Here is a 281311-nt window from a genome sequence, read left to right on the forward strand (position 1 = left end):
TTCTCTTATGTACTGGGGATTAATGTATTTTAATTTTAACCAATTAACACCAGTAATGGTCTCTTGGTCCTGAAGGTTTCAAATGGCTGCTCAGTTTCAGTCTTTCTCCTCTCCTATCTTCCCACACACCTCTGCCTTTCTCCTCCAAACCTGTGAGTTGTAATTTGTGGTCATTTTTATCTTTAAAATTGATCAGAGTGGTGAAACCAAGGAACATGACTGGTAGTGGATGGACCAGGGAAAAGAGTGCAGGGACAGCGCTGTGGTGGAAGCATTAGAAATACAAAATAAATATTGATTTTTAAATAGATTTTCAATCAAATCCACAAAATTTACACATATCTTGAATGCTGATACTGTATAGCATTTTGGTTGAGAGCAGTCTTACATTAATATAAACTTTGTAATAATGACAGTATACATCAGACTCCATCAGCATGATGATACTCATGTGTATTGGGTTTAAGTGGCGAGGTTTTGGTAGTGGGGGCTGCAGGGGTGGCCTCTGTGAGAAGAGTCCAGCAGCTGCCCCATGTTAGATAATGTATGTAGCTAAAACTATTTAGGATTTTTTAAGTCTTTTGAATTAAAGTTGTCCAAGAAAACAAATCATAAGCTTTGGAAAATATATACCTGTAGGCTTTACAAATTATGCTTTCCTGCTTTCCACCATTTGCTCAGACTCGTAGCCATGGTGCAGGCAATGACTATAAAATGATCTTTCAGGTGATGTACAGCAAGTTGTGGCCAAACTATTAATAATTTCCTGCAGAACGATGTGCCCTAAAACATGTGGTATCTATTAAATAATAGCACCTGTCTTCATCACAAGATTTATGAGTGAGTTCTGTGCCTCGTTGTAACTTACCAGAAGCAATGTGGACTGCTGAGCTTTCAGAGGAAAATAGCCACAAGTTTCAGCAGATGGAAAGAAGCCTTTACGCTGTACTGCCACTGAGGCAGGCTCTGCACAGATCACCAGGAAAGTACCCATTTTCCTTCTGGTTAGATTACAGCTACAAAGCCAATTGTAGCTAATGTGTCTCTATCTAGCAGCATGTTTCACAAGGCTGGAAAAAGTTTTGCACTCTCTGTCTCTGGCAGTACAGTGTCAAGACATAGCTGCTGTCCTGACAACCAGACAATGGCTGTGTCTTTCCTGCAAAGGTGCAGTTATTCAGTGGTGACAACTAGCAAAGTATCGTGGAAGAATCTTTTGAAAGAGTATGGAAAGTTATATCAGGGTTTTACTTTTATAAAGTTATAACTAATGTTTGCAAACAAATCCTGCCCCTTTAAAATTGATTCCATTCCCGAAACGACATTGACTTGACTTCCCACCTACCTGGTTTCTGTTAGTTATCCTTCAGGTCTTTGTAGATTCTGTTCCACAATGCATTGTGTTTGAAAGGGGAGTTTGAAAGCTCATTGAGCATGGATGAAGCATCCCTGTTAGAGTGACATGACTATAATGAATATTCTTATTGCAAGGTAACCTTCTGGTAGGCAAGGGTGAAGTCTTAAGAAAAAATGTGGAATAGAGATTCTGAGTTGAACTATGTGACATTAATGGATGTTGGGCAAGATTGCCCAGTGGCATAAATCAGACTATCAATACATCAAGTACTGAAAGTTAGTAGAGATACACTATTTCATATCAGGTGAGTATCAGGTCTTGAAATCTTTTACTTTCAGGAACAAAAATGCAGTCTTCTCACGGAATGACCTTTTCCTTTAGCTATGGACTTTCCATTTGTGAGTTCTTACATTTCACATTTCCTATTTGTGTTACTTTACAGTTCAAAGTGGTCATATTTTTCAGTACAAATGTATGGAACTATCATTTAAAAGTTTTCTCCTTGATGATTGTATATAGGTATGGCTATATTTGTTTCTCCGATAAAGTAGAACAATTAATTAAAACACTTGGGTAGACTAAGTGATTTACAAAGAATTATAAGTTAGAGCAATGTGGTAGATCAAAATAGCTATTAATTAAAGAATGAAGCCAAGCACTATTCAGCCATGAAAAATTACATATTGCTAATACAGTATAATAGCTATACTATCCTATTTCTAGTACTGCTGGTCATGTCCACATAGTTTCTCTGTCTTTATAAACAAGAATGATTCTTATTGGGTACCATAACTCCATTCTGCTAATAATAAAGATCCTTTTCATATAATGCAACCCCCTAAACAATAAATTTCTGTAGATGAATGAATCATACTTTATATGAAGGGTACATTTATAAATACTTCATGTGGAATTAATAGATGATCAATAAATGTTACAAGTTACATTACAGCTACATATAAAATAAGATGAGGGTGACTGGAAGCATATAAGTGGATGATCCTAGAGTTTTTATATACCAAGGTCATAAGTAAGCTATAGACGTATTGGCTGTTGCGGCAGTTTTGAAGATTGACCATGATACAGTTAGATGTACGTTGGTAGACCGGTGAACCAGAAGAGTCTCCTCTGGTTGTCACTCTCCTGGGAACAAATGGAATGACCTGAAAGAGACTAAGGATAACTATGGGAAGGTGGTAGAAGCTTTGGAAATGGATCTCTCTCCATTTAGCCTCTACTCATTTAGCCTCCATTTATCTTCTGCATTTACCCTCTGTTCAACACAGATGAGGTCACATCTCAAGCACATCATAAAGGCTGGGATCTGCCCTGTATGAGAGAGATGTCTACACACTGACAAGGACTAGTAAAACATCTGGTGAGAGAGTTTGAGCATATGGTGTAGAAAGATAGGTAAAGGGAACCAGACTTCTTTAGAGTAGGGAAGAGAAGGTTCAGTTGGGATCTAAGATCTGCCACTTTCTAAAAGTGACTTTAGGAAAGACAGGGTCAGCATAGTGAAATGACAAGAGAAAGCTTTACCACGAATGTAATTAAGTCCTTGAACAAATTGCCCAAGTGACTGTGAATCTATGCCCTTGGAAGTTTTAAAAAATCAACTGGATGCATAGGAAATAACATTGCAACACTTTTAACAAATCCATATAAAATTCTGTGGGTGTTAGGACCCTGAGTGCACATATAAGCCTTAAGTGGCCTGACCAGCCTCACCTGGGACCCCCTGGGACACCAGCTGGGGACCCATTTCTGTTCAGGCTGGGCCACCTTGTGCTGCTTGAGCTGTGCTGTCAGTAAACCTTTGACCATCCCTGTGCTGGTGTGCTCAGGAGGCTTCCTGAGCTGGTCTTCTACCTCATCCATCACTTTGTGTTCACTGGATGGCCACACAAACGAAAGATACAAAATAAGAGCAACCAGCACAGATATGAAACTGGATGTTTCAGTAAGAACAGGAACATAGTGATTAGGATTAATTTTTATAAAGTATAAAATATGCATAAATAAATAACTGGCAATCCCTTCTTCGGGAAAAAAAAATGTTAAAGGGAGTATAGAATTACGCTCCTCACTTTGGTTAGGAATAGCTGCGATAGCATTTATCACAGACTCACAGAATCACAGAACTGTAGGGGCTGGAAGGGACCTCGAAAGATCATCAGGTCCAACCCCCCTACCAAGGCAGGTTCCTCAGAACAGGCTGCCCGGGTAGGCGTCCAGACAGGCCTTGAATGTCTCCAGAGAAGGAGACTCCACAACCTCCCTGGGCAGCCTGTCCCAGTGCTCCGTCACCCTCACCGTGAAGAAAGTTCCTTCACATGTCAGTGCGGAACTTCCTGTGCTCTAACTTGCAGCCATTGCCCCTTGTCCTATCCCCACAAACCTCTGAAAAGAGGTTGGCTACATCCTTCTGTCCCCCGCCCCTCAGATATTTATATACACTGAGGAGATCCCCTCTCTGGGACACTGCGGGGGGTAGGTGGCACTGTGGGTGTCAGGGGCAGACATCTCTTTCTGTTCCAAGCCAAGCCAAGGGTCCAGCCCCTTGTCTCTTGCGGACAGTCTAGCCCTCTGTTCTGCATGTGTTCAACGGGGGCAGCCTCTACTCCTTGTTGGGACATAGCAGAGGGCTGCCAAGCAACAGCAGGGGCGGGGAGACCCCTCCTATCAATCACCCTCAGAGACTCCCTCAGGCTGTGAATACCTCGCTGCAGCCCAGCCACTTGCTCGAGGAGTCCCTGAAGCAGGGCACACCTGTACCTGTGACAGCGCTCTCCTCCCTCATGGCCCAGATGGGCCTCCAAATTCCGGAGTTCCCCGCAGTCACCTGTCTGGACTGCCACCTCCCCCCTCAGGGGATCCACCTGGGTACCCATGTGGGCCCACAGGGGAAGCGTCTCCTCCGTTTGGGTTGCTGCCTTGGACTGACTGCTGCAACGGGTGCCCACCATGGCGAGGTCTAGGTTCTTCTCCCTACCCCGCTTGAACTACCCCGCACAAACTGCCTGCGCTAACTGCCAAGACAGTCCTGTTAGCGCGTCCTGTTTATGGAGCTCCTGAAGAGGGGAGAAGAACAAATCGAAAACCTAGAAGAGGCAGTCGATGTTCTGTGCTCCTTCTCCACCAAGACAGGGACACCTCCGTGGTAAGCTCTGCACCTTCACCTTCACTTTGGTGAGGAATACCTGCGATAGCATTTCTATGTTTATAAACGTATTAACTGCCTAGAGGGTGAGTGGCATAGCTTCATTTTAGCTGCCTGTTGGGTCAGTGGCATAGACCCACAAGAAAGAAGGGAACCCCTTGTCATTAAGACCTCGGGGTTCTCCAATTTGCCTGCATCTGTTCAAAACCCAGCCTGCATACAAGCGATGCAGGAGAAGGATCTGTTACGGAGATCCCCAGAGCTAGCCCTGATGGATCTGGCAACGTTAACTCCCCCTTATCTGTGGCTTCCCAGACAGCATAAAGACACATGTAGCTAGTGTCCAAGACCACATCCAAACTGCCTGTGCTATGAACGCTGCCCTGGATGCCACACGGCTTCCACACGAGCAGGTCCCTCTAACCAACTCAAGTGAGTTTGTGCAAGATCTAGGGAATTAGGGGTCTTCTATGGGCTGGCTGGGAATCGACCACTGGGAAACCACCCAAGCCTCCCCAGCGGGTTTTCCAGCTCCACACCACGGAGCCCAACCCAGGGTTCAAACCAAAACTCTACAAGGAATGTAACGAGCTGGGGTGTACAGCCTCGGCTACAACAGGGTCTCAGACACCGTATCTCCCACAACATCTCTTTCTGGTTCATGAACAGCAGGTCTGGTGAGACATGCCCCCAGTAGGCTCACAAACCAGCAGAGTCAGGAAGCTGTATCCACACACTCCAGGAACCACCTAGACTGCTTCCTCGGGGCTGCACCAAATTTCCAGCATATGTCTGGAAAGTTGACGTCACCCACAAGAAGTGCTGGCGATTCTGCGACTTCCATCAGCTGCTTATAGAATCACAGAATAGTAGCGGTTGAAAGGGAGCTCCAGAGATCAGCGGGTCCAACCCACTACAAAGTAGGTTCCCTACAGCAGATTGCACAGGTAGGCAGCTAGAAGGCTCTTGAATGACTCCAGAGAAGGAGACTGCACAACCTCCCTGGGCAGCCTGTTCCCAGCTACATCACTATCACTGTGAAGAAGTTCCTTGGCATATAGGTGCGGAACACCCTGTGCCAAACTTTATGGATGTTGCACCTTGTCCTTTGGCTACCTCAATTTTGACCTAATCGGGAATTCTGTGCATGCCCAGTAGCTACCCGTTCCTCCTCCCAGGCATACCTTGTGAAGGTTTTTGACCTCTCCCAGAGAGAGAGCGACTTGTGGATTTGGTCCGCAGATCCCTTCAGGCTAGGTACCCAAGAACATTAGCCAATTTTGGAGCGAGGTACCTGCCTGGGTACCTTCCTCTACCTTCGCTGATCATGATTTCCAACACTTCTGGACTAGCTCCAGATGCAGAATTGCTTCTCAAGACCAGCTGATTACCGCTCCGTGTTAACTATCTCCCAATTTTGGCTCTCCTTTGCAGGTAGCTGCATGCCTGCTAGCTACCATTGCTTCCTCCAGAGAAGCTTCTGCAAAGGTTTTAGCTTCTTTCTGCAAGAGATTTAGCTCTGGGTAGCAGCTGCAAAGACCTTCGGGAAGGGACCCCACAAGTCTGGTCAAGTTTACTGGTAAGTGTATGCCTGGTAGCTACCCTTTCCTTCTCACCTCGGCATGCTTCAAGAAAAGCTTAGGCTTCCAGGATGACCGATTTTTTTCTCTGTGGATCCTAAACTAGAAAAACTCTAGGCTAGGTCAAGGAGAATTTTGGCTACTTTGCAGGTTGCTGCCTGCCCGGTCACTCCCTTGGCCTCTGGCAGATTGGTCTTAGGAGAAGGTTTCCCTCCCAGCCTTAGTTCTGCACAAAAGCAGCGTACCCATCTGGGGTAGCTACCTCAATGTTGGCCGAATTGGGAATTCTGTGCATGCCCAGTAGCTACCCGTTCCTCCTCCCAGGCATACTTTGTGAAGGTTTTGGCCTCTCCCAGAGAGAGAGCGACTTGTGGATTTGGTCCGCAGATCCCTTCAGGCTAGGTACCCGGGAACATTAGCCAATTTTGGAGCGAGGTACCTGCCTGGGTACCTTCCTCTACCTTCGCTGATCATGATTTCCAACACTTCTGGACTAGCTCCAGATGCAGAATTGCTTCTCAAGACCAGCTGATTACCGCTCCGTGTTCACTGTCTCCCAGTTTTGTCTCTCCTTTGTAGGTAGCTGCATGCCTGCTCGCTACCATTGCTTCCTCCAGGGAAGCTTCTGCAAAGCTTTTGGCTTCTTTCTGTGAGAGATTTAGCTCTGGGTAGCAGCTGCAAAGACCTTCGGGGAGGGACCCCACAAGTCTGGCCAAGTTTACTGGTAAGTGTATGCCTGGTAGCTACCCTTTCCTTCTCACCTCGGCATGCTTCAAGAAAAGCTTAGGCTTCCAGGATGACTGATTTTTTCTCTCTGGATCCTAAACTAGAAAAACTCTAGGCTAGGTCAAGGAGAATTTTGGCTACTTTGCAGGTTGCTACCTGCCCGGTCACTCCCTTGGCCTCTGGAAGATTGGTCTTAGGAGAAGGTTTCCCTCCCAGCCATAGTTCTGCACAAAAGCAGCGTACCCATCTGGGGTAGCTACCTCAATGTTGGCCGAATTGGGAATTCTGTGCATGCCCAGTAGCTACCCGTTCCTCCTCCCAGGCATACTTTGTGAAGGTTTTGGCCTCTCCCAGAGAGAGAGCGACTTGTGGATTTGGTCCGCAGATCCCTTCAGGCTAGGTACCCGGGAACATTAGCCAATTTTGGAGCGAGGTACCTGCCTGGGTACCTTCCTCTACCTTCGCTGATCATGATTTCCAACACTTCTGGACTAGCTCCAGATGCAGAATTGCTTCTCAAGACCAGCTGATTACCGCTCCGTGTTCACTGTCTCCCAATTTTGGCTCTCCTTTGCAGGTAGCTGCAAGCCTACTAGCTACCATTGCTTCTTCAAGGGAAGCTTCTGCAAAGCTTTTGGCTTCTTTCTGTGAGAGATTTAGCTCTGGGTAGCAGCTGCAAAGACCTTCGGGGAGGGACCCCACAAGTCTGGCCAAGTTTACTGGTAAGTGTATGCCTGGTAGCTACCCTTTCCTTCTCACCTCGGCATGCTTCAAGAAAAGCTTACGCTTCCAGGATGACCGATTTTTTCTCTCTGGATCCTAAACTAGAAAAACTCTAGGCTAGGTCAAGGAGAATTTTGGCTACTTTGCAGGTTGCTACCTGCCCGGTCACTCCCTTGGCCTCTGGCAGATTGGTCTTAGGAGAAGGTTTCCCTCCCAGCCTTAGTTCTGCACAAAAGCAGCGTACCCATCTGGGGTAGCTACCTCAATGTTGGCCGCATTGGGAATTCTGTGCATGCCCAGTAGCTACCCGTTCCTCCTCCCAGGCATACTTTGTGAAGGTTTTGGCCTCTCCCAGAGAGAGAGCGACTTGTGGATTTGGTCCGCAGATCCCTTCAGGCTAGGTACCCGGGAACATTAGCCAATTTTGGAGCGAGGTACCTGCCTGGGTACCTTCCTCTACCTTCGCTGATCATGATTTCCAACACTTCTGGACTAGCTCCAGATGCAGAATTGCTTCTCAAGACCAGCTGATTACCGCTCCGCGTTCACTGTCTCCCAATTTTGGCTCTCCTTTGCAGGTAGCTGCATGCCTGCTAGCTACCATTGCTTCCTCAAGGGAAGCTTCTGCAAAGCTTTTGGCTTCTTTCTGTGAGAGATTTAGCTCTGGGTAGCAGCTGCAAAGACCTTCGGGGAGGGACCCCACAAGTCTGGCCAAGTTTACTGGTAAGTGTATGCCTGGTAGCTACCCTTTCCTTCTCACCTCGGCATGCTTCAAGAAAAGCTTACGCTTCCAGGATGACCGATTTTTTCTCTCTGGATCCTAAACTAGAAAAACTCTAGGCTAGGTCAAGGAGAATTTTGGCTACTTTGCAGGTTGCTACCTGCCCGGTCACTCCCTTGGCCTCTGGCAGATTGGTCTTAGGAGAAGGTTTCCCTCCCAGCCTTAGTTCTGCACAAAAGCAGTGTACCCATCTGGGGTAGCTACCTGAATGTTGGCCGAATTGGGAATTCTGTGCATGCCCAGTAGCTACCCGTTCCTCCTCCCAGGCATACTTTGTGAAGGTTTTGGCCTCTCCCAGAGAGAGAGCGACTTGTGGATTTGGTCCGCAGATCCCTTCAGGCTAGGTACCCAAGAACATTAGCCAATTTTGGAGCGAGGTACCTGCCTGGGTACCTTCCTCTACCTTCGCTGATCATGATTTGCAACACTTCTGGACTAGCTCCAGATGCAGAATTGCTTCTCAAGACCAGCTGATTACCGCTCCGTGTTCACTGTCTCCCAATTTTGGCTCTCCTTTGCAGGTAGCTGCATGCCTGCTGGCTACCATTGCTTCCTCAAGGGAAGCTTCTGCAAAGCTTTTGGCTTCTTTCTGTGAGAGATTTAGCTCTGGGTAGCAGCTGCAAAGACCTTCGGGGAGGGACCCCACAAGTCTGGCCAAGTTTACTGGTAAGTGTGTGCCTGGTAGCTACCCTTTCCTTCTCACCTCGGCATGCTTCAAGAAAAGCTTAGGCTTCCAGGATGACCGATTTTTTCTCTCTGGATCCTAAACTAGAAAAACTCTAGGCTAGGTCAAGGAGAATTTTGGCTACTTTGCAGGTTGCTACCTGCCCGGTCACTGCCTTGGTCTCTGGCAGATTGGTCTTAGGAGAAGGTTTCCCTCCCAGCCATAGTTCTGCATAAAAGCAGCGTACCCATCTGGGGTAGCTACCTGAATGTTGGCCAAATAGGGAATTCTGTGCATGCCCAGTAGCTACCCGTTCCTCCTCCCAGGCATACTTTGTGAAGGTTTTGGCCTCTCCCAGAGAGAGAGCGACTTGTGGATTTGGTCCGCAGATCCCTTCAGGCTAGGTACCCGGGAACATTAGCCAATTTTGGAGCGAGGTACCTGCCTGGGTACCTTCCTCTACCTTCGCTGATCATGATTTCCAACACTTCTGGACTAGCTCCAGATGCAGAATTGCTTCTCAAGACCAGCTGATTACCGCTCCGTGTTCACTGTCTCCCAGTTTTGTCTCTCCTTTGTAGGTAGCTGCATGCCTGCTCGCTACCATTGCTTCCTCCAGGGAAGCTTCTGCAAAGCTTTTGGCTTCTTTCTGTGAGAGATTTAGCTCTGGGTAGCAGCTGCAAAGACCTTCGGGGAGGGACCCCACAAGTCTGGCCAAGTTTACTGGTAAGTGTATGCCTGGTAGCTACCCTTTCCTTCTCACCTCGGCATGCTTCAAGAAAAGCTTACGCTTCCAGGATGACCGATTTTTTCTCTCTGGATCCTAAACTAGAAAAACTCTAGGCTAGGTCAAGGAGAATTTTGGCTACTTTGCAGGTTGCTACCTGCCCAGTCACTCCCTTGGTCTCTGGCAGATTGGTCTTAGGAGAAGGTTTCCCTCCCAGCCTTAGTTCTGCACAAAAGCAGCGTACCCATCTGGGGTAGCTACCTGAATGTTGGCCGAATTGGGAATTCTGTGCATGCCCAGTAGCTACCCGTTCCTCCTCCCAGGCATACTTTGTGAAGGTTTTGGCCTCTCCCAGAGAGAGAGCGACTTGTGGATTTGGTCCGCAGATCCCTTCAGGCTAGGTACCCAAGAACATTAGCCAATTTTGGAGCGAGGTACCTGCCTGGGTACCTTCCTCTACCTTCACTGATCATGATTTCCAACACTTCTGGACTAGCTCCAGATGCAGAATTGCTTCTCAAGACCAGCTGATTACCGCTCCGTGTTCACTGTCTCCCAATTTTGGCTCTCCTTTGCAGGTAGCTGCAAGCCTACTAGCTACCATTGCTTCCTCCAGGGAAGCTTCTGCAAAGCTTTTGGCTTCTTTCTGTGAGAGATTTAGCTCTGGGTAGCAGCTGCAAAGACCTTCGGGGAGGGACCCCACACGTCTGGCCAAGTTTACTGGTAAGTGTATGCCTGGTAGCTACCCTTTCCTTCTCACCTCGGCATGCTTCAAGAAAAGCTTAGGCTTCCAGGATGACCGATTTTTTCTCTCTGGATCCTAAACTAGAAAAACTCTAGGCTAGGTCAAGGAGAATTTTGGCTACTTTGCAGGTTGCTACCTGCCCGGTCACTCCCTTGGCCTCTGGCAGATTGGTCTTAGGAGAAGGTTTCCCTCCCAGCCTTAGTTCTGCAAAAAAGCAGCGTACCCATCTGGGGTAGCTACCTCAATGTTGGCCGAATTGGGAATTCTGTGCATGCCCAGTAGCTACCCGTTCCTCCTCCCAGGCATACTTTGTGAAGGTTTTGGCCTCTCCCAGAGAGAGAGCGACTTGTGGATTTGGTCCGCAGATCCCTTCAGGCTAGGTACCCAAGAACATTAGCCAATTTTGGAGCGAGGTACCTGCCTGGGTACCTTCCTCTACCTTCGCTGATCATGATTTCCAACACTTCTGGACTAGCTCCAGATGCAGAATTGCTTCTCAAGACCAGCTGATTACCGCTCCGTGTTCACTGTCTCCCAGTTTTGTCTCTCCTTTGTAGGTAGCTGCATGCCTGCTCGCTACCATTGCTTCCTCCAGGGAAGCTTCTGCAAAGCTTTTGGCTTCTTTCTGTGAGAGATTTAGCTCTGGGTAGCAGCTGCAAAGACCTTCGGGGAGGGACCCCACAAGTCTGGCCAAGTTTACTGGTAAGTGTATGCCTGGTAGCTACCCTTTCCTTCTCACCTCGGCATGCTTCAAGAAAAGCTTAGGCTTCCAGGATGACTGATTTTTTCTCTCTGGATCCTAAACTAGAAAAACTCTAGGCTAGGTCAAGGAGAATTTTGGCTACTTTGCAGGTTGCTACCTGCCCGGTCACTCCCTTGGCCTCTGGAAGATTGGTCTTAGGAGAAGGTTTCCCTCCCAGCCATAGTTCTGCACAAAAGCAGCGTACCCATCTGGGGTAGCTACCTCAATGTTGGCCGAATTGGGAATTCTGTGCATGCCCAGTAGCTACCCGTTCCTCCTCCCAGGCATACTTTGTGAAGGTTTTGGCCTCTCCCAGAGAGAGAGCGACTTGTGGATTTGGTCCGCAGATCCCTTCAGGCTAGGTACCCGGGAACATTAGCCAATTTTGGAGCGAGGTACCTGCCTGGGTACCTTCCTCTACCTTCGCTGATCATGATTTCCAACACTTCTGGACTAGCTCCAGATGCAGAATTGCTTCTCAAGACCAGCTGATTACTGCTCCGTGTTCACTGTCTCCCAATTTTGGCTCTCTTTTGCAGGTAGCTGCAAGCCTACTAGCTACCATTGCTTCTTCAAGGGAAGCTTCTGCAAAGCTTTTGGCTTCTTTCTGTGAGAGATTTAGCTCTGGGTAGCAGCTGCAAAGACCTTCGGGGAGGGACCCCACAAGTCTGGCCAAGTTTACTGGTAAGTGTATGCCTGGTAGCTACCCTTTCCTTCTCACCTCGGCATGCTTCAAGAAAAGCTTAGGCGTCCAGGATGATCGATTTTTTCTCTCTGGATCCTAAACTAGAAAAACTCTAGGCTAGGTCAAGGAGAATTTTGGCTACTTTGCAGGTTGCTACCTGCCCAGTCACTCCCTTGGTCTCTGGCAGATTGGTCTTAGGAGAAGGTTTCCCTCCCAGCCTTAGTTCTGCACAAAAGCAGCGTACCCATCTGGGGTAGCTACCTCAATGTTGGCCGAATTGGGAATTCTGTGCATGCCCAGTAGCTACCCGTTCCTCCTCCCAGGCATACTTTGTGAAGGTTTTGGCCTCTCCCAGAGAGAGAGCGACTTGTGGATTTGGTCCGCAGATCCCTTCAGGCTAGGTACCCAAGAACATTAGCCAATTTTGGAGCGAGGTACCTGCCTGGGTACCTTCCTCTACCTTCGCTGATCATGATTTCCAACACTTCTGGACTAGCTCCAGATGCAGAATTGCTTCTCAAGACCAGCTGATTACCGCTCCGTGTTCACTGTCTCCCAATTTTGGCTCTCCTTTGCAGGTAGCTGCAAGCCTACTAGCTACCATTGCTTCCTCCAGGGAAGCTTCTGCAAAGCTTTTGGCTTCTTTCTGTGAGAGATTTAGCTCTGGGTAGCAGCTGCAAAGACCTTCGGGGAGGGACCCCACAAGTCTGGCCAAGTTTACTGGTAAGTGTATGCCTGGTAGCTACCCTTTCCTTCTCACCTCGGCATGCTTCAAGAAAAGCTTACGCTTCCAGGATGACCGATTTTTTCTCTCTGGATCCTAAACTAGAAAAACTCTAGGCTAGGTCAAGGAGAATTTTGGCTACTTTGCAGGTTGCTACCTGCCCGGTCACTCCCTTGGCCTCTGGCAGATTGGTCTTAGGAGAAGGTTTCCCTCCCAGCCTTAGTTCTGCACAAAAGCAGCGTACCCATCTGGGGTAGCTACCTCAATGTTGGCCGCATTGGGAATTCTGTGCATGCCCAGTAGCTACCCGTTCCTCCTCCCAGGCATACTTTGTGAAGGTTTTGGCCTCTCCCAGAGAGAGAGCGACTTGTGGATTTGGTCCGCAGATCCCTTCAGGCTAGGTACCCAAGAACATTAGCCAATTTTGGAGCGAGGTACCTGCCTGGGTACCTTCCTCTACCTTCGCTGATCATGATTTCCAACACTTCTGGACTAGCTCCAGATGCAGAATTGCTTCTCAAGACCAGCTGATTACCGCTCCGTGTTCACTGTCTCCCAATTTTGGCTCTCCTTTGCAGGTAGCTGCAAGCCTACTAGCTACCATTGCTTCCTCCAGGGAAGCTTCTGCAAAGCTTTTGGCTTCTTTCTGTGAGAGATTTAGCTCTGGGTAGCAGCTGCAAAGACCTTCGGGGAGGGACCCCACAAGTCTGGCCAAGTTTACTGGTAAGTGTATGCCTGGTAGCTACCCTTTCCTTCTCACCTCGGCATGCTTCAAGAAAAGCTTAGGCTTCCAGGATGACCGATTTTTTCTCTCTGGATCCTAAACTAGAAAAACTCTAGGCTAGGTCAAGGAGAATTTTGGCTACTTTGCAGGTTGCTACCTGCCCAGTCACTCCCTTGGTCTCTGGCAGATTGGTCTTAGGAGAAGGTTTCCCTCCCAGCCTTAGTTCTGCACAAAAGCAGCGTACCCATCTGGGGTAGCTACCTCAATGTTGGCCGAATTGGGAATTCTGTGCATGCCCAGTAGCTACCCGTTCCTCCTCCCAGGCATACTTTGTGAAGGTTTTGGCCTCTCCCAGAGAGAGAGCGACTTGTGGATTTGGTCCGCAGATCCCTTCAGGCTAGGTACCCGAGAACATTAGCCAATTTTGGAGCGAGGTACCTGCCTGGGTACCTTCCTCTACCTTCGCTGATCATGATTTCCAACACTTCTGGACTAGCTCCAGATGCAGAATTGCTTCTCAAGACCAGCTGATTACCGCTCCGTGTTCACTGTCTCCCAGTTTTGTCTCTCCTTTGTAGGTAGCTGCATGCCTGCTCGCTACCATTGCTTCCTCCAGGGAAGCTTCTGCAAAGCTTTTGGCTTCTTTCTGTGAGAGATTTAGCTCTGGGTAGCAGCTGCAAAGACCTTCGGGGAGGGACCCCACAAGTCTGGCCAAGTTTACTGGTAAGTGTATGCCTGGTAGCTACCCTTTCCTTCTCACCTCGGCATGCTTCAAGAAAAGCTTAGGCTTCCAGGATGACTGATTTTTTCTCTCTGGATCCTAAACTAGAAAAACTCTAGGCTAGGTCAAGGAGAATTTTGGCTACTTTGCAGGTTGCTACCTGCCCGGTCACTGCCTTGGCCTCTGGCAGATTGGTCTTAGGAGAAGGTTTCCCTCCCAGCCTTAGTTCTGCACAAAAGCAGCGTACCCATCTGGGGTAGCTACCTCAATGTTGGCCGAATTGGGAATTCTGTGCATGCCCAGTAGCTACCCGTTCCTCCTCCCAGGCATACTTTGTGAAGGTTTTGGCCTCTCCCAGACAGAGAGCGACTTGTGGATTTGGTCCGCAGATCCCTTCAGGCTAGGTACCCGGGAACATTAGGCAATTTTGGAGCGAGGTGCCTGCCTGGGTACCTTCCTCTGCCTTCGCTGATCATGATTTCCAACACTTCTGGACTAGCTCCAGATGCAGAATTGCTTCTCAAGACCAGCTGATTACCGCTCCGTGTTCACTGTCTCCCAATTTTGGCTCTCCTTTGCAGGTAGCTGCAAGCCTACTAGCTACCATTGCTTCCTCAAGGGAAGCTTCTGCAAAGCTTTTGGCTTCTTTCTGTGAGAGATTTAGCTCTGGGTAGCAGCTGCAAAGACCTTCGGGGAGGGACCCCACAAGTCTGGCCAAGTTTACTGCTAAGTGTATGCCTGGTAGCTACCCTTTCCTTCTCACCTCGGCATGCTTCAAGAAAAGCTTAGGCTTCCAGGATGATCGATTTTTTCTCTCTGGATCCTAAACTAGAAAAACTCTAGGCTAGGTCAAGGAGAATTTTGGCTACTTTGCAGGTTGCTACCTGCCCAGTCACTCCCTTGGTCTCTGGCACATTGGTCTTAGGAGAAGGTTTCCCTCCCAGCCTTAGTTCTGCACAAAAGCAGCGTACCCATCTGGGGTAGCTACCTCAATGTTGGCCGAATTGGGAATTCTGTGCATGCCCAGTAGCTACCCGTTCCTCCTCCCAGGCATACTTTGTGAAGGTTTTGGCCTCTCCCAGAGAGAGCGACTTGTGGATTTGGTCCGCAGATCCCTTCAGGCTAGGTACCCGAGAACATTAGCCAATTTTGGAGCGAGGTACCTGCCTGGGTACCTTCCTCTACCTTCGCTGATCATGATTTCCAACACTTCTGGACTAGCTCCAGATGCAGAATTGCTTCTCAAGACCAGCTGATTACCGCTCCGTGTTCACTGTCTCCCAATTTTGGCTCTCCTTTGCAGGTAGCTGCAAGCCTACTAGCTACCATTGCTTCTTCAAGGGAAGCTTCTGCAAAGCTTTTGGCTTCTTTCTGTGAGAGATTTAGCTCTGGGTAGCAGCTGCAAAGACCTTCGGGGAGGGACCCCACAAGTCTGGCCAAGTTTACTGGTAAGTGTATGCCTGGTAGCTACCCTTTCCTTCTCACCTCGGCATGCTTCAAGAAAAGCTTACGCTTCCAGGATGACCGATTTTTTCTCTCTGGATCCTAAACTAGAAAAACTCTAGGCTAGGTCAAGGAGAATTTTGGCTACTTTGCAGGTTGCTACCTGCCCGGTCACTCCCTTGGCCTCTGGAAGATTGGTCTTAGGAGAAGGTTTCCCTCCCAGCCTTAGTTCTGCACAAAAGCAGCGTACCCATCTGGGGTAGCTACCTCAATGTTGGCCGCATTGGGAATTCTGTGCATGCCCAGTAGCTACCCGTTCCTCCTCCCAGGCATACTTTGTGAAGGTTTTGGCCTCTCCCAGAGAGAGAGTGAGTTGTGGATTTGGTCCGCAGATCCCTTCAGGCTAGGTACCCAAGAACATTAGCCAATTTTGGAGCGAGGTACCTGCCTGGGTACCTTCCTCTACCTTCGCTGATCATGATTTCCAACACTTCTGGACTAGCTCCAGATGCAGAATTGCTTCTCAAGACCAGCTGATTACCGCTCCGTGTTCACTGTCTCCCAATTTTGGCTCTCCTTTGCAGGTAGCTGCAAGCCTACTAGCTACCATTGCTTCCTCCAGGGAAGCTTCTGCAAAGCTTTTGGCTTCTTTCTGTGAGAGATTTAGCTCTGGGTAGCAGCTGCAAAGACCTTCGGGGAGGGACCCCACAAGTCTGGCCAAGTTTACTGGTAAGTGTATGCCTGGTAGCTACCCTTTCCTTCTCACCTCGGCATGCTTCAAGAAAAGCTTAGGCTTCCAGGATGACCGATTTTTTCTCTCTGGATCCTAAACTAGAAAAACTCTAGGCTAGGTCAAGGAGAATTTTGGCTACTTTGCAGGTTGCTACCTGCCCAGTCACTCCCTTGGTCTCTGGCAGATTGGTCTTAGGAGAAGGTTTCCCTCCCAGCCTTAGTTCTGCACAAAAGCAGCGTACCCATCTGGGGTAGCTACCTCAATGTTGGCCGAATTGGGAATTCTGTGCATGCCCAGTAGCTACCCGTTCCTCCTCCCAGGCATACTTTGTGAAGGTTTTGGCCTCTCCCAGAGAGAGAGCGACTTGTGGATTTGGTCCGCAGATCCCTTCAGGCTAGGTACCCGGGAACATTAGCCAATTTTGGAGCGAGGTACCTGCCTGGGTACCTTCCTCTGCCTTCGCTGATCATGATTTCCAACACTTCTGGACTAGCTCCAGATGCAGAATTGCTTCTCAAGACCAGCTGATTACCGCTCCGTGTTCACTGTCTCCCAGTTTTGGCTCTCCTTTGCAGGTAGCTGCAAGCCTACTACCTACCATTGCTTCCTCAAGGGAAGCTTCTGCAAAGCTTTTGGCTTCTTTCTGTGAGAGATTTAGCTCTGGGTAGCAGCTGCAAAGACCTTCGGGGAGGGACCCCACAAGTCTGGCCAAGTTTACTGGTAAGTGTATGCCTGGTAGCTACCCTTTCCTTCTCACCTCGGCATGCTTCAAGAAAAGCTTAGGCTTCCAGGATGACCGATTTTTTCTCTCTGGATCCTAAACTAGAAAAACTCTAGGCTAGGTCAAGGAGAATTTTGGCTACTTTGCAGGTTGCTACCTGCCCGGTCACTGCCTTGGCCTCTGGCACATTGGTCTTAGGAGAAGGTTTCCCTCCCAGCCATAGTTCTGCACAAAAGCAGCGTACCCATCTGGGGTAGCTACCTCAATGTTGGCCGAATTGGGAATTCTGTGCATGCCCAGTAGCTACCCGTTCCTCCTCCCAGGCATACTTTGTGAAGGTTTTGGCCTCTCCCAGACAGAGAGTGAGTTGTGGATTTGGTCCGCAGATCCCTTCAGGCTAGGTACCCGGGAACATTAGGCAATTTTGGAGCGAGGTGCCTGCCTGGGTACCTTCCTCTGCCTTCGCTGATCATGATTTCCAACACTTCTGGACTAGCTCCAGATGCAGAATTGCTTCTCAAGACCAGCTGATTACCGCTCCGTGTTCACTGTCTCCCAATTTTGGCTCTCCTTTGCAGGTAGCTGCAAGCCTACTAGCTACCATTGCTTCCTCAAGGGAAGCTTCTGCAAAGCTTTTGGCTTCTTTCTGTGAGAGATTTAGCTCTGGGTAGCAGCTGCAAAGACCTTCGGGGAGGGACCCCACAAGTCTGGCCAAGTTTACTGCTAAGTGTATGCCTGGTAGCTACCCTTTCCTTCTCACCTCGGCATGCTTCAAGAAAAGATTACGCTTCCAGGATGACCGATTTTTTCTCTCTGGATCCTAAACTAGAAAAACTCTAGGCTAGGTCAAGGAGAATTTTGGCTACTTTGCAGGTTGCTACCTGCCCGGTCACTGCCTTGGCCTCTGGCACATTGGTCTTAGGAGAAGGTTTCCCTCCCAGCCATAGTTCTGCACAAAAGCAGCGTACCCATCTGGGGTAGCTACCTGAATGTTGGCCGAATTGGGAATTCTGTGCATGCCCAGTAGCTACCCGTTCCTCCTCCCAGGCATACTTTGTGAAGGTTTTGACCTCTCCCAGAGAGAGAGCGACTTGTGGATTTGGTCCGCAGATCCCTTCAGGCTAGGTACCCAAGAACATTAGCCAATTTTGGAGCGAGGTACCTGCCTGGGTACCTTCCTCTACCTTCGCTGATCATGATTTGCAACACTTCTGGACTAGCTCCAGATGCAGAATTGCTTCTCAAGACCAGCTGATTACCGCTCCGTGTTCACTGTCTCCCAGTTTTGTCTCTCCTTTGTAGGTAGCTGCATGCCTGCTCGCTACCATTGCTTCCTCCAGGGAAGCTTCTGCAAAGCTTTTGGCTTCTTTCTGTGAGAGATTTAGCTCTGGGTAGCAGCTGCAAAGACCTTCGGGGAGGGACCCCACAAGTCTGGCCAAGTTTACTGCTAAGTGTATACCTGGTAGCTACCCTTTCCTTCTCACCTCGGCATGCTTCAAGAAAAGCTTAGGCTTCCAGGATGACCGATTTTTTCTCTCTGGATCCTAAACTAGAAAAACTCTAGGCTAGGTCAAGGAGAATTTTGGCTACTTTGCAGGTTGCTACCTGCCCGGTCACTCCCTTGGTCTCTGGCAGATTGGTCTTAGGAGAAGGTTTCCCTCCCAGCCTTAGTTCTGCACAAAAGCAGCGTACCCATCTGGGGTAGCTACCTGAATGTTGGCCGAATTGGGAATTCTGTGCATGCCCAGTAGCTACCCGTTCCTCCTCCCAGGCATACATTGTGAAGGTTTTGACCTCTCCCAGAGAGAGAGCGACTTGTGGATTTGGTCCGCAGATCCCTTCAGGCTAGGTACCCAAGAACATTAGGCAATTTTGGAGCGAGGTACCTGCCTGGGTACCTTCCTCTACCTTCGCTGATCATGATTTCCAACACTTCTGGACTAGCTCCAGATGCAGAATTGCTTCTCAAGACCAGCTGATTACCGCTCCGTGTTCACTGTCTCCCAATTTTGGCTCTCCTTTGCAGGTAGCTGCAAGCCTACTAGCTACCATTGCTTCCTCCAGGGAATCTTCTGCAAAGCTTTTGGCTTCTTTCTGTGAGAGATTTAGCTCTGGGTAGCAGCTGCAAAGACCTTCGGGGAGGAACCCCACAAGTCTGGCCAAGTTTACTGCTAAGTGTATGCCTGGTAGCTACCCTTTCCTTCTCACCTCGGCATGCTTCAAGAAAAGCTTAGGCTTCCAGGATGACCGACTTTTTCTCTCTGGATCCTAGAAACTAGAAAAACTCTAGGCTAGGTCAAGGAGAATTTTGGCTACGTTTCAGGTTGCTGCCTGCCCGGTCACTCTTTTGGCCTTTAACATAGTAGACACTAGGAATAGTTTTGCTTACTTGCATTAGTTCTGGCATCAGTTGCATTCCCGTCTTTTATTTCTTACCTGTCTGCATCTGCATGTCCTGTAGCTCTCACAGGGTAGTTGAAATTTCTCACAGGATCCCCAGCTTTTTCTCCATCTGTTGAAGTCTGGTCCTGTTTGCCCTGTAAGTCTTCTGCCATGTATCTCCCGGAGCCTTTCCTTTTGGCATTCTCTGAACAGAGCTGAAACCTTGGGTTGCTGCCTCAGAATCCTCCAAGGCTGTTGCTCTAGTACGTTTGTGTCCATCGGTGTAGGTTCCCAACCCTGCAACAATGGAAAAGACAGGTTTTGCTTGATTTTGTTTTGTTTGGCTGTTTCTTTTCATTATGACCTTTTCTTTCTTTGGTCTTTCCTTCAATCCTACCAGTTCTGTTAGTTTGAATCCTCCTCTTAGTTTTGTTGTTTGCTGTTCTCAGACATCAGCACAGCACCTCATTTTCCTTGTGCAGTGCCTCCCTCATAGAATCAGAGAAGAGCTGGTGTTGGAAGGGACCTTAAAGACCATCCAGCTCGAGCCCACCTGCAGTGGTGCCCCAGCACCCTGGTGAGAGCTGCAGGTCTGGGCTGGGGCCAGCTCTGGCTTGAGGGTGACTGAGGCTGTGGCTGTCAGCCCTGCAGTGACACATGGCGGTTGCTTGGCACCACTGTGGGTCACAATAGACACTACCCCTGATAGCACAGGGCTGCCATGTGGTCACAGTCCCTGTCCTTGGTTTCCCAAGGAGATGGGTCCCCAGCCTTGGTCCTGAGCGACGTGGGGACGTGCGAGTCCATGAGTCCCCAAGTGCCACAGCGCGGACTTCTCGCTCTTTCCCCTGGAGCTGAACACTGTCTTTTGCTTCCACCATACCTGTGCCCCTGAGAAGGTCCACATCCATGAGGTCCATAGCTCCCTGGAGCTCACGGCTGGGCTGTCCTGCCCCAGGGTGCCCTGCCACGTGCCTGGAGCAGACTGGAAAAGTTTGGCCTGCATGCTTTAGTTCTGGACAAAAGCAGCATACCCGCTGTGTGCCAAACCCTGTTGGGGCATCAGAACAGAATCCTGAAGTCTGCAGTGCCCGAAGTCCAACCTTTTTCTTCATTAGTTACAAAATGAACATTAAAGTTTACTCTTAATGAGATTCAGGAAGTACATGCTAACCATACAAGACTACAATACACAACTTTTTGCCCAAATCATGCTAATTGTCATCCCAGGGTGGGACAGATAAGCTTAGGATATAAAAGTGTTAGGAGGTAGTGGTAAAAATTTGATGTTAGGAAAAAACTTCGAGTGAGGGAAAAAGGGAGTGCCGAGGTGGGGGGGAGCAGGGTTGGCTGAGGAGAGAAGAGGGGAGAAGAACAAATCGAAAACCTAGAAGAGGCAGTCGATGTTCTGTGCTCCTTCTCCACCAAGACAGGGACACCTCCGTGGTAAGCTCTGCACCTTCACCTTCACTTTGGTGAGGCATACCTGCGATAGCATTTCTATGTTTATAAACGTATTAACTGCCTAGAGGGTGAGTGGCATAGCTTCATTTTAGCTGCCTGTTGGGTCAGTGGCATAGACCCACAAGAAAGAAGGGAACCCCTTGTCATTAAGACCTCGGGGTTCTCCAATTTGCCTGCATCTGTTCAGAACCCAGCCTGCATACAAGCGATGCAGGAGAAGGATCTGTTACGGAGATCCCCAGAGCTAGCCCTGATGGATCTGGCAACGTTAACTCCCCCTTATCTGTGGCTTCCCAGACAGCATAAAGACACATGTAGCTAGTGTCCAAGACCACATCCAAACTGCCTGTGCTATGAACGCTGCCCTGGATGCCACACGGCTTCCACACGAGCAGGTCCCTCTAACCAACTCAAGTGAGTTTGTGCAAGATCTAGGGAATTAGGGGTCTTCTATGGGCTGGCTGGGAATCGACCACTGGGAAACCACCCAAGCCTCCCCAGCGGGTTTTCCAGCTCCACACCACGGAGCTCAACCCAGGGTTCAAACCAAAACTCTACAAGGAATGTAACGAGCTGGGGTGTACAGCCTCGGCTACAACAGGGTCTCAGACACCGTATCTCCCACAACATCTCTTTCTGGTTCATGAACAGCAGGTCTGGTGAGACATGCCCCCAGTAGGCTCACAAACCAGCAGAGTCAGGAAGCTGTATCCACACACTCCAGGAACCACCTAGACTGCTTCCTCGGGGCTGCACCAAATTTCCAGCATATGTCTGGAAAGTTGACGTCACCCACAAGAAGTGCTGGCGATTCTGCGACTTCCATCAGCTGCTTATAGAATCACAGAATAGTAGCGGTTGAAAGGGAGCTCCAGAGATCAGCGGGTCCAACCCACTACAAAGTAGGTTCCCTACAGCAGATTGCACAGGTAGGCAGCTAGAAGGCTCTTGAATGACTCCAGAGAAGGAGACTGCACAACCTCCCTGGGCAGCCTGTTCCCAGCTACATCACTATCACTGTGAAGAAGTTCCTTGGCATATAGGTGCGGAACACCCTGTGCCAAACTTTATGGATGTTGCACCTTGTCCTTTGGCTACCTCAATTTTGACCTAATCGGGAATTCTGTGCATGCCCAGTAGCTACCCGTTCCTCCTCCCAGGCATACCTTGTGAAGGTTTTTGGCCTCTCCCAGAGAGAAAGCGACTTGTGGATTTGGTCCGCAGATCCCTTCAGGCTAGGTACCCAAGAACATTAGCCAATTTTGGAGCGAGGTACCTGCCTGGGTACCTTCCTCTACCTTCGCTGATCATGATTTGCAACACTTCTGGACTAGCTCCAGATGCAGAATTGCTTCTCAAGACCAGCTGATTACCACTCCGTGTTCACCGTGTCCCAGTTTTGTCTCTCCTTTGTAGGTAGCTGCATGCCTACGAGCTACCATTGCTTCCTCAAGGGAAGCTTCTGCAAAGCTTTTGGCTTCTTTCTGTGAGAGATTTAGCTCTGGGTAGCAGCTGCAAAGACCTTCGGGGAGGGACCCCACAAGTCTGGCCAAGTTTACTGGTAAGTGTATGCCTGGTAGCTACCCTTTCCTTCTCACCTCGGCATGCTTCAAGAAAAGCTTAGGCTTCCAGGATAACCGATTTTTTCTCTCTGGATCCTAAACTAGAAAAACTCTAGGCTAGGTCAAGGAGAATTTTGGCTACTTTGCAGGTTGCTACCTGCCCGGTCACTCCCTTGGCCTCTGGCACATTGGTCTTAGGAGAAGGTTTCCCTCCCAGCCTTAGTTCTGCACAAAAGCAGTGTACCCATCTGGGGTAGCTACCTCAATGTTGGCCGAATTGGGAATTCTGTGCATGCCCAGTAGCTACCCGTTCCTCCTCCCAGGCATACATTGTGAAGGTTTTGACCTCTCCTAGAGAGAGAGGGACTTGTGGATTTGGTCCGCAGATCCCTTCAGGCTAGGTACCCAAGAACATTAGCCAATTTTGGAGCGAGGTACCTGCCTGGGTACCTTCCTCTACATTCGCTGATCATGATTTCCAACACTTCTGGACTAGCTCCAGATGCAGAATTGCTTCTCAAGACCAGCTGATTACCGCTCCGTGTTAACTGTTTCCCAGTTTTGTCTCTCCTTTGTAGGTAGCTGCATGCCTACGAGCTACCATTGCTTCCTCAAGGGAAGCTTCTGCAAAGCTTTTGGCTTCTTTCTGCAGGAGATTTAGCTCTGGGTAGCAGCTGCAAAGACCTTCGGGGAGGGACCCCACAAGTCTGGCCAAGTTTACTGGTAAGTGTATGCCTGGTAGCTACCCTTTCCTTCTCACCTCGGCATGCTTCAAGAAAAGCTTAGGCTTCCAGGATGACCGATTTTTTCTCTCTGGATCCTAAACTAGAAAAACTCTAGGCTAGGTCAAGGAGAATTTTGGCTACTTTGCAGGTTGCTACCTGCCCGGTCACTCCCTTGGCCTCTGGCACATTGGTCTTAGGAGAAGGTTTCCCTCGCGGCCTTAGTTCTGCACAAAAGCAGCGTACCCATCTGGGGTAGCTACCTCAATGTTGGCCGAATTGGGAATTCTGTGCATGCCCAGTAGCTACCCGTTCCTCCTCCCAGGCATACTTTGTGAAGGTTTTGGCCTCTCCCAGAGAGAAAGCGACTTGTGGATTTGGTCCGCAGATCCCTTCAGGCTAGGTACCCGAGAACATTAGCCAATTTTGGAGCGAGGTACCTGCCTGGGTACCTTCCTCTACCTTCGCTGATCATGATTTCCAACACTTCTGGACTAGCTCCAGATGCAGAATTGCTTCTCAAGACCAGCTGATTACCGCTCCGTGTTCACTGTCTCCCAGTTTTGTCTCTCCTTTGTAGGTAGCTGCATGCCTGCTAGCTACCATTGCTTCCTCAAGGGAAGCTTCTGCAAAGCTTTTGGCTTCTTTCTGTGAGAGATTTAGCTCTGGGTAGCAGCTGCAAAGACCTTCGGGGAGGGACCCCACAAGTCTGGCCAAGTTTACTGGTAAGTGTATGCCTGGTAGCTACCCTTTCCTTCTCACCTCGGCATGCTTCAAGAAAAGCTTAGGCTTCCAGGATGACCGACTTTTTCTCTCTGGATCCTAAACTAGAAAACCTCTAGGCTAGGTCAAGGAGAATTTTGGCTACTTTGCAGGTTGCTACCTGCCCGGTCACTGCCTTGGCCTCTGGCACATTGGTCTTAGGAGAAGGTTTCTCTCGCGGCCTTAGTTCTGCACAAAAGCAGTGTACCCATCTGGGGTAGCTACCTCAATGTTGGCCGAATTGGGAATTCTGTGCATGCCCAGTAGCTACCCGTTCCTCCTCCCAGGCATACTTTGTGAAGGTTTTGGCCTCTCCCAGAGAGAAAGCGACTTGTGGATTTGGTCCGCAGATCCCTTCAGGCTAGGTACCCTAGAACATTAGCCAATTTTGGAGCGAGGTACCTGCCTGGGTACCTTCCTCTACCTTCGCTGATCATGATTTCCAACACTTCTGGACTAGCTCCAGATGCAGAATTGCTTCTCAAGACCAGCTGATTACCGCTCCGTGTTCACTGTCTCCCAGTTTTGTCTCTCCTTTGTAGGTAGCTGCATGCGTGCTAGCTACCATTGCTTCCTCCAGGGAAGCTTCTGCAAAGCTTTTGGCTTCTTTCTGTGAGAGATTTAGCTCTGGGTAGCAGCTGCAAAGACCTTCGGGGAGGGACCCCACAAGTCTGGCCAAGTTTACTGCTAAGTGTATGCCTGGTAGCTACCCTTTCCTTCTCACCTCGGCATGCTTCAAGAAAAGCTTAGGCTTCCAGGATGACCGATTTTTTCTCTCTGGATCCTAAACTAGAAAAACTCTAGGCTAGGTCAAGGAGAATTTTGGCTACTTTGCAGGTTGCTACCTGCCCGGTCACTCCCTTGGCCTCTGGCACATTGGTCTTAGGAGAAGGTTTCCCTCCCAGCCTTAGTTCTGCACAAAGCAGCGTACCCATCTGGGGTAGCTACATCAATGTTGGCCGAATTGGGAATTCTGTGCATGCCCAGTAGCTACCCGTTCCTCCTCCCAGGCATACCTTGTGAAGGTTTTGACCTCTCCCAGAGAGAGAGCGACTTGTGGATTTGGTCCGCAGATCCCTTCAGGCTAGGTACCCGAGAACATTAGACAATTTTGGAGCGAGGTACCTGCCTGGGTACCTTCCTCTACCTTCGCTGATCATGATTTCCAACACTTCTGGACTAGCTCCAGATGCAGAATTGCTTCTCAAGACCAGCTGATTACCGCTCCGTGTTCACTGTCTCCCAGTTTTGTCTCTCCTTTGTAGGTAGCTGCATGCCTGCTAGCTACCATTGCTTCCTCAAGGGAAGCTTCTGCAAAGCTTTTGGCTTCTTTCTGCAGGAGATTTAGCTCTGGGTAGCAGCTGCAAAGACCTTCGGGGAGGGACCCCACAAGTCTGGCCAAGTTTACTGGTAAGTGTATGCCTGGTAGCTACCCTTTCCTTCTCACCTCGGCATGCTTCAAGAAAAGCTTAGGCTTCCAGGATGACCGATTTTTTCTCTCTGGATCCTAAACTAGAAAAACTCTAGGCTAGGTCAAGGAGAATTTTGGCTACTTTGCAGGTTGCTACCTGCCCGGTCACTCCCTTGGCCTCTGGCACATTGGTCTTAGGAGAAGGTTTCCCTCGCGGCCTTAGTTCTGCACAAAAGCAGCGTACCCATCTGGGGTAGCTACCTCAATGTTGGCCGAATTGGGAATTCTGTGCATGCCCAGTAGCTACCCGTTCCTCCTCCCAGGCATACTTTGTGAACGTTTTGGCCTCTCCCAGAGAGAGAGCGACTTGTGGATTTGGTCCGCAGATCCCTTCAGGCTAGGTACCCAAGAACATTAGCCAATTTTGGAGCGAGGTACCTGCCTGGGTACCTTCCTCTACCTTCGCTGATCATGATTTGCAACACTTCTGGACTAGCTCCAGATGCAGAATTGCTTCTCAAGACCAGCTGATTACCGCTCCGTGTTCACTGTCTCCCAGTTTTGTCTCTCCTTTGTAGGTAGCTGCATGCGTGCTAGCTACCATTGCTTCCTCAAGGGAAGCTTCTGCAAAGCTTTTGGCTTCTTTCTGCAGGAGATTTAGCTCTGGGTAGCAGCTGCAAAGACCTTCGGGGAGGGACCCCACAAGTCTGGCCAAGTTTACTGCTAAGTGTATGCCTGGTAGCTACCCTTTCCTTCTCACCTCGGCATGCTTCAAGAAAAGCTTAGGCTTCCAGGATGACCGATTTTTTCTCTCTGGATCCTAAACTAGAAAAACTCTAGGCTAGGTCAAGGAGAATTTTGGCTACTTTGCAGGTTGCTACCTGCCCGGTCACTCCCTTGGCCTCTGGCACATTGGTCTTAGGAGAAGGTTTCCCTCCCAGCCTTAGTTCTGCACAAAAGCAGTGTACCCATCTGGGGTAGCTACCTCAATGTTGGCCGAATTGGGAATTCTGTGCATGCCCAGTAGCTACCCGTTCCTCCTCCCAGGCATACATTGTGAAGGTTTTGACCTCTCCCAGAGAGAGAGGGACTTGTGGATTTGGTCCGCAGATCCCTTCAGGCTAGGTACCCAAGAACATTAGCCAATTTTGGAGCGAGGTACCTGCCTGGGTACCTTCCTCTACCTTCGCTGATCATGATTTCCAACACTTCTGGACTAGCTCCAGATGCAGAATTGCTTCTCAAGACCAGCTGATTACCGCTCCGTGTTCACTGTCTCCCAGTTTTGTCTCTCCTTTGTAGGTAGCTGCATGCCTGCTAGCTACCATTGCTTCCTCAAGGGAAGCTTCTGCAAAGCTTTTGGCTTCTTTCTGCAGGAGATTTAGCTCTGGGTAGCAGCTGCAAAGACCTTCGGGGAGGGACCCCACAAGTCTGGCCAAGTTTACTGGTAAGTGTATGCCTGGTAGCTACCCTTTCCTTCTCACCTCGGCATGCTTCAAGAAAAGCTTAGGCTTCCAGGATGACCGATTTTTTCTCTCTGGATCCTAAACTAGAAAAACTCTAGGCTAGGTCAAGGAGAATTTTGGCTACTTTGCAGGTTGCTACCTGCCCGGTCACTCCCTTGGCCTCTGGCACATTGGTCTTAGGAGAAGGTTTCCCTCCCAGCCTTAGTTCTGCAAAAAAGCAGCGTACCCATCTGGGGTAGCTACCTCAATGTTGGCCGAATTGGGAATTCTGTGCATGCCCAGTAGCTACCCGTTCCTCCTCCCAGGCATACTTTGTGAAGGTTTTGGCCTCTCCCAGAGAGAGAGCGACTTGTGGATTTGGTCCGCAGATCCCTTCAGGCTAGGTACCCGAGAACATTAGCCAATTTTGGAGCGAGGTACCTGCCTGGGTACCTTCCTCTACCTTCGCTGATCATGATTTCCAACACTTCTGGACTAGCTCCAGATGCAGAATTGCTTCTCAAGACCAGCTGATTACCGCTCCGTGTTCACTGTCTCCCAGTTTTGTCTCTCCTTTGTAGGTAGCTGCATGCCTACGAGCTACCATTGCTTCCTCAAGGGAAGCTTCTGCAAAGCTTTTGGCTTCTTTCTGCAGGAGATTTAGCTCTGGGTAGCAGCTGCAAAGACCTTCGGGGAGGGACCCCACAAGTCTGGCCAAGTTTACTGGTAAGTGTATGCCTGGTAGCTACCCTTTCCTTCTCACCTCGGCATGCTTCAAGAAAAGCTTAGGCTTCCAGGATGACCGATTTTTTCTCTCTGGATCCTAAACTAGAAAAACTCTAGGCTAGGTCAAGGAGAATTTTGGCTACTTTGCAGGTTGCTACCTGCCCGGTCACTCCCTTGGCCTCTGGCACATTGGTCTTAGGAGAAGGTTTCCCTCGCGGCCTTAGTTCTGCACAAAAGCAGCGTACCCATCTGGGGTAGCCACCTCAATGTTGGCCGAATTGGGAATTCTGTGCATGCCCAGTAGCTACCCGTTCCTCCTCCCAGGCATACTTTGTGAAGGTTTTGGCCTCTCCCAGAGAGAAAGCGACTTGTGGATTTGGTCCGCAGATCACTTCAGGCTAGGTACCCAAGAACATTAGCCAATTTTGGAGCGAGGTACCTGCCTGGGTACCTTCCTCTACCTTCACTGATCATGATTTGCAACACTTCTGGACTAGCTCCAGATGCAGAATTGCTTCTCAAGACCAGCTGATTACCGCTCCGTGTTCACTGTGTCCCAGTTTTGTCTCTCCTTTGTAGGTAGCTGCATGCCTACGAGCTACCATTGCTTCCTTCAGGGAAGCTTCTGCAAAGCTTTTGGCTTCTTTCTGTGAGAGATTTAGCTCTGGGTAGCAGCTGCAAAGACCTTCGGGGAGGGACCCCACAAGTCTGGCCAAGTTTACTGGTAAGTGTATGCCTGGTAGCTACCCTTTCCTTCTCACCTCGGCATGCTTCAAGAAAAGCTTAGGCTTCCAGGATAACCGATTTTTTCTCTCTGGATCCTAAACTAGAAAAACTCTAGGCTAGGTCAAGGAGAATTTTGGCTACTTTGCAGGTTGCTACCTGCCCGGTCACTCCCTTGGCCTCTGGCACATTGGTCTTAGGAGAAGGTTTCCCTCCCAGCCTTAGTTCTGCAAAAAAGCAGCGTACCCATCTGGGGTAGCTACCTCAATGTTGGCCGAATTGGGAATTCTGTGCATGCCCAGTAGCTACCCGTTCCTCCTCCCAGGCATACTTTGTGAAGGTTTTGGCCTCTCCCAGAGAGAGAGCGACTTGTGGATTTGGTCCGCAGATCCCTTCAGGCTAGGTACCCGAGAACATTAGCCAATTTTGGAGCGAGGTACCTGCCTGGGTACCTTCCTCTACCTTCGCTGATCATGATTTCCAACACTTCTGGACTAGCTCCAGATGCAGAATTGCTTCTCAAGACCAGCTGATTACCGCTCCGTGTTCACTGTCTCCCAGTTTTGTCTCTCCTTTGTAGGTAGCTGCATGCCTACGAGCTACCATTGCTTCCTCAAGGGAAGCTTCTGCAAAGCTTTTGGCTTCTTTCTGCAGGAGATTTAGCTCTGGGTAGCAGCTGCAAAGACCTTCGGGGAGGGACCCCACAAGTCTGGCCAAGTTTACTGGTAAGTGTATGCCTGGTAGCTACCCTTTCCTTCTCACCTCGGCATGCTTCAAGAAAAGCTTAGGCTTCCAGGATAACCGATTTTTTCTCTCTGGATCCTAAACTAGAAAAACTCTAGGCTAGGTCAAGGAGAATTTTGGCTACTTTGCAGGTTGCTACCTGCCCGGTCACTCCCTTGGCCTCTGGCACATTGGTCTTAGGAGAAGGTTTCCCTCCCAGCCTTAGTTCTGCACAAAAGCAGTGTACCCATCTGGGGTAGCTACCTCAATGTTGGCCGAATTGGGAATTCTGTGCATGCCCAGTAGCTACCCGTTCCTCCTCCCAGGTATACATTGTGAAGGTTTTGACCTCTCCCAGAGAGAGAGGGACTTGTGGATTTGGTCCGCAGATCCCTTCAGGCTAGGTACCCAAGAACATTAGCCAATTTTGGAGCGAGGTACCTGCCTGGGTACCTTCCTCTACCTTCGCTGATCATGATTTCCAACACTTCTGGACTAGCTCCAGATGCAGAATTGCTTCTCAAGACCAGCTGATTACCGCTCCGTGTTCGCTGTCTCCCAGTTTTGTCTCTCCTTTGTAGGTAGCTGCATGCTTGCTAGCTACCATTGCTTCCTCAAGGGAAGCTTCTGCAAAGCTTTTGGCTTCTTTCTGCAGGAGATTTAGCTCTGGGTAGCAGCTGCAAAGACCTTCGGGGAGGGACCCCACAAGTCTGGCCAAGTTTACTGGTAAGTGTATGCCTGGTAGCTACCCTTTCCTTCTCACCTCGGCATGCTTCAAGAAAAGCTTAGGCTTCCAGGATGACCGATTTTTTCTCTCTGGATCCTAAACTAGAAAAACTCTAGGCTAGGTCAAGGAGAATTTTGGCTACTTTGCAGGTTGCTACCTGCCCGGTCACTCCCTTGGCCTCTGGCACATTGGTCTTAGGAGAAGGTTTCCCTACCAGCCTTAGTTCTGCACAAAAGCAGCGTACCCATCTGGGGTAGCTACCTCAATGTTGGCCGAATTGGGAATTCTGTGCATGCCCAGTAGCTACCCGTTCCTCCTCCCAGGTATACATTGTGAAGGTTTTGACCTCTCCCAGAGAGAGAGGGACTTGTGGATTTGGTCCGCAGATCCCTTCAGGCTAGGTACCCAAGAACATTAGCCAATTTTGGAGCGAGGTACCTGCCTGGGTACCTTCCTCTACCTTCGCTGATCATGATTTCCAACACTTCTGGACTAGCTCCAGATGCAGAATTGCTTCTCAAGACCAGCTGATTACCGCTCCGTGTTCGCTGTATCCCAGTTTTGTCTCTCCTTTGTAGGTAGCTGCATGCTTGCTAGCTACCATTGCTTCCTCAAGGGAAGCTTCTGCAAAGCTTTTGGCTTCTTTCTGCAGGAGATTTAGCTCTGGGTAGCAGCTGCAAAGACCTTCGGGGAGGGACCCCACAAGTCTGGCCAAGTTTACTGGTAAGTGTATGCCTGGTAGCTACCCTTTCCTTCTCACCTCGGCATGCTTCAAGAAAAGATTACGCTTCCAGGATGACCGATTTTTTCTCTCTGGATCCTAAACTAGAAAAACTCTAGGCTAGGTCAAGGAGAATTTTGGCTACTTTGCAGGTTGCTACCTGCCCGGTCACTCCCTTGGCCTCTGGCACATTGGTCTTAGGAGAAGGTTTCCCTACCAGCCTTAGTTCTGCACAAAAGCAGTGTACCCATCTGGGGTAGCTACCTCAATGTTGGCCGAATTGGGAATTCTGTGCATGCCCAGTAGCTACCCGTTCCTCCTCCCAGGCATACTTTGTGAAGGTTTTGGCCTCTCCCAGAGAGAAAGCGACTTGTGGATTTGGTCCGCAGATCCCTTCAGGCTAGGTACCCGAGAACATTAGCCAATTTTGGAGCGAGGTACCTGCCTGGGTACCTTCCTCTACCTTCGCTGATCATGATTTCCAACACTTCTGGACTAGCTCCAGATGCAGAATTGCTTCTCAAGACCAGCTGATTACCGCTCCGTGTTCACTGTCTCCCAGTTTTGTCTCTCCTTTGTAGGTAGCTGCATGCCTGCTAGCTACCATTGCTTCCTCAAGGGAAGCTTCTGCAAAGCTTTTGGCTTCTTTCTGCAGGAGATTTAGCTCTGGGTAGCAGCTGCAAAGACCTTCGGGGAGGGACCCCACAAGTCTGGCCAAGTTTACTGGTAAGTGTATGCCTGGTAGCTACCCTTTCCTTCTCACCTCGGCATGCTTCAAGAAAAGATTACGCTTCCAGGATGACCGATTTTTTCTCTCTGGATCCTAAACTAGAAAAACTCTAGGCTAGGTCAAGGAGAATTTTGGCTACTTTGCAGGTTGCTACCTGCCCGGTCACTCCCTTGGCCTCTGGCACATTGGTCTTAGGAGAAGGTTTCCCTACCAGCCTTAGTTCTGCACAAAAGCAGCGTACCCATCTGGGGTAGCTACCTCAATGTTGGCCGAATTGGGAATTCTGTGCATGCCCAGTAGCTACCCGTTCCTCCTCCCAGGTATACATTGTGAAGGTTTTGACCTCTCCCAGAGAGAGAGGGACTTGTGGATTTGGTCCGCAGATCCCTTCAGGCTAGGTACCCAAGAACATTAGCCAATTTTGGAGCGAGGTACCTGCCTGGGTACCTTCCTCTACCTTCGCTGATCATGATTTCCAACACTTCTGGACTAGCTCCAGATGCAGAATTGCTTCTCAAGACCAGCTGATTACCGCTCCGTGTTCGCTGTATCCCAGTTTTGTCTCTCCTTTGTAGGTAGCTGCATGCTTGCTAGCTACCATTGCTTCCTCAAGGGAAGCTTCTGCAAAGCTTTTGGCTTCTTTCTGCAGGAGATTTAGCTCTGGGTAGCAGCTGCAAAGACCTTCGGGGAGGGACCCCACAAGTCTGGCCAAGTTTACTGGTAAGTGTATGCCTGGTAGCTACCCTTTCCTTCTCACCTCGGCATGCTTCAAGAAAAGATTACGCTTCCAGGATGACCGATTTTTTCTCTCTGGATCCTAAACTAGAAAAACTCTAGGCTAGGTCAAGGAGAATTTTGGCTACTTTGCAGGTTGCTACCTGCCCGGTCACTCCCTTGGCCTCTGGCACATTGGTCTTAGGAGAAGGTTTCCCTACCAGCCTTAGTTCTGCACAAAAGCAGTGTACCCATCTGGGGTAGCTACCTCAATGTTGGCCGAATTGGGAATTCTGTGCATGCCCAGTAGCTACCCGTTCCTCCTCCCAGGCATACTTTGTGAAGGTTTTGGCCTCTCCCAGAGAGAAAGCGACTTGTGGATTTGGTCCGCAGATCCCTTCAGGCTAGGTACCCGAGAACATTAGCCAATTTTGGAGCGAGGTACCTGCCTGGGTACCTTCCTCTACCTTCGCTGATCATGATTTCCAACACTTCTGGACTAGCTCCAGATGCAGAATTGCTTCTCAAGACCAGCTGATTACCGCTCCGTGTTCACTGTCTCCCAGTTTTGTCTCTCCTTTGTAGGTAGCTGCATGCCTGCTAGCTACCATTGCTTCCTCAAGGGAAGCTTCTGCAAAGCTTTTGGCTTCTTTCTGTGAGAGATTTAGCTCTGGGTAGCAGCTGCAAAGACCTTCGGGGAGGGACCCCACAAGTCTGGCCAAGTTTACTGGTAAGTGTATGCCTGGTAGCTACCCTTTCCTTCTCACCTCGGCATGCTTCAAGAAAAGCTTAGGCTTCCAGGATGACCGATTTTTTCTCTCTGGATCCTAAACTAGAAAACCTCTAGGCTAGGTCAAGGAGAATTTTGGCTACTTTGCAGGTTGCTAGCTGCCCGGTCACTGCCTTGGCCTCTGGCACATTGGTCTTAGGAGAAGGTTTCCCTCCCAGCCTTAGTTCTGCACAAAGCAGCGTACCCATCTGGGGTAGTTACATCAATGTTGGCCGAATTGGGAATTCTGTGCATGCCCAGTAGCTACCCGTTCCTCCTCCCAGGCATACATTGTGAAGGTTTTGACCTCTCCCAGAGAGAGAGCGACTTGTGGATTTGGTCCGCAGATCCCTTCAGGCTAGGTACCCGAGAACATTAGACAATTTTGGAGCGAGGTACCTGCCTGGGTACCTTCCTCTACCTTCGCTGATCATGATTTCCAACACTTCTGGACTAGCTCCAGATGCAGAAATGCTTCTCAAGACCAGCTGATTACCGCTCCGCGTTCACTGTCTCCCAATTTTGGCTGTCCTTTGCAAGTAGCTGCATGCCTGCTAGCTACCATTGCTTCCTCAAGGGAAGCTTCTGCAAAGCTTTTGGCTTCTTTCTGCAAGAGATTTAGCTCTGGGTAGCAGCTGCAAAGACCTTCGGGGAGGGACCCCACAAGTCTGGCCAAGTTTACTGGTAAGTGTATGCCTGGTAGCTACCCTTTCCTTCTCACCTTGGCATGCTTCAAGAAAAGCTTACGCTTCCAGGATGACCGATTTTTTCTCTCTGGATCCTAAACTAGAAAAACTCTAGGCTAGGTCAAGGAGAATTTTGGCTACTTTGCAGGTTGCTAGCTGCCCGGTCACTCCCTTGGCCTCTGGCACATTGGTCTTAGGAGAAGGTTTCCCTCCCAGCCTTAGTTCTGCACAAAAGCAGCGTACCCATCTGGGGTAGCTACCTCAATGTTGGCCGAATTGGGAATTCTGTGCATGCCCAGTAGCTACCCGTTCCTCCTCCCAGGCATACTTTGTGAAGGTTTTGGCCTCTCCCAGAGAGAGAGCGACTTGTGGATTTGGTCCGCAGATCCCTTCAGGCTAGGTACCCGAGAACAGTAGCCAATTTTGGAGCGAGGTACCTGCCTGGGTACCTTCCTCTACCTTCGCTGATCATGATTTCCAACACTTCTGGACTAGCTCCAGATGCAGAATTGCTTCTCAAGACCAGCTGATTACCGCTCCGTGTTCACTGTGTCCCAGTTTTGTCTCTCCTTTGCAGGTAGCTGCATGCTTGCTAGCTACCATTGCTTCCTCAAGGGAAGCTTCTGCAAAGCTTTTGGCTTCTTTCTGCAGGAGATTTAGCTCTGGGTAGCAGCTGCAAAGACCTTCGGGGAGGGACCCCACAAGTCTGGCCAAGTTTACTGGTAAGTGTATGCCTGGTAGCTACCCTTTCCTTCTCACCTCGGCATGCTTCAAGAAAAGCTTACGCTTCCAGGATGACCGATTTTTTCTCTCTGGATCCTAAACTAGAAAAACTCTAGGCTAGGTCAAGGAGAATTTTGGCTACTTTGCAGGTTGCTACCTGCCCGGTCACTCCCTTGGCCTCTGGCACATTGGTCTTAGGAGAAGGTTTCCCTACCAGCCTTAGTTCTGCACAAAAGCAGTGTACCCATCTGGGGTAGCTACCTCAATGTTGGCCGAATTGGGAATTCTGTGCATGCCCAGTAGCTACCCGTTCCTCCTCCCAGGCATACTTTGTGAAGGTTTTGGCCTCTCCCAGAGAGAAAGCGACTTGTGGATTTGGTCCGCAGATCCCTTCAGGCTAGGTACCCGAGAACATTAGCCAATTTTGGAGCGAGGTACCTGCCTGGGTACCTTCCTCTACCTTCGCTGATCATGATTTCCAACACTTCTGGACTAGCTCCAGATGCAGAAATGCTTCTCAAGACCAGCTGATTACCGCTCCGCGTTCACTGTCTCCCAATTTTGGCTGTCCTTTGCAAGTAGCTGCATGCCTGCTAGCTACCATTGCTTCCTCCAGAGAAGCTTCTGCAAAGCTTTTGGCTTCTTTCTGCAAGAGATTTAGCTCTGGGTAGCAGCTGCAAAGACCTTCGGGGAGGGACCCCACAAGTCTGGCCAAGTTTACTGGTAAGTGTATGCCTGGTAGCTACCCTTTCCTTCTCACCTTGGCATGCTTCAAGAAAAGCTTACGCTTCCAGGATGACCGATTTTTTCTCTCTGGATCCTAAACTAGAAAAACTCTAGGCTAGGTCAAGGAGAATTTTGGCTACTTTGCAGGTTGCTAGCTGCCCGGTCACTCCCTTGGCCTCTGGCACATTGGTCTTAGGAGAAGGTTTCCCTCCCAGCCTTAGTTCTGCACAAAAGCAGCGTACCCATCTGGGGTAGCTACCTCAATGTTGGCCGAATTGGGAATTCTGTGCATGCCCAGTAGCTACCCGTTCCTCCTCCCAGGCATGCTTTGTGAAGGTTTTGGCCTCTCCCAGAGAGAGAGCGACTTGTGGATTTGGTCCGCAGATCCCTTCAGGCTAGGTACCCGAGAACATTAGACAATTTTGGAGCGAGGTACCTGCCTGGGTACCTTCCTCTACCTTCGCTGATCATGATTTCCAACACTTCTGGACTAGCTCCAGATGCAGAAATGCTTCTCAAGACCAGCTGATTACCGCTCCGCGTTCACTGTCTCCCAATTTTGGCTGTCCTTTGCAAGTAGCTGCATGCCTGCTAGCTACCATTGCTTCCTCCAGAGAAGCTTCTGCAAAGCTTTTGGCTTCTTTCTGCAAGAGATTTAGCTCTGGGTAGCAGCTGCAAAGACCTTCGGGGAGGGACCCCACAAGTCTGGCCAAGTTTACTGGTAAGTGTATGCCTGGTAGCTACCCTTTCCTTCTCACCTTGGCATGCTTCAAGAAAAGCTTACGCTTCCAGGATGACCGATTTTTTCTCTCTGGATCCTAAACTAGAAAAACTCTAGGCTAGGTCAAGGAGAATTTTGGCTACTTTGCAGGTTGCTAGCTGCCCGGTCACTCCCTTGGCCTCTGGCACATTGGTCTTAGGAGAAGGTTTCCCTCCCAGCCTTAGTTCTGCACAAAAGCAGCGTACCCATCTGGGGTAGCTACCTGAATGTTGGCCGAATTGGGAATTCTGTGCATGCCCAGTAGCTACCCGTTCCTCCTCCCAGGCATACCTTGTGAAGGTTTTGGCCTCTCCCAGAGAGAGAGCGACTTGTGGATATGGTCCGCAGATCCCTTCAGGCTAGGTACCCGAGAACATTAGCCAATTTTGGAGCGAGGTACCTGCCTGGGTACCTTCCTCTACCTTCGCTGATCATGATTTCCAACACTTCTGGACTAGCTCCAGATGCAGAAATGTTTCTCAAGACCAGCTGATTACCGCTCCGTGTTCACTGTCTCCCAATTTTGGCTCTCCTTTGCAGGTAGCTGCATGCCTACGAGCTACCATTGCTTCCTTCAGGGAAGCTTCTGCAAAGCTTTTGGCTTCTTTCTGTGAGAGATTTAGCTCTGGGTAGCAGCTGCAAAGACCTTCGGGGAGGGACCCCACAAGTCTGGCCAAGTTTACTGGTAAGTGTATGCCTGGTAGCTACCCTTTCCTTCTCACCTCGGCATGCTTCAAGAAAAGCTTAGGCTTCCAGGATGACCGATTTTTTCTCTCTGGATCCTAAACTAGAAAAACTCTAGGCTAGGTCAAGGAGAATTTTGGCTACTTTGCAGGTTGCTACCTGCCCGGTCACTCCCTTGGCCTCTGGCACATTGGTCTTAGGAGAAGGTTTCCCTCCCAGCCTTAGTTCTGCACAAAAGCAGCGTACCCATCTGGGGTAGCTACCTCAATGTTGGCCGCATTGGGAATTCTGTGCATGCCCAGTAGCTACCCGTTCCTCCTCCCAGGCATACCTTGTGAAGGTTTTGGCCTCTCCCAGAGAGAGAGCGACTTGTGGATTTGGTCCGCAGATCCCTTCAGGCTAGGTACCCGGGAACATTAGCCAATTTTGGAGCGAGGTACCTGCCTGGGTACCTTCCTCTACCTTCGCTGATCATGATTTCCAACACTTCTGGACTAGCTCCAGATGCAGAATTGCTTCTCAAGACCAGCTGATTACCGCTCCGTGTTCACTGTCTCCCAGTTTTGTCTCTCCTTTGCAGGTAGCTGCATGCCTGCTGGCTACCATTGCTTCCTCAAGGGAAGCTTCTGCAAAGCTTTTGGCTTCTTTCTGTGAGAGATTTAGCTCTGGGTAGCAGCTGCAAAGACCTTCGGGGAGGGACCCCACAAGTCTGGCCAAGTTTACTGCTAAGTGTATGCCTGGTAGCTACCCTTTCCTTCTCACCTCGGCATGCTTCAAGAAAAGCTTAGGCTTCCAGGATGACCGATTTTTTCTCTCTGGATCCTAAACTAGAAAAACTCTAGGCTAGGTCAAGGAGAATTTTGGCTACTTTGCAGGTTGCTACCTGCCCAGTCACTCCCTTGGCCTCTGGCAGATTGGTCTTAGGAGAAGGTTTCCCTCGCGGCCTTAGTTCTGCACAAAAGCAGCGTACCCATCTGGGGTAGCTACCTGAATGTTGGCCGAATTGGGAATTCTGTGCATGCCCAGTAGCTACCCGTTCCTCCTCCCAGGCATACCTTGTGAAGGTTTTGGCCTCTCCCAGAGAGAGAGCGACTTGTGGATTTGGTCCGCAGATCCCTTCAGGCTAGGTACCCGGGAACATTAGCCAATTTTGGAGCGAGGTACCTGCCTGGGTACCTTCCTCTACCTTCGCTGATCATGATTTCCAACACTTCTGGACTAGCTCCAGATGCAGAATTGCTTCTCAAGACCAGCTGATTACCGCTCCGTGTTCACTGTCTCCCAGTTTTGGCTCTCCTTTGTAGGTAGCTGCATGCCTACGAGCTACCATTGCTTCCTCAAGGGAAGCTTCTGCAAAGCTTTTGGCTTCTTTCTGCAGGAGATTTAGCTCTGGGTAGCAGCTGCAAAGACCTTCGGGGAGGGACCCCACAAGTCTGGCCAAGTTTACTGGTAAGTGTATGCCTGGTAGCTACCCTTTCCTTCTCACCTCGGCATGCTTCAAGAAAAGCTTAGGCTTCCAGGATGACCGATTTTTTCTCTCTGGATCCTAAACTAGAAAAACTCTAGGCTAGGTCAAGGAGAATTTTGGCTACTTTGCAGGTTGCTACCTGCCCTGTCACTGCCTTGGCCTCTGGCAAATTGGTCTTAGGAGAAGGTTTCCCTCCCAGCCTTAGTTCTGCACAAAAGCAGCGTACCCATCTGGGGTAGCTACCTCAATGTTGGCCGCATTGGGAATTCTGTGCATGCCCAGTAGCTACCCGTTCCTCCTCCCAGGCATACCTTGTGAAGGTTTTAGCCTCTCCCAGAGAGAGAGCGACTTGTGGATTTGGTCCGCAGATCCCTTCAGGCTAGGTACCCAAGAACATTAGCCAATTTTGGAGTGAGGTACCTGCCTGGGTACCTTCCTCTACCTTCGCTGATCATGATTTCCAACACTTCTGGACTAGCTCCAGATGCAGAATTGCTTCTCAAGACCAGCTGATTACCACTCCGTGTTCACTGTCTCCCAATTTTGGCTCTCCTTTGCAGGTAGCTTCATGCCTACGAGCTACCATTGCTTCCTCAAGGGAAGCTTCTGCAAAGCTTTTGGCTTCTTTCTGCAGGAGATTTAGCTCTGGGTAGCAGCTGCAAAGACCTTCGGGGAGGGACCCCACAAGTCTGGCCAAGTTTACTGGTAAGTGTATGCCTGGTAGCTACCCTTTCCTTCTCACCTCGGCATGCTTCAAGAAAAGCTTAGGCTTCCAGGATGACCGATTTTTTCTCTCTGGATCCTAAACTAGAAAAACTCTAGGCTAGGTCAAGGAGAATTTTGGCTACTTTGCAGGTTGCTACCTGCCCAGTCACTCCCTTGGCCTCTGGCAGATTGGTCTTAGGAGAAGGTTTCCCTCGCGGCCTTAGTTCTGCACAAAAGCAGCGTACCCATCTGGGGTAGCTACCTCAATGTTGGCCGAATTGGGAATTCTGTGCATGCCCAGTAGCTACCCGTTCCTCCTCCCAGGCATACCTTGTGAAGGTTTTGACCTCTCCCAGAGAGAGAGCGACTTGTGGATTTGGTCCGCAGATCCCTTCAGGCTAGGTACCCGGGAACATTAGCCAATTTTGGAGCGAGGTACCTGCCTGGGTACCTTCCTCTACCTTCGCTGATCATGATTTCCAACACTTCTGGACTAGCTCCAGATGCAGAATTGCTTCTCAAGACCAGCTGATTACCGCTCCGTGTTCACTGTCTCCCAGTTTTGTCTCTCCTTTGTAGGTAGCTGCATGCCTGCTGGCTACCATTGCTTCCTCAAGGGAAGCTTCTGCAAAGCTTTTGGCTTCTTTCTGCAGGAGATTTAGCTCTGGGTAGCAGCTGCAAAGACCTTCGGGGAGGGACCCCACAAGTCTGGCCAAGTTTACTGCTAAGTGTATGCCTGGTAGCTACCCTTTCCTTCTCACCTCGGCATGCTTCAAGAAAAGCTTAGGCTTCCAGGATGACCGATTTTTTCTCTCTGGATCCTAAACTAGAAAAACTCTAGGCTAGGTCAAGGAGAATTTTGGCTACTTTGCAGGTTGCTACCTGCCCGGTCACTCCCTTGGCCTCTGGCACATTGGTCTTAGGACAAGGTTTCCCTCCCAGCCTTAGTTCTGCACAAAAGCAGCGTACCCATCTGGGGTAGCTACCTCAATGTTGGCCGAATTGGGAATTCTGTGCATGCCCAGTAGCTACCCGTTCCTCCTCCCAGGCATACCTTGTGAAGGTTTTGGCCTCTCCCAGAGAGAGAGCGACTTGTGGATTTGGTCCGCAGATCCCTTCAGGCTAGGTACCCGGGAACATTAGCCAATTTTGGAGCGAGGTACCTGCCTGGGTACCTTCCTCTACCTTCGCTGATCATGATTTCCAACACTTCTGGACTAGCTCCAGATGCAGAATTGCTTCTCAAGACCAGCTGATTACCACTCCGTGTTCACTGTCTCCCAATTTTGGCTCTCCTTTGCAGGTAGCTTCATGCCTACGAGCTACCATTGCTTCCTCAAGGGAAGCTTCTGCAAAGCTTTTGGCTTCTTTCTGCAGGAGATTTAGCTCTGGGTAGCAGCTGCAAAGACCTTCGGGGAGGGACCCCACAAGTCTGGCCAAGTTTACTGGTAAGTGTATGCCTGGTAGCTACCCTTTCCTTCTCACCTCAGCATGCTTCAAGAAAAGCTTACGCTTCCAGGATGACCGATTTTTTCTCTCTGGATCCTAAACTAGAAAAACTCTAGGCTAGGTCAAGGAGAATTTTGGCTACTTTGCAGGTTGCTAGCTGCCCGGTCACTGCCTTGGCCTCTGGCACATTGGTCTTAGGAGAAGGTTTCGCTCCCAGCCTTAGTTCTGCACAAAAGCAGCGTACCCATCTGGGGTAGCTACCTCAATGTTGGCCGCATTGGGAATTCTGTGCATGCCCAGTAGCTACCCGTTCCTCCTCCCAGGCATACCTTGTGAAGGTTTTAGCCTCTCCCAGAGAGAGAGCGACTTGTGGATTTGGTCCGCAGATCCCTTCAGGCTAGGTACCCAAGAACATTAGCCAATTTTGGAGTGAGGTACCTGCCTGGGTACCTTCCTCTACCTTCGCTGATCATGATTTCCAACACTTCTGGACTAGCTCCAGATGCAGAATTGCTTCTCAAGACCAGCTGATTACCGCTCCGTGTTCACTGTCTCCCAGTTTTGGCTCTCCTTTGTAGGTAGCTGCATGCCTGCTGGCTACCATTGCTTCCTCAAGGGAAGCTTCTGCAAAGCTTTTGGCTTCTTTCTGCAGGAGATTTAGCTCTGGGTAGCAGCTGCAAAGACCTTCGGGGAGGGACCCCACAAGTCTGGCCAAGTTTACTGCTAAGTGTATGCCTGGTAGCTACCCTTTCCTTCTCACCTCGGCATGCTTCAAGAAAAGCTTAGGCTTCCAGGATGACTGATTTTTTCTCTCTGGATCCTAAACTAGAAAAACTCTAGGCTAGGTCAAGGAGAATTTTGGCTACTTTGCAGGTTGCTACCTGCCCGGTCACTCCCTTGGCCTCTGGCACATTGGTCTTAGGAGAAGGTTTCCCTCCCAGCCTTAGTTCTGCACAAAAGCAGCGTACCCATCTGGGGTAGCTACCTCAATGTTGGCCGCATTGGGAATTCTGTGCATGCCCAGTAGCTACCCGTTCCTCCTCCCAGGCATACCTTGTGAAGGTTTTAGCCTCTCCCAGAGAGAGAGCGACTTGTGGATTTGGTCCGCAGATCCCTTCAGGCTAGGTACCCAAGAACATTAGCCAATTTTGGAGTGAGGTACCTGCCTGGGTACCTTCCTCTACCTTCGCTGATCATGATTTCCAACACTTCTGGACTAGCTCCAGATGCAGAATTGCTTCTCAAGACCAGCTGATTACCGCTCCGTGTTCACTGTCTCCCAGTTTTGTCTCTCCTTTGTAGGTAGCTGCATGCCTGCTGGCTACCATTGCTTCCTCAAGGGAAGCTTCTGCAAAGCTTTTGGCTTCTTTCTGCAGGAGATTTAGCTCTGGGTAGCAGCTGCAAAGACCTTCGGGGAGGGACCCCACAAGTCTGGCCAAGTTTACTGCTAAGTGTATGCCTGGTAGCTACCCTTTCCTTCTCACCTCGGCATGCTTCAAGAAAAGCTTAGGCTTCCAGGATGACCGATTTTTTCTCTCTGGATCCTAAACTAGAAAAACTCTAGGCTAGGTCAAGGAGAATTTTGGCTACTTTGCAGGTTGCTACCTGCCCTGTCACTGCCTTGGCCTCTGGCAAATTGGTCTTAGGAGAAGGTTTCCCTCCCAGCCTTAGTTCTGCACAAAAGTAGCGTACCCATCTGGGGTAGCTACCTCAATGTTGGCCGCATTGGGAATTCTGTGCATGCCCAGTAGCTACCCGTTCCTCCTCCCAGGCATACCTTGTGAAGGTTTTAGCCTCTCCCAGAGAGAGAGCGACTTGTGGATTTGGTCCGCAGATCCCTTCAGGCTAGGTACCCGGGAACATTAGCCAATTTTGGAGCGAGGTACCTGCCTGGGTACCTTCCTCTACCTTCGCTGATCATGATTTCCAACACTTCTGGACTAGCTCCAGATGCAGAATTGCTTCTCAAGACCAGCTGATTACCGCTCCGTGTTCACTGTCTCCCAGTTTTGGCTCTCCTTTGTAGGTAGCTGCATGCCTGCTGGCTACCATTGCTTCCTCAAGGGAAGCTTCTGCAAAGCTTTTGGCTTCTTTCTGCAGGAGATTTAGCTCTGGGTAGCAGCTGCAAAGACCTTCGGGGAGGGACCCCACAAGTCTGGCCAAGTTTACTGGTAAGTGTATGCCTGGTAGCTACCCTTTCCTTCTCACCTCGGCATGCTTCAAGAAAAGCTTAGGCTTCCAGGATGACCGATTTTTTCTCTCTGGATCCTAAACTAGAAAAACTCTAGGCTAGGTCAAGGAGAATTTTGGCTACTTTGCAGGTTGCTACCTGCCCGGTCACTCCCTTGGCCTCTGGCACATTGGTCTTAGGAGAAGGTTTCCCTCCCAGCCTTAGTTCTGCACAAAAGCAGCGTACCCATCTGGGGTAGCTACCTGAATGTTGGCCGAATTGGGAATTCTGTGCATGCCCAGTAGCTACCCGTTCCTCCTCCCAGGCATACCTTGTGAAGGTTTTGGCCTCTCCCAGAGAGAGAGCGACTTGTGGATTTGGTCCGCAGATCCCTTCAGGCTAGGTACCCGAGAACATTAGCCAATTTTGGAGCGAGGTACCTGCCTGGGTACCTTCCTCTACCTTCGCTGATCATGATTTCCAACACTTCTGGACTAGCTCCAGATGCAGAATTGCTTCTCAAGACCAGCTGATTACCGCTCCGCGTTCACTGTCTCCCAATTTTGTCTCTCCTTTGCAGGTAGCTGCATGCCTGCTAGCTACCATTGCTTCCTCAAGGGAAGCTTCTGCAAAGCTTTTGGCTTCTTTCTGTGAGAGATTTAGCTCTGGGTAGCAGCTGCAAAGACCTTCGGGGAGGGACCCCACAAGTCTGGACAAGTTTACTGCTAAGTGTATGCCTGGTAGCTACCCTTTCCTTCTCACCTCGGCATGCTTCAAGAAAAGCTTAGGCTTCCAGCAAGACAGATTTTTTCTCTGCTGATCCTAAACTCGCAAAGCTCAAAGCTAAATAAAGAGAATTTTGGCTTGTTTGCTGGTTGGTTCCTGCCCTGTCGCTCTTTTGGCCTTTAACATATTAGACACTAGGAATAGTTTTGCTTACTTGCATTAGTTCTGGCATCAGTTGCATTCCCGTCTTTTATTTCTTACCTGTCTGCGTCTGCATGTCCTGTAGCTCTCACAGGGTAGTTGAAATTTCTCACAGGATCCCCAGCTTTTTCTCCATCTGTTGAAGTCTGGTCCTGTTTGCCCTGTAAGTCTTCTGCCATGTATCTCCCGGAGCCTTTCCTTTTGGCATTCTCTGAACAGAGCTGAAACCTTGGGTTGCTGCCTCAGAATCCTCCAAGGCTGTTGCTCTAGTACGTTTGTGTCCATCGGTGTAGGTTCCCAACCCTGCAACAATGGAAAAGACAGGTTTTGCTTGATTTTGTTTTGTTTGGCTGTTTCTTTTCATTATGACCTTTTCTTTCTTTGGTCTTTCCTTCAATCCTACCAGTTCTGTTAGTTTGAATCCTCCTCTTAGTTTTGTTGTTTGCTGTTCTCAGACATCAGCACAGCACCTCATTTTCCTTGTGCAGTGCCTCCCTCATAGAATCAGAGAAGAGCTGGTGTTGGAAGGGACCTTAAAGACCATCCAGCTCGAGCCCACCTGCAGTGGTGCCCCAGCACCCTGGTGAGAGCTGCAGGTCTGGGCTGGGGCCAGCTCTGGCTTGAGGGTGACTGAGGCTGTGGCTGTCAGCCCTGCAGTGACACATGGCGGTTGCTTGGCACCACTGTGGGTCACAATAGACACTACCCCTGATAGCACAGGGCTGCCATGTGGTCACAGTCCCTGTCCTTGGTTTCCCAAGGAGATGGGTCCCCAGCCTTGGTCCTGAGCGACGTGGGGACGTGCGAGTCCATGAGTCCCCAAGTGCCACAGCGCGGACTTCTCGCTCTTTCCCCTGGAGCTGAACACTGTCTTTTGCTTCCACCATACCTGTGCCCCTGAGAAGGTCCACATCCATGAGGTCCATAGCTCCCTGGAGCTCACGGCTGGGCTGTCCTGCCCCAGGGTGCCCTGCCACGTGCCTGGAGCAGACTGGAAAAGTTTGGCCTGCATGCTTTAGTTCTGGACAAAAGCAGCATACCCGCTGTGTGCCAAACCCTGTTGGGGCATCAGAACAGAATCCTGAAGTCTGCAGTGCCCGAAGTCCAACCTTTTTCTTCATTAGTTACAAAATGAACATTAAAGTTTACTCTTAATGAGATTCAGGAAGTACATGCTAACCATACAAGACTACAATACACAACTTTTTGCCCAAATCATGCTAATTGTCATCCCAGGGTGGGACAGATAAGCTTAGGATATAAAAGTGTTAGGAGGTAGTGGTAAAAATTTGATGTTAGGAAAAAACTTCGAGTGAGGGAAAAAGGGAGTGCCGAGGTGGGGGGGAGCAGGGTTGGCTGAGGAGAGAAGAGGGGAGAAGAACAAATCGAAAACCTAGAAGAGGCAGTCGATGTTCTGTGCTCCTTCTCCACCAAGACAGGGACACCTCCGTGGTAAGCTCTGCACCTTCACCTTCACTTTGGTGAGGCATACCTGCGATAGCATTTCTATGTTTATAAACGTATTAACTGCCTAGAGGGTGAGTGGCATAGCTTCATTTTAGCTGCCTGTTGGGTCCGTGGCATAGACCCACAAGAAAGAAGGGAACCCCTTGTCATTAAGACCTCGGGGTTCTCCAATTTGCCTGCATCTGTTCAGAACCCAGCCTGCATACAAGCGATGCAGGAGAAGGATCTGTTACGGAGATCCCCAGAGCTAGCCCTGATGGATCTGGCAACGTTAACTCCCCCTTATCTGTGGCTTCCCAGACAGCATAAAGACACATGTAGCTAGTGTCCAAGACCACATCCAAACTGCCTGTGCTATGAACGCTGCCCTGGATGCCACACGGCTTCCACACGAGCAGGTCCCTCTAACCAACTCAAGTGAGTTTGTGCAAGATCTAGGGAATTAGGGTTCTTCTATGGGCTGGCTGGGAATTGACCACTGGGAAACCACCCAAGCCTCCCCAGCGGGTTTTCCAGCTCCACACCACGGAGCCCAACCCAGGGTTCAAACCAAAACTCTACAAGGAATGTAACGAGCTGGGGTGTACAGCCTCGGCTACAACAGGGTCTCAGACACCGTATCTCCCACAACATCTCTTTCTGGTTCATGAACAGCAGGTCTGGTGAGACATGCCCCCAGTAGGCTCACAAACCAGCAGAGTCAGGAAGCTGTATCCACACACTCCAGGAACCACCTAGACTGCTTCCTCGGGGCTGCACCAAATTTCCAGCATATGTCTGGAAAGTTGACGTCACCCACAAGAAGTGCTGGCGATTCTGCGACTTCCATCAGCTGCTTATAGAATCACAGAATAGTAGCGGTTGAAAGGGAGCTCCAGAGATCAGCGGGTCCAACCCACTACAAAGTAGGTTCCCTACAGCAGATTGCACAGGTAGGCAGCTAGAAGGCTCTTGAATGACTCCAGAGAAGGAGACTGCACAACCTCCCTGGGCAGCCTGTTCCCAGCTACATCACTATCACTGTGAAGAAGTTCCTTGGCATATAGGTGCGGAACACCCTGTGCCAAACTTTATGGATGTTGCACCTTGTCCTTTGGCTACCTCAATTTTGACCTAATCGGGAATTCTGTGCATGCCCAGTAGCTACCCGTTCCTCCTCCCAGGCATACCTTGTGAAGGTTTTGGCCTCTCCCAGAGAGAGAGCGACTTGTGGATTTGGTCCGCAGATCCCTTCAGGCTAGGTACCCGGGAACATTAGCCAATTTTGGAGCGAGGTACCTGCCTGGGTACCTTCCTCTACCTTCGCTGATCATGATTTCCAACACTTCTGGACTAGCTCCAGATGCAGAATTGCTTCTCAAGACCAGCTGATTACCGCTCCGTGTTCACTGTCTCCCAGTTTTGTCTTTCCTTTGCAGGTAGATGCATGCCTGCTAGATACCATTGCTTCCTTCAGGGAAGCTTCTGCAAAGCTTTTGGCTTCTTTCTGTGAGAGATTTAGCTCTGGGTAGCAGCTGCAAAGACCTTCGGGGAGGGACCCCACAAGTCTGGCCAAGTTTACTGCTAAGTGTATGCCTGGTAGCTACCCTTTCCTTCTCACCTCGGCATGCTTCAAGAAAAGCTTAGGCTTCCAGGATGACCGATTTTTTCTCTCTGGATCCTAAACTAGAAAAACTCTAGGCTAGGTCAAGGAGAATTTTGGCTACTTTGCAGGTTGCTACCTGCCCGGTCACTCCCTTGGCCTCTGGCACATTGGTCTTAGGAGAAGGTTTCCCTCGCGGCCTTAGTTCTGCACAAAAGCAGCGTACCCATCTGGGGTAGCTACCTCAATGTTGGCCGAATTGGGAATTCTGTGCATGCCCAGTAGCTACCCGTTCCTCCTCCCAGGCATACTTTGTGAAGGTTTTGGCCTCTCCCAAAGAGAGAGTGACTTGTGGATTTGGTCCGCAGATCCCTTCAGGCTAGGTACCCAAGAACATTAGCCAATTTTGGAGCGAGGTACCTGTCTGGGTACCTTCCTCTACCTTCGCTGATCATGATTTCCAACACTTCTGGACTAGCTCCAGATGCAGAATTGCTTCTCAAGACCAGCTGATTACCGCTCCGTGTTCACTGTCTCCCAATTTTGGCTCTCCTTTGCAGGTAGCTGCATGCCTGCTAGCTACCATTGCTTTCTCCAGGGAAGCTTCTGCAAAGCTTTTGGCTTCTTTCTGTGAGAGATTTAGCTCTGGGTAGCAGCTGCAAAGACCTTCGGGGAGGGACCCCACAAGTCTGGCCAAGTTTACTGCTAAGTGTATGCCTGGTAGCTACCCTTTCCTTCTCACCTCGGCATGCTTCAAGAAAAGCTTAGGCTTCCAGGATGACCGGTTTTTTCTCTCTGGATCCTAAACTAGAAAAACTCTAGGCTAGGTCAAGGAGAATTTTGGCTACTTTGCAGGTTGCTACCTGCCCAATTACTCCCTTGGCCTCTGGCACATTGGTCTTAGGAGAAGGTTTCCCTCGCGGCCTTAGTTCTGCACAAAAGCAGCGTACCCATCTGGGGTAGCTACCTCAATGTTGGCCGCATTGGGAATTCTGTGCATGCCCAGTAGCTACCCGTTCCTCCTCCCAGGCATACTTTGTGAAGGTTTTGGCCTCTCCCAGAGAGAGAGTGACTTGTGGATTTGGTCCGCAGATCCCTTCAGGCTAGGTACCCAAGAACATTAGCCAATTTTGGAGCGAGGTACCTGCCTGGGTACCTTCCTCTACCTTCGCTGATCATGATTTCCAACACTTCTGGACTAGCTCCAGATGCAGAATTGCTTCTCAAGACCAGCTGATTACCGCTCCGTGTTCACTGTCTCCCAGTTTTGTCTCTCCTTTGTAGGTAGCTGCATGCCTGCTAGCTACCATTGCTTCCTCAAGGGAAGCTTCTGCAAAGCTTTTGGCTTCTTTCTGTGAGAGATTTAGCTCTGGGTAGCAGCTGCAAAGACCTTCGGGGAGGGACCCCACAAGTCTGGCCAAGTTTACTGGTAAGTGTATGCCTGGTAGCTACCCTTTCCTTCTCACCTCGGCATGCTTCAAGAAAAGATTACGCTTCCAGGATGACCGATTTTTTCTCTCTGGATCCTAAACTAGAAAAACTCTAGGCTAGGTCAAGGAGAATTTTGGCTACTTTGCAGGTTGCTACCTGCCCGGTCACTCCCTTGGCCTCTGGCACATTGGTCTTAGGAGAAGGTTTCCCTCCCAGCCTTAGTTCTGCACAAAAGCAGCGTACCCATCTGGGGTAGCTACCTCAATGTTGGCCGAATTAGGAATTCTGTGCATGCCCAGTAGCTACCCGTTCCTCCTCCCAGGCATACCTTGTGAAGGTTTTGGCCTCTCCCAGAGAGAGAGCGACTTGTGGATTTGGTCCGCAGATCCCTTCAGGCTAGGTACCCGGGAACATTAGCCAATTTTGGAGCGAGGTACCTGCCTGGGTACCTTCCTCTACCTTCACTGATCATGATTTCCAACACTTCTGGACTAGTTCCAGATGCAGAATTGCTTCTCAAGACCAGCTGATTACCGCTCCGTGTTCACTGTCTCCCAATTTTGGCTCTCCTTTGCAGGTAGCTGCATGCCTACGAGCTACCATTGCTTCCTTCAGGGAAGCTTCTGCAAAGCTTTTGGCTTCTTTCTGTGAGAGATTTAGCTCTGGGTAGCAGCTGCAAAGACCTTCGGGGAGGGACCCCACAAGTCTGGCCAAGTTTACTGCTAAGTGTATGCCTGGTAGCTACCCTTTCCTTCTCACCTCGGCATGCTTCAAGAAAAGATTACGCTTCCAGGATGACCGATTTTTTCTCTCTGGATCCTAAACTAGAAAAACTCTAGGCTAGGTCAAGGAGAATTTTGGCTACTTTGCAGGTTGCTACCTGCCCGGTCACTCCCTTGGCCTCTGGCACATTGGTCTTAGGAGAAGGTTTCCCTCGCGGCCTTAGTTCTGCACAAAAGCAGCGTACCCATCTGGGGTAGCTACCTCAATGTTGGCCGAATTGGGAATTCTGTGCATGCCCAGTAGCTACCCGTTCCTCCTCCCAGGCATACCTTGTGAAGGTTTTGGCCTCTCCCAGAGAGAGAGCGACTTGTGGATTTGGTCCGCAGATCCCTTCAGGCTAGGTACCCGAGAACATTAGCCAATTTTGGAGCGAGGTACCTGCCTGGGTACCTTCCTCTACCTTCGCTGATCATGATTTCCAACACTTCTGGACTAGCTCCAGATGCAGAATTGCTTCTCAAGACCAGCTGATTACCGCTCCGTGTTCACTGTCTCCCAGTTTTGGCTCTCCTTTGTAGGTAGCTGCATGCCTGCTGGCTACCATTGCTTCCTCAAGGGAAGCTTCTGCAAAGCTTTTGGCTTCTTTCTGCAGGAGATTTAGCTCTGGGTAGCAGCTGCAAAGACCTTCGGGGAGGGACCCCACAAGTCTGGCCAAGTTTACTGGTAAGTGTATGCCTGGTAGCTACCCTTTCCTTCTCACCTCGGCATGCTTCAAGAAAAGCTTAGGCTTCCAGGATGACTGATTTTTTCTCTCTGGATCCTAAACTAGAAAAACTCTAGGCTAGGTCAAGGAGAATTTTGGCTACTTTGCAGGTTGCTACCTGCCCGGTCACTCCCTTGGCCTCTGGCACATTGGTCTTAGGAGAAGGTTTCCCTCCCAGCCTTAGTTCTGCACAAAAGCAGCGTACCCATCTGGGGTAGCTACCTCAATGTTGGCCGCATTGGGAATTCTGTGCATGCCCAGTAGCTACCCGTTCCTCCTCCCAGGCATACCTTGTGAAGGTTTTAGCCTCTCCCAGAGAGAGAGCGACTTGTGGATTTGGTCCGCAGATCCCTTCAGGCTAGGTACCCAAGAACATTAGCCAATTTTGGAGTGAGGTACCTGCCTGGGTACCTTCCTCTACCTTCGCTGATCATGATTTCCAACACTTCTGGACTAGCTCCAGATGCAGAATTGCTTCTCAAGACCAGCTGATTACCGCTCCGTGTTCACTGTCTCCCAGTTTTGTCTCTCCTTTGTAGGTAGCTGCATGCCTGCTGGCTACCATTGCTTCCTCAAGGGAAGCTTCTGCAAAGCTTTTGGCTTCTTTCTGCAGGAGATTTAGCTCTGGGTAGCAGCTGCAAAGACCTTCGGGGAGGGACCCCACAAGTCTGGCCAAGTTTACTGCTAAGTGTATGCCTGGTAGCTACCCTTTCCTTCTCACCTCGGCATGCTTCAAGAAAAGCTTAGGCTTCCAGGATGACCGATTTTTTCTCTCTGGATCCTAAACTAGAAAAACTCTAGGCTAGGTCAAGGAGAATTTTGGCTACTTTGCAGGTTGCTACCTGCCCTGTCACTGCCTTGGCCTCTGGCAAATTGGTCTTAGGAGAAGGTTTCCCTCCCAGCCTTAGTTCTGCACAAAAGTAGCGTACCCATCTGGGGTAGCTACCTCAATGTTGGCCGCATTGGGAATTCTGTGCATGCCCAGTAGCTACCCGTTCCTCCTCCCAGGCATACCTTGTGAAGGTTTTAGCCTCTCCCAGAGAGAGAGCGACTTGTGGATTTGGTCCGCAGATCCCTTCAGGCTAGGTACCCGGGAACATTAGCCAATTTTGGAGCGAGGTACCTGCCTGGGTACCTTCCTCTACCTTCGCTGATCATGATTTCCAACACTTCTGGACTAGCTCCAGATGCAGAATTGCTTCTCAAGACCAGCTGATTACCGCTCCGTGTTCACTGTCTCCCAGTTTTGGCTCTCCTTTGTAGGTAGCTGCATGCCTGCTGGCTACCATTGCTTCCTCAAGGGAAGCTTCTGCAAAGCTTTTGGCTTCTTTCTGCAGGAGATTTAGCTCTGGGTAGCAGCTGCAAAGACCTTCGGGGAGGGACCCCACAAGTCTGGCCAAGTTTACTGGTAAGTGTATGCCTGGTAGCTACCCTTTCCTTCTCACCTCGGCATGCTTCAAGAAAAGCTTAGGCTTCCAGGATGACCGATTTTTTCTCTCTGGATCCTAAACTAGAAAAACTCTAGGCTAGGTCAAGGAGAATTTTGGCTACTTTGCAGGTTGCCACCTGCCCTGTCACTGCCTTGGCCTCTGGCAAATTGGTCTTAGGAGAAGGTTTCCCTCCCAGCCTTAGTTCTGCACAAAAGTAGCGTACCCATCTGGGGTAGCTACCTCAATGTTGGCCGCATTGGGAATTCTGTGCATGCCCAGTAGCTACCCGTTCCTCCTCCCAGGCATACCTTGTGAAGGTTTTAGCCTCTCCCAGAGAGAGAGCGACTTGTGGATTTGGTCCGCAGATCCCTTCAGGCTAGGTACCCAAGAACATTAGCCAATTTTGGAGCGAGGTACCTGCCTGGGTACCTTCCTCTACCTTCGCTGATCATGATTTCCAACACTTCTGGACTAGCTCCAGATGCAGAATTGCTTCTCAAGACCAGCTGATTACCGCTCCGTGTTCACTGTCTCCCAATTTTGGCTCTCCTTTGCAGGTAGCTGCATGCCTACGAGCTACCATTGCTTCCTCAAGGGAAGCTTCTGCAAAGCTTTTGGCTTCTTTCTGTGAGAGATTTAGCTCTGGGTAGCAGCTGCAAAGACCTTCGGGGAGGGACCCCACAAGTCTGGCCAAGTTTACTGGTAAGTGTATGCCTGGTAGCTACCCTTTCCTTCTCACCTCGGCATGCTTCAAGAAAAGCTTAGGCTTCCAGGATGACCGATTTTTTCTCTCTGGATCCTAAACTAGAAAAACTCTAGGCTAGGTCAAGGAGAATTTTGGCTACTTTGCAGGTTGCTACCTGCCCGGTCACTCCCTTGGCCTCTGGCACATTGGTCTTAGGAGAAGGTTTCCCTCCCAGCCTTAGTTCTGCACAAAAGCAGCGTACCCATCTGGGGTAGCTACCTGAATGTTGGCCGAATTGGGAATTCTGTGCATGCCCAGTAGCTACCCGTTCCTCCTCCCAGGCATACCTTGTGAAGGTTTTGGCCTCTCCCAGAGAGAGAGCGACTTGTGGATTTGGTCCGCAGATCCCTTCAGGCTAGGTACCCGAGAACATTAGCCAATTTTGGAGCGAGGTACCTGCCTGGGTACCTTCCTCTACCTTCGCTGATCATGATTTCCAACACTTCTGGACTAGCTCCAGATGCAGAATTGCTTCTCAAGACCAGCTGATTACCGCTCCGCGTTCACTGTCTCCCAATTTTGTCTCTCCTTTGCAGGTAGCTGCATGCCTGCTAGCTACCATTGCTTCCTCAAGGGAAGCTTCTGCAAAGCTTTTGGCTTCTTTCTGTGAGAGATTTAGCTCTGGGTAGCAGCTGCAAAGACCTTCGGGGAGGGACCCCACAAGTCTGGACAAGTTTACTGCTAAGTGTATGCCTGGTAGCTACCCTTTCCTTCTCACCTCGGCATGCTTCAAGAAAAGCTTAGGCTTCCAGCAAGACAGATTTTTTCTCTGCTGATCCTAAACTCGCAAAGCTCAAAGCTAAATAAAGAGAATTTTGGCTTGTTTGCTGGTTGGTTCCTGCCCTGTCGCTCTTTTGGCCTTTAACATATTAGACACTAGGAATAGTTTTGCTTACTTGCATTAGTTCTGGCATCAGTTGCATTCCCGTCTTTTATTTCTTACCTGTCTGCGTCTGCATGTCCTGTAGCTCTCACAGGGTAGTTGAAATTTCTCACAGGATCCCCAGCTTTTTCTCCATCTGTTGAAGTCTGGTCCTGTTTGCCCTGTAAGTCTTCTGCCATGTATCTCCCGGAGCCTTTCCTTTTGGCATTCTCTGAACAGAGCTGAAACCTTGGGTTGCTGCCTCAGAATCCTCCAAGGCTGTTGCTCTAGTACGTTTGTGTCCATCGGTGTAGGTTCCCAACCCTGCAACAATGGAAAAGACAGGTTTTGCTTGATTTTGTTTTGTTTGGCTGTTTCTTTTCATTATGACCTTTTCTTTCTTTGGTCTTTCCTTCAATCCTACCAGTTCTGTTAGTTTGAATCCTCCTCTTAGTTTTGTTGTTTGCTGTTCTCAGACATCAGCACAGCACCTCATTTTCCTTGTGCAGTGCCTCCCTCATAGAATCAGAGAAGAGCTGGTGTTGGAAGGGACCTTAAAGACCATCCAGCTCGAGCCCACCTGCAGTGGTGCCCCAGCACCCTGGTGAGAGCTGCAGGTCTGGGCTGGGGCCAGCTCTGGCTTGAGGGTGACTGAGGCTGTGGCTGTCAGCCCTGCAGTGACACATGGCGGTTGCTTGGCACCACTGTGGGTCACAATAGACACTACCCCTGATAGCACAGGGCTGCCATGTGGTCACAGTCCCTGTCCTTGGTTTCCCAAGGAGATGGGTCCCCAGCCTTGGTCCTGAGCGACGTGGGGACGTGCGAGTCCATGAGTCCCCAAGTGCCACAGCGCGGACTTCTCGCTCTTTCCCCTGGAGCTGAACACTGTCTTTTGCTTCCACCATACCTGTGCCCCTGAGAAGGTCCACATCCATGAGGTCCATAGCTCCCTGGAGCTCACGGCTGGGCTGTCCTGCCCCAGGGTGCCCTGCCACGTGCCTGGAGCAGACTGGAAAAGTTTGGCCTGCATGCTTTAGTTCTGGACAAAAGCAGCATACCCGCTGTGTGCCAAACCCTGTTGGGGCATCAGAACAGAATCCTGAAGTCTGCAGTGCCCGAAGTCCAACCTTTTTCTTCATTAGTTACAAAATGAACATTAAAGTTTACTCTTAATGAGATTCAGGAAGTACATGCTAACCATACAAGACTACAATACACAACTTTTTGCCCAAATCATGCTAATTGTCATCCCAGGGTGGGACAGATAAGCTTAGGATATAAAAGTGTTAGGAGGTAGTGGTAAAAATTTGATGTTAGGAAAAAACTTCGAGTGAGGGAAAAAGGGAGTGCCGAGGTGGGGGGGAGCAGGGTTGGCTGAGGAGAGAAGAGGGGAGAAGAACAAATCGAAAACCTAGAAGAGGCAGTCGATGTTCTGTGCTCCTTCTCCACCAAGACAGGGACACCTCCGTGGTAAGCTCTGCACCTTCACCTTCACTTTGGTGAGGCATACCTGCGATAGCATTTCTATGTTTATAAACGTATTAACTGCCTAGAGGGTGAGTGGCATAGCTTCATTTTAGCTGCCTGTTGGGTCAGTGGCATAGACCCACAAGAAAGAAGGGAACCCCTTGTCATTAAGACCTCGGGGTTCTCCAATTTGCCTGCATCTGTTCAGAACCCAGCCTGCATACAAGCGATGCAGGAGAAGGATCTGTTACGGAGATCCCCAGAGCTAGCCCTGATGGATCTGGCAACGTTAACTCCCCCTTATCTGTGGCTTCCCAGACAGCATAAAGACACATGTAGCTAGTGTCCAAGACCACATCCAAACTGCCTGTGCTATGAACGCTGCCCTGGATGCCACACGGCTTCCACACGAGCAGGTCCCTCTAACCAACTGTCGTGGTTCCAACTCAAGTGAGTTTGTGCAAGATCTAGGGAATTAGGGGTCTTCTATGGGCTGGCTGGGAATTGACCACTGGGAAACCACCCAAGCCTCCCCAGCGGGTTTTCCAGCTCCACACCACGGAGCCCAACCCAGGGTTCAAACCAAAACTCTACAAGGAATGTAACGAGCTGGGGTGTACAGCCTCGGCTACAACAGGGTCTCAGACACCGTATCTCCCACAACATCTCTTTCTGGTTCATGAACAGCAGGTCTGGTGAGACATGCCCCCAGTAGGCTCACAAACCAGCAGAGTCAGGAAGCTGTATCCACACACTCCAGGAACCACCTAGACTGCTTCCTCGGGGCTGCACCAAATTTCCAGCATATGTCTGGAAAGTTGACGTCACCCACAAGAAGTGCTGGCGATTCTGCGACTTCCATCAGCTGCTTATAGAATCACAGAATAGTAGCGGTTGAAAGGGAGCTCCAGAGATCAGCGGGTCCAACCCACTACAAAGTAGGTTCCCTACAGCAGATTGCACAGGTAGGCAGCTAGAAGGCTCTTGAATGACTCCAGAGAAGGAGACTGCACAACCTCCCTGGGCAGCCTGTTCCCAGCTACATCACTATCACTGTGAAGAAGTTCCTTGGCATATAGGTGCGGAACACCCTGTGCCAAACTTTATGGATGTTGCACCTTGTCCTTTGGCTACCTCAATTTTGACCTAATCGGGAATTCTGTGCATGCCCAGTAGCTACCCGTTCCTCCTCCCAGGCATACCTTGTGAAGGTTTTGGCCTCTCCCAGAGAGAGAGCGACTTGTGGATTTGGTCCGCAGATCCCTTCAGGCTAGGTACCCGGGAACATTAGCCAATTTTGGAGCGAGGTACCTGCCTGGGTACCTTCCTCTACCTTCGCTGATCATGATTTCCAACACTTCTGGACTAGCTCCAGATGCAGAATTGCTTCTCAAGACCAGCTGATTACCGCTCCGTGTTCACTGTCTCCCAGTTTTGTCTTTCCTTTGCAGGTAGATGCATGCCTGCTAGATACCATTGCTTCCTTCAGGGAAGCTTCTGCAAAGCTTTTGGCTTCTTTCTGTGAGAGATTTAGCTCTGGGTAGCAGCTGCAAAGACCTTCGGGGAGGGACCCCACAAGTCTGGCCAAGTTTACTGCTAAGTGTATGCCTGGTAGCTACCCTTTCCTTCTCACCTCGGCATGCTTCAAGAAAAGCTTAGGCTTCCAGGATGACCGATTTTTTCTCTCTGGATCCTAAACTAGAAAAACTCTAGGCTAGGTCAAGGAGAATTTTGGCTACTTTGCAGGTTGCTACCTGCCCGGTCACTCCCTTGGCCTCTGGCACATTGGTCTTAGGAGAAGGTTTCCCTCGCGGCCTTAGTTCTGCACAAAAGCAGCGTACCCATCTGGGGTAGCTACCTCAATGTTGGCCGAATTGGGAATTCTGTGCATGCCCAGTAGCTACCCGTTCCTCCTCCCAGGCATACTTTGTGAAGGTTTTGGCCTCTCCCAAAGAGAGAGTGACTTGTGGATTTGGTCCGCAGATCCCTTCAGGCTAGGTACCCAAGAACATTAGCCAATTTTGGAGCGAGGTACCTGTCTGGGTACCTTCCTCTACCTTCGCTGATCATGATTTCCAACACTTCTGGACTAGCTCCAGATGCAGAATTGCTTCTCAAGACCAGCTGATTACCGCTCCGTGTTCACTGTCTCCCAATTTTGGCTCTCCTTTGCAGGTAGCTGCATGCCTGCTAGCTACCATTGCTTTCTCCAGGGAAGCTTCTGCAAAGCTTTTGGCTTCTTTCTGTGAGAGATTTAGCTCTGGGTAGCGGCTGCAAAGACCTTCGGGGAGGGACCCCACAAGTCTGGCCAAGTTTACTGCTAAGTGTATGCCTGGTAGCTACCCTTTCCTTCTCACCTCGGCATGCTTCAAGAAAAGCTTAGGCTTCCAGGATGACCGGTTTTTTCTCTCTGGATCCTAAACTAGAAAAACTCTAGGCTAGGTCAAGGAGAATTTTGGCTACTTTGCAGGTTGCTACCTGCCCAATTACTCCCTTGGCCTCTGGCACATTGGTCTTAGGAGAAGGTTTCCCTCGCGGCCTTAGTTCTGCACAAAAGCAGCGTACCCATCTGGGGTAGCTACCTCAATGTTGGCCGCATTGGGAATTCTGTGCATGCCCAGTAGCTACCCGTTCCTCCTCCCAGGCATACTTTGTGAAGGTTTTGGCCTCTCCCAGAGAGAGAGTGACTTGTGGATTTGGTCCGCAGATCCCTTCAGGCTAGGTACCCAAGAACATTAGCCAATTTTGGAGCGAGGTACCTGCCTGGGTACCTTCCTCTACCTTCGCTGATCATGATTTCCAACACTTCTGGACTAGCTCCAGATGCAGAATTGCTTCTCAAGACCAGCTGATTACCGCTCCGTGTTCACTGTCTCCCAGTTTTGTCTCTCCTTTGTAGGTAGCTGCATGCCTGCTAGCTACCATTGCTTCCTCAAGGGAAGCTTCTGCAAAGCTTTTGGCTTCTTTCTGTGAGAGATTTAGCTCTGGGTAGCAGCTGCAAAGACCTTCGGGGAGGGACCCCACAAGTCTGGCCAAGTTTACTGGTAAGTGTATGCCTGGTAGCTACCCTTTCCTTCTCACCTCGGCATGCTTCAAGAAAAGCTTACGCTTCCAGGATGACCGATTTTTTCTCTCTGGATCCTAAACTAGAAAAACTCTAGGCTAGGTCAAGGAGAATTTTGGCTACTTTGCAGGTTGCTACCTGCCCGGTCACTCCCTTGGCCTCTGGCACATTGGTCTTAGGAGAAGGTTTCCCTCCCAGCCTTAGTTCTGCACAAAAGCAGCGTACCCATCTGGGGTAGCTACCTCAATGTTGGCCGAATTAGGAATTCTGTGCATGCCCAGTAGCTACCCGTTCCTCCTCCCAGGCATACCTTGTGAAGGTTTTGGCCTCTCCCAGAGAGAGAGCGACTTGTGGATTTGGTCCGCAGATCCCTTCAGGCTAGGTACCCGGGAACATTAGCCAATTTTGGAGCGAGGTACCTGCCTGGGTACCTTCCTCTACCTTCACTGATCATGATTTCCAACACTTCTGGACTAGTTCCAGATGCAGAATTGCTTCTCAAGACCAGCTGATTACCGCTCCGTGTTCACTGTCTCCCAATTTTGGCTCTCCTTTGCAGGTAGCTGCATGCCTACGAGCTACCATTGCTTCCTTCAGGGAAGCTTCTGCAAAGCTTTTGGCTTCTTTCTGTGAGAGATTTAGCTCTGGGTAGCAGCTGCAAAGACCTTCGGGGAGGGACCCCACAAGTCTGGCCAAGTTTACTGCTAAGTGTATGCCTGGTAGCTACCCTTTCCTTCTCACCTCGGCATGCTTCAAGAAAAGCTTAGGCTTCCAGGATGACCGATTTTTTCTCTCTGGATCCTAAACTAGAAAAACTCTAGGCTAGGTCAAGGAGAATTTTGGCTACTTTGCAGGTTGCTACCTGCCCGGTCACTCCCTTGGCCTCTGGCACATTGGTCTTAGGAGAAGGTTTCCCTCGCGGCCTTAGTTCTGCACAAAAGCAGCGTACCCATCTGGGGTAGCTACCTCAATGTTGGCCGAATTGGGAATTCTGTGCATGCCCAGTAGCTACCCGTTCCTCCTCCCAGGCATACTTTGTGAAGGTTTTGGCCTCTCCCAGAGAGAGAGCGACTTGTGGATTTGGTCCGCAGATCCCTTCAGGCTAGGTACCCAAGAACATTAGCCAATTTTGGAGCGAGGTACCTGCCTGGGTACCTTCCTCTACCTTCGCTGATCATGATTTCCAACACTTCTGGACTAGCTCCAGATGCAGAAATGTTTCTCAAGACCAGCTGATTACCGCTCCGTGTTCACTGTCTCCCAATTTTGGCTCTCCTTTGCAGGTAGTTGTATGCCTACGAGCTACCATTGCTTCCTTCAGGGAAGCTTCTGCAAAGCTTTTGGCTTCTTTCTGTGAGAGATTTAGCTCTGGGTAGCAGCTGCAAAGACCTTCGGGGAGGGACCCCACAAGTCTGGCCAAGTTTACTGGTAAGTGTATGCCTGGTAGCTACCCTTTCCTTCTCACCGCGGCATGCCTCAAGAAAAGCTTAGGCTTCCAGGATGACTGATTTTTTCTCTCTGGATCCTAAACTAGAAAAACTCTAGGCTAGGTCAAGGAGAATTTTGGCTACTTTGCAGGTTGCTACCTGCCCGGTCACTGCCTTGGCCTCTGGCACATTGGTCTTAGGAGAAGGTTTCCCTCGCGGCCTTAGTTCTGCACAAAAGCAGCGTACCCATCTGGGGTAGCTACCTCAATGTTGGCCGCATTGGGAATTCTGTGCATGCCCAGTAGCTACCCGTTCCTCCTACCAGGCATACTTTGTGAAGGTTTTGGCCTCTCCCAGAGAGAGAGCGACTTGTGGATTTGGTCCGCAGATCCCTTCAGGCTAGGTACCCGAGAACATTAGCCAATTTTGGAGCGAGGTACCTGCCTGGGTACCTTCCTCTACCTTCGCTGATCATGATTTCCAACACTTCTGGACTAGCTCCAGATGCAGAAATGCTTCTCAAGACCAGCTGATTACCGCTCCGTGTTCACTGTCTCCCAATTTTGGCTCTCCTTTGCAGGTAGCTGCATGCCTACGAGCTACCATTGCTTCCTTCAGGGAAGCTTCTGCAAAGCTTTTGGCTTCTTTCTGTGAGAGATTTAGCTCTGGGTAGCAGCTGCAAAGACCTTCGGGGAGGGACCCCACAAGTCTGGCCAAGTTTACTGGTAAGTGTATGCCTGGTAGCTACCCTTTCCTTCTCACCGCGGCATGCCTCAAGAAAAGCTTAGGCTTCCAGGATGACCGATTTTTTCTCTCTGGATCCTAAACTAGAAAAACTCTAGGCTAGGTCAAGGAGAATTTTGGCTACTTTGCAGGTTGCTACCTGCCCGGTCACTCCCTTGGCCTCTGGCACATTGGTCTTAGGAGAAGGTTTCCCTCGCGGCCTTAGTTCTGCACAAAAGCAGCGTACCCATCTGGGGTAGCTACCTCAATGTTGGCCGAATTGGGAATTCTGTGCATGCCCAGTAGCTACCCGTTCCTCCTCCCAGGCATACCTTGTGAAGGTTTTGGCCTCTCCCAGAGAGAGAGCGACTTGTGGATTTGGTCCGCAGATCCCTTCAGGCTAGGTACCCAAGAACATTAGCCAATTTTGGAGCGAGGTACCTGCCTGGGTACCTTCCTCTACCTTCGCTGATCATGATTTCCAACACTTCTGGACTAGCTCCAGATGCAGAATTGCTTCTCAAGACCAGCTGATTACCGCTCCGTGTTCACTGTCTCCCAATTTTGGCTCTCCTTTGCAGGTAGCTGCATGCCTACGAGCTACCATTGCTTCCTTCAGGGAAGCTTCTGCAAAGCTTTTGGCTTCTTTCTGTGAGAGATTTAGCTCTGGGTAGCAGCTGCAAAGACCTTCGGGGAGGGACCCCACAAGTCTGGCCAAGTTTACTGGTAAGTGTATGACTGGTAGCTACCCTTTCCTTCTCACCTCGGCATGCTTCAAGAAAAGCTTAGGCTTCCAGGATGACCGATTTTTCCTCTGCTGATCCTAAACTCGCAAAGCTCAAAGCTAGATAAATAGAATTTTGGCTTGTTTGCTGGTTGCTTCCTTCCTTGTCACTCTTTTGGCCTTTAACATAGTAGACACTAGGAATAGTTTTGCTTACTTGCATTAGTTCTGGCATCAGTTGCATTCCCGTCTTTTATTTCTTACCTGTCTGCGTCTGCATGTCCTGTAGCTCTCACAGGGTAGTTGAAATTTCTCACAGGATCCCCAGCTTTTTCTCCATCTGTTGAAGTCTGGTCCTGTTTGCCCTGTAAGTCTTCTGCCATGTATCTCCCGGAGCCTTTCCTTTTGGCATTCTCTGAACAGAGCTGAAACCTTGGGTTGCTGCCTCAGAATCCTCCAAGGCTGTTGCTCTAGTACGTTTGTGTCCATCGGTGTAGGTTCCCAACCCTGCAACAATGGAAAAGACAGGTTTTGCTTGATTTTGTTTTGTTTGGCTGTTTCTTTTCATTATGACCTTTTCTTTCTTTGGTCTTTCCTTCAATCCTACCAGTTCTGTTAGTTTGAATCCTCCTCTTAGTTTTGTTGTTTGCTGTTCTCAGACATCAGCACAGCACCTCATTTTCCTTGTGCAGTGCCTCCCTCATAGAATCAGAGAAGAGCTGGTGTTGGAAGGGACCTTAAAGACCATCCAGCTCGAGCCCACCTGCAGTGGTGCCCCAGCACCCTGGTGAGAGCTGCAGGTCTGGGCTGGGGCCAGCTCTGGCTTGAGGGTGACTGAGGCTGTGGCTGTCAGCCCTGCAGTGACACATGGCGGTTGCTTGGCACCACTGTGGGTCACAATAGACACTACCCCTGATAGCACAGGGCTGCCATGTGGTCACAGTCCCTGTCCTTGGTTTCCCAAGGAGATGGGTCCCCAGCCTTGGTCCTGAGCGACGTGGGGACGTGCGAGTCCATGAGTCCCCAAGTGCCACAGCGCGGACTTCTCGCTCTTTCCCCTGGAGCTGAACACTGTCTTTTGCTTCCACCATACCTGTGCCCCTGAGAAGGTCCACATCCATGAGGTCCATAGCTCCCTGGAGCTCACGGCTGGGCTGTCCTGCCCCAGGGTGCCCTGCCACGTGCCTGGAGCAGACTGGAAAAGTTTGGCCTGCATGCTTTAGTTCTGGACAAAAGCAGCATACCCGCTGTGTGCCAAACCCTGTTGGGGCATCAGAACAGAATCCTGAAGTCTGCAGTGCCCGAAGTCCAACCTTTTTCTTCATTAGTTACAAAATGAACATTAAAGTTTACTCTTAATGAGATTCAGGAAGTACATGCTAACCATACAAGACTACAATACACAACTTTTTGCCCAAATCATGCTAATTGTCATCCCAGGGTGGGACAGATAAGCTTAGGATATAAAAGTGTTAGGAGGTAGTGGTAAAAATTTGATGTTAGGAAAAAACTTCGAGTGAGGGAAAAAGGGAGTGCCGAGGTGGGGGGGAGCAGGGTTGGCTGAGGAGAGAAGAGGGGAGAAGAACAAATCGAAAACCTAGACGAGGCAGTCGATGTTCTGTGCTCCTTCTCCACCAAGACAGGGACACCTCCGTGGTAAGCTCTGCACCTTCACCTTCACTTTGGTGAGGAATACCTGCGATAGCATTTCTATGTTTATAAACGTATTAACTGCCTAGAGGGTGAGTGGCATAGCTTCATTTTAGCTGCCTGTTGGGTCAGTGGCATAGACCCACAAGAAAGAAGGGAACCCCTTGTCATTAAGACCTCGGGGTTCTCCAATTTGCCTGCATCTGTTCAGAACCCAGCCTGCATACAAGCGATGCAGGAGAAGGATCTGTTACGGAGATCCCCAGAGCTAGCCCTGATGGATCTGGCAACGTTAACTCCCCCTTATCTGTGGCTTCCCAGACAGCATAAAGACACATGTAGCTAGTGTCCAAGACCACATCCAAACTGCCTGTGCTATGAACGCTGCCCTGGATGCCACACGGCTTCCACACGAGCAGGTCCCTCTAACCAACTCAAGTGAGTTTGTGCAAGATCTAGGGAATTAGGGGTCTTCTATGGGCTGGCTGGGAATCGACCACTGGGAAACCACCCAAGCCTCCCCAGCGGGTTTTCCAGCTCCACACCACGGAGCCCAACCCAGGGTTCAAACCAAAACTCTACAAGGAATGTAACGAGCTGGGGTGCACAGCCTCGGCTACAACAGGGTCTCAGACACCGTATCTCCCACAACATCTCTTTCTGGTTCATGAACAGCAGGTCTGGTGAGACATGCCCCCAGTAGGCTCACAAACCAGCAGAGTCAGGAAGCTGTATCCACACACTCCAGGAACCACCTAGACTGCTTCCTCGGGGCTGCACCAAATTTCCAGCATATGTCTGGAAAGTTGACGTCACCCACAAGAAGTGCTGGCGATTCTGCGACTTCCATCAGCTGCTTATAGAATCACAGAATAGTAGCGGTTGAAAGGGAGCTCCAGAGATCAGCGGGTCCAACCCACTACAAAGTAGGTTCCCTACAGCAGATTGCACAGGTAGGCAGCTAGAAGGCTCTTGAATGACTCCAGAGAAGGAGACTGCACAACCTCCCTGGGCAGCCTGTTCCCAGCTACATCACTATCACTGTGAAGAAGTTCCTTGGCATATAGGTGCGGAACACCCTGTGCCAAACTTTATGGATGTTGCACCTTGTCCTTTGGCTACCTCAATTTTGACCTAATCGGGAATTCTGTGCATGCCCAGTAGCTACCCGTTCCTCCTCCCAGGCATACCTTGTGAAGGTTTTGGCCTCTCCCAGAGAGAGAGCGACTTGTGGATTTGGTCCGCAGATCCCTTCAGGCTAGGTACCCGAGAACATTAGCCAATTTTGGAGCGAGGTACCTGCCTGGGTACCTTCCTCTACCTTCGCTGATCATGATTTCCAACACTTCTGGACTAGCTCCAGATGCAGAATTGCTTCTCAAGACCAGCTGATTACCGCTCCGTGTTCACTGTCTCCCAGTTTTGGCTCTCCTTTGTAGGTAGCTGCATGCCTGCTCGCTACCATTGCTTCCTCAAGGGAAGCTTCTGCAAAGCTTTTGGCTTCTTTCTGTGAGAGATTTAGCTCTGGGTAGCAGCTGCAAAGACCTTCGGGGAGGGACCCCACAAGTCTGGCCAAGTTTACTGCTAAGTGTATGCCTGGTAGCTACCCTTTCCTTCTCACCTCGGCATGCTTCAAGAAAAGCTTAGGCTTCCAGGATGACCGATTTTTTCTCTCTGGATCCTAAACTAGAAAAACTCTAGGCTAGGTCAAGGAGAATTTTGGCTACTTTGCAGGTTGCTACCTGCCCGGTCACTCCCTTGGCCTCTGGCAGATTGGTCTTAGGAGAAGGATTCCCTCCCAGCCTTAGTTCTGCACAAAAGCAGCGTACCCATCTGGGGTAGCTACCTCAATGTTGGCCGAATTGGGAATTCTGTGCATGCCCAGTAGCTACCCGTTCCTCCTCCCAGGCATACCTTGTGAAGGTTTTGGCCTCTCCCAGAGAGAGAGCGACTTGTGGATTTGGTCCGCAGATCCCTTCAGGCTAGGTACCCGGGAACATTAGCCAATTTTGGAGCGAGGTACCTGCCTGGGTACCTTCCTCTACCTTCGCTGATCATGATTTCCAACACTTCTGGACTAGCTCCAGATGCAGAATTGCTTCTCAAGACCAGCTGATTACCGCTCCGTGTTCACTGTCTCCCAGTTTTGTCTCTCCTTTGTAGGTAGCTGCATGCCTGCTAGCTACCATTGCTTCCTCAAGGGAAGCTTCTGCAAAGCTTTTGGCTTCTTTCTGTGAGAGATTTAGCTCTGGGTAGCAGCTGCAAAGACCTTCGGGGAGGGACCCCACAAGTCTGGCCAAGTTTACTGGTAAGTGTATGCCTGGTAGCTACCCTTTCCTTCTCACCTCGGCATGCTTCAAGAAAAGCTTACGCTTCCAGGATGACCGATTTTTTCTCTCTGGATCCTAAACTAGAAAAACTCTAGGCTAGGTCAAGGAGAATTTTGGCTACTTTGCAGGTTGCTACCTGCCCGGTCACTCCCTTGGCCTCTGGCACATTGGTCTTAGGAGAAGGTTTCCCTCCCAGCCTTAGTTCTGCACAAAATCAGCGTACCCATCTGGGGTAGCTACCTCAATGTTGGCCGAATTGGGAATTCTGTGCATGCCCAGTAGCTACCCGTTCCTCCTCCCAGGCATACCTTGTGAAGGTTTTGGCCTCTCCCAGAGAGAGAGCGACTTGTGGATTTGGTCCGCAGATCCCTTCAGGCTAGGTACCCGGGAACATTAGCCAATTTTGGAGCGAGGTACCTGCCTGGGTACCTTCCTCTACCTTCGCTGATCATGATTTCCAACACTTCTGGACTAGCTCCAGATGCAGAAATGTTTCTCAAGACCAGCTGATTACCGCTCCGTGTTCACTGTCTCCCAATTTTGGCTCTCCTTTGCAGGTAGCTGCATGCCTACGAGCTACCATTGCTTCCTCAAGGGAAGCTTCTGCAAAGCTTTTGGCTTCTTTCTGCAGGAGATTTAGCTCTGGGTAGCAGCTGCAAAGACCTTCAGGGAGGGACCCCACAAGTCTGGCCAAGTTTACTGGTAAGTGTATGCCTGGTAGCTACCCTTTCCTTCTCACCTCGGCATGCTTCAAGAAAAGCTTAGGCTTCCAGGATGACCGATTTTTTCTCTCTGGATCCTAAACTAGAAAAACTCTAGGCTAGGTCAAGGAGAATTTTGGCTACTTTGCAGGTTGCTACCTGCCCGGTCACTCCCCTGGCCTCTGGCACATTGGTCTTAGGAGAAGGTTTCCCTCCCAGCCTTAGTTCTGCACAAAAGCAGCGTACCCATCTGGGGTAGCTACCTCAATGTTGGCCGCATTGGGAATTCTGTGCATGCCCAGTAGCTACCCGTTCCTCCTCCCAGGCATACTTTGTGAAGGTTTTGGCCTCTCCCAGAGAGAGAGCGACTTGTGGATTTGGTCCGCAGATCCCTTCAGGCTAGGTACCCAAGAACATTAGCCAATTTTGGAGCGAGGTACCTGCCTGGGTACCTTCCTCTACCTTCGCTGATCATGATTTCCAACACTTCTGGACTAGCTCCAGATGCAGAAATGCTTCTCAAGACCAGCTGATTACCGCTCCGTGTTCACTGTCTCCCAATTTTGGCTCTCCTTTGCAGATAGCTGCATGCCTACGAGCTACCATTGCTTCCTTCAGGGAAGCTTCTGCAAAGCTTTTGGCTTCTTTCTGTGAGAGATTTAGCTCTGGGTAGCAGCTGCAAAGACCTTCGGGGAGGGACCCCACAAGTCTGGCCAAGTTTACTGCTAAGTGTATGCCTGGTAGCTACCCTTTCCTTCTCACCTCGGCATGCTTCAAGAAAAGCTTAGGCTTCCAGGATGACCGATTTTTCCTCTGCTGATCCTAAACTCGCAAAGCTCAAAGCTAGATAAATAGAATTTTGGCTTGTTTGCTGGTTGCTTCCTTCCTTGTCACTCTTTTGGCCTTTAACATAGTAGACACTAGGAATAGTTTTGCTTACTTGCATTAGTTCTGGCATCAGTTGCATTCCCGTCTTTTATTTCTTACCTGTCTGCGTCTGCATGTCCTGTAGCTCTCACAGGGTAGTTGAAATTTCTCACAGGATCCCCAGCTTTTTCTCCATCTGTTGAAGTCTGGTCCTGTTTGCCCTGTAAGTCTTCTGCCATGTATCTCCCGGAGCCTTTCCTTTTGGCATTCTCTGAACAGAGCTGAAACCTTGGGTTGCTGCCTCAGAATCCTCCAAGGCTGTTGCTCTAGTACGTTTGTGTCCATCGGTGTAGGTTCCCAACCCTGCAACAATGGAAAAGACAGGTTTTGCTTGATTTTGTTTTGTTTGGCTGTTTCTTTTCATTATGACCTTTTCTTTCTTTGGTCTTTCCTTCAATCCTACCAGTTCTGTTAGTTTGAATCCTCCTCTTAGTTTTGTTGTTTGCTGTTCTCAGACATCAGCACAGCACCTCATTTTCCTTGTGCAGTGCCTCCCTCATAGAATCAGAGAAGAGCTGGTGTTGGAAGGGACCTTAAAGACCATCCAGCTCGAGCCCACCTGCAGTGGTGCCCCAGCACCCTGGTGAGAGCTGCAGGTCTGGGCTGGGGCCAGCTCTGGCTTGAGGGTGACTGAGGCTGTGGCTGTCAGCCCTGCAGTGACACATGGCGGTTGCTTGGCACCACTGTGGGTCACAATAGACACTACCCCTGATAGCACAGGGCTGCCATGTGGTCACAGTCCCTGTCCTTGGTTTCCCAAGGAGATGGGTCCCCAGCCTTGGTCCTGAGCGACGTGGGGACGTGCGAGTCCATGAGTCCCCAAGTGCCACAGCGCGGACTTCTCGCTCTTTCCCCTGGAGCTGAACACTGTCTTTTGCTTCCACCATACCTGTGCCCCTGAGAAGGTCCACATCCATGAGGTCCATAGCTCCCTGGAGCTCACGGCTGGGCTGTCCTGCCCCAGGGTGCCCTGCCACGTGCCTGGAGCAGACTGGAAAAGTTTGGCCTGCATGCTTTAGTTCTGGACAAAAGCAGCATACCCGCTGTGTGCCAAACCCTGTTGGGGCATCAGAACAGAATCCTGAAGTCTGCAGTGCCCGAAGTCCAACCTTTTTCTTCATTAGTTACAAAATGAACATTAAAGTTTACTCTTAATGAGATTCAGGAAGTACATGCTAACCATACAAGACTACAATACACAACTTTTTGCCCAAATCATGCTAATTGTCATCCCAGGGTGGGACAGATAAGCTTAGGATATAAAAGTGTTAGGAGGTAGTGGTAAAAATTTGATGTTAGGAAAAAACTTCGAGTGAGGGAAAAAGGGAGTGCCGAGGTGGGGGGGAGCAGGGTTGGCTGAGGAGAGAAGAGGGGAGAAGAACAAATCGAAAACCTAGACGAGGCAGTCGATGTTCTGTGCTCCTTCTCCACCAAGACAGGGACACCTCCGTGGTAAGCTCTGCACCTTCACCTTCACTTTGGTGAGGAATACCTGCGATAGCATTTCTATGTTTATAAACGTATTAACTGCCTAGAGGGTGAGTGGCATAGCTTCATTTTAGCTGCCTGTTGGGTCAGTGGCATAGACCCACAAGAAAGAAGGGAACCCCTTGTCATTAAGACCTCGGGGTTCTCCAATTTGCCTGCATCTGTTCAGAACCCAGCCTGCATACAAGCGATGCAGGAGAAGGATCTGTTACGGAGATCCCCAGAGCTAGCCCTGATGGATCTGGCAACGTTAACTCCCCCTTATCTGTGGCTTCCCAGACAGCATAAAGACACATGTAGCTAGTGTCCAAGACCACATCCAAACTGCCTGTGCTATGAACGCTGCCCTGGATGCCACACGGCTTCCACACGAGCAGGTCCCTCTAACCAACTCAAGTGAGTTTGTGCAAGATCTAGGGAATTAGGGGTCTTCTATGGGCTGGCTGGGAATCGACCACTGGGAAACCACCCAAGCCTCCCCAGCGGGTTTTCCAGCTCCACACCACGGAGCCCAACCCAGGGTTCAAACCAAAACTCTACAAGGAATGTAACGAGCTGGGGTGCACAGCCTCGGCTACAACAGGGTCTCAGACACCGTATCTCCCACAACATCTCTTTCTGGTTCATGAACAGCAGGTCTGGTGAGACATGCCCCCAGTAGGCTCACAAACCAGCAGAGTCAGGAAGCTGTATCCACACACTCCAGGAACCACCTAGACTGCTTCCTCGGGGCTGCACCAAATTTCCAGCATATGTCTGGAAAGTTGACGTCACCCACAAGAAGTGCTGGCGATTCTGCGACTTCCATCAGCTGCTTATAGAATCACAGAATAGTAGCGGTTGAAAGGGAGCTCCAGAGATCAGCGGGTCCAACCCACTACAAAGTAGGTTCCCTACAGCAGATTGCACAGGTAGGCAGCTAGAAGGCTCTTGAATGACTCCAGAGAAGGAGACTGCACAACCTCCCTGGGCAGCCTGTTCCCAGCTACATCACTATCACTGTGAAGAAGTTCCTTGGCATATAGGTGCGGAACACCCTGTGCCAAACTTTATGGATGTTGCACCTTGTCCTTTGGCTACCTCAATTTTGACCTAATCGGGAATTCTGTGCATGCCCAGTAGCTACCCGTTCCTCCTCCCAGGCATACCTTGTGAAGGTTTTGGCCTCTCCCAGAGAGAGAGCGACTTGTGGATTTGGTCCGCAGATCCCTTCAGGCTAGGTACCCGAGAACATTAGCCAATTTTGGAGCGAGGTACCTGCCTGGGTACCTTCCTCTACCTTCGCTGATCATGATTTCCAACACTTCTGGACTAGCTCCAGATGCAGAATTGCTTCTCAAGACCAGCTGATTACCGCTCCATTTTAACTGTCTCCCAATTTTGGCTCTCCTTTGCAGGTAGCTGCATGCCTGCTCGCTACCATTGCTTCCTTCAGGGAAGCTTCTGCAAAGGTTTTGGCTTCTTTCTGTGAGAGATTTAGCTCTGGGTAGCAGCTGCAAAGACCTTCGGGGAGGGACCCCACAAGTCTGGCCAAGTTTACTGGTAAGTGTATGCCTGGTAGCTACCCTTTCCTTCTCACCTCGGCATGCTTCAAGAAAAGATTACGCTTCCAGGATGACCGATTTTTTCTCTCTGGATCCTAAACTAGAAAAACTCTAGGCTAGGTCAAGGAGAATTTTGGCTACTTTGCAGGTTGCTACCTGCCCGGTCACTCCCTTGGCCTCTGGCACATTGGTCTTAGGAGAAGGTTTCCCTACCAGCCTTAGTTCTGCACAAAAGCAGCGTACCCATCTGGGGTAGCTACCTCAATGTTGGCCGAATTGGGAATTCTGTGCATGCCCAGTAGCTACCCGTTCCTCCTCCCAGGCATACCTTGTGAAGGTTTTGGCCTCTCCCAGAGAGAGAGCGACTTGTGGATTTGGTCCGCAGATCCCTTCAGGCTAGGTACCCGAGAACATTAGCCAATTTTGGAGCGAGGTACCTGCCTGGGTACCTTCCTCTACCTTCGCTGATCATGATTTCCAACACTTCTGGACTAGCTCCAGATGCAGAATTGCTTCTCAAGACCAGCTGATTACCGCTCCGTGTTCACTGTCTCCCAGTTTTGTCTCTCCTTTGTAGGTAGCTGCATGCCTGCTAGCTACCATTGCTTCCTCAAGGGAAGCTTCTGCAAAGCTTTTGGCTTCTTTCTGTGAGAGATTTAGCTCTGGGTAGCAGCTGCAAAGACCTTCGGGGAGGGACCCCACAAGTCCGGCCAAGTTTACTGCTAAGTGTATGCCTGGTAGCTACCCTTTCCTTCTCACCTCGGCATGCTTCAAGAAAAGCTTAGGCTTCCAGGATGACCGATTTTTTCTCTCTGGATCCTAAACTAGAAAAACTCTAGGCTAGGTCAAGGAGAATTTTGGCTACTTTGCAGGTTGCTACCTGCCCGGTCACTCCCTTGGCCTCTGGCACATTGGTCTTAGGAGAAGGTTTCCCTCCCAGCCTTAGTTCTGCACAAAAGCAGCGTACCCATCTGGGGTAGCTACCTCAATGTTGGCCGAATTGGGAATTCTGTGCATGCCCAGTAGCTACCCGTTCCTCCTCCCAGGCATACTTTGTGAAGGTTTTGGCCTCTCCCAGAGAGAGAGCGACTTGTGGATTTGGTCCGCAGATCCCTTCAGGCTAGGTACCCGAGAACATTAGCCAATTTTGGAGCGAGGTACCTGCCTGGGTACCTTCCTCTACCTTCGCTGATCATGATTTCCAACACTTCTGGACTAGCTCCAGATGCAGAATTGCTTCTCAAGACCAGCTGATTACCGCTCCGTGTTCACTGTCTCCCAGTTTTGTCTCTCCTTTGTAGGTAGCTGCATGCCTGCTAGCTACCATTGCTTCCTCAAGGGAAGCTTCTGCAAAGCTTTTGGCTTCTTTCTGTGAGAGATTTAGCTCTGGGTAGCAGCTGCAAAGACCTTCGGGGAGGGACCCCACAAGTCTGGCCAAGTTTACTGCTAAGTGTATGCCTGGTAGCTACCCTTTCCTTCTCACCTCGGCATGCTTCAAGAAAAGATTACGCTTCCAGGATGACCGATTTTTTCTCTCTGGATCCTAAACTAGAAAAACTCTAGGCTAGGTCAAGGAGAATTTTGGCTACTTTGCAGGTTGCTACCTGCCCGGTCACTCCCTTGGCCTCTGGCAGATTGGTCTTAGGAGAAGGATTCCCTCCCAGCCTTAGTTCTGCACAAAAGCAGCGTACCCATCTGGGGTAGCTACCTCAATGTTGGCCGAATTGGGAATTCTGTGCATGCCCAGTAGCTACCCGTTCCTCCTCCCAGGCATACCTTGTGAAGGTTTTGGCCTCTCCCAGAGAGAGAGCGACTTGTGGATTTGGTCCGCAGATCCCTTCAGGCTAGGTACCCGAGAACATTAGCCAATTTTGGAGCGAGGTACCTGCCTGGGTACCTTCCTCTACCTTCGCTGATCATGATTTCCAACACTTCTGGACTAGCTCCAGATGCAGAATTGCTTCTCAAGACCAGCTGATTACCGCTCCGTGTTCACTGTCTCCCAATTTTGGCTCTCCTTTGTAGGTAGCTGCATGCCTACGAGCTACCATTGCTTCCTCAAGGGAAGCTTCTGCAAAGCTTTTGGCTTCTTTCTGTGAGAGATTTAGCTCTGGGTAGCAGCTGCAAAGACCTTCGGGGAGGGACCCCACAAGTCTGGCCAAGTTTACTGCTAAGTGTATGCCTGGTAGCTACCCTTTCCTTCTCACCTCGGCATGCTTCAAGAAAAGCTTAGGCTTCCAGGATGACCGATTTTTTCTCTCTGGATCCTAAACTAGAAAAACTCTAGGCTAGGTCAAGGAGAATTTTGGCTACTTTGCAGGTTGCTACCTGCCCGGTCACTCCCTTGGCCTCTGGCACATTGGTCTTAGGAGAAGGTTTCCCTCCCAGCCTTAGTTCTGCACAAAAGCAGCGTACCCATCTGGGGTAGCTACCTCAATGTTGGCCGAATTGGGAATTCTGTGCATGCCCAGTAGCTACCCGTTCCTCCTCCCAGGCATACTTTGTGAAGGTTTTGGCCTCTCCCAGAGAGAGAGCGACTTGTGGATTTGGTCCGCAGATCCCTTCAGGCTAGGTACCCGAGAACATTAGCCAATTTTGGAGCGAGGTACCTGCCTGGGTACCTTCCTCTACCTTCGCTGATCATGATTTCCAACACTTCTGGACTAGCTCCAGATGCAGAATTGCTTCTCAAGACCAGCTGATTACCGCTCCGTGTTCACTGTCTCCCAGTTTTGGCTCTCCTTTGCAGGTAGCTGCATGCCTACGAGCTACCATTGCTTCCTCCAGGGAAGCTTCTGCAAAGCTATTGGCTTCTTTCTGTGAGAGATTTAGCTCTGGGTAGCAGCTGCAAAGACCTTCGGGGAGGGACCCCACAAGTCTGGCCAAGTTTACTGCTAAGTGTATGCCTGGTAGCTACCCTTTCCTTCTCACCTCGGCATGCTTCAAGAAAAGATTAGGCTTCCAGGATGACTGATTTTTTCTCTCTGGATCCTAAACTAGAAAAACTCTAGGCTAGGTCAAGGAGAATTTTGGCTACTTTGCAGGTTGCTACCTGCCCAATTACTCCCTTGGCCTCTGGCAGATTGGTCTTAGGAGAAGGTTTCCCTCCCAGCCTTGGTTCTGCACAAAAGCAGCGTACCCATCTGGGGTAGCTACCTCAATGTTGGCCGAATTGGGAATTCTGTGCATGCCCAGTAGCTACCCGTTCCTCCTCCCAGGCATACCTTGTGAAGGTTTTGGCCTCTCCCAGAGAGAGAGCGACTTGTGGATTTGGTCCGCAGATCCCTTCAGGCTAGGTACCCGAGAACATTAGCCAATTTTGGAGCGAGGTACCTGCCTGGGTACCTTCCTCTACCTTCGCTGATCATGATTTCCAACACTTCTGGACTAGCTCCAGATGCAGAATTGCTTCTCAAGACCAGCTGATTACCGCTCCGTGTTAACTGTCTCCCAGTTTTGGCTCTCCTTTGTAGGTAGCTGCATGCCTGCTAGCTACCATTGCTTCCTCCAGGGAAGCTTCTGCAAAGCTTTTGGCTTCTTTCTGTGAGAGATTTAGCTCTGGGTAGCAGCTGCAAAGACCTTCGGGGAGGGACCCCACAAGTCTGGCCAAGTTTACTGCTAAGTGTATGCCTGGTAGCTACCCTTTCCTTCTCACCTCGGCATGCCTCAAGAAAAGCTTACGCTTCCAGGATGACCGATTTTTTCTCTCTGGATCCTAAACTAGAAAAACTCTAGGATAGGTCAAGGAGAATTTTGGCTACTTTGCAGGTTGCTACCTGCCCGGTCACTCCCTTGGCCTCTGGCACATTGGTCTTAGGAGAAGGTTTCCCTCCCAGCCTTAGTTCTGCACAAAAGCAGCGTACCCATCTGGGGTAGCTACCTCAATGTTGGCCGAATTGGGAATTCTGTGCATGCCCAGTAGCTACCCGTTCCTCCTCCCAGGCATACCTTGTGAAGGTTTTGGCCTCTCCCAGAGAGAGAGCGACTTGTGGATTTGGTCCGCAGATCCCTTCAGGCTAGGTACCCGAGAACATTAGCCAATTTTGGAGCGAGGTACCTGCCTGGGTACCTTCCTCTACCTTCGCTGATCATGATTTGCAACACTTCTGGACTAGCTCCAGATGCAGAATTGCTTCTCAAGACCAGCTGATTACCGCTCCGTGTTCACTGTCTCCCAATTTTGGCTCTCCTTTGCAGGTAGCTGCATGCCTACGAGCTACCATTGCTTCCTCAAGGGAAGCTTCTGCAAAGCTTTTGGCTTCTTTCTGTGAGACATTTAGCTCTGGGTAGCAGCTGCAAAGACCTTTGGGGAGGGACCCCACAAGTCTGGCCAAGTTTACTGGTAAGTGTATGCCTGGTAGCTACCCTTTCCTTCTCACCTCGGCATGCTTCAAGAAAAGCTTAGGCTTCCAGGATGACCGATTTTTTCTCTCTGGATCCTAAACTAGAAAAACTCTAGGCTAGGTCAAGGAGAATTTTGGCTACTTTGCAGGTTGCTACCTGCCCGGTCATTCCCTTGGCCTCTGGCACATTGGTCTTAGGAGAAGGTTTCCCTCCCAGCCTTGGTTCTGCACAAAAGCAGCGTACCCATCTGGGGTAGCTACCTCAATGTTGGCCGAATTGGGAATTCTGTGCATGCCCAGTAGCTACCCGTTCCTCCTCCCAGGCATACTTTGTGAAGGTTTTGGCCTCTCCCAGAGAGAGAGCGACTTGTGGATTTGGTCCGCAGATCCCTTCAGGCTAGGTACCCGAGAACATTAGCCAATTTTGGAGCGAGGTACCTGCCTGGGTACCTTCCTCTACCTTCGCTGATCATGATTTCCAGCACTTCTGGACTAGCTCCAGATGCAGAATTGCTTCTCAAGACCAGCTGATTACCGCTCCGTGTTCACTGTCTCCCAGTTTTGGCTCTCCTTTGCAGGTAGCTGCATGCTTGCTAGCTACCATTGCTTCCTCAAGGGAAGCTTCTGCAAAGCTATTGGCTTTTTTCTGTGAGAGATTTAGCTCTGGGTAGCAGCTGCAAAGACCTTCGGGGAGGGACCCCACAAGTCTGGCCAAGTTTACTGCTAAGTGTATGCCTGGTAGCTACCCTTTCCTTCTCACCTCGGCATGCTTCAAGAAAAGCTTAGGCTTCCAGGATGACCGACTTTTTCTCTCTGGATCCTAAACTAGAAAAACTCTAGGCTAGGTCAAGGAGAATTTTGGCTACTTTGCAGGTTGCTACCTGCCCGGTCACTCCCTTGGCCTCTGGCACATTGGTCTTAGGAGAAGGTTTCCCTCCCAGCCTTAGTTCTGCACAAAAGCAGCGTACCCATCTGGGGTAGCTACCTCAATGTTGGCCGAATTGGGAATTCTGTGCATGCCCAGTAGCTACCCGTTCCTCCTCCCAGGCATACCTTGTGAAGGTTTTGGCCTCTCCCAGAGAGAGAGCGACTTGTGGATTTGGTCCGCAGATCCCTTCAGGCTAGGTACCCGAGAACATTAGCCAATTTTGGAGCGAGGTACCTGCCTGGGTACCTTCCTCTACCTTCGCTGATCATGATTTCCAACACTTCTGGACTAGCTCCAGATGCAGAATTGCTTCTCAAGACCAGCTGATTACCGCTCCGTGTTCACTGTCTCCCAGTTTTGGCTCTCCTTTGTAGGTAGCTGCATGCCTACGAGCTACCATTGCTTCCTTCAGGGAAGCTTCTGCAAAGCTTTTGGCTTCTTTCTGTGAGAGATTTAGCTCTGGGTAGCAGCTGCAAAGACCTTCGGGGAGGGACCCCACAAGTCTGGCCAAGTTTACTGCTAAGTGTATGCCTGGTAGCTACCCTTTCCTTCTCACCTCGGCATGCTTCAAGAAAAGCTTAGGCTTCCAGGATGACCGATTTTTTCTCTCTGGAACCTAAACTAGAAAAACTCTAGGCTAGGTCAAGGAGAATTTTGGCTACTTTGCAGGTTGCTACCTGCCCGGTCACTCCCTTGGCCTCTGGCAGATTGGTCTTAGGAGAAGGTTTCCCTCGCGGCCTTAGTTCTGCACAAAAGCAGCGTACCCATCTGGGGTAGCTACCTCAATGTTGGCCGAATTGGGAATTCTGTGCATGCCCAGTAGCTACCCGTTCCTCCTCCCAGGCATACTTTGTGAAGGTTTTGGCCTCTCCCAGAGAGAAAGCGACTTGTGGATTTGGTCCGCAGATCCCTTCAGGCTAGGTACCCGAGAACATTAGCCAATTTTGGAGCGAGGTACCTGCCTGGGTACCTTCCTCTACCTTCGCTGATCATGATTTCCAACACTTCTGGACTAGCTCCAGATGCAGAATTGCTTCTCAAGACCAGCTGATTACCGCTCCGTGTTCACTGTCTCCCAATTTTGGCTCTCCTTTGTAGGTAGCTGCATGCCTACGAGCTACCATTGTTTCCTCAAGGGAAGCTTCTGCAAAGCTTTTGGCTTCTTTCTGTGAGAGATTTAGCTCTGGGTAGCAGCTGCAAAGACCTTCGGGGAGGGACCCCACAAGTCTGGCCAAGTTTACTGCTAAGTGTATGCCTGGTAGCTACCCTTTCCTTCTCACCTCGGCATGCTTCAAGAAAAGCTTAGGCTTCCAGGATGACCGACTTTTTCTCTCTGGATCCTAAACTAGAAAAACTCTAGGCTAGGTCAAGGAGAATTTTGGCTACTTTGCAGGTTGCTACCTGCCCGGTCACTCCCTTGGCATCTGGCACATTGGTCTTAGGAGAAGGTTTCCCTCCCAGCCTTAGATCTGCACAAAAGCAGCGTACCCATCTGGGGTAGCTACCTCAATGTTGGCCGAATTGGGAATTCTGTGCATGCCCAGTAGCTACCCGTTCCTCCTCCCAGGCATACTTTGTGAAGGTTTTGGCCTCTCCCAGAGAGAAAGCGACTTGTGGATTTGGTCCGCAGATCCCTTCAGGCTAGGTACCCGGGAACATTAGCCAATTTTGGAGCGAGGTACCTGCCTGGGTACCTTCCTCTACCTTCGCTGATCATGATTTCCAACACTTCTGGACTAGCTCCAGATGCAGAATTGCTTCTCAAGACCAGCTGATTACCGCTCCGTGTTCACTGTCTCCCAGTTTTGACTCTCCTTTGTAGGTAGCTGCATGCCTGCTAGCTACCATTGCTTCCTCAAGGGAAGCTTCTGCAAAGCTTTTGGCTTCTTTCTGTGAGAGATTTAGCTCTGGGTAGCAGCTGCAAAGACCTTCGGGGAGGGACCCCACAAGTCTGGCCAAGTTTACTGCTAAGTGTATGCCTGGTAGCTACCCTTTCCTTCTCACCTCGGCATGCTTCAAGAAAAGCTTAGGCTTCCAGGATGACCGATTTTTTCTCTCTGGATCCTAAACTAGAAAAACTCTAGGCTAGGTCAAGGAGAATTTTGGCTACTTTGCAGGTTGCTACCTGCCCGGTCACTCCCTTGGCCTCTGGCACATTGGTCTTAGGAGAAGGTTTCCCTCCCAGCCTTAGTTCTGCACAAAAGCAGCGCACCCATCTGGGGTAGCTACCTCAATGTTGGCCGAATTGGGAATTCTGTGCATGCCCAGTAGCTACCCGTTCCTCCTCCCAGGCATACTTTGTGAAGGTTTTGGCCTCTCCCAGAGAGAGAGCGACTTGTGGATTTGGTCCGCAGATCCCTTCAGGCTAGGTACCCGAGAACATTAGCCAATTTTGGAGCGAGGTACCTGCCTGGGTACCTTCCTCTACCTTCGCTGATCATGATTTCCAACACTTCTGGACTAGCTCCAGATGCAGAATTGCTTCTTAAGACCAGCTGATTACCGCTCCGTGTTAACGGTCTCCCAGTTTTGGCTCTCCTTTGTAGGTAGCTGCATGCCTACGAGCTACCATTGCTTCCTCAAGGGAAGCTTCTGCAAAGCTTTTGGCTTCTTTCTGTGAGAGATTTAGCTCTGGGTAGCAGCTGCAAAGACCTTCGGGGAGGGACCCCACAAGTCTGGCCAAGTTTACTGGTAAGTGTATGCCTGGTAGCTACCCTTTCCTTCTCACCTCGGCATGCTTCAAGAAAAGATTACGCTTCCAGGATGACCGATTTTTTCTCTCTGGATCCTAAACTAGAAAAACTCTAGGCTAGGTCAAGGAGAATTTTGGCTACTTTGCAGGTTGCTACCTGCCCGGTCACTCCCTTGGCCTCTGGCACATTGGTCTTAGGAGAAGGTTTCTCTCGCGGCCTTAGTTCTGCACAAAAGCAGCGTACCCATCTGGGGTAGCTACCTCAATGTTGGCCGCATTGGGAATTCTGTGCATGCCCAGTAGCTACCCGTTCCTCCTCCCAGGCATACTTTGTGAAGGTTTTGGCCTCTCCCAGAGAGAGAGCGACTTGTGGATTTGGTCCGCAGATCCCTTCAGGCTAGGTACCCAAGAACATTAGCCAATTTTGGAGCGAGGTACCTGCCTGGGTACCTTCCTCTACCTTCGCTGATCATGATTTCCAACACTTCTGGACTAGCTCCAGATGCAGAAATGCTTCTCAAGACCAGCTGATTACCGCTCCGTGTTAACTGTCTCCCAGTTTTGGCTCTCCTTTGTAGGTAGCTACATGCCTGCTCGCTACCATTGCTTCCTCAAGGGAAGCTTCTGCAAAGCTTTTGGCTTCTTTCTGTGAGAGATTTAGCTCTGGGTAGCAGCTGCAAAGACCTTCGGGGAGGGACCCCACAAGTCTGGCCAAGTTTACTGCTAAGTGTATGCCTGGTAGCTACCCTTTCCTTCTCACCTCGGCATGCTTCAAGAAAAGCTTACGCTTCCAGGATGACCGATTTTTTCTCTCTGGATCCTAAACTAGAAAAACTCTAGGCTAGGTCAAGGAGAATTTTGGCTACTTTGCAGGTTGCTACCTGCCCGGTCACTCCCTTGGCCTCTGGCACATTGGTCTTAGGAGAAGGTTTCCCTCCCAGCCTTAGTTCTGCACAAAAGCAGCGTACCCATCTGGGGTAGCTACCTGAATGTTGGCCGAATTGGGAATTCTGTGCATGCCCAGTAGCTACCCGTTCCTCCTCCCAGGCATACTTTGTGAAGGTTTTGACCTCTCCCAGAGAGAGAGCGACTTGTGGATTTGGTCCGCAGATCCCTTCAGGCTAGGTACCCGGGAACATTAGCCAATTTTGGAGCGAGGTACCTGCCTGGGTACCTTCCTCTACCTTCGCTGATCATGATTTCCAACACTTCTGGACTAGCTCCAGATGCAGAATTGCTTCTCAAGACCAGCTGATTACCGCTCCGTGTTAACTGTCTCCCAGTTTTGTCTCTCCTTTGTAGGTAGCTGCATGCCTGCTAGCTACCATTGCTTCCTCAAGGGAAGCTTCTGCAAAGCTTTTGGCTTCTTTCTGTGAGAGATTTAGCTCTGGGTAGCAGCTGCAAAGACCTTCGGGGAGGGACCCCACAAGTCTGGCCAAGTTTACTGGTAAGTGTATGCCTGGTAGCTACCCTTTCCTTCTCACCTCGGCATGCTTCAAGAAAAGATTACGCTTCCAGGATGACCGATTTTTTCTCTCTGGATCCTAAACTAGAAAAACTCTAGGCTAGGTCAAGGAGAATTTTGGCTACTTTGCAGGTTGCTACCTGCCCGGTCACTCCCTTGGCCTCTGGCACATTGGTCTTAGGAGAAGGTTTCTCTCGCGGCCTTAGTTCTGCACAAAAGCAGCGTACCCATCTGGGGTAGCTACCTCAATGTTGGCCGAATTGGGAATTCTGTGCATGCCCAGTAGCTACCCGTTCCTCCTCCCAGGCATACTTTGTGAAGGTTTTGGCCTCTCCCAGAGAGAGAGCGACTTGTGGATTTGGTCCGCAGATCCCTTCAGGCTAGGTACCCGAGAACATTAGCCAATTTTGGAGCGAGGTACCTGCCTGGGTACCTTCCTCTACCTTCACTGATCATGATTTCCAACACTTCTGGACTAGCTCCAGATGCAGAAATGCTTCTCAAGACCAGCTGATTACCGCTCCGTGTTCACTGTCTCCCAATTTTGGCTCTCCTTTGTAGGTAGCTGCATGCCTATGAGCTACCATTGCTTCCTCAAGGGAAGCTTCTGCAAAGCTTTTGGCTTCTTTCTGTGAGAGATTTAGCTCTGGGTAGCAGCTGCAAAGACCTTTGGGGAGGGACCCCACAAGTCTGGCCAAGTTTACTGGTAAGTGTATGCCTGGTAGCTACCCTTTCCTTCTCACCTCGGCATGCTTCAAGAAAAGATTACGCTTCCAGGATGACCGATTTTTTCTCTCTGGATCCTAAACTAGAAAAACTCTAGGCTAGGTCAAGGAGAATTTTGGCTACTTTGCAGGTTGCTACCTGCCCGGTCACTCCCTTGGCCTCTGGCACATTGGTCTTAGGAGAAGGTTTCTCTCGCGGCCTTAGTTCTGCACAAAAGCAGCGTACCCATCTGGGGTAGCTACCTCAATGTTGGCCGAATTGGGAATTCTGTGCATGCCCAGTAGCTACCCGTTCCTCCTCCCAGGCATACTTTGTGAAGGTTTTGGCCTCTCCCAGAGAGAGAGCGACTTGTGGATTTGGTCCGCAGATCCCTTCAGGCTAGGTACCCAAGAACATTAGCCAATTTTGGAGCGAGGTACCTGCCTGGGTACCTTCCTCTACCTTCGCTGATCATGATTTCCAACACTTCTGGACTAGCTCCAGATGCAGAAATGCTTCTCAAGACCAGCTGATTACCGCTCCGTGTTCACTGTCTCCCAGTTTTGGCTCTCCTTTGTAGGTAGCTGCATGCCTGCTCGCTACCATTGCTTCCTTCAGGGAAGCTTCTGCAAAGCTTTTGGCTTCTTTCTGTGAGAGATTTAGCTCTGGGTAGCAGCTGCAAAGACCTTCGGGGAGGGACCCCACAAGTCTGGCCAAGTTTACTGGTAAGTGTATGCCTGGTAGCTACCCTTTCCTTCTCACCTCGGCATGCTTCAAGAAAAGATTAGGCTTCCAGGATGACTGATTTTTTCTCTCTGGATCCTAAACTAGAAAAACTCTAGGCTAGGTCAAGGAGAATTTTGGCTACTTTGCAGGTCGCTACCTGCCCGGTCACTCCCTTGGCCTCTGGCACATTGGTCTTAGGAGAAGGTTTCTCTCGCGGCCTTAGTTCTGCACAAAAGCAGCGTACCCATCTGGGGTAGCTACCTCAATGTTGGCCGAATTGGGAATTCTGTGCATGCCCAGTAGCTACCCGTTCCTCCTCCCAGGCATACTTTGTGAAGGTTTTGGCCTCTCCCAGAGAGAGAGCGACTTGTGGATTTGGTCCGCAGATCCCTTCAGGCTAGGTACCCAAGAACATTAGCCAATTTTGGAGCGAGGTACCTGCCTGGGTACCTTCCTCTACCTTCGCTGATCATGATTTCCAACACTTCTGGACTAGCTCCAGATGCAGAAATGCTTCTCAAGACCAGCTGATTACCGCTCCGTGTTCACTGTCTCCCAGTTTTGGCTCTCCTTTGTAGGTAGCTGCATGCCTGCTCGCTACCATTGCTTCCTTCAGGGAAGCTTCTGCAAAGCTTTTGGCTTCTTTCTGTGAGAGATTTAGCTCTGGGTAGCAGCTGCAAAGACCTTCGGGGAGGGACCCCACAAGTCTGGCCAAGTTTACTGCTAAGTGTATGCCTGGTAGCTACCCTTTCCTTCTCACCTCGGCATGCTTCAAGAAAAGATTAGGCTTCCAGGATGACTGATTTTTTCTCTCTGGATCCTAAACTAGAAAAACTCTAGGCTAGGTCAAGGAGAATTTTGGCTACTTTGCAGGTCGCTACCTGCCCGGTCACTCCCTTGGCCTCTGGCACATTGGTCTTAGGAGAAGGTTTCCCTCCCAGCCTTAGTTCTGCACAAAAGCAGCGTACCCGTCTGGGGTAGCTACCTCAATGTTGGCCGAATTGGGAATTCTGTGCATGCCCAGTAGCTACCCGTTCCTCCTCCCAGGCATACCTTGTGAAGGTTTTGGCCTCTCCCAGAGAGAGAGCGACTTGTGGATTTGGTCCGCAGATCCCTTCAGGCTAGGTACCCGGGAACATTAGCCAATTTTGGAGCGAGGTACCTGCCTGGGTACCTTCCTCTACCTTCGCTGATCATGATTTCCAACACTTCTGGACTAGCTCCAGATGCAGAATTGCTTCTCAAGACCAGCTGATTACCGCTCCGTGTTCACTGTCTCCCGGTTTTGGCTCTCCTTTGCAGGTAGCTGCATGCCTACGAGCTACCATTGCTTCCTCAAGGGAAGCTTCTGCAAAGCTTTTGGCTTCTTTCTGTGAGAGATTTAGCTCTGGGTAGCAGCTGCAAAGACCTTCGGGGAGGGACCCCACAAGTCTGGCCAAGTTTACTGCTAAGTGTATGCCTGGTAGCTACCCTTTCCTTCTCACCTCGGCATGCTTCAAGAAAAGATTACGCTTCCAGGATGACCGATTTTTTCTCTCTGGATCCTAAACTAGAAAAACTCTAGGCTAGGTCAAGGAGAATTTTGGCTACTTTGCAGGTTGCTACCTGCCCGGTCACTCCCTTGGCATCTGGCACATTGGTCTTAGGAGAAGGTTTCCCTCCCAGCCTTAGTTCTGCACAAAAGCAGCGTACCCATCTGGGGTAGCTACCTCAATGTTGGCCGCATTGGGAATTCTGTGCATGCCCAGTAGCTACCCGTTCCTCCTCCCAGGCATACTTTGTGAAGGTTTTGACCTCTCCCAGAGAGAGAGCGACTTGTGGATTTGGTCCGCAGATCCCTTCAGGCTAGGTACCCGGGAACATTAGCCAATTTTGGAGCGAGGTACCTGCCTGGGTACCTTCCTCTACCTTCGCTGATCATGATTTCCAACACTTCTGGACTAGCTCCAGATGCAGAATTGCTTCTCAAGACCAGCTGATTACCGCTCCGTGTTAACTGTCTCCCAGTTTTGTCTCTCCTTTGTAGGTAGCTGCATGCCTGCTAGCTACCATTGCTTCCTCAAGGGAAGCTTCTGCAAAGCTTTTGGCTTCTTTCTGTGAGAGATTTAGCTCTGGGTAGCAGCTGCAAAGACCTTCGGGGAGGGACCCCACAAGTCTGGCCAAGTTTACTGCTAAGTGTATGCCTGGTAGCTACCCTTTCCTTCTCACCTCGGCATGCTTCAAGTAAAACTTAGGCTTCCAGCAAGACAGATTTTTTCTCTGCTGATCCTAAACTCGCAAAGCTCAAAGCTAGATAAAGAGAATTTTGGCTTGTTTGCTGGTTGCTTCCTGCCCTGTCGCTCTTTTGGCCTTTAACATAGTAGACACTAGGAATAGTTTTGCTTACTTGCATTAGTTCTGGCATCAGTTGCATTCCCGTCTTTTATTTCTTACCTGTCTGCGTCTGCATGTCCTGTAGCTCTCACAGGGTAGTTGAAATTTCTCACAGGATCCCCAGCTTTTTCTCCATCTGTTGAAGTCTGGTCCTGTTTGCCCTGTAAGTCTTCTGCCATGTATCTCCCGGAGCCTTTCCTTTTGGCATTCTCTGAACAGAGCTGAAACCTTGGGTTGCTGCCTCAGAATCCTCCAAGGCTGTTGCTCTAGTACGTTTGTGTCCATCGGTGTAGGTTCCCAACCCTGCAACAATGGAAAAGACAGGTTTTGCTTGATTTTGTTTTGTTTGGCTGTTTCTTTTCATTATGACCTTTTCTTTCTTTGGTCTTTCCTTCAATCCTACCAGTTCTGTTAGTTTGAATCCTCCTCTTAGTTTTGTTGTTTGCTGTTCTCAGACATCAGCACAGCACCTCATTTTCCTTGTGCAGTGCCTCCCTCATAGAATCAGAGAAGAGCTGGTGTTGGAAGGGACCTTAAAGACCATCCAGCTCGAGCCCACCTGCAGTGGTGCCCCAGCACCCTGGTGAGAGCTGCAGGTCTGGGCTGGGGCCAGCTCTGGCTTGAGGGTGACTGAGGCTGTGGCTGTCAGCCCTGCAGTGACACATGGCGGTTGCTTGGCACCACTGTGGGTCACAATAGACACTACCCCTGATAGCACAGGGCTGCCATGTGGTCACAGTCCCTGTCCTTGGTTTCCCAAGGAGATGGGTCCCCAGCCTTGGTCCTGAGCGACGTGGGGACGTGCGAGTCCATGAGTCCCCAAGTGCCACAGCGCGGACTTCTCGCTCTTTCCCCTGGAGCTGAACACTGTCTTTTGCTTCCACCATACCTGTGCCCCTGAGAAGGTCCACATCCATGAGGTCCATAGCTCCCTGGAGCTCACGGCTGGGCTGTCCTGCCCCAGGGTGCCCTGCCACGTGCCTGGAGCAGACTGGAAAAGTTTGGCCTGCATGCTTTAGTTCTGGACAAAAGCAGCATACCCGCTGTGTGCCAAACCCTGTTGGGGCATCAGAACAGAATCCTGAAGTCTGCAGTGCCCGAAGTCCAACCTTTTTCTTCATTAGTTACAAAATGAACATTAAAGTTTACTCTTAATGAGATTCAGGAAGTACATGCTAACCATACAAGACTACAATACACAACTTTTTGCCCAAATCATGCTAATTGTCATCCCAGGGTGGGACAGATAAGCTTAGGATATAAAAGTGTTAGGAGGTAGTGGTAAAAATTTGATGTTAGGAAAAAACTTCGAGTGAGGGAAAAAGGGAGTGCCGAGGTGGGGGGGAGCAGGGTTGGCTGAGGAGAGAAGAGGGGAGAAGAACAAATCGAAAACCTAGAAGAGGCAGTCGATGTTCTGTGCTCCTTCTCCACCAAGACAGGGACACCTCCGTGGTAAGCTCTGCACCTTCACCTTCACTTTGGTGAGGAATACCTGCGATAGCATTTCTATGTTTATAAACGTATTAACTGCCTAGAGGGTGAGCGGCATAGCTTCATTTTAGCTGCCTGTTGGGTCAGTGGCATAGACCCACAAGAAAGAAGGGAACCCCTTGTCATTAAGACCTCGGGGTTCTCCAATTTGCCTGCATCTGTTCAGAACCCAGCCTGCATACAAGCGATGCAGGAGAAGGATCTGTTACGGAGATCCCCAGAGCTAGCCCTGATGGATCTGGCAACGTTAACTCCCCCTTATCTGTGGCTTCCCAGACAGCATAAAGACACATGTAGCTAGTGTCCAAGACCACATCCAAACTGCCTGTGCTATGAACGCTGCCCTGGATGCCACACGGCTTCCACACGAGCAGGTCCCTCTAACCAACTCAAGTGAGTTTGTGCAAGATCTAGGGAATTAGGGGTCTTCTATGGGCTGGCTGGGAATCGACCACTGGGAAACCACCCAAGCCTCCCCAGCGGGTTTTCCAGCTCCACACCACGGAGCCCAACCCAGGGTTCAAACCAAAACTCTACAAGGAATGTAACGAGCTGGGGTGTACAGCCTCGGCTACAACAGGGTCTCAGACACCGTATCTCCCACATCTCTTTCTGGTTCATGAACAGCAGGTCTGGTGAGACATGCCCCCAGTAGGCTCACAAACCAGCAGAGTCAGGAAGCTGTATCCACACACTCCAGGAACCACCTAGACTGCTTCCTCGGGGCTGCACCAAATTTCCAGCATATGTCTGGAAAGTTGACGTCACCCACAAGAAGTGCTGGCGATTCTGCGACTTCCATCAGCTGCTTATAGAATCACAGAATAGTAGCGGTTGAAAGGGAGCTCCAGAGATCAGCGGGTCCAACCCACTACAAAGTAGGTTCCCTACAGCAGATTGCACAGGTAGGCAGCTAGAAGGCTCTTGAATGACTCCAGAGAAGGAGACTGCACAACCTCCCTGGGCAGCCTGTTCCCAGCTACATCACTATCACTGTGAAGAAGTTCCTTGGCATATAGGTGCGGAACACCCTGTGCCAAACTTTATGGATGTTGCACCTTGTCCTTTGGCTACCTCAATTTTGACCTAATCGGGAATTCTGTGCATGCCCAGTAGCTACCCGTTCCTCCTCCCAGGCATACCTTGTGAAGGTTTTTGACCTCTCCCAGAGAGACAGCGACTTGTGGATTTGGTCCGCAGATCCCTTTAGGCTAGGTACCCGAGAACATTAGCCAATTTTGGAGCGAGGTACCTGCCTGGGTACCTTCCTCTACCTTCACTGATCATGATTTCCAACACTTCTGGACTAGCTCCAGATGCAGAAATGCTTCTCAAGACCAGCTGATTACCGCTCCGTGTTAACTGTCTCCCAGTTTTGTCTCTCCTTTGTAGGTAGCTGCATGCCTGCTCGCTACCATTGCTTCCTTCAGGGAAGCTTCTGCAAAGCTTTTGGCTTCTTTCTGTGAGAGATTTAGCTCTGGGTAGCAGCTGCAAAGACCTTCGGGGAGGGACCCCACAAGTCTGGCCAAGTTTACTGGTAAGTGTATGCCTGGTAGCTACCCTTTCCTTCTCACCTCGGCATGCTTCAAGAAAAGATTACGCTTCCAGGATGACCGATTTTTTCTCTCTGGATCCTAAACTAGAAAAACTCTAGGCTAGGTCAAGGAGAATTTTGGCTACTTTGCAGGTTGCTACCTGCCCGGTCACTCCCTTGGCCTCTGGCACATTGGTCTTAGGAGAAGGTTTCCCTCCCAGCCTTAGTTCTGCACAAAAGCAGCGTACCCATCTGGGGTAGCTACCTCAATGTTGGCCGAATTGGGAATTCTGTGCATGCCCAGTAGCTACCCGTTCCTCCTCCCAGGCATACCTTGTGAAGGTTTTGGCCTCTCCCAGAGAGAGAGCGACTTGTGGATTTGGTCCGCAGATCCCTTCAGGCTAGGTACCCAAGAACATTAGCCAATTTTGGAGCGAGGTACCTGCCTGGGTACCTTCCTCTACCTTCGCTGATCATGATTTCCAACACTTCTGGACTAGCTCCAGATGCAGAATTGCTTCTCAAGACCAGCTGATTACCGCTCCGTGTTCACTGTCTCCCAGTTTTGTCTCTCCTTTGTAGGTAGCTGCATGCCTGCTAGCTACCATTGCTTCCTCAAGGGAAGCTTCTGCAAAGCTTTTGGCTTCTTTCTGTGAGAGATTTAGCTCTGGGTAGCAGCTGCAAAGACCTTCGGGGAGGGACCCCACAAGTCTGGCCAAGTTTACTGGTAAGTGTATGCCTGGTAGCTACCCTTTCCTTCTCACCTCGGCATGCTTCAAGAAAAGATTACGCTTCCAGGATGACCGATTTTTTCTCTCTGGATCCTAAACTAGAAAAACTCTAGGCTAGGTCAAGGAGAATTTTGGCTACTTTGCAGGTTGCTACCTGCCCGGTCACTCCCTTGGCCTCTGGCACATTGGTCTTAGGAGAAGGTTTCCCTCCCAGCCTTAGTTCTGCACAAAGCAGCGTACCCATCTGGGGTAGCTACCTCAATGTTGGCCGAATTGGGAATTCTGTGCATGCCCAGTAGCTACCCGTTCCTCCTCCCAGGCATACTTTGTGAAGGTTTTGGCCTCTCCCAGAGAGAGAGCGACTTGTGGATTTGGTCCGCAGATCCCTTCAGGCTAGGTACCCGAGAACATTAGCCAATTTTGGAGCGAGGTACCTGCCTGGGTACCTTCCTCTACCTTCGCTGATCATGATTTGCAACACTTCTGGACTAGCTCCAGATGCAGAATTGCTTCTCAAGACCAGCTGATTACCGCTCCGTGTTCACTGTCTCCCAGTTTTGTCTCTCCTTTGTAGGTAGCTGCATGCCTGCTAGCTACCATTGCTTCCTCAAGGGAAGCTTCTGCAAAGCTTTTGGCTTCTTTCTGTGAGAGATTTAGCTCTGGGTAGCAGCTGCAAAGACCTTCGGGGAGGGACCCCACAAGTCTGGCCAAGTTTACTGGTAAGTGTATGCCTGGTAGCTACCCTTTCCTTCTCACCTCGGCATGCTTCAAGAAAAGATTACGCTTCCAGGATGACCGATTTTTTCTCTCTGGATCCTAAACTAGAAAAACTCTAGGCTAGGTCAAGGAGAATTTTGGCTACTTTGCAGGTTGCTACCTGCCCGGTCACTCCCTTGGCCTCTGGCACATTGGTCTTAGGAGAAGGTTTCCCTCCCAGCCTTAGTTCTGCACAAAGCAGCGTACCCATCTGGGGTAGCTACCTCAATGTTGGCCGAATTGGGAATTCTGTGCATGCCCAGTAGCTACCCGTTCCTCCTCCCAGGCATACATTGTGAAGGTTTTGACCTCTCCCAGAGAGAGAGCGACTTGTGGATTTGGTCCGCAGATCCCTTCAGGCTAGGTACCCGAGAACATTAGCCAATTTTGGAGCGAGGTACCTGCCTGGGTACCTTCCTCTACCTTCGCTGATCATGATTTCCAACACTTCTGGACTAGCTCCAGATGCAGAATTGCTTCTCAAGACCAGCTGATTACCGCTCCGTGTTAACTGTTTCCCAGTTTTGTCTCTCCTTTGCAGGTAGCTGCATGCCTGCTAGCTACCATTGCTTCCTCAAGGGAAGCTTCTGCAAAGCTTTTGGCTTCTTTCTGCAGGAGATTTAGCTCTGGGTAGCAGCTGCAAAGACCTTCGGGGAGGGACCCCACAAGTCTGGCCAAGTTTACTGCTAAGTGTATGCCTGGTAGCTACCCTTTCCTTCTCACCTCGGCATGCTTCAAGAAAAGATTACGCTTCCAGGATGACCGATTTTTTCTCTCTGGATCCTAAACTAGAAAAACTCTAGGCTAGGTCAAGGAGAATTTTGGCTACTTTGCAGGTTGCTACCTGCCCGGTCACTCCCTTGGCCTCTGGCACATTGGTCTTAGGAGAAGGTTTCCCTCCCAGCCTTAGTTCTGCACAAAGCAGCGTACCCATCTGGGGTAGCTACATCAATGTTGGCCGAATTGGGAATTCTGTGCATGCCCAGTAGCTACCCGTTCCTCCTCCCAGGCATACATTGTGAAGGTTTTGACCTCTCCCAGAGAGAGAGCGACTTGTGGATTTGGTCCGCAGATCCCTTCAGGCTAGGTACCCGAGAACATTAGCCAATTTTGGAGCGAGGTACCTGCCTGGGTACCTTCCTCTACCTTCGCTGATCATGATTTCCAACACTTCTGGACTAGCTCCAGATGCAGAATTGCTTCTCAAGACCAGCTGATTACCGCTCCGTGTTCACTGTCTCCCAGTTTTGGCTCTCCTTTGTAGGTAGCTGCATGCCTGCTGGCTACCATTGCTTCCTCAAGGGAAGCTTCTGCAAAGCTTTTGGCTTCTTTCTGCAGGAGATTTAGCTCTGGGTAGCAGCTGCAAAGACCTTCGGGGAGGGACCCCACAAGTCTGGCCAAGTTTACTGGTAAGTGTATGCCTGGTAGCTACCCTTTCCTTCTCACCTCGGCATGCTTCAAGAAAAGCTTAGGCTTCCAGGATGACCGATTTTTTCTCTCTGGATCCTAAACTAGAAAAACTCTAGGCTAGGTCAAGGAGAATTTTGGCTACTTTGCAGGTTGCTACCTGCCCTGTCACTGCCTTGGCCTCTGGCAAATTGGTCTTAGGAGAAGGTTTCCCTCCCAGCCTTAGTTCTGCACAAAAGCAGCGTACCGATCTGGGGTAGCTACCTCAATGTTGGCCGAATTGGGAATTCTGTGCATGCCCAGTAGCTACCCGTTCCTCCTCCCAGGCATACCTTGTGAAGGTTTTAGCCTCTCCCAGAGAGAGAGCGACTTGTGGATTTGGTCCGCAGATCCCTTCAGGCTAGGTACCCAAGAACATTAGCCAATTTTGGAGTGAGGTACCTGCCTGGGTACCTTCCTCTACCTTCGCTGATCATGATTTCCAACACTTCTGGACTAGCTCCAGATGCAGAATTGCTTCTCAAGACCAGCTGATTACCGCTCCGTGTTCACTGTCTCCCAGTTTTGTCTCTCCTTTGTAGGTAGCTGCATGCCTGCTGGCTACCATTGCTTCCTCAAGGGAAGCTTCTGCAAAGCTTTTGGCTTCTTTCTGTGAGAGATTTAGCTCTGGGTAGCAGCTGCAAAGACCTTCGGGGAGGGACCCCACAAGTCTGGCCAAGTTTACTGGTAAGTGTATGCCTGGTAGCTACCCTTTCCTTCTCACCTCGGCATGCTTCAAGAAAAGCTTAGGCTTCCAGGATGACCGATTTTTTCTCTCTGGATCCTAAACTAGAAAAACTCTAGGCTAGGTCAAGGAGAATTTTGGCTACTTTGCAGGTTGCTACCTGCCCAGTCACTCCCTTGGCCTCTGGCAGATTGGTCTTAGGAGAAGGTTTCCCTCGCGGACTTAGTTCTGCACAAAAGCAGCGTACCCATCTGGGGTAGCTACCTGAATGTTGGCCGAATTGGGAATTCTGTGCATGCCCAGTAGCTACCCGTTCCTCCTCCCAGGCATACCTTGTGAAGGTTTTGGCCTCTCCCAGAGAGAGAGCGACTTGTGGATTTGGTCCGCAGATCCCTTCAGGCTAGGTACCCGAGAACATTAGCCAATTTTGGAGCGAGGTACCTGCCTGGGTACCTTCCTCTACCTTCGCTGATCATGATTTCCAACACTTCTGGACTAGCTCCAGATGCAGAATTGCTTCTCAAGACCAGCTGATTACCGCTCCGCGTTCACTGTCTCCCAATTTTGTCTCTCCTTTGCAGGTAGCTGCATGCCTGCTAGCTACCATTGCTTCCTCCAGGGAAGCTTCTGCAAAGCTTTTGGCTTCTTTCTGTGAGAGATTTAGCTCTGGGTAGCAGCTGCAAAGACCTTCGGGGAGGGACCCCACAAGTCTGGCCAAGTTTACTGGTAAGTGTATGCCTGGTAGCTACCCTTTCCTTCTCACCTCGGCATGCTTCAAGAAAAGCTTAGGCTTCCAGCAAGACAGATTTTTTCTCTGCTGATTCTAAACTCGCAAAGCTCAAAGCTAAATAAAGTGAATTTTGGCTTGTTTGCTGGTTGGTTCCTGCCCTGTCGCTCTTTTGGCCTTTAACATAGTAGACACTAGGAATAGTTTTGCTTACTTGCATTAGTTCTGGCATCAGTTGCATTCCCGTCTTTTATTTCTTACCTGTCTGCGTCTGCATGTCCTGTAGCTCTCACAGGGTAGTTGAAATTTCTCACAGGATCCCCAGCTTTTTCTCCATCTGTTGAAGTCTGGTCCTGTTTGCCCTGTAAGTCTTCTGCCATGTATCTCCCGGAGCCTTTCCTTTTGGCATTCTCTGAACAGAGCTGAAACCTTGGGTTGCTGCCTCAGAATCCTCCAAGGCTGTTGCTCTAGTACGTTTGTGTCCATCGGTGTAGGTTCCCAACCCTGCAACAATGGAAAAGACAGGTTTTGCTTGATTTTGTTTTGTTTGGCTGTTTCTTTTCATTATGACCTTTTCTTTCTTTGGTCTTTCCTTCAATCCTACCAGTTCTGTTAGTTTGAATCCTCCTCTTAGTTTTGTTGTTTGCTGTTCTCAGACATCAGCACAGCACCTCATTTTCCTTGTGCAGTGCCTCCCTCATAGAATCAGAGAAGAGCTGGTGTTGGAAGGGACCTTAAAGACCATCCAGCTCGAGCCCACCTGCAGTGGTGCCCCAGCACCCTGGTGAGAGCTGCAGGTCTGGGCTGGGGCCAGCTCTGGCTTGAGGGTGACTGAGGCTGTGGCTGTCAGCCCTGCAGTGACACATGGCGGTTGCTTGGCACCACTGTGGGTCACAATAGACACTACCCCTGATAGCACAGGGCTGCCATGTGGTCACAGTCCCTGTCCTTGGTTTCCCAAGGAGATGGGTCCCCAGCCTTGGTCCTGAGCGACGTGGGGACGTGCGAGTCCATGAGTCCCCAAGTGCCACAGCGCGGACTTCTCGCTCTTTCCCCTGGAGCTGAACACTGTCTTTTGCTTCCACCATACCTGTGCCCCTGAGAAGGTCCACATCCATGAGGTCCATAGCTCCCTGGAGCTCACGGCTGGGCTGTCCTGCCCCAGGGTGCCCTGCCACGTGCCTGGAGCAGACTGGAAAAGTTTGGCCTGCATGCTTTAGTTCTGGACAAAAGCAGCATACCCGCTGTGTGCCAAACCCTGTTGGGGCATCAGAACAGAATCCTGAAGTCTGCAGTGCCCGAAGTCCAACCTTTTTCTTCATTAGTTACAAAATGAACATTAAAGTTTACTCTTAATGAGATTCAGGAAGTACATGCTAACCATACAAGACTACAATACACAACTTTTTGCCCAAATCATGCTAATTGTCATCCCAGGGTGGGACAGATAAGCTTAGGATATAAAAGTGTTAGGAGGTAGTGGTAAAAATTTGATGTTAGGAAAAAACTTCGAGTGAGGGAAAAAGGGAGTGCCGAGGTGGGGGGGAGCAGGGTTGGCTGAGGAGAGAAGAGGGGAGAAGAACAAATCGAAAACCTAGAAGAGGCAGTCGATGTTCTGTGCTCCTTCTCCACCAAGACAGGGACACCTCCGTGGTAAGCTCTGCACCTTCACCTTCACTTTGGTGAGGAATACCTGCGATAGCATTTCTATGTTTATAAACGTATTAACTGCCTAGAGGGTGAGCGGCATAGCTTCATTTTAGCTGCCTGTTGGGTCAGTGGCATAGACCCACAAGAAAGAAGGGAACCCCTTGTCATTAAGACCTCGGGGTTCTCCAATTTGCCTGCATCTGTTCAAAACCCAGCCTGCATACAAGCGATGCAGGAGAAGGATCTGTTACGGAGATCCCCAGAGCTAGCCCTGATGGATCTGGCAACGTTAACTCCCCCTTATCTGTGGCTTCCCAGACAGCATAAAGACACATGTAGCTAGTGTCCAAGACCACATCCAAACTGCCTGTGCTATGAACGCTGCCCTGGATGCCACACGGCTTCCACACGAGCAGGTCCCTCTAACCAACTCAAGTGAGTTTGTGCAAGATCTAGGGAATTAGGGGTCTTCTATGGGCTGGCTGGGAATCGACCACTGGGAAACCACCCAAGCCTCCCCAGCGGGTTTTCCAGCTCCACACCACGGAGCCCAACCCAGGGTTCAAACCAAAACTCTACAAGGAATGTAACGAGCTGGGGTGTACAGCCTCGGCTACAACAGGGTCTCAGACACCGTATCTCCCACAACATCTCTTTCTGGTTAATGAACGGCAGGTCTGGTGAGACATGCCCCCAGTAGGCTCACAAACCAGCAGAGTCAGGAAGCTGTATCCACACACTCCAGGAACCACCTAGACTGCTTCCTCGGGGCTGCACCAAATTTCCAGCGTATGTCTGGAAAGTTGACGTCACCCACAAGAAGTGCTGGCGATTCTGCGACTTCCATCAGCTGCTTATAGAATCACAGAATAGTAGCGGTTGAAAGGGAGCTCCAGAGATCAGCGGGTCCAACCCACTACAAAGTAGGTTCCCTACAGCAGATTGCACAGGTAGGCAGCTAGAAGGCTCTTGAATGACTCCAGAGAAGGAGACTGCACAACCTCCCTGGGCAGCCTGTTCCCAGCTACATCACTATCACTGTGAAGAAGTTCCTTGGCATATAGGTGCGGAACACCCTGTGCCAAACTTTATGGATGTTGCACCTTGTCCTTTGGCTACCTCAATTTTGACCTAATCGGGAATTCTGTGCATGCCCAGTAGCTACCCGTTCCTCCTCCCAGGCATACATTGTGAAGGTTTTGGCCTCTCCCAGAGAGAGAGCGACTTGTGGATTTGGTCCGCAGACCCCTTCATGCTAGGTACCTGAAAAAATTGCCCAATTTTGGAGTGAGGTACATGCCAAGAGGCTTCTACAGGGTACCTTGGATTTTAATGGATTAATTGATTTTAGAGACTATAATAGAGTTAGAAGGGGTTTTACTAAGAAGAAGAAAATAAAAATTACTCTTACCTTGCTGACATTTTGGATAAAAAAAGAATTTTGCCTGAAGGGTGTGGTAGAAGTTTGTCAGAGATCTCCACTTAGCTTCCAATTTAGATGTAGATGAAATTCACTTGAGTATTAGTTTGTCGTTCTGGTGTACATTGGAGAACAAATGGTAAAATTTAGATATTTCTGAGCTTGGTATCTGACAAGAACATGCACCAAGCAAAACTAATCAGAAATGGTACTATATTAGAGTTGTTTTGTTTTGTGATGTGACATTACTGAAAAAATAGTCATGGAAAATTACTTTCAAATGAATGATCAGAAATTAGCTCAGCTGTAATTAATAAGCACTGTAAACAGTGCCAGCTTTTAGGGGCCTTGTTGTGATGTAATCCATGTATTGTGTCCCTGAAAACAGAAAATGCAATCATTAACTCTATCAAAGTATTTCCAATGGAGGCACTGACAGCATATAAATGAAGTCTCATTAATATGTGGAATGCTGTGGCTAACATATATCTATATTAGTAAATGGGCTCATAAGCTTAAATTGCATTCCTCCTATCACATCACTCCCAGAAAAAGAAGTCCCAGTTTCATCTCGGAGCATCTACTGGGAATTACCATGACTTGTCCCCCAAACTGTGTTTTGTCTGGAGGAATGCTGGATGGCAAGGGCTAACGTTGTGCCAGGGAATAAACAGTCTAGCATTCTGATAGCGTGGATGATCCTATCTATACTTGTGCACAAGGCCATGCCCTGACACTGTGGTGCTACATAGGTTTTTTTTATTGGTACGAGTATCATCTTCACAGTTTTTCATTCCTAGAGACATGGACTTGAACTGCAGTACTGGAAGGTGGAAGTACTGAGAAAGTCAGGAGAACAGGAAACTTATTTACAAAACTTATTTATGTTTATTTTACTCCCTGTTTTTAATATAAATCTCAGTTCTTTGGGAAGGAGCTATTATAACATGACTGGTAGATTGTTTCCTGTTCTACATTCCTAAAACCTATGGTTTTATTTCCTAAACGTTTACAGATAAACTCTATTCAAGAAGAGCATTTCTATTTCAAATATAGATAACTAAAATGCATTTAGGCTTTGTTGTTATCTTTTCTGTGCAAAAATAATAATAAAATGTTATGGTAATTTGCCTTAGACCTTTTCTAAACTCTCATACCATGGTGGGGATGATTACATTTGTTCCTAAATTACAGTGTGATGTGCCTACTTCTGTACTGCTTGCTCAATCACAGCTCCCCATAAGCCGTGAGAACCCAGTCAGCAAAGGAGCAAAGCAATTAAACTGAGATCAAAAGAAAGGAGTGTTTGGGTTGGAGTGGGAGTTAGGCAAGGCATACTGTAAGGCAAGTGATAAAAGAAGAAAATACAAACCATTCGCCTACCAGAGACCCGGGGTGCCAGGAAACACTAAAGTGTTTAATGCCTCCAACCACTGCCCAGAAAGATCAATGGAAAAGGTCTTATTTACATCTTTGGATTTGAACTTTCCAGTGGAATTTATCTTGTTTAACTTGTACAGAAGTTTATGTTTAATATCACAGAATCACAGAATTTCTAGGTTGGAAGAGCCCTCTAGATCATCGAGTCCAACCTCTAACCTAACACTAACAGTCCCCACTAAACCATATGTTTAGTCTAAGTTAGTTGATTAGGCCTTTTAACCTTAGGGAAGGTCAAAAAATGGATGAGAACAATGAGGCCATTGGATCATAGCCTGCCCCTCGTTTGTAACATGCTGTGAGGTGTGGCCACTAGCGAAAGATTGCAGTGGAACCCACAATACAATTAGAAGGCAATATTTATAAATTTATTAAAAGAAAACAGGAAGCATCTAATGCAAGACTGCCCCACAGAATCACAGAATGGTTAAGGTAGGAAGGGACCTCTGGAGATCATCTAATCCAAACTACTCAAGCAGGGTCACCTAAAGCACGTTGTACAGGACCCACGGCACTCGTGGGCAGACTCAGGTCAAGGGCTAAATAAGGTACATAACAAACTTGATGCTTATATAAATAATGTTCCCACACTCAGAATTTTCTCCAGCGATACAAACCCTATATGTCATTGTACAATGTACAACAACTGTGTTATGAAAATGAGGGGAAATTTTCTCCTATATGCAGGTTATCTTACTGTGGGTAGTCAGGGTCTGGCGGCCGGGAGATGTGGCGATGTACGGAAAGGTGGAGCCCCTCCCTTGATGGACAGTAGCGTGTGGCCTGTGCTGTAAGCAAGCAGAAGTGACACGATGGGCCTCGGGTAGATAACCCCGTGTGACTCGACAATAAACGCCATTTGCCATCCACCACATTGGTGTCTGTGAGCCGATGGACCGAGCGGCCTGGGGCTGGTCGCCGTGCCGTTCCTGACCCAGGTCGCCACTGCCCCCTGAAGGCAACAAGTGGTGCCGAAACCCGGGAAAACTCCTGATTCGGGTGAACGGCGGCCGGAGCGGCGGGACCAGCCCCGCGGGGAGGACGCTCCCGGACCGACAAGGAAGATGGAAACCCTTGTGAAGGTCGTATCCAAGTTGTGGAAGCCATGGGGTGGCTCGGCTGAGGAAGCCAGGGGTGCCGGTGGGGAAGCAGAGCCTGGGGAAATCTGGGAGAGACCACGGCCATGTGCGCCCCAGTATGGCGCCGAACTAGAAGACGAAGAGGTGGGTGAAGAAGCCTCCGGCGGGAACGGGGATGAAGCGTTAGGTTTTACTAACACGTGGAAATGCGAGAAAGAGAACGGTTGCGGGGACGACCGGGGAGGAGGTAGAAGCGTGAGAGAGGGGCAGAGAGCCGATCGGAACGGCCATCCGAAAACACGCTCCTGTGGCGCAGACGCCTCGCTGAGATGGCGGCGGGGCGAGCCACGAGGCAGGGAGCGGCCCCCCCGCAGGGGTGGGGGGCGGGGACGGAGCAGGGAGCGGCCCGCCCGCAGGGGCGGTGCGCGGGGCCAGAACTCGATGGGAGGGTACCGGGACGCGGAGCTGAGCAGTCAGTCGAGCTCTGACTCCGGATCAGATAGCGATTCAAATTCGGAGGAGGAAATGGGGACAGATTGCAAAAATATCCCCATCCGAAATAAAGCTGCACCGCGAGGGGGAGAAATTCCTCTCACAGATTGGAGGAAAATTAAGATTGCGTGTGCTGTCTGGGCTTTATCGGCCATGCTAGCGTTCCTGGTCTGGGTGACAGACGGGGGGCAGAGGGTTCACTCACCAACAAACCCTAAGGATGTACAAGCGATTGTTAAAGCCATTGTGGATAAAGGGCTTCATTCTGCAATGGTCTCCACCCTCGTAGATGGTGTTTTCAGGGGAGACGACATGCTCCCATTTGATATAAAACAAACTTGTAGACTGATCTTTGACGGGGGTGGGATGAACGTTTTTAAACAAGAATGGGGGGACAACTGTATGAGACAACTGGCCCAAGTAACTGGGGTGGATCACGCACTTTATGGCTCTAGCCTGCAGCTGCTAATGGGTACGGACCCAACAGTGATCACCCCCCAGGCGCAAGTCCAGGGCCTGAGGGCCCACGAAGGTATGGCAACTGGTGCGGCCAGAGAAGCTCCAAACAGCCAACGCCCCAACTTCAGAACAAAACTAATGAAAACTGAGTTTCTGTTCACAGGAACGGATCATCGGGCACCCCCGTAATCTGTATACCCCGGTGACAAGAGAAGACAATAAGTCAGCAAGCATCCTGTCCAAGCCTGAGAGTTCCACACTGGCAGAATCCAGACAACAGCGAAGCGGCCTCCGTGGGTGGGGGGCTGCAATGCCTTTGTGTGATCTTACCTTTGGACCTTGTATACTAAATATGCTTGTGTTGTTTGTTAAAAGTTGGTTAGAGAAAGTTAACATTATGTTGGTAGAACACCAACAACTACTTTAAGAGTGTATTTACTCAGGGTTACCAGTTATCTCTTAGTTTTCTCCTGGTTATTGTGCCTTATGTTTTTTAGTTAAGTTATGATGTCTACGTCTTAAGATTGTTATATTTTAGCTAATTTGGTTGTGCATAGGGAGGGGGGAAATGTGGGTAGTTAGGGTCTGGCGGCCGGAAGATGTCGCACTGTACGGAAAGGTGGAGCCCCTCCCTTGATGGACAGTAGCGTGTGGCCTGTGCTGTAAGCAAGCAGAAGTGACGCTATGGGCCTCGGGTAGATAACCCCGTGTGACTCGACAGTAAACGCCATTTGCCATCCACCACATTGGTGTCTGTGAGCTGATGGACCGAGCGGCCTGGGGTTGGTCGCCGTGCCGTTCCTGAACCAGGTTGCCACTGCCCCCTGAAGGCAACATCTTATCTCCAAATAGTTTATCCCGTAATTGCTTACTGCTTGAATTCTAGCATCTTCTGTTGACTTCTATTACCGGTCAGTGTTTTATTCTGTGATAAAACAGTAAGACATTTTGATATAGAATATACATTGCTTTGTCTAATAGAAATAGCACCAATGTGAAAGCAGTAGGAGAAATTCAGGTATGTATGCTCAGTGATAAAGGATGCAATAAAATAAATTGGCATTGCTGTACTGCTTTCCCTTCTTCATAGGTCTGCAAACTCATCCATTACATTACTGAACATTTTTCAGGTTCACCTTCCATTGAGGTGATGCAAAATATAAAGGAATTTTTGGCTCTGATAATATTGTAGGTATTTTAGAATCAACTTAAATTTGCTGGAAGCCTTTTATGGGCACAGCGATATATAGAGAAAACTACAAGTAGTATTTCGAATCTAAATACTGCAAGCCAAAGTTTCTTCTGACACTTAGGAAAGAAAAAGAGAAAAGAAAAAGATAATTTTTACTTCTTATTTTCAGTCTTCCCTTTGCTTAAAGTACTGCTCTTATTGCCACCAGAAATATCTTCATATACCTAAGGCTCAGATAAAGTAGGGTTAATCAGAGCTAAATGCATACGTGTGTGTATGCATGTGTATATGTATTTACATATCCCAATCTTTTGTGAACTTCTTGCCAAATGTCAGTTCAGTGAAAAGTCTTATGCGTGATACCGGGATAATTATGTTTAATAAGCAGGAAGCCACACTAGCAGAAGAACTAATTAATGTCATTTCCTATATAATTGTGTTTGTATTACTACATATTCCCTCCACCCTCACCTGCAAGAGCACTGGCCTCCCTCACAGTCCCTATCACTTCATATTTTCTGGAAATATTCCCCCTCATGTCCCTTAAGTCTTTTTTGTCCTCACCTTCCTTCCTCTGCAAGGCAAGAGAAGGAATGAACTCCGGCTGGTCATGAGCTGCTGGGATGCTAGCTGGCTGAGTATGCCTCTGCTGATGGGCTGCCTGCAGGCCAAATGAAGTAGGTACTTGCCCTCTCCTATGGGTACCCAGTATTTACTTCTCCCTTCTTTTCATATTTGTTTCTTTTCTGAAAGCTTTTAGGAATTTCAGAGTGCTGAGACTTCTGTCCCCTCAACTTTTCTTTTTTTTCCTTTTTTTTTTTTTTTTTTTTTTTTTTTACTGGCCATCTGGTTCAAAAGTTATTAAGAAAGGATTGACAGATACCTTAATTGAATAAGCCTCATTTCCTTTCAAATTCAGGCTAACAGCTTGTTCTGCTGTGGGCAGCATTTCACAGAGAAAGCCAAAGACAGATCAGTAGGACCACACTTATGCTGTGCCAGACTGTTAGTTCTGCTTCAAGCCATTGGAAACTAAAGCTCCTAATTCACCTAAATTGCTTAACATGGAGTAAATAACTATTTTTACCATACTGTGGCTCCCTCTATTCCAAGAAATAGATGAATTGCCTTTGGTTAAAATGTGGAAGCCACACTAGCTTATAATTACCTACCTATACATTCTAGTTTCACTCTGACAAAACCTCCTTATCTCTAATTCCAATATATGGCAATCTCAACAACAAGAGATGTTTTTTTAGTTGGTAACTATATGTATTACTGTGAAAATTTAACAGTCTAACTGGGGCACAATACTCCCAGTTTTTTCTTGCCTTTATCAGGATAGTGTTTTGAGGATGAAATCCATATATGTACACACACCCCCTCACATCCTATTCTGAGGTCTTTATACATCCTCAAAATAAGGTTTTGCATAAACCTTATACAATCTTTCAGCACAACAGAGAAGTTCGCCTAGTCAGCACATTATTGTACATTTTTTATTAAAATGAAGTTTTTCTTGTGTAGAAACCAGCCAGCACTCTTTGCCAGTAGTACAATAATATTCCTTTCAGGATAAAATTCATGTCACTGAACCTGCCTAAGCTCTGATTCAAAATCTAAATATTCCCAGAGCTGTCATAACTAATAGGCAGAAATCGCTTAGCTCTGAGATTTCCAGTAAACTTAACATATACAAGATCTTCACCTCCCAGCAGTTAAACATCACATGCTGTTATAAATTTGGTTTTAATGTTCCTTTGAAACAAGTTTACCTTCATATTGTTACCTTAGCACTAAAAAAAATCAGAGTGTAGGCAAGCGTATGAAAATCACTGGTGACTGGAAAATGTCCACGGTGACCCAAAGGAGAGCCCAGAAGTCAATCTATATGAAATGGCATGTAAATGTTGTAAGGATATTATTTAGAAGCATAGAAATCTCTGTTCTGTCTGAGAGAAAACTAGATTTTGGTATGATTCATTTATATGAATTACATTGCTTCTTAGTCATAATTTCTCTTTATGCCTATGTTTTCCTTAGGTTTTAGTAGAATCCTGTTTTACCTTAGGGATGAAAGGGAATGAATGAACAGGAGGTGCCTTGCGGTGAGCATCTCCTGCAGGACTTTATGGATAGCCTGATAAGGAGATGCAGACTTGGGGGAAGGAGGGGGAGAAGAGGAAGGAGGGGATCTGATTTTGATTTAGGAGCTTTTTACAGAGTGAAGCTGAGACACTGGGCTAATCTGGCCTTGCATCCTTGCACAGTGAGGCCAGTCAAGTTTAGCAACAGTATTGATTGACCTTTCTGTGCAATGAGTTAACAGGACTGAGATACCAGCAGCTAAATTAGAAATAGCAGAAATAACCAAGGAACTGCACTTCAGAGCAGGGCTTGGACTAGTCCTAGGACTTGGACTAAAGGAGACTGGTGAAGGAAGGGTATTTCTTCATTCAGCTGAGCCTGCTTATTCCTGAGGGTGGCATTACAGGTGAGCAGAGGTTGTAGGGTGGGTAGGAAAAACAACTTAAAGTTACAGGGTTAATCAAACCCTTGGTTTGCTCGTCAGATACTCAGCTTGGATACTTTGATGCTTTCCAGGACAAGCTGTGGACCAGAAACACTCCAGCTGCTTTTGTTTGACACACAAACTGCTCCGTGCTTATCTCCCTATACCACAGTACTGCAAACAGAAATATTGGGCAATATGGTGCACAGGCTTCTGAAAATAAATAAATAAATAAATAAATAAATAGCATTAAAATGTCTCCGCACTGAAATTAATAAACATAGTAAGGGAGCAGTTGGCTCTTCTTTCTGATCTAATGTTTTTAAGCTGCCACTTAAAAATAAGCAGAAGTGTAGTCATTAAGGACAAATTCTCTCCATGGACATATGTGGATGACTTAGCAGAGTCTGTGCTAACAGCTGAAATCCTATTGTGCTATGATTTTTTAAAAGTTTATCACACCCATAAAGCCAACATCTGGTTTGCTCTTCTACAAAAACTCTCCAGGAGCTACTATTTCAGACAATTACAGATTTGCCATGTGAGGTGATGATCGGGTATTGTTTATCTTGCAGCAATGACATTGCTGTACAGCACACGTGGAAACCCACAGTTCATGGGGGTTTCAGGTAGGGTGCATCCCATGCAGTGCTAACTGCTTGTCCAGGTTGCCTGAAATGGAAAAGGCTCACTCGTGGCTCCAGCTGTAGTGCCTCAGCAGATCTTGGGTGGTCTGGACAGCCTTTGTCACATCCACAGCCCTGGGGTATGGCTCACTCCCTGGATGTGTCTGCCATTCTCCAGTCCCTGTAGAAAGTCCCCCAGGCAAGTGGCTCTTCCCTGTAGGTACTTTGCACACAAAGGAGGAGTGAATCTGGGCGTTACATTTTGCAGGAAGCCCCAGTGCCACAATGCATTTATGGGCTTTATCTCACGAACTGCAGTCATGTGAAAGTTGAGATCGTCTAAGCAAGCTGACCTCACCTTTAGAGGGCTGCCAGGGCACATCTACACAGCAGTTCATGTTATTTGTGCTAAACACACATCTTAAGATGTGCATCTTTGTTCTTCGAAGATGCTTGACTACCTCCACTGATTGGAGAGGTTCCCTGGAGAACTGATTTAAACTAGATAGCCAACTCTTAGAAAACAAATGTAAAGGTAAAAGCACAGGTAAATGTCCCTTTGGAATGTTTACTGAGACATTACCATTGATAGCTCTGGCTGCAGACTTGCATTTTAGGAAGAGATCTGCATGACAAGACAGCCAAAATGTTGGAGCTGAGGAAGATTGTCCTGTGCAGAAAAGCAAGAAAGAACTCTCTTATCAGCCATTTTGTTTCTGCAGCTAGATCTTGCCTTGAACTTCTACCAGAGAAGAAATATGGGTACAAAAAAGGAACGGTCAGATATATTTTTATAGCTATTTACTAACATATTTTTAAAGCACACCTGTATGCAAATGTGTATCTCCACAGTTTGTTCCCTGTGGCATTTTTAGGTCTTAAGCATCTTAAGGTTTTTTTGTTTGTTTGTTTGTTTTTCCTTAACTTGTCCTGCTAGACAGTGTAAAACACTACTTAGGATCATCATGGAAAATAAGGAAAATAAAAGGGTGATTGGAGATGGCCAACATGGCTTCACTAAGGACAGATCTCTCTCTTGAGACCCCACCTAGAGCCCTGCGTTCAGCTCTGGGGCCCCCAGCACAAGAAGGACATGGACCACTTGAAGCCCCTGAAGATGATCAAAGGCCTGGAGCACCTGTCCTATGAAGACAAGCTGAGGGAGGCTGAAGACAGGTTGTTCAGCCTGGAGAAGAGAAGGCTCCAGGAAGACCTTATGATTTGCAGAAATTAGACTCTATAACCTCAGGATGGTTACAAAGCAGGTATGTATATTCGGTGCTGCACACACACTCTGGGTGCAAGGGGGATAAGTCCATGTACTGGGTCTGGCTGGAATGTTAACTTTCCTGGCAGCAGCCCATACAGTGCCGTACTCTGCACTTGTAGCTGGAACAGCAGTGTTACCACACCAGTGTTGTGTCTACTGCTGAGCAGCACTGGCACAGCATCAGGCCTTTCTCTAACCCTCCTATGGGGTGAGCAAAAAGTGAGGAGAGAAACATCACTAGGACAGCTGACCTAAACCAACCAAAGGGATATTCCATACCATGTGATGTCACACTCAGCAATAAAAGGTGGAAACAGGAAGAAGAGGGGAGGGGTGGGCTTTCGAGAAAATGTCAGTCCTCCTCTCGAACACCGGCTGCGTGCGTTGAGGCCTTGCTTCAAGGACGTGGTCAATCATCGCTCATTTGTGGTAAGTAGAGAGTAATTTCTTTCCTCTGCACTTCCATATAGCCTTCATTTATTTTATTTGTTTGTTTTCCTCCCTTCTTTTTATTTTTTCCCTTTTCCCCTCCCTTTTCCCCTTTCCCTTTTTATTTCCCCTTAGTTAAATTGTTTAGTTCATAATAATCTTTATTTAATTATTATTATTATTTCCCTTTAATTAAATTATCCTTATCTCAACCCGTGAGTTGTTCTGTGCTTTACTTCTCCCCCTCCTCATCTAAAGGAGGGGGAGTGAGAGAGCGGTTGTGGGGTTTAGCTGCCCAGCATGGTAAAACCACCACAGTCCACCTAGCTCGTGCACCAGGGGTTACTGGCAGTGTGTTTATATTAGTGGGATAAATACATATTAATTTCATTTCCCATAAGTCTCTTGCATATTCATCAGGTCTCCGAAGAAGAATCATTAATATAGGTTCCTGCCCCTATTTGCATGTGTACTGGGGTCCTTGGAGACCAGCATACTGTGGTGGTCTCTTGATGAAGGCCAGAAGTCTTCCTCGCTGCTAAACTTCTGACCTTTCCTGTCTTTGACAGACATCAGCAGTCAAGCCAGTTCTTGTTGGTTCCATTATCTATGCATACAGTCTTTTATTCTCTTATCTTTGCGTCATTAACATACAATTGTGCTAGCCAAGACCTACAGAATCAACATCCTTTATCTTGTTCCCTGTCTCATTATAGTGGACTTCCAGTACCTAAAGGGGGCCTGCAGGAAATCTGTGGAGGAACTCTTTGTCAGCTGGTGTAAGGATAGGACAAGGAATAATGGCTTTCAACTAAAAGGGGGGAGATTTAGATTAGATATTAGAAATAAATTATTTACACTGAGGGTGGTGAGGCATTGGCACAAGCTGCCCAGAGAAGCTGTGGGTGCCCCATCCCTGGAGGTGTTCAAGGACAGGCTGGATGGGGCTTTGGGCAACCTGGTCAGGTGGAAGGTGTCCCTGCCCATGGCAAGGTCCCTTCCAACCCAAACAGTTCTCTGATTCTATGATCATCAAAACTGAAGTTCCCTGGCTATCGGGGGAGGTCCCAGCTGACTGGCGGCTAGCAAATGTGACGCCCATCTACAAGAAGAGCCAGAGGGCAGACCCGGGAAACTACAGGCCTGTCAGTTTGACCCTAGTTCCGGGGAAGCTCATGGAGCAGATCCTCTTGGGAGTCATCACGCGGCACTTGCAGGGCAAGCAGGCGATCAGGCCCAGTCAGCATGGGTTTATGAAAGGCAGATCCTGCTTGACAAACCTGATCTCCTTCTATGACAAAGTGACGCGCTGGGTAGATGAGGGAAAGGCTGTGGATGTGGTCTACCTTGACTTCAGCAAGGCTTTTGACACTGTCTCCCACAGCATTCTCCTCAAGAAACTGGCTGCTCTTGGCTTGGACTGGTGCACGCTTTGTTGGGTTAGAAACTGGCTGGATAGCCGGGCCCAAAGAGTTGTGGTAAATGGAGTCAAGTCCTGTTGGAGGCCAGTCACTAGTGGTGTCCCCCAGGGCTCAGTGCTGGGGCCGGTCCTCTTTAATATCTTCATCGATGATCTGGACGAGGGCATTGAGTGCACCCTCAGTAAGTTTGCAGATGACACCAAGCTATGCGCATGTGTCGATCTGCTCAAGGGTAGGAAAGCTCTGCAGGAGGATCTGGATAGGCTGCACCGATGGGCTGAGGTCAACTGCATGAAGTTCAACAAGGCCAAGTGCCAGGTCCTGCACCTGGGGCGCAATAACCCCAAGCAGAGCTACAGGCTGGGAGATGAGTGGTTGGAGAGCTGCCAGGCAGAGAAGGACCTCGGAGTGATGGTGGACAGTCGGCTGAATATGAGCCAGCGGTGTGCTCAGGTGGCCAAGAAGGCCAACGGAATCCTGGCTTGTATCAGAAACAGTGTGACCAGCAGGGCTAGGGAGGTGATCGTCCCCCTGTACTCGGCTCTGGTGAGGCCGCACCTCGAGTACTGTGTTCAGTTTTGGGCCTCTCGCTACAAGAAGGACATCGAGGCGCTTGAGCGGGTCCAAAGAAGGGTGACGAAGCTGGTGAGGGGCCTGGAGAACAAGTCCTACGAGGAGCGGCTGAAGGAGCTGGGCTTGTTCAGCCTGGAGAAGAGGAGGCTCAGGGGCGACCTTATTGCTCTCTACAGATACCTTAAAGGAGGCTGTAGTGAGCTGGGGGTTGGCCTGTTCTCCCACATGCCTGGTGACAGGACGAGGGGGAACGGGCTTAAGTTGCACCAGGGGAGTTTTAGGTTAGATGTTAGGAAGAACTTCTTTACTGAAAGGGTTGTTAGGCACTGGAACAGGCTGCCCAGGGAGGTGGTGGAGTCACCATCCCTGGAAGTCTTTAAAAGACATTTAGATGTAGAGCTTAGGGATATGGTTTAGTGGGGACTGTTAGTGTTAGGTTAGAGGTTGGACTCGATGATCTTGAGGTCTCTTCCAACCTAGAAATTCTGTGAAAGCAATATCTGTCTCCAGCTCAGGCGATTCCTAAAATTGTTAGTACTGCGACAGTGTGTCACTTTGTGGAAAAATCCTGTCCCCCATATGATGTGATATTGCTGAGATACCTTCTCACATATAGCAGATAACAGTGCTGAGAAAACATGAGACAGAGGGAATCTAATAGAAGAAAATACAGCAGTCCTCCTACAGAAAATTGCAGGCTTTTAAAGGTGACCTGCAGAGAATTTTTTTAGATGAGTTTGTATCCTGTTTGTGTTTCCTTACCATGCACAAAGAAAGCTTTAAACATGTTATTTTTTTCTCAAAGCCAACAACAATTTCAAAAAGGAAGTGTATTTTCAAAGGGTAAATTTCATGCCTGCTATGGAAAACATAACAGCTGTGAGAAGCACATACCCAGCTCAGAAACCCTCTTTATGCCAACAATTTGTACTTCCAGCTCTCTCATCAGTTTAACCACAACCATTCAAGTATCAGCATATGTTTGTTCAGAGGGAGAGTGGCCCTTATAGTTGTGTGTGTATAAAATAGGCTATTATCTTGCAGTATGAACAAGAATGAAGAGAAAGAATGTTTTTCACTAAGTATCTGCTTGTTTTTCACTGGACTTAGCCCTGGGAAAGACCATTATTTAAACAAGTTCATATCCAAGGCTATGCCTGCATATCCTTTTAAGAATAAAATTACATCCAAATTAACCCATCTATCACCTCCTATTTCTTTTCTAAGTCTTCACTGAGGAGGTTTTTCTTCCCTGATCTTGGACAGCTACAACATCAGAGGATTATTATTGTTTGGAGTGCATTTTATTGTTGAGATTACTGTGTAATCTTCTGATCCAAGAAGCAACAAATATCACAAAAGCTGAAAATACACTGCCTTTTCTGCTCCCTGTCCAAAATGGCTTTGCCACTGGAGATAAGAATTAAGTAACAGAAACAGTGATTTATTTTCTTCTGTACTAAAACAGAAGAAGGCCTGGCAATTCAGATACAGTGGTTGGAAGCTTGTTTCTCTATTATATAGGTTTTGCACAGGAATAACTGATACAGTGGAGTAAAGAAGCAGGCCGAATATATGCTCTATGTGCCTGTCTAGTGCCTGCCTAGAGCCAGGACATTTCTGATGAAAGGAGTTCTAAGGAATCCCTGTAGAGCTGAAATAAAACAGCAACTGTTTAATGCTGAAGATTATGATAATGTTAGAGATTAATGTCAGAGCTTATGCTTCAAATCCTTTACACACTAGGACAAGGATATTTTAAAATTTTATTTTGTTAGCTGTAGAGCATTCCAGTGAGACTGTTATTATCCACCCAGTATCTTCACACCCTGCCCTGCTGCTGAAAGCTCAGCAAACCTCACCCATCTCCTGTCATAGTATCCTGGGCATCCACAGTGCACACATTGCACACATCTAGTTCTCTTCTCTCTCATCTTGGGAATAAATCTGTCCCTCCTTGGAGATATTTAAAAACCACCTGGACTTGGTGGCCCTGCTTGAGCAGGGGTTGGACCAGATGGCCTCCAGACGTCCCTTCCAACCACAGCTGTTCTGTGATTGTGTGAATGAGTGACCTTATTGTAGCTCTGCACTGCCAAGTGCATCCATCCTCTGTGATGAACCTCAGATATGTGAACCTCAGGGTCTCAAGCTTGGCTATTGCACAGGTTTTCCATGTGTGGCATCAAGTATTTGCTAGAGATGGGACAAAGAAAAGCGACAGCACTAGCACACGGAACTGTCACTGTAGGCACAACTGATGGAGACAGCTTTGTGCCATGTCATTTTAACTACACTGGAAGAAAGCAATTTTTTGGCATTTGCTGTCCTCCCGCTAGAGGCCTCTGTTAGCATATCTAAGCTGACACAGGCTTTACAGTGTTGATGGGAAGCAAAACGATATACTGCAGGACAAGTGATTCTAAATTTGTCCAATAATCAAAGGCATCAAAATAATTTGATGCCCATACCTGTACAATATCCACACTCCTGCTCTTTTGCCCAGCTTTACACTGCTTTGCCAAGTTCTTCCTCCTGTCCCCAGGGCTGTTACAGGTGTTGTACTGCCTCTGTCTGTGGGCTCCTGGGCTACCTGCACAACAGGGGTGGAAGTGGCAGGGTTGCAAGGCTGGGAGCTCCTCCCCTCTCTCCTTTCACCCTCTTTTTTTTCCCCTTTCCCTTTCTTTTTTTTACCTTTTCCCTCTCCTATCAGTAGATTTCTGGCAGCCAAAGGCAGAGAATTGTATTTGTACAACTGACAAAGTTATGTTGTTAAGAATAGGTATATCCTAGTAGATTTTTCAAAAGTATACACGTAGACATAAATGGAAATCTAGCAGTTTTAAAATAAATGAAATGTAAATCCCAAAGCCCTGAGTTCCATTTGTTTGATCTGGGTTTATTTCTCCTCATTTATAAAATGATCATGTACATGGTTTTGTCATTTCACTGCTAGTTAAAGGTGTCAGAATAAGAAGGTTAAAGAATGAAATCCCACGATGATTCACAGAAGAAATGCAATGAAAGTTTCAAAAATGCAAGTACTGTGTACCTTCAGCAGAGGTGTCCGGGTAGTACTTTGAGTAAATAAATGGTTCTCTTGGTTCTGAGCAGCTGAAGAACCACCACCACACACTGTTGACTTGGCCAAACGTGCTGCATTTGGCATGCAAGAATTAATTCAGAAGGACTTGTAATTGGATCAGAACTGATTTTCTGCCAAACACCCAACCATTATTAATGCATTCCAGTCATTAACATCAGTGTGGGTACGTCCTGGATTTCTGGTGCCTGGGATATTTTCCAGCTCAAATGACTGGTTTCTGAGTCATGGGAAAAAGTGAAGTTGCGTGAGTTGCTGTATGCAATGAATGGTCTTTTCTGTACATTTCTGATGCATCTAAGGATGCCATGTCTTTTCATCTTTCGCAGAGGTACATGCTTTTGCTTTTCATGTATTTTGTGCCAAAACTCATCATGATGTCAGATTTTAGCATCCTCTTATACTTCAGTCTTCTCAGAGTGCAGATCTCAGAAGCAAGTTAGAATTTCTGTCAACACCTACACGAAAGACAAAAGTAGGGAAATTACATCTCTGTATTTCTCTCTAGGACAGACTAATATAAATGAAATAAAACAAACATTTTCTGGAAAAGGATTTTCTGTCCCTTTCTGGCCTGAAGTTTCAGCGAAGTTCTTGCCTTTTATAAGATATAAGTGGATCTGAGTTGTGAGAAAATCACATCATTAATCATCAGATATACCTGTGTATAGATTAGTCTCTAAAATTTTTATCAACCGAGCTTCCTAAAGAGGCTAGGCTGTCTCTGTATTTAAAATATAAAGAATGTATAATCTTTGAAAAAAAAAAAAAAAAACTGAAAGCATCCTCCTACCATGACTTTTTTATAGAAAGCTGACTACTGTGTGCCTGACTTTGTGTTGGAAAAAAAATAATAAAGCAGATAAAATTCAGTTTTGGGGTTTGAGTAATTTGAATGGTGAAACTCTTTTTGCAAATGTGTTACTTGTTTAGTATCTTTAAGAAGATTGACCTGCAAGTTGATCTGTAAACAAAGTAAGTCATTGCTCTACTAAATGAACTTCATTATGCTAAAGTGGGTGGCCATTTTATTCTCATTATCATTTATTTTTTGGTACTTCTCTGCACAAGCAAGAGAACAATATATTCAGAAAGCTCTTTTAAAATATTTTTTTAATCTTGTTCAGTTGTAGAAAACTAGATGTCATACATAAGGATATATATTTTTGTTGGTTATGGGGAGAGTGCCCAAACATTTTCAGTGTTGGATACATAAAGTCACTTTTATATTTCAGATTAAGACATGAGCCACTCTGACAACCTTTGTCAATGGTTTTCTATAGGTCAACAACTTCTTCTGTATTCAACTAATTCAAAAATGTTAGCACTACTAACGCTCTGCTGTGTACAATGAGGATGTGACATACAGCAGCTGCTTATGGTATTGGCACCAGTGGCAACATTATTGGCAAATTTATTGAATTTATAAGGGAACGTAGCCTTCATGATAATATTAGTGTAGCCCCAGAGTACCAGCACAGCATACTGCATCATTGTCACCCCTCACCTTGGAACAAGGCATAAACACTTGGTGCCAAGGTGCAAATAGAGCCTGTCTCATACCAGCCTTTCTGAGCAACATAAACTCTTTGGTAAGAAACAGGTAGCTTGGAAACTGCTGGCCTCTTTTACCATGATTATTTAATGACTGGAAAACTATGAAAGATCAGTATTTTCTTCACAAGCTGCTGACTTCCTAAACTAATAATCTAGGTGCAAATTCTCCTCCTGGATCATGCCAGGTTAAGGTGATCTTTTAATAACTGAAAGAAATCAAAAGCATCCTACCTTGATACTTCAGCCTCAAGGCTAATGTGGCCTCAGTAGTGATCATAGTCTCCTCAGAAGGAAGACTGAAAATAGGGGTCCCCATAGAGTTTTATTCTGTAGTTTACAGGGATTGTAAATCTATTAATCAACCCTAATGATTCTCCAAAATATATTCACTTCAATGCTAATGGCTAGATAGCCCCATAACTGAGACAGATTTTATGATATTTTGCCTACATCTATTGCACTTTTAGTGGCTGGAAAGCTTCCATATAAGTTAATCTCCTGTCTCTCCTTCAGGAAACAAGGTCAAGTTTAGCATCAGTTTAATATATACCACTGCATCTATAGAGACTTCTGGATCTTGCAGTTGCAGGGGACAGTTTCAACGTGTGCAATCCTTTGCAATTATTAAATAGCAAAATTGCCTTAAAGGCAATTAAAGTTATTATGATTTTTGTACCTCCTCAGTTAGTCTGTCATTGTAGTCTCTCAGTTAAATCCAATCTCTCATTGGTTTCTGTGCCTTGGAGGTAAGATTTCTTTGGTGTTCTCTCTCTGTACTCAGTGCTCACACAGTCCTGCTGCTCCTTGTTTCTCTTGTTCCTCAGCTGTTTCTCTGCTGCTCCACCTCAATTATCTGGATTCTTTCAGTCAGCCTTAAAACACGGTTGTACATTCCTCCCTGAGCTTTTCCAACACCCATATTAACATTTGAACACTTGTTCCCTGCTAGCATTTATTTTTCTGTTATCTATTGGTTGGTATCCATGAGCCCCCCTTTACTAATGTTCTTTCCTAGACAAGCCAGAGGGCTTCTTTCAGTTCAGATCCTCCTACACGCTGCCTTCAGGACCACTGGCATTTCATGTCTTCTGCTCCACCTTATCATTTGGTGAGCCTGCGTTCCTGGCTTTCTACTTTTACATCAAACACTGCTTTCTTCAGCACCTCTTCTGGCAGATCCTCCCACTGCCTCTCCGCTATCTGTTGGCACCCTTCAGGTTTTCATCCTCAGTCCTCCTCCTTTCCTCTTTATAGTATCTATTTTGACTAACTCATCCTCCCAAACAGCTTCTGTTTCTTACAACATTATTCCTCCTATTGTGATTTTTTTTCCACTGAAATACCTTCTTTGATGCTACCTTGCTATTTCAAACTCTTCAGATGGGACTTTCTTAGCTGTCCCAGGTATGGTCTTTTCTTGCATTTTTGTTTATTCAGAATTGTACTGTTCTCCTTGTTTGCAGCCTTAAGGTCAACTCTGATTTCTCATTCTCCCCTTGCTTCTCCATCTGCACACTTATTAAATCAAATAATTTTATTCCATATGACATTAGCAAGTCTATCCATGGCAATTTATCTTCATTGCTTCGATACTTGTCCACCTTTGTCCTCGTCTCCAAGCATCCTTTTGCTGTTTTCTAAAACAAATTAGCTAAGCTCATCTTCATGCTCTGTTTTTTAACCACGTCTCCCTCCAATCTGACTCATTTCACCTGCTTCCTGAGTCTTACTACATAATCCTTTTGAACACCTTGGGTAACCTGCCCCTCTCAGAACCTCTTTGAATTTATCTCCAGCTCCCCATTTTTTTCATCGCAGGGTCTTCATTTCATATTCTTTTCTCTCCAAGCTTCTTGCTATTTTGGGAGAAGGACATATTCATGGTTCTCTTTCTTCATCCTATTTCTGACATTAGCAAGAGGATTGATGACTTTATTGCTGTTGTGATGCTCGCACCTAACACCAGTACATGCATACTGGAGAAACTACAGATGTACGCAATGGGATGAGGCTTCTGAACTGAACTTACGTCTCTTTCATTCAGTACTGATTTATTGACATTGTTCTCCAGAAATTTCATATCAGTGATAGTAATCTGTGGTTGGTAGTAACCTTTTGTCTCTTGAGCCCAATGAGACGGAGAGCAAAAAGGTGAAAGGGGCAGAGCTTTTCTCTCTTTCCTATATGGATCAAGCTAGATGAAGGAACAGTCTCATTCTGTTACGAGAAAAAGTAAGCACTTCCCTGCAGAAGCCAGCTGGGAACATTAAAATAGTGCAACGGGAACACATAGCCAGCATTTTAGCCCTGAAATAAGCAGTGTGGCAAGTGTTGTCTTTGTCTTTTTATGTACTGTTTTATAGGACTGTCCTTCATTTTATCTTACAGCAATAATGTTCATAGCACTTGAACAAAAATGGCTTTTGCAGTTATTAAAATGCTGAGGTGTTTACTCTCAAATTCTTTGTTGCAGCATTTTGTTTCTCTTGGGCACCAATCTTTAAAGAGACGCATCAACAAAATTCGGTGGTACTGGCTTAATTCTGTCACTTTCTAATTCTAATTGCTCAGGTTGGTGCAATATCCTCCTGCAGACAAAGTCTCTGCTGCATTTTTAAGGGCTGTGAACGAGCATCTTTGGTAAGCATCCTGCTGGCAGCCTCAGAGCATGAAGTTCAGGTTATTACCCCAGAATATGCAGACTACCTGGTATTGTTTTACCACTCTCCAAATTGTAAATACTGCCACCAGAGGATAATGCAACAGTTCCTGGATTTGTTGCTGATGGCCATCCAGACTCATTTGTAGTAATACGTTTTGTGGACTAGACACAAGTACACATTAAACCAGACAACACTAAAACCATCAGCCTCACTTCTTGTAGGACAAGTAACCAACAGATGATAATTTCCAATAACGATTACGTTCCAATAACGTCGGTTCTGGATTTTAATTGGGGAACTAAAGTGGAAGAACACCAGTATGTGAGATCTTTAGTTGCGTGTTTTGTCCACCCTTGTTGCAGCAATTTTGCTGTACCTTTAGATGTTTCCAGGATCTTATTTAATGTGCATACAGGACTGTGCTTTACACAGCAAGATGACATATCGTAAATGGATTATTCACACATTTTCATAACTTTTGGCTAAATTACTATATACAATCACAGTGAAAGGAAACCAGAACTCAATAGTGCAATATTAGCAAAAGGCCTCCCACCCCTGCAATAAATGAAATACTTTTCTCTCACCTTTGGTGGGAAAATACCTTCTATTTTGCTGGATTTACACTGAAATTTTAAATGTCTGTTTCCTGTTCTGTGCCTAGTACAACCCAGCGGGATTACAGCCTAGCAAAAACACAGTAAAAAAAAATAAAATAGCAATTGAAATTTACTGGAGAGCAGACAATGGAAATTGTTAACATGCGAGTGTGAAAAGTTCACCCAATTTTTAAATTTATCATACGCACAAATGTTAATTACAGTTTTAAACGCCTGAAGTCTGCAAATTTTCAGAGCACAAAGGAAACTATAGTAACCTGTTAGACACTTGTCCTTAGTTTAGACTTTTCTTTGGCACCCGAGATAAGTGAGTGCTAATAGAAAGGCTGACAGCATAAGTGCATTTCTGATGCAAAACACCAAGTACGGGATGAACAGTCGGACCTTTAAGAGAAGAATGGGGCTTCTTTGTTGTGGAAATGAAGCTGTGATAATGTTCCCAGACTATAAACTGGCCGTCTGGAATGGCAAAAACCATAGGAGCTTTTTCAAATTCTTTATCAATGTCAGCAGATTTTTTTTTCCTTCCTGTTGGGGTTTTAGCTAAGAAAAATGTGAAAATTTATGTGAACAGTTTGTTACTGTATATAGCTCTTAGCAACCGGGCTGGAGAAAAGAAAGGCCAACATTTAATTGTCCGTTCACGAGTAGATTAACACCATTAATGAGAGAATATTCTGTGGTCTGCTTCCAGAGGTCTGTTCCTGAGGTGTTCTGTTTCCAGAAATTAAAATGCATTTAAAATGAGTTACGTTCTGCAGAAAGTGATCAGTGGGCAAGAATACTCCATAATCTTATATGACTATCCACTTTTATCTGTTTTACTCATAGAATGAAAGGGGTGGAACAGCACCGTCCATCTAAGGATCTTGGTAATTTAATGTGCTGTTATTGTTATTATCTCTATTGTATTTGTATTTGCAGCAGTACCTGGATGTCCTGAGTGACCTCAGTGAGCCTGTGGTTCACTTTACACAGCTGGGAAAACAGCCCTGGCCATTATTCAGAAGTAGAGGGTCATACTGATGCACCAGGGGTTTCTAGGAAGGTGTTTGGAAGACCCTTCCTTCATCCATCCGGTGTATATAAAATCCCGCAGTGTGTGGTCTTTGTTGGCATATAGCAACCATCACCTTCTTGGCTATGGTTAGAATTGTAAAAATGTGTATTAATGCTAATTCATGCTGATGGTCTTGGCCATATGCAGCAGACTCTCAGTGTTTGGAGTTTATCAGTTTATCACTATTCAACAAGACCACAAGTCTCCAGAGCTTATCAATTTTGGGAGTGCTGGCTTTTCCCCTTGCTGTTTGCTGGTAATTCCATGCATAAGTCCATGCTGTGTAGTCCAGCACTTGTTGGTGCTATCTCAACCATCAGAAGCATCTTCATGAGGTCAGCACAGACCCTGGTGTCTCTCAGAGAAGCCTGGTGACTTGGCCTGTATGAATGGTTAATGAGGTATCATTCATAGCCAGCACAGACACCTCTATCCTGCACCTGCAAGGTATACAATCAGATAAAGCATCTGCCCTGGGGAATGCAGAATTGTAGCCAGTGAATAGTAAAGACAAATAGTAAAATGGATATAGAGAAAGGCCAACATGCACTGAAGGTCTCCTAACCTGGCCTGGAACATGACCCTGCAGATCATGCTGCACTGAATCAAACCTTCTGGTTTTCTTAATGTTCTGATTATTGCATTTTTTGTTCCTTGAAAAGTAAAACAGACAGACCCACAAGACAGTTAAATAATCAAGAAGTCAATGACAGATCTGGGCAAAAAGCCCAGAAATGCCTCATGACCAGTTGCCTGTCCTAACCATTAAAAAAAATCTTTATTCTTTTTCATTTATTTTTGCTGAAATGACAACTATTCTTAAACTCAACACAACAGAAGCTTCATTACAAAAAACTTCTGACTCAGTTCTACTGAGGCAAGGCACAGCCTCTCCACAGAAGGTATGGATTTGGCCTTTCTCCTTCCCTTTGATGAATTCTTTTTCCACAAAAGCATACCTCTACCCCATGAAATAGGAAATGTGAACTATGGATTTTTCATCACTAATTATACAGCCATTCTTACCAGGTGTACTGAGCTACTATATATCCCTACATTGTTCAAAGATAAGATAAAATCCTTTGGGGGTCAATAAGATGGAAATAACTAATTTGCACTTGACTAATATTGCCATCTGAAGGACAAACTAGCAGCTCTCCATGCACTTTTGCATTGTAGATGGCCAAGAACTGATCAAAAAGGTGTTTTACTAGGAATTTTATGCTAGCTTTGCAGATACAGCAGTCTAAAAGAACAAAAATATGCAGAAGAGACTGAAAAGCAATTATTCCATTCTCTAGCAATACACAACTGCTCTCTGAATCCATTGCTTGGGGACCAAAAAAAGTGTGGACTGTATAGGGACTAAAATGAAGAGCATAGTAAATCCTCTGTTTTCCCATCTCTGCTAATCATTAGTCATATTCTTCACACATCTGAATTTGTAATGTTTTTGATCTACTCATCAAGCAAGAAAGATGCAAAGAAGAAGCAATGAAATTTCCACTTGCTGACCTTTCAGTCCCTTAACATACCAAATGTTTAACAAAACCTAATGAATGCTTTCTTGTCTTCTTTGGGAGTTTTATGCTCCCAATGTGACATGGTTGGACAGTTAATATAGATGCTGCATGGTTTACTGATTGATGGGACCCATTGCAATACCAATAGCTTTCTGTGATTTAAAAACCAAAATCAAAACAAACAAACAAACAAACAAACAAAAAAACAAGTACAAAAAAAAAAAAACAAACAAGCAAACAAACAAAACCACACCAAAAAGCAAGAACCACACAAGATTTCAGAAGTTCAGAAGCACATAGTTTTGGTTCTGGATTGGTGGAGCACCCCGATTTGCTCCTTGAAGGGCTAGACAATGTTGGGTCTGGTTTGAGCAGGGGGAGGAAGGTTGTGCAAGGTCCATCCCAAGCTACCAAGCAGCCCTATACCTGTCCCTAAAGACCCAGGGCTCAAATCTGTTAATATTTCTCTTTAATCTATCATGTGTATTATGCAGAGGCAAGATGAGACTGGAGGGACTGTACTCTGGAAATGCTTGTTTGCAGATGTTTCCAGAGCCATATTCTGGTGTGGCACAAAATCTGTCTAGGGCAAGCTGTTAATGAGCAGGGCTGGGTGCAGGAAGCAAACTGGCTGCAGTAGTGCTGCGTTTTACATTAGCAGTCTTGAGTAAAATTAATCCATGTGGAGCTGTACTATAATGTAGCTATATGGCTTCTCTTACCCATGTTTTTTTATTTAAAAGTATTTCAGGTGTCTGTCTGTCACTGCAGCAAGCAGCACTGAAGAATGCTTTGAATCCATGCAGTCTATGCAAAGAGTCTATGCAAAGAGTCTATTCAAAGAGTCTATGCAGGCTGTTTCATTTAATGTAAGGGAGTCACTGGATTTCTTGAGCTATGTCATCCTGAGTGATTGTGTAGTTAGTTCAATCTCTAATTTAAATTTTGTCTACGCACAGCCTCCTACTAGCAAAAATTGCCAGGTGATGTTTTGAATTCAAGGTAGCTATTAAGGAAAGCTCAACCCCAGCCAGCAGATACAGAGATAAAAATGAGAGACTACATCAAGCCACCAACACTAAATCAAATCATTTTGATAATCAGCTTACTCATTTATGCTAATTGATGAGTTTATGTTAGTATTTGTGAGCTAGGCAGAGGGCAGGTAGAGTAAAAAGCTACTGCCTAGGCACAGAAGAGGGGCTGGATTAGAGTGGAAGCAACTGGTGATGGAGCTCCTGGGCTAGCCCTGGTTTACAGATTTCAACCATTCAGACCAAATATCTTGGGAACTTGCCTAGCTCAAGCTTAGACCATACACCTAACCTGAGCTGTGGTCATATAAATGGCATGGAGTAAGAGAAGTGAGAGGGAATGCCTTAATGCAGTGGGATGAAATAACTGCTCAAATTAAGACAACAAGCTAAATTTAATCACAATTTAGGAGTTTTTATGTGTAACAAGAAGGTGCTTCATTACTGAACAACATGTCTTATTAGTGTCTGTTTTCTCCCAAACATACAGATTTCCCTACCATTTTAAAAAAGCTCTTGTTGAAACAATGGGCAGAGTAGAGATTCTGTGAGGAAGACCACAAGGATGACCAGAGAGCTGGAGCACCTCTGCTGAAGACAGGCTGAGGGAGTTGGGGTTGTTCAGCCTGGAGAAGAGAAGGCTCCAGGGAGACCTTACAGCGGCCTGCCAGTGCCTAAAGGGGGCTGCAGGAAAGCTGGGGAGGGACTCTGTGTCAGGAGTGTAGGGATAAGACAAGGGTAATGACATTAAACTAAAAGAGGGAAGGTTTATATTAGATATTTGGAAGAAATTCTTTACTCTGAGAGTGGTGAAGCAGTGGAACACATGCCCAGAGAAGCTGTGTACGCCTCATCCCTGGAGGTGCTCAAGGCCAGGCTGGGCAACCTGGTCTGCTGGGAGGTGTCTCTGCCCATGGCAGGGGGTTGGCACTGGGTGATCTTTAAGGTCCCTTCTCACCCAAACCACTCTGTGATTCTGTGATTCTGTACAATAATAATAATAACAACAACAACAAACTTGTTGTGTTTTTACTATATTAGCCTTGGAGGAAAGGAAAGTGAGTGACTTCTCTCTTGATGACAAGGAGATAACAGACAGGTTCAGCCATCTCATGGAATTTCACCCTTAGTCTGTGTTGCATTGTTCAGGTTTCTGTCACTGCATAGGTTTTCAGTCATGGCGGGTGCCGAGGTCAGTGTGTGCTAACCACAGGGCAGTAATGTCAGTCATGAACTGTGAGTTCACGTCTTGCTTCTTGAGATGAATCTTCTCATGAGTTTTATAGATAGACATGTAGTGTGTTTGGAGTGTTAATTTAGCAATTTATCAATGTGGAATAATTTCTGTTGCTGAGCTGTTCAGGAAAACTCTTTCCAACAGAGGAATAATAGGGTTTTCTTCAGCAATTCTGCATTGGCCTTATGTAGACTGCCCAGTAATGGTGTGGGCTGGCCCCAAACCAGCAGATGAGGACCAAAGGAGGAGTATCAGGGTTGGGAGGCTCAGGTAAGTTTATTTTTGCACTGGAACAGCCGAAAATCAAAGGTGCAGATTCACTTAGAGCTAAGGTTGATTTTTAGTTTAACTTTTATTTTTCCTGGACAAAGGTTGATTTCTGCAGTGAAAATCCACACAGAGCTATAACTCTTCCTGACAGTACGCATGCTATGTTTGATATTGAGAAGCTGGTGAGGGTGGGGGGATGTAGGGAGGTAGGGAAGGCTGAAGCCACTGTGTGTACAAATTATGTGTATATTTTATAGATAATATAAAACAGACATAAATTTTATGGATAATACATATAAATTTAGAGTCTTGTCATTTACTCAAAGTGCATTTTTTAAATGGGCACAGTACAAAGTTGTATTTCCTCACTCCTATATGTAAACAGAAGGAGTATGCTAAAAAAAGCTCCTAAAATATTAGCTCAAGCTCCTGCAAAGTTAATAACTTTTTCCTCAATAATTCTCAGAAACAGTTGAACTGGCCATACCAAAACATAAAAATCAAAACAAAAACATAACTATCTAGGGTAAATAATGAAAATGTAGTCTAAATGGTTTTATTTGGCAAAATATAAGCTACTGAAAGCAAGGAATTTGTGTGAAAACATCAGACAGCTTGAATTGTTAGGATTACCTATCATGGTCCATTTCTTCATTTAATAGGGTTAAAATGGAAATTGGTATTGACTATAATCAAATTGGTGTTGATATGTCAATATGGTTTTATTTTGCATTTATAGGAAAGATCTAGGAATGCTGGAACTTATTCATGTGTTATGCTTCTTAACTTTTTTACCTCATTCCCAAAGTCTTTGAGACTCTCAGTAGTCAGCAATTTCATCTTTGCAACAGAAATGGAAGAAAGTCTCACACAGGGAAAGAACACATGGGAAGAAAAATACTTGCCAAGCTTTATATAGGAGTGGGATACTGAATCCCTACATCTAAACCAACCTAAATTTGCTAGGAAATTAAAGGCATGTAATAATCCCTAGGAAATGTCCAGCATTTTCTTTGACATTTAATTATCTTTTTACAGCTTTGTATAATAGGCAAAATATAATAGCTATTGCTAATAAGGAAACATTAAAGAAAATAGACAATGAGAGAAGTATGTGTTTAGGGACAAAAGTTTCACAGAGGTTGAATAATTTTAAAAGGATTTAGGATTTGTAAGGATGGCTGGAGGTGATTTTAACAAAAACAATATAATTTAAACTTAAATTCTCTTTCTAAATGGTGGTCTTACAAACATTTAAATTAGAATAGCCATTTTGTAAGTAGAGAAGCAGTCTTCTGGGTCTGCATGTTTATGCCTCTCACTGTGCCTGTGGATGCTGTATATTTGGAAGGCATATGCCATTAAATCTTACACTGCAGGGCATATAAAATGAATGTACAGGATGCAGTCCAGCAAGATGCTAGGTGCTGTGTCTTTATTCAGCACCACGCTCCCACAACTGCCTCAAGGCATACACCAACAGTTGTGGGACATGTTCATAGTTAGAAAGTGTGCTGAAGTGATTTGTTGGGCTTGGTTCAGAGAGATCAACACTTTATAAGATTAAGGCTGGATTAATTCATACACTTGCATTTGATGGTATATTTCAGCTTGTGTATTGCTCACTTTTTGATCCTAATTATTTTTGCTTCCTTTTCAAATTCTTTAAGTAGCTAATAAATACATATCCAGTAGTTTTCTCTTCAGTGAAGGATTGTTTTGGCTGCCCTGTAGCTCATAAGGAGGCTATATCACTCAAAAACTGTATGAGAAGTGCCCTTTTTTTCTGATGAGTTCTATGGCAATTACCTTTATGTTCCCACTCAAATTTATCTATCTGTCCTAAAAGACTCATGTTGTAATTTAGGCTGATGGTTGTCTTTTGCTAATAAAAATCTTTTTCATTGTGTCTTTAGCTGGAGGTGCACTCCCAGAGTCCTCATCTTGCCAGAACCCTCCTGGATTTAAACACAGAAGTGCAGAGACTGAGAAATGAAAATGATCTGTCAGCAGCTTTTGAATCCAAAGCACTGAACGTTGCCATGAGCCCAGAATAATAAACTGTGTTTCAAGGCATAGATCCTGAAGATGAAATATATATTCCAGAAATGGTTCTGACAACAGCATTATGGATAAGCTGCACAAACTTCTTGATCCAATTTGGTAGCAGAATACATGGCATTGTTTGAAAATTATAGAAATGTTTTAGAGAGGTTGTAGGGGAAAATGGTGTTTGTATTATAGTTTAACTTGTCTTTTGGGGAGAAGAATTTGCCTTTTTTAAAGGAAAGTATCTACAAAGTATGTATGTATAGGAAACAGTCTTTTTTTTTTAATTCTCAAGTTATTCTTCAAATATTTAATTTTGTACAATTTTTAGTTCTTAATGTTGCATTTAAATTTCTCTACTCATTTCACCGGGATACCCATCCCTTCAGGTATTCATTCATTTAAATATTCTTTCCTGAAAAATGAGAATTTTTAACAGTGCCTTGGATTTAGTGCTTTCTAAGTTGCCCTTTTAAATAAACAAATAAATAAATTAGTAGCATGCAGTGTTTTAACTTTCATTCCTAGATTCAAGCAGCTAAAGGACCTGAGGATGATTCATAAACACAGAAAAGTGTAGGTAATAAAATCAGTGCATATAAAATGTATGTAACTGTAAAATTTAACTTTTAGCCATAAAAACTAATATCTACAGGCAGAGGAGAAACTCACTTATTAACCCTCTTATTACATTCAGGAATTTTAAAGAGGTTTGTGGAATAGACAAATTTTATAATAATTTTGGTAAATGTGCCAAGGACAGGCCATATGGCATTCTGCAGGAATAAAATCTATTATAAACTCTGTATTCTCTGCTCAGTAATTTTCTCAGAGGGGACAATAAGAATGGGCAGGCTCTTGGGATATTTCCATGCTCCCAAACTGCTGGGCTCCTCTTGCAGATCTCTGGGTTTTTGTAGAGGTACAAGAAAAACTGCACCTTGTGATCCAGTACTTACGTTGTGTGCTATCCCTGATAACGTGCCTTCATCTTACTGGGAATAACCATTCCCGAAACAGGGCAGGTCCCAGTGCATGGAGCAGGACACCCAGCTAAACTTCCTATGGATAGAAAAGGCTGTGATGTGTTTGGAGGATGTTCATCCCAACCTGTCCTTGATCTCTCAGTGAATCCTGTTTCTACTCTGGCTTTGGGAAAAGATGGAAGGTGGAGGGTGATATGCTTAAAACATTGTTATGGGCAAAAGGGAAGCAGATTAAAAGCCAGCCATTTATTGTTAGAGTGATTGAAATCCTACCAGTCAGATCCCAGATCACATCTACTCCCCGCAGAAAAAGAAATAAAATAAAGAAATGAATACTTTAATGCAGAAGAAGTCTAAGTTATGTTAAATTTTATTATTTTTTTTACAAACACCTTTCTGAATTTCTATCCCTTTTCCTTTTGTTATTCTCACCCTCCCTATTGGGTTTCAGGCTGGTGGGGATGAGGTCTGGCAACACAAGGCCCTGCTGGGAGGAGCATGGCTCCAATGGTTTCTTCTTCCTCATTCTAGGATCTGTGTAGGGATAATTTTAGTGTTTGCTAACACATCTACACCTTGCTCTTCTTTAGTTTAATTAAATGCTCTGAGTCCCTAATGCAACCAAATGTACTCCAAATGTGATGTACTTTATGTATGTTTGATACTTTCTCTTTGTTCTTCTTGTTCCTAAAGCTGTTTTTGTTCAGATCAAGGTCTGCATTTATTTAACTGTGCAGGGGTGAGTTGTTTATAGCTGCTGAGTCTCCAGCACCAGCCTGTGCCCCATCTCTTCTCATCCCCTGCCTCTCTCCCCTTCACAGCACCCTGTTTACCCATTTCTGAGGACCTCTGCTGTCATACCAGAACTGTATTTCTCTGAACTACATCATTATGTTAGCCATAAATATCTCATTCTACCTGGTTTGTTACAACTATCTGTATAAAACTGCCATACAAGTAAAACAAATTATCCATAGCCATCCTATCAGAAGAAAGAAAAGCAAAACCAAGAAACTGAAGTAAAAGCAAAGCTCCAGGCATGGTGGGGCACCCTATAAAGTCTCTGTCCTGAGCCCTGCAAACTGGCTGCAAGCCCTGTTGCACATTGGTGGCACTGGAGATGCTCTGTTTTTGGTACAGCAGACCCTGCTCTGGGGCTCTTACTCATTACTTCCCATCAATGGGAGCTGTGTGCCTGCTGGTTTTGCCTTTTCTCCTTCTTCTCTCTGTGGGGTGGCTGGAGCAAGCAGACAAGAAAAAAAAAATCGTATTCTTCAACCCTTCTACATTTTCTTCCTAAGTGACTGTGGGTTTTATTTCAGCCTGGCAATGGCAGCTTTGATGGGAGAAGCTAACAAGCAATTTACTTAAATGGGCAAGTATTCGAGACCCAATTTGTTTCTGACTGATGGCAACACTATTCTACCACTGGCTTCAAAGAAAGCTGGATGAATATTACACAGTGGCAGTAATATTGCATCTCCTACATTCTGCAATTAAAGTAGTAGGAGTATTGCACAGATCTCTGTAATTGCTACACTGGGTAATGCAGATTTTGTCTTTGTAAAAGGTTTTGTCTTCATATAAGGTTGAAAGCATATCAGAGTCTCTTCCATAAAATAACTGTTGATTCTTACTTCATACAAAAATTGGCATCAAAAAAGGAGAGTAGGGAAAATGTGTTTCATTGTATAGGAGAAACTTAAAAAAAATGCTTTCAATACCTTTTATAATCCAGATGGTTGAACACTTAGAGTGACAGGCTGTTTAGAAATGCAGACTTCACAGCAATAAAGATGGTGATGATTGGATGGCAAAACTAATAGGATGAAGAAAACCCATTGTTATAGTCTGTATGGTTGAAATCCAGCATCTTCAGTGAGAATGGCACCAGTGCAAGATCCATTCTTGATTAAGAATTTTAATATGCCAGACTTCTGAATTTCACCAGGCACTTTCAAATGGTGTATTCATGTAGGTCTCCATCCTTATTGGACAGGTCTTGCAACATATTAATGTCAACGCTGTAGACTAAGGCCTCCTGGCAGTGTGGCTGGATATATTCAGCATTACAGCATTTGGGTGAGGTGGTATTGTCCTTTGTTGCACAGATATGATATTTTCTGTAGATAAGAAAAAATATTTAATTGGATATTTTTGAAACTACAGTGTACATACTGTGCTAAATAATGTAGTGTTTACATATCTTTAATAATTCTACATCCTAAATAGCATATTCACATAGCATAAACATTTACATAGCATAAAGGATGCTATGTAAATAAGATTTTCCATTGCAAAATAAAAAAATGTGTGTTCTAAGCAAGCAGGGAGTCTGATCATCAGCTTTGTACACACAGTAAATGGTTGCATTTAATGATCAGCAATTTTTGCTACCATCAACTTTAAAGGGACTCATGCATTTTTTGAAAGCAATCTAACTGCTCTGCAAAATGAATATGAATTCATTGAATTCATTTTTTTTGTTTGTTTTCATTGCTAGTCTTGCCCTCCACATGAGTAATAATGCCATGGTTTCAGGATGATCAGTCTTACACATGCAGCGTCGAAATAGTAGAGAAGTCATTAACAAGTGTTTGAGCCGTCAGAGTTTAATAACTAGATAATTGCAGATTTTTCAGTCCAGGCAGTTCTGCCTTGCAGAGACCGTGGCTGCTGACATGCCCGCCTGTTTCTCAACACTATTAATACATAACTGCAGGAGTCCTCTTCAGCCTGAGATAAGGATTTAAACCACCTAGTCTGTCCTGGCTGGCAAACCAGAATTTCCCAGCCCCTGGAAGAAAGCTAGTTTCAGTCTGAACAAGCCCTTGAGCAGCCTCTGGCAGCAAAGGCTGCCTCGTCCCACTGCAGGAGGCTTTAACTGGTTGGGGGTCCCAGGTCCACCTGGCCTCTGCTGGCAGTGTCCCCACCACAGCCCTCAGCAGAGTCACCTAGCAGGGCTTGCTTCCAGCCTAGCTCAAAACCTCCCAACAACACGAGTTCAACAAACAGAAGTATTCTCAGTTGTTCCCAGATCAGGGTTGTTCCTGGCATTGATAGGTGTGATTTTTCCGTGCTTGTAGCACGCCAGATATGCTTGTAAAACTTTGTAGTAGAGACCTGGCCAGAATCCTTCAAATCCTCGCTCACAGCCTTGGCAAAGTAAGCCCTTTAACTTTGTTGGAGCCAAGGCAGCTATACTCTTCCCAATTAATAGTCCAGACCTTGTTCTTTCAGTGACCAAAAAAGTTGCTCCTGTGGAATTGGCTTATCTCTCTAGTCACCACTATCCTGCTTGAAATATTACCATGACACATATGTCCTCACTGCTGGATGCTGACATCCATCTTGTACATTTGGAAAGGCAAATCGAATTCCGTGCACACACTTCTCCAGACATGTTGAAAGCTTTGGTTGCCTGTGTCCACAGGGCTTACTTGTACATGTGTGAAGTGCAGGGTTTGCTGGCAATGAATATCACATTTCCAAGCCCTCTATGTAGAACCCATGCTGAAGTTATGACTCCCTGGTCTTTTGTTGGCATTTCCTTAGCTGGTGGCAAGTTAGCATAAGATTTGTATTTACCCAAGGCGATGCTTAATTTTGTCCATGTGTTAAGGTGATAAAGTACTTAAATACATTGGATGACATTTTCCTAACACCATTTGGTGTTTTCATATGTTGCCACTTTTATAGAGAGAAAAAGTGACAGTGCCATCAGAGCATGGCAGAGATGTGTATGGGTGTTGGACTGGCATCAGTAGAAAACAGAGATAGATATGAAAAAGAATGGGTACTGCAGTTAATACTTTATTTTCGTGCTTCACATGGACATTTCTGGTAGAGTTCTGGTGTGATATGGTGAGGTCAAGTCCTTTGGCAGAGATGAGCTAAACAGCAGTAGCTTCAGAAATTCTGCATGAAAATATTAGGTAGGGATGATTGACTACAATTTTCCCAGCCTAATTCCAGTGGTACTTCTCTTAGCAGTCCCTCATTCATTTGAACAGGACATCTTACCACACATTAAGATGTCAAATTTACCCGTCATCTGAGAGGTGCACATATAAATCACTAGCACTTCCAGAACTTGTAGAAATTGGTTATTGCTTGAGAAATCTCATATTTTTTTTTTGAATTCAGGTTTAAAAAGTGTCATATAGACATCATGGTTTGGTGCACTCTGCTGAAATCCTCTAAAGCTACACAGCAGGGCTTCTACACAAAGCAAACACCACAAAAAGAAAACTGACTTACACAAGTACAAGATATCCATGAAAGAAATCCAGGCCTGGGATGAAAGCAGACCAAGGAAATAGTGGGGCTCACATCATCGCAACTGTGTTATAAAGATCAGCTGCTAAAACCTGTCCATAGAAAGTGAAGATGGGCATCTTCACACTGGTACGTCTCAATGTTTTCAGTGCTATTTTTGCTCAGTTTTTAAAGTCCAATGTGAAGGGACAGGTAATTGACAATAGGTGTATTGAACCTCGTTAACTTGATGACATATACTGGGAGGATTCATTTATTCACTATATTAAATAGCAACTTACGTGCAACTCTCTCTCCTTTCTGACTGGGAATGTGATGACATCTTGGTGGCTCACTGGTTTTTTAAAACTTATATGTAAACCTTTTGGCAAAGTCACAGCAGCCTTTCTGTTTTTCTGCCATGTTTTTCACAGTTAAGCAAGCAGCAAAATGTGCTTAACAAAAACAGAGAGCTTTATTAGGCTTTGAGACATGTGCAAGAGACAGCTTTAGAAAAATACTTTCAAGACGCGCTAATCATCTGCAAGCAGTAAATATGTTATAGGCCTAGTGAGTAAAAAACAGACAAGGCTTTCAGGAGATGTGCAGGCTCTGAAACAATCTGCAGAATAACTCTACATAACAGACAATAAAGCAATCTCCAAGGCAGTTGCTGCATCTATTTGTCCCAGCTCAGCGCCACACTTGGTAACTGAGACCAAATGATGCAGATTTTTGACATCTTCTTCTCAAGTTAGCTTGCTTAGCAGAAATGAGATGATCTCTTCCCCATGCTCCAGTGGATGATACAAGCAGCTTGGCTGTGTCCGGGCTCCTGCTTGCAGAGGAAGGGCTGTGTGCCTCTCTGGTCCTGGCCAACACAGACCCCTAAGTCTGAACCCCTGCACAGAGCAGCCTGGTACCATCCCATCTTGGAAGTTACTGCCCTTCCAGTTCTGCCAATATGAAATTCACCATGCAAAAACTCTGCCACCCACCTCTAGGTTCTAACCAGAACTAGGTTAGAAAAATGCAGTCTTGTGAATTTTAGTTGGAGTTTTGATTAAATCTGCAGGGATTGATCATGCAAGCAGCTATTCCAGCAGATCTGAGGGGCTGTATCCTCTGGGAGGGTGAGTGGTGATGGACAGCCAGGCAGGGGTGGTGGGATGGTGGGATGTCCTCCTTGTGCCAAACAGTGTATTTGTCCTTGTCTAATGCTGAGTTAAATGGATCTTACCCTAAAAAAAAAAAAAAAAAAAAGAGCTACATAAAAGCTTCATTATTACATATAGTTGTAAGTTTGAGCTATGGCAACACCTTGAGGTGTAAGAACAAAACTAAATATTTAGGTTCTTCAGTCAAAGAATATGCCTGGTCCTTTCTCTCTTCTTTGAAGGAGGTTTTGAATTACATGTAAATCTAAGTTTCTCCGTTAGAGCAGAAATATCAAATCTTCATATTATAAAACCACTCATTCTATGTACATTGTGAGATTCGGTAGCTGTTGTCCTTGTGGGGTGTACATAGCACTGATCCCATTTAGTCTGACAATCTGTGAGCAGAGCTGTAAGCAGTTAAACCACAGAGCACTCCCTCAGGGGGAAGACTCTGCAGTGGAGCACTTCAGCTGCTTCTGGGCAGGATGGAGCCCATCAGAGCCAAATCTGCCTGTGACAGGGTTTATGTGCCTGCACTGGTGCCACAAGGCTGGACCTCTGGTCTTCTTCTATTAAACACGAACATATGGAAATAGAGAATGCAATTCCAGCTCCATCTGCCAGTCTGCTAGACAAGTTTTCATACTGTGATGTATGATGCATAGTGTCAATAATGGCTTTTTGCCCTCTGTGCTCAGTTTAAAAAGAATAACTCCTGACACAAATCCACATTTACATGATATTCAATGCACAATGCCATCTTTCAGCTACATCCGTTTTGAACTCTTCCCCTTCCATTTAGCTCTAAAAGTGGAAGAGCTGACTTTCTGGTTTAATGGGATCTTCATTGCTGGAAGGAAAGATGCGACAGCATCTTGAGGTATGGCAATTCCAAAGTGCTGCAAATCTACTGGTTTGAGTTATGAGAGGGAGCACCATTGTATTGTCAGACCGTTGGTATAAAGGACACTTTGGCACAGTGAACTACTGAGAATTCAGCAACAATCCTGAAACTAGGCACCCGTGTGAGTCATGGTCCAGAGAGCAGCAGAAAGTGCTCAGTACTTACAGCTCTCATCTCATATTTATCTGTTTTGCACCATCCAGGGGAGTTTTAGGTTAGATGTTAGGAAGAATTTCTTTACTGAAAGGGTTGTGAGGCATTGGAACGGGCTGCCCAGGGAGGTGGTGGAGTCACCATCCCTGGAAGTCTTCAAAAGACGTTTAGATGTAGAGCTTAGGGATATGGTTTAGTGGGGACTGTTAGTGTTAGGTCAGAGGTTGGACTCGATGATCTTGAGGTCTCTTCCAACCTAGAAATTCTGTGATTCTGTGATTCTGTGATCCTGCAAATCCATAGGGATCCAGCAGAAAAACTGAATTGAAGCAAGATCGAAGAAAGGTTGCAAACCAGAATAAATAAGAACCAAGTGTTGGCAACACCTTGAGGCCCTCGGTTATTAAAACAGATTTCAGCAAGTGCCTTGGAATGACCTAGCTATTTGTCTGGACTTTCTAAGACAGGTTATTCGAGGGCACGCGCGGTCTCCATCGGCACTGGGCTCTGCACCAGCCATGTACTCCTCTGAACTGCAGCCCTTTATCAACCCTCACAGCAAAGTTGTGCCTCTTCCATATATTTATGTCAACTTTTATGTATATTCCACTCCAGAAACAAAAGTGCTTTCACCAAAAAAAAACACGAACACTAACGTTATGACATCACTTCACTACATATATAGCACCGCGGTTACATCAAACCGCAAGGGAAAGTATCTTTTCGAGGGCATTTTGCTCCTGTAAGTTAAAACCTGTTGACATTCTTACTGGCAAAACTCCTTTTGTTTGTGGCTTTTATTCCTGGCTGGTGTTGCTGGAGCTGGGTCCTTAAACAGCTGCAGCCTGTGGTGGCCCTTTTGTAACAGCTCGCTGCTTTTCTCTTTCCATGGACAAAATCCCCAAACTATGTCTTTTTCCTTATTGCTGACATAATGGTGCATCCTCCCAAGAATAATAAAAGCAGACTGGGAACACAATAGCTGGCCTTTTGTCTAAATATTTTGTAAATACCACACGAGTATTTTAGGATTAACGACCTATTCACATTTGGCGGTAGGGGACATTGTCTGAGTCTCTGTCTTTTCACTTTGTTTTGCTGTTGTATTAATTGGTGTCAACGTTCCGGTGCTAATTGGTGACAATGTTCCTTAAATACAGAGTGGTGTCAATTTGGTGTCAATGTTCTTTCTATCAGTAATCTGATAACAGGTCCAGCTGCTTTGCTCTTAGCCTTAAAGTGGGCTCCACAGATTTCATGAACTGTAAACATGCATTTTTTAACCCATTAAAATAAACAAATGTATTTTATTAAGTCTCTTTCTTCCTCTCTTTCTTTCTTTCTTTCCCTTTCTTTCTTCCTTTCTTCCTTTCTTCCTTTCTTTCTTTCTTTCCCTTTCTTTCTTCCTTTCTTCCTTTCTTCCTTTCTTTCTTTCTTTCTTTCTTTCTTTCTTTCTTTCTTTCTTTCTTTCTTTCTTTCTTTCTTTCTTTCTTTCTTTCTTTCTTTCTTTCTTTCTTTCTTTCTTTCTTTTTCTCTCTCTTTCTCTCTTTCTCTCTCTCTCTCTCTTCCTTCCTTCCTTCCTGCCTTCCTTTCCTTCTTTTTCCCCGTACTAATAAATTAGCATTGGAAAGAGCAGAAAAATCATTGTTTTCGTCAATTAAGTGGCAAGCTCGAAGGTCACTGCTGACTATTGGGCAAACAACATGGTTTCATGAACTTTTGAGGAGAAAGATATGGATGCAGAACTTCATAGTGAGGATTAATGAATTACTATTCATTCAAGAATGGCAGACAGCTACACACTGCAACAAGAATAACACTTGTGGAAGACGAATGGGCTGTCCAGAGGATCATTTGAGATTTCCTATGTTCAGATATAAAATACAGAAATTAAGAGGATGAGGAGCTTGCTAAATACTGAAGTCATTTGATCACAAACAAGTACAAATGAAGACAAAGGCAATGATAAAAGATAGACAGTTTAGGAAAAAGTACTGAGAGGGATGATAAAACAAGCTGTTTAGGAAACATCTCCCAACAGAATGACAATCTTGTTCATCATTGTTATTCAAACAAAAACAACTTATGCAACAAGGTTGTTAGAGGTGAACAACAGACTAATTGGAAAATAAGATAATGGAAAATTTAGCATAGTTTGGAAGAGTAATGGGGCTGCCTTAACAACTATCAAGAGAGACTAAAGAGAGTTTTTTTGCTGCACCAAGAACTGTTGCTCTGAGCTCTGAATGTGTGCAGGGAACTAAGATCAGACAAACATTCTCCTGAACATAAATCTTTTTTTTTTTTTTTTTTTTTTCTGATTTTGATGATGTGCCAAGAAGGGTAAATGTGTTATTTCTTTCTCTTTCTAAAAGAAATGGAAAAGGACTGCATTTGTCCATATGTGTTTACCTTTCAGTCATTTAACAGTGAGAAATACAACAAACCTAACACTTTTTTTTTCCTTTCTTTTTTTGATATTTCAGTATACATACAGGTGGTGCAGAGCTCTAAACATATGCAAACACCAGCTTGTGTATATCGATGTGGAATCTTTCAATAAATGCAGATGTGGCACTCCAAGGAATTGTGCATGCCAGTTTTTGGATGTCACAGCTGCCTGCAGTTAAATAATTGTGCATTGAAATAAATACATTAGCGTCTGCGTGTATTTGGAGCACCGCACCTGAATGCAACACAAGGCAGCCAAATATATCCACTAAGTATGAAAGGTTGCTTGATGAAAACAGATGTCCCACTGTTTGGCTCCAGACGTCTGGGTACATTAAGCAGTGGGGCTGTGCATGTGATTTTTTCTGTGAACTTTATCACTACAGAGAGGTCAGGTGTTGGCAGTCTTGGCATGAGCTGGAGGACCATCAGACCAGTTGCCAGATTTGTGTTTCAGCCGAGGCCTTCTACTGGGGTACAGTTCCATAATAAGCAATGGGGCCCAGACGTTTGTGCTGGCTGAGGAGCCTGCCCATCCAATCCTCTCTGATAAGTGTTTATGAGGAGGGGAATTGCTTTCAACACGTTATTTGTAAAAAGAAAGAAATCTGAAGAGATGTATTACATTTCCACAGGAAAAAAAGTAAAAAGAAAAATAATTCTTTGGTCTAGATTCAAAATATGCAGGAAGCACTAGAAGAAAAGAAGTGGTGACCTTTTATTCAATAGATGAGCACTCACAGGGGACAGGAGAGACCAGGAGAACATGAACTCCAGCCTCTGCACCCCAGCTGGGTGCCTTCAGAAGAATGGAGGAGAAAAAACAGGCCAGCAGAAGGCAAGTATCTCCACCTTTGTCTTTTACCTTTCACCACTGCAGAAGCAGAACATACCTGGTGACAGAGGAGGGCAGTTTGGTGTGGAGTCTGGGGTTAGAAAACATCCATATTTCACAAAAATATTTTCAATTAGTTCTTTCCTTATTCTCTATTGGGCTTACTCCAGATTCTATAAAAAGTCACTGGAGTAGGGGCTGGAATTTCAGTGTTCTGTTTTTGATGAAAATGCTTGGCATTGACTTTTTTTTTTTTTTCAGCAGTGAATAAACATTTTTTCTTACTAACTCTGTTCCCCCCATCAGTAGATATTGTAGCCTTTATATCCTATGCCTATATTTTCTTAGTGCAAAACTGCAAGTAAAAGCAAACCAAAAATGAGTATTTTAGGCATCGTTTTGTCAAGCACAAATCATTAAATCACTGAGGCTGGAAAGGACTTCAGGAAGTCTGTAGCCCTGTCTCCTGCTTGAAGTAAAGTCAGCAATGAATACAGGCAACGTTGCTCTGGACTTAGTCTACTTATACTTGAAGACCTCCAAGGAAGGAGATAGCACAACTTCGTGGGTAATGTTCCAATGCTGACTGTCCTTGTGATGATAAGTCCCTTATGACCAGTCAAAACCTCCCCTATTTCAATTTATGACCATCATCTCTTGTATTCCTGCCTTGCACCTCTGTAAAGCCTGGCTCTGCCTGCTCAGGTACTTTCTCTCAAGCACTGGAAGGAAGGCTGCTGCTAGATTCCCCCAATTTTTCTCCTCTCTGTTGTCTGCTTCTTCATCCTTATGGAGTCTAGAATTATATACACTGATTTTCAAATACATTCTTTCAACTCTGTACAAGCTTTGTAAACAGGTATCTTTCCTCTTCTCTTAGCTGTTAGCAATTTAAGGAAGGTGTGGGGAGCTGGGGGTCAGCCTCTTCTCACGTGTAACTGGTGATAGGACTAGAGGGAATGGCCTCAAGCTCTACCAGGGGAGGTTCAGGTTGGAAATGAGGAGACATTTCTTCTCAGAAAGAGCAGTCAGGCACTGGGATGGGTTGCCCAGGGAGGTGGTGGAGTCACCGTCCCATGGGGGTGCTTAATGAAAGGTTGGACGTGGTGCTTGGGGACATGGTTCTGTGGGTGACATTGGTGGTAGGAGGATGGTTGGACCAGATGATCTTGGAGTTCTTTTCCTATCTTAATGATTCTGTGATTCTGTGATTTAATGTTTGAAACTCAGTGAAACACAATACCCTACCCTGCAACTAAAAAGCTTCTCAAAAGTACTTCTTACAATAAAGATTCCCACTGAGCTAGTATCATCAGTTCCCACATCAGCACAAAATCAGAGGGTTTTATGGAGATGTTGAGGTTTTCTTAAATATGCTTGCAGCAAACTATACTCAGTGGGCTTAATCTGTGCTAAACCAAAACACAGTAATGAATTTACATTGAACAGACTGATACAAGGGATAGACGGTCTCAGTCTCATCTACTGCAATGCGCTGCTATGAAGAAAAACATTCTAAACTGTTTTTTGTTGTTGTTGTTGTTTCTTTTTTTTTTTCTTCTTTTAGTTTATGGAAAGAATTTACATATGCAATTATAGCAGCTGCCTGCTGAGAATGTGGTTTAGGTAGCCACACAGTAAGAAGAGACAATAGTCCATCTTAGAGAGCTGCAAGGGGAAGGGAAGAACCAGAAATGGAAATTAGTATAAGGGAAAAAAAATAATAGAAAAAAGAAGAAATATAAAAGAAACTCAACAGACATACCCACAGCATTTAAACCAGGCATTTATTTATTTGTATTATTTCTCAAATTATTTGATAATTAGCATAGCTTGTGCAATTATGGCTTTGTATATTTTCTTTCACTATATGCCATTATATTGTAAAACGATTCAAAAAGAAAATATTTCCAAGATTTTTCATATTTTCTTTTTCAGTATGTTAATATTGAGATATCTGTTGTACTAGGCCTGAACGTACTAGGCATGGATGCAGAAGAAAACAGTCTTTGTTTCTAAGCAATTGCAAAATGTGAAGATATAGAAGCCTCAACCCCAGACAGAATCATCCATGGAATGAAGAAATTTGCTTCCACAGAAGCCCAGGATGAAGCTGTGAAAATCACTGCTGTTTTCCTGCAGTGTTTTGACAAAATGTACAATTTTGCAAAGGCAAGCATTTTGTTCTGACCAGCAGCAGGGAAATCCACAGGGTGAGGAGAACCATTTGACGTGCAGAAATGGTGAGATATGTTTGCATATAAACTTTTAATTAAAATGGCTGCTCTTACCCTGCTGTTGCTCGAAACCATAAGGGTGACAAATTAGATCTCTTGCATCCCAAACAGTATGGGTGCTAACTGTTAGAGATTAAGAAACAGTACTGTCTGGTAGAAGCCTGGTTTATGATATTGCATAGGGATCCATGTAAATGTTCCCATTTTTTTAATGCAATTGTCACAGTTCTCAGAAATACCATGACTAAGAAGCCAGTAAGTTACCCATATACTTACATACAAATTGGGGCTCTAAATTGTTGTGATAATATGAGCATAGGCCCTGGTTAGCTCTACAGCGGGTTTTGTGCTGGCAAATGCCTGCACGGCTTGTACAGCTTGGATGGGGCTTTGTAGGGAAAGGGGATCAAGACAGGAAGACAGCTGCCACAACTTGTTCCACAGCTGACTTGTGATGCCCTGGGGAGCTCATGAGGCTCTCCAGAGAAAGCGTTGGCCAAGATGGGCAAGGGTAGGATGGCCAAAGGAGGCGAGTACATCTCATCTGCTGCTGCTGGAAGCCCCAGAGGGTGGAGGAAGTGCAGGAAAGTGCTCAGTGGAGAGGAGTTTCAGCTCCCCTGCATTTGGGGATTGATATTGCACTCTTTAGGCTGCTATTGCATACATTTTTGCCGGTAGACAGAGCAGGAGCCAAAGAGGAAAGTGGTCTTGTCAGAGGTTACAGAACACATCAGCACAGGATATGAGAAGAGACTTACTCCTGGGTAGAAGACTATTGATTTTTCAGCTGCCGTGCATGTTTGAATGCTGACAGAGTCCTAGGGCTCAAATGAGATACAGGAATGAATCATTCACAGTAGACCTCAAAGATGAGAAATTTTTGGCTATGCATCGTATCTCTTCAATCATTTCTTTTCTCAATTATGTTAATGGCAGAGGGTGGAAAGTGATGTAGAGATTAAAAACTAATGGGATTTTGTCTTCAGCAGTGGAAACATGGATTGGAGGGAGCATGGAAAAATAACTCATGTTCATCCACTAACAGATGAAGGATGTCCATACGTTGCTTAAACAGGGCTTACTTGGGTATCCTACCTCCTCTACAGTTGCCACTCTGGGGTGAAGTACCTCTCCCATGGGTCTTCTGTCTCTTCTCCTGGCCTCATGAACCATCTCAGAAATGGATGCATATATGAATAAAGCTTAGTTCAAGGAGTGCTTCTCTGCTATAGTGCAGACTATTTCAGGTCCATAAACAGCTCAGTTTGGCATTGCTGTGTAGTTACCTCTCACTTTTATTTATATCTACAACTTCTGTGTTTTTAGATTTATTTAAGTGAAGTCTCTGGAGTTCACTTTAAGTTTCATGAGCAATAGTAAGTGAAAATTCAAATCACTAGCAAAAAACACTTCAATTTTTTAGTTCATCACATGTTTGTGGGTAGGGTCTATCTTGGAAACGGATTGGTGCAGCTGGTCTGCTTGGGAAAAAGACTTAAGTATTGGAATGAGTTACTGATGAAATCATCCTGAAAAAAAGGGGGCTTTATGTCTCCAGAAACTATTAATCTCTGTTTTAAGCTAATCTTTTTCTCAGAGGTCTAATACATTTGGGCAATTGTGTATCTGGTGGAACTGAGATGGGAATTGGAAATCTTCCTGTTTTCTCTCAAGTATAAATTATGTCTAAAGAATTATGCACAAACTGGAAATGGTTAGATTCAGTGACTCATATGTAATAATTAGGGGTCTTCCTCTGACCTACTAGAGGACAAAACCCACACCACAAAGTCAATGTTAGTATTGAGAACCCAACAGTGGAAAAAGGCTTCTTAGTCACATTGCCAGGACAATGTTTTAGCTAGAGAGAAGTGATTTCAGCATAGCAACTGAACAGTAAATGGCCATTAAAGCTGGTGTATGACAGGCATTTTCATTTCCTTTGACAGGACCTAAATGCGGTCATTTAAAAAACAAAAAAAACAAACAAAAAAAAAAAAAAAAAAAAAAGAAAAAAAAACAGTTTTGGAGAATATGGTAAGATTTAAAAAAAAAATCTGTTTCCAGAAGTATAATTTCATCTGAATTTGGATCAGGATCTTACTGTGTTGGGATTACGTTCTTAAAAACTAATTTCTGTACCTCAGGAGCTACGAGGTATGCCTCTGCTAGGGGGCAGAGTCAGAAGGGAGAACAGGAGCCATTCTGACCCCAGGTGTGATCCATTCTAATACTTTCCTGGGAGCAGTGCTGGAAGTCCCCCAGAAGACCAGAGGGTCATTCACTTCTACTGATGGGAGTGTAATTGGTACTTAATAATGTCATGGTCCTAGTCTTCTTTAATTAACTTAGATTGTTTAATGTATTGAAAGTGTTCTGAAAATGTAAATCAAAATGGGTCCAACCCAAAGAGAAGCACCTTTTGCCAGGAACTAAGTATCACCTAGTAAGAAATACAAATATCATTATTCTGAACACCTGCTGCTTGTGTAAATTGCAATAATTCTTTTTTTTTTTTTTTTTTTTTTCCATCATGTATATTTGGGGATGGATGTCAGTGTCCTATGGAAATATATATTGATCTCCAGAGTAAATTCTCTGATGTATTGGCTGGCTATGGAAAATGTGGTATTGTATTTCTTCTTTTAGGCTGTGCCTGTGTGAATTATGCCTGTCATTGTATGTCTAAAAATAGAAGAAAGTTAAAAATGGTGATTTTTAGGCTTTTGACAGCTTTATGGTTTGGAGTGAGAATGTTATGCAACGGAGTGAGATTGCTGATTTGAGATGTGCAGCACTATAACTGATGTGCTATTGATTTTATACACATATATATGCGTGTAGGTGTGTATATATATATATATATATATATATGGATGACTGTATATCTCATGGCACTGAATTGCTTCTGTACGTGGCCTAACAAGGAAGGAACTCATGAAAGAGTGCTCCTGAAAACAGGTTGACAGGGCAATTCCCCTCAGAGCTGGAAGAGTGTTGGCTGTGTTACCCTGTGAGTTTGCTGCCACCCTGTCACTGGGCTCTTGCTTTGGGTCGTGGATGCCAGCACAAAGCTATCTCAACAATACTTGATCCAAGTGAATTTCCAGATAAGAGAATTTATTTCAGTGGTGTCAGAGGAACTCATTTATTGGGTCAGTGTCATATACACTGTCTCAAAGTCTTTGACAGTAATGAGTAGAGCTGACTGAATGAGTACACAGAATTACTTTGTGTAGTCTTAGTATCTAGAATGAAAAATCATCCTAAATTTTGGAAGTTCTGCTCCATTCTGTCAGAGCAGCACATTTGTGTGAAAAATGTGACTGAATCTCATTTGAAATCAGGTGGAGTTTGGAATTCAATCATCGCTTTAGCTGTTATCTCTCTATCACCGTACATTTGGCATAGTGGTACAATTTTTAAACTCTTCTCTGTTGATCTCTTTTAAACTTCCTCAAAGTACCCCTCTTAAAGAGCTGTGGTATCTTCCCTATTGTAAAGGATCAGCATAAGCTGATATAAGGAGATATAAGCTGTTGATGCAATCAGTGATGTTGAGCTGATGTTAGCCTCCTAGTGCAGGCCAACCTGAGTGTACTTCTGTGGGCAACGCAGTTGTAACTGCATGAATGTTCTTGCCTTGAGGCTGGAGGTTATTGGAAGCCAGTGAGGAGGAGAAGGAACAGCAGTCAACTCTTGAGCATCACAAGAGGTTGCGTTGATGGGCCAGAGCTGACTGACAGATCTCCCAAAGCAATTGCACTGTAATGAGCACCACACATTTAGGAGATTTTCTGGACACGCTGAATCTGTGAAATGAGACCACGCTGGGCAACGAGAGGGATGGGACTGGGAGAAGGGCAGATGGGAAAGTTTGTCTGAGTTAGAGAACCTTTTGGTTCAGAATGGATCGCAAATGAGGAAAGTCAATCTGGCTCTGAGATGATGGTCATCAGAAAGTTTGCTCATCCTAGAGGCCCCCAGCACAGACCAGAGCTCTGCATTGACTTTGCATCAAGTCCAAAGTTGATTATGATAAAGAAGGCACTGCATCTTTCTGACTGACCAGTCCTATCAAGATTCATGAGGTCTCATAGCAGACAACCTTCCCTGTCACTTGACAGCTGTGGCTGTTGACAGGCCTGGGACCAGAGGGCTGTACTATTATTTTCACTTCAGCAGAACTATAAAATTTACTCACAATTTATAATGATGCTAAAATACTTCTGTCTTTTTTTTTTTTCCTTTCTTTTTTTTTTTTCCTTTCTTTTTTTTTTTACATTAGTTATTAAACAATAATATTTTTCACTAGAGGTTTATTTTGCTAAAAAGCTTTGAAATTACTTGCATCAGTGAACTATAATAAAGGTAAAGCTCCATATAAATTACTTGATAGGGAATTCAAAAATAATAAGACAGCAAAGCTTGGAGAATTTATACACTTTTTGGTTGGATTTGAGACCCCTCAGGTGATTTAGCTGATTTTCCAGGAAATGTGAATTTTAAAACCAGGCCAACAAGAAACAGAGCACACCCTCAATCTAAACCAAAAGCGATGCCTGAAAGTTTAACACACAAAGTTTTAGCATATTCTCAGCTATGACTGACTGAGGTTTTTATTATTCTGAACTGCTCAGGGGTCTCTTTTAATTAATATCAAACACTACAGTACAGAAGGAAATACATTAAAAAGGAAATATTAAATTTTCCTGCAGCTGTTATTGCTAGATGTGCCATACTTTTGACTAGTAATTATTAATAGAACTCTACACTGTAATTCTGGTGCTGCTCTATTACATATCATAAGAGGCAAGAATAGTCTGGAAATGAGAGCTCAGTCCTGAGCTGTGAGATTATTCATTAATCTCTTCCACAGTATGACCTTAGGAGACTCCCTTAATTTCCCCATCCCTCCGTTAAGTTAATAACCACTTGCTTCCCATGGCCAGTATGAGGTTTAATTAATAACTCAGATTTATGTTAGATCTGTACTTCCTTTTTTTTTTGTGCTGTAGACTCAAGTTCTCGACTCACATAATTTGTTGCCTGAGAAGTCAGGTTACAGCACCAGAGAAATCTCCCCAGTGCCTGCAGGCACAGGAACACTGGGACAGCTCTCCAGGTCAAACAGGGCCAGGACCAGAGAATTTGACCTTCTGCAGAGAAAGGTATCTTTTGCTGAAAGCCAGAAAAGAGGAAACACTGCCTGACAGCTGTCCTGGTAGCTGAGCACCCTGTCAGAGCAGGTATGTGGAGATGGATGCTTTTCACCCTGTGAAACCTCTGCAAAGGATATTGCAAAATATCACTGAAAGGTACAGGTATACAGAAAGACACAGGTGTATAGAATGTGTCAAAGAGTGAGATGTAAAGTGTGGAAAAGAAAGAAGAAAGGTGAAAGCGTCTTTTTCATGTATGGGTAGGTAATCACCAGGTTCATGAAATGTGTGCACAGAAGCAGTGTCTGCAGGTGCAGGTGATATTTCATCAATTCATTGTGCCTTGAGCACCCCCAGAAATCTGAATCTTTTCCCCGGAAAGTAGCCCTGTCCTAAAACAGTAACTGCAAGTCTTTTTAAAAGATGTAAAGTGAGGATCATTTTCTGTGATCTGCTATCTAGTTCTGAGGACAGAACTGCACAGAAGACTGGAGTTATGGCCAGAATCCAAGCACTTCATTACTTTGTGCCATTGCCTGAATAGGAGGCAATTAAAATGCAGCCACTTGTGCTGCTCCGCTGCAGTGTAGTCATTAAGCTTCAGCTTGCACGTTAGGGTCCTATTCAGCAAGCAGAATATTTGTGCTTGTTGGGCAAAAAGACACCACAGGATCATAGATGGTCCTGAATGCTCAGTGTGACACTTTGGAAAATCTGGGTGTGATGAATTTATGAGGTCTGGTGAGTTTATGGAAGTTTCATACCTACAAATACCATAACACTGTTTTTTACTAAAAGCACCTTATTACTATTGGACTTTAATATAATAACAGAGCCTTCAGGGTGTGGCCACCAGTAAAGTTGTCTCCCCAAAAGAAAGAAAATTGCAAGCAGGGTTTTGCTATAAAATCTAATTTTGCAAGCAGATTTTGTGTGCTAACACACCAATGTTAGCTGGGAACCACAGCTTCCAATGCCCTTGCCTAAGAGAAAACCCTACAAGCTGAGATGTGTGGGCTCAGTGAACGTGGAATCAGCAGTTTCCTAACAGAGCCTATATCTCCAGATTTAGCTTGGAAAGACTGACATAAAAAACAGAGAACCTTAACCTGAATAATCTGTGATTCAAGTGCAAGCACTGTAGAACTGTGGGAGAGATGCAGCAGAGGAAAACAGCAGGTCTCAAAAAAAAAACACACAGCAGGTCTCAAAAGTTTGCTTGCTTGAGATAACATTAAAGCTATGGAAAAATACTAGCAGAAAAGAAGGAATGAAGAAACATGGTGCAAAAACTTTCTCTTACATGCCTAGAATTTGGAAAAATGAGAGAACAGATGTGGTTCAATCTAAGCAAGGTAAAGGAAAGCTGGAAAAGATCTGAGAAGAGGTGACATGAACAGAAGATGGTTGAGCTAATGAAAAGGGACTTCCAAAGGAAAATTCCCACAAATGCTCAATACTGGTGAAGATGCCATGGTACGGTTTTGCACAAGGGTTTTAAAGGCAGATGAAAGCTTTGGGTAGTGGAGTCAAAGTAGTGGGGTATTTTGAGGTAGTGGTCGTGAGACAAATACTTCAGGCTTTCCCTTCCTTCCCCTACAGAAGGCAGAAGACCAACAGGATCTACATGGGAAAGCTCCAAGCCTGCAGCTGGTGCTTACTGTCTTAGGAGAACATCACAATCTTTGTGTTTTGTGTGTCCACAGGAAAGAGATCTATCAGGACTGTAACATCCAGATTTTAAGGTCCTTTATCTTGTTTCTGAAATACAGAAGTATAGGAAATGTACTGGACTGGGGTCTTTGTCTGACTTTGAACTTTCAAAACGTCATGGTCCTGAGACCAAACTGTAATGGGCCAATTGCTCTCTGGGTTTATGACTTTATTGGATGGGAATGGGAGTTTTTACGTTAATCTAATCTGTAATTTATTGTACTCAAGCGAAAAGCATTAATTTTTACAGTGTGCTCCTTATTTTAAATTCTTTATCTGTTTCCTCCTAGAGCTCCACTGCCAAATGTATAAAACTGTTACAGATAATGTTTTATTTGCAGGCTTTATCTGTATCTGCAACAGAAAGAGAAAAATAAAGAACTGTATCGACATTAAAACTGCAGGAAGAACAACTCTAACATTAAAAAAATCTTTCACTTACCAGGAGGGAAAAAATTAAATATACCACAGGCATTTAAAAGCAGAAGTCAAATTTTGACGCTTCTTAAAATCTTGAAGGACTTTTAAAAAATATCTACTCACTCTTTTACTGCATGCAAAGAGAGGTGCTCAGGATCACTGAGTCAAAGGTGCAGGAGTCTATTCACTCTTACATCAGCTAAATAGAAGAAGTATATGACAACAGTCTTTGGAAAGCCAAGCTTCAGGTCTGCCATTGATCGTTCAAGGGGCTGGAGCTGTATTCAACACAGGAGATTACATGGCACAAGGCAGCAGCTGTCCCTCTCCCAGCACAACACAATCAGAAAATGCCCACGGTGATACTTAGTTAGCTATTAAATTCAATTTAATTTTCCTCGTGCTACATATTTGTGAGTTGGCCGTGCCTCGGGACGGGAAAGACACCGTGAGCATTGAGCAGCTTGTACGGCACAGCGGAGGAAGATGGAGCAGGCTGCACCTGGGGGGCTCCGGCGGGTGCTTCCCAGCTCTAGGCAGCGAGCTGTCTCCTGAGGGGAGCAGCCATCTCCTCAGCCGTGCTGGTCTGTAAACATCTGGAGCAGTTAGGAGACGTGCCTTCAGGAAAACACAAAGACAGAAGCCTAGTTTCAGACAGCTCGGATGTAGACATTGAGAAGTGGGGCTGAGGATGGTGCCAAGGGACTGTCTGAGATGTAGAGGAAAGCTACAGGCTGCAATCACGGTGGTGCTGGTGGGGATGACTGCACATCTCTACCTTCACTGGGAGGCAATTCCAGCCCAGGGCAGAGTGAAGACAGTGGGGTCTGTGATCCTGGAGCAGCCCATGGGGTGGGCCGAGCAGCGCTGCAGCATGCTCTGCTCTGCATGCAGCAGCTGTGCCCTCTATAGCTGGATGCGCAGCATCCTGTCATATTTCTACCTCTAAATTAATTCAATTAAATGGGCGTAATGTTGTACAAATTGATGTATAGCTCTATTTCTGTTTCTGTTCTCGGTCCAAGTAAAACATGTCATTACGTTTCAGGGAAGGTTTTGACTTTAAGAACCTCTAGAAGGCATAATTGTAATGATTTCCAGCTATTACACCCTTGCCTTTCTCTGGAGCCATACAGAAGCCCTTGCTTTGGGAAGGCTTTCTGTGTCATCCAGTTTGGTTGATGTATGAACACATGCAGGAATCCAACGAGTGCTGGCACAGGAGGCCTGCGGATGTCTGGGGACACAAGGAAGGTGACAAGTGCAACAAGCACCTGTCACAGTAAATATATCTCCACCAGGGATGCTTCCTGAATCTCAGGGGCCCTATTTAAAAAAGAAGGCATTTTGTAGAATTCATCCTGGATCTTTCTCCTCACCAACACAAGGTAAATTTTACCATTTCACCATGATAAATCTATCTTCTATTAGACAAAATTCCAGCACTTGGCCCAAGAAAAAGGGCATGATTTTTGACTTCACGCCATATGAATTTAAGTACTTCTGTCTTCGGAAAAACTATTTGTGAAGATTTCTCTAGGTTTCAGAATTCAAGTCAGCACTCTATACTACACTGAGCAGTACCAAACTTTTCTGGTGATGCTAGTGTGACTCTTTGTAAGGATAACTACTGTATTGAGACCATCAGATTTTAAGAAATTTGATAAATTCATCCATTTTTGAAGTCTTGAAGATGAACTTAAGGGTATTCACAAGGCCTCATGAATGGTCTCATGCCTATCTGGTGCCCGTGTTGCTCAGTACGATCATTGCAGAGTCTCCAAGGACTCAGCAGGCAGCCTTCTCTTGGAAAATTTCCCTAAATTATTCGCAAATTTGTAGCTGAACTGCCAATTTTTTTGAACTTCAAAAGAGATCATTCATGCAGCATGCTAAGCACACTTTGCTAAGCCCAGAAGAGGCTGGAAATCCTGCAAGTCATCAAGCTTACACAAAAATCCTCCAAAAAACACTAAGATGTTTGCTACTGCTATCATATTTCACGGGTTTGAAAACAAATCCATCCTGTCTTTAGAAACAGCAATGCAAATCTGTTTACTGCCAAGCTAAGAAAATAGCTTCTAACTCCCCACCTGCCCCAGCCTCCAGAGCCTGGTGGAAGTCTTGTTCAACTAAGTTAGGACTGTAAATGTTGTGTAAAGGAATATTATGTTTAGCTGAAAAATAGTGGAAGTGAAAAGAGAAGGTTAAAAAAATCTCATATATACTTGCATCATCCTACACTAATTCATCTAATGTGTGTCTGTCAAAACTGTCTTTCTCGGCTGTCAGTCTAAACATATCACTCATCTCCATGGATATTAACTTCCTCTGCACACTCTGTTATATTCCACTTCTTTTCCTTTCATCGGGGCAGCATAGTTTTTCCCTGTCTTTTCCCTCCTATTCTACAGATATTCTTTGTCAGTAATGACATGCTGGTCTTGCTCTTCAATTCCCTAGCTGCCATCACTCCTTTTTGTCCATTTTGATGGAGAAAGACCTCAGAACTCCAGGTCACAAAGTTGTTGGTTTGCCTTATTTAGTGTTCCATAACGTTAAAGGAAAAAAAAAAATATATATATATATATATATATATAAATGTCAGGGGAAATGTTTTTATGTCTATGCTGAGAGATATGTCTGCATCTAAATAGAACAAAAATAGAACAAATCTTTCTCACCCCAAAAGCTTCTCACAAGTAAAGCTTCATTTTTATGATTTTTTTTTCAGTGCATTTTATATTTATTTGGATATAAACCATTTGAGAAAGAAACAGCTTGTATGATACAGAGCGGAGAGTGTTATTGGGGTAGGAGAGAGAATTAATAAAAAGTGGGATAATAATAGAAGTGTGTAGAAATGAAATAGCAATACCTGAAAAAGCCTTTGCTCCAACCAAAGGATGCTTTTTGTTCCACATGCAGCAGTTGTTAGTTTTGGATAAGCAGGAAAACCTATCTGAGGCTGAAGAGCAAAACCTGAATATTTTTCTTTACAGAGCACCCATGAACTAATTTGGAATGAAATCCTTTGCAGCTATATCTCTCTATAACAATCTGTGTGAAATATTTTACTGAAAATCATTTAAGTCTAAATTGTGAATGTGCCTGGAAATCATATTGATTTTCCTAAGAGAAAGAGTGCTAGATATAAACATGATTGAATCCCTGCCTTCTTCCCTTTGCAATTAGAAATCTAGCAAGACCACACTTTGCTGGGGAAATGGTTGGTTATGGTTAGGAGGATTATGCAGCTCTGTTTCATTTGCAGTATACAATGGGAACACAGTAACTCCAGTGTTTTTGCTCCCATTCCCTGCGATTTATGGCATCTCTGGCAATGCAGCTCCCCCTGGGTTAAGTGGTTCAGCTGAGTTAATAAATGCTGTCTTCACTTCATGCAAACAGTGCAGTGAAATTTACTTCCCCAAAGCACGTCAGGTGTGATCAACACCCATCTGCTGCTTCTAATGGCCTTGTTTAAACAAATGAAACCAGCCTCAAAAAAAAAAAGAAAAAAAAAAAAGAAAAAGAAAAAAAAAAGATGTTTTCCATGATAGACCTGTTGTCATGTACAAAAGACCTCAGGAAGGAGGCAGCCAAGGCGCAGGGCTGCTCTGCACACCGTGGCACTGCTCCTGTTTCTGTGGGTCTGGGCTGACACAAAGCCTCAACAAGCTGCTGCTCCTTGCACTCTTGGTTAAATGACCTTAGATCTTTCTTCCTCTGCAATCCCCCAAACCAAACATCATGCCTAGGTGTCACCACCAGCTTAGATATTACCCCCAGAAGGGAAATTCAAGAATCAGAGTTTTGGGGTGTACTGTTAGGCTATTCATAGCCCTTTTTCCCTCCTTCCTAACCATGACTGTGTGTCACTAAATAGCTCAAAATAACAAAGAGCACCCCACTGGCATGATGACAACCCTGATGCCCTATTTGTTTCCTTCCCAAGGTCCCACATGGAGCTGTGGGATCTGCTCCGTTCTGTTTCTCTGAGATCATCTCACCACAACAAGGAGATACTGGACATCAAACAAAGAGGAACGGCATCGTCCCCCCACCTCCCTCTCCAAGGTGAGCTATGGGGGCTGTGGCATGTCAGCCCACACTCCAGGGGCGTCTTGCAGATCCTGGAGATAAGGTGTTTCCTCTCAGGCTCCCAGTGATGGCTCCTGTCCTCTGAAGCCACACAGTCTCCCAGCAAGTTGAGCTATGCTGCCTGCCCCATGCACTGGTCTCAGGCAGCAATTGGAGAGCTCTGCAGGCCTGCAAACCTGATAAATGGGAGCAGGGAAGGCTGGGATCTATCTGTTGCCTCCAGGCATCGTTCTTAAGAAATGAGGTATTTACCAGAACCCACTAAAGTCAGCCTCTTTGGCAATCAATGAACTCCATTAGGACCACTGTTTTCCTCAGGGCTGACTGCCCATTGTAGCTGTGCACTTTCTTGGAATGGTTTTAGGGAGACAAAGCAGAGATGTTGGGTTCATTTCTGGTCCTTTTTCCTTCTCCCCACATTCTCTGCTGCCAGTTTGGTTTGTTTAATATTCAGTTCAAGCATAGTTAAATGAGCAAAAAACCCTCCCTGGTCAGTGGGACAGCTCTGAAACAAGTGGAAATGCATGTCTCCAAGTTCTCACCTCTGAAAGATGATGTATTTATTTACCTCTGGGGCTAAAGCCTCATTTGTTCATTTGTTTTATTTTGTGCTGGCTGTCATGCCAGCTTCCAGTGAGGGGAGGAGAAAGGGTCGGAGAGCAACCTGTCTCCTTAGCAGCGAGGAACAAGGTGTTCATTCGGTGAATCTTGTTGATTGCAATCTACTGGATGGCTTCAGCATGCTTCACTTGTAATTACCTACCATACATTTTCTTGGGATTAGTGACTTGTCAGCAATTTGGGAGCTGGCACTGGGAATTTTAAATAATAACAGCATTTATCTTCTGCATGGACACATTGTGGTTAGGCTGATAAAGATAAGTGAGGAGTTGCAACAGGTTTCTCTAGGTTTGGCAGTGAAGGGTGGGAGAAGAATTTATTTATTTATTTTTAAAAATTGTATAGTCATAAGACTAATTTTATCTACTAATAATATTCCTAGTATTAGTAGACATGAGAACTGAGTAGCCTTATATTATAAAATGAGTTTTCTCTCCTGCCAGCCTTTGCATGGGCAGTTTGTGGCCTCAGCTGCCAACCAAACCCCTTCTCCCCTCAGACACAGCAGCTCCAACGGGAAGGGGAGCAATTTCAGCACTTCAGTAGCTGCCGAAGTTAATTTCTATTCAAGGCATAATTTACACCCATTCCCACAGCAGGCTCTAAAGGACTCTTAAATCTCACAGAGAGGGGTTTCACCAGGAGGCAGACGAATTCAAATTAGAAACAAGGCGCCCCTCATCCTTCTGCCAGAGCATAAATAATATCAGAGATGGGGCGTAGCTGTCGCTGCAAGGCTGGAGGAAGCGACGGGCCTTTCCCACGTGAATCTTCAAGCTTGTTGTGGGACACCTTCTGAAAGTTAGCCTACCGGGCTCAGGGAAAGGCACTGTGAAATGACACCCAAGGGGTCAGGCTGGAAAATCTCATGCTGTGAGTCACGCGGCCTTAGCATCTCTGAGGCTTTGCTGCTAGAGTTTTACTTATGACTGGTGTATATGTAAATGAGGATTTAAATATATATATATATATATGTATAATAATTCCTACAGATTTTAGTGTGCATATGTATGAGATTGTGGGGACCAGCCTCAGCAAAGATGGCCAGGATGGGTGTGGAGCTTCTTGATCTGGTGCACATCTGCATCCGAATACTGAGCAATGCTTTTGGACCAGATCCTCAGCCATGTACATCAAGACACTATTGGTGAAGATGTGCTGCTTTGTCCCGGCTGTGGGATGGGAAACAAAATCCTTGGGAACTGCTGGTAGGGCAAGATTTCCTTTTCTGTGAAGTCTGAGGTCTGAAAATGAAAAATGGAACACATTTGGAAGAATTTTTTTAAAGCTGCATTAAACCTGCCTCCAAATTCTAGACATAAAAGATTTCTGTCAGCTTCCAGTCCTTGTAGCTGATCAACATTTGAAATCATGGGAGAGAGAGGGAGACCCCTGTCAGGATTAGAGGAGACTAAATCTGTGTGGACTGGAGAGGGGATTTAGCATTTCAGTAACTTTTAAAAATACTCTGATACTTCCATAAAACCTGTATTTAAGTAGCTTCTCATTTCAGAATGGATATCAATGCATTGATTTTTTTTTTTACTTTTTTTTTTTTTTTATTGACAAATGATTGCAATTAAACTGTTGATCAAAGAATCGCAAAGGAAAAATACTGCCTCTCTTGTTTAAAACCCTGCTAGAACACCAGGTTGGTTGAAAACAAAGATTGCTGACATCCAAACAAGGGAATTAAAGCACCACTCGGTCTTCTTTATTTGTGCTGTGGCAGCACCTAGAGGCTCCTGACAGAGATGTCGCCGTGCTGTAGCACCAAGCATTGTCTGCAAACGTGTGCACATAAATATAACTTAATGGCCACTGTCACCAGGACCTAAATTTTATAAACACTTGCGTCCCACGAGATGGTCTTTCTTAGGACCTCCCTGAAGATAAAGTTTCCTTTCTCTCCAATTTGTTATTAATCTACTTTGTTGGTAATAAACGGTTATTAAATGGTTATTGTTATTTGAGATTCATTTCTAGTAAGTGTTAGGGAACTGAAACAATTACAGAAATTAATATAAGCAGCAGCCAGTATGTGGCCTGAACTGGAGAATAATTAATAATTCATAATGAAATCAACTGTGGGCATATATTTTTCTGCCAGAAGGCAAGCAGAGAAAGCCGACTGACTACTTTGTGTTTGATAGGACATGAGCAATTCCCTGTCAGAGACTGTACCCAAACCTGAGCTCTTGCGTTTGCAACTCAAACATCCCAATCAGTTCTTTTCTGAGTGAAGCCAAAGCACTTACAATGTCTGCATTTAGTTTAATTTTGTCCATCTTCCTCTTGGTGATTTCTACGGAAAGAAACATGTCTCTCTATTGGCCATTAAATGTGGCAGATATGGAAGAGAAATCTCTAAGCTGTGTGAGAGCAAGCTCCATTTTTCTAACTTTAAATTCAGGACCGAGGGATACGGCTTTGTCAAGGTTAACTTAGCCTTGCACAGTGATTCGGATGGATTGGGATGTAAATCTTCAGGAGCTTGCAAAGCACTGAGCACAAACACCGAGGCAGTAAAATAGTCGATATGAAGCAGTGCCAGTATTTGTAACCCTGTCTCCTCCTGCCCTCTCTTCTGCGATGTGATCACCGACCAAGCGTGGGGAGGGCCATCGTGCAGATACTGTCTCTGTTAACTAACACTGGGGCCAACCTTTGATTTAAATGACAGCAGAAGTAGTGCTGCGTGGAAGAAGTACAAAGTATTCGTGCAGTGCATACGTAATAAAAGGATTTATGGTGTTTTCCCTCTGGCTGCTATTAGTAAGAAAATAAAAGGAAGATTGCCTAAATACAAAAGAGAAATTTAATCTCCAGCTAACCGTAGTGATATATGGTGGGGAGAAATACAATCTGCCTGGGCTTTCTCTGACAATGCTTTCTACCATTTGTTTTAGAGAAAGACATAAAGTTCTTGTAATGCATCTGGATGGTTATGAAATACTCCAGCTACTGTGGGAGAAGGAGAAAGCATTTCTCCCTGGCTTCTGTCAGCAATGCTTCTCGAGACGTGAGGATTATCTCTTGCAAACATTATCCTGTGTAGGACAGCTGCAGAGCCCCTGTTCAGTCAGGAACTGGGTGTGCTAAACCCTGGAATACCTGCACTGGGCAATGGAATTACTATGGGTTTTCAAAAAATGGGGAAAAAAAAAAAGACTCAATCTTTTGAGAATTCAATGTGATCCTTCTCATCATCTTGAAATTTGGGATTTAATGCAGGATAGACACAGGCAATTTCTATTTGGATTGCTCCAGGTGAGCTGCCTCTAGCTTTGAGGATTTGCTGTCTCCCTTGTTTGCTTTTTACATAAGAAAATAAAATGCCATGACCCTCTCCTGTGCACCCACAGTGATACTCCTCTTACACATCTCACTTACATGTAAAGAAAAACCTGGGAACAGCCTTTGGGCACAGCTGTGACACCTTATCTGCTCGGTGGCAAGGGCCCACAACGTCCAGCTGGCCTGCCTGGCCCCGGTTCCAGCCCAGAGGATTGCTGAAGGGAATTTCCCAAGGGAAATGGCAGTAGCACCCCTTGCAATTTCTAGCTGGGGTGTTGGAGATGTGGTAAGGCAGTGTCCCTGTCCCTTCAGGGCTCCCAGCAGTGAGTATCCATCAAGAAGCTCCTTTGGTCTCTCTAAAAACCCACAGGGCAGAGAAAACCTGACAGAAATGTTTGAAAAAGCTGTATCCTTTGACAGAAGAACTCAGAAGCAGGCTTAAAGAATCTCTTAATGACCTTGAAAAAGAGAGTAACAATGGAAACTACAGATTTGGCTTAACACTGTCATGTTTAATAGGAATTTTTGCCTCATGAAGAATATCAGGGCTGCTCCCTTGCAGGTTCAACCTCAATTAGTCCCTTAACATATGCACATAATTAGTGTTCTTTAGCTAAACAATGTATATGCACAGACTAGATTGTTTTAATTATTATTCTAACAAAGAGCTATAACCTAAACTTGCTATTTCAAATCAGGAGAGAAAATTAGAGGTAAGCACAAAAAGTCTTCAAGCAATGATCAAAGAGAATCCTTTGTGTTTTTTCTTCTGGTGTTAATTAATACTGCTTAGTGTGGTCTGCTTTGCACTGACAAGTTCATTTTTGGGGACATTGGGGCTTGCATAAGATTAAAGGCTAATTTTAAACACACTTGGATTAAGCCAGTCATACACAGCCATTGTATAATTCAAAAGACTAGATCTAAGTAGCGAGGAATGTCCACCTTGATCTATAACACAGGAAAGGGTGCTGAGCATCTAGCAATGGGAACTCACCTCCCCATGGGAGACTTGGTTAAATGACACTCCCACAGCACACCAGGTAAAAGCAGGAGACAGGGATGGACAGGTTTGTCCAGGAAAAGAAGAGAAAAAGAAGAAACTTTTTTTTTTTTTTTGGTTATATACTTCTTCCCTTTCCTTTTGCATCTCATTTCTTAGGGACTGTCAGAGGTCCTGGTCCGGACTCACAGAGCGAGGTTTACTAGATGCTGGCAAGAGTGGCAGGGCTGATCTTCAAAGGAATGGCACAGAGGTCTTCAAAGTCTCTTTGTAGATAAGAAATTACCCAGGGAGAAAAAAGCAAAATCTATGCAAAGATAAAATCCCATAAGAGTAACATTTCATCAGGGAGTCAAGGCTCTTTCCTAAACCCAGGCTTGCTTAAGAAGAAGGGACCAAAGAGACCAGAGTGATTCAGAGTGAGGGGAGCAAAGACCAGGTAGAAGATGCTGCTCTGTCTGCTTTGCTTTGCTGACAGTGAGCTAATTCTGCCAGAACAAATAATGTATATTTCATTTGGTGTCTTCACTCCTTCTTTACTGTTTTCATTCAGTGAGTAGACAGCTGAAATACTGCCAATGAAGGAAAACGGATCTTATGATGAATAGTCCTACACCGTGAAAAACGAGATTAGAGGAACGCCTAAACTAATTTCGGGTTATTGCATTACAATCTTCATCTCAGCCTAATTCTCGGTAGCTTTATTCCAGGTTTATGGACAGAAATTTAAAGCCAGTACATTTTATCATCTGTATCTTTCAGTCCCCTTTTTTTACTGAAGCTTTGCAATGTTCTCTTTAATTTCCAGGAGAATGAATTTCACCTTTTATAACATTCAAAGACAATTATGCTGTCTTTGTGATGAATGATGTCACCCTGATCCCAGCAATAAAAGAGAATGTACTAATGCCAATAAATATATTAACTGTATCAATCATTCTCCAGATTTTTTTTTTTTTTTATTTTGTTGCTCAGAAGAAATAGCATGCAACCTTGAGCTTTTAATTGGTTAACACTTCCATAAACACCATAATGGCTCTTTAAATCTTTCTTTTGTCATGAGAGTGGGGAAAACATCATGAATAAATAATTGAATACCACAGCAGAGCTCAGCACTGATCTATGGGTCATTCAGGAGGTGAACTTGATCTAAAGATTTATTCAGACTTTACAAGACAGTTCCGTTGTTTGTGCTGGAAATAGCTGCATGATACAATACATTTTCACATGCCCTTCCAATTAGAAAAATGTTCCTCGATGAAATGCAATATTGTATGAAAGCAGGAGCATGAAAACATGGACTGAAGTCTGGGGATGTGGCTCTTCTCAGGTACAGCAATTCAGCTGGAAATATCAGAAAAGCCTAATTGAAATCAGAAGATTAAATCAGAGGCACGTGCCCAGCAGGCAGAAGAATGGCACTGGGCTGAGGAGGCGATGGTTTCTCTGCTTCCACGTTGGAAACACATCCTTGAATTTTAGTCACATTTACCTTGCATATAGTATCTGAAAAGCAGCAAATCCCCCTGATAGCTGTGTTTTGAGGCTGAGCAGCTTTCCCAAGTGGAATTTTAATTTGATAGCTAACTATGTTGCTCTAAGTGGATTAGTGACTCTGAGACTGGAAATGATGCTCAGTCTGTCCCCAGCGAACAACACACTCAAATACAGAGGGCGAGTTAAAAAAAATAAATACATAAAATTTAGAAAAGACCTTTTTCTTCTCTCTTTTTCGCAAAATGGCTGGAAAACGAAGTGGAGAACACCTTTAAAGGCCAAGCGCCAGCCGTGCGAGCCGCGCTGCGCCAAAGCGAGCCCGCTGCCTTCCAACCGCGAGCCGCTGCTGCCACCTGGTGTCGCCTGGATGGCGACGCGGGGACGGGCACCGGGACCGGGAGATGTGCCGGAGAGCCGGCAGCACTGCGGGCAGGGGCTGAAGGAGCAGTGCGGGGCCGTTAATTGCCGCTTTGTTCCCTCCCCGCTTCGGAAATGAGAGTTTCAGGGAGCGGCTGTGATTTGTGGTTTATCAGAGCACTGTTAAGGGTGGAAGGGACCTCCGAGATCATCTGGTCCACCACTACCACCCACTAAACCGTGTCCCTAAGCACCACGTCCAACCTTTCCTTAACCATGGCCATCCCTCAGGTGCCAAATCTCACCGAGTTAAAACGCTTCACCCAGCTATCAAGCTGCTTTTGGGCTCAGGGGAAGGCTGTGCATTTTGCCAGCTGGTTGTGCTCCCTAGAGGTGTGTGCTGCTGCAGCGGGGACCAGCCCAGCACCGCTTCCAGGTGTCACCTTATCCTGTGCCCTCTCCCCTCCAGGACACTTCCCCTTGGAGCTAGCAGTGCCAGCACAGGTCTGCTCCGAGAGCCTGCAGTCCTGAGCATCCCCTGCCCAGAGCATCATGCAGTCTTTCTTGTGTACATCCCCTTGCACCATCAGCCCAAATGCCGAGCTTCCAGGACCCTTCACCATCTGCAATCTCACCTCGCAGCAGGAGGGTGACCCGGTAACCCACTCCTGTCCACCAGCAGCTCTCTGCACTGTTGCTGCCAGCTATCTCTTGGGCTGGGAGGTTCGTTGGAGCAGGTCCCCTGAAGGTCTGCAAATGTCTGTGATGACAAAGTCTAAAATTTCAGGGCATAATTGACATGTGCAATAGGGCTAACTAACATATAGCTGTTTAAAAAAATACTGGATTATCTTTTAGCAGTAAGATAGCCCCTATTTGTCAAAAGCTATCTCCCAGTGATAAATAACTGAAACCTGTGCTGAGTTTTTAATGGCAACGAGTGTATCTGTGGCCTGTGGCCTGTTCAGTCTTTCCTTAGACAAGATAACAGAGCCCTAATCAGCAGCAATTATCTACTGGCAAAGCCTAACAAATATGCACAAAATAAACAGTGTGCTTGTCTAATAACTGGACTCTGAAACAAACTCACAAGTGCTTCATAACTATCCATGGCAAGCCCAGACTCGACATCTACAAGCTGTAGCTTTTACAGTCCGCAAAGGACTTCTTGGCAGTTTTTACAATAATGGTGATAAAGGAAGAAAAGCCTTTTTTTCTTTTTTTCTTTCCTGGGAAGCAAAACAACACCCACGGTATTGGAAAACAGCAGGAGATCAGAGAGAGCTACAAAAAAAAGGGTACAGACTGTTCTTGCCTGCGATTTCTGGTGCAGGGGAATAAGCTGTAAAGGGACAAGAAGAAGGATGGTGAGTCTCACAAAGCACAGGAGGGCTGAGGACATGGTTAACTATTCCTGTCTTCCCTAACAGAAAAATGGTCCTGCAAATACAGAGAGGAAATGGACAGGAAAGCACAAAGACTAAATACACATCAAATCTACATGCCTGTATGGTATTCAGGAGTGTGTGCAAAGCTTTAGGCAGAAAGCATTATTTTGATGTAAAGCCTGATTAAAAAACAAACCACTACCACTACCACCATACACACACCAAAAAAAAAGAATAAATAAACAAATAGAAACAAACAAAAACAACCAATGGAAAGGAGAAATGGGACATATATACGTATGTATATACACACACACACACACACATATATATACATATACATATATGTACAAATACACATTTTTTTTTTCTAAAGAGGAAAATGGCCCTGGATAGGTTTTGTATGCTATATCTCTTGGTTTCTTCTGGGAGCAGCCAAAGTCACATATCAGCTATCAGAGGTGTACGTGGGAGGTAAGCCTGGCTCTCACCTCGCCCTCTGTGCTTTAATACCAACCATTACTCACCTGCAGCTTTTCCAGTCAGAGCATACAGGTGAATTAACTGTGTGTGGGCATCCTCTGCTCACAGCACTGACACAAATAAATGTGAGAAGGGTGGTCGCTGAAAACCTTCCGTTGATGTAGCTTGCCAACCCCGTCAGTCACCACCCCTGAGGGATGGGACACAGCCCCCCAGCCCCAGATCGCTGTTGCTCTTGGCACAAGCCCTCATGGCCCTCCTGGAGCCAACATATCTGGGAATTTGTGTCAGTTATGGGTAAATGGCCAAGTCAGTAAGGAGTTTAGGTACGTGTCTGAGGCAGATTGCATCTCCCTTTGAAACCTGTGGAGTGCTCTTCCCTGTGCATGTGGTGAGGAATTTGGGTGCTTGCTTCAAAGGACAAGGCCATTAAGCATTCAGAAAGGCTAGGCTCTCAGAGAACAAGCTGGGGTCCATGTTGGACTGGATGGATCCTACATTACCAACCTGCTATTTCACTGAGTGAGTTCTCTGGTCCTGGTTTCCTCAGTTTTCTTTCTCCTACTTTCCAGTGTACAATGCTATATGGCCAATATATACCATCACGGTCATTTTTACCGTGGCTGGACTCTCACCTCTGTTCAGGGACCTCTGGTTTTCTGCATCACTCCTGGAGTGAAAAGCTGCCTTCAGCCTCCTCATCCTCTTCTTGGCTGCTCCAGTGTCTGGCTCATGTTCCTCTGCGGGGTCTCAGTGAACTGGCCCTCCCACCCCCTCAGTTTCTCATCTCTCCAGCTTATCTGTGCAAGTATCAAGCCTCATGACTCTTACAGCCAAGTCTGTTGATGCTCTATAAACATCCTTGGGATGATACCATCTGCACTGAGGCTGAACTGGCTGGGGATGTCATATCAAATGTAACAACCCCAATGATTTCTGTTTCCTGACCCTGTTTTTTCAGCTAGAATTCTCCACTTGGTTCATTTTACAGAAACTGCTGCAGCCTTGGAAAAAAGCAAACGGCCTCCTGTTAAAAACAATTTTTTTCTCTTGGGGAAAATCCGTCTGGGATTTCACAAGGTTGCAAAGCACCATAAAGTATCTTTCTATTGCTGATTACATGACTACATGCTCACCTTGCACTGGGCTGTGCACACTCTCAGGTCATTCATTCCTGGCCAGCAGATCGATCCCTGGTGTATCTCTGTGAGTTAATATCAGGCTATAGTTCAGCAAACACTTAAAGCCAGCAGAGGCACTAAAAGAGCTCGTATGATCCCTTCTCACCCCTACTCGGCCATTTCTGCCTCCACAGCGTCTTCTCCCCTGTGATGACACAAACATTGATGCAGACCTTTGGTGAACCAGGCCAGTTTTCAAGTAACAAGGGAAAAAATAAGAGGGGAAGGTTTTTCGGCCAGCTCAGCTTCCCCACCGGCTTCCACTGTGTGGCCACAGCAGTGATATTTGCCAGTACAAAAGAGAAAGGGTTGCAGTGGTAGGAAAGAGATGCCAAGGGGAAAAGGGGGAAAGGGCAGTGATGGGGCTGTACAAGGCTTTGGAGTGACTCCAAGCCACAGAGGTGTGCCCAGTTCTGGCTTTCTGCAGGCTGCTTTTTGCTGCTTTTTGCTGGGGGTGATCACAGATGTGCCTCCCTCATGCCCACAGGCTGTGGCATCCTGGAGAAACCATCCAGTGGCACCTTCTGTGCCTTCTCCTCCAGCTCCTGGCTCTCTCCTCCCTGTGCTCCAGGCTCATGTGTCCTGCTGAGACACCTGGTACCACCTCCCCCTGTCCAGCAGGGACATTCAGCATCCAGAGATGCCTTGCTTTTCTCATTAACATGCTTTGGAAAGAAGATAATCTGGAAAATAAGAAAAGTGCAATATGAAAATGAGTTTTATCACTGTCCTAACCCATCTAATAACCCCTGGGACTCACTAGGCAGAGATACTTTTTTTTTTTTTTTTTTTTTTTTTCTGGAGGAAGGAGCCTCAGTTTTCTGAGAGGAGAGAAATAAAACCATTAACATAAGCTGAGCAAGGTGTGGGCAAACACCCTGAAGCTCCCTTGAGGCTCTGGCGATGCACCCCTCTGCTGGGGCTGTGCCAGGAGATGGGCCAGTGCTGGTCTCCATCTTCCACGTGGAGCTGGCATGTCCAGATGCACAGAGCCTCCCTAGCTGAATAAAAACCTTTCTAAACACAGAATTGATTTTTAGCCTAAAATCACCACATTTATAACGTTTTCCCCATGATGTGACTTTGAGCCACCTGTAAGTAACAGTCCCTGGATGATGAAGAAAGCTTAAGGGTATGAAGCCCGCAGCCTGCCCAACCCATGGCATCTTTATTCTGGCACTGAGTTCTCCCCGAGAAGGACAAGCTGAGTTTTCTGAGGCACTGCAGAGGTCATGAAGTCTCATTCTCAGCCTGCACAGTGGCTGCTGCTGCCCACCGGTGTTTTTTAATTCAGCAAACGGTGGAAACACCAGGGCTCCTCAGCAGCCATATAGACGTGACCCTTGGAAAGCAGCAGCATGCTGTTTCCACACCATTACTTTTTATTGCATTCACTGTTATATCTCTGCAAAACAGGGAGACAAAATACCTGCAGAGCTATTTCCATTCTTTGACAGAATAAGTCTGCTGCACGTCGTGTGTGTAACGTGAAGAACATCAGTAATTTAGAGCTAAACTGCAGTTGAAAAGGTCACAGTCACAGTGACAGGGTAAATGAAATGTTTAATTCAAATAGAATATCAGTTACAGTTGCAGTGGTGCTCAAAGTCACTCATGTTTTCTTTTCTTTTCCCTAAAGCTCAGCAGAGTGTGGTGCCGCATCAGCCGAAGGCACTATCACATTGTAATGCCCCTCCAGAAGGCACTTTGTTTTTCTTTTAAAGCTTGTATAAACTGAATAGCAACTGTCTGCAGGACGATGCCTCCTCTCTGCGGATTGCACAGGCAGTACTGGGAAGAAGGGAGCTGGATTTGTGCTGCTTCTGTAAATCACAGCATCAGTCAGAGAGCTAATTTTCCTGTTTTGCTGTTTTCTTATCTTCTTTGCTTTTTTTTTTTTCAGAAAATATGAGTTTTCCAAAATAAAAAAAAAAAAAAAAAGATTTTTAAGCAGAAGTATGCAAGGTGAATGATAAAAACAGTAAGAGATGTGGCAGTATGGCAGAGATGTGGACAGACACTCAAACCTCTGTCACGCTCCCTTTTTACTGCAAGGGTTTAATGACATCACAGCAAAAGTTATCATCCTTATTACTGTTTATTCACATGGTTGCCTGCAGGAATGGAGAATTTGGCCCCCCTGTGCAAGCTCAGCACCACCATCCACAGTCACAGCCTACATCCCTCTTGGTGCTTAAATCTACAATGGGCACCAAACCCATGAAAATGGCTAAACTGAAAATATCCCTGCTACAGATCAGAAATAAACAGGGTGATGAAGAGGAGGCTGCTGTCTGGGGACCTGTAGAGCATCCAGCCCCATCCCGTCCTGCTTGCAGCCCCCTGGGCTCTGCTCCTCCTTCCCTCTGCTCCCTGTTTTTCTCAAGCTGGATCAGCATAAACCTTCTTGATTTTATCACTGGATGGTTAGCCATGCTGCTTGGTTTTGACTCCCTGGGGCTGTATGTTTCCTGGAAGATTTAAAAAAAAAAAAAAAAAGACTGAGAAAAGCAGAACTGCAGCAGGAATCTGAAGGTTTAGTGCTTCACACACAAAAAGCCCTCTTCTCCCAGGCATGCTTGCCAAGTTCCCGGTTTCAACCTCTGATGCCTTTTACTATTAAATTACAGCCACTGGAGCAGATCCTGAGCTGGTGCCCCCAAAGACAACAGCAGTTGCTTTGCTGAATGGCAGGAGTCCTAATAGCAGCAGCAGCAATCACGGGAACAGCAAGCTCTCTCTGCTGTCTCTTTGTGCATGTCATCTTGATTTAGGCTCCAAATGTCACTGCTGCGAAGGGTTCCTCCTTTGGTGTTTCTCCCTGCTAATGTACCCATAAAATCAACTCCTCTCCTTTCCCTTCATACTACATCAATTTCACAACTTCCCCCTTATAGCTAGACATTGTGTGCGCCGTATTTATGTCTGCCTGCTTTATAGGATGTGTGTTGGCTCAGGTGTAAAGGGAGATCTGGTGCAATTGCGCATGTGCAGTGTGTGTTTGCATGGGACCACTCAGAGCAGGGAATTTGCAGAAATCAAGGACATGGGTAACAAAGCCCTAGTGTGGGACTACTCAAGAAGCCAGAAAGATCTTGTAATTATGCAGTATAAGGAGCAGAGGCAGGCAGCCCTCAGGGCAGGATGGGCAGGTGAGCACTTCTGATGACTCAAAAGTCATTTTTCCTGGGAAGCCTCTTGGTTATATGGACTTCTGTCTTTCTGTGAGATATCTCCTTATCAGCAGTGTCCCATCAGTGAAAGTCCCTTTGTGCCATTTGGATGTTGCTGCTCCTTCTCCTGAGCCCTGTAAGAGCATGTCTTTCACCACATACCAGTGGGACACCCTCTGCCACAGCATCCCTTTCCCTGCAATGGGCCAGATGCTGCTAGAGCACACCTTCAAAGTTAGGAAGGCATTATCTCCTCTGCCAGCTTCCCACGTACACTTTCAGCTGTCCTTCATGAAGAACAGTCTTTAGGGCTTTTATCCATAAATACAAAGTGAGATAAATATAAACACACACTTGTTCCTTTTTGATGTGACACACTCGGAAATGTGGCTCATCCTGCTGATCCTACACAAGCACAGAATGGACTGGCTCCAAATGACATCTAGAAATACAGCTGCAAGAAATGCTCTCGGGGCAGGGTAAAGAGGTAACGTTATCACATTTGCTAACATGGTGAATGTGTTTGAGAGGAGGTTTGTTGGCTGCCATTCAGCCTCTCTTAGCTGTTGTCCACAGAGGTGGTATGGGTCCCTCTTGTGCTATGGAAAATCACCAGCAATCCTGACCATTGCCAGCAGCCTCACAGCCTTCAGCCCATGGAAGGTGTGCTATGAGTGACAGCTGTAGAGAAAGCAGAACAAATCTGTACGTGGTTGTTGTATGCAAGCAATCTGTCCCCATGTAAGTCTGTCTTCAGGAAAGTCTTTGACTCAGCAGAAGGCCTGAGCTCTGTAACAGGGCTTTATCCAGTGCAAAAGATGCAAGTGTTGAACCTAGAGCTTTGAAACTGTGGTTTGGGGATCGGGTTTATAGGCTCAGGGAAGCTGAGTCCAGCAGACAGTGTTTTACATATTGAATAATAAATCTACAGTTCTTTATAGCAACAGCCTGGAAGTGATGGTATTGTAGTATTTGTTGCACAAAATTCCTGTCTTTTGGAAGTGCACACAGTTTCCTTCCTTAGAGCAGGAACTTCATTGTGTACTTGTACCTTGGTAAAAACTATCTTTAGAGTGACAATCAGTGGCACTGTTTGGGAGCCGTCAGAAACGTATCATCCTGAAAAGAGATTTGTATTTTTTTTTAAACTGAAGCTGTTGGTACTTTCCTCAAGAAAATGGAACATTTCATTGGTTCTTATTTTATTTTTATTTTTTAAATTTAAGTTGTAGATTTCCATTTACTTACTTTAATCTTTCTGATGAAATGGAAGTGAGCATTAAATGTCTACTTCTGGTAGACCCTTTGAGCCTGTTTATCTCCACTGACAATAATGCTTAGGCTAACTAGGCTGCTCTTGGCTGTATAACTTTTGAATGCCAAAGCCAGGGCAGAACAAAACCAAACTCTTTACACAGAGAGCCTGATAGGCAGAGTACCAAAATTCAGTTCCAGGAGGGAATTCACATTGAGGTTTGATTTGTGTGGTTATTGCTCAGATAAGAGAGTATCCAGGTATAAACCCTCAAATAGGCAAAGGGGATGGAAACATCTGTATATACTAGATAAGCAAATTTATTCATTACTAGGCAGCAAGTTTCCAGTAAATTATCAGCCTAACATCTGAAAGAGCAGAATGAGCTATCATTCTAATAGAAACATGTCATAAATATTGTTGCTTTGAGAATATTGCCTAGTTTTTCCAAGTCTTTTCCATTTTCTCTCAATTTTTCTCCAACCATTGTCAGTATTAGACTTGGACTGAAGAATGCATTTGTGTTGTTGCTCACTAGGAAATTGTAACTTTCCTGTCATTATTCTCAATTCTAAGCAAAACCTTAGAGCAAACATAGTGAAACTTCACATTCAATAGAAGTCCAGATATTTTGTTTCAAAACAACAAAATCTTTTCACTGTGATAATGTCATGCATTAAAAAAGATGTTGCCTACAGTGCACAATCTCTCATTTATTGAATAAAATTGGTGCATAAATACAAAGAGCATTTTGACACTGTCAGACTAAGCCAGCTGGACTTTTCTGCTTTGAAAAATGCTATCAAACTGTTTTTCCAAAATTTAAACACAACTGCATTTTCCTATTGAAGAGCTGATCCATCAGCTGGCTCTAGCTTTGGGAGCCTGATCCTGCCAATAGGAGCAGTAAACATTGACCTCAACCTAACTGGGTTAGAGTTGCAGAGATTTGGTCAAACTCTTTCTCTGGCTTAAATTTTTGTAGGGTTATTAATATTCCAAGAAGGACATGGAAATATGACAGCCTGACTTCCTTGAGCCCTGCAGTGGTAATGCCGGGATGAGTCTGATTTATTTGCTTAATGTTAGCTTGTGGTCCTGAGAACAGGAGTGTGCTGAGAGGTCTGCTGGTGCCCCACAGGACCACCTTGCCACAATCTGTTTCTGATTTAAGCTGCAGCAGGAAGATGGTTGAAATAATTTTTCTCACATTAGTTGGTGAAACCAGGAAAGGAAGTAAATATTTTATTGAACAAAGTATATCCTTTCTTGGAGAGCTCTTGAAGTGACCTTTGCTTTCCCCAAATCTGATATGACTTAAATCCATTGCTTGTTCAGTTGTGACCTCTTTTTTGCCTAACATTTCTGACAAGCTGAAGAAAAACTTTCAAGTGTTTTTTTTTTCCTTAAAATGGTACAAGCTGTTTGGTTTTTTTTTTTTTTTTTTTTTTTTTACACCTAGACCTGTTTCCAAAAACACAGAGCCTGACATAGCACTCTTCCCTCTCCCCGAAAAGCTTTTCCATTAATTCTGCTACATCCATTGCTCTCTGTCTTCCTTCTCTGAAGGAGGATTGACCCTCCCCTGCTCTGGATGCATAATGAACTCATTGCTCCTCATTTCTCCACTCAGCAAATTCCTCCTGCAAAGAGATGACAGGTCAGTGTCCTTATGCTGTTAATCCATTGAACTAGCAACTGAAACTTGGGAGGTTTTTTAGCAAATTATAAATAAGCAAGTTATTAATAATGAAAGTTACTCAGGCTTGACTTTGTATTCCTCCCTTCTACCACAGCTCTTTTTGGATAATGTCATCACCAGATAAAGAAAAATCTTGATATTGAAATGTTCTTGTACTCACAGACTTTGGCAGAAAAGTAACAGAAAATCTAATGCTTACTGACTTTCTGTTATATAGAAGTTGAATTGTTTTTAGAACAACTAGAGATCTGATAAATGAATCTCACCTGAGATGAATCCAGAGCCTTGCCTTGTTATTCTCCAGCATGCTGTCACAGACAAAGGGGAAATGAAATTCATGTCCTCAAAGGTGAATAAGCACAGTAAGGTCAAGGGGTTTAACTTGAATTTCTCACCTAAAAATATTGCTGTTCACTGAATTGCTCTAGACACCATCTTACAGTGACCAGATGAACCCTGTCTAAGAGGTGGGTCATTCACAATATGATGTGACCCAAGTGATGCTCTCCTAACCACGGTACACTGACCATAAGGATGCACCATCAAGGGCCTGATGTTTTGCTAATCTCCTCAGGCATTTTATGGTTTTTCAGAGCTCACAAAGCCTGAACAGCTTCACAGTCATTCTAGCTATCATTTAAGCACATGGTCTTATTTCATGGTGAATTAAGTTTTAGCCTTTTCTAGCAAAAAGGAAGCGGCAATCATATATGATATTCCAGCAGCTATTCTAGGCATGTAATAGCTGAAATGTGCTTGAAAGAAGAGGTCTCGTTTAATGTGAAGAGTTTTCAGACACCTCACTTAAGTTACAAGGTTTACTTGTGGACTCCCCAGGTAATCAAGGGAAAGAGCATCCTGAGAGCAATTCAGAGTAGGAACCTAAATTGGACGAAATTTAGGATGTCCATCGTTCTTACCCTTCCCTCCTACTGGGAGCCCAGTTTCTCAGTTGAAATCACTCAAAATTGAAAGCTTAACTCTGACTAGAAAATCTCCCTGTCAACATTTACTTCTTGAGGGTCAGTCACTGCAATTTTTTCTCACTACTGTCCATAACTCTTGGCAGATGACAGGGTTTGTGATGCAAATAATTCCTGATATTTTTAGATACCGCAGTTGTGGGTTAAGATACATGTAAAGCAACCAAAAGACAGAGAAAACACTATCAACCAACACCAGAGTCAAAGACAGTTTCTCCTCACTATTCAAGCCAGAGAAAGGACATGAGCAGCATAGAGTTTCTTATTGCTTTTTCTTCTTTGTGATTCTGCAAATATTTTCACAAAATCCTCCACATCAAGGAGGGAGATATGGTTGCGGTGTTTCGTTTGTATTGCAGCAATAAAAATCAATACCAAGCACAAAGCTTTTATGTTGAATTTTACCTGTGGCACATCCAAGTCTGGCAAAACCAAACTAAATCAAACAGAACTGCAGGGAAACATCTGCCATTTTCCTTATATTCTGATGCATCATATAAGCAAATCTGATAAGTAGCTTCTGCAAAGGGTTGTTTGAAATAAGATGTTTTAATGAAATGCCATAGAACGTGGTAGAAGTAATTCTTAATGCACAGATCTCTTTTGTTCTATTATGCATTGATGAGGGAATTTGCATGATCATTAGGGGATGACTGAAGTTTGGAATCTTTTTAATGAATATTACATTTCCATCTATTAATGGGAGGAATGACAGTAAATTCTTCTTGTAGCAAATTTCTGCCATCTGTGTAACTTTCCCCTAGAGCATTACTAGGAATTAAGTCAAAGAAGGCACCTAAATAGTGCAAGGAATGGAATTTCAGCAGAGATGAAATGATCTCACAAAATGAGATCTAACCAGGTTTTGATATAACTGATATCTTCTCTCTTTGCCACTTTCCTTTTTCTTTTCTTTATTCTTTTTTTTTTTTTTTTTGGTCTCTCTCTCTTAAAAAAAATAAATATAAAATTGCAAATTGCCGTGCACTCCATGAAATTCAAGTGACCTATCATCACATTCTTTTTGTTTTTTCCTTTGTGAAATGTCATCAAACATATAATCTTCTTTAATTATATCCACTGAAGCATGTTTGACAGAAAAGTTAGCATGGATAAGTAGATTAAAAAAAATCCACTGAAATCTGCAACTGTTTTCTACTTCTCAGATTCTACAACTTTCCAATATTTTTACAATTTAATTAAAGGAAGGCCAGATGGACTACTCACTTAATTTTCAAGTGCATATTTATAGTTTCAACAAGAATGTCATGTATACGAAAGAAACACCAGCTTATTTCTTAATTGAAATGCATATTTTAAAAAGATAACTGGTCTTGATTGAGAAGGGTTTGAGCAACAAGTACTTAATCATAGCATGTACAACTAGGACTGTTTAGAAAATGTTTCCCTCCCCTTTAATTATTTTGAATCCTGAAATCAGTATAATCTCTTCTCGGAATGCTTCTGAAAGTAACTGAACCCAACACAGGGGTTGTGGCTTGCTTGAATTCACCACCATAATCAAATCTGCTTAATTTAAGTCTTTCTTGTTGCACTAGTCTCTCCCTTTTTATTGAGAATCTGTACACATCATGAGACCTTTACGCAAAGGACCATAATGGAAGAAGTAATCTTCATGGTAGCAGGGCAACAGTACTAAGTAGAATCACATAGGCAGTGAACAGCATATTTGAGCTGAGAATTATTAGAATTTGGCTGGAAATCAAGGACCTCTTAGGTTTGGAGTATTAGATGCTTTTTGTTAGAAAGCGTCAAAGTTTCCACTGAGAAAACTTTTTTTTTTCTTTTTTTCCTTTTTTTTTTTTCCCCCACAAAGTAATTTATTTAGAAAACAAACGGAATTACTCTATTTTCAATTATTTTAACTGGCAGTTTAATTAATTCTTCAATTTATTTTCAAACTTTAGCCTCCAGCCATTTGATATTATTGTTACAGAATTACCTGCTATTTCTTTAGAAAGCTTGTTATTATCTGATATCGTTCTCTTGTAGATATTTTTAAACACTCTGCAATATTCTTTGACTTTTAAGCACTAAATAGGTTCATCTCCTTTGGTTTCTTCGCTCTAGGTCACAAATCCTTCCTACAGTTTCCCTCTGAATTTTTTTTTAACTTCCAAAAATTTTTATGGGCTGTTTTCTCGGGCCTATGAAAATGACTGAAGTTTCAAATCCTTGCTGTTGAGAGGATCAGGGCGAGGCAGGTGCATGAGGCAGGTTCAACAGGTCCCCATGAATGCCTGAAGTGTTTCTCAGACAGCAAAATAATTCTGTGATGTGGGAGTGTGGAGTTCACGTCAGTCATGCCACTGTCGAGAGACCTGTGAACACCTCCTAGAAATGCACTGCACACTCCTACATGACATGTTTTTCATCTCTTTGCCTACTTTCTATCTTCTGGAGATGGAAGAGAAGGCAGAGAGGTTTGCGTTACCTTTTCTTGTTTCATGAAGTCACCATGTCTTCCACTGGAGATTTGTTACAGACTGCTCTAAGGTTTCTTTCCTACAGACATCCCCCTTACACAATAAATGCACACATTGTCTCAACACTACCTTAAGGACAAATGTGCCTGTGTAGAAGGCTCAGAGGAGAGAGGCAATTTCCTCTGGAAATTCATTTGTACAATGTGTCAGATGGCTGCTGAGATACTGGCTTAAATGCTCCTACCACAACAACCACAATAAGAAAAAAGGGTAGAGAAACTTTTCCTCCAGCCTTTCTTCCTGCAGTAGGTGTGGGACAAGTGGCCATAGTGTCCTCCTCCTTTAGGCTGTGGCTGCTCTTGGCAAAAGAAAAAAAAAAAAGAAAAAGAAAAAAAAATCAAGCAGCAAATTGACAGTCAAGGGCAGAATTTTCTTTTTTTTTTTTTTTTCTTTTTTTTTTAAAGAAGACTTTTACAGAAGTAGAAATACTTTTACAGACTTCTAACATGGGACAGGACAACCTCAACAACCCATGCCAATGGAGAGCTTAGTTCTCTGCAATTTCTCGGCTCTGGTGGAGAAAAGAGCTCGGGTGAGGTCTGTAACCACAGGCAGGCTAAGACTTGGAACTCCACTGTCTTTGCAGACTTAGCAAGATTTACAACAGTTCTCAAAACCAGAAATTAATCTAAAGATGACAAGTAGATAATATTAAAACAGTAAGAATAGTATAATAATTCAACAAATCCAGTGCATTTATTTGCCCATCTGAGCCATGACCCTGTAGAAGCTAAGTACTGAGTTGTACTGCCAAAATGTTTATTAATCAGAGTAATTTTCTATCTTGCCACTTCCAGGAATCCCTGTTTCCATAGTAGCAAATTTAACGGAAACTACTAAAGGTAACAAAATATTCAATCTATGATGAAGTAAAGTACCTAAATCCATATGTAGCCCATCAAAATCAATGAACTAATTTTCAGAGATGCTCTTAATTATCTCTCAGCTTCTATGGGAAAAGGGCACCCATGGTTGTTTGGAATTTGAATAGAAATTTCCTATTTTATTTGTCTTGGTCCTGTAAACCTTTATTCACTGAGAATACATGGGTTGTTAACCATTAATTATTATGCTAACCATATTCTGCTAAAGGTGGTCTGGAAACTTGCTTTCCCACTTATTGACTCATCAAATTATTATTACTTTATTTTTATTAAGGCTGTTTAAAATAACTGTGACATTGATATTTTATCTAGTCCTAGGTTTAACAGAAATGGTCAATATCCTCTCCTTGCATGAGCAGATGATGCTGTATACTGCCACTCTAATTCCCCAGTTCTGTAACTGAATATCTTTAGGCACTTAAGCTTAACGGCAATGCTTTCCACATGAAAAGATTAACTATCCATAAAGGTCCTCTCCATAATCTTGTGCTGCAGGGGGAGTACCTACCTCCCCCTGAGGAACATGTGATGCCTGCAGACTTCTTCAGTGATTAAAGATAACTCAGACTCAAACATCCTTTGTATAAAATACAGGCATTCAGCTCAAGATTGTGAGACCTAAATCAAGGCGTCTAAATATAAGGATGGATTCAGGGCCCCAAACATAGGTGGCTAATGCTTTTTTGAGATGCCCTTGTGATCCTAGAGGTGCTCATTTGGTCTTCCGCTGCTGGTCCATAAAAGTAAGGCTCTCCTGTACATCTTGTGCTGTATCTGCCAGTGATTTGTAGATATCTTAAGTTATCTCAAACGACAGTGTACACCTATGTTTGCTACTCAAATAGAACACTAATTGCTATTAGATAGAGGGAAACCTGGTCTTACAGTCAATAGGGAGATTCAGCACTCACCAGGTTGTCAGCTGGATCACCCAATGCTCCACTGAGAGTGTAACAGCACTCTTGGCACCAAGCTTACATACAAAAATGTATTTGCAGACAGCTAATTTTAAACATTTTTTTCCCAAACTGAGGCTGACCCACAGAGCCTTTGCTATAACAAAGGATGAATTCAGAAATGGAAGGCATAACATGTGAAAACAGAAAGAATCCTCCTTGCATATGTCTTTGTCAGGAACTCTGATACACATACTCCGAACAACTGATACAAATACTATCCAGCACTCCCCATCTTTCCCTGTTTAAATGTTTCAATAGATGCTATGTCTACAGCAAAGGTGACTATGAAAGGGCAATTTTCTCTTTTTACTTTTGTCTGTCTGAAACTAAACAGTGCCTCTCCTACAGAAATTCCCAGACTTATATCAGTGAGCAGCTGTAGTCCAGAAAATATTACCTTTTTTTTTTTTTTTTTTTCCAGAGCTGTCCTGATCTTTTATTAACACAATTGGCTTAAGCACCCATCACTGCATTAAAAATAATATGAACTTTATTGTGCCCTTCTGCTTCAATCAGGAATATCTTCCATATGCTTGACAGAAAGGGACAATATTGAATGGCAGAATAGTTGATATGCTTCCAAAATTCACCTTCCAGCTTCTTATACTATTAAAAACAACTCTCTCCTGCTGCTCAATACAATTTGCATGAGGTGCTTAGAAGAAAATAACCTTGAATTGTCTTATGACACTAACTTCCATTATGATAAATCTCAAGGTGAGAGCAAACAGGGATATAAGCCTCTCTTACAACCATGTTTCTGAATGACATTATGTTAAGAGATGTTCTTTATAGTGTCTGCTGCACAAAATAAACAGAATTTTATTGGCAGCATCTCTTTGACAGATGTCACAACTGTCCTTGTTTAAACCAGCATTAAAACCTTAAACATAACATGAAAAAAACAGCTGTTACCTGGATTTGTATTTAATGAAATACTATAGTGAAGAAAATATCATCCAGAAACTAAAAATTAAGCTCAAATTGACTGAAATACAAATTCTGCATTAAAGGTTTTTAGTATGGGATACAGAATTCCAGACACTAATCCAAATAAGTGTAAAAATGAAGAGTTTACAAAATCAGCTAAGGAAGTTAACTTCCTTAGGCATGATAACTGTGCATGCCAAAACCCTACTTTCTCTCCTAACAACTCACAGAGTTTAACTTATTTAATGACTGCTTTTAACACTGCTCTTTAGAAGAACTGCTTTTAGAAGCAGCTTTCTAAGCCAGTGCCATACAAATAACTTGAAATGTCACTAAATAACTCCTTCCTAAGAACTACAATCCCTGAAATAGAAGAGACACTCTTCCTTCTAAGAGCAGAAAATTGTGCCCTATCTAACCTGTCATCTTTGTGTTCATCAAGATAATTATTTCAGATTGTTCTTCATTCTAGAACAAGAACCCCAAATGTTCCTGGGTACATATGGCCAGCCAAAGTGTTATTCTGAGTCCCTCAGATTCTTCCTTTCTGCATTCATTCCTCCTATGACAGCCTAAATGAGATTTTCTGTAGTAATGTGCCGGGTCCTCCAGAAGACTGATCATAGCTTTCTGAAGCATCATCCTGCAATCAAGACCTCCCACGCAGCTAATTGCACCAGCAGAGAGGCTGTGAGCAAGTAGTGAGAAGTTTTGGAAATCTCTTTAGAGCTGATACTGAGGAACTCGTTTCTGTGAAAGATAACAACCTTCTACAAATCACCAGTGACCTGAATAGAAATGGCTTTAGTTATCACAGACCCAATTCTTGTCTTATCTGATCAGATGGAGAATTCTCTAAAAGTCAGTGGAGCTGTGCAGTCGGATAGGATCCATGTGTGGTCATGAAACTGGGTCTCATTATACATTTCTCTCATTTGTAATGTTGTTATTAATATTGAACTCCAACAGTGAATGTCATAAATATCAATAGAGTCACATATATTACTAGTATAACATGCTTATAGCACATTCAGTGTTGACATGTTTAGCCATTATCAACACAAACACACTAAGTGAATATACCTGTCTGGTTATTCAGGAAAAATGCTTCAGAGTCTTTCTATTATTGCTTCACAGAATAGAAAAATGCGCAAAGTCTTAGCTTTGCAGGATGGGAAAAACATTGCCTGCACAAATACGACTGCTATTGTTCCAAAATCTTTTATTTTAAACTTGTCCTTTTCTTGTATCTCTTGGGATAGTAATTCTTATTTTTTATTTGTACATGTAAGCATTGGAATTAAAAGCTTACAGGAAGTATGACCTTGTCTGTGGCCTGCCACTTATATATATATATATATATGCTATTTAATTCACAGATCATTCTTACTGATTTCAGTTGAGCTTAGATGCCTAGGCATTTTTTACTGTCATTAGTAAGCTATGCACATTTTCAGGTGCTTCTGTATCTTTACAAGCTTGCCTATAGTGATTCGAAGTATTCTGGCCTCCGCTACCTCTGGAGGTATTCACTAGATCTGTAATGAAGTAAAATCAAGAAAACAATATCAGAGTCTAGTTGTCACCACGAAATATTTCTCCTGATACTGCACTAAAGACCCGTGCATAAACACCTCCAAGACAATGAGTCAGAAAGCAATTGCTCGCATCAATAAGTCATTAACAGCAATTAGAACAAAATAAAACTGACATCTTGCTATTTCAGATTGTGATAGCAGACAAGAATAATTGTAGAAACTGAAGGAATGTGAAAGATATTGGAAATCTATACTTGGTGAACTAATGCAGGCAGCATGAGCACAAGCTGTAAAATTCACTAAAACTTTGACAAGCCTTTCTGAGCAGCACAGTTCTGAAAGTAGAAAAAAGGCATATGAAGTGTGAAATAGTCCATAAGTTAATAGCTGATATACTGCCTAATCTTTTCCAAGTTCCTTTACTTGGTCTAAACAGTCAGCAGCAGAGTAAATACAGCCAGTTTCCTCCTGCACCTGTGTTACTGCCCTGATGTCAGGCGAGTGGAATTTTGTTAGGAAGAGTAAATGTGGTCTGTAACGAGAAAGCAAGGCATAGAGGAAATGTTTTTTGACAAAATATGGCAGAGCAACTAACAGAGCGGTTTTGCTACAGCTCACAGATGCAAGCAGGTGGGAATTGCAGGGGAGTGGTACAGGCTATCTGCTCCAGCATAATGTGGTTCAAATAATCTCTATACTGAATTTGTGTCTCCTCATACATGGAATCATGTGCAATAATTAAGACTAATTTGGACACTCAGACATAAGTGCATGTATCCTCCTGCACATATCCTTCATGCATTAAGTGGCTGAAATCCTCCTTAAGTCTGCAAATGTGGTTGTTGTCCAGGAGGGAGTTAAATCCTCTCTGAAAAATCTGGTAGCAGGGGAAAACAACATGACTATTTCTGCTATGCAAATAGCATCACTGTTATTTTGCACCTTTTTCTTATAAAAATCTAGCAGTTTCATCTGTGCAGAAAAAACTGTACTTCTAAACCTGGAGTCCAAAATACTCTGAAAGTCCTCAAAAATGACAGCTGATGAATGCAGCTCAAATATTCCAACATTTCAGTCTCTGTGGCCATTTAGTGGTGAGTACTTCTGCTGGGCTGAAAAGACAAATGCCTGGTGGGCTGAAAGGCAGATGCCTGTGTGGCTGGAGACACATTATTACCTTCAAATGCTTTCATGCAGGCCATTAGCCAGATACTCTGCCCATCCTTATTGGAACCATAAGTCTCTATAAACCATGCACTGTGGCTATAGCATCAAAAAAATCCTGCATACAGATTTTTATTTTTTTTTTTTATTATTCATAGGATCATGTGAGGCCTAAAGCAGTGGAGAGTAATTGTTTGCCAAAATGTGAGGGTCAAATAAGAGTATAGCAAAAGAGGCATCTGTTTCATTTCAAAAAGTCTGTGTTCCTTTGGTCTGATTTGGAAGCCATGGAAGTAGCTGGAATGAGCACAGTCACGGCCAGAGGGCTCTGGAGCTCTCCTCTGGTTGTGTCTGTGAAGTTCTGAGTGGGCAGTGAAGTAGTGCTTGTGGGGCTCTCTGTGTTTATGGCTGTAAGCATAATCCTTCATTCAGATGCTGTGATGCTGAAAGCTGTATAAATCCCCTAGGCTTCTATAAAGAGTCAGGCTGTTTGGTGAAAAGGGCATCTTCCCCCTAAAAATACTGAAAAAAAAAAAGAAAGAAAAAAAAAGGCATTATTTCTATTTATTTTAAAACATCTTTTCAGCAGCCAATGGATATTTATATTGACAGATTATCCACTTGAGTATTGCAGCCTCATGATTCCCAATTGTTTGTTCTCCTACAATGACCTCAAGTTCCTTTTATCTCAAAATGTTTTCCAGGGAAGACCAGTGTCATTATTCTGCTTTAATAGCTAGAGAAACCGAAATCCTTGGGACTTCATCTTTGTGGGCTATCAGTATTTCAGTTTGGAAAGTTCCTAGCTTTGTCTCACGGCACTTCCCAGTGGATGTATATGAAATAAATTCCTTTATGTGTCTTCAGATGAGCTGCAGCTGATGTCCTAGTTGTGATATTTGGCCTCATGCTCTTAATCTGTTCACCACATAGCAGAGGGGAGTTGTATCTTGTTGGTAAGTGAAAAATGAATTCCAGGAAATTCATAGTGACTATTTAGCTTGCTGTCTAACTAGGGAAAAATGATGAAGAAATTAGTTATGGTTTATTTTATGTCCAAAAAGCCTTACTTGATCTTTGATTTTTTGATTTTTTCTCAGCATGGATCTCTTTCATCCATTCAGAGCTTCCACTCTGTGCCTAGCCAGGAACTGGAAGAGGAGGGTGATCAGAAACCCAAAAATTTATCACTGCCTCCAGAATGAGAATCTTTGGAATAGACATTTCTATATTTGTTTATAAAATAGGCATGTTCCTTTTCTCTTCCACACTGCAATATCTGCCACCTTATTTTTTCCTCATCAGAACTTCCAAAACAATTTGGAACCATTTATTCTGAAACTGCCAAAGTCACAATGTGTAACTATTTCATACATATGTGAATAAATGCACTTCATTTAATTTCACAGGTAATGTTAAGAGAACTATCAAAGATTTTGTGAGGGTTAGTGCAGTTGCAAAGCAGAAGCTGCAATGTATTGAAGAGAATTTTGTACTATTATTGTATTCTCTACACTAAATATGTAGGAAAATTCATGGAGAAAAAGCCTAAAGAGGTGTAGTAAAATGTACAAGTCCCCAGTCTGGGAAAAGCGTATGAGAATTAAATACAAGCAGGGCTTTGGAGACAGCCCTTACTGCTCGGTCAGGAAGTTTAGTTTACGTATCAGAGATAAATAATCTTATCTACCAACTCTGACACAGTAATTTAAACTACATCTGTATTAGTTCCTGATGCAGGCAGGTCATTATTAATTTGCTATCTCATCAGGCTTATGTGCTTCTAAATTTGCCCAGCAAGAGAAGCTTTTAACAAAGAGCTTCTGTTGCACAATGACAAGTAGTGAAAGTACAGAGGAAGGAATCTTTTGGGAGCGAGTAGAAGCACTGCCATGGAAACTAATAGGGCAATAGCTGGTATGGAAGATGCTTGGCTAAGGCAGGTACCCACTCTGGAGCTTAGCAAAAGCTGTACAATCTCAGCTATGAGACCAGCAGTTGAAATTCAGGTTGTCCTACAGCTGTAGCTGTGGTGTTGCTGAGGATCAGGGCTGTGCCTGTGTGTGCATCCACCACGCTTAGTCCCTAATTCCCGGGTGGTCCCAGAGCTCCCAGCTGATCTCTGCATACACAAAACAAGGGATTAACCCTAGACAGGAGGCTGGCTTGCTGTGAGGTGATTGCCTGAGCTCCCAGCCCCTGCACAGCTGAGCTGTTGGAGAGCTGCTGCAGGTGATCTCCAGGTAAAGTGTCAGACAAGCATAGGCATACCCTGGGCACGTCCTCTACCCGGTCATGATAGTTAGGAGGCATGTTGTACATAATAAAATATAATCAATAGGAACAGATCATGCACTTGCTGGTGTGGTCATACAGGACCATGGCCCAGCTGGATCCTAACAACAGAGCAATGGTTCGGGGAGTCTCACCAGGTCCAGCTGAAGATGCTGCTGCAGGACCCTTATGCAAAGAACCCTCACAGATCAATTGTTTTCTATTAAATGCTTTGTCTATGAGTGTCTGCAACAAATGTGCTATTGGTACAGAGCTCCTGGGGCACTGACAAGATGTGCTTAGCAGCCACCAATGCATGCAACACACAGAAAACAGTGGAACAGTCGTCCTTTGGTGAAGAAAGCAAACATCCTGTTTCTTACTCTTAAAACTCCTCATTTGGACTTCAGCTCTTGTGTTAGTGGGCATTTTATTATTTTACTTAAAGTGGGGTGTCTTTAACAAGGATCTTCTGTCACCTTATAGGTATCTGGTGATTAGACAGACTCCTGACAGGAAAAATTGAATCAATTTTCTTTACGGATGGTTAAACACTGGTCACTTACATCCTAGGTGTCTATTGTAACTACTCAGTTTTGAGTAAGACCCCCTGTGACTTCCTTGGTCTTCTTGCTTGGGACTCCCCTCACCTACTTCTGGGAGTTTTCCTAAGAGCTAGTAGTAGCTCATGACTCCCTCCAAAGGGAACATTTTGAAGGAGAAATTCATATCTATTGTAAGCAGTTTCCAAAACCTTTGGTGACAGAGATGTTTTTACCTTAGGATATATGTTCAAAGAAATTATTATCTGTTCTTCTAACTAGACAGGTTACTTGCCCAGCTTTCTGCTTTGCTACAAGTTATCCTCATCCAGTTCTTGTCCATGTCCTCCATCCCTCTGTACAACCTCTGTGATATCACCTTCCTTCAGCTTTCCCACCAGTCTGCTAAACTGAGTCAAACCCACGTTATTTAGTCATCCCCTACAGAAAATATTTTCTAAGTGCCACTTTTCTTAACACCAAGCAAAGGGTCTTCATCTCTGCGGATATGAGTCATCTAAACCAGTGTATGGTACCTCTTGTCAAGCTTCAGAACTGCTGATGAGAGGAGAACTACTGACTGTTTTCCAGAATAAAAGCTGCCGTTCTGGCAACAGCATGACATCAGTTATATCCTATTTAGATTATGATTCACTATAACCAGCTCTTATGCCATGCTGCTGCCTGGTTCTTTTTCCTTTTTTTGATTTGTTCCTCCTTCCAAGTGAAGCACTTCTCCCGCTCATCTGCGATGTGTTTCATCTTCCTGACTTTAAATCATTTCTCCAATTTATTGTTTTAGATTCTAACCCTCTCAAATACTTTCGGTCCCCCTTTGCTCATTATTTTCACGTTTGAGGACGTCCATTCTGTTCCATTATCCAGGTCATTAACAGGGATATCGAACAGAACACCTAATTCTGCTGGACACAGCCAGTTATTGATAATGGAGTGCAATCTTACAACAATTTGCACATTCACCTTTTAATACATTCAATTAATGCTTATTTCATAGACTTCATTAAAACATAGGGGCCAGGCAGTTAAACCCAAACTATGGTTGTGAGAAACTGGACTGCCAAATTACCCATTTAGTCAGATTTTCAGCAATAAAGCATTAATCAAGCTTTTTCTAGAAATCTCCTCAAATCTTTGGCAAAATCTCAAGTTTTAGTGGTGGGTAATGTAAGAGAAAACAGTACTGACCTTCTCATACTTTACTTACTAGTATTTGTGCCCAAACAGCTATTACTCAGAATCACTGCTAAGGTTATATTTTGAGCTCTCCAGAATGTCTTTCACTCTTTATTTATATTTATAAGATCTACTACAAATGAGCATCTCTCTGGGCATCAGTGTAATAGAAATAGATGTTATGCACATACTTGTGGGAATAGTTCAGAAAAGTTTGGCTCTGTAAAATCTGGGACTCTGGCTACTGTTAAAGTTACTGTTGGCTCAAGTTACTAAATTTTTTAACTCCTTGATAAGTCATTCGAAACATAAGCTTCTCAGACTGTTTCAGTTTATTACTCTTTTTAAGTGAACTGATCTAAATTAGAATCTCCTGAGATCAATAGCTCATTTTTATCACAGAGCATTTGAACTGTATCATATAGACCAGATAAATCATCTTTCACTGCACTCAAAAGTAATAAAACTGCAAATCTGCAGTATAAAACTACTGTAGATTTGGTGCTAGGAAAATGATACATTATGACTATTTCTATCTATCTACTGATCTTCCTGATTAAGTGCCATGTTCTAGCACAGCAATTATTTTAATGGTAGATGTTTCCTCAGACTGCATTGCATATTTCTCTCTTAAAGCAGACTGTTTACTGTAACTTTACAATCATTATCTCCTCACTGGGTGACATATATGCTCTTCAGCTTATTTACATCGTTAGAAACACTAAATAATCTATGTGATCACGTGCAATCCAGAGCTAAAGGGATGGGAACATTCAAAATGGAAGTTAAAATCACTGCCATGGCCTTTCCTGGTTAGTGCAAGAATCACAGGACCATGGGAAAATTCATGGTGGACAGGGCCTCCAGAGGTCTCTAGCCCAAACTCCTGCTCAAAATAGGGTCTGCTACCCGAAATGAGGTAGATTGGGATTTAAACCTTTCCAGTATGGAAATAGTACTGGAATAGTCCTGGGTAATCTGTTCCAATGCCCGGCTGTGTTCGTGGGGAACAAGCTTCTCTTTATATCCAGCTTCAATTTCTCTCTATTATTATTTTTTTCATTTTATGTGTATAATCATCTGCCCACCAGGCACAACTGTGAAGAGCCTGGCTCCATTTGTAGGTGGACCTTCTTCTAGGGATGGGAGCTGCACTTAGGTCCCCTCAGGGCTGTCCCTTCTCCAACTGAACCAGCCCAGCTCCCTCAGCCCCTTCTTGCAGAGCAAGTGCTCCTGCCCTGAGCATCTTGGTGGCCCTCAGCTGAACTCACTCCAGTTGATTGATGCCTTTCATGTGACATTTTGCCTTCCAAAGATGATTGCTCTTTGATTTTCATCCTGCTTCAGTTCATGTATTAAGCCATTATATGCTGTCGGCTGATCAAGAACTGCCACAGCAAAGGTCATTACAGGGATTTCAGAGGCAGATGATATGACATTGAATAAAACCACTCAAAATTTTCATCTGAAACATCTTTTATTTTCTAAAGAGAAATAACCTTGCAAACAAAACAAAGTGGATTTCAGAACAAATTTTCTTCTTCTTCTTTTTTTTTTTTTTTTTTCCCTTACATTCTTTTGAACAGAAAAGATTCTTAAGTGTGTAGGGAATACTTTTTCCCCCTTGCTTTGCCTAATTCACAATATATAGAAATAAACAATGGATTTTTAATGTCTGCTTAAGGAACAATTTTTTGGAAAAAAAATAAACTACTGCAGGCCTTGTAGAAAAGCTGAAGGATGTTGTGTTTCAAGGTGGAAGGAAGACTGATGTAAATGGGGCATTTGCAGAGCAACATGAGCAGGAATGTGTGCTAGCGACCAGGTACTGGTGGGGAGATGCAGCCACTGAAACCAAAATGAAGCATTGTCCTAAATCCTCATCACATGGCAAATGTGAAAGGCCAACTTTCAGAAAAGCTTCAGATGTAGACTAGAAATTTCCCCATGTTCCTGAGTACAGGTGTTAAAGAAAATCCTGAGGATATTTTCCAGGGTACCATCTATTATCATGGTCATAGCGTGGTTCAAGAAAGCGGTTATACATCTGACAGAAAATAAGGTCTGATTTGTCATTTCCAGAGTTTTTCACTCTGCTACCACTGCTTCTGCCAAAATTGCAGCATCTTAGCTTTTTGGATGCTGCACTGTAGTGCCGTATATTATCACATTACTGCATAGCCGTAGCCCTAAGTAGGTAACCATGTCTGTGAGTTCTAGGTTAATTGTGCAACATCAGTTGCAAATTGTGTACCTTAAATCACTTTAGTTCATTAAGTCAGTGTTTCATTGTGGTCTGTCCTGCACCAGCATTATTCAGCATTTGCATTATTGCTATGGACAATGGCATACAGAATATGTTTATTAATTTTTCAGATGACCTCCATCTGGAAAGTGTTACCTGGAGGACTGGAAAATGGGATTAGAATTCAGAATACTTTTGAGAAATTGGATAAATGATTAAAACAAACAAACAAAAAAAAAGAAGATGTAATTCAATCTGAGCAAGTGAAAGGTTTTTGTAGACAGGTAGAGGAAATCATCTACTCAAATATGTAACAGTCAACATCAGGTAAGCACCAGAACAACAGGAGAAGATTTGGCTTGGTGGGGGAACACGTAGTAAATCAGAAGGTGAACCAAAGTCAATAATATTATCCTGTTTCCAGAGAGGTATCTCCTGTCATGAGATATATAAGCAGGATTTTGTCTATGACACACATGGTGGAAACCTTCTTTCTTCCAGCGTTGGCATGGCACCATCTGGAGCACATTCCCGGTCGTGGCAGCTCCGGTGCGATGCAGTTGCTGGTGAGCATCCAGGGGAGAGCAGTGAGAACGGTCCAAAACCACAGCCTGAAGGAATCGGAGCTGCTTGCTGAAAGGGAAGGAGCACAGAGACGCAATTACCACTTCCAGAGCTTTAAAGGTAGCTGCGGAGGGTGAAAGAATTAATTCTCCATTATAAAATAATAGCTTAAATTACAGCTAGCTTTACATTAGGAACTAGGTAAAGCTTTCTAATAGTAAGAGTAATTAAACACAGAAATAGACTGCATGAAGAATATCCACCTTGGAGGGTTTTAAAAAGAGGCTAGAAAAGTACGAGTAAGCCATACAGAAATGAACACACGTAAGGCTGACATAGAGCTGAAAGCGAGAAAGAACAGTTCTGATTTTGTTGCTAGTGAATGAAGAGGATTGACATTTTCTATGTGCAGACCTCATGGCTGTGAGAAGCTGTTATCTGCGTAACACTAGAACACAGTTGACCTGGAGCAAGTACTTCAATTATTGATGTGTGCAATTCCTAGTAGAAGGCTTAGTTTGACAGATGACACCTCAAAATACTAGGAACTCAGGGGACAGGGCATCACATCAAACATTCACCCCTAGGTATGAAGTTAGCCCAGAGGCTATGCAGGAGTCCGGACTCAGCTGAAGCTGCAGTGTACTGGTATGCAGGAAAAATCTTTGATCAAGCAAGCAAATACAACCAATCTTTGTAATAACAAACATGATCTTACCTGATCTTACCTTTGTAATAGCAACCATGATATTGTCCTGCCAGATTTTGCTTAAAACATTTTTTTAATTAGTGTTTGAAAATTCTGGCAGTGGGGAAATGAGGAAAGAGGCTGGTGAAAAAGTTTTTGTTTTGTTTTGTTTTGTTTTGTTTTTAAGCGGGGACACCAACATGAATTTTACCAAATCAGTTAATATGTTGGTATCCTAAAGATATCTATAGAACCTGGATCCTTTGAAAATAGGAAAACAGATCCAAATTTATCAACAGGATTTTAATATTAGAAGAGGCAAGAACCAGACTCTATAAATGTCATATTAAATGCAAACTTATCAGTATTTACCAGCTTCACGCTATCCCTGGTATCATCAGGTAGCTCAGGGACTTGATTATAGTCATCATGACAATGCTATAATAAAAGATTATGAATAGGTTGTTGCTGGCTTGGGAGCAATCTGGAAATCTCATATCATAAAACCAGCATTCAGTCTCTTTAACTTTATTATATTAAAAAAAGTTATAAAAACTCGCTGTGTAATTTTTACTGTGCTCCATACACAAGAGAGCCATTATTTAACTCTTCATTTAATTTCCAGATGCCGTATATGCACCATATAAAAGGCATCCAGAGAACCCAGGCAGGAAACAGGCTTATGGTAGGCAGCTCAGAGGTAAGCATGTGTGGAAAATACCATTAAAATTATAGCTTGTCTAGTGTGCTCTGCTTCCCTAAACTAGAAGTCTTTCAACTATTTCCACAGGCTGAGGGCTTCAGGCTCTAAGGTTGACATCTCTTTGTCTCTCCCAGGTGTCCAGGCATGGGCTGCCCTGCGGATCATGTATGTGCTGCACCTCTGAAGTGATAGACCCTAGATCCTGTGGTTCTGTCTGCCTCAAAACCCAGCTGGGGCGCCACTGGGACCCCTGTGTGGGTGAATCACTGCATGGGGTACATCTTGCAATGCAGTGCAAGAGTGACAGTATTTGGAGTCCCAACCCTGGACTCACACTGGACTTTCCACTTAAGCAGAAAGGTAAAGAGAAAAATCTGTGGCTGTGGAGAAAATCTTAGCCAGGCAACAATTTACAGGAGACAGAGCTATGTGGGCTGTAATTCACCAACAGGCTTTAACCATGACGTCCCAGGGAAATGATGCAGACACGCTCCTGTGGCTGGGGAGCCCTCACTCTCCAGCTGGGGTGTTGCCGGCTCTTCGCACGTTGAACACGCTCAGAAATTGGAAAGGGAGTAAACAAAAACAACTCACTTTTTCAAAGTCTCACAGTTCTTGAACATTTGAATTGCCAGCCCTGGTTTCCTGACCTCCCAGCTTGGGCACTGCTCTTGGCCTTTCATCCTCCACCAGGAACAGGAGGAACAACACGTTTAGATCTTCCATTTGCTCTCCGAAGTGCCAGAATCGAGTTCAAAGCTTACATGACTACCTTGGACATCATCCTTTGGTCTGTAGACACAGCTGCCTGCTGCTCCTTGAGGCAAGTGTGGCAGACTCCTTTTGACCTGGCTTACAGCCAGTCTGGCTGTCACTCCTCACCAGACTGCATGTCAGCTATGTAGCTAAATCTCCATAAAACCCATTGATTGTGGTGGTAATAGTAGCCTTCAATTCATGCTGGGTGTGGATAAAAGCAGACTGTGGATCTCACGTTACATATTTTTGCAAATAAAATTTTAGAAGTCCTCCAGGAATGAAAAAGTGCTGGAGCAATGGTAAGTGCCTGCATGGCACAAGCGAGTAGGACATGGGCACTGTTTGAACACCAATGTTGTTTGGCAGGCTTGAGACATCATGGTTGCTGGGATGCCTTTATGTAGGATGTCCCTGGAAATGCTTTTACCAGGTTGCTCTGTCCTTTTCATAATTCAAGCTGCAATTACAGGGATGATAAAATTGGAAATAAATATATATATATGCAATAGCTGGGAAAAACCAATTAGTTTTGCACCGGTGAGAAATAATGTAGATCTTCTTGTGTCTTTAACAAACTGGCTCTCAATATATATTGTAATGTACCTTCATGACCCAAATCACTTAGGAAGAGCATGACAACAAAATGTATGTTGCAAGTATAATAAAGGAACTAATGCAGTGAAGTTCTTATATTTTATTACGAGAAGAAAACAATTAAAATGATATCCAGGTAGTAACTTAGGAACCAAATGTCATAGCTGTCTCTTTTGCTGCCAAAATATGTGTACTCTCTTCCTAACAGTCTCTTTCCCCAAGGAAAAATAAATGTATCTAAGAAATACTTGTTAGCAATGCAATTACAGGCTTAATTCCCCAACCAACTTCAGACATCATAAAAACAAAAACAAGCAGAAGCCTTTTGCAATAGCAATGGAAAAGAGAGAGAGAGAAAAACACTTAGTGTTCAGAGAAAGATAATAATATATTTTTATAACAAAGGCTGACGCACGCCTTGACAATAACATTTGAGGAGTCATTAGCATTTGTTTTTCAACCGTACTGTCCTTTCCTTTTAAGCTATGGACTAGAATGAAAAACCTTTTCTAAGGGTAGCCTATTTGCTACTACTGAACAGGACTTTTGGGACACTCCAACACCAATGTAGCTTGCCAGAGTCTCAGAAAAGCAAAGCAGCCGTATCAAAATAACATTTTTTGGCATTGCTTACTTCTCAAGGTCTGGTCTGCCCAAGGAACTTAATGAGAGCTGGGTTATTTGGACAATGTGGATTCAACCATGAGAGCTGATATGCTGGGAAGCTTATCCAGAGCACTTTTGAAATGTTGGCCCTAGGAAAATAAGATAAAATAGAAAGCTCAAATAAATAAGATAAAAAGGACAAAAAGTGCTAAGCCTTATTTTTTTCTGTGGCTGCTTGGATTAAACCCATATTCATATGACACCTGGGAGGGAATAAATAAATAAATAAATAAATAAATAAATAAATAAACAAGCACCTTCAAGAGGCCTGGCATTGGCCATATGACATTTGTTTTATATCTGTGGTGTTTTTCAGGACTTCTACCTTGTACATACCACATCTCCTCACATATTTACTTTGCGCTCCCTGCTGAGCCTGGGCACCCTGAGGACTCCTGGTATCCATAGCAAGGTCTTGAGCTTCTCCAGGGATGCCTGTCTAAGCTCTGGAGGGACTGTCTCACACCATTAGGTTCACAAGGAGCCTAAGAGCTTAGACAATTCCTTGTGTGGGAAGAAGCTGTCTGATGCTCCTGACCTGAGACTCCAGCCTGTGGAAGAACTCCTGTTTGGTTTAGTATCAGCATGGACTTTTACTTGTGAAGGTAATGGTGTACACCATAAAATGGTACCAGGCTATGCTCTTCTAGATCCCCGCTCCCAGTGCAAACTCTAATCTCTTTGACAAGGGTCTGAAAAGTAAAGTCTTTTTCTCTCCAGCAACTTTGTGCAATTGGAAACACCCACCTAAGACACTGCAGAGGACATCTACCCCTCAGTAGTGACATAGTCAGTGGCTATCAAAAGTCTCTATTCTTTTGAAATACTGCAATCAAACCCAAGATAAAAATATTGATGTTTAAAAATTCATTATTTTAAAATATTGAATATTAACTTCCTTTTAATGATTTTTAAATTGGCTCTAAATCAGGGTAGATATTTTCCTTTTGACAGTCATATAAAAGGTTACTGCATTACTAGTTTCACAAGAAGAAAGTGCTTTTTCTCTCAGTTTTTCTTGAGAGAAGGCCTCCAGCCTTGGATCCCAAAATGACATATGCCTGGAGAGGTTCCAGCCAAAGACAGTAGAGCTCCATGTGGGTGAAAAAGTGTGTTCTCACTATAAATACAAAAATTCTAATAATGAAGCCCCAAAATCACAAATGCCTGGATCCCCAGGTTGCAGGCAGTGAAGTGCAGAGCTACTTGAATTACTGCCAGAGAAAGGTGAAGAAAAACTTTGCAATGTTCACTAAGATGTCTCATGCCTGGTAAAATTGACTGACTTCACTGGCATTTTCAATTAATAGATGTACTGAATTTCCTTCTTTACATTTAAGCTGTCAGTATCTACTGCCATAATGACAGGATGAGAGTTTTTATTTTTTCATTTCTAAAGTGTAGCTGATTAGGGTTGAAATGGGATCAAGGATATGCTTTCTTTTTATTTATTTATTTTTTTAAACTGATGGAGATTTTGGATAACAGTGATAAGGGACTTGTATTTGCAAAAGCCAGTGTGATGCCTCACATGTCTGCATTGGATGCAAATTTGGAGAAATGTCCTTGACTAGGGTCATTAGAACCAGTGTGATTGGTTATGTGACATTTTTAATGTAGACTCGGAAACAAACTGCATTATTACTGAAAGCAGAAGATGAATTTATTAAGATGGTCTGAATAATTTCTCTGAAGCAGAAATTCCACAGACAGCTGCTGTCTCTGTCTTAATGAGTTTCAGAGTCTGCATAAAGAGGAAACCCAAGTCTTTGTGGAAAATTCTGAAGAGATTTCTTCCTATCCTGCCTCACAGCCGGTCTCCTGAGAAGCACAACCTTCAGCACTGACAACAATAAACACAAAACAAAGGTCTGGATTAAATGCTGGGGATGATCTATGGCTTTGTTTTGCTGGAATGCACCTGAGGCTCAAGACCCTTTTGCAAAATGGTGGAAGGCCATCTATCTCACTAACAAAAGTTACATGCTTCCAGTGATTGGAAACAGAAACAGGCTTTATCTGCAATCTTCTGAGGTGGATTTTAAATTTTCCTTAAACTGAGGATGCTTAGACCTAATACTTTGGCTTAGCACCTTCGAAATATCGAGATTCAGTGTAAATCAGATACCAGCCCAGGTTTATTTTTCAGACATCCCTAATCAGTGACATGACGGTGGTGTCTGGTAATTTCTACAGGAAAGATGAGTTGAGAAGCACAGAGTGACACTGCAGTAATGGTGGCATTTATGGGATTGGAAGCCAGCAGAAGCTCTTGTTGGGCATGAATTATGAGCCTGCGTCAGGTTCCAGGGCAGACAGCTGGAAAGGCTGCTTTCCTTTTCCTTCCTTCTTCCCTCTTGGCTGCAGAATGAAATTGTTATTTAATAGCATTTCTGGGGTGGTAAGTAATGCGGCACTTTTGTTTTGTAACATTTCTGCAGATGCCCTGGGTCCAAACTGTTCATCCTGGGAGCTGATATTCTTCTCAAAGCCAGTCTTGCCAGACAGCCATATTAGGTGTCAGGCCCCAGTAAGTGACTGCCACTGGAAAAAAATAATAAAATAAAATAAAATAAAATAAAATAAAATAAAATAAAATAAAATAAAATAAAATAAAATAAAATAAAATAAAATAAAATAAAATAAAATAAAATAAAATAAAATAAAATGCAACTTTCAAATGTCCACAAGAAGCCAGGAAGTCCCAGAAACGAGTCAGAAAAAAAATCTCTTCCACCAAAGGGGCTTTAAGTGTACATATAAGCACCTGGGAAAATATTCTTGAGGAAAGGACATTAGAGGGGCAGTGAGAATGGATGCATTGTGAAAAAAAATTATTTCTACTTTTTGTCAGTGGCTGCTCACAAACATGTTTGAGATACCATCAGCTCCTTGGCTTGCAGACTCCAGGGAAGTGTTAGCACAGCTGACATGTGGGAGGCAACATGTGGATGGATGTCAAAAAAAAAAAAAGTTTTTTCATTTATGTGATGTAGAAACACCTCTTCAACAAGTGAATTTCAGGCAGGGTACATATCTATATGTCCTGCAAGCTGAGGGAAGGGAGGGGAGATCCCAGCTTGTTGTATCCATATTACACTTCCCATGACAATAAAAGCCAGTTTTTAAATGCAGCACCCATCATTTTCTCATTGCCTATTTCTAATCTCAAATCTGTTAATTTTTAATAGTGTATGATGCCAGCAGTGCCAGTGCAAGATTTCCCGTTAGCTCTGGAGGGCACATCTGAGGCCAGGCTATGAGTGAGGTGAGGCCGAGGTCCTCCCCATCCCCCAGGATGGTGTCTGTAGGTAGCTGTAGCCAGGACTGGCAAACTGAATAAAGCAGCAATAACAACCCACGTTCCTTTCTGGTAAATGAAGATTTCAATAACCTGTGTCACAAACAGCAATAATAAGCAGTCCCTTTTGGTTTGAAATGTTAGGAGTAAACGTGCCAGGGATAGGAATAAGTCTTCAGAGCAATCATTTAGATGAAAGAGGCTTGTGCCGAGCTGGGTAAGGAAGGTGTGTGTTTCTTCTGAGCTGCGGAAGCAGAAAGGCAAATGGTGTTTTGACTGCTTCCAGGCAAATGGGTCTGCTTCAGCCCCTTTTAGTGTGTGCAAGTCAGTGTGCACACAGCTGTGCTTGACCCTGAGTTAGCAAGTGCGAGAGCACTTGCTCACCACATGACAAAAATCATATCACAGCATAAAAAATTGATGGAAAAAAAAAAAAAGAAAAAAAAAAAGAGAGAGAGAGAGAGAAGGAGGCCCAAACCCTCCAATCTTGCAGGCTCAGCGAGTTACTGTTTGGCTTGTTAGTGACGCCACCAGCAATAGGAAAGCTGCTTTCTCTTGCCGTGGGTTTATTGAGAAGATTATTAAAACCTTTTCATTGAGAAACATTTGGCAGAGACTTCTGAATAAGTCGTGGGGAGGTTTCTGCCCGCATCCACTGCCAACGGAGCAAGGAGCATTGGAGGGGGAAACAAACAAAACTCCACCGATTGTCCTCATGGCTGCCAAAAAGGGACTTGAACGAGCGTGCCTTGTGAGTGAGAGAGACACCAAGAAGTACTCCTTAGCCCTAGACAGGTAACACAGCTCTGTGCTTCCCTCTCTGCCATTGCTTTGTCTCTGCCAACAACATGAAAGCACTGACCTGCAGATGAGCTGCCAAAGCTGAAGTATGGGGAGTTTCACAGTGTCTACAGGGAACATCTTTCACTACTTTCCAAATGTTTCATTTGCTTTTTTTATTTTTTTTTTCCTTTTCAAACTTTCTTAGTAGATGTTTGATACATTTACTAGACAGCAGCCTGATCTATCTGCATTTGTGATGGATTGAACTAATCTGCTGCTGTGGCAAGTGTCTCCTGATACCCATTTTATAAGCTTAGTAGATTTATTGTAGGATGCAAAACCTCATGGATTATGCTGCAATTTTAGGCTGAATTATAATAGTGCTATTGACACCATGTTTGATTCAAGGCTCCTTCATGCCTGGATGTCTAAATAATCTATCTGATGTGAAAGAAAAGTGATACTGCAAAGGACTTGATCTTTCAAAGCTTTACTTATGTGAATAGTCTATTAGGCTTGAAGCTGATGTGCCAGAGGTCCAATAAGTAAATGTTTGCTTGAGTGAAGAAAGACCTTCTGAAAACATATGATGTGTTGTAGTTTGACTTCAAAATGAGTATAAATGTCTATCACAAAATAGTTTTACAGCTGAACTTATTTTCATTCTTCCTCTTGACTCAGACCAGCAAGTATTTTTAAAAGAAAATAGCTGCTCAGTTACAGCTTAGCACCTCTTGACATTTCCATTATCTCATTGGTTTTCAGGTTATTTATTGCTTGGCTCCCTTAAAAAGCGTAGGACAGAAACTTGGCATAAACACTGTCAGTTCTAATGGAAATCTGTCTCCCCATGTTCCTATACTGGGGTCACTGCCATCGTATTTTAGTCATTTCAGTGTCTGGATTATTATTTAAATATTATTACATGGCTCCATAAATATACATGGCACTGTCCAAGAGGACTTCTGTGGTAATATTTATATTTTTTAAAAATGTCACATGATTCTGCAATTCATTTTTGTTACTGAAGAATCTCAGAGCCTTTTTGATAATTTGCAATGGTGTGGGCACAGCTCCAGTGGTTGAAGTCCTTTGACCCCTTTCTCTCTCTGGACACATGGAGATCTCTGGACAAAGCCTTTATATGGTGCAGGGAAGGGTGCCCTAAGACAGGGATTGTTGTCAGGACAGGGATGTTGCACAAGTACCTGATATTTGTGTTGCACCTATTCCTGGCCTTTTGGTTTTGTTTTTTGTCAAGTGAAGTTTTATTGATGGAAAGAACTAATTACTTGTTCACAGACATTATCATCAACACATTCCAGGATCCTCTTGGGTTGCTTATGCCCTGCTGTGCTGTTCCTCCAGAAGATACCAGGGCAGTTGAAATCCCACTTGAGGACCAGGGGCTGTGAACATGAGGCTGTCCTATCTGCCTGTAGAGGGCCTCTTCTGTTTGGTCTTCATGGCCAGGTGGCCTGCAACAGACCTCCACTATAATGTCAGCTGTCCCTGCCCTCCCTTTAATCCTGACCCATAAACATTCATCAGCCTCTCATCCATCCCTGGGGACTCCATCTAGTCATAGACATAGAGAGCAACCCCCACTCCTCATCTCCCCTGCCTGTCCTTCCTAAAGGGCCTGTAACCTTCCATTGCAGCCCTCCAGTCACAGGAGACATCCCACTATGTCTCTGTGATCCCAGCAAGGTCATAGCCTTGCAACTGTACGTATGTCTTTAACTCATCTTGTTTATTCCCCATACTGCACGTTTTTGTGTGCAAGCACTTAATAGACACACCCCAGCATGTTAGGTTTTGGGGGGATTTCTCCATAATGATGCCTTGTATGAACTTCCTTACCTACATGCAAGTGCTGATGACCATATTTAACCCTCATTTTGTTGATTTTGTGGTCCCTCCCTATTGTGTCGCCCCATGCCTCTGTTCAGCAACTCTGTTCATTGCTCCTTCACAGGGCTGATGGTTACCATTTCCCTCCCTCATTTTTATTCCAGAAATGGGGAGGGAGAGCCACAGCCTCCTGTCTCCCTCCTCCGGGGAAGATTTGGTTGCTCAGGGGAAGCCCTCACAGCCCAGTGGCACGGAGGACACATCCAGCCTACCCCAGCGACCCGGCGTGGCGGTGGGGAGGCAGCCTGCTGTGCTCGGGCTTGCACAGACCAGCTGCGGGCACAGCTTCAGGTGTCTTAAGCCGATCAGTAGCAATAAGCTCATTTTAGCCTTTGGTATAAATTACCACATTTTTCCATTCCCTGTGTGTAGGCTTAATGAGCAGCTCCAATGCTTTCAACAGAATCTATTTTGCACACAGATTGCCTCTTTCTTTGCCAGCCCCCAGCCTCTTTCTTTTTAATAAATGCCATTATTACAATACACAGGGAACAAAACTGTTTTTATCTCAATCATATGAGTAGGAAGTCTGAATACAGGCCCCATTCCCTGCACACAGGCTGTGGGGGAGAGTGTTTTGCACATGCCAAGCCTGTCAGTAGTCACTAGCGGGTTTGGATGCGTTGAGGCTTCCCCTGCCAAACTTCAAATTCTTAAAAGGGGCCTGGATTTAGCTGAGCTCCCTGAAAATCAGGTCAGCCGTAGGCTTAAGGAATAATTCAGGTTGGAAGGGACCTCAGGAGGTCTCTGGTCCAACTCCCTGCTCAAAGCAGGGTCAGCCCAGAGATCACACAGGGTTGCTCAGGGCTTTATCCAGTCTAGTCTTGAAACTATCTCCCAGGATATAGACTGCACAACCTCTCTGGAGAATCTGCTCTGATACTGAATTATCCTCACAGTCTTCTTCTTTTTTTTTTTTTTTTCTTTTTTTTTTTTTTTTCTTCTTTTTCTTTCCTTTCCTTCTATTCAGTCTGTACCCTTCTTTTTTCACTTTATGATCATTGTCCTCATCCTTCCTACATGCACATTAATAAAGCTTCATCTTCTCAATAACCTCCTGTGCACAGTATTCCAGAGGTGGTCTCAAAAGTCTGTTCCAAGTTCATTTATCCTTGCTGAATTTCAGTGTTTCTGTCATCCCAGCTGCACCCCTGGGTTGGAGTCATCTGCCAACTTGATCAGGGTGCACTTCACCTCCTCCTCCAGGTCATGGATAAAGACATTAAACAAGACTGGTCCCAGGATAGGCAAGAGGCTCCACTTTTCACCAGTCTCCAAGAAGGATATGAACCATAGTTTTTTACAAGTGTCTGAAGCCGAGCACTCAGAACTTCCTGCCTTATTCAAAAAATGTCTGTAAATCAAATCAGATTAGACTTGCATCACCTCTCTTTAAATTAGGCCCATGACAATTTTATATATATATTTTTAACAGTCAGTGGTGGTGGTGTGGGAGGATAAATTCTTCAGAGAGTTTATCATTTGGTATGTTGGTTATCTATCAAGTGATCTAGATAATCACTTATAAAGACCTAGGGAAATATCTTGACCAAATTCCTGAAGTTTCCATGAATTCAGTTTCTGGAACAGGCCAGCTTATTTCTTGCTGGCAATAGATCAATGTAATATTGACCAGAAATATTCAATATGCCACCTCATAAACCAGAGGATTTACATCAGATTGTACCAGCTACACTGTGAGCTATATATTGGCTTGATGTAGCACAGATTTATGATTATGTTCTTTATATATCATTACAGTGGGATTTTGAGTACCATCATACAAGTGAAACCCAAGGTTTCCTGTCTCAAGGTTTATATTTTTATTTTACTGTAACTGAAATGAGAAGACCAGCATATATAGAGGTAAATGGACTCAAAGTTTTAATCACCTTTAGTCTAAAGCATAGAGTTAAAGTGGCAAAACTGCCCCTACATTTACTTCTTCTGTTGAAGGTACGTGATGGAAATAAAAAGTTTTGCAGCTCTCTGCTAAATCACCCTGACATCTATCCCACATTACTGCTAAGGGCCTATGACTTACAGAAGAACTGACTGTTACCAACTCCAGCCCAGCTGTATAACAGTAAGCTTTGAGACAAGAGACAAGAAAAGGGGCAATGCTGAAGGCAGGAAAGATGTGTAAATACCTTAGAGCATGTCTTCATGCATAAGTTTATAACATTAAATTAACTGGTAGTTATTGTTGTCTATCAGTGAAGCCTTAGTCTTGTACTTGATTCTTATCTGTTTGGCTCATATCACGAGGCAAAAAATTTGAAGAGTACTTGGGAGATGATTTCTTCAGGTGGAGATTGATTTTCTATTAGAGATGTATAGGAAATATTTTCTTCTTTTTCTGTGTGCATGTAGGTGATATGAAAACACTTACAGGACCAAAGAGCCCTCATCAAATAATGGTTTTCCACTACTCCTGGTACCTTGTGAAAGCCAATGATGAGGAAAACTTTAAGTGCTTCTTGTGACTTCTGAAAGGTTTTTGTTGTGGGCTCTGTGGCTATGTCTCCTTCATAACGGCTTGCCAGCTGACACCAAGACCAAGCAGTATCTTGGGGAACTCAACAAAACCCGTCCAATTGCTTTTGGACTCATGTTAGGTGATATGAGGACCTTGTAGAAAGGACTGTGTCTGCCCAATACTGCCATACACCATCTTCATAGAACAGTGATGCCCACTTCATGTCAGAAAGAAAATTATAGCCAAGATAGTAAGAGCTATGAAACAGAAATTAATTAACTCAGTCTCAGAAAATTGATGGTGGAAGGTTTATAATAATGATACATAAAAGCATGATTGATGCGATGAAGGTAAACAGGGATTGGTCATTCATTATTTCTAACAGCACAAGAACTAATTATAATTTAAGGCAGACAGCTTTATTTGCATTATTTTTACACAAATCATAATTAAACTGTGGAACTCACAAATTTTTAAACAGCCATGTTCATAGAATCCCAGAGCTGCAAAATGGTTGAGGTTGGAAGGCAGCCCTAGGGGCCATCTGGTCCAACCCCAGCTCAAGCAGGGACACCCAGAGCAAGGTGCCCAGGACCACATCCAGGTGACTTTTGAAGATCTCCAGGGAGGAGATTTCACAGACTCTCTGGGCAGCCTGTGCCAGTGCTTGGTCACCTGCACAGTACAGAAGTGCTTCCTGATGTTCACAGGGAACCCCCTGTGTTCTAGTTTGTGCCCATTGCCTCTTGTCCTGGACCTGTGCACCACGGAAAAGAGCCTGCTTCTGTCCTCTTTGCACTCTCCCTTCAGGTATTGATAGACATTGATGAGATCCTCTGAGCCTCCTCTTCTCCAGGCTGAACAGTCCCAGCTCTCAGTCAATCCTTGTAGGAGAAGTGCTCCAGTCCCTTTATCATCCTGATGCCTCTCTACTGGGCTCTTTCCAGTACATCCATGTCTCTTTTGTACTCAGACTCCAGAATTGGACACAGTACTCCAGTTCTGAGCAGAGGTGAATGATCACCTCTCTTGACCTGCTGGTAACACTTTGCTTAATGCAGCCAAGTAAACCATTAGCCTTCTTAGCAGCAAGGGCACACTGATGTTCAACTGACTCCTGTTCAACTGGGTGTCTACCAGGACTTTAGCTCCTTTTCTGTCATGCTGCCTTCCAGCTTGGTGGCCCCCAGGATATACTGGTGGCTGGAGTTTTTGAGTTTTGTACAGAAAATAAATAAATAAATAAAGGGCTATTAAACATAAGCTGTGGTTCAGCCAACTCCCAGTACTGCCCCAGAATGCCATGCTGCCAGGTTTGTGCAGCCTGGAAGAAGGGACCAAGGAGGCACCCCTCTGGACATGTTCCTTCCTTGTACTTTGACCTTGTGTATTCCCTCATGCTCACAAGAGAGGCTGGATGCTACATGCACCTTTGCTCTGAGTACAAGTGTTGTCATGCTGTTATGCAGAAGGAAATTTATTCAAAATAGATTCATGCATACATGGCCAAACCCTCAAAATGAGACTAAATATAATAACCATCAGAACAATTATCATCTAGTAGATATCTAAATGTATGCAAATACATATTTGCCTTTGTTTTGTGTCCAAAATGCCATGTAAGAAAAAGAAGTATCTGGATGGCCAGGCTGTAAAAAGGTATTAAATGACTTGGAAATGCTCAAGTTTGGTACATCAGTTGAAATCAGAGTGGCATAAGGGATGTGACTTTGGCTTAGGTAATTTTTTCTCCAAAGGCACTTTCATATCCTTTCAGGCACCAAAAATTACTCCTTTCCCTTGGGAAGGAGATACTTTCCTGCGGGAAGTGCATTGATTCCACATTTTGCTCTTTTCACCGGGGTGTCATAATGGTCTAGGAGGATGGCAATTATTCCCATCAGCCCGTAGATCAAGGCACCCAACAGATCAAGTGAAAACAAACAAAAGGAAGTTGCAATCAAAAACTCTTACTAATGATCTGTGTGGAATCTGCAATATGTATTTTCTCCTTCCATCCTTCCAGGCATGACTCAGTAAGTGCCTTTCTCTGATGTTTCCCCTGACTGTCTTTTTTAAAGGAAAGAGAATTTGAAATGGAGAAAAGATTATTTTTTAATCTGGGACTCTTCTTGTGGTGTGCTGGTGAAGAGATCTGATGCTCAAAGGCTACATCTTGCTCTAACACACTCAGGAGGGGTTTATAGTTTGACAGAGCTGATCTTTGCACCTTAAGCTTTTGATTCACACATTTATAAAACCGTATCTTGGATTCTTTTAATTAGTGGCAGGCTGCCTTTGGAATAATAATAAAAAAAAGGTAGCACACAGGAGCCTTCCTGACTCATGGGGCTGGATGCTGCTCTGCGAGTTCAAAGAGAGCAGCAAATGCTCGCCACCTCTGACAACCGGGCTGCTTTTATTCAGGCACCCCTTTGACAGAAAAGTGTGACATTTGTGGGTTTATGCTGTCTCTGTTTGCTTTTGCATCTGTTCAATGAGATCTGTGGACAGTGCTTTCCTACCCCTTGACAGTGCTCTAAGGTTTTGTTTGCTGATGAAGAGACTTGAAGATTAAAAAAGGGAGGGAGGTCAGAAAATGACCCATTTTGTTAGCAGCAAGGAAAGGATTTGGTGGCTCAGAAATCAGCAGGGGTAATTTTGGCATCCCTGCCCTGACAGGCTGTTGAGCGGATCATGACTCATGTCGTTAAGATGATTTTAACATTCAGTGCCAGCTGATGAAAATTGAGTTAAAGGGAAATTAATTTTACATGCAAACTGCAGAGCATTGGAAGTTAACTCCAGAGAGGGATCATGAGAAAGAAAAACTCGCATGCCCTGATCTCCAGGGGAAAGTGAGAAAACTACAGTATTTTATTCAGCCATCTGGAAGGAATCAGTTTGTGGTACCTTCTGAGTCTAATTCATCAGCAAAACATTGTGTGCAAGTGACATGGTGCACATGAGGAGCCTGATGGATGTAAAACTCGAGCAGTGGAGGACTAGCTGCAGGCACCCAGCCTGCCAGATGGGCAGCCCATTCCCCAGGCATCTCAGCTCCCGTTTATTTGTTGTTGTGAGGAAAATAAAGAAAAACACGGACAAAGGGACTAGGAGAACTCAGCGTCTCCAGGCATCGGTCACTGCTCTTTCTCACAAGCTCCATGGAGGCACGTAGGGGGAATCGGTTGCTTCCGCTGAGCAAACAGAGACCACATGGTGACCTGGCTGAGAACAAGCTGACTCAGGGGAACACACTGAACCCTTGGAACATCTCAAAAATATTTACCAACCCAAATCCGTGCTGATTATCTACAGTCGCGGAGCTTGGCTGCCAAGGAAGTGGAGAAAATGCTGGTGACCAGGTGGGGCAGCTCTGCTTCCACCAGGACCTCCGAGGAGGTGATGAACCCAATGGCTCTCACCCATGGGTGGTTGAGGGCTATGGGGTGCCCTGGTGGGATTCAGACCCACTGAGCAGCTGCAGCCCAAAAAGGCAGCTGGAAAAGCTTGTGACTTTGGGACAGCTTTTTTTTTTTCCCTCGACATTGAACAGAGCTGATTGGCAGCATGATTTCTTTCCAGAAAATCATCCTAGATTTTAGGCATCCTGACACTTCTCTAAACAGTGCAGAAACATCACAGAAAGCAACTAAGATGCTTGCACTTCCCCAGAGCACAGCTTTCTTTCATGCTTAGATGAAACAACTCTTCTTGTCCCCAAAGGAAAGTCCTCACCACCCTGAATGGGGAAAAGTCATTACAAGGTACAGTGAAACCTGGCTTCATGTCATGCCCCCAGACTGATTTCAGACTGAAATAGCAGATCTGGGGAGTTTACTGCACTCCTGGACAGGCTCACAGACCATGACCTTGCACACATGAACCATGAATAGCTGTAACGTGATTATATGAATGTTACAAATGTGCATCTGGGCAGAATTCCCTTTTGCATACTTCAGTGCGCTCCCACGAGCCTTGGTACATGGCAGGATGTATTTTGCCATGGGGGTATTACATGAGGAGCAGCTGCAGCAACAAATGGTGTAGCTGGAGTGGCATACTGGTTTTCAGATGAGCCATTTTTTTTTTCCTTTTTTTTTTTCTTTTTTTCCTCTTTGGGCTCTTCATGGTTGGGAGATATGGAGGAGGGACCATCCTTGCTAACCAAACCACCTTGGAACCTCACAGAATAAGCTGGGCAGACTCTGGGCTGCTTTAGAGAAAGCACTATGTGCAATGGTCATCCAGGAGCTCCTGCAGTTGCAATGCAATGTATCCCCAGGTCCTCTTCTCCCATTCCATGTTTCCCAGGCAAAAATGATAAGGAGGACAGCACTGAAATTTTGTGACAAATCCAATTTGGCTGGGAAACCATCTTGAGTGATGTTCCAAGACCCACTTCTGCTGGACTTCTCTCTTTTTTTTATGAAATCAGTGGCACAAAGATGTCAGCATCCTTTGGAGAACTGATTTTATTATTACTATTTTTTAAATGCCTTTGAAACTTTTGGGCTAACTTTTTCCATGCTCAGGCTCTGCAGAAACAGTGATAGTTTTTGTACTTAAGTGGGACTTTGAGATGAAACAGTTCTGCATGCAGAGAGAGGAGAGAAATATCTTTAGTCAATTATATTTGTAAAATATATATATATTTAATTTTATTTTTAAATTGTCTTCCAACAAAGCTGTTGGGAATAGAAAACTGAAAATTCCCACAGAATTATGTCCAAGCTACGCCAAGCTTGGCTAGTATTTGCCTGAGGTATGACTTTTTGAAAACCTCATGCTGTGCAATCCAAGTCCTTTCCTTTCTGTAACCTTTATCATTATGTGCACAACATGCACAGCCTAAGAAAGTCACCCTGTGCTCCATAAACTGGTAAATGATGTAGGAGTGCCTGAAGAGCTGGGAAACACAGCCAGAGAAGTCATTTCGTGTGCAGCTCCCTCCCACAGAGTCCTGCTTGCATGAGCAAGCCTCTCCTATGAACTGCTGTTCCCAATCCTGCTTTTATCCTACAGAAGCATTAATTACAAACTTTCTGGGGCTGCAGGGCTAGATGCTCAAATAACCAGGGTGTTTCTTTTTTTAACCTTCTGTTCCTTTCAATCCCAAAGGATGAGCTGGCATCAGAAGAATTTAAATGAAGAGAGGCAGCAGCAGGAAGCAGGAGATGCTGAAGCTAATCCAGCGTATCACTGTCACGGCTACTCGCAGGCCTATGAGAACAGGAAAAGGGAGCAGCATCAAGCCCAGAGGAAGCTCTGTGCTGCATCAGTAATTTGCGTCTTCTTCATGGTTGCTGAAATTACAGGGGAGTATGGTTGCTCAAAGGGAGCTCATTTTTGTGCCCAGCACAGCTGTGTTCCTGCCCTTCTGCACCCACTCTGCCTGCAGTGACCCCCATTGCATAGAGATGAACCCACCTGGGATAAAATAATTCCCTTTTACCCTTTTATCCTTTTAAAATAACATTTTTTTTTTTTTCCCTAGTGAAACTAACATATTTTCATATATTAATTTAAGGATTGCATCTGGGTAGGAATAGGAGGATCAGTTAATGGTCTAAGCTGTTCTCCCAGGTATTTAAGCTCAGCTAAAAGTGGCTACCATGTCTTAGCATCATGTCACAAATGGGTTTTTAATAACTTGAGTTATTTTTTTTTGGAAAAGATTTAAGGACTTTTCATGCTTATCCAGGCCAATGAGCCTTCAGTGCTGGTGAAGGCAGCTAGCAGCAGGATCTGATATTAAACTCAAAAGTCTTTAAAAAATCCAGGGAAATCCAGGGCCAGATTCACCATCTGCTTTTCTTCAGTTAAGTCAATGTATTTATACCAGGGCACGTTTATCTTTTAAATTGGCCTGCTGGTATGTCTCTGGATCAATGGAAGATTATTCCCTTGCCTAATTAGCTTCTGATTCTGGACCTATCCTGCAACATCCAACATAGGTTTTTGGCTCCCTCCTAGAACATTAGCTTTCATTTTGTCTCACTGATCTGCTCTCTGTATGGCTTCTGTGATATTTATACCTACCTGATAATTCCTGGCTCTTTAATTTCCCCTTCTCTGATGAGGTGAGGTAAGAAATGAGGAATCCCACAGGCTTTAGCCACGTGGACCCAAGGGGATGTAGGAAAAATCAGAGAGGAAGGTTTCTAAAACCCAGGGTTTCCCAGACTCAGAGTCTCTGGAGCCCTGTAAAGATGCAATAGAAAGGCTTTTTTTTTTTCCCCACAGGTAAGAATTGGAGGCACTGAAGGAGTCACTGAATTTCTGCCTTCATTCCTGGCTGCCAAACCCAGCCGGATTTTCTCCAGCTCTTCCCTCCCACAGGTTTCATCTGCATAAAGCCCACTTGTTTGTAGGTCACGTGCATTTCGCCCATGCAAATTGGTGCACGCCACTAATCCCCATGCAGTAATTTCCAGTGCCAGAAGTAAAGCATTATTAACAAAACCATATAATCAGTAGGCCTAAGTTTGGTGAATGCAGCAATGCTAGAGGATAATTGGAAGGACAGATGATATGTTAACTAAATGTTTCATTTTGCTTAATGAATCATACAGCTTTTTTTGCAGTGACAGCTTAAGTAACAGCCTTGAAGACCATTTTGCTTCAGACCATTAAACTTTGACAAACCAGTTATTAACAGCAGTTACAGACAGCAGTCTATGGAGATTTTTGTAATTATGAACCACACATTTAATTTTTTTAATCATCAGGCTAGACAGCATGTGCCTGATGATTGACCAGTGAGTGACTGACATTTTCTACTGCTTTGTGGTATACAAAGCTATAAACAGCCATCGTGAGTAATAGTAATCATAAAGGCCACTTGTTGTGTGTATTGATACAAAGTGGTAAAAGCCTGCAACTATCACACAAGCTTTACTCTTGAAAGTAAAGAACGTGTGACCCCTCCTACCACTCTTAAGGACAAACAGATTCTGTAGGCATTATTATGGTAAACAGAAGATACAGAGCTGCATCACTCTCAAATATATTGAAAAGTTGTGTTTCACTGAATCCCTAGATCACTTCTGTGATTTTTTTCTTTTTTCTCTAACCATCTGTGCTGGCCCTCACTGCTCTCCCAAAAGGGGCACTGTTTGCTGAGCCTGATACACCAACTGTCTCTGAAAGACAATTTTCTCTTCTAATGCAGACCCACCACAATCTCCAGAGATCTGGAGATATCAGTCAAGCCAATGACACCCTATATACAGTCCTGATATAAGTGTTTACGAAGGATTTTCAGTGGCTAAGGACCAAACGTGGATTTCAAAGTAGTTTATTTCCATTTGGAAAGAGAGACAAACCTAGCATGATTCATCATAATGAAAAGAAACACAAAGACTTGACCAGGTTGCTAAGATAAACAGACTGAGATCTCAGAAATTCACCCAAAGCATCAGCTATGTCACAATAAATAAAGTAATCATTTGCCAACATTAGTCAAAGACAGCAGGCTGGAAGCAAGCTTTTGTAATGTTGTCCCAAAGAACATGGAAATACAGTATCAAAAATGCAATTGGGCTTTGCAGACAGCTTGTGCTCTACATATTTGTTTGCTGAAAGATAGCTGATGCCTTGGCTGTTAACATCTGTGCACTGACAGACAGTGCTTCCCTCTGCTATGTAAAATTGTTTTCCACTTAGGAAAGAGTTGCCCTGCAAACAGTGGAAGTCTAGGAGCTGTGTCATGATCAAAAAGCGAATGTGCTTTTACACCTCCTCATGTCTTGAGAAATCCCCATTCTGTTGAATTTTGCATTTTACTGCGAGGAATGAGATGCTCCAGAATTCTGCAGTCTTGTCTGCTCCCTTTTGGGAAGTGAATTTCAGGCAGCTGTAAATGGGATGTACGGGGAAGTAACAAAAAATATACTCCTTATATGTGTGATATGCATTCCTGTGTGGTGACAAACCACACAATATTAGATATTCTAACCTAAAATTTGAATATAGGAAGAAATCAGACAGGTAGTGAGTGCATCCTGCTGGCATGAAGACTTTCCATCTGTGATGAAACAAGAGTTGTGTCTACATGTCCCCTTGGCAGTGGTATATTGCCAAGGGTTTTGAATGAGGCATTTTTGATTTTATGATATTTTTCAAGATTCATTGATTCTCATATGGGTTGTGGTCAGGAGAAACAGGTGAGCTGAAATTAATTAAATGACTGAGGAAGGATGGAAGGATACTGCCAAATGCAGAAACTAGATTCTTTGGGTCTATTATTTCACATTTCCATTTTCCTACATTTCCACTGCGATGAACACACTCCCCTGCTGTAACAAGTTGGCAGGACAGCTTTCTGCTTGTGATCCTTGTCTTCCCTTGCAGCCACCAGCAGCTGGGGTTGGTTTAAAGCAATCTTCAGTTTCTTTGGATTTGCCTGTAGCCCTGAGACATGGTTAGAAGAACTTGGCAAAATAGTATTTGGCTTACTGGGTAAAAGAAATGCGGTTTCAGACAGCCTATTTTTTCCCCCAGAATTAACGTAAAACCAAAACCCCCAAAGTAAAATGACATACAGCCACATTTTTGAGCTCTAGCAGCAAAATTAAATCATGCATTACAGATGCAAAATGATAGATTAGTCCTGCAAACAGAACATTTTTCTCTATGCCCTCACCAAGATGCCCAGTTGTTTATCACAGCTCTTCTATTGGAACCTTTCATTTTACTCCTATTTTAATGTTGCCTATGAGAAACAGTCTGGCATCCAGCCATCTAAAACTCAGGAAAAACGTGCACCTTTTCCTCTTACAAATAGTGAATTAATTCCATAGGCTAAGGCTCCGAGTTTTTGTACGTACATAAAATATCACCAATGTGAAGACATAGTGGGAGGATACAGGAAATGTGATGCCCAAGACTGGTTTTCACCAAGAAACATATTAAAGTTGTCATAGTAAAATAGCCCAATAGTAATATAAACACAGCACTTATGAATCACAGCTCTTATCCTTAGGACATTCTCAATTATGTATCTAGGACAAAGAAAACCATCACATTTCTTTTTATTAATTCATGCCTTTCACTGCGTGAATGTGGTACAAAATGAAGCAATCTATGAAGAGTTTTGAGTCATGTGTACGATCGCTGAATACTAAATGTTCCTTCTGATGTGTAACAACTCAGGTCTCAAGTTTGATCTAGTTGACTCAAACTTCTGACCGGGGCCATGATACGGACACACATTTCACACAGGTGGGCAGATTGCTGGGAGCCTGGCGGTGATCACGGATGCAGCACACATCCTGGTGGACTTGACAAGCTTCCTTATCAGCCTCGTCTCACTCTGGCTTGCCTCCAAACCTCCCACCAAGCAGTTAACTTTTGGGTGGCACCGAGCAGGTAAGAAATGTGTCAGAATGTGAACATGTGAAACGGGAAAGGGAAGTCATCATAGAAAGGCACTGGAAAATGTGCTAATGTCCTACAAGGTCTGCAGAAATTGAAAGATAGTGTGCTAAAATTCTCAAAGCCCCCAGGACACATCACAAAAGTAGCAAGCCAATGAACTTCAAAGAAGTAAAGAGCCCATTTATGCTTCCCTACAAACATGTCTTCCAGTCATTATTTTGTATAGTTTTGGGCTGGTGCTAGCTTTGTCTGAGATAACAGTAGCTTCCCTTAGTGACTTGAGAGTGAGCAGGACTGAATACTCAACCTACGATAAAGCTCGCTTCTATAATAGCAGAAATGGCCATTAAAGTGAGTATTTACTTAATTTATTAAAAGGTAACAAAAAGCACTAACTTATTTAGAAAAGACAATGTTACATTTATATAAAAGAGACAGTAATATTTACTGTTTTCTAAATAATCTCTTTATCTCCATTGTTTTTAATCAGTTGGAAACATGGGTAGGTTTTGAACATTCTCTGTCCTAAGCTAAAATTGACATATTTATGGATGACACCTAATATCAGATGCCTGACAATCAAAAGCAAGTGCAGTTTTACAAAATACAAGATACCAGCAAAATATTAACTATGAGAAAAAGAAATTTAAAAAAATCTGGGGTTATAATTCTATTCAAAATTTGGACATATAAATATAAATACAAATAGGTGAACACATGCAAGCACAGTGATCAAGTTTCATATCTTCAGAAGAGATCTATGTTCAATTCAGCTGCTTAAACATAGAGGTCTAGCGGTACCTGAACAGTCCTAGGCTGTCTGAGGCTTTTGCATGTTAATAGCAACTGTGACATTGGACCAATGAGACTGCACAGGATGCCAAAAACAAGGCCAAGGCATCTCAAAAGCCACCAAACAGTCACGGTTAGGAAATGGGAATGTATTGTCGAACAGTCAGTGGAGCAGGATCTTGGTGAATTACCTTATTTTACATAAATTAAATGTCTAGACCTCAATACAGTTATTTAAACATAGATATCTGGTGTCATGTGAGAAGTCTTTGTATCCTTCAGCTGTTATTCCAAAAGGATATGGATCTCCACAGGGCCTTTGTCATACCTGACAGTCAGTCCCATGTGGGTGTCTTAGACAGCTAGCTCACAACTACATGCAGATATATTAATTTGGATGCCTCAGTCTTTAAATGAATCCCATGTGTGTGTCTTGTGGCTTAATTTAGTTGCTTACATGGAAGTGATTAATGCTGTTTGAAATGCTGTATGTGTCCCATAGATCTCCAGATGCCCATCCAGAAGGTTATGGGCCACCTATACATTTTGTGTCAAGCCATACATGGAGGTGTTGGTCTATCTCAAATGGCTCTAAGATGCCTACACACATGAATTTAGGACTAGGATGGTGAATGCTTCAAGGATGTTCAGTATGACACTCCAGAAGCAGCTTCTGACTCAGGATTTCTGCAAGGAAAGGTTGCTTGTAGCAGCAGATCTTACAAGATAAGACATACCATGCGGACATATGTCCAGTTATGAGCTCCCCAGTATAAGAGAGACACACACATGCTGGAAAGAGTCCAAAAGAGGGGTACCAAGATGATGAAGGAACTGGAGCACCTCTCCTACAAGGATTGACTGAGAGCTGGGACTATTCAGCCTGGAGAAGAGGAGGTTTGGAGGGGATCTCATCAATGTCTATCAATATCTGAAGGGAGGGTGCAAAAATGAAGCCAGGCTCTTTTCCATGGTGCTCAGGGCCAGAACAAGAGGCAATGGGCACAAACTAGAACACAGGGGGTTCCCTGTGAACATCAGGAAGCATTTCTGTACTGTGCAGGTGACCAAGCACTGGCACAGGCTGCCCAGAGAGGTTGTGAAGTCTCCTCCTTGGAGATCTTCAAAAGTCACCTGGATATGGTCCTGGGCACCCTGCTCTGAGCATCCCTGCTTGAGCTGGGGTTGGACCAGATGGACCCCAGGGGTCCCTTCCTACCTCAGCCATTCTGTGATCCTGTGATACTCATCCTGTCTTTATATTGTTCCCTAAATATATTCTACCAACACTATGAAATAGGCTGCTGGATTAGATGGAGTTTTAGTGTGAGCAAAGTATACCTGGTATTGTGTTGCCAACACACAGCTAAATTATGCAGCTTTAGCAAAGTAATACTTACCATCCATAATATTTTTTTGTGTGTTTGAACTCTCTTAGCCTTGGAGGAAAGTGAGAGACCTTTCTCTTAATGACAAGGAGGTGGCAGGCGGGTTCAGCCATCTCATGGAATTTCACCCTCAGTGTGTGAGAGATTGTTCATGTTTCTGTCATTGCAATGTGGAACCTCAAAACCTATCATTTACTTTATTGTCCTTTTATCCTGGTGGAAATGAGAGATCCACATCAAATGTCAGTGGCTATTTAATTCATTCTGTGATAATTATCCTGTTGCTTATTTCCCCAGCTATATTTCCAGTTTAACATGCAGGTGGGTGCCTTAGGGAGCTGAGAGAAGTCTGATAGGCGGCAGAGTCACAGTGTTCTGACCGCTGAAGTCTTACAGCCTTCTGCAACACTGGAAGCTGTATTTTACTGCTTCTCTCAGACTGATAGATTGGCTTTGTCATGCAAAACTGTGTATGACAGGGCTCGGATTTAGCAGGAGCCACCTGAATGCCTCCTGTCTTCTAAGCCAGGAAGCAGAATAAGTCAAGACAGTGGTTCAACACATTCCTTAGGGTGAGCAGCTGCTTTCAGCAGCTTAGTTAGAAACACAGTATTGAATCAGATTGATGTCTGAGCCAGACCTACTTCCAGGCAGGAGAGGTCTCTGAAGTTTCAATTTCTTTCTCTTTCTTATGGTCCGAAGTTTCTCAAGCAATTTTACAGCATTGTATGCTGTGCTCTGGTAGTGTTAACAGTTCAGAAGAAATTTAACTGAGAACATTTTAAGTAAAACACCTTTTACTACTGAACTGGTCATATGATTAGCTAAGGTTTTGCTAAGATGCTACATAGAAAAATAATCTGTACTTTCACCTACATAGGTAAAGATGACTTCTAACACTTTGAGTGGTGGAGTACATGCACATGTGCACCCAGACATTCATGCAGGTGTTCACAAAAGCTGTTGGTTCCTTCACAGCTATCAAAACTTTCCTGTGGGCCAAATTTGCAGGGTTTCATTCTGTAACTTGCAGAAAACGTAAACACCAGATATACTTTATTCCAGCTTCTCTCTATGTACTTTCAAGCAAAACTAGGTTTCGCTGTCAGTGCCATTTAATTCATTATATGTCAGTTTTAGATAAAATGGTTATTTTTATAAGCATCTGTAGCCCGGACTGCTGCAAAATTTGTTACCGTCATGAAAATATATTCAAAATCATAAACTAAGTTTCAGCTGCTTTCATGAATTGATAGTGGAGGTCTGTGAATTTTCATTCTACTGTGAATTTTCATGTTCTTTGCGACTGCGTCTGTTGTGTTTGTAAAGTGCCACGTTTACCCATTGAAGTCACATGGCAATTACTAGTCCCGCAACCTATTAAAAATGTTCTGCACGTACATACAAACATCCCCAGACCTTGCCTATGGCAGTGCAATAAAAGGTGGCCTTGGGGACAGTGAATTTATTTGAGCCCCGCTCAGAGCCAATAGAGACAAAATTGAATTTTGTTGCCCCAGGGATAAAATAACTTCTTTTGTCCTTATCACTACTGGTGGCATTGGGCAGGACAGGTCCCAGGGGACAGGAAAGAGAGGTTTTGCTGGCAGGGCCTTGTCGGGAGCTCTCACTGACTTTCTGAACTGTGAAATAAAGAGAGGTAGGCAAAAATAAAGTTGGATGTTGGAGGCTGATTATGTCTTCCAGTAGGTTTGAGTGAGCCTTATTTTCCTCCTTCCCTCTCACCTCTATTCCTGTGGCCAAGATAATATCACTGGGGGAGGTGAGCTGGTTCCCGGAGCCCTCACACCATATTGCCTGGGGCAGGCATCTATGCCAGATTTCTCCAAATGCTCCATGATCTCAACACTGGAAGGGGGACAAAAGAAGCATGGTGGGCAGGTCAAGGGAGGTGATTCTCCACCTCTGCTCTGCTCTTGTGAGACCCCACCTGGAGCCCTGCGTTCAGCTTAGGGACCGCAGCACAAGAGGGATGTGGACCTATTAGAATGAGTCCAAAGGAGGGCCACAAAGATGATCAGAGGTCTGGAGCAGTTCTTCTATGTAGACAGGCTGAGAGAGTTGGGGTTGTTCAGCCTGGAGAAGAGAAGGCTCTGGGGAGATGTTACAGTAGCCTTCCAGTAGCTAAAGGAGGTCTACAAGAGAGGGTCTCCTTGACAAGGACTATAGTGATAGGATGGGGAGTAATGGTTTTAAACTAAAAAAATGTAGATTTAGATTAGATATTCGGAAGCAATTCTTTGTGGTGAGGCAGTGGAACATGTTTCCCAGTGAAGCTGTGGATGCCCCATCCATGGAAGTGTTCAAGGCCAGGCTGGATGAGGCTTTGGGCAACCTGGTCTGGTGGGAGATGTCCCTGCCCTTCACAGGGGGCTTGGATTTAGATGATCTTTAAGGCCCTTCCAACCTAAACCATTCCGTGATTCTAAGGACAACGTAGAACAGGGTTAGGCCACCATGTGCATAGAGCTGCTCTGGGCTGCCACTGGATTTGCCAATGACCAGAAAGGATTTTGACTTTTTGACCCATTCTTTGTGAACACCAAAGCTGCCTACACACAAAGAGTAACACTTCTGACTTTAAGACTCGCCAACTTGGAATCATTAGCACCAATTCATTAAAATTTCTTGTGTTTCTGTAATGATTCCTGCTAAATTTAGATTTCTTTAATTCCTAGAGATTCTGGGAGCTTTGATGTCTATGGTAATCATTTGGATGGTGACTGGTGTGTTGACGTATTTGGCTAGCATGAGGCTGCTACACCCTGATTATGATATCGATGCTACAGTGATGCTCATTACCTCTGCTTGTGCCATGCTTGCCAACATCCTGTAAGTTACCTTATTTTCCTCCCCAAATCACTTTTTAACCTTGAATCTGCTGGTGTATTTCAATAAAATATGATGGATAAATCTTGTCCTCAAAAAAATATAAAGGCTTTATGATTTTCATGAGAATATGGAGTGGGGTAATTGCTTCTCACAGAAGGTTGTAGTTGCTATTCTCCTTTCTGGTGGCTGCCAGATGGGGAGGGGTAATTATGAATGCACAAGCTCTACAAAAAATTAATCTCCAACTCACATTTTATTAGACATACGAAAATTCAAGAACACTGTAGAAAATTAGGCCTCATTAATTCCCCTTCTCACAGTCATTCTTGTTTGTATGCAAAACACTGGAACACCTAGGAATTATCTGCTTAGCCACTCTATTTTTATCCAATGTGTCTGATTTTACTGTTCAGCATTCAGAAGCAAGATGGGCAATGACGTGTGTGATATCACTGGTTTCAAAGACACAATCACCTCACAGTTTTATATGTCTTTCAGACTAAGCCTGATTTTGCACCAGACTGGACATGGGCACAGCCATAGGGCACAAACCAGAGAAACCTTGGTAGCCCCTCCGGAAAAGCCAGCTCTGAGAAATGCCAGCCTGAGGGCAGCCTTCGTGCATGCCATTGGGGATCTATTCCAGAGTATTAGTGTGCTAATTAGTGCACTTATCATCTTCTTTAAGGTTAGTTTTATTAGTTCACATGCTTTCCTTGCAATTAAGAATAACAATTATTTTCACAGCATCATGACACTAGGTATTATGCAAAAATTTTATCTGTTTTAATGATATAGTTTGTAATTTAGTCAAGAACAATTATACTAATTCTTGGGAATTTAAAAGACTATTGAGAGCGTCACACTTGCATTTTGTTGTTTAAACTGCAAGAAGGATAATTTTATTTCTGCCCCTTTCTTCACCAATAGCACCTTCACCCCCTGTTCTAACGTTCCCTGACTGGCAAAGGAGTTTGGCATTGATTCTGAACTAGATGACTGGAATATATTATGCAATGGAATATAATATTCTTTGAGATTAACTAATAATGAAATTAACAAAGTGATATCTTTGTATTTTTTTAGCCAGAATACAAAATAGCTGATCCAATCTGCACATTTGTGTTTTCCATCTTTGTTTTGGCAACCACCATCACCATTTTAAGGGATATTTTGATTGTGTTAATGGAAGGTAGGACCTGATTCCAGAATCAATAGTTATATTTTGTTCTTTCTCTCTGTCTCTCCATAACACATTTGCTGACAAAAGTATAATAGCACACTTATGTATTATTTTCCAAGATTCTCATAACTGTGATCATACTTTAATCTTAATTGTAATTTTAATCAAAATGGTTTTCTATCATTGCACCAGAATATTTCAGTCTTGTAAAAATCTGTGCACAGGTTACGAACACCCAAAAATTTTGTATTCCTAAAGCTAAGTTGCTTTCTTTTGCCGTAGCATTACTTTTTATAACACCCTTTAGCATATGAGATGTCTACTCACTTTGTTCATTGTGTGATTCCTTTACCCATGTGAAATACAACTCCTTGCCAAAAAGACCAAAGAAAAGAAAAAGGCTGTGCTTTGAACTGTATCTGTGAAATAGGATGAGTGCAAGAGACAGAAGTTTAAAAGATTTTTAGTTATGCCAGTCCAGAAAAGCAAGGCAGCAGAGCTTTCCAGTCACGTCCGGGCACAAGGAAATAGACAATTCCCAGCACATCAGCATGAAGGCAGCAAGAAGAACTAGGCTCAGTAATATTTAATCCTGGGCCTGAACATTTGATTTGAAAGGCCAAATGACTTGAGCAGTCATAGACGCATATTTTTGCCTTTCTTACACTAAATAATATAATGCAACCTCTTTCTCAGCTATGAAGACAGGCTTAAAGGGAAAAGCAGCTGTAACAACACAGCTTTTGAAAGGGTATGAGTTACTCACTGTGACTATCTGCATGACTATTTACTTTTCTCTTTCATTTTGTTCCTATTTCTGCTTCAAGAAAGGAAATTTCCAATATTATTTTACAGTAAAGCCTAATTCTAGGGTTCTGTTGTCAGTGATCGAGAGATAGCAATACATTTGTGTAGAAGTGGACCTGGATAGGAGGCAACAGCTAGTTGTGTCTTGGCTGCTGACAAAACGGAAGGTCTCTTGATTACAGAAAAAAATGAACTAGCAAGGAGGTCTGGCAGCCCCTGATGCACGTGGATCTCCTTCTCAGAGCAGTGATTGCCAGCTTCTGTAAGCAGCACTCACATGTAAGAAATTGGCAATGCTCTGCTCCCCTCTGCAACAGGCCCTTTCATGTTGTCCTCTGGGGAGCCCATGAAGCCAGTCTCCTACCTCCGAAGAAGCATATTTCTGCCCAGAATTTTCTAAAGAGGACTTGGAGCTGGTACTGACAGTGGCTCATTAACATCAGTTATGGTACGAAAGACCCAATTAACCAATACTGTACTTATCATGATTATACCTCATAATTGGTGGTATTAAAAATATTTTTTCAATGTGCTGATCCAAGTGAAGCATGACAGGCATAGCTGTTCAAGTAGGCATAGAGATGCACTTCCAAATTCCCACGTCTCACGCCAGGAAAGACCCATAATTAAGTTCTTTGGGGAAATTTGAATTGAACTCTGAATTTCATATACCAACTAAACCTATCACAAGTGTCCTCACTCTGACTAAGGCTAATCATCATCATTATCATCTTTTGTACAAAAGCTCATGTAGGAAAACAATCACTGATCTACTAATTAACTAGACCTGTAGTCTAATCTTATCTCTTCTAAGATTTCTGTGGCAAGACATTTTAATCTTTGTTTGTCTTTCTATCTCTGTTGAACATATGCTTCTCTGTCATATATGGAGGACAGAATCCCTCACAGGTGCTCAGGTGATACCATAAAATATATACTCACAAAAGACATGATCTGGCTAAACAGTTCACCTCCCTGTTCAAATCGGAGCCTCAGAGTGTCTCCTAACATATGCATGAACCTCAGTCCATGGAGAAGTCCGATAGGATTAAATTTCACATTGAACTCTGAAATAGACAGGTTTCCCCTGGTGTGGAATATTTTTATAAAACAGTACATCTAACTGAGTAAAGATTCATAATGTATTTTCCTCTAATGATCATAATTCTTCTCTCTTCAAAATATGTTTTTTTCTGCCGATTTCTCCTTCTAAGGAACAGCAAAAGGACTTACTTATGATGAAATAAAAGCAAGAATTTTAGCAGTTGAGAAAGTGGAGTCTGTTCACAATCTTCATCTTTGGTCTCTGACAATGAATCAAACTATTCTATCTGCTCATGTTGCCACAGGTCAGTACATTTCTGTAAAAAGGGAGTAAGTATTCAGCAGCTGCCTGGCAAAGGTCAGTTACTTCTGATAGGGATACAACTGATGGTATAGCTGGTGCTTGTTAAAATAAATGTCATCCTTCTGCTGGAAAAAGTAAGAAAATAAAAAAACTAAAGCTTTCAAATCTTCCTCCAGGAAATCTTGCCAAAACAACAAGGACCTGTACTTAGCCAAAAAATTTGAAAACTGCAGAGGCTGTGGAACAAGGAAGTAAACTACAGGATATTTTAAATAAATTAAAAGAATTAGACTCAGACTGGATTTTTCTGACAATATCAAATAGATTTTGGAGTTGTTTTGTCATATGTAAAAATTGTTGATTGCTATAACAAAATCTGCGTTCCTGATGCCTCTTCTACTGCAAAATAATCTTTAAAACACAGCTTGGAACATAGAGGTGACTTCAGGACATCAGTTCATCTTTAAAAATATATTTTTTAATGTCCTTATCCCTGTTGACAAATTGTCCACAACCCAAATCAGATCTCTTGTTTGCTTTTTGCAACTTACACATGTTATGGTTTATGTAAGATAAACACTCCACCTGTGTTTGGCCATGAGATGTTTCATAGGCAAAATCCCCTATGGAGTCCCACCCTCATGCAAGGAGTAGGTCTATTAGTAACCCAAATCACTTGGCACTGATGCTGCTCCGTGACTGGATGATTATTAAGTAATCTTGCTTTCCTCTAGAACTTATCTTCTGCCAAACTGAATTTCTTTAGTGATTAAACATAGCTCAGTTCTTGCCAAAATCACATTCTCTTACCATACTTGAATGAACAAACCTTTGCTGACATGCAAGCTCCTGAAAGGAGGATAGAAAGGACAAGGAACACGTCTCAAAATCATCTTCTTTGTAGAAGTGCCAGACTGTTTGTGAATAGTTTCTGTCAGTAACCACTTACTCTTTGACTACTACTATTACACGGTATGCAATTTGATTATTTTCTGCTTGCTCTTTATAGCAGACACAGATGACAGCCAGAAGATTTTGAAAGACATCACCCAAGCCCTGTTTGAGCACTACAGCTTCCACTCCATCACCATTCAGATTGAATCAGGAGAGGATCAGAAACAAGACTGTGTCTTCTGCCAGGAGCCCAGGGATTAAAGGAAGCAGTATGCTATGCAAAGTAATGATCACTTCTCTTACAGGTCAATGGAGACTATATGTGCTGGTTGTATGTAATTGATTAACAACAAATGGTAATTAAGTGAACTAAAAAGCCCTGTGACTAAAAACAGAACATGTACCTTTGTTTGTTGGTACTATCTACTAGGAGAGAACATGTATTAGGTCCTTCCATCAGCTAGATTACCTGTCCATCAGTGCTTACCTTCAATTAAAAGAGAAAGGCTCTAAATTATTCTTCACTGTAGTGACAGACTGGTACTAAAGCAACACTTAAGAGTCTCTGTAATCACAGGTAACAGAAAACTAATCAACCTTCAAATTACAAACAGACTAATTATCACAAAATGAAATTAAATGTAAATTTGGTGTTAGCAAAGCTTAACATGGTTATTCAGGATAAGGAAGAAAATTTAAGCTAGCATGAGAGATTTAGAGATCTGGGAAAGAACAGCATGGGAATATGTGCTTTCCTTGCTTTCTGGTGGACACTCCTCCTCCTGAATATTAGCAAATTGTCAGATGTGTACCATATTCTGCAGCATGTCCCTTGACTGTAACAATGCAGCTTCACTTTCCATGCAGAACTAGACTGGGTATTTTTCCACTCCACAGTTCTCACTCCTGCAGTTGCAGGGCTCATTTTATTAACAGGTTATTTATAACATAAATTATGTTATATTATAAATAAATACAAATATTATTATATATAAACTCAGGTGGTACTAAGTTTCCAGGCTGGCAGCTGGAAAGTGTATTGTGTTATTAAGTTTAAAGAAGCCTTGCTTTTTAGGGAATGCAGGTTTTATTTGGAATAGGTTCACATTAGTTTTCTGCTTTATCAACCTAAAAAGATTAGAATTTACTATTAGGTGCTTTTGGCTATAGATAATACGTAACTATGTGATGATAGATTGATATATTAAGCTGCCATTTGTTACCTGGTAGGGGGAACAAGAAATTACTCTGCTTTGTGGAGCCATCCCAGAAGATCTTGTTAGTTAAACCTCCCAATGAAATCAGATAAGGTATTAAAACACAGCACCCGCTAAGAATTTCATGAGTATCTCATTATTTACTGGCTCATAAGAACTGAGAACATAGCAGTGGTATTCAGTACAGTGATAAAGACAATTCTTGCCCTTATCAACTGAGACTCCTGGATAAGACATAGATAAATCAGAGCAGAGTAAAAAAAAAAAAAAAAAAAAAAAGGAATGAAGAAATTAATTTTGATTTTGGCCAGTTTCTCTGCTGCTATAATTTAGCAAGGTTGCCTCCTACCAAAGGCAACACAGCTGTGCTTGTTAAATAACACAAACATCCTTTTCATTAGACGGGGAGGACAAGGTAATGGTATAGCTTTTAAAGAAAAATGTTTTGAGTGAGACAAGGATATGGACCTGGACATAATGAGGAATTTAGGGGCACAGTGGTCAAGGACAACATAAAAGATAATAAGTGGATGAAAGAAGCACCCATATGAGACACAGATTCAGTTTTGAGATTTGGGTTGAGGTGGAGAAAAAGACCAGAAGTTTAAAAACAAAAACAAAGCAAAACAAAACAAAAACAACAACAACAAAAAAGAGATATTCAGCAGCCACAACAAGGACTGATGAGGATATTGTCCAGATAAATTGAAAGGATAGGGAAGACTTTCATTACAACTTTGAAAAAAAAAAAAAAAAAAGTGGTGAAATAGACATGTGAGTAAAGAAGGAGCTAATTCAAAATATTGATCCTTAATGAAAGGCAGTAGGGGAAAGTTGTAAAAAAAAAAAAAAAGTTTAAAGAAAAAAATGAGGTAGCAGCTGTTATCTACAGTAATGCTGCTAACCCAAAAGCCCCTCAAAATTAGGAGTATGTACATAGTAAAGTTCTGGGCAGAAATGGAGAGAAAGACAACAAGAGTGGGTTTGTTAAGAGCAGCACACCTTGTACTTCAGGCAGAAAATTGACAATACTTCTCTAGCAAAAACTAGAGACGGTGTAATTGTCTCTTCTTTCTGCTGTGGAATTTCCTCCAGCAGAGCAATGTAGCAGAAGTAACACAGAACCATATGTAATCTAAGGAAATTTTACCTAAACATGAGAGACCGAGCATGCTTTTAGAACAAATATTTACCTGCAGTTATGAATATTGCTATAAGAAACTAGTTATTTAATGCTCCCATTATGAATGAACTACGAAATATATATTTCTTCTTAATCCCCTTCTAGTCTGATCCTCAGGGATATTTTCTTGGTAAAAGGTTGTTTTCAGAATACTGTCTGACTGGCTGGCAGGGATTTCTGCAGAAATGCTACTGTAATATAGAGAGGAAATATAGAGGGCCAGGAAATTCAGAGACAATTTCTAGACTTCTCTGCTTTTATTAGCTTTCCATTCTTTCAATCATCTGCAGAATAATTGTAAGAAAATGATAAGAAATTTCTTCCTTAAATCCATCCATGAAGCTAGTGTGAAAAAGAGAAGTATTTATCATGAATGTGGTCTGTTTTCCATGTCTATATGTCATTTGGTGTAGTTCCCTTCACGTGAACTTATGGCTTACTGGGTAACACTGAAATTTTAAGTCCATAAGTATGTTCATCTCCCTCTAAATTTTAATGTAACCATTTTGGAGCTTGTAAATTATGTAGTTCTTCATCCTCCAGACTATATTTCTCTTTCTACAACCAGAATCTAACACTTTGAGCAGAGCCTAAGGTTAAGGAATTTGTAGGATCTCAGGACTTTTTGGAGTAGAAACCATGAAACCACCAACCACAAGGCTGGACTTTCCTCATTCAGCAATGAAAAAAGGCCTAGGTACCAATATTATGCCGAGGTGCCCACCAAACAATGACAGAAATATTTATAGTGACTTGAATTGGAAAAAATAAGGCACAAATCTGTCCTTAGCATCACTGGAATAGACCCTTACTGTAACTATGATGATATCCATCCCCATCTGTTCTCCTGTCTGAAATGCGCAGTGAGTGTAAGAACGGGATATGAACTACAGGATATATGAAATGCCCACTTAGTGTGAGATATCACAACAGCAATTCATCATCTCCAGAGGAAGGTCAAACAAGACTTCCCGTGCTACGATGGCAGCAAATGGTAGCCTGAGCAACGAGGGCCGTGTAGGACTGCAATATCTCTCTTACCAATGTCAGGAGGTTATATCAAGCAATTCTGGAGCTGTTTTCTCCTTTCTTGTGAATTCTGGCACACTCCACCACACCTTCCTCAGTGCTGTACCCTCAGCAACAGTACTTGTGCTTCCTACATCCTTCCCTTTTCTCCTCCTTGGGCTATTGTCCCCTTCTAGTCCCTTCTCCTTTATTTTTCCCCATTTGTCTTTTTTCTGCAGTGCCTCAACTGGGTGCCTATTCAAATTCCAGTTCCAACATAGTATTTATCACATATCTTTTTTGCTTACAGCCCCTCACATTTCTTTTTATCCTGTGTGGTTAGATCAAAAGTGTCCCAGAAAGAAGTTAACTGCCTTTTGCTCCATGTTTGTTGAAAACTTGATATACTGAATAATCTTTCTTTTTTTTTTTTTTTTTTATTTGACTCTATTGTAAGTACAATTAAAATGGGATCTTAATAAAAGCAAAGAATAATGGCCATTCCAGGCATTGCACATTGGCCCACATCAGGCACAACAATATATTTAGTTTGTATTAAAATTATATAGAAGTTTCACATACAAAAAAGTCACCTGAGGTATCTCCAGCTTAAGGTACTCTTTTATATTCTCAAGCCTGCTGATAACTTCTTTCAGCTAAGAAAAATAAAATCCTTTCCCACCTGAGTACACTCTTTAAGCAAGAAAGGAATCAGAGACATACAGTCTCTTAACCGCCTCGGGCATCACCACCTTCCTGAGGTTATTCAGTGGGATTTCTCACGGCCTGGACTTCGTGTCAGACAGTCAGTAACTAGCAAAAACGTGCTGCAGCAGGGAAAGCTTTGGAGAGCAGCCCAGTGAGAAAGGTGGCTGTGATGGAAACACAACAGAGGGTTTTTACATGGTTACTGATGTACACTCACAATTTTCCATCCCAGTTGTTACATTGATGAGAAAAGTGGCTGCTGTTCACTAAAATCTTGGGCTTTGACTTTTTATTAAAAAAAAATAATAAAAAAAAATGAACAGAAGTTAAAAAGGTTGTATTATGGAACATCCCTTGTGGCTTCAGAGGCACTTTGCCCCATGGCTTGCATTCTTCTGTTACAGCAAGGCTCATTAGCTTTGCCTCCCATATTGCACTGCCTCGTGCTCTGCCTTGATGTGCTGCCTCTCTTTACCAAACACCACAGAAAAAGGGAATTCAGCTATCCTAGAGATCTGAGGCAAAAAACATCCAAGCTATGAGTGCCACAACATGCCAGGAAAGGTATGCTGCTGTGGCAGATGCCAGATGACTCCTTGCATGCTACAGCTATTATGTTCTCAGCTATAGCGACTCTTCCTGAACTACAATGGGCAGATAAACCATTGAGCCTTTGGTGAAGCACAGATTTTTATTTTATTTTTTTTTCCTGCTGTGCAGTTATATTCTCCACTGACTCTTCTCAGAGACTGAAGCTGACTGGAACAGTTCATGTAGCTTCTGCCTGAATAAGAAAGAGCAGGAATTCATTAATCATGGCACAACCTGCTCATCCTCAAAGAGCCACGAGCACTCAGGGCTAGCTCCTGGACTAGCAGCAATTCTGATGTCAAAACGCTTGGAACCGGTGCGCTTCCCAGCAGCAGCGTGCAACCTGAATCTTTAACTTCTGGCTTTCTCATTTGCTGACAGGCAACAGCTAGACACTCTTTGAAGGATGTGCTGTGCTTTGAAGGATGCGGTGCACTTTGAAGGAGCCGCAGAAACTGCTGATGAGCTTACGAGGATGTTGCATCCAGCCACAGAGACTTTTTTTTTTGCAAAAGCAGATCCTTTGTAGGAAGCAAGAAAAAATGATAAGGACATAAATGGGAATTCCTGTGGGTTTCAGTGCTATCACAGTGCCAATCATCTGGGAGATGTTGGGGAACAAGCTGTGAAGCTGTATTTGGCCTACAAAGGGGTCCATTCCCCCTCAAAATGCATGAGCAGCAGGAACAATTCCACAGAGGTGCCAACAGGAGGAGAGTGTGAATGTGAAGTGAAATTTAACAACTCCCTCTGCCCTTTAAACTACGCTTACAGAATTAAACACAGAATCTGGGATTATAAAAATAAATAAATAAATAAAAATTCTCTTACAAAGAATAGATTTTTGACTTTCTCTGAATTCACTGTGTTTTTTAGAATTGATCCACCACATTCATTTCTACTGTGTATTAGCAGAAAATAGCTGGTCATCCATTAGTCTCCCGCTGAGTTTCCATTGCAAAGATATGACTGAAAGCTGGTATTAACTGTGACAGAGAGGTTTAAGAGTCATACAGGTTTCAACATTGTATAAAAGACATGAGTCAATAGGACCTTTCAACAGTGGTTTAATGTTATTAATTTGCATTCATCAAACATTCTCCTGGATTTTTCCCAGCACAGCTCAAGTTTGTATGGGAACGGACGGTTCTGGTCCCCAAAATATTCTCTCCTGGAACAGAGGAATTGCCTTGGGAGAAAAGGCAGTATTATGGGAGAAGAGATTTGCTTTCCTTGAGCCCTACATTATATCTCCTGTGTAATGTCCAAGCAGGGGAGACACCCTGGATAAAGGCAAGATGGTTACTCAGGAATGAATCCAGTATCTGCCTTCAAACAAACAATATAGCAAACAATATATATAACTTTTTACATTTATCATGGGTCTTTCCTTCTCTACCAAGTGTAAAAGTGCTGCAGACCTACCTAGCCATGCACGTATTCCAAGCCTGGGCTGCAAGTATGAATCACTTTTTTGACTAGAAAAATGGATTTTTTATTTTATGATTCACTAAATGGTGAGAGGAGACACCCTGTCATGGAACAATAAATTCAAGGTTAAATCCTGAGGGTGGGAGGAAAAAAAAAAAAATATATAAAATTTTATCTTTCCTTGTGTAATTTTTCAAGCAACTTTTAAATTTCCCCAGTGTATTTTAAGCTCAGCTAACACAGTATTATTCCATGTAGTCTTTGCCTATTTTTTTTTCCCTTTTCATTTCTGTAATTCCTTTCTGTAATTCTCCAATTCCTTTGTAACATAGAAGCACTTTTTAATCAGGCTTGGGTTATTGTAATTGAGATGACCCCCAGCTGAGCACTTTGCTGTAAAAAAACGTATTCCCTGCAAGGGACAGCTTCAGAAGGAAGAAATACTGTCACCATTTTAGGGCAAGCACACAGAAGAAATTAGTCCTGATTTTCCATATGTGGTCTGTGCACACCTTAACCATGGCACACTTCAGTAGAATCACTGCATCCCCAAGGAGCTCATCTGTAGCTGGTAATTTGTGGAGGGGGCTCAGACGGTCACTTTTTTTTTTCTGTTTAAGATCTTAAAACTCAATTTCAATGGGGTGTTAGTTGGGAAGTCCCAGGACCAAGGTTCCTCATCACCCCCTTCCTTTTGTGGTGACCCTGCTTGGAAACAACCTGGACTTCAGCCAGAGGATGAGATTTTGGTTCCTTGGAAAGACACTTCTGGGACCTGATAAGGATTCCCCCTCATGCAGTTGCCATTTGCATCAAACCCCAGGGATCAAATATTCTGCACAGCCACTGCACAGCATCTCATTTACAGCTTACCCTCCTCCAAATCACTGATTTGAGTTAAGTGAATAATTAAACACTGAATAAAACATTTTTAAAAGAATCAGTGGGATTATTAGCTACCAAAAAGCAGCAAAACACTAGGAAGTTTCTTCGATTTTTTTTTTCAATTTATGTAACAAAACATTATTGAGAAGAAAGAATATAATCAATATCGAGTAGCATTATAGCTAGCTGTGCAGCAATTTAATGCTAGAAATGGATTAAGGTGACAGGAAAAGTCAATGCAGTCTTAAATTAAAGGTGAGGAAAGTCAATGAAAAGTCAAAGCTGCTTAGGAGCCCATGAAGTAAGAGAGGCTAAAGTTCTGTAAGTACGAAGTGCCTTCGTAACCTCACCTTATCTCTAACTGTGTTTTACATGTTCATTCACAAGGGTAACTGAGTACATGTTTATTCTCAATTTGAACCATTAAATCATCTGCATTGATTGGGTTGTTTCAAAGAGGAATTGCAAAAGGGAAGATGTCTGCATTTGTATCTTTTTATTTAGGGAATAAATAAACAGGTAGATTTTTCTCTCTCAGTTTTATTTTTACATTAGAAACTTAAGTCTTGATTTTTTTTTTTTTTTTCCCTGAAAAAGCCTACAAAATAAACTCACTTTGAAGAAACAGGGTTATAACACTACTAATACTAGAGGAAGCACCATTGGTTAACTAAGGGAGAGTTATTTTTTACTTGCAGTTTTATCTTGAACTGTGGTTTTGCTTTTTATATTGAAACAAATGTTAATGAGAAAAGTCCTCTGCATTCCAGCAACACCTACTCTTCCTAGAATACAAGGTGCACCAGAAGAGACTAAGACCATGATGGCAAATTTGTTATGATTTATACAACTAAAACCTTGAATAGATACTGAGTTTTCAGCATTGCATAAACATTAATCAGTTCATAACAGGAAATAGCTCTGTTTTTTACCTGGAAAGGAAGTCATACTGACGGCAAGTGCTGGGTTCTAGATCTTATGTTGCTCAAAGTGATGTTTATGTAGCTTCACTTTTGATGACGCTGAAGCTTCAAGTTACGTGTCAAGCCACCTTTCAGTGTTCAGTCAGAGACAACCTGGGATATCTGTTTTGCCTGTCTTACAGTTTCCAGTACATGAGATATCAGGCAGAGCTTTCTCTTGCTCTTAGCATCTTCCAGGTCTGTAACAGGACTTGAAAGAACTTGCATTTCTTGCACCCACTGATTCTGAGGAACAAGCTGTTGTTTCAGTGCAGGTAAGGTTGGGTTTGCTCCCTTGTTGCTTAGCATTTGCCCCACTTGGTGGAATGGCTGTAGTAGTCACAAATTGCATGCAATCTGCTAAAGTGATATGTTCAACCAAGTTCCTTTTCCTAAGCACAATCTGTGACATGTAATGTGTGTGATTTTGCCCTCAGCCTTCATGGCCAGACAAACACAGTGTTTAGTGATATGAAATAAAGTAAATCCACACTGAAGTATACCTCGTTTCTTCTCTCTCTGCAGAAGATTGAACTTTCTGACAAATAGGAGAGAGAGAAATCTCTGCCACCACAGGGTACAGATAATGAGGCAAAACAGTTAGCACACTGGGCAGAAAATTTGAGGCTGTCAATGCTCAATTCTAGCTTATAAACATATCCTTACACCACAAGACCAGGAGATAAAAAGGGTTGTATTAGATCTAATCTTTCACTGTATTCTTGACATATTCCCTGACTCCTCTGGCTGGTGTGTGTAGAAGCTCAACTGCAAATGACGTTAGCTTTTACTCCAACAGCTAAAGAGATCAATGCAGTTTGTACATCTAATTCACATAGAAACCTAGGAGAGAAGGCTTGAAGGTACAAGTCATCAAGACTCAGCTTGCTTGTTAATTGCTTTTTCATCATTCTGCTGATTGTTAACGAGAATACACTCAGTAAAGACAACAGGACACAGTCAGGTCATATGCAGTGGTTTATTTACTTATTTTTCTTGCAGTGGTATATGTGAAAGATGTTTGAAATCAACTGAAGTGGTAATGTTGCTCTCTAACAGAGACATGCATACTTCTATTTAGAGGTGAACACCTAGCAGAAAGTAACTGAAGTAGCAACAGCCAGCAGGCTGGATTTGTAGATGATGACTCCACAGAAGGGTCTCTTTAAAATCCATGCTTACTTCCTTTTACAGTGAAATGAATCCAGACTTTCTGCTATTTGTGGTTGGTTCATCAACAGACTCATGGCGAAGACCACCCTAGCTGACTCGTTTCTGAGTCTGAAAACATCATAAAATATACCATGGCAACCGCATTGATTACACTGATCTCTTTCTTAATAGAAATTGCTTCTGCATCAGAAGTGCGTTTCATCCCATCTTATATCCCTCGTTCACAGCTGGCCCTAGTGCCCCTCTCAATGCTCAGGATGCTTTTGGTCCAGGGATCTCATTGGGTAGTAAATCTCATGGCTGAAATGTGACTTTAGGCCTGTTTTCTCTAGTTTATGGCTCCTCTGAAGGCAGAGCAAGGAGACTGAGGCTCAAAGGCATTTTCAGTGATCTTCATACTGAGAAGATTTGGGATTTTAATAGTGTTCCCCATGGTTTCACTATGGGGACATGGCAGAGTATTGTATTGCACTTCATGGGTTCACCATATACTCTGGGTGGGTTCACCATAAACACTGATGTGTCTGTCATCAGACCCAACAGCAATTGACTGGTGCTGTACAAACTGGGGAGCTTTTTTGGGTTCTGTTTGTTTAACAAAACCCATTGACACAGGCTGTCCAACCAGTTTTTACAAGTTTGCAGAGGCTTAACATATCTGTAGTTTCCATGGAGGCTGACAGTGCTCCTCAGAAAACTCTCAGAATCTCTCACTTTCCTACACAGATTTGCCCTCCATATATTTTTTGAAGTTTCTTTGCCATGCTTACCACTAGTTTACCTCACTGCTACTCTATAGTCTCTTGCACCAGCCAGTGTTTTTGCCATGTCCAGATGGCAGAGTATGGAGCATCTTTGCTCCTGGAGGTGTTTCTGTGTGTCTCTGTGGCAATGGTATCATCCAGACTGAGTTGTGGCATCAGGGAGAATTTTGTCTTGCTCCCTCTAATCTTTTAAAAGTGCTCATGAACCTGGGAGCACTGTTCTTGTAAAGGCATCTAGAAGTTCTGGTTTTGATAAAAATAAGTGAGGTTACAAGAGCAGATTACTGAAGCATTTGGCAATTTTAGTTGCTTAAGGGAAGAAAAAAAGAACCTGGAGAGGAAGCACATGCCAATTTTAAAAGGATGTTGCTGCACCAAGTAGTTTTGTTGAGATTTTAAAGTTGGACAATTTTTGATGAGCCAGGCCTATACTTCTGCTAATAGCGTTCACATTTAACCTTGCCTTCATAACCAAACTAAAACTGAATGAGTTTTCAGTCCACAAACCCATCACTTTCATATGCTGTTCTAATCTTACTCACACGCCGAGGGAATTTGTTTCTCTAGCTAAATCCCTAATACAACATTACACTGATAACTTGACAGCTTATGTAACAAACAGAACTGGGGTTGGTGAATGTGTACAGAGAGTGTGGAGGAAAAGAATAAAATAAGGAGTAGGTTTATATAGGAGGGAAAGGAGCATTGTGAATTATTCTGCTGTACGTATTTTTCCTTCAACTGCTAGCATGCCAGTGTGGAATGAGATGAAGCAGGGAGATTAACCTGAAAAACTGAGTAGCACTGAGTTCTCAAAGGAAAACCCAGGAAAATGCTCCCAGGCTTTATCTAGTCACATTTACTTTACTCATATATTTCCGTCAGAATTCAAAAGAAGTAAACCTGGTCACAGGATAGTTTTTGTAAGTTTTTATTTTATTATGTTTTCACCAAATGACCACAATCAGATTCTCTTCTTCTCCTAAGGTCCTGAACCAGCAGCTGCAGCTGAAACACACAGCATGTCACAAGGCTTCTCCAAGACCTTATTCCTTCACTTGAAAAAAGCCCCTTAAGGAGCATGACACAGAAAAAGCTTTTATGCTCCAAATGTTGGATTTAGCCATCCTCAGTGGTGCTGACCTTCTGTTGTTTCCTTCTGCCTGACTGTAGTTCCCCAGGTAATGCTCAGGACTCTGAAGACCCAAAGAGGTTACATGGGTACCTGCTGTAGCAGAATCTAGAAGCAAGGCTTGCTTCTTCCTCATCTGGTTTCCTCTCTGCTGACACTTCAGAAAGCTGCTATCTCATTGTGGAAACCAAAAGGCATTGAATCAAACAGTCAAAATATCTTATCAGTCTGGACTCACAGACTCACAGAATAATTCAGGTTGGAAGTCACTGGTGGAGGTCACCCACTCCAACCTCCTGCTCAGTGGAGGCCCAATTAGAGCTGGCTGCTCAGTGCTGGTTGAATTTTTGATGTCTCCAAGGATGAATGTTCCACAACCTCTCTAAGCAATTAATTCCAATATTTGACCACTGTCACAGTAAAATAAGTTTTCCTTGTATTAAACAGAAATCCCCCAAATTTTATATTGGATCTGTTTCCTTTCCTCCTGTGCACACAGGGCAGATGCACACAGGTGCACGTAGAGGTGTGCATCCAGGCACCTTTGAGTACCTGAGGCAGGGCCTGGTTCTCTCTTCAAGGTACCTTTCCATTATGGACTTTCAGACAGCAGTAAAATCTCTTTGAGTCATCTATTCACCTGGCTGAACAAACCCAGCCCTCAGTGTCTTTTGCTCCAGCCGCTGACTATCTTGGTGGCCTGCCCATTGCGTTGCTCCAGTCTGTCAAAGCCTTTTTTGTTTTGTGAAGCCTGAAATCATAATCACAAACAAGACATTGGAAAAAGGAATAATCCATTAAAGAATAATGAAACTTCATCAGGAACTTTGGGGTCCCTTATCACAACTTTCTTTGGTCTTATTTCAGGGCATATCAGTCTTAGTACTAAGATCGTAACAGGTTAATATGAATGCTTGTCAATTTGAAGTACAGACTTCCAAGAAACAACAACCTTACCAATGAATTCTCATTGGGAGCTGAAATTAGAGCCTTAATATGAAGTTTAATACAAAGATAAATGTAACCCCCATCAATTCACTGAAGTTGTTACTCTAATCCTCTTATGTGAATAAGCCTTCCTCACTCAGGGGACACAACATGCGCACAGAGCTTCATTATCTCTGTTCTTCCAAACTTAAATGAGGCAACTTATCCACAGATGAGGGCAGAGTTTTTTGCAGTCACAAATTTTGCTGAAGGCACCTGATGCAGCATTCATGTTGTGTCTGCTTTTCTAAGTCAAAGGCTAATTTTGAAGGTACCTGTTCTGAAGATGCTGTTTTGACTTTTCTCACTGATACAATTAGCAGATTAATCAATGTACACCTTACATGTAGCAAGGTCACTGTTATGTTTTACAACCACAGCAGCACAAAAGGATGTAGGTAAAGATTATCTCTCTGAGAATTCTGCCATAAGTTAGAGCTAACCAAACATCTAGTTCACCCTTAAACTGTGCTTATTGGTTAATATTTGGTTTTCAAGACCTTTTTCTTACACTGCATTCTGTAAATACTGTTTGAACATGCTCTTTGTCTCCTTCTATGTAAAACAACAACCAACCAACCAATCAAAACAACAACAACAAAAAACATTTCTAAAAAACAAACAAACAAAAAAACAAAAGAAAACAACACTTCTCCATGAAAATATTTTTCTTTAATTTTAAGGACAATTTAAAGACTTCCCCTGAGGCACTCTGGATTACAATAGTGCCTCAGAACATCTCTGTGCACTCAGTTTTCTCTCATGAATACCATAAATGTGGATTATGATTTTAATTTCAAAACAAAAAATTATCTATCATGGTTCCCATTCCAGGATGAAGTATGCTTGACAAAATTAAAGGTGGTGCCTGTTTGTTGCCCAATATCTTATCTTTTTAATCTTTGTTTTCATATTAAGATAGTTCACTTCTCCAATTAAAAAAAATAAATAAATTAATCCAAGATAACAGAGAAAAACAATTCTTATTTACTTTTTAATTTAGTTTGCCAGCTATATTCAGTTATTCCAGTGTTCCACTGATCTTTCTTTCCCCTTGTGAATTTTCTGTGTACCTGTATTCAAAGACTGGCTCAAAGATTCACCATGTGTCCTGCCTTTTCTTTTCTTTTCTTTTCTTTTCTTTTCTTTTCTTTTCTTTTCTTTTCTTTTCTTTTCTTTTCTTTTCTTTTCTTTTCTTTTCTTTTCTTTTCTTTTCTTTTCTTTTCTTTTCTTTTCTTTTCTTTTCTTTTTCTTTTCTTTTCTTTCTCTTCTCTTCTCTTCTCTTCTCTTCTCTTCTCTTCTCTTCTCTTCTCTTCTCTTCTCTTCTCTTCTCTTCTCTTCTCTTCTCTTCTCTTCTCTTCTCTTCTCTTCTCTTCTCTTCTCTTCTCTTCTCTTCTCTTCTCTTCTCTTCTCTTCTCTTCTCTTCTCTTCTCTTCTCTTCTCTTCTCTTCTCTTCTCTTCTCTTCTCTTCTCTTCTCTTCTCTTCTCTTCTCTTCTCTTCTCTTCTCTTCTCTTCTCTTCCTTGCTTTGCCCTTCCCTGCCGCACCCTGCCTTGCCTTGCCTTGCCTTGCCTTGCCTTTTTTTTCTTATTTTTCCTGGAACTAAGAGAAAGGTAACTTCATTTCAGTTCAGAAGGTGGTGATTTTAATTGCTAGCACCTCATGTAGCATGAGGACTGACTCGATGGGTAGCCACAGTGGTTTGGCATTTGTAATGAAGAGGAGTTCACAACTGCTTTGTTCACAGGATCAGAGCAGCATGTCCTGCTGCCCAGGATATCTTCTGGGATTTAAAATGTGGAACATGTAACTTAATATTGTTTGCTTTATCACTGCATCTAACCATCACTGATAGGCAATGGCATATAGCAAATCCAGGGTTTTGCTGTGGCTTGTACCATGAAGCTATCATGTGGTGGTGATTTAGGACCCTGGCGCCGAGGATTAACTTTGTTGATTCTGCCCAGATGACTCTTGGAACATGGTCATCAGGGAAGGAAAAAAGAAATAATATGTACGTGCCAGATTTCATCTACGGGGGAAGAAAGGGAGAGAATCGTAAAATCATAGAATGGTTTGGGTTGGAAAGGACCTTAAAGATCATCTAAATCCAAGACTCTGCCATGGGCAGGGACACCTCCCACTAGACCAGGTTGCCTAAAGCCCCATCCAGCCTGGCCTTAAACACTGCCAGGAATGGAGCACCCTCAGCTTCTCTGGGAAACCTGTTCCACTGCCTCACCACCCTCTGAGTGAAGAATTGTTTTTAGATATCTAATCTAAATCTATTCTTTTTTAGTTTAAAACCATTACTCCCTGTCCTATCACTACACTCCCTGTCAAAGAGACACTCCCTTTTAGGCCCCCTTTAGGTCTGGAAGGCAGCTATACAGTCTCCCCAGAGCCTTCTCTTCCCTGGCCAAATTTAATTCTGACAGGGCTTTGGCTTTCCTGACCTGATCCCTGGCTGCTCAATGTCTGTATATTCCTCCCACTCTATCTGTCCTGGCTTCCTACCCTGTGTAGGCCTCGTTTTTCTGTTTCAGTTTGGATAGGCACTCCTTGTCCATCCATGCAGGTCTTCTTTCTGTTGGGATGCTTCACTCCTGAGTTTGAAGGAGGTTATCCTTGAGTATTGATTGACCAGCTTTCTTGGGCTTCTCTTCCTTCCTGGCCTTTGTCCCATGGTACTCTACCAAGCAGATCCCTGAAGAGGCCAAGGTCTGTTCTCCCAAAGTCCAGGGTAACAAGCTTGCAGTGCTCCCCCTCACTGCCCTCAGGACTCTAAACCACACCATTTCATGGGCACTGCATTCAAGGCTGCCTTCAGTGTTACATTTCCCACCATCCCCTCCTTGTTGGTGAGAACAAGGTGCCACACAGCCCCTCTCCACATTGGCTTCTCTTTCACATGGAGCACGAAGTTATCATCAAAGCATTCCAGCAACTCCTGGATTGCCCATGCCCTGCTGTCCCTCCAACAGGTATCATGGTGGTTGAATAGGGCACAGCTATGACATTTCAAATGTCCCTTCTGTACCTTGTGACATACAGGCACTAGACAAGTCCTGTGACAGATGCATAAGGTCATGTAGTCCACTTTGTGTAAAGGGAAGAGGGGCGGAGGCACAACAGCTGTAAATGGCAAAGAACCACACCGCAACGCTGAAGAAACCCAGTGATTATGTGTAACACACCATAATTATGCAAATATACTTTGATAATCTTTTCAACAGCAAACTTTTGGGCTTTTAGAGCATTTGGAAAGGCTATTAAGATCTTCATTGTGAACAAAACATAACTGAGTTTGTGTTTGCTGGCTATCTTGGCCAACTGCTGTGCAGATAGGCAGACACTTATGTCCCTAAGCATGCTATAGACCAAGTTGAATTATGCAGATCATTAACAATTTATACTGAAGACAAAGCAACACATTCATTATGCAGGGCCTTCTTTCCTTTCCAGCTGTGCCTTGATACACTGATGAAGTGAAGTCCTACTACTGGCTATGTGGCAATGCTGGGTGTCCAGAAAGCTTTTGGCTTCTGAAATTAGTTGAATCAAGGTAAAGTCTGACTTAATATTTGGGAGAGGAGAAGGGACTCTGTACCAAAGAGAGAGTGAACAAAAGTCTTCAAATCTATCAGGGTAGAGACTGACCTTTCTGGAACAGTCTCAGCCCAGTCACAGTCTGTAACTGTGACTAAACATTAAAAGAGCAAGAAATTCTCTGTGAATGAATTATTGGTGAAATACAAACTAATCAACTTCACCTTAGCTCAGGACAGAGGTAGGACCCTGAGCTAGGTAATGGTGTGAGTGCCATATGAATGCTGACATGTTCATTCTCACCATTAAGAAGCTATTATTCCTACTTCAGCTTACAAACAAGTGAGAGGCAGGGAGAGTAAGTGATTTGCCCAAGGTCACAGTCAAAATATATTGCATAGATAGGAACTAAATCCTGATCTATTGAACCAAATTTTGCATTTGAACTGCAAGATGACCCTTTCTTGATTATATGAGCAGGTAGTTAGAGTACTTTCTGATGTGAATGTGATGAAAATGGCTTAATAAACCTGGCAAACATGCGACAAATCCATGGCTGTTGTGTATAAATACCTCTCAAATATAACTGCACATCCCAATTTGTCCTCTATGCCTTTTGCTCGCTCAGCAAGGTGTCACATAAAATTAGACTGTGAAGTTAACACATTAAGCATTTATTGATCTCAATAAGTTACAGTCAAATATGACCAGTGTCTTAATGAAGAGAAATAAAAGGTCATTTACAATACCCATATAGTAACTAAAATGAAATATAAATTATTAGCTATTGTAAGAACAGACTAAAGAAAAGAAAAAAAAAAGTAAAAAAAGAAAAAAAAAGAAAAAAAAAGTATTACAGTCTTTATCTTCCACAGTACCAAATTTCTATATGGTCAAGATCCAAAATCATCCTGACTTTGTCTGATCTGCTCCTAGTTCATCACAGAAAACAACTATATTCCCTGTTGTCATTACAGAAAGCCTTTTCTAAATTCACTGACTTCTAACAAAAGTTATTTCTATTCTAAACTAGAAACATTAAACACATGGTAGTCTCTGCTTTGTCCCTTTCTTGGACAGGGTATCAAACAGGAGATTAAAATTGGCTTTTAAAATGAAACTCTTTTTTAGTAGTAGAAAGCCTCTCTTCCCTTTGGTTCCCTGGGAAGTCAAGCCTTACACTTTCTGCACACGTTAGCAGAGAGGAAAAGACTCAAACTCTGCAGGTGAGATTTTTACTCTCCTCAAGGTGAGATGGAAAAAATTCAATCAGTTTAAGGCTGTAGTTTCACTCCTGGGACTTAATGAGAAACAAGAAAAAAGCAGCCCAAAACTAAGATCTCTGCCTTACAAGTCCCAGTCTCAGATGTCTACATCTGCATGGCCAGCTGGTGAAGCTACGTGTTTTTTCCAGCTACTTTGTGTGACTGAGAGGGAGCAGCATCTCTTGTTAGAGATAAGGAACCTCCTACTAGTCCTTAGATGTCCTTGCCTTGATCTAACAGAAACTTTGGGGCTAAAAGTGATGTGGTACCTACTGACTTGCAAACCCTTGAAGAGAGAAAGCCTGGGGGTAAGGCAGGACAATTGCTCTTCAGCCCCTGAGCCTTCATAGAAAGGCAGATTAACTTCTGTTTTACAAATGATCAATTTAATCCAAAAGACAGATGGCCTAAAGGGTGTCCTGATGACACTCAGTTTTATATTTCTGCCTCAGAATGTGTTTGAGAACTTCAGGAAGCCTCTTGGTTAGGAAGTGGATGAGAGTAAGGTAACACTAGGGTAACAACAAATTCAGGGAAGTGCAGAAAGTAAGGGAAAAACTGTCTGTTTTATATTGTCACAGTCACTGTCTTTTGCAAGTTCTTGTAGTGCTGGGAATTCAGTCACTGATGCTCAGAGCCACAGGGTTCAGTGAGAATTGGGGACTTTGCTCCTTCTGTCCCAGCAGATCCAAAATGGATTCTGTACTTGGAGTCTCTCATGACATGCAGCATAGATTCCCTTAGGAGAGCTCCTTGGGGACATCAGCGATGAATAGAAATGCAAGGTGTCTTGGTGTCCTTCAAATTTCCTCTTGACAACCCTTTGCCTTGCCTGTTCATTAATAGTTGCCATAATATCATCAAACCCCGTGGCTCATCTTGATGGGATGCCCCAGCTAAGTTCTTCAGAATTTCCATTTCCCTCAGTCCTAGAGAAAGCAAGTGAATGATGAGCACTTTGTCATTCCTCCTGACAGCAAATATGTCAGCACAAATAAAATATGTCCTCATAGCAGCTGGGTCACTTAATAAACCTTTTGTCTTAGCCCTGCCCTTTGCGTGATCCCATCTGTGGTGGCTAGGCAGAGGGGAGCTCAGCCCTACTGAGGCTGCTGCCAGACCTGTTGTCAGCATCTTGCTGGGCTCCAAAATGCAACATTTCCAGCAAAATTCCTACTGCAGCTCATTGACAGGGCTCTGTGAAGGAGACAGGCATCCTGACAAGTGCAGCAAGAATAAGAAGTTCTCCAAAAAAGAATAAAACACAGAAATTGTGAGTTGAACCACCTTCTGTCACCCCAGTGCATCTCTGACTTTCACCTCAACAAAACTAGTCTGGGGTTAAACCACTATCTCTGAAAACAGGCGTTGGCCCATATCTGGCAAATAATGGGGATGGAAAAAGATACTACTCTATGAGGGCATTCCGCTGTCCTAGGGACTGTAAAATGTTATTAACAATGGATTACTAAATTTAATTAAATCACTAAATTAAGTCTAAACTCATAAGGCTATTTTAGCATTTACATTAAACAAAACATCTACCTGTGAAAGAGAGCTTTTGTAGACACAGTGAAACTTTCAGACTGCTACAATTCTTCAGCAAAAGGTATATAGGAAGAAAAACTTGCTGATAAAGGAGAATATTCTGCTTCAATCTACCCCCGAAGTTCTCTGACCAGTAAAAAGTTTCAGACAGACATTTGGAAATGTAACCATATGGGCAGTGGTCAGGAGTCATATGGAAATGAGAACATGAATCTGACAAAAGCCTTTCTTGCCCTCAGTTCTGCTTGCTTTGAAATTGCACTTTGTGTTATTCATTTCTGCAAAGCTGAAGTCAGATTTCTGACACTTTTTAGTATATGTGGTGCTGACAACTGTCAGTATTTCATAGACTCTTGCAGTAGTTTATGGTATACCTCTGGAAATAAGTGACGCAGTGCCAATCTCAGCTCCTTCAGCTCCCTTTTTTTTTTTTTTTTTTTTTTTTTTTTTTTTTTTTAAGAATAAAAGGCAGCCACAAAGTCCAACCCAAACGGTCACTGGGAAATTTGAAAATGTAACACAAATGCCCCCTTACTACCAGGCTCAAAAATCAGGCTGCAAACGTAATAAACCTAACCCTTCGTTCAATCTTGGGAATTTCAAGACAGTATCATTTTATTTGGACCTGAAGTATGACCTTGATTATTTGGGGATGGGCAATAATAAAGTCTTCTTGTCTTCTTTGAGAGAAGGTGATGCCCTTCTGTCCTTTCAGTTCTCTTGAGGGCAATTTCTCATCCAAGTTGGCAGCCTGTCCTTGGCCCATGAGACATTTAATGCCACAATTATACTAAAAAGAATCAGAAAAATTCTGGCAATTGAATGACAGAAACGCATCTTCCTTCCTCTGATTTTGTTTCTCCTCTTTTTTTATAGATTCCTTCTTTTGGTAGTAATGCAGCTCTGCTTGCACACAGAGCCAAACTGGGATAAATGGCTTGTTCTGCTGTGGTGGAGGAGGTTGTCCTCATCTCATTTCTTCCTGTCCCTGATTCCACCCTTTGCATCCATGTAGGTTTCTGCTCCAGGGCTGGGGAATGTCTTTGCTTTGTAAGTGGGATGCCTCTAAAAAAAACATCTAAACTACTTTGGGAACTTTCCTCACAAAACCACAGATGATTTTTCCAATATTGGACATACCAGCTTATCATTAGGACTGGGAGAGTCTGACATTTATTTTTGCTGAAAGCTGACAGCTGTGATTTTTTATATTCATCTTTAAATTTAAATTATTCTAATTTTTTTGTCCATTTCATATGTTTGAATGACACATATTTACCAAAACTAGAATTTATCCGACCAAGTACTGTCAGAGTTAGTCATAAACTTTCTGAGAGAAACTGATGAATTCCTGACATGCGCGGACACCACGGACACAGGCAGACCACTTACTGGCAGTTCAGGAATTGATTGCCTTCAGGAAATGATGCCTGGTCATTTTTTCCAGTAATGAACTGCAGTTTTTCCTTTATTTTCTGGTGCACTTTCTGCCATGGAGATATTAAATGCAATTTTCCTTTCTGATGGTTGCATCGAATTATATTCATTAGCACTTTGTATAATTCAATGTCTTTCAACAATTGGATTAAAACTCATTTCAAAAAGTCTTCTTTCCAATTCTGGAGACATTTTTGTCTTTATGCTGTGTCAAATGCTGTCTTCAAGATTGCACAGAAGCTGCTCATTAGTTTCTTTAACACTTTCTCTTACCTGGAGGACTTTGTCTTTCTGTTTGCAGCTGTACCTGGAAAGATATAAACTGAACTTTTTGAAATGTTAGCGATGATGATGTCCATTAGCTGCAGCTATGAGGAGAGTGGCTGTCTCCTGATTTCCATTGATAAATGCAAATTTATTGGATAATAGAAAGTAGAAAGCAAAACCTTATCAAAATATAGCTATTATTTTTATCATCTCTGAGCAGATATCCAAGTTTCCTCACATTTTATATGTGTTAGGTAATTCCTCTGAAGTAAGCAAATCAGCAAGTCTCCTAGCTGGGCACGCTGACTGCAACCAGAAAAACCACCACTACAGTGGGGAATATGAAAATCCGTTGTGGCAACTTCATTCCCCGAACTTCAAACAGGAACTTTCCATAGCTTTCACAGTCCTGGACTACATCAATGGGAAATACAACAAATATGCAACAAGGGAAGATGCTCTTGAAACAGATCTTTTGCAGGATCCTGTGCTCTGGGATGCTTTATTCTCACGCTGTGGGACCAATTAGGCAATTTAATAGTACAAGGCTCTGAGTACAAGAAAAAGCTGTTCAAGATAAGACTCTCAAGAGCGTGAGTATGCACTGGGGAGAAGAAAAAGGACACATTTGATACCAAAATATAACCTTAATTTATTTTTTCTTTTTAAATCAAAGAATGTAATGAAAGATGTAAGTGTACTAATTGACTATGACTGATCAAAATGGAAACCCTCTGATCCTCTTTGCTTGTTGCAGGCTCTACAGACATGACAAGAGAGACAATGTTCATGGCATTCCTTCACTGAGGACTCCCAGCTATGCAAGGACATGCAGCCATTTCAAAAGCTAAACCGTGCCACGGGATATGGCATGGTTACCTCTATGTCAGCTCAAGTCTTGAATCTGCCCTGCTTTAGCCATCTATATGTATATGTCTGGATAGTTTTATATACATGGGTAAGTTCATGTGTGTATTTTTGCACACATGGGAAAAAATGACAGCAAACACACTGTTTTCCAGCTTAACACATACTGTTTAAAACTACTTTGATGCAATCTAGTGAAAACTCAGGGGACTCAGAATTCACAGAAGCGTTTTGCTGGTGTTTACTGAGAAATCAGACCCAATGAAGACGGTGCAATATGCTCCTGCTAATTGTGGTCAATGGAGTAAATAAAATCATGTTCATTTCTTTCAAGACACATTTCTTGATAGAAGATTCTATCAAAACAGCAACATGAGCAAAGGAGGAAAATCGGAATGACAAGAGGAGAAAATCAAACTGAACAATCAAAATAATTTTTTTTAAAAACAATAAAGCCAGGAGAGAGAAGAGCTTTTTTCATCTGCCTGCTCCAAACAATAGCCTGTCCCCACAGCACTTAGCTGCTTGAAATCCCTGCTGCAGTGGGAAGGTGAACCCTGACATATTGTTCCACATGCAGGATGTCAAGCTGACAGTGTGGTCTTGATGCAGGGGCTCTGGCAACAATCAAAGCAATGGTGATGGATGGACTGTTGACTAGAGTTGACAGCAAGAAAATAACAAGAAGATATGGCAGAAAGCAGCAGTCGAGGTTTACAATGACAGAAGCTGCAGAAGTGGAGATCCCTCGTCCCCATGTGTCATGAATAAACAGGAATGAGGCTGGTAATTCCATGGAACATGTTAGCACTGAGTACTTATGCAGTGTCTTAAACCTATGTGTCTGAGCTTTGTGTAAATATATGCCAGCATAAATCAGATGAACTTTGGATTTCTGGATTAAAGTTTTTTTTTGAGTGTGGATTTCATTTCCTGACTAAAAACAGGCTTTGAGGGGAAGCAGATGTTTTCCACAAATGTTTCTGTTGTACTAGAAAGCTGTTTTTCTTAAAAAAGGAGAAACATCAGAAAGAATCTTCTCAAGACCCTTGAAAAAAAATAGGCCAGGAAAAAAAAATTATCCAATAGAAGCATTTTTGTAGTGTACAAGAAAAAAGCTTGAAGAAAAAGTACAAGTTTGCATATAGGAGAGATCCAGTAGAAGCAAAGTAAGTTCACATTTGTGTTCTTTTTTTTTTTCTTTTTCCAACATTTCCAATTATTTCACATGTATTAATGCTTGCAACCCCAGAACAAAAACACCTCTGGAGGTATTGTATCTGCATTTTAAACCTGAAATTTCATTAGAACCGTTGTGCATTTTTTTCAAAACTTTGTATGAAGAGGAAGGTGAAGCCAGACAAATTTTCCTTACACCAGCACGTTGTATTTTTCCTCCACCGCATTGCAGTATAACAACTGCTTTGGTTGGCAGAATGACATTTCATTACCTAGACATATGGGAATTGATTTTAAAAAAATAGCCAAAGAATGAAAGTGTCTAATTAATAACAATAGTTGAGGATTAATCCTCATTGTCTGAAATTTTTTCCTAAGTAAGAGAACTGCATATAAATTCATGAAGACTACCTGCCTAAACTAATCATATGAAGGAATTTCTGACCTACTCTCTTTGATGACTAAATTGGGAGTTAGACTTGAGCTTCTAACTTTTTCTTCTACTTCTGAATGGAAAAGTACATTTCTTTTCATAATGCAACATCACTCTTGTAACCACAGAAGCACCAGAGATCACTGACAATCAGTTTGCAGGAGTTTCCGTTTTTCTGGAAAAGATCTTGAGCCCCCCCTTCTCCTTCTCAGGGCATCTTGTCTTAAAGGCTATTGCAAGACCAGTGTTTCAGGTGTCTTTGAAAGGAAGGGGAGAAGGAATTATTTCCCTAGCTAAAAGCAAATCCTCTCACTCTCTTGAAGTGTAGCTAGAGAGATGGGCAAAGAAAAACAGTATTCAAAGACAGAAATAGATGTTTTTGTTTTTGTTTTTGTTTTTGTTTTTTTAATATATACATATATACATAGGAGTATTGTCTAGGAAGGTAGGAATTGGATAAAACTATTAACTGAAAAATAATATTCTGAACATATACCACAAATTTGCTGTTTCTAGGAATTTGCAAATTTCTACCACAAATAATTCTATCTTAACCAATGTTTAAGCCAAAGGCAGTTCAAGTAAATAGAAAAGTCCACAATTTAATTTATTACAAATTTCAGAGGCAAGAAAGACTAAGCTGTAAGTATTTGCACGTTTACTCTGCAAGCGTATTGTAGCTTTTGTTATAGTGTGGTGGAAAATATCCTATTCATGCACACCTGTGTTATCATAATTGCCAGTACAGTTCGTTACCATTTTAGTTCTTGTGGTAGTAATGAACCTTTAAATGCTTGTGGAGTCCCAGTGATGTTATAGATTTACTTGCAGGATACAAAAACAAAACAAAACAAAAAAATCCCACCTCTTTTTTATGTTTATTTTTCCCAAGGTATAAATGTTAATAATTTGAACATGAGCCAGCAGTGTGCCCAGGTGGACAAGAAGGCCAATGGCATCCTGGCCTGTATCAGGAATAGTGCAGCCAGCAGGAGCAGGGAGGTGATTATCCCTCCGTACTCTGCTCTGGTGATGCCACACCTCAAGTGCTGTGTTCAGTCTTGGGGCCCTCAGTACAAGAAGGACATTGAGGCCCTGGAGCGTGTTCAGAGCAGGGCTACGAAACTGGTGAAGGGCCTGGGACACAGGTCCTGTGAGGAGCAGCTGAGGGAACTGGGGGTGTTTGGTCTGGAGAAGAGGAGGCTCAGGGGAGACCTCATTGCTCTCTACAGATACCTGAAAGGAAGCTGTGGGGAGCTGGGGGTCGGCCTCTGCTCACAGGTAACCAGTGATAGGACCAGAGGGAATGGCTTCAAGTTGTGCCAGGAGATGTTCAGGTCGGAAATGAGGAGACATTTCTGCTCAGAAAGAGCAGTCAGGCACTGGGACGGGTTGCCCAGGGAGGTGGTGGAGTCACCATCCCTGGGGGTGTTCAAGGAAATGTTGGACATGGTGCTTGGGGACATGGCTTAGTGGATGACATTGGTGGTAGGGAGATGGTTGGACCAGATGATCTTGGAGGTATTTTCTAACCTTAATGATCCCATGACTCTAATTTAAGGAAGGTTTTGCTATGACTTTTTCTAAAATTAAGGAAGGTAGTCAAAGCTAGTCACTTCAGTGCCATATAAAATCAATGAAAACAGGTAGAAATTCCAAAAGTAACTGATAAGTAAATGAATATATAGGAACAGGGAGAGGCAGTCAGACCACCTAGCCCTGTGCCGTGTCTCCAAAAGTGGCCACCATAAGATGCCAAAGGGAAAGAACCAGAACAGCTTAAACAGGTGATCAAATTTCCCCACAGTAGTCCCCAAACACTGGTAGCCTGTGGGTTTGTGGCTTCTGATGCTGGGAGCAGTGCATCATTCCTCCCTCTGACATCAGGGCTCCAAGAGATGTGACAAAGTTCAGCCTCCCTTGTTTTTTGGGGAAAAACACAGCTGCCTAAATGCTTAATTTGTAGCTGATGTCATCAGCTGTGATGATGCTTGTCCATGGCTGGCAGTTTCCCACCAGGCAGTTTCCACTCAGCTGATGAGCCGCTTTTAGAAAGGCAGGACAGCTCAAAATATAAGGGTACCACAAGCACTGTCACACCATTGCCTGTGGGGTAGTCACCAGACCCACCACTGCACCAGACCGATGCAAGAAGCCACCCCAAAAAGCCATTAATCAGTGAGCTTGGCACAGTGGCTGCTTGAGTTACTTAATGCAAAGCTAGCAAAAGAAGAGCTATCAGACCTTCTCTGCAGCTATGGGCCTGCTTCCCAGTACTCAGTGAATGGGCAAATTATTTATAAATCCTTGAGCAATGGTATGGATTTTATTATGATTATTATTATTTTTAGGATGGTAAGAATGGCTTGTTATTTATCTCTTGTACAAATGAATCTCAGTCTGCAAATGCACCATCTATGATTTTGTATATCTACACACATGCAAAGAATCTTACTGTATGTTGGAGAATCAATAGCAGGGTGCTGATTTCCACTAATTTTATCCAGACACCAGTGTCTCTGTGGGATGTTGGTCTTTCATTCACTGATGGCTTTTGTGAACTGACTGTACATATAAGTTTATAATTCATTCTGCTTGTTTCTGACAGAAAGCTGAAGTTTTTAGCAAATCATTCAGGGTAAATAACAAGCAGACCAATTTCCTCCTTCAAATTTTAGTTATTTTAAAGATATTTATTAATATGGCTGTCTTCTGTCTGAATCATGCCCTGACCCTGGTAACTTGGCAACTGCATTAGTTATTTTATATTTGGCAGCTCACACTGCCTGCATGTTAAGAGGTTGAGCAGACCTTCTTTTCTATAACCCATCTCATTTCCTAGTGCTGTTCTAATTGCTGCACACGTGGAGATGATTGCTCCCATCACTGATGGGAACATCACAGTTACAAGGACTTTACACGTTCCTTGTTGCTGATGCTGTGAATTTTGGAGGAAAACTACCACAATACAGGGATTTGTTCCTTTACAAAGCACACCCATATGTCCATGGCACTGGGTGACAGGAGAAGGAGTAAGTCCAGTACCATCCTCAGTTTGTGGTTTAAACGGAGTGAAGGTTTTAAAGAGAAAATGAACAGAAGAGAGGAAAAAATAAATAAAAAAAGAAACTAAAAATTATTATCTTTCCCCAGTCCTGGATAAACAACTGTCTTTTTCTCCAAATCATTCTCAAAACCCTTTTCAGGCCATCACCAGGAGAAAGAATTGTCAAATACATATTTGATAAATCTCAGATCCACTTGTTTCTCTGTTAAGTGGTGTCGATAGTAGAATGGAAATTAACTGCCTGTAGCTAAGAATCATGCTAGAAGGAAAAGAAGCAGCAGCAAAATAAGAAAATCTTAATGTTCTAGGAAACGTGCAAGGTTAAATATCCTATTAACTATCAGGAGCAAATGGCTCTCCTGCAATTAGTGTTTAATCAAATGTGAGGAAGGAACTTGAAAGTATTGACTTTAAGATCCTGTCTAATAATCTACTAGTTCTAAGAAATAGAAATATTTACTTATTAAAATCAAAGTTATATCTGCTAATATTGGATATTATCTAATATTACAGAAAATCTAATTATTTTCTGAATAATATCTACATAATCTCCTGGAAGAAAGTTAGAAACAATTAAATGCTGTTATACCCACTCTGGAAATAATATAATTGAAGCAGACATGGAGAAGAAAAAAAATATCCAGACACAATACATCTGGACTCAGTGCTTTGTCTTTCCGCTTCATTGACCATAAATATTGAGATATGTTGTATTCTTTCAACCAACCTAGTCCTGATAGTCCATCCCCATGGGGGGTATGAAATCAAGTAGGGAAGGGGGGAAACCAGCATGGCTGAGCAAGGACTTGCTGGTTGAACTGAGGTGTGAACAAAATACACAGGCAGTGGGAGCTGGGACATGTAGCCTGGGAAGAGAACAGGGATGCTGTCCAGGTGTGTAGGGATGAGATCAGGAAAGCCACAGCACAGAATAACAAGAAGGGATGCTATGGGTACATTAGACAGAAAAGAAAGGCCTCCTCTGATAATCAAGAAAGGAGAATTGGTAGCAGCAGACATGGAGAAGTCTGAGGTACGCAACGATTTCTTTTCACTGCTACAGGATTCCCAGGTCTCTTGTTTCCCTGAACCTGTAGATGGGGGCTGGGGGCACAAAGTCCCTCCTGATGTAAGTGAAGAGCAGAGACCACAAGATGAAATGGAGTAGGTACATGTCTATGGAGCCTGATGACATGCAGCACAGTGTCTAGTGGTTTTTGTTGTTGTTGTTTGTTTGTATGTTTTGTTTTGTTTTGTTTTCCCATCTAGAATCTTTGTTTCTTTCTCCCCAATACCCTTTTGAACGAAATAGTAAATATGGTTATTTTTCTGTTGCCAAATAAAATAAATTCTAAGTCTAGGCCTGAATTTATCTTACAACATGGAAAAAATCCCCTTATGTCTGCTTCTAGAAATGTATCTCTTCTTAAAAGAAAGTATTTAAAATTTCCTAGCACAATTTGATTTATTTTTCTGGAGCAAGAAGGGGCACCCTGATACATTTTAGATCTGATCACCACTGGAAGTGTTCAGTGCATAAAACACTTGTGTAGAGCATGTAAAGAAAAGTAATAGGAATGTTAAGATTCGTATAAGTGGGCAATGAATGGAAATGTCTGACAGTGTTTTAAAGACAAAAGCTTATTTGCAGTTCATCACGATCCTTTCACACAGGAGTGTGAGTTTCTGAGTGCAGTTTCAACTGCAAGGTCAACTCTGAGGTCAGACCTGGTTTCTGAGGGATTTATCCAGCTGGATCTTCCAGAAATCTCCCAAAGATGGAGATTGCACATGTACCAATAGATACATTCTTCAAGGTTAATAATTACAGTCGTGATAATGACTCAGTACTTATCTGCCTACCTAATAGTATTATAAAAATTTCCATCTCTATCCAAATCTGACCTGAAGGCAATAGAAGTTTTCCTAATCTCTGTAAAATTTCTCTTGCTCCAGCTACAAAATTACCTGAGAAGATTACTTCTGTTTTGTCATGATATCCTCCCTCCTTTGTTAGCAGTCTATTGTAACTTACTCATGCAATTAACTTTTCTTCAAATCTTTCTTTCTCTAGTTGCTTCTTCCAGTGGAATACAAGTGGATGATTATTATTCCAAGAATGCAAGACAAACAGCCCTTACTTCTGAATGTTCAGCACTGTAGGTGAATTTATTAACATAGCAGGGCTCCACTAGACTCAGGACACTGATAAATTTGCAAGATCAGTTTTTTTTTACCACATTAACTTAAATGATGGCTGTGTGGAGGTGATTGGGCTCATACGAACACAAGTGAGTCACAACAAAATGAAGACAGAAGAAGCAAAAATGGAATGAAAAGTAATAAAGATTTCTTAAAGTTCTCAGTAGTCATGACATGGACAATGGAATATGTATATTTGTTCTAACTTTGCATATCTGAGCAGGAATGCTAGGCTTTAAAGTAGATGATAGTTTGTCTGTAAGACAATCAAAGACCCTACCTGTTATGTGAGATATTCTGGAGCACTCAAGAGACAAACATCCATGTGCCTTTGTTTGAAATGTTGAGTATGAATGTTGCCCTTCAAAGGACACTTTATTCTGTCATCAATCAAGAACATCTACTCCTTGCAAGCAAGTAATCTTCTCCAGGCACCTCATTTTTATTTGGAAAAAAGTGTAAAATCACTGGGTTTAGATGCCTAAAAGGATCGCCAGAATGTCTAGCAAGCTAGGTCTTAAACATAGGCTTCCAGTTCTAACATGAAAACATATTATTAAAAATGCCAATAAATGAATAAATACCAGAAAATAAATAAAGTGGGCATTAAACAGCAAGCTGTAATTGTAGAAAAAGTAGAAGCAGAACATAATCCCTTTTTGCTCAATTCTGTTGTCTATTTTAGATCTTGTATGCACAATTTAACGTTGAAAATAAATGATATAAAGAGAAATGGGTAGAGTGAAGAATATAAATCTTTGAAATATAGTAAATAGAATGAGCAAGGAAATGGAGGCTTTAAAAATGAGTCAAGAGGAAATCATATAATGAAGCGTGTGTTTATATATTTATATACATCAACAGTCTCAGCGTGGGCGGTGAGTATGCATGTTGTAAACATGCATGGATAAATCATATGTAAACAAAGACAGGTTAAATCAGTGCAAGGCATCTTAGCAACCAGTTCTGCCAGCTATTGTAAATGCTTCTCATCAGAATAAGTCATTGAAAACCCTACCTAGAAAGACGGGGGGTGAAAGAGGTTTCTTAGAAAGAAATACTAGCAGCAATATGTAAGATTTTATCAAATATTAACACATCACTTGACACATAAGGATTAGATAATATCAAATATAGCACAGAAATTACTTATGTTTTTTCCTCCTGATTTATTTTAGGAAAACATTTTTTTTTTCTTCATTAGTCTTCCCTTTTCCTATAATTCATTTACAAATCAGTAATTCAGAGATATCATATCTATCATTCTCTTGTCCAAATTATTTGTACAATTCTCATTTAGAATTGGTGATTTGGGTTAGGGCCATAACTCGAATTATTCCTTACCTCAGGTTTCAATGAAGTGGTACGATAATTCATTCTGAACATGAGCTCTGTAGAGTTCATTTCAATTTATTACCCATTTTAAGTGAACTAATCTAAATTAAAATCTCCTTGAATCAATACCTCATTTTTATCATAGAGTATTCTGACTATATCATACGAATCATTCATCTGCTCTTGTATCCAGCAAACCTGAAATGGCTTTGTGGTGGGCTTTTTTTTTTTTTTAACAAATGGACTTATACACATAAGGTAATAGACATTACAGAAAAACTCTCCCCAGGCTGTCCACCTCTCAAGGCATCAGCTCTTTCTATATCCCACAGCCAGCATACCTTAGCCATTTACCTTTGCATCATTACAGGATTATCCAATGTATAGCAAAACATTAACAAGGTACAGGATTACAGTTCTGTAACCATCATGGAAAAGGATTAATTATTTACCATTTGAGCTTCCTGTTTTAGTTACTGGAACAAATAACCAGCTTGCATTCCATGTAATCAACATCACTGTAATCATTCTGTGGATAATTTTCATGTTTTTGTTGTTTTGGGGATGGACTGAAATAATTTTCTAAACAGATTTTTTTTCTAACATTACATTTTTATGTGAAGGTAATGACAGTTAGAAAGGATGGGATGAAGTTTTTGTTCTGACAAAGGCCATAAAAAACTTTTAGAAGACTTAGTCACATCTTGTTCTTTTCATTATTCTATTATGTCCCACTTGTATTACATACTCTACAGTCAATTCATAAAATACAATAAAAAATCTTGTTTTATACACACTTGAATTGGCATACCTGCCTAAAATTGGTCCTGCAGATATTTTGTGTTTAGAATCCCAAATGTCCCTACGCATTTCTTCCATTTTTTCCTCTTCATTTCTTGTCCTTCTCAGCTATACTAATGATTTTTCAAGTGCAAAAGATATAAAAGAATATTTCAAAATGCTCTTATTCAGCAAAACACTTCAACATGTTCCTACCTTTGAAGAAATGGATGGTTCCCTTGAAGTCTTTTGGACTTATGTGCTAAAATATCTTTCTGATTTTCATCTCAGTGCTATAAAGAGATCGATACTCTGTGCATCGGTAGCACTCTTCAGCACATGCTTAATTCTAAGCCAAGCAAAATTTACTTTAATCCCTAAAACCAAGCATGTACTTAGAGAGCCCAGAGGAATCAGTTACTGATGTTACACCTACATTACCGCAACCAAGCTTTCTCCCCATGTCTGGACACACTATAATGAGGTCTTGATGCACTGGGGAAAGCCAGACACATTCTTCCTACCATCTCACACACCCCAGCAGGTGTTTTCTGAATGGTTAGGAGAGAAGAAACACAGTACACACCAGAATCTAAACCATTATCAACAATGAGTGCTGATAATGTTGCTGTAAGGAAATTTGTAGACATTAGAAGCAAAAAAGAGTCTGTGAGATATGACATGAGAGGACAGAGCACATGGCCTGGTTATAAGCCCTATTTAGTCCCTAACAGAGAATCACAACTCACAGCATTCAAGGTCTAATTTTCTAAAATGCCTGTGTGCAGCTCTGGATTAGAGTTTTCCTTGCAGAGTCACTGCTGTATGCTTGTGCTTGTGCCTTTAGAGCTGAGAACACAGACCGCTGTAAATAGAAGTGTGATTGTGTGGTTACATTTCAAAATACATCACTTCAAAATAAATCTAAATAAAGTCTAAAGAATTAAGAATGTGCCTTTTTTGTCCATGAAATATTTTCACTCAGAGAAACTACTGCATTATTTATCTTTAAAATACCATGTACCAAAGTTGCTTTTTTAGATGCATCAACTCGGTTTTGAGGTCTTTCCTTTTAGTCTAAGCTAAACCTTGCCATGGTGTTGGAGCATATATGTCTTTAACTATACACTGTGGTTACCTGATTCACTTCTTTTGTCAAAAGCAAACAGCTAAAAAGACACACTGCTTATAGCCTTGTGGAAATTGTCTTGAAATGAAATATCAAGCTAATGATTCTATGATTTTTTGAAACCAGCAGGTTTTACAAGAACAAATCAGGGTCTTTCAACACCTTCTTCCAGTTTTCTAACTGTTCTTCCATACTGCAAACCTCCTCTACCTCCTGTAAGGGAGAAAGTCTACTGGAGCCCAAAATAGAATTATTTCCACCAGGTTCTCAAATGCAGTTCCCCTATGTAACCACTGTTGCCCCTAACAACTCTCAAAAATGTGGTAAGTGGCAACACTTATCTGCCAATCAAGCTATATTTCAAATTCAGGGGGACAAAACTCAGGAAATGTATAACACCCTCTTATTGTCCAAGGGTATAGACCTGAAGCAAGACCTGGTAGGCCTATTCCACCTCTAACTACTGTCATGCTATAATTAGTAAAGTTAATAAAATGAGATTAACACTTCTCTGACACAGCCCCTTCTTGATGCAGAATAGAATGAGCCACACTATGGACCTTGTCTCTGCTTTGGCATTAAGCTCAAGACACTGAAATGATGTCAGACCTAACACCTTTAACATAGTGATTGCGAATAAGGTCATATAAAAACAGCACGTAGCTCTTCTGAGAATTATGTTTGTTTTCTAAGACTGCATGAAATTCCTGATGGTAAAATTTCTAATTCCGAAATGTCTCAGTAAAAGCACACAAAAACAAAAATAAGATCCCATACTTATCAAAGTGGTGGTGAGATAATGAAAGGTGAAGACATATCACACTGTTCACATTGCATCAGTCTTTCAATAAAAAGGTATTTGCTATGCTGGGGGCAAAGGAGGAAAGAGGTTGGATTTTCAGAAGATAAATCTACTTGAAATTGGCTTTGCTGAAGAATAATGAGTATAGCATATCACACATTGTCACCAAGACCAGATTTCAGAGGCATATAGGTATCTAGTCTCTACTACAAGAGATAAATGCTTATTTAGGCAGACAGCAGGTTCAGGTTGTTATGGAAAATTTACTTTTTTGAGAAAGAAGTCTGAACTACATTTCTTTCCCCACAAATAAAGTTGCATAAAATAGAATTTAACCTGATGAGAAATGTAGCAAAGTGTAAGAATTTGTAATACTTAGAATCATAGAATGGTTTGTATTGAAAGGGACCTTAAAAATCATCTTATTAAAACCACGTTGCCATGGGCAGGGACACCTTCCACTAGAGCAGGCTGAATGTTTGTTTCCAGTATTACAGCTAAATAGTCTGAATAGCAGATGATTAAATACACTGTAGTTTCTTTCTGTGCTTCCATGACACTGATATTTACTTTTTTTTTTTTTTTTTGATAAACGCTTATCAGAAACTCCTGGATTATCTAATATGAAAGAGTTATGTATACCAAAGCAATGTATTAAGGAGAGCTGTTCTTGTGCATGGGGGATCTGCAGACAGGCTGGGAAGGGCCTTGATTAAGTTCAGAAAGCAGCTCTCTAAGGAATGACATGGTAGATTGCTGGAAAGGCAAGTTTAAGAATGTTTTTGGTCCTGTTTAGTTGAATGTATTGTGACTCTTTGGGAATGGAAAAGTTTGAAGATGTCTTTATCTCTATGGAAATCACTTTCACTCTCCTTCCCGAATGCATTATCAAAAGCTGTCAAACAGTGGCAACAAAAGTGCTCTACAAAGTAAGAAACTGTTTCTCCCTCATCTAGCCTGAGGTAAAAAGAAATGTCAATATACATGTAACTGCTAACTGAACCCTGAAAGGCTAGGAGCTCTGGTCTGGCAGCCAAATTAGTCTAGTTCAAAGCAGCAAGTATGTTGTGGCCTTAATGCTTTAGGCGGATTTATCAGCAACAGCGATAGGATCTCACAAAGGAGCTGGTCAGGAGTTCAAGAATCAGAGAGGCATTAACCATATCGCCTCATGTGAAACAGTGGCTTCTGAGGAGCAGTAGATAGGGATCAGTCAGCCTCACCTAAATCTTCTGAAACCCTCCTTGTTTCCAATTGACCACTAAATATGCCTGTTTACCTGCTCTGTTTATGAAAGAAGCATTAATTATTCTTTATAAATCATTAAGACAACAGTTTATGTTCTGTTTCAGTTTTATTCTATTAATATTAGAGCAAAGTTCAAAAATAAAACTCTTCTTCTGGTTGGCCTGGGAACAAAACCAGAGAACAGACAAAAATACTTGATGTGAGTCGAGTCTGGGTATGTGATTTCATCTGCACTGAGGATGGAGAAATATCACCAAATCCATGTGACAATGGAGTAAAGTTAAACCTCAATCTTTGATTTTGGATGCTGAAGTCCTAAAGTATTTGCATATGAGGTTTCAGCTCCCTTCTTAAAAAAAAAAAAAAAAAAAAAGAAAGAAAGACTGAAGGTGTAAACTCCATCTCATGTGTTCTGAGAAATTTCAGGTAAACCTAAAACTGATACTACCCGTTGAAAATTTGAAAATTACATCTTGTGTGTCTGACCTCGTATCCTGACCAGAACTCATATTTGTGCCACATCTGCTCCTTTGATGAGCATGGCCTAGTTGAACCAGCAGATCTGTCTCATACAAGACAAAGCCACACTGATAGTTCAAATGTACAGTTGGTGGTTGGACTGCCTTCTAGTCAAACTTAGGTAAACCTGATAACTTCAGTGGATTTCAGCCCTGTAGCAAGACTCAACAAGCACAGCCTGAAATTTTATCTCATTCCAAATCCTAAAGCAAAGACTTTGAGTTTTTCTATTACTGCTTTAGCTATACCATCATTGTTAACAATTATTAAGATGTTATTTTTATAAGGATGTTATTTTTACATTCTTTTATAGGCAAGGCATGTGTTTTAACTGTATGAATAACACCAGCAGTCTAAAGTCTTATACTGTCTTCCATTGCCCTACATTCAGCATGCATCATAAGTCAGTAACGTGGGTAATTGCAGCTAGACTTGATTTTTTACACAAAGTGTCATGGGTAAAGAGCAACTTTTCCATCAGTTTGATGATCACTCACTGATTGCTTTGTTATTGACAATTTGCCTTACAGATTATTTAGACTGTGGCAAATGATACCTGCATCCACTCCTGTATTTATGCAACTGAAATTGCTTAGGTACTGAGATGAAGATTTTTGATGGATAGAATGCTTAAGGAATTGAAAATGAAGATAGAGTAAATGTAAAAACACATTGTTTGTCCTTGAGATATAGACAATATGTGCAAGTGACTGGCTAAATGCATGTCTTTCCTGTCTCTCATCTGTCTGAAGTAACATTTAAGTGGAATTGATATCAGTATAAATCTGGCTCTAGTTCTCCCCTCTTATAGGATTTAGAGGATGTGTGTAAGGAGTGAATACAGATATTCAGGTGATTCTGACACTGAGGTCCCTGAAAGACCTTACAAATCAGTACCCCCTGGTACTTCATTGCACAGGGAGGTTCTGAAGGTATCACACTTGCAGTGGAAGTTGGGTGAGAATTTAGTTTCTAACTGTTTTTCAGCTGAAATGTTTGTTGTAGTTCCTCATAATGATTTTCCTTCCAGGCCAGCAGTTTCTCCCCTTTTATGGGAAGAACTCAGGAAATGGCTGTACCCATAATTCTCAACCTTTTATTATTTCCCAAGTTGCCACCCAAACTAATGATGAAAAAGGCAGCTAAAATTTATGGTATGCCGAAGGCCCATCTGTGGGAAGCTAATTGTTTTTCCTCAGCCACTTCCATATTTATTTTCTTTTTCATCATCTCTGTAACTGTGTTTGAACCAGAGGCCACAGCAATCATGGCAACCACCCACACTGACAGCACATGCTTTTATTTTTCTTGGCAACAATTATTTATCCAGCTTGTCAAGTTGCTGATGACATTGAAATAGCATCTGTTTCACACTGTCTGCATCACTTACTGCAGAAAGACACAGTTCTCTGGCCTGTTTTATTGATTCTTGTGACGTTTCCCTCTATTTAAGTTTTCTGTTCTTGGCATTTTTTTCTTTCTCTTGGCCTTGGCTTGTTAACTGTGTCCTTGTTCATTTTATTGGTTTATTTGCTGCAGTTAAGGAACAATTTCATTCTCACAGTGAGCTCTTTCCAAAGACCAGTCTCCAAATCTTTCCATTGTTCCCTGAGCTGTCTTGGAGCTGTGCAATCCACACATACTCTCTGGAGCAATGCTTTCCTTGCTCTGCAATACTTCTGTGACAAAATACAGAATCACTTGGAAATCAATATACGACTACTGTGCAACAGGTAAAATAGTTGCAAAAAGAGACAGTAAGCCAGGCATGACTGACACCTCAGGTGTCTCTGCTGAAGACTGTGACTCTCGGAAACATCACAGTAATGACCACTTCATGTTCCAGCTGTCCCTAGGAAAGCGAGAATGTTGTTTAGACATCAAAGTTCTCATCTGCCAGAGGCATCTCAGTTCAGATAGTAAATAGAAAAAGATAAAAAATAGAATCATAGAATATCCTGAGTTGGAAGGGACCCAGAAGAATCATCGAGTCCAACTCCTAGCTCCACGGAGTTACTCCATAACTCAAATCTTATTTCATTTCTAAGATCTTTCAGGATCCACATCTTTAATCCACTATTTATCTTACTTGAGAGATGATTTCATAGAGGTGTAAGCAGTGGGGCTGTGTGGTTGATGGATCTTCAGTCTTTTTTTTTTTTTTTCAGTAAGTGTACCTTTTGGATAAGTGACACAGATTCAAATCCTCCTCCAACCAAAGTGATATGAAAATGCAGAAAAGTACCTCAGCATTGCCATTGCAGGAGAACACTGTTCCTTCCTCTGGTAATGCTGTTTCATTCTGAACAGCTTAACTATATGCATTTATATAGAAAATGTGAGTGTATTGGGCTAGATATCAAGGTACTTACTGTGAAGATGTCAAGGAAACAATCCAGGACTTGGTATTTAATACAAGACAATAGAAAGCTAACTGTAATGCATTTCTTTACACCCATCCTCCTTTTTTTTTTTTTTTTTAAGAAAAAAAAAAAGTGGCAAACACTGGATTTGTCTTATTTTAGCTGGTACCACCTCCTGGACCAGAATTCTTGTCTTTCAGCCATCTCTCGCATCATTTGCAATACTTGCAGTTCCTGGACTTGGAATACATACTCATGCTGTCCTAACATAACCTTTGAAATAGAAAAATGTTTTTAGAATTGCTGTTGGACCCATTGCATGACTGCACAGTCCCAGAGGACATGTTTACTGTGACTAGCAACTTAAGTTGTTTGCACATATAAGTACACAAAGATACTGTAAATCAAATCCTGGCTTTAGACTCCAACTCAGTCACCCCAGATACAAGAGATGTATATACGGAATACACTGGGACCTAAAGGATACCTCTACTTTTTTAATTGTGAACTTATTGTTTAATTGCCCTGATATGCACATTTGCACCCTAACCAGATTCCCTCTGTGAATTTGCCTTTCATACCATAGTTCAAATCACTTGCTTTCGGTGTTCTAACTGAATCTCCTTCCTTCCTGATGGGACCATATGCCATAGATTGCCTTGAGACAAAAGTATGTCTTTATTTTTTGGAGAATTGCTATTAAGCTGATATTTTTTTAGAGATATTAAAGAATGGATGACTGAAGACTACAAATAAATACAAGAATTCTTGGTGAATTGCATTGTTCTTAAGGAGCTGTATTGTATATCTGCTTGACCTCAGTGCTGATTTATGTCAGTCTCTCGCAAGGTTCAGCACTGCATGAAGTATGTGCCTAGAGCATTTGATATTCAAGCTTAATCGGCCACACCGTAAATCACATACATGTGTGATTCTTGGCAAATTAATGAATTTTTTCTTGATTGAAAATAACTGAAGTGTCCTTGGATTTGGTAAAAAGAAACTAACCCTACTAAATTTCAGTCAGAATTGAGCTATTTCACTTATTAGTCAATATAAACTGGTAGATTTCTTTGATTAAAACTGTAACAGTCTCCTGAGCAAATTCCACCATGAGCAGTGACTCTGTTCCAACCCCCTTAGGCCACGTCTACACAGGAAGGAGCAAGCTGAACCGTACTCTCTCTGCTAACACTCTGAAGTGGCCAGATATAATCTAGCATGGGTCCAAAAGCAGCATTAGTGTGGCACTGTGCCCAGGCTAATAAGTCTTGCTGACAAGACCAGGACCAGATACACAAGTAGGCTGGTGCTGTGCCAACACTTTCCCTTCATGTCACCACTCATAGCTGTCTTCTTTCACAGAGTATTTCCTCTTCTCTCCCACATTTTGGTAATCATGGGTGCCTCAGGCTACACATGGCTCAAACACTTGAGCAAGGAGGGTGGTCTAATTCCCCAGACTCTGGTTCATACTGTATCCAGGCTGCTCTCCAGACGTATCCGCAAGATCAAATTTCCTGCATGTTCACACTGTCACATCACACCCAAGCAACCATGTGTGGTTTCTCTCTGTAAAGCTACACGTCCCTTGAAGGGTGCTCTGTCAGCTCTCGTGTTGGCCTGACGGCACCGTCACACAACAGTGCCCCCCAGAAGGCAGGTCCCTCATACCATGGACAAATCCCACATCAGACCGTCTCCACAGAAGGGCAAAGTAAAACCAGTCTTCAGGACTGAACATCCTGCCTGCCTACAGGACTAACCAAACCAAGATCCTCTGCCACCAGATAACAAAAGCAAGGTGAAAAAGGTGCTACTTTGCCTTTTTGGCGTTATATAGCACAAAGACAATAATCAGAATTCATGAATACAAAGATGGCATATTAGAAATACCGAGATATTTCAAATAAAATCTGTCCTTAGTAGGACAGAAAACATTTTCCTTCCAGAGCCCAGCATCCATGATGCTTCAAGCTTTCCATCTCTGTTGCTGCTAACAGCTTAATTCTCCTTTCCTGCATTCTATAGTGCCAGGCAAAAGGGAAATTAGCCAAGACCCACAAGGAGCTGCCCCACTCCTGAGCCAGTTCATTTCTGATGGAGGCTGCACACACCACCCACTTAGTGCTGCCTTCCCCTCTGCAGCACCTCCAGAGTCCAGCCTGCCCTTCCCCAGCTTAGCATTCACAGGGGTTCCCTCGACAAGGACCTTTTCTTGAAAAGGACAGGTCAGCAGCATGTTTCCTGAAGAGAGGTGTGCCGAGGAAGAATGTCCTCATGAAGCTGGCCACTTGCCACAGGACTTATCACAATGATGTCTTCCACTGTTACCTATTGGTGTCAAGCTACCTGCATTATTTCAGGCATGGACATCAGATGCAGAATAGGCTAACTGGATCTGCTAGACCAGAAAATCTACTCTACACCAGAACGTCTACTCTAATGTTGCTTGCAAAAATGTAGAGCAATAAGCTGTCCAGGTTCACTCTGACACTCCTGGAACAATTAATCTTTTGCTGGTGGTGAGTGAATTTACACATGATCCTGGCAGAGATGGAGATAACAGAGCGTCATCTCAGAGAGACTGTAAGGGATGAGCATGGCTAACTACCTCCTGGCTGGTGGAGCAAATTGCTTCTATCCTTCCTTTGGCATCTAGAATGTCAGAACAGAGTAAAGTAGTTATCAGCTTTGCAGGCACTTAGTCTGGCCCTGTCCTTTTTCTGCCCTTTATTTCACTTTGGTCCTTCTTCCACTCTCCCATCTCTCAAGGCCACTTTTAATCACCCCAGTCTTGGTCTCTGCTGGCATGGAATCCATTAACTCACTGTCATTACACTGCCATATTCAGGGGAGAGAACCTCATGTCCATGTTTTAGTGTTGTACTTCTTCATGAACAAGACTTTAAATTGCAAGGAAAGTAAAGAAGTCTTTTGGGTATATTAGCTCTTCCAAAGATCCTGGACACATGTTCTTTCCATTGAAAATGATTGAGCTTAAGATGTCCAGAAATGACTGAGATGACTATTTTTTACATTATCTCTAGGTGCATAACTAAGGAAAGACCTTTATAGTCCTATTTTTGCTCATACTCTAAAACACCACCTGAGTCCTGGGGAAGCATGGGAATCAGGGGACATCCAATAGACCCTTTTATAGGGCTTGAGGTCAACTCCATATAGATTTGTAGGTTCTCACTAGGAACAAATTGTGAGTTCTGGATGCCCACCCCTTCTTTAAGGCTTTTTAAGGTGAGATTGCTGCCTAGAGAGGAAGACTGTTATCATGGTGCCATAAAGTTTGAGATGGAGAATTGAGATTTGGGATGAGGACAATTGCAGGGTCTTCTGGGGTACATTACCTTGCCCAACCTTTATGTTACACCCCAAGCATCATACCTGGAGCTGTCTTCAGTGCCTGATGTTTGAATAGGGTTGGTGGCTCTTGGGACTGACTTGACAGAGCAAAGTAAATTGTGGTTCTTGTGATTTCTAATAAGAAAAGGGTCAGCCTTAGCTAATGCTAGATTCAGTGAATTTATCTTGTGAGACTAAGACAGCAATGAACTATGCTAAGAAGTGTAGCAAGTCCTTATAACTTGTTGAAAGATTTTTGTGGCCACAGATATAGGGAATTTTTATTTTCTTATTGTGGCTAAGAACTAATCAGCTGACAGAACAAAGGACTAATTTGAGAAGAATAGAGACTTCAGGGATTTAGTAAAACCGTTCTTCACATTTGATAAGTTGAAACCACACACTAGAGGGCTGAAGGCTGGGAAGGAACCACAAATTATCAAAAATATATTTTTAAGCCCTTGAATTTATTGTTTTGTTAGGTGGAACAGATTTTTCCTGTAGAATATGAAGTACCAGGGCTTTCTGAGGTCAGATACTGACTTGGCATTATGAACCCATTATCTAGAGGCAGAGTTTAAATGCATTGGGTTGACAAGAAGGTGAATCATTATGGTAAAGAAAAGCTCTGGATATACTTTGCACAAAAATTGAGCAGACACACTCTGAACTCCACCATATAAAGTCACAATGCTCCTTTACTGGATAGTGATGATGGAATTAGCATTGCAGAAGTCACTGTGACTGTGCCGGAGTGGAAGAAACTCAACAAAGGCAAGAAAACAGAGACAAAATGGAACAGATTGAAAAGTAGCAACATGAAAGAGCCCCTGCAGCTGGTGTAGGAAATTGGATGGTAAAGGTACATTATCTCTCAGGGCAGGATGGATTTCAAGCTGCCATAGACTTGAATGAACATGGGTTATGATATTCCCTCAAGTTGATTAAAGCCCTATTGTTGATTTCAGTGGTACAAGATTGAGTCCTGGGGTCAGTTCTGTGCAGGGGAGGGTGAAGAGAAGGTGCTATGAAAATAAAAGAAAGGAAAATAAAAGCAGGAAGGAGTTTTCTGCCTTGATTCATGGACCTCAGCAATAATTGCATATTACCTCTCTGCCCACAAGCCATGGAGCCATCCATGCCCCTTCGGATTGGACATCATATCTAAAGGTGATGGGGCCCTCAGAGGGAGATTCACATGTAGCTTGCAGCCCCAGATAGGCCCCAAAAGCTCCCTCTAGTTTCTGAAAAGCAAAAAACTTCTCCAGATACTGCTTGAAACATGGAAAGGACGATTCTGCTCTGACAGTCCACCTGGATGGGTTAGCTTGCACTCTACTGTGAAAACACAGAGACATTAGACAGAAACCCAAATTAGGTGCTTCTAATATAGAATCTAAAGAGCTTCCTTGAAAGTCTGGGGCCAATAATCTTTGTTCCCAGTTTACTAAAAAACAGCTGGAAATTCTTCTTACAGTGCATGGCACATATGCACTGGTAGCCACTTCTGTTGCACAACTACTAAGCATAGCAGAGCACTGCTTGGTCAGAACAAAGGTCTTCCTAGCCCAGTATCCTCTTTTTAATAGCACCCCTAAAGAGAGATTTGGGTAAAAGTAAGAACATAGCAAGCGTGTATGGTATTTCCCATATATGGTTATTCTGCCAGACTTCAGGCATTGTCAGCACAGGACGCCCTAATCCAAATTTAGGATTCTGTAATCTATGCTTGTCTTCCATGAACATGTGCAGCCTTCCCTAAGCCTAGATTAATGAATGTCACACAACTATGAAATCAGCACCAGCTTTGCAAAGTGAAGATGCGTGGCAGAAACTGTCTCTTTCAGGAAGTGAAGCTAAGTGAGGACCACAGTGAGCAAAGAAAAGGGAATTCAGCTTTAGATTTTTTTTTTAAAACTTTTTATTTGTATTCAGCTTTTAAGACAGATAGTGGAAACCGTGTGCTGTTTTTCCTCTATCTGTATTATGAATAACTGCTTCAGGAGAAAAATATTAGTGTTGCTGGCCTGGGAAAACCATGCAGTTCTTGCAATAACTAATTTCTTTCCGTGTCTTTCCATCAGAGATGTGAAAGAGGAACAGTTGGCTAAAATCTGCAGATAAGGAAGTAGATAAGGACCTCTTGACAGCTAAGAACTAAGAGGTGGTGCACATTAGGACTGAGAAGCCGATTTCAGTCAGCTGAACTTCACTAGAAGTTTTCCAGGCTATACAAATCAAAAAATCTTAAAGACTACTGAAACAGGCAGAGAAAAACAGCTTCCAGATAATTAGACATGGTTATATTACATAAAAGTATCATTAGTCACAGATACAGATACATATTTCAGTATTCACTTCTTGACTGCATGAGCTTCATCAATACACAGTTTCTTATGGTTTAAAATATGGGTGTGTAAGAAATCAGTATGAGTGACTCTTACCCTAAGCAACACAGAAGCTTGAAAAAGCCTCAAACCCAAAGTTTGTCACTGGAATAAATGCTATAGATTTTTCAAGGAATTCCAATAATAATTGCCAGCATAAAATATTCACTTGCGCAGCTGTATAAATAAGATAGCAGAGTTGTGCTGCAGTCAGTTTGAAAGCTAAACATGTTGCCAGTATTATTTCGCAAAGCTATAAAATATGTATCAGGAAGACAAAACATAAAAATAAATAAATAAATAATAAAAAGCAATACAGGCTTTTTGTTAAAGCTTTATATTCATAAAGTGCTGGAGGCTAAACTGCATGAAACACTTGCTGAAAATCCCATCACAGGTCTTTTCTTTGTTATAGTCCAAAGTGCATTGAACAGCAACTGTTGTATTTGGCAAACAATATTAGAACCCACTAGTGAATTCAAAATATCTATAGCTAAAGATAAGACAATTCAACTGATCATAAATTGAAACTGCATGAGTAGGCTGGAGAGAACACTTGTCTGTTGCTACATTAATTTTTGCATGCACTCCTTTCAGCGGTGTGTCAGCTTCACAGGCATGACATCACCATAAACCTCATGCTGGTACAGCAAAACCTTGAGAACTTGTCACTATTGCTGGTCTATGGAAATAACAGGCATGCACATTATAAACAAACCTCTCTTTTAATGAATAACATGCCATTTCAGAATTGTAGATACATAGGGCTGGGAGAGACTGTGGAGGGGTTGTCTTGTCTCTCCTCTTGCTCTGAGACAGGATGTATTATGCCAGACATGCCTGACAGATATTTGTTTAAGCTGCTTTAAAAGACCTCCAGTGAATGAGATTTCACAATACTTCCAGGGAGGCTGCTCCTGCATCTAACCATTCATTTAAGGGAACAGCTCTTTTCTTAATATACCAGTGTCAGACTGGACTGTTTACTGATTTGAGATAGTCCATATGACGGTGCACATTTATCCCTCTCTGTCCTGTGCTTGCTCTGTGTTGAAGAACCTTATTTCTGCAAGTTCCAGGTGAAGGTGTTTGTATGACTTCCCCTTCATTTCTGAAATTCATGCTGGACTCTCGCATTTACATCACCTACAGAAACTGCTGCCACACTCATCTGTACAATGTGACTGCTAATCTAGAATGTAGATTGGATGCCTTGGGCTTATTGATGGTGTTGTAAATCTCAACAAAAACTCAGCTCAGTTTTAAGACTGGAGACTGAGTTTTGAGACTGGAGGGGAAAATCAGTCTTTACAACACAGAAAAAGGGCAAACTGGATGTTATTCTGTAACCTTCGGAGTGAACATTTCTACAAAGAAGAAAAATAGCTTTGTAATTTAAATTCTTTTGAGTACTTAGTTTATCCAAATAATCTGCCAGCGTGAATTTCCAGAAATCTGACTGAAAAATGAAGAGCATGAAATTAGAAATAGGATAAAATTACCTTCAACCACTGCATTTAGATTATTTACAGCATGGGATGCTCCATTTGCAAATATTCGTCAAGCAGTTCCTGAATGCGCTCTTCTCGAAGAAATGAAATGCGTAGACACAAGTATGACGGGGGGAAAGCTATGTGCTGCCACAGGGACTAGCGTAAAACCAGAGAATTGTTTTCATTGCTGTAAGGATTCACTTCAATAAACAGTTTACAGAACCTTTTCACAAAGACGAATAATTCTGCTTCACAAGCATTTCTACTGGAGGCAAGCAGCTGATTAGCAGGAAATAAACAACCCTGTAATAACAACCACCCCACTACTAGCTGTTAGGAAAGCATCGGCTTGGATTGATATTTTTAACCACAAAATGAGAGAGCTTCACATTCAGTTGCTGCTTGTTTTCTAGGGCAAACCAAAAGTTAAAGAGAAAAATGTCTTCTGCTATCTACAGGATGGTAGAGAGCAAGTTTAATCACCTCTCTTCCCCCTCAGAAAGATTAGACGTGACCGAAGGAACACCGTGTGCACTTTTATCCCCAGGGAGAGATGATAACTCATTATAGGTGCAAAAATGTGCCGACAACCTACTGCATGTTGAGAACATGAACACTGAATTAGGACAGTGGGAACCTGGAATGAGACTTTCAAAATGTGAGACACAGTATAGTGCTTAACTCAATAAACAGGGTTCGCAGAGCACAGGGCCATTAGCATAACAAGCTGCTTTCCCGGTACAAACTGAACACACTTAGCTGAAGTACAAATCTGCAAGCAGTAGTTAACAAAAAAAAATGTTTTATTTTTTGCTGTTGTTCTTGTTGTTGTCCTTGAAGATGGGGAACAAGAAAAGTGCCTGCTAGTATTTGAGTGTTCTATATGATATGTCCTTTAAACTAGAATTCACCAACTTATTTTCAGCAAGTGAGAAGAATATCTCCCGTTTTTATGTTCCAGTTTCTTACTTATGTTATTGCTTGAATAAGTACCCAACACTTGGCTAATTCTTCTTCAAATAGGATACCACTAACTACATTCAGCTCTCATGCTGTGGTTGCTAGACCAGTAAGTGTAACTGTCTCCTTGGTTTTCAGCCCTGTCACTTTTTCTACTGGTTCAATAAATGCTGTCTATTCACCAATGAGTGAGCCAGTTTGAGTTTTAAAATGAAAGCAATTCTGCTGGGCTTCCAGACAGTGCTAACTGCTCTTCAGTATGAGATAATTTTTATTAAGAAACCACTGATACATTTTTTCTTACTCTCAATTTTGCTTTAAAAGACAAATGCTTGACAAATTGAAGATGAAAATCCCTCCCTCCTCCCCTCTAATCTCTACAGTGCACAGCCCAATTTTTGTCAAGAACTACCACAGGAATCATCCAGGCAGGGCTAAAAGGACATCCAGGGGACTACTGCTTGACAGGGACAAAAATAATAAAAGTGCCTTCAGAATATACTATCAAGGCATGGTGGACTACAAAACCACTTCTGGCAGATGCTGGGAAAAGTAATTCAAATCTGTGCTCCAGGATTTCATTTCTCTCTTATTTTTTTCTTTCTCAGCAGAGGTGCAATAAAAGGGATTTATACTTATATTGCTAATGAGAATGTATACAGCTTTATTTAAAGGGATAATTATTTATGACAAGACATGGGAAAGTCTTTTTTTCTTTGGGGCTTAATCTAACCACACTCTGATGGGACTTGAATTTCCTTGTATGTTGATTTACATGTCATGGTTGAATTCTTTTGGCCAACCTTCACAATATATGTCGGAGCTCAACAGTGCAAGCATTGCTAAATCTTGCTATTTCACTATAATTTATTCAGTTACAGTAGAGTTTCCCTCTGCTTACAAATAAAATAAAATAAAATAAAATAAAATAAAATAAAATAAAATAAAATAAAATAAAATAAAATAAAATAAAATAAAATAAAATAAAATAAAATAAAATAAAATAAAAAGAAGCACTAAGCAGCAGTAAGTGGAAATGGGATTGGTGAATAGCCAGCCCTTGCAGACACAGCTCTCTGAGGTTTCTGTAGTTATTCCACTACAATGGAGTTATTTGTCTTCTTTCATGCTATCTTCTAAGTGCTGGAAAGATGGAAATTCGTCTGAAACATCATTCCTCTGGACTTCAAAAGGGCAAATCAAGGACAATTATTGGAACCTTTTGTAAAAAGGGGGGAAAAAAAAAGAGACAATTTAAAATAATGACAGGGCAGTGAACAACATTCTGACATTTTATGAGGGAATTTTAAAATCTCACACTTTCTTGCCAGGTTACTTGATTTTCCCCTTTTAAAATTTTCTTTTACTCTTCTCCCTAAAACTTCTGTTGAGCACAGTCTGAAGACAAAATATTAACATGTCCTGAAGTTTCTTGTGACTAGACTAACAAAGGATAATCTAGCAAAATTTGAATTTCGTCACCCAGCTCTTGGATGTGTAAAACATTCCCTTGTCAATTTAATGTCTTTTAAATCCCACGAAGCTCTTGCATTGACATAGCCACTCTGCCTGAGAGAGGCATCTTGTCCCAGCCATCAGATGTCTTGAATCCAGCTGGAATAATTTTCTATTCCACTGATCTATGTCCAATAAATACCCATGCTAACAAATTCCATGACCTTTAAATATATATATATATATATAAATCCTTTGCTTTAGTCCTTCTTTCCTTTCTCACAAATCTCAGGTTGATTTATCAAACATTAGAAAAATGAAATACTGTGTGGTTAGCTTAAAATGTAAGAGAGATGGGCTCAGGTGCAGAAGTAGTCGCAAGATTTTCTTCATGCTGTGTAAGACCTGAATCCAGTATCGCAAAGCACATATGTTCTCATATCCTCTCTGGCCGCCAACAGTGCACCTGCTCTCCACTACTTACCTGGAGATGCTTACAGTTATACAGGAATCCAGCTGCTCCCCCGTTAGCAATCAGCCTTCTGGGACATTGATCTCAGTCAGATTCTCAAACTAGGAGTTTTCTCCCCAGATAGGTGTGATCTTGTAGGTGTGTGCATGGACCTTAGCCTGAAATGCCCAGTAGGAAGTTTTATGTGTCCCACTGGAACTGCTTATGGCTGAAGCTCACATACGAGATACAGGAGAACAGGGCAGAAGTCCTTATTCCAGTCCACAGACCACAGGCTAATGTGAGTCAAGGTTTCAATGAGACTCTTCCTTTCTCATCTACTGAACATTTAATTAATTTACAGAGTCACAAATTTGCAAGAATAAAGCTGGTTAGTGAGGGCACGTCTCTGAGACACAGGATCAATCAACCAGAACGGATATTTGAACCTGAATTTCCTGTGTGAGTTAAAAACTAGGAAGCTGATTGATCTTAGCAGTGTCCTCCATCCCTTAACAAACTCCTCATAGACACGTCTGAGAATCGATTCTTCAGTGCCTAAATAGCCTGGGAATTAGCCATTACAAAACTGCAATTAGGTTTTGACAAGGCCATTTAAAACTAACCTCCTCTGAGAACAGAGAACAGGTAGAAAGAGAGGAAAACAATGAAGCCCCAGTGCTTTCAGCAGCTTTAGTTCCAGTTCTGAAAGCTAATTGATTTTGGCATACAAAGGTTTTTTGCTGAGACTGTTGTCCTTAAATTCCTTAGGTGTTAAACAGTCCCTGCTTCCTACTTCTTTCTCTAAATCATCTCCTGTATTTCAGCCCTTGGCATCTATTTCCGTGGGTAGTTAGGTGAGAGTTCCTTATCCTAAACTGTAGTTTAAAACTGAACTCTACATCCAAATATGAATAATGGGAACTTCTAAAAATTGTCATGGGAGTTTTTGTCAAGTATGAATGATTGTCAGTTTTATATACTACATAAACAACTGTATTTCATTGTTCTCATTGCTCTTGTAACTGCATTTTGAAATAGAATGGTACTTATGCCATCTCCCATGAGCATATGGACCAAGACTCCAAACCACATCAGCTCCCATGTCAGAAAAAATTCAAACAAATTCCAGGTTAGCCTGGACGAAGTTTTCTATTGCTTCTATCTTGTTGGAATCAGAATAAATAACTGGAATTAGAAACAAATTTTGACAACAAATTTTGACCTGTTATTGTGATTTCTTTTTCTGTTTACATGTAATATTTCCCATATTTTATAGCACTAACGTGGACAGATGAGACAGTTATTTGTCTAGATTAATCCTTTCTTGCAGTCCCAGTGGGGTGCTACCTAACCACTCAGCACTATAAATGTGGAGCTGCTCTTCAATCAGTAATTAATAGTGCCCATTAAGCCCTCTGAGGTTTTTAGAATATGACTGGAAAGGACTAGGGCAGTTCCAGAGAAAGTCTGGGATACAGCATGAAAGAAAACATGTCTAGAATCATAGTATTTTATTTTATTTTATTTTATTTTATTTTATTTTATTTTATTTTATTTTATTTTATTTTATTTTATTTTATTTTATTTTATTTTATTTTATTATTATTTTTTTGATTGGAAGGGACCTTAAAGACCCTCTAAATTCAAACTCCTTGCCATGGGCAGGGATGCCACCTGCTAGATCAGGTTGCCCAGGGCCTCATCCAACGTGGTCTTGAATACTGCCAGGGGTGGGGCACAGCTTCTCTGGGCAACCTGGTCCAGTGCCTCACCACCCTTAGTGTAAATAATTTTATCTGAATATCTAATCTAAGTCCACCCTTTTTAATCTAAAACCAGTACTTCTTGTCCTACCCCTACACTCCCTAACAGAGTCCCTCCCCAGCTTTCTTGCAGCCCCCTTTAGGCACTGGAAGGCCGCTGTAAGGTCTCCCTGAAGCCTTCTCTTCTCCAGGCTGAACAATCCCAATTCCCTCAGCCTGTCTTCATAGGAGAGGTGCTCCAGCCCTTGTGGGCCTCCTCTGAACTCATTCTAATACTTCCATGTCCTTCTTGTGCTGGGAGCCCCAGAGCTGAATGCAGCACTCCAGGTGGGGTCTCACAAGAGCAGAGCGGAGGAGGAGAATCCCCTTGCTTGCCCTGCTGGCCTCACTACTTTTGATACAGCCCAGAATATGGCTTTCCAGGCTGCAAACACTCATTGCCAGCTCATGTTGAGCTTCTCATCCACCAACACCCCCAGGTCCTTCTCCTCAGGGCTGCTCTCTGTCCGTTCTCTACCCAGCCCATACTTGTGCTTGGGATTGCCCCGGATTCCAGAACCTTGCACTTGGCCCTATTGAACTTCATGAGGTTCTCACAGGCCCACCTCTCAAACCTGCTCAGGTCCAACTGGATAGTATCCCTTCCCTTTAGCACATTGACCACACCACACAGCTTGGGGTCATCAGAAAGCTTTCTGTAGACCCACCTAACAGCCCACAGGTAAAAAGCCTGAGCACCCAACTGTACAGAGAAATATGGAGAGTCTGAACTTGCCTGGTTGGGAAATGGAGACGCACACAGTGACCAAGCTTGTGACTTCTGGCACCGGGAGCAAGGCTGCCACTCCCGTTGTGAATCTGGAACTACTGAGTAGGTCAGTGCCCTGCCAGCAGGGGAGGAAGGAAAGGAAAGGAAGGATACAAGAGCTGGGAGCAAGGTTAGGTGACCCAGGAGGAGTATAGAGATACTGTCCAGGATGACACATGCAGGGAGATTGTGGAGTGTCTATCCTTGAGTATCTCACTCAAAACCCATCTGGACATGACCCTGAGCAACCTGCTGTAGCTGCCCCTGCTTTCATCAGGGAGATTGGAGCAGATGATCTCCAGAGTTGCCTTTCAACCTCGGTCATGTCTGGTGATAAATTGCCTCTTGGCAAATTTCTCAGAGCTGTTGAGGACGCTGAGTTAATAGCTTACTCCCTTACTGTGAATACAGGACTTGTCAAAAACAAAACAAAACAAAAAGAAAAAAAAAAAAAATCTCTGTAACAGCATTTTAGAAAAGGGCCTCTAATTCTTGGCATTTGTTTATGACTTACCTTAAGGTACCATAGGGTTGCAAACATAACGGAAGCTATGTAGATTTTTTTCTGGTTTTAAAACTCTTTTCTTTTAATAAGCTCTGCTCGTGTTGCAATATAATTAGTAGCTTGGTTTCCAGGAGGCTGTTTGGATGCTGTGTACAACTGCCTGCAGGATCCCTAAGAGATGACTCTCTTAAATTAAGACCTGAAAGAGACATGCAAATGATACTGAGAATACAGGAAGCCTGCCCAAAAATGTGGAAATTGCAGACTTCTACATAAACCAAGCAACATAATGAATTTTTACATGACAGGCATCATAGAGAGTAAGAAATGCTAGGTCGAGGGATCAGCTTACCCTCTAACAATGAAAAATATTTATTGTTCTCTTCAGTCTATCAGGACATAATAAGGAAACTAAAGTTAAGTTGTTTAGGTGATGTAAATCACAGGGCTTCTTTTTTTCCCATTTTTATGGTGATCAGTATATTAAATGACATATACAAAGAATTTTAAGATATATTCACATATTTGACTGTCTTAGTGATCTTAGTTACTTTTCAGGCCAGTCGCTTTCTATGTGACCTTTAGAGGTTATGCCTTAAATCTTTACACCATATCCAATTGATAACTTGAGTCTTCATAGCATCCTTAGCTGTGCTCAGTTGTGCATATAAATATGAACTGAACTTTGGCTCAGATAAAAAGAGAAGCATGTCTTTTTTAAAGCTATCACATTTCTACTGTGACACACTGAAAAAAAATTATTGATGAATTTATTACAGTTGAAACTAATTACAGAAAATATTTATTAACGCAACTTCACAATAAACAAGGACACAAAATGTTCTTCATCCTGGAAAAAGATCTCTCACCACAACTCCCATAGGCATTGGGCTCCATATGGGATAGCAGAATGTTTAGAGCTGGACAGAAATTTTCCAGCAATACAACTTTTCATCAGCAGATGCAGATTTACAGAGAAGGAAAGATTCATTTGAAGCATTTCAGGTTTGACAGACTTTCATCAAATTAACTCCTGCTGGGTTTGCCCTCGGGTTAGGTATCCTGGAAGCTGCAGCATCACTGCTCCCAGGGTGTTCTATAACACTAACAGTCTTGACAACTTCATTAGACTTATTATCTGCTGTAGCCAAGCAGCACTCCAACTTCACTGGATAGCTACAAGGTCTGGAGAGACACAATTTGACAGAAAATTTGGAAATGTTATGTTTTCTTTCAAATTCAGACTTTCAAGAAATGAAATTTCCTATAAAGCAGAAGCACTGCTTTTGGGCCAGCTCTAATAATATTCATTTTTGCAGATCTGTGAACAGAGGTTTTATCCTGAAATCATTACCAGAAAACTGTATTTAGTTCCAGTTGATGCTGAGATTTTTGAGTATAGACTTCAGCATTAAGGTAGAAAATTATAACATCACTGAATCTAGATGAATACATTTGTAAAATAACTATATTAATAATATTTCTTGCACCAACAGACATTTTGAGGAAAATGTGTCTATGAGATACACCTTATCGGGTAGCACTAAGCCCTGGGATCCAAAACACGTAGGCTTACTTTCTAGTTTTAGGAATTGCTACTTTGTGCCTCTGTTTTCCCATCAGTAAGACAGGATAATGAGATCTTCCTTCTTTATAAAGCATTTTAAGACCTACTGGGGTTACTCTGATTAAGAAATAGTGATATTTGTTATTGCTATTACTTAAAATAATGAAAATGAATAAGCCAGTGAATTAATTTGAAATTTCCCAACCTCCCCACTTGGATTTCTAGCTTATTATACCAGACCTCTACAGAATCACTTAATAATGTCATATATAAACAGTATGTTATTACCATGATTTTTTAATATGTGACTAATATAGTCAATCCACAATAAATATAAGTCAGGATCCCACACTGCTACAAAAACCACTGATGGAAATCTGTGCTTAAATTGCACAAAACACAGCCTGTTAAAATAACTGGCCAGTGAATGCTATACCCCTGAAAATGCAGAATTAACCACCGCGAGGCACAAAGATGCCAAAAATTATGCTAGCCTCCTCAACAACCACATCTTGAAGCATTTCTGCCTACAGACTCATAGGAACCATACTGCTTATTGCTAACCTACAATTTGCTGAAGTATAATTCTCTTTGGAGCTGCTCTCAGTATGGCATGGCCAAAGTCCTGGAGGCAGCAAGCCCAACAGCTGCTCCCTGTTTTTTACTCCCATTCCCCTGTGCACATCCTCCTCTTGACCCATACATTTGGATCATTGGGAAGCTGGCAGGAGAGAAGGAAGAGGGAAAACATTTACTTGATCTTGTATGGATTTGGCTCACTGTTATTTGTATTAGTCAAAGAGGGCATGGGGCACTGCTTGAATTCAGTGTCAATTTCCAAGTGTAGCCTAGGGTCCTCATACCATTTTCTGTTTGATAACTCAGGCCTTCTTTGCTTTTCTGACTATTGCTGTACATCCCTGCTCAGAGCTCTGCATGGTGACTTTTATGTCTCTCTCCTCAGAGAGACCTTGAAAAATCAGAGCACATCAGCCTATCAGAAGTTTAGCCTATTTTTACTAATGTGCATTACCTGACGGTTCTCAATTATACTTTAATATTCTTTTATGAGGTCTCCTATCAAAAAGTCTTTTGAAAATCCAAGTATACTGTTTCCACTGGGTCCCTGGTATTAATACTCAAAAGAGCTCTAACAAGGTAGAGAAGCACATTTTCTTTCCTAGAGAAACAGTGCTGCTTTGATCCAGAGAAGCTATACTTGCCTGAGCATTGTGCTATTCTAGCCCTAACTGAACCCTCAATCAGGTTCCCTGCTAACATAATAAAGTTCACTGATCTATAATGCCTCAGATGGCCCTGAGCTTTGTTTTGAAGATAAGCATCATGCTAATGAGTTTTAAGTTTTCAGGCCTCCTTGCTGTAAAGACTGTAATATATCCTTGTCAATGTTGCTACTGTTTAATGCTTTGTTTGTTTTCGAATCCTTGGATGAGTATCAGTCAGTCCATGTGATTTACTGCTCCTGGGTTTCACAAGCTGTAGCACAGATAACTTTCTCCTTAGGAGGTTCAGTCTATTAAAGGCCACAATGTGATTTCAAATACAAAATGCTCTTTAAATAGGATTTTCCCCATGTTCTACCATAAAGATTGATGCACAAGTGTACTTTAATTCCTTTTCTTATTGCTATTATAGCTGACAGAAAAGAAAAAAAATCTGAGTGGAACTTTATTAAAAATACTTTCTTCAATGTACCACTGTCCTTGGATATTATAAAACTTACTGTGAGATCGTAGAGGAAAATTTGCTCAGCAAGACTGAACCCAGCAATATAGAAACATTCAGGCAATTTGGAGCACTTCAACCCACGAGGGCCAAACCTTCTCAATTTGTCTGAATACCTTCTGCAGGTGCCTCCTCTCCTCTGACTGTAAAGGGAGTCCAAGGCAACTCCTAATTCAAGTGCATTGATCAAATTCCATAAAGAAAGATGAGTATGAGAAAGAAAAACCCCTCCAGAGCTTAATTTGCAGTTCCTGGGCCAGACTCCTGCTCTGAAGAGTATCTTTGGCTTCTCTAAGAGCCCACGATTTTCCATTCACTGTACAGTGAGCAAGGAACCACCTTCCCCAGGCACCCAGCTACACCAGCTCCCTAAAGCAGATGTTTCTGTACATTTAGGAAAACCGTGTCATGTCCCAATTTAAAGGTAGACATTTCCTTATGTTTCATAAGGGTGATGTCTCTTAGCTGGAAGACCCTCATAATGTTGTTCAGCTGTCACTGTTTTTAAGAATCACTTGGCTTGAATGTGATTTTGGTGACAGTGAGGTTGTACCTTTCTTGGAGAAGAAAATGCCAGCTGAAAGAGTTACATCACTCTTCAGCATTAAGTGGGAGAAAGATATGTTCTTTTGTTCATAAACAAAAACTCTGTTAATTTTCACTTTAAAATCTCTGGACATTTACATTTAGGAGGGAGGACTGGGAAAAACTTTGGAGAGGCACAGAACTGACTGGAGATGGTAATCTAGGCGAGTGCTTCTTCCTATCTTAAGGCATATATCTTAAAATTTGATCAAATAGCATAAGACTTTGAGAAACGATAATTTTCATATGCTCAGGAAGGAGGTTGCTTGAATTTTGTATATAATTGCTGAGATTTGGGTGCAGACAACCTTCAACGTAAGGACACAGACTGCTGAGCACAGTTACAGAGTACACAGGCTGGACACATTCTGGGCATGGATAAATGCTGTGCAATGGCAGAAAGTGCTGTTTGTCATGTCAGTACTTTCCAACAGCTGCAAATGAAGTGCACCCATTACAGGGCTGGAGACTGCAAAAACAGCTACAGCAGCGGACTGTTGCCCTGAGAAACCGCAGAAGGAGCTGACCCAGTCGCAGTGCTCCTGTCGCCCGCTAAGCAAACTGCACAGTGCAGACCCTGCAAAGGCACTAATGCTGGATTCTTCATTTTCTGGCTGGCTGAGCCTGCAGCACTGGGGCACTGATTTGTGTACATGCCACTTCAGCTGAAAACAGTGATAACTCTGATCAGAGCACATTAATTAGAGATGCTCCAAATGTTTTGGCATGGTGGCACTTTATCTAAGGCAAAATACTGCACAGGTGGCTTTCATGGTCTCTATTTTGAGAAAAACAGGACCTGTTGGTAAGGGAATGAGCACACCACAGCAGCAGGAGGGTCAAGTCCCCACTCAGCTAGATCCAAGGTGATCACACACACATGGAAAGCTTTGCTTTGAAGTAGGTATTTGAGCACAGACATCAGCCTGAGGCTATGTCTGTAATGGCAAGGGATGAACACGTAGAACAGAACAGCTAGTGCTGAGGGACCAAGTCCCAAAGTACGAGAGCTTCCAGGGTTAGCTCTGGCCTGGTTTGGTGGACTTTGTGTCTACCAGCAGGTTGGAAAGCATCAGGTGTCCTCCAAAGCACATCCTTTAATTAGGTTTCACCCAGAAGGAAAGCAGTCAATGAGGATGATCAAGAGAATCATTGTAAATTACCTTTGACCAAAATTAAAACAGTAACATGTATGCATCTAGAGTGTCTGGCACACCAGTGTCATGGTCTGACCAACAAATATTTTTACAATTCTACCTTCACAGTAAAATTTCAAGTTTTTTTTCAAACTCAATGTAGATTACAAAGGAATTTAAAATGTCAAAAGGCACCCTGTATCTGAGCTATTGGCCTGCAAGTGCCTCTACATGCTGTTGTGTACCATGAAGAAAAAAGATTTTGTCTCTTAAATTGGCTTTCACATAGATACTTTTGATGTTAAACTCCCACTGACTTGATTCCCTGTTTGAAAATGCAAAAAAGATGATGCATGAAGCCCATCTGAACAGATCAGGCAGCACTACCTACATGGAGTAATCACACTCTCTATGGCATTATCAACTAATAATCTTTCAATGAATTTCCCACCAAAGCAGAAAAATCCTGTGATTTGTCCATATACTATGATCTTGGTATGATTTCTAGATTGAATTTTTTATTTATGTATTTATTTAGAATTATATTGCTAAACTTTTGGAAGAACTTTGAGAAATGCAAAACCTCATGGAAGTGAGGAAAAAATAATGAACCTTTGCACAGCATTCACAGACTTTTTACAAAAATATTGTAATAATATTCTGTAGTGAACAATATCATCTACTAGGTAATGAGGGAAAGACAAAGTATTGTATCTTTGTCTATTAAGTATCATTTCTTCTGCATGGAGCTTAAGACTAGAGCCTACAGAAAACCAGTACATGATAATAGACTTTAGAACTACATCATCTGTATTTACAACACAATTTTGGAGTAAATAGTATATATGAAGTTATTTGCACAAGGTGACCAAAACTCAGATAATTTTATCCTCATTGTGAAATATTTAGATATACAAAATAAAAGAAGGTAATATGTTGGAACTCTACTGGGGTATGTTTTCTTACCTCTGAATTAAGAAAAAGTTTACATATAAGAGAGTAGAAAACAGTAATTTCCCCATGTGTAAATACAATGGTCACTGTATGCATCCATGCTTCTGTGTATGTGCACGTTCTCTTAGGGCTGAGTAGCGCAGGGTTGTTGCAGTACTGCCAGCTGTGTTCACAGAAACCATCTGCAGGTACCCAGAGCTCATCCCTCAGCAGGGTCTCGGTGAGACAAGGAGAAAATCAGACTGATCTCTAGGCTCTGAAATAAAATTCTGAACCTCCAACACAATTTTATTCAGATTGTTTTTTGGGGGTGGGTTAGGTTCCTATAGAGGACATTCACTACGAAACCTACCTTTCCGTGTGTCCCCACACCAGCCCCAGGACACCCATCAGAAAATTCACAATCTGAAGTGCCCCTTCCCAAGGACTTTTGTGTCTATCCCCAGCCTCAGACTCCCTGGACAAATCCCACTGCCCCACTAACATGCTGGGATGTGCTTAAAGCTGGTTCTGTGGAAATTACAATAACGGAGGTTTGTTTAAATTCAGAAAATGAAATCTTAGAAAAGTGATGTTTGCATGGGTATACAAACCTTGGGAGGCCCAACCAGGAAAGAACTGCTGAATTTAGCAAGCAACATGTAAGAACAAGACAATAAATAGCTCTAAGCATGAAGTTAGAAGACTGTAATCCTAACAGGAGTGAACTTGGGGAATAAGGGAGGCTAAAAACCCAACCAGTTTTAAAACAGATCCTACCAACTTCCTGAAAGGCATCAGGGAGCAGGGGTGCCCTCAGAACAGAGGAGGAGATTGAAGGGGGCATCCTGTCTGTATTTCTGTCCCTGGCTTTGCTCTGTCACGAGCGCAGTGGCTCCCTTTCTTGGCTTGTGTATGGGGGTAATGCAACCTCCAGCTTCTCAAGGGCTTCACTCACGGAGGTTGTTTTGTGCTTTGACAGGCTCTCAGAAGGAACAGCACTCTAAAACTATCAAATGCTGCCAAAAATGCAGTATGTGTTTCTTCTAACAAACTCTCAGATTAATTCAAGCCTCAAGTAACAGCTATTCAAGTGTCCTCTAAATGTGAATGGGAGTGAGGATTTCATTTTTATCACTACAGAGCATTAGTCATTTTATTAAACCTTGGCCAAGCTGCCCACAATGCAAAACTTTCCCCAAAAGAAGAACAACACAAAGTACAAACTCCTGGCTCTATTTTTAACCTTTTGAGAATTTGAGTAAAAAGCGAGGAGAGAATCTGTTGAAGAAAGTGAAATATTTGTGCCCCATATAGAGCTCTTGAAAAAAGCTCACCTTTCCCTGACATGCAGTTGTTTCTGGAATGCAAGGCTGGAGAACAGAGCACAGTCAACCGTGAAGACAAGTCTATCTGAAACCAGGTAAATACCTTTTGACTGTTGAAATTCTAGCCACATCAGGCCTAAAATCTAGGTCAGTTTAAAAAAAATGTAAATGTCTTTTTTTTTTTTTTTTTTTTTTTTGGATAAAATACAGCAAAGATCTTTATTTTATTTCTTACTTGACGAATTGGCTAGCAGCCCTCAAACCTCATGATGATGCATTGATTTAGCAGTTAGTATGGATAAAAAAATATAAGACTAAGCAGATAAACAATTCTGTCTTCCATCGCTAGCACGGGTATGTTTAGAACAAGGACGAATGCTTCTGAGGCTGCAGAAGCAGGCAGAAATAGTGTCAGTGGCTTCTATCTAGATAGTAATGCTAATAATAGCAGTGAAGTTGTGGTCACTCACACTGATATATGTGGTGGATAGGCCCATGGGGGAGCTTGAGTAGTCACTTGAATCACTAGACTGCCTTGAAAATTGGGCTGCCACCTCTTCACTGATGCCTGGCCGGCTATATTGAGTATATCTGTCTTTACTACTGGCATCCATCTTGTTGCAGGACTTCTGGGAGTCTCCAGGTCAGGTACTGAGGTCCTTTACCTAGAATGCAAAATCTGCTGCTTGAGGTAAAAATGGCACCTTAAAAAGAGAAAGCCAAGTAAACAAGGTCAGCATTCCTGGGAAAATGCAGACAGACAGACTCACGAAAGTTTACCAGGATGGCTATGAAGACAGTGTTCAGGAGGTCCCACTGGCCACACGAGACTGCCCAAGAACTCCTTCTGCTGGAGCTGTGAAATGATGAGCTCAGTTTTTGCTACGTGACAAACACAAGGCCAGAATTTCCTGGGGCAACTTAAGCCTACTTTTTATGCAGCCGAACAGCACTTGATAGTTCACTACAAGATTTCCATTGAGATACCACCAAGGCTGTAATCTACAATCAATATTATTGACTGTTGCCTGGTTCCTGGCCCACCCCTAGGGTCCATGAAAGGAAGGAAGACCTGGTGGGCAAAAGCTGTCATGAAAAGCATTTCATTTTTACATGCTGTCAAAAGCAAATTGTCTGAAAGCGAAAAAAAAAAAAAAAAAAAGATCTTGCTATGCTTGTTTTCTTGCCACAGTGCTTTTCTGTGGCAGATAAACTGAAGCCCAGATGACTCATGGTTATCACAAACGTCTGGAGGAGTATGTGATGGCTGCTGGGCTCAGCCAGTCTGGGGCACTGGTTTCAGAGCCTGAGGCAGGAGCCTGTGGAGTCGTCTGTGTTGGTGCCAAATAAAAACTGGCCAGACATCACCGTGGGCAGGGGTTCCTGCTTTGGACCTGGGACTAACACCAGAATCTCCCACTGTTAGGAGTGTCCCACACTCCTGTTTGTGGGGTTGGGTCTCAATCTGTCTTGCTGGACATGTTTTGTATACATTTGCACTGGGTACGGAAGAAAAAGGTTCAAGTCTCCCCCCTGCTTAATATACTTAACGCTAATCTCAAGAAAGACTGTTTTATCCCTGCAGCTGCCTAGACGTTAGGACACGCCTGCCATATGGCAGACTCAAGTCCCATCCAAGCATTTTGAGTACCATCTAATTGCTTTTAGTCATCAACCAAAAAAAGACAACATCAAAAGGCCTTCCTTTGAGTCAGAAAACTGAAATCTCAACTTGTTTCCTACCTAGACCTGGGTGTGACTGCAGAGATGGGCTTTTTTCTGCATGCAAGCCCAAGCAGTTGGGTTTTCTCTCTAGGTGACTGTGCAAGGAGCTCCTGGGCAAGCTGTAAGAGTATTCACAGGCACAGAAGTTAGCAGTGTGTCAACCATTAATACTGCTTAAAACCCAGATTTACAAAAGGATTTTCTTCTCTTTGCTTCAGTGACAGAACTCACTGGCTTCTTCCAGTGTAACTGATTACAACAGGAGCTGCTGACAGCTCTGTCAGAGAGATAAGGGCACTGAAAACTTCTGCACTGTTTCTAAAGTCAAAAGACCTCAAAATCTGTACTGTCCACCTCTACAGGTGATAAGGTGTTTAATTCTGAAGTGACTGAAGACTGCTGATGACCTCCCAAAGGCTAGTCACAAAGCATCACAAGGAATGCGGCTCCTTGGGAAGTTTTAGGGGTGACATTAACTGCAAGCCAAAGACAGCCCAAACTCTGAACTCCAGATACTGCCAGCTGCCAAAAGCCTTTTGCCTCACCTTTAAAAAAAAAAAAAAAAAAAAAAAAAAAAAAAAACCAAAAACACAACAACTGCAGTGTCATTTCGCAGAGAGGCAAAAACTACAGCCATGAACAGCCTCATTCAGCCCCCGTTTGGCATCACGTCCATGCCGCTGTAAAGCACAGATCATCTGCTGCAGCAATTAAAGTTGGAGGAGGAGGAAGAGGTCAGTGGACCAGTCAATAACCAGTGCACCTTTTCCCCACAGCTGGCACACAATCCTTCTGAAGCATTGTTGCTTAATTAAGGTCTCGAGTTTTATGTGGAGCACTTCTGCCATCTAGAGGCTTTCCTGCCACTGTGAAAATCTCTACCAGGAGGGATTTTCTCCCGTCTGTATCCCAAATGTCCTTAATCAGGTATCAAACCTTTGATTAGAGTCTGACAAGGATAAGACTGATCTCACATATGATTAAAGAAGAGTGAAGAATGGACTGGGAACGGGAAAGAGGTGTCCTGTGGATCATGGCTTTGGTGGACTGAAGATTTTATCTATCAGGTATATTTCCTAATAGTCTCTCTGAAAGAAAATATTTTGAAGCAAGGGGATAATACAGGAGACCTGAATCAATATCTAAGATAAACCATTCCCCCCCTACACACACACACCTCTCCAAAGGGGGAAAAAAATAGGCAGTGAAAAATGGGTCTTTTTTAGAGTTCTCTGAGACTGGAAAAGAACAATCTTATGTTTATTGCCCATGAATTAATTTGACTTATAATGAAGGCTGATCCTGTCATTAATAGAAACCTCATACAAAATGCATTGCCAGCATGCTACAATTAAATATCCCTAAGCTCTCAAAAGTAGAGGGATTTACATAATGATTGCACACGCTCACAGCTCCCTCCACTCACTCAGGCTCACGCTGCCATCCAACCCACCTGTTTGGCTGGTAACTTAACTCTGACCCCCAAGATATATTTAGAACCCCTTTCAACATGCCCAGCTCTTTATGCAGGTCTCAGGTACTTCACAAGAGGGATGACAGCTGTATTAACCGAGCTGCTTACTGCCCTGCCAGCTTTAAACATCCCTGCTATGCTCAGCTTTCACACTTCAAAGCCAGAGGCTTTTCCCCCCTCTCGGTAAGGAGCTACCTTTTGCTCAGGCAGGAGGACAAAGACAGGGAGAGGTGGTTATGGCAGGGTGAGAGCCTTGAGGTGGGAACCAAATGAGGATGCAGGATATGTGTTCGCACTGCAACGTGAGTGCTGCCTGAAGGCTGCCTTCAATACCGTGCTGTCGGCTGTTTTAGCAGCAAAGAGGAAAGCTGAGCTGCAGGCACAGCTAAGACCTGCCTTGTCCGGCGTTTGTGTGCCAAATACACCTGGTGGGATGCTGTCAAGTGCACCCAGAAAGTTTGTGTTCAGGCTACGCATGAGATAGCTGCATGGTCTGAAGGCAAGTGGACCGTGAGCCTATGTGCTTATAGTTGCTCTTGTGCACCCATCAAATTCACCTGTCCATCAAATGCAATGCACTATAGCCAGTCAAATGTCAGCTGCCTCAGCCTAAAATACAACCCCAAAATTAATTCTCAATGGCTGCCACTCACTTGAAATCTGAAAGTCCACCAGGAATATCCAGGGCTCTGTGTCAGCAAACCTGCTGCTCTTGCTGAAGCCCTGCTCGAACCTTGAAGTTGCTGTGGAACAGGGCGCAAGTCCCCTCAGCACCCACAGCCAACATCTGTGCCTGGTAAATACCTAATGTACAAAACCAGGATCAGCCTGCAAACAATGCATGGTTGCAGATCTCTTTTCTTAATAGAGTGGCTGAAGGAGACTGTTCGAATTTCTCATGTAGTGTTGGTTTAGTGTAAACTTCATGGTGAGGAGAAGGCTCAGGTAGCTATATCATTTTCTTGAGGTTATGTTCTGAGCACTAAAGAACAAGAATCCTCAGAACTGGTGATTTAACATTGAGTTCTATTCTGCTTTTGAGAGAAGTCCTTGGTTGCTGTCAGGAGCCAGTTCTGGGCTCTGGCCTCCCTTCTCTCTTGCCTGACCCCAAAGGGGACAGATTTCAGGAGCATCCCTTTATTACCAATTCCTTCCAGCCTGTTCTGCATTCCTCCCTGCTCTGCACAAGTCCTTTTCAATAACTTATCAATAACTGTACAGGATTTATATATATATATTTACATACTGTAATAGTGATATTGGCTTCAACTCCTAAGGCTCGGCATGTTCCAATTACCCACAATCCAGGTCCTACAGATCCAGATGAAGTCTTTGGAGATTTGAAGGAAGACTCTGAGTATTTAAGTTATTTCTGCCACCCAAGAAAACAAATTTAGTCATTAGGCATGGACAGTACCCTAAAGTTGGCAAAAGGTCAGAGGAAAACATGGGAGAAGGAAGAGGAGCATGGGGGCAGCAGAGCATTAACCACCAGCTTGCTCCCACAGCTCACCTAGAGCACCTACCACCATTTGGTACGTCAGGCCTAATCCAGCTCACACCAGGGAAGAAACGCAGGTGCCAGAGAAAGACCTTACCAGTTGTAATGTGATAGTGGAGGCCAGGAAGGGCTTAGCAAGTACAAAGCACATCCATTTCAGCAGCCATGAGAAGTGGAGCCCATGAGATTTCACTCTTTTGAAGGCATCAGGGACTCCTCTGGTGAGTGGTTAAACTAATCTACTTTGTCAGCCTTTAAAGAACTCACCACAGGACAGGGCTACCTCCTGGTGCTTGGGGTCTGACCCTACTGAGCGCTTTAAAGTTTTAGGAAAAATCAACTTACACCTCCGCCAGATAAGCACTTCAGCTCTTCTGCCAAGCAGGAATCCCACTGCTGCTATCCCACGAATAAATCCCATAAACAAGCAGTAGGAAAGTCCTGCAGAGAAACCTTTTTATTCAATGTTCAGAGAGTAGCTGACACAGTAGTAGAGCGGCAACACAAATCATCATTATTATCATCCTGAAAGACAGTGGGAAAAATACCAACAGAAACAAAATTGAAAAGGGAAGCCTGCTTTCCAGATCAGATTTTAAACTAGAGGCTGCACTCTAGTGAGTTGTGATTTAACTGCAAGAAGTTTTCATCCTCTGTGTGTTATAAAGTACACAGCAAGATGTAACTAAACAGATGCAACCCAAATACAAACTCCTCCAGGGAGGCAGGAGAAAGGCACGGTACTAGAAACAACAGCTGAATACAGCGAATTAGATTTCAAGACACATGTTCTGATTTTAAGTATTAATGCATTGAATGATGCTCTTGTCACTGGTGTTGATTTGAATTGATTACTTTCACAAAAGTCATTGGTTCACATCAATGGTGGTGACGATGACATAATTCAGCATGCTAATATAACAACATAATTCCATATGTTAATATTAAAAATACTGAATATTAAAACACACTGAAATTGAAGTCTATTCACTCCATTTGGTGACTTATATGAAAATCTGTACAAGACACCTGTGTAAACAGCATCAAAACTGCTGGGAACATTCTTCTTTGTCTGACTTAGCCCAGCGTTAATTGCATTCCCAATCCTGCTGAAAACATCATGTTCCTAGGCAGTCCCCTGGGCTGGGTTGATCTTCCCTGCGTTTTCCTCCAATTTCCTCCAAAACGTGCCATTTTAAGCTGTACAAAGTACAAGCCCTACTATGTGTGGGCATTTCTCATTCACTGCCAAAATGTTAGGTTAGGTAGTGTGACTTACCTATTGGTTCATCCTACGTGTCTCATGCTATTAAGCCTTGGAATCTATTCATGACCTATCTGAGGTCTGATTCCCTGGAAGAACTGTGCCTGAGAAAATCTGGATCCTTGGTTTTGTGTCTCATTTTATTTCACACCAGGTCCTGCCCAGACCAATGTCAGAGGTAAAGAAAGGATTTAAGAAGTCAGTGAAAGTTGTTCCCTTGGGTAAAGCACTGCCAACACGGGAATTACAACAAAGCCTATTTCAAACAGAGAGGTGAACTATGTTTGGTACCACTGCTTGTTGTTTGCAGTCCTCATCTCAAACACAGTTCTTCCTCCCGTGTTTGAGAGGATCAGGGAGCCATGATATCAGAAAGATTGAGAGCCATCGTGCTCAGTGTGGCTGGTGCTGTTGGTTGATCCAAGTTCAGCAGCCAAAGCAGATATAATGATTTAAACAAACCTCATGGTTAGCAACAAATTAAACCAGAGAGAGTATTACAGGCCCTGCTCTTACATTTGATGAACTGTATGTTTATTGATTTAAATATATATTTTTCTTTCTCATTATCGGTTAAGTGCATGAGGATAGTGACTGATTCATGAAGCAGCAGGTATTGTTTCTTTTACGTCTGATGATAATGACTTTTATTTAATGAATAAGGTCCAGGTTCAATAAAAGACCCATCTGGCTTCATATAATAAATTGATTTTATGGGGCTGCTGTGAAGCGGAAGCCAGAGAGAATTTTTATTGAATTTAGGTCCAAACACAATATATCACAACTCTCATTTTCAGCTTATTTCATCTATTAATAAAATTCCGTTTAATATCTTTGGATATTTTTCAAAAGGTTTGTCCTTTATCCTCTTTGTCATAATTAGCACAGAGGGTAATTAGTTTTTACATGGGCGTTCTCCTTCATCTAGATACAAGTCATCTAAATTATTTTCATTTGCTTATGGAAATGAGAACACCACAATTTTATTTCTCCTTCAATTGCTCCCTGGTGATTACCTTAATTGGAATTACTATATCTATACCACTGTTGTGGAGTTTAACTCTTCAAGCATTGCCATGGTGGACAACTAGCCCAGAGCTTTCCATGGAAACTTCAGTGGATAGCAAAAAATCTGTCTTTGCGTGAAAAGGTGGTGTAACACCACCCACAGTATGACCTAAGGCCTCCAGCTACCATGTCATATATCCATGAGATGTTTTGAAGGCCATGGGGCCAAGACCAGCAGAAATTTTGGGGAAGGTTTTGTTAAAGTAAACAGCAGAAATGACGACTAACATCTGTTATGAGCATGATGGTGTATAATGAGATACCGGTGGTGATTAGGGCATGTTCTGTTGGAAAAGGCCATTTGACCTCCAGTGTCCATAAGGAGTGATATCACTCCCGTAGGTGTCAAAACCCAAGTAGATGTTCCAGAAGGATTTGGAGATGGAAAGCACAATGACTTCATCCACCTACAAAACACAGGTGATCCTGCACCTTCAGCATCCCTCACCTCCGTGTCTGCAAAGCCATTTTGGCCATTCCCTAGCACGGCTGTGACCCCTTGTGGTGACAGGATGGTAGGTGGCTTCCACGTTGTGACTCCCAGCCTTGTGTTGCTCCTTCCCTTCAGCTCCTCAGTCTGGATGTGCAGACGTCCTCATCCCACATTTTGTGTGTTGTCCTTCAGGCCTGGCCCCAGGATGGCCGCTTCCCTCTCCATCGGATAGGGCACCAGCCACCTCCTTACTGGTGGGGCTGCAGCTTCACCCACCTGGTGTTGTACCATGGCAATGGAAACCTTTTGGGGGCCCAAACTAGCAGCACTGCATCGTATTCACAGGTCAGACAGGGATATGAGGCGAAGCAGTAATGCTTAATGAAAACATACATACATATACATTTGCTGTTAAAGATTTTTATATAATATTATATGCAATATTGTGTTGCATATAAATTTATATATCCATCTAACTAATATTTTCTAAATTTTCTTTTTTTGGGGGGGAAGATATTTACATGAAAAAATAAAATATAAATTTAAAATAATATTAAATTAAAAATTAAAACAATAATTGTAAAAGATTGATATTTATTTGATAAAAAGAATATTTTAATTTTTATTCTAGTTTATAAATCAAATAGAAAAAAGACTTTCAGACCCCAAATGTATTCCTCTCTTCTAATGTGAAATGAAAATTTCTGCTTCATCAAGAATGATGAAAAGAATTTTTTGATTTCATAAATGTTTTTCTTTCAGTATGACTGTTTTTAATTCATTATTACTGTTGCAGGGACACTAACTCAGACTGTTTTCAGCATAGTTTTGCTGCTGCCTTGACTTAATCTTCATGGTATTCTGCAGACTGTGCTCACAGACACTCCATGAGACAGGGAAGGTGCATGGACTACAGGAAAGTTGAAATGGAAAATATTAAATCATTGTAAAATTACTTTCTCCTTTTTTTTAAAGGATAATATGTTTTAAACAACATGCAATAGTATATGTGGGATACATGTAATGTGTCACTTCAGACATTTCAGAATAAATATTATTTAATCTTAAATGTTTACAGAAGTGATTCCTTTCACTTTTACTGTGAAGCATTCTGCCTAAGACATCACAGTGAAATTTAGTTGCTTTTTTTTTTTTTTTTAATTCTTGGTCTCATATGTGGATCTTTTAGGGTTTTTTAAAGACCTGACAGCTTATGGAAAGTATTTTGATTAATTATAAAGCAGCAAGTAACTTTCTGTTCCAGCTGAATAACACAGACAATAAAATCTTACTTATTATGACTGCATTTAATATCTATTTGACATCTTTATGTCACACAGTCAGTGGCATCTTTTCTTTAGTATTAAGGTCGTTAGAAATACTCAGCTTGACTGTTCTCATATCAGGAGAAACACTTTCAAAGTTAATGTAGTAAAACTGGAAATGCAAGGAAAAAAAGACCCATAAAATGAAACCCACAATTAAAAACCTGAGCAAGCTCATTTATTCAGAAATCAGCTCTGTGTGTGTACCCAAGGACACATCTAAGAAAGAAAAATACTTTCCATCTGATAATTGCTGCAGCACTCAACAAAACTAGCTGTGATACATCTGTAACCATGCCTGTATGTACAACACACTGAGATCAAGTTATAAATGATTGTAACCCATAAACTTTATTGCTGAGGAAACAGAAAAACCCCAGATGTCAAATACTCAGATTTCAGGCTGATTCATTTCAGATGTAACACTGAAGGGGGAAAAGCATTTGTAAGCAGGTGCAAACTCAATATGGAAAGCCGCAGAGATAGAAAAATGTGGAATATGGGATAACAGCTTAGTCAACCCTCAGAGCCAAACCTCACTTTGCAGACTTGTCTGCTTATCATTTAAAAACAAAACAAAACAAAACAATTCTCCAAGACCTACCCTGGCTATCAAATATTTAAGCTGTGTAATCACCAGAATATCCTCTTCTGGATTCCTGCATGTTGCTTCAGGGATCAATTAAAGACACAACATCTTCCTTCCAGTCCTGCAGGTTTCAGCCTCACAGCCACTGGGGCCCAGGGGTTGCCAGCTGCCAGAAGTACAAAGCTGAATATTAAATAAGGTACTAAGGGCAAGACGGCAAGAGGGGAAGGAAGGTGAAAGAAATCCATTTGCTGCAATTATTCATGTAAGAAAAGCACTTTAATGTTCACATTCAGAACAAGAACAAAATGTATTCTACTGAAATTGCTGACAAATAAAGCCATGGTGCAGCATGAACTGCAGAAGTAAGGGCCCAGTGTTCTTTATTCCCCATACCAGTGTGTAGGAATGGGTGTATTTGGTGTGGTAGTGTGGCTGAGGTCCAAGGGTGGTGAGGAGTGCCAGAGTCAGTCTAGTTGAAGGCCAGTAACTAGTGGTATACATCAGGGGTCAGTAGTGGGTCCAGTCCTGTTTAACATCTTCATTAACCATCTGGATGATGGAGCAGAGTGTACCCTTAGCAAGTTTGAAGATGACACAAGGCTGTGAGGAGTCGTGGATACACCAAAGGGTCGTGCTGCCATCCAGAAGGATTTGGACAGACTGGAGAAATAGGCTGATAGGAACCTCAAGAAGTTCAAGGCAAGTGCAAAGTCCTGCCCCTGGAGAGGAACAACCCGAGGCACAAGAACATGCTGGTCAGCCAGAAAGCAGCTCTAAAGAAAAGGCCCTGGAGGCTCTGGTGGACACCACGTTGACCATAAGCCACCAATGTGCCCTTGCCACAAAGACGGCTAACTGTATTCTTGGCTGTATTAGGCAAAGTATCACCAGCTGGTCGAGGAAGGTGATCTTTCCACTCGGCATTGGTGAGGCTGCACCTGAAGTACTGTATCCAGTTCAGGGGGAACCAGTACAACTGAGACATGGAAGTACTGGAAAGAGCACAGTGGAGGGCCACCAGGAAGATAAAAGGACTGGAGCACCTCTCCTCCAAGGAGTATCAGAGAGCTGGGACCACTGAGCCTGGAGAATAGGAGGCCCAGGGCACATCTCATCAGTGCCCATCAACACCTGAAGGGAGAGAGCAAAGAACATGGAGCCAGGCTCTTTGTAGTAGTGCTCAGTGACAGGATAAGTGGTAATGGGCATAAGCTAGAACAGAAGAGGTTCCATCTGAACATCAGGAAGCATTTCTGTGCTGTGCACTGTGGTGGTTTTACCCAGCTGGGCAGTTGAGCTCCACCACAAACAGTCTTTCACTCCCCCTCCTCAAAGGGAGATGGGAAGAAAACATGATGAAGAGGGCTCAAGGGTTGAGACAAGGACAGGGAGATCATTCAGCAATTATCATGTCATGCAAAACAGACTCAGTATAGGAAGATTAATATAATTCCTATTAATATATTATATACAAATAACATAATCCCTATAATACCTATTACCAACAGGCTAGAGCGGTGTGAAACTAAAAGCAAACTAAAACGCAAATTAAAACCACCTTCTCCCCATCCACCCTCTCCTACCTCCTCCCCATGAGTGGCTGCAGGGGAACGCGGAATGGGGGCTGCGCTCAGTCCCTGACGCTTCGTCTCTGCTGCTCCCTCACGGTCGCTCTCTTCCCCTGCTCCCCATGGGGTCCCTCCCACGGGATGCCGTCCTTCCCGAACTGAGCCTGCGGGGACTGCCCACAGGCAGCAGCTCTTCAGGAACTGCTCCCACGCGGCTCCGTCCCACGGGGTCCATCCCCCAGGAGCAAACTGCTCCAGCACGGGTCCCCCACAGGTGCTGGCAGCTCCCCCCAGACCCCCTGCTCCTGCGTGGGCTCCTCTCCATGGGCTGCAGCTCCGGCCCGGGGCCTGCTCCTGCGGGGGCTCTCCATGGGCCGCAGCCTCCTCCAGGCCACATCCACCTGCTCCACCGGGGGCTCCTCCACCCATGGGGGGACTGCAGCGTGGAGATCTGCTCCATGTGGTACAGCACAGGCTGCAGGGGGACAGCCTGCTCCACCAGGGGCCTCTCCACAGGCTGCAGGGGAACTGCTGCTGCCTGCCTGGAGCACCTCCTGCCCTCCCGCTGCACTCACCTGGGGGGCTGCAGGGCTGCTTCTCACTCATTCTCCCAGCTGCTGTTGCACAGCAGTTTTATTTTATTTTATTTCCTCTTTTCTGAAATCTGCTCTCATGGAGGCACAAACAACATCAGTTATTGGCAGGTCCCTTTGAAGCAGCTGGAGCTGGCTCTGCTCTGACATGGGGCAGCTGCTGGACTCTTCTCACAGTGGCCACCTCTGCAGCCCCCTGCTGCCAAAACCTTGCCACATAAACCCAGTACAGCAGGTGATGGAGCACTAGCACAGGTTGCCCAGAGAAGATGTGGAGTCTCCTCCTTGGAGATCTCAAAATCTGCCTGAACATCATCCTGGGCACCCTGCTCTGGATGTCCCCAGTTGAGCAGGAGTTGGACCAGATGGACCCCAGAAGCATCTTCCTACCTCAAACATTTTGTGATTCTGTAAGGAAGAATTCAAGTGAAAGAAGTCCTTTCCCTGTACTAAGACTAGTTTTTCATCTTATCTGATTTTGCCACAGGCATTAAAATGGAGAAGCTGTGATTTGGGGCTACTGGCGAAGAGAAGACAGCTGACAATTTAGCAGGTATTGTCCTATGTACTACAGTCCTTGGGTGAGACAACTTTGCATGAGACAAGGTTTTGGTAATAAGATATTGCAGAAAATACTTTAAACATAGGAGATGACTGAAGACCAGCAGCTAGGACAGGGATTAAGATGGAAAGGGGGGGATTCATTTTAGAGATGTGCTGTGGCTTGGTATTTTAGCAGTAGTTTAGCCTGGGGGACTGCAAAGGTTTGGAGGCAGAAGAAAAAGGCAGATCTGAGATGGCATCAGGAAGGTCAAGGGATTTCCAGAGACAAGAAGACTACACAGGAGTGCTTTTTGGAGGACATTGAACGTTGTTATTGTTTGGAGGGCAGTCAGGCTGGGTATCACTGACTGTTCCCAGCTAAGAAACCACAGTCCTTTGCATGTAGAATTTAAAAATCATTGTCTATTGATTTCTGTCGTAGAAATAATATCATAAAAGCACATGCAGGAGTTCTCACTGACTAAATGTATGTGCCAGTGATAAGCAGAAGACTAGTGTCATCCAGTGCTCTCAGGTAGCTGATAGAGATTCTCTTGAGATTCTCTTGGGATTCTCTTGAGAGATTCAACAGAAATCCACCAGAGATACTCTGATTTTCCTCCGCAGGTGCCTCTGCAGGCTGGATGAGTAGCACAGAGTGGCTACCCTTCAGATAACTAATATACATGTAGGTAGGGAGAAGCAGATTTAAGCAAATACCTCCAGATGAACTGAATGTTACAACTTAACTGCGAGATGTGGCTGGAAGGGCTAGTGAGACCAGCTTCCTACCTACCGCACCTGCCTGAATAATCAGTGCAATTCCAGAAGATGGAAATGGATCACCTTCTGTCAAACACATCATGTCTTAAACTCCTGGGTTACTTCATAACTTTATCTTCAGACAATTTACTTTCTGATACTTCTAAAATGTCACAAATTATTTTGATACATGACAAAATCTGTCTTACTCAAAGGCAATCAAACATCCATTAGTTCCATTAATCATCATGGAACATCCTTCACACAGGTGTACCCCTGTGCACTTCATAACAAAAATCACTCTCTATGGCAGTACCTACTAATGAATCTTCTTTAATTACTGACAGAGGGATGACAACATCAGCTTCTTCTTTGAAGACATGTCCAGCTGTTGCACATTCTTTTTAGCTGATAAAATAAATGGCAAGTACAGCAGCCACAATGGTCTGCACATCAAGATTAAGCTGATGGCCAGGTAATTTTCCTGTTGCAAGCAATTTGGTATTTTCTTGCTCCTGGCTAAAAGCCTGATATTCCCTAGATTTTTGTGTGTTAACCTTATTGTATCAAGGATGCTCTAGACGGTCAGTCAGTACCAAGACAACGGGTACTCTGCAGTTTCTAAGGGAATGTGCGGGTAGATCATAGAATCATAGAATATCACAGTTGGAAGGGATCCACAAGGATCACCGAGTCCAACTCCTGAGTCCCCAAAAGACCACCCAAGAAAAAAACAAAAAAAAAACAAAAAAAAACACATCATAAATAGATGGATAGCTGAATAGGAAACTTTAAGGCCCACCTGACAGCTGCTCCATGCACCTAACAGCAAAAATGCAACTGATTTCTGCTGTGCAGGATGAGATTGTTTTTGTTTTTGTTTAAAAAAAAAAAAAAAAAGAAAGAAAGAAAGAAAAGAAAAAAGTACTTGGGTAAATCTAATGTAAAATTCATACACTGTAATGCATGAACAGATTTTGAGTTACTAGATAATACAATAGTAATGTCCATGGCCTTTTAAAGATGATCTTGTTCCTCCTTCCCTCCTTTGCTAGTTCAATTATTTATCTCTCTGGCCCAGCATTTTAATTTCTTGTGGTTTTCCCTTCCATTTTGCTGCTTTGTGCAATCCATTTCCCAGCTCTCCATGTTACTGTCAGTAATTACCACTCCCACTTTCCCAGTTTTCTGCTGTAGAGAACCTGGATTTTCCATAGATGGACAAAAATATTAAAAATCCTGGAATACATTTCTTGCCCTCCCTGCAAGAAAATGCCACTACAGTCATGCAAGCTGGCCCAACTAATTGAGATCAACATGCTGTGATTTTGTGAGTCATCAACAGATCTTACAGAAAGATTACAGAGATAAGCAATAGATGCTATTACTGTGTGTCCGATCGTATCAGTGGCAAGCAGTCACAGAGTGGCAGGTTATCAGAGGATGAAATTTCCGTTCAGTGGGAAATATCAGTGTTTCAGAATTTGTTTTCATATGCAATGAGAATAGAGATGCAGCGCTTCCGATTTTCTTAGGAAGGAACCATCTAAAAAAATGTTTTAGAAAGATAGAAATAAAATTACTAAGGAGATTCCTCAGTAAATTATCTCAATGTTGCTGAGTTAGTCTTCTTTCCCTTTGCTTAACCTTTTCTAATAAATAACTATATGTAAGCATTTTGATGAGTCTGATACAAAATATTTTGCCTCTGCCAAAACTTAATATTTCAATATTTTTCATTAAATATTGAGCAACCAATACATCCAATTAGCATTTTTATATCCTCAAATCAGCATTTTCTGATAGAAATTATTGGCCAGCTCTACTTACATTTACAATTCCCCTGCTCGAGTGTTGTCAATAGCAACAGTAATTTATTCTCCTCTAGAAACTGGTGGAAGTTGCCCACCAGGTATTAAGCGTGACTTACCCGTGACCCTCCAGGTGAAGCTCGAAAACATGGATGTTCTGTAATTTGCCAGACCAAATCAAACCTCTTAGAAGTTTTCTGCTCTACTTGAGACAGATGATAAAGTTCAGAACAATTCTCATAGTGCTCAGCTGTTTGCTTGCTTAATTGGTGCCGAGTCAACTTCATTTAAAATAGGATCTTGACATCAGAGAGTGGGAGGCAGAGATTATTCCTAAAGACTTTCTTTGTTTCAAAGCTTAAATGTCTGTGTCTCATACTGACTTCAAAACAGGTAGGAAAATGTTTATCTCACTGAAAAGTCTTTAAGAGTTTGGGTCACGAAGAGGTAGCTCCTGCCACTAAAAGAAAAGATTAAAAAACGAACTCTGTGCTTGGACTTCTTGACAGTAATGAGCTTTTCTTATACGTTGCTTTAGGGAAATTGTTTTTATTAGTTGTCTTAGCCTGTTTGGTGGTTTGCAGAAAGTTCCACATCCTTTGTAGCTCTTGTGGCATTTCTGTTGCCTTGCCAGGCAGCAGTGCGAGCACCAGGTGGCACTCGCATCTCGCTGTTCTCGAGGCATTTCCACTGGGACAGAAACAAAGGCTCTCCCTGCCCGGATGGACAGGATGCTGAGGAAATCTGGCTTGTAGGGGTTCTTCTTCGACTGCAAACGACATTTACATTCTGGAAAGACGATCAGATAGCAACCTCTACTTTAATTCAGATTACTACTCTATCTCATGGTGAGGGCATAAGATATACAAAGTAGGTAACTTGGAAAGACATACCAGTGAATAGTATTTGGTAGTTATTATTACTATTATTACTTCTCTTTCTGTTACTTTTAGAGATCATCTCTAGAGAAAAGAGACAGAGTAACAGTTTTGTAAGGTATGTAAGAAATTTATAGGAAGAACACTGCCCTTTTCATTCACCATGAATAGCATAAAAAGTAACGGGCTCAAACTGGCACAAGGGATATTTAGGTTAGACTATAGATAAAATGCTGTAATGGAGTGAAGCACTGGAAATCATCACACAGGGTGGCTCTGGAGACCTCATCACACTCTTTTGGGAACAAGTGGGACAAACTGGTTAAGAAGGAAGAACAGCTGAGGAAGGGCTAGAGGACTTTCCCCTCATAGTGCTGTTTTCTCCAGCCGAACAAAGTAAAGACTGTACTCAGGTTCTCAGATAGCATCTTGCCCAATGGTATCATAGAATATCCTGAGTTGGAAGGGACCCTTAAGGATCATCAAGTCCAACTCTTGACACCGCACAGGTCTACCCAAAAGTTCGGACCATGTGACTAAGTGCACAGTCCAATCTCTTCTTAAATTCAGTCAGGCTCGGTGCAGTGACCACTTCCCTGGGGAGCCTGTTCCAGTGTGCAACCACTCTCTCTGTGAAGAACCCCCTCCTGATGTCAAGCCTAAACTTCCCCTGCCTCAGCTTAACCCTATTCCCGCGGGTCCTGTCACTGGTACTGGCTGCATAAAGTCAGATAAAATTCTTAATAAGCACTTGGTAACTAGCTTTTCAAATCCAAACATGCTAATTGAAAACTAATTCAGATACATCTGTACTAAAAGCAGTCACCCCTTTGGATTGCATCCCATTCACATCCTTAGATTTTACATTCAAAAGAGAGATTGGGGATAAAGAAGCAGCTCCTTTGTCTTGTAAAGAATTTCTATCCTTCCCTTTGGACACATTTCTTTTTAATACTTGAAAACATGTGTTTGGCTGGTTGGCTTGGTTTGTTTCTTCTAGGCCTTCAAGCTTGGAAACAGACTCTGCTGTATGTATGTGTAACAGTTTCCCACACTGTGGGCCATAAGGATAAAACTCAGACTTGAACTAAAATAGAAAGAATCATATTTCATGAACAATGTATTCTAACATTCCTACATATCACACAAGTGAGCATATTTCATGTAACAACAAACATGGAAATTGTAAGATAATTTTCTGAGACTGATGAAGTAAAAATATCTTCCTTTTACTAGATGAATGTGATTTTGGATTGGATAGAAATTCAGAGATCACTGAGACAATGGCAGAGCCCTTGCTTTTGGCATTATTTAAAATGTGTGCTGGGGGGTCCTCTTAAAACTTGGTAGAGCCTTTCAAATTGAGATACTCAGTAGCTGTTGGTGACTTTTGTTAAATAAGATCCTAATTTTCCTTTCAGTGAAGACACTTCTCATTTTCTGTACAGCAACTTTCCGGTGTTAGGCTCTTCCTGGCACAGACACTTCCAGCTCCTGCAGTGTCCACTCCCTGTGCTGGCTGCTCGGCAGTATGTGGAAAAAGGCTGTTGCACAGCCCCAGAAGTGAACCTGCTGGTTGAAGTATTTCCGTTTGGGAATGTCTTCTCTTTGAAAATGACTGAATGGGAATTAAATAAAATGATATAAAATGAAGCTGCAGTAGTGAAACCATTCCTAATTTAAGGCATTGGGAATGTCAGTACTTCAAAATGCCTTCCAGATATTAACTAACGCACACCCAACTTCATGATACAGGTAAATACTCTAATTTACAAGCTGTAAGCCCAAGGCTACCTGGATTAAAACAGACACCCTCTGCTCTTTGGTTACACCATGCAGAGCTGCACTGAGTACTAGAAATCATGCTTGTATCAGTCCACCTTTCATCTATGCTGTCATTTTGGGAGTATGTCAAACCCTCCATGGTGAAGTAAAAACATCACTGTTCCTCCCTCCTCCTCATTTTTTTTTTTTCCCTGCAAACATATATATGCAAAGAAGCACAGGCTAAAACCATCTCCAAATGAAGAAGCCAATTCTCATATGTTTAATTTTTACACATTGATTTTTCCATGTGTGTCTCTCTAATTTCAACTGTGCAAACCAGTCACTATTATATCTTACTGAACTAGGAGTCAGCTCCAGGTTGACTGGAAAGCCCTAATAAAAAGAATGAACAGCTTTTCCTTTTATTATGAATAATAATCTTTCATTAAAATTACTCCCATCTCTCTCAGCTCCCTTCTGGATGGATTAACCACATCACCCATGTAGATTGCTGATATGTTGTCTCTGATGTCTGAAGCAGGCAGAAATGGAACTGAGCAGTCCCAGAGAAGCACTTGACTACAGCAAAGTGGCAGATTACAGCCATCAAGAGATTTTCCCATCAGACACTATAACCAACCATCCTGAAAATGGTTAATAAAAAGACTTGACAAGAAATCCACATTAGTATTTAGTTTTTAGTGAAGCAAACACATTTCCTTGTATCCCTACAGCCATTTTAGTCTTAATTCTGAAGTTCCCACATTCTGGTACAGCATCCCTCTCTAACACCCATGTATCTCTTAAGAAATCCATCTCTTTCTCACCTTTCTTAACACTAGTCATTCTAATTATCACTGAGAGAAAACTGTAACAGTTTTATAAACAGCATACTAGTTTGGATTTTTAAATATATATGTTACCCATATCCATCACTGAATCAGTTTGTAAGAAGATATTTCATTAGACCAGATGGTGCAATTAAGAAAAAAGAGAAGCCTGGATACAACATAAACATTGAACTTTTCCCTTTTGGAGCAATAAAAGCATTAGTACTCCTTTTCAAACCACTTTGATCTTTAAATGCATTTTATCTTTTATTTCTAGAGAATTAAGGAAGTCAAAACTGACATTAAATTTCTGATTTTAATGGAAAGAAATGTGTCAGCTGACCAAAAAGGCAATCTTTTTATTCATGGATTGCTTCTTCTCAATTTGCCATTTTGTTTTATTCAGATTTCAAAGGAAGAATTAAAATCTGCAGAAATTCAGTTCCTGTAAAGCTCTAGTTATGCTAATTTAACAACAGCAGGCAATTTATAGACAACAGGCACTAAAACTGAAAGGAAGCTGATTCTGCTTCCGAGTATTAAACAATAAGTTCTATTTCAGTCTACCTTGAGACAGAATTAAAGTGATGGGTTGTTGTTACTTTTTAATTAAAGCAGCGAAAACTAAACCAAAGAATACAGAGCGCAGGAAGAGAACAAAAGCTTGGCACACAGATTTTTGAGCCTGTTTGTTGCACAGGGGCAGCGGAAGCTGTAGGAAAGTGTACAATAACAGTAGTAATGAAGTGATAAGCTGTGTTCTGAAATGCAAAAGGTGAAACCCTGCCTGTGTCAGACCGCAAAGTGATAAGGACAAATAAGACATTCAATAGCACCAAACTTCTCTCCAAAGTTGGAAAGATCTGAAAACCGATGGTGTGCTAAGATTCAGGTAATATGAAACTGAGAATATTAAAAACAAACAATAGCAGGCGGGGGAGTTTCAGCTGACATTTTCAGAAATGCGTTTAGTACAGGAAAGGGTCCCTTTGGACTAGAAAGTAACTAACATAACCTTTTAGAAAAAGAGTCAAGGGACCCGACAGGAAAATACAGAGCAGTCACACTCACAATCTACTTTCAGAGATCAAAAGGAAGAATAGTTAAAATAGCCAGGCTTCTCTTGCCTTCAAATGCATCCTTTGTTAAGACTTCTTTGAAGATCTCTCTGACATGCTACTCAAGAGAGATGCATCCCTTAGCTAAGATGTCCTAGAGCACTTGATAACACAGCCCACCAGCAATGAACGTCTAACGTGAAGAAAGAGGCATCAACAGATAAGGCAGAAAGTGGAACAATGGGATAAGAATAACAGGTTGTCATAAACGAAGCCTTTGCCTGCTGAAAAGAGTGTTTGCATACCTTAGAGAGCCGTGTTAGAGCTGGCTCATTGCTTTGTCAACAAGTCAAGAGAAAAAAAAATAAATAAAAAACAAACAAACAAACAACAACAACAAAACCAACACATACACACACAAAACACACACAAAGAATTGAAGTTGTTTGTGTGTCTTGTACAATAATGGAAGAAAATGCACTCTAAGGCTGAAAAGCATTAAGTATGCTAACACTGATTTGCTCTCTGCCATCTCTCTCCTGGGAATTGCACACAAGGTGCCAGCTAAAGAACAAATCAACCCTGGTGACATCAGACAAAACAGCACAAATGTTTGCAGATGTCTCTTCCAAACCCAGCTAAGGTAGAAAGTTAGTGTTTTTTCTGTTTTTTTTTTTTTTGTTGTTGTTTTTTTTTTGTTTTTGTTTTTGTTTTGTTTTGTTTTGTTTTTTTTTTTAGGGACAGATCCTCAGCTGATATAAGGTGGCACAGGTCCAATGA

The 281311-nt window shown here is 43.7% G+C and overlaps 1 protein-coding gene across 2 annotated transcripts; it reads left to right on the forward strand.

Annotated features, from left to right (window-relative positions):
* The first annotated feature begins 100685 nt into the window (after nucleotides 1-100685).
* Nucleotides 100686-210324, forward strand: SLC30A8 (solute carrier family 30 member 8). 2 transcript variants are annotated; one of them, XM_068672540.1, is made up of 9 exons: nucleotides 100686-101060; nucleotides 142407-142528; nucleotides 191305-191510; nucleotides 195409-195555; nucleotides 200444-200597; nucleotides 201096-201285; nucleotides 201684-201789; nucleotides 203802-203936; nucleotides 204945-210324. In XM_068672540.1, the coding sequence occupies exons 1-9, from the start codon at nucleotides 100917-100919 to the stop codon at nucleotides 205088-205090; spliced, it is 1350 nt and encodes a 449-aa protein (XP_068528641.1). In that variant the 5' UTR covers nucleotides 100686-100916; the 3' UTR covers nucleotides 205091-210324. The 2 variants fall into 2 exon arrangements, 1 of the variants encoding a protein (XP_068528641.1); XR_011093169.1 differs by lacking the exons at nucleotides 142407-142528; nucleotides 191305-191510; nucleotides 195409-195555; ... (3 more) ...; nucleotides 203802-203936; nucleotides 204945-210324 and adding an exon at nucleotides 118038-118672 and having other exon boundaries at nucleotides 100971-101060.
* The last annotated feature ends 70987 nt before the right edge of the window (nucleotides 210325-281311 follow it).

This window comes from Anas acuta, chromosome 2 (genome assembly GCF_963932015.1).
Source record: "Anas acuta chromosome 2, bAnaAcu1.1, whole genome shotgun sequence".
NCBI classification, from domain to species: Eukaryota; Metazoa; Chordata; class Aves; order Anseriformes; family Anatidae; genus Anas; species Anas acuta.

Bases quoted from the DNA above. Each gene is read 5' to 3' on its own strand.
- SLC30A8 (XM_068672540.1), top strand. From the start codon at position 100,917: ATGTCACACTCAGCAATAAAAGGTGGAAACAGGAAGAAGAGGGGAGGG. The intron at 142,529-191,304 runs GTGAGCTATGGG...TCAATCCCAAAG, and splicing joins CCCCCACCTCCCTCTCCAAG to GATGAGCTGGCATCAGAAGA. The intron at 195,556-200,443 runs GTAAGAAATGTG...TTTAATTCCTAG, and splicing joins TTTTGGGTGGCACCGAGCAG to AGATTCTGGGAGCTTTGATG.